Source organism: Coregonus lavaretus (assembly GCF_964263955.1).
Source record: "Coregonus lavaretus genome assembly, chromosome: 37".
Taxonomy (NCBI): Eukaryota; Metazoa; Chordata; class Actinopteri; order Salmoniformes; family Salmonidae; genus Coregonus; species Coregonus lavaretus.
Window position 1 is genome coordinate 31,533,852 of NC_140024.1, and position 288,358 is coordinate 31,822,209.

The 288,358-nt window shown below is 43.0% G+C and overlaps 7 protein-coding genes across 9 annotated transcripts in view; 2 read left to right on the forward strand and 5 right to left on the reverse strand.

The window, feature by feature from the left end:
* Positions 1-1,716: 1,716 nt before the first annotated feature.
* On the reverse strand, positions 1,717-40,245 carry LOC311111320 (neuronal acetylcholine receptor subunit alpha-7-like; the record flags this gene model as incomplete). Its single annotated transcript, XM_084154041.1, has 10 exons — positions 1,717-2,250; positions 2,739-2,848; positions 3,359-3,445; positions 6,284-6,478; positions 7,270-7,437; positions 24,306-24,385; positions 26,848-26,957; positions 29,764-29,808; positions 30,077-30,216; positions 40,188-40,245. The coding sequence occupies 10 exons, from the start codon at positions 40,243-40,245 to the stop codon at positions 1,717-1,719; spliced, it is 1,527 nt and encodes a 508-aa protein (XP_084010167.1).
* A 21,570-nt stretch (positions 40,246-61,815) lies between these two features.
* LOC311111422 (A disintegrin and metalloproteinase with thrombospondin motifs 7-like) lies at positions 61,816-205,533 on the reverse strand (the record flags this gene model as incomplete). The annotated part of the gene is made up of 24 exons (XM_084154137.1): positions 61,816-62,392; positions 88,788-88,941; positions 96,402-96,548; positions 100,278-100,451; positions 104,293-104,445; positions 104,954-107,227; positions 107,722-107,935; positions 108,160-108,286; positions 126,615-126,762; positions 136,020-136,264; positions 137,244-137,364; positions 141,243-141,376; positions 143,260-143,429; positions 146,085-146,230; positions 146,601-146,693; positions 157,081-157,225; positions 164,084-164,227; positions 177,769-177,918; positions 181,643-181,767; positions 183,797-183,880; positions 196,392-196,588; positions 197,697-197,877; positions 202,135-202,502; positions 205,407-205,533. 24 exons carry the CDS (start codon positions 205,531-205,533, stop codon positions 62,244-62,246), a joined length of 5,970 nt encoding a protein of 1,989 aa, XP_084010263.1. The 3' UTR covers positions 61,816-62,243.
* A 2,761-nt stretch (positions 205,534-208,294) lies between these two features.
* On the forward strand, positions 208,295-209,485 carry LOC311111157 (relaxin-3 receptor 1-like; the record flags this gene model as incomplete). Its single annotated transcript, XM_084153846.1, has 1 exon — positions 208,295-209,485. The coding sequence occupies one exon, from the start codon at positions 208,295-208,297 to the stop codon at positions 209,483-209,485; it is 1,191 nt and encodes a 396-aa protein (XP_084009972.1).
* A 4,011-nt stretch (positions 209,486-213,496) lies between these two features.
* On the reverse strand, positions 213,497-220,490 carry LOC311111323 (calmodulin-like protein 4). The gene is made up of 6 exons (XM_084154046.1): positions 220,097-220,490; positions 219,148-219,228; positions 218,967-218,997; positions 218,361-218,501; positions 216,087-216,275; positions 213,497-213,890 (listed from the first exon to the last, which is right to left on the reverse strand). Exons 2-6 carry the CDS (start codon positions 219,148-219,150, stop codon positions 213,793-213,795), a joined length of 462 nt encoding a protein of 153 aa, XP_084010172.1. The 5' UTR covers positions 219,151-219,228; positions 220,097-220,490; the 3' UTR covers positions 213,497-213,792.
* LOC311111321 (ceroid-lipofuscinosis neuronal protein 6 homolog) lies at positions 220,197-229,546 on the reverse strand. 3 transcript variants are annotated; one of them, XM_084154042.1, is made up of 8 exons: positions 229,461-229,543; positions 228,213-228,330; positions 224,398-224,496; positions 223,948-224,136; positions 223,646-223,701; positions 222,948-223,070; positions 221,057-221,342; positions 220,197-220,527 (listed from the first exon to the last, which is right to left on the reverse strand). In XM_084154042.1, exons 1-7 carry the CDS (start codon positions 229,517-229,519, stop codon positions 221,072-221,074), a joined length of 915 nt encoding a protein of 304 aa, XP_084010168.1. In that variant the 5' UTR covers positions 229,520-229,543; the 3' UTR covers positions 220,197-220,527; positions 221,057-221,071. The 3 variants fall into 3 exon arrangements, with proteins under 3 accessions (XP_084010168.1, XP_084010169.1, XP_084010170.1); XM_084154043.1 differs by having other exon boundaries at positions 220,417-220,496; positions 229,461-229,546; XM_084154044.1 differs by having other exon boundaries at positions 220,417-220,496; positions 222,948-223,031.
* A 9,210-nt stretch (positions 229,547-238,756) lies between these two features.
* LOC311111505 (CMP-N-acetylneuraminate-beta-galactosamide-alpha-2,3-sialyltransferase 1-like) lies at positions 238,757-245,323 on the forward strand. Its single transcript, XM_084154241.1, has 6 exons — positions 238,757-238,927; positions 240,641-240,822; positions 241,865-242,047; positions 242,339-242,384; positions 243,686-243,805; positions 245,083-245,323. The coding sequence occupies exons 2-6, from the start codon at positions 240,644-240,646 to the stop codon at positions 245,251-245,253; spliced, it is 699 nt and encodes a 232-aa protein (XP_084010367.1). The 5' UTR covers positions 238,757-238,927; positions 240,641-240,643; the 3' UTR covers positions 245,254-245,323.
* A 23,945-nt stretch (positions 245,324-269,268) lies between these two features.
* LOC311111423 (integrin alpha-11-like) overlaps positions 269,269-288,358 on the reverse strand; it is a gene marked incomplete at both ends in the record, with an annotated part of 28,320 nt that continues 9,230 nt past the window's right edge. The window contains 14 exons of the mRNA XM_084154138.1: positions 269,269-269,349; positions 269,841-269,954; positions 270,763-270,858; positions 270,981-271,091; positions 271,181-271,264; positions 271,371-271,484; positions 271,660-271,750; positions 271,985-272,068; positions 272,554-272,630; positions 282,444-282,542; positions 283,639-283,849; positions 284,205-284,290; positions 285,229-285,339; positions 287,429-287,568. Coding sequence (XP_084010264.1) covers positions 269,269-269,349; positions 269,841-269,954; positions 270,763-270,858; positions 270,981-271,091; positions 271,181-271,264; positions 271,371-271,484; positions 271,660-271,750; positions 271,985-272,068; positions 272,554-272,630; positions 282,444-282,542; positions 283,639-283,849; positions 284,205-284,290; positions 285,229-285,339; positions 287,429-287,568 — 1,499 coding nt within the window. The remainder of the gene's footprint in view (positions 269,350-269,840; positions 269,955-270,762; positions 270,859-270,980; positions 271,092-271,180; positions 271,265-271,370; positions 271,485-271,659; positions 271,751-271,984; positions 272,069-272,553; positions 272,631-282,443; positions 282,543-283,638; positions 283,850-284,204; positions 284,291-285,228; positions 285,340-287,428; positions 287,569-288,358) is intronic.

Below are 288,358 nucleotides of genomic sequence, written 5' to 3' on the forward strand. Positions count from 1 at the left end.
AGTGTATGCTCTTTTTGATGAACTGAAGTGCTGAAAGTATAGTAACATTAACTGTAATATACTGCGTAAATATTCCACATACTTAGTAAATGATCATGAAACTGTCATTAAATCAAGACACGTAGTTCACACCTAGAAAAAATACATTTATTTGTGAGAGTCCACAAAACATAGATGTGGCACACATACTTGATAATAGAATAAAAGAAGAAGCTTCAATCAAAACAGGTTCAATTCCATCCATGTGTTTTAGAGTTTTAAAAGGGGGAGAGATTATTGCACCACAATAATCAGTCCTCAAATTCCATGTACAGTAAAACTGTCAAAAATAACAGAACAAAAAAAAAAAGTGGGGCAACAAACCCTTTTTTATAAATGTTTCTGGATGTCTTTGACTGACATTTGCACCCGACTAACTTATGTCCATCATCCATTTCGGTTGATATGTTATGAGTTACAATTCGTATGATATGTTTAGAATTTGCTAAACGTACAGTATGTTACGAATTTGCAAAAATGTACAATGTGTTACGAATTTGCAAAATGTATGATATGTTTACGAATTCCAATTTGTTGTGGCTAACGTTAGCTAGGCTAGGGGTTAGTGTTAGGGGTTAAGGTTAGCTAACATGCTACGTAGTTACAAAGTAGCTAAAAAGTAGTAAGTAGTAGTTTCTTTCTAGTTTTTTGAAAAGTTTCTAATTAGCTAAAATGCTAAAGTTGTCTATAATGACATTCGAACATACAACCTTCGTGTTGCTAGACGTTCGCATTATACTACTAACATCCACCCTCCTTTTGTGTTTGCCTTATGTAACCTTCTGTCTTATCTAACCACACCAAACCTAACATATCGTACCAATTTGAGTGTCCCGGATTTACATTTACTATCTTACGTCTGCTCTATTAGATCAAGCTGATGGAGGACACATCATCTAGTGATGATTTATAAGTCCAAGCACTACATTGCATAGAAATGATCAGTAAATAAACAAACAGGAAATAAAATCAGTTTAAAAAATGTACAGGTACAAACATAATGCTGATGGAGTGTTGTGTTTTATTCTTGTAGACATAATAATAAAGATGCAATAAAGTTGCCAAAACTCAAAAAGGTATTTTTGCGATGGATATTTTCAATTCACAGAAAACAACACACTAGATACCGCCACACTATCTACAAACACAAAACCAACATAACTTTGACAGAAACCTTGAACAGAAGGTATCCAGCAATTGTTCTTTACACCACATAAGAGAAAACGATTGAACCATTTTGAACTGAGAGCGTTATAAAGGGTAGCCAATAAGCAATTACCCAAGTGGACAAAAACACATTGGATTCAATTGAAGTAACCTTGGTATTTATAATGCTATACAAGGCATGGCTATTCACTCTTCATTGTTGGTTGGTTATAACATCTAATGCCTAGATTCCTTTAAGCCAGTTACATACAACATGATTTTCCACCATATCCAATGTTAATATGATGTCCTGCTGCGTCCTGCAGGGAAATAGTTGAGTGTGAAAAAGCTGTACATCTTGTAAATTGAAGATTTATGCAGACATAATGTGTTCTATCTCTATATCACAGACAAATATTCAATCATTTGATATAAGTAATCTATGTGTTTTGTAATGTGATTATGCAACCGTAAGATTTCAAAAACCATGTAGTGTATTTAGTGGATAAAGCATGTGAACATTTCAAGCTCTTAGGTAAAGAAGTCTTTGGAAATGGCTTCCACAAAGTTAGGTGCCGACATGAGGATACCGATCGTGCAGAGGATGGTGAAGAGCGAGAAGGCCATGAGACAGAGCCGGTCGATCACTGACGCCGCAAACTTCCACTCGTTGCACACCAACTCATCCTCGTCATGGTCGCGGAAACGCTTGGCGATGTAGCGCACCTCATCCAGGATCTTGGCCAGATCGGGCTCCAGGCTCCCCGCCGAGGAGGTGGGCCGCGTGGGCAAGAGCACCTCGTCCTCCCCCCCACCACACACCAGACGGCCACACAGGACCCCGGAGTCGGGGGAGGTGGTGGCTGGAGCATAGTGCATGCTCTCCAGGCCGATGTAGAGCATGTTGCCGTTGGTGGAGTGTGGGGCCGAGGCGCTGGCGTTCAGGTCCATGCTGGTGAGGCTCCCACGGGGATGCTTGTTGTGGCAGGCCGGGCGTACACGGTCCTCACCGGGCCGCTTCATACGCAGGAACCAGGCGCACCAGTTGAGCAGGATCACCCGAGTCTTCACACAATCAGAGAGTAAAACCAGAATGAATGTACTGTGCACAGCAGCGTACTGACTGGAGATAGTAAGAGAGAGAGAATGAAACTTTTACTCAAATCCTCCCTGCATGACTCCTTTGAACGAGGTGTCCTGCAGGGGCACGATGGCACAGCAGTGGTGACGATCACTATCATGGCTGCCTAATCCTCCCCTGCTTCTAATTGTCCAACTGTATTCCTCAGCCCTCCACTGTAATAGCCAATGTGGTGAGTGTTCTAGCACAAAATGGCTGCTGTCCATCACTCAGATTGGTGCTACACATTGTTAGTGAATTACTTCCCCCTTACCAGGCAAAGGGCTTTGAGACCTATTAGAAAGCACCCTACCCCTGAGAGGCTTTCTTTGGCAGAATCACAACAATGAGGAGTCTGGATATAGAAATAGTGAGTAACTAATAAGATTTCATTGTAATTTCACATAATGGGTTTGTGTAAAAATACACTCACCCACTTAGGCATCTTGCTTCCATCGGGATCGTGATGGTGGTATTGTAAGACCAGAACCGTAGCAATCACAGAGAGACCCACAATGACCATGGTGGTGGCAAAGTACTGAGCTACAATACACAGAGAGACAGAGAGACAGAGAGAGAGACAGAGAACAAGAGATGGTGGACAGAGGACTAGAGGATAAATGACAGAACAGCCACATACCATAAGTTACTGAAATGGGCATCATTTTATCTCAATGAGAGGTTCTCATTTGTCACTCAATGTATTTCAGGCTGAGAAATAGCCCCCCACACGATTGAGTGGTTTAATAATACAAAGATTAGGAACTTACACTATGCCACTTCCAAGCCTCCAATAGTTCTTCCTCTCCTGAAGATGGTGAAATTATACTGTTGGCCTTTTCAAAATGGCAGCCATTACATTTCAGTCATTTAGCAGACGCTCTTATCCAGAGCGACTTACAGTTAGTGAGTGCATACATTTTTCATACTGCCCCCCCCCCCCCGTAGGAAACGAACCCACAACCCTGGCGTTGCAAGCGCCATGCTCTACCAACTGAGCTACAGGGGACCCATTACAATTGTCATTTCCAATTTAAAAATAGACAATCTTACCGATTAAAGGTACTGAGTCAGAGGTTGCAGGCATGATCTCTGCAACCAGCAACATGAAGACGGTCAGTGAGAGCAGCACTGTTATCCCTAGAACGAAACATAAATGAGTTAGCACAAAGGAAGGGGTTAATGCAGTCTGTGTGATTAACAGGATGGTTATTTTGGAATGCAAAATAATCCTTAAAAAATGTATTTTAAACAGACATTACACATTTCAACAAACACCATTTTACACGAAGGCCTACCATTATTTTGCACATTTCTGAGTTGTTTTTTTTTTTACAAAATGGCTTGCTATGAATACCAATCTATAATTTATTCAGGTGGAATCATCTGCTGTATTGTGTCACATTGCAGCATATTATCCCTGTGTACCCAAAGGGTTCAACTGGATTTCACCAAGATATATTGCGTGTCATTGAATTCTGTTCTATTCTAGTCTGCATTTCACTGTCCTCTGTTCTATTTTTATTCCATCCATGTAATCAAACAGTATTCCGTTTTATTATTATGCTAATTTACACAGTCTTCCGTTTCATACTTTTGTCAGAATCCAGTGCTGCTTCACTGGGTTTTAGCCTACAATGACAGAGGGATCTGAAATAGCAACATCTACTATTGTGGTTCATCCTCATACTGCCTTGAGGCTTACAGGGTTTGAGTGGAGATGTGGGAACAACATCAAACACCTGTGGGTAGAGATTTAACGCAATCCCCCCTGAAGCTTGCTAATGAGCTGGCTGGGTCTCTAAGCCACTGAATTCCAGGGATAGGACGGGGGCTGAATATCTCTAAGTGATTAGGTGTCAATTCCTGGGTATCTCAAAGCACACTGGCACATCTTTCACTCGCTAGGAACTCCTCTTCTGTGTATTCCTGCCTGTAACCATAGCAACAGGTACTTCCCCTTCTCTCTGAGGCCCTACTTGTCAGAGGTCCATGTCTCTCTCAGGAAATGTGAATGGTACACATGAGTACTTAAAATGTCAAACTTGTTTTCAGTATGATTTGCCAGCCAGGTAACAACTCAGTAAATAAGGCGCTTGGTAGCTATTTCAATCTAAGACAAAAAGTAGCCATATATCCTGAGGAGGTCCTCTGTAGCTCAGTTGGTAGAGCATGGCGCTTGCAACGGCAGGATAGTGGGTTTGATTCCCGGGACCACCCATACGTAAACAATTTATGTACACATGACTAAGTGTGTGATCTGTTTAATGGCATATACTATTATAAGTTATAAATTAACACATTGCAAAAGGGAAATGTCGAAAATATTTATATCTAATCCCCTCAGTCTGAGCATGGCTGAACTAAGAAAATAAAACAAATATATTTAGACTAAAAAATAAAGACAGACCGTAGAAATATAATTATTAACAGCCGTGACTCGATGCGTTCTCAGATTGAAGCACAACTCGCCTCACTGGAAATCAGCCAGGCATGTCCAAAATAAGACTTAAACTGAGCAGACAGCTCGCTGATTTAATTTCCGATAGATCGTAGAGCATCAGTGAGGCTTGACCAGTGACTCACTGTCAGGGTTGCCGGTTGCGTCCCAAATGGCACCCTTTTACCCATAGGGCTCTGGTCAAAAGTAGTGCACTATAAAAGGGAATAGGGTTCCATTTGAGACACAGAATCATGTTGGCAGGTGTGTGCACTGCACACCCAAGGACAACAACAGTGTTGACCCTGCCTGAATATTCCTGTCTCTCTTTCCCCTGATCAACAGTCCCTGGCTCTTTTTAAGTCAGCCATGGCAATTTCCTCAGAAGGAACTGAAACTGAATACATCTTCCTATGTGCATTGATCACTTCTAAAAAGGCTGACAGATAATGATGTTGGTTGGTTGATACAGTATGTCTTGATTATATAGGCAGATGGGGTTTTGTGATGGTCACACTTTCAACTAAATTTGATTTATAAATCCTTCATGTTGCATAGTGTGTAAATACTGAACTAAAAATAACATGGCAGTATTAAATTACAGACAATACAGCAAGAGGTTTTTTTCTTTGTTTGAAGTTTGACTGACTACATCAAACACATTTCCTGCTTCCCCAATCACCCCTCTAGACACCCAAACAGCTGCGCCACACACACACAGCTCTTTTGGAGAAACACTGGGTTAATTAAGGAAACCATCTGCATTGCAGGCTCCTAATCTTTCCAATGAGACGTGTAGACATACATAAATCGCCCGGCATGCCTTGATGCCTTATACAGCTCCAAGTCAGCACTCAGCCAGGTTCTGAGAAATGGAAATAGGATTGTCAATATGATTCTCCTAGCACTGAATGATAAATCAGAGTAATCTGAAGACTGAAGCCTGACTTCTGAGAGGTGCATAAGAATTTGCTTTATCATCAACTGCTGGAGCTTTTCATGAATATTTCTTCCAGTGGCTGGTTTCCCCTCAGTGAGTATTGAGTAAATACTGAGTTATAAACTCAGAATAATAATAATTATAATAATACGTGCATTACCTTGTGAGGAGTATAGGGTCTCTTGCCTGGCATGTAGTTTGATGGCTGTATAAAATCCTAGCTTGAAATATATGCTTAATCGCCACACAAATCTCCCATTGACATCAATGGGTGATGTCTGTGAATATCATGATGTTTGTACTTTTCATGTTAGAATTTGTCATGAGAACCCCACACCCCTAGTTACAGGTGTTGATTTAATAACCTATTTATGTTTAAATGTCCAATAATAGTCATCCATCCACCCACATACCCACCCATGCACACACCCATCCACTCAACCACCCACCCACCCACCCATCCACCCATCCATCCACCCACTCATCCACCCACCCACCCACCCACTCATCCACCCATCCATCCACCCATCCATCCACTCATCCACCCACCCACTCATCCACCCACCCACTCATCCACCCATCCATCCACGGAGCTGACCCAGTGATATCTTCTCCCCAGAGTCAGCAGGCAGCAGGAAGACGAGTAGGGCCAAGGTGGAGATGAGAACACAGGGGATGAGGAGGTTGAGGCCATAGTAGAGGGTACGTCTACGCATCACCACAGTAAAGGTTACGTCAGGGTAAGGCTCCTTACAGCAGTCGTAGAAGCGCTCGTTCCTGCGCCCGGGCACCTCTGTATCATACACCAGGAAGACAACAATATAGGAAGTCAATTACAGTTTGAGGACTCAATTTGGGTTGTACTGAAATTATTTGCAGTAATGGATGTCTTTATTTCAGGTAAATTCATGGTGTTTCACAATAAGGAAGCTTTAGTAGGTTAAGGGTGTTGGGAGTTTGACCCTGAATCAAATGGTATTGTTAGTTTTCATCAGTTCCCCATTACAGTAATAGTGCCTGCCATATCTCTTTATAAGCAGTCCAACATGCAAGAAAAACTATATTCAAAGTAGTAAAGCCTACCACTGGCTTCCAGCACTGGGATGTCATTTCATTAGAACCCCTCTCTTGTAAATACATTAGTCAATTTGCCAGGGATTCCGTAGAAGCAAATTTCACTAAAGATCTGTAATGCTGAGGAAAAGCCTTTTGAATAAATTCCCCTATTTCATTTGACTGTGATCAATCGTACATACAGGATCTAGCTTTTATAGTTTGACCATCTAGTTTGGAAGTTAAACTCAAATAAAAAAAAGAATAGTCTGGGTCATATTTGTGAGTTATCCCAAACTTCCAAGCTTGTTCAAAACAGTTCTTGCAATAACAATTTAAATGTTATATTGTAATTTAGACACTTTGATCCAAAACACATACTGTAAGAAGAATACCGGTATATGGCCCATACAGGACTCCAACCCACTACTCTGGGGTTGGCAGCATCGTCTTCCAAACAACCGTGCCATCAGAACCCAGGTTCTGTGGTGACAATATATTGTCCAATACTAGCCAGCCGCTATCTCTTACCCACTAGGTCCCACTCTCCGTTGGGGATGTAACCTGTGATATCTGCCTCCATCATCTGTAGGTCCAGAGACCAGCCTCCATAGGTCCAGGAGCCAAACTTCAGGTCACACCTCTGGAGATCAAAGGGGAACCAGCGCACATCGATGTAGCAGGTGCTCTTGAATATGCCTGTGTTGGAACATGAATGAGGAGAGAAAGAGAGGGTGATGGAGATAAATGGGAGGGATGGAGAGAGAGATGGAGGTAAATGGGAGGGATGGAGGGAGAGATAGAGAGAAAGGCATGGATAGAAATAGATAAACATAAAGAAAGTTAGAGCTAGAGAGATGACTTTCAAAGGGTATAAAGATATGAAAGACAGAGTCCTATACACCACAACAGTAAAGCCAGTCCTATACATCACAACAACAGTAAAGACAGTCCTATACACCACAACAACAGTAAAGACAGTCCTATAAACCACAACAACAGTAAAGACAGAGTCCTATACACCACAACAACAGTAAAGACAGTCCTATACACCACAACAACAGTAAAGACAGTCCTATACACCACAACAACAGTAAAGACAGTCCTATACACCACAACAACAGTAAAGACAGTCCTATACATCACAACAACAGTAATGACAGTCCTATACACCACAACAACAGTAAAGACAGAGTCCTATACACCACAACAACAGTAATGACAGTCCTATACATCACAACAACAGTAATGACAGTCCTATACATCACAACAACAGTAATGACAGTCCTATACACCACAACAACAGTAAAGACAGCCCTATACACCACAACAACAGTAAAGACAGCCCTATACACCACAACAACAGTAATGACAGTCCTATACATCACAACAACAGTAATGACAGTCCTATACACCACAACAACAGTAATGACAGTCCTATACATCACAACAACAGTAATGACAGTCCTATACATCACAACAACAGTAATGACAGTCCTATACACCACAACAACAGTAATGACAGTCCTATACATCACAACAACAGTAATGACAGTCCTATACATCACAACAACAGTAATGACAGTCCTATACACCACAACAACAGTAAAGACAGTCCTATACATCACAACAACAGTAATGACAGTCCTATACACCACAACAACAGTAATGACAGTCCTATACATCACAACAACAGTAATGACAGTCCTATACATCACAACAACAGTAATGACAGTCCTATTCACCACAACAACAGTAATGACAGCCCTATACATCACAACAACAGTAAAGACAGAGTCCTATACACCACAACAACAGTAATGACAGTCCTATACACCACAACAACAGTAAAGACAGTCCTATACATCACAACAACAGTAAAGCCAGTCCTATACATCACAACAACAGTAATGACAGTCCTATACACCACAACAACAGTAATGACAGTCCTATACACCACAACAACAGTAAAGACAGTCCTATACACCACAACAACAGTAAAGACAGAGTCCTATACACCACAACAACAGTAAAGACAGTCCTATACACCACAACAACAGTAAAGACAGAGTCCTATACACCAAAACAACAGTAAAGACAGTCCTATACACCACAACAACAGTAAAGACAGAGTCCTATACACCACAACAACAGTAAAGACAGTCCTATACACCACAACAACAGTAAACACAGTCCTATACACCACAACAAACAGTAAAGACAGAGTCCTATACACCACAACAACAGTAATGACAGTCCTATACACCCCAACAACAGTAAAGACAGAGTCCTATACACCACAACAATAGTAAAGACAGTCCTATACACCACAACAACAGTAAAGACAGCCCTATACACCACAACAACAGTAAAGACAGAGTCCTATACACCACAACAACAGTAAAGACAGTCCTATACACCACAACAACAGTAAAGACAGAGTCCTATACACCCCAACAACAGTAATGACAGTCCTATACACCACAACAGTAATGACAGTCCTATACACCACAACAACAGTAATGACAGTCCTATACATCACAACAACAGTAATGACAGTCCTATACATCACAACAACAGTAATGACAGTCCTATTCACCACAACAACAGTAATGACAGCCCTATACATCACAACAACAGTAAAGACAGAGTCCTATACACCACAACAACAGTAATGACAGTCCTATACACCACAACAACAGTAAAGACAGTCCTATACATCACAACAACAGTAAAGCCAGTCCTATACACCACAACAACAGTAATGACAGTCCTATACACCACAACAACAGTAAACACAGTCCTATACACCACAACAACAGTAAAGACAGAGTCCTATACACCACAACAACAGTAAAGACAGTCCTATACACCACAACAACAGTAAAGACAGAGTCCTATACACCACAACAACAGTAAAGACAGTCCTATACACCACAACAACAGTAAAGACAGAGTCCTATACACCACAACAACAGTAAAGACAGTCCTATACACCACAACAACAGTAAACACAGTCCTATACACCACAACAAACAGTAAAGACAGAGTCCTATACACCACAACAACAGTAATGACAGTCCTATACACCCCAACAACAGTAAAGACAGAGTCCTATACACCACAACAATAGTAAAGACAGTCCTATACACCACAACAACAGTAAAGACAGCCCTATACACCACAACAACAGTAAAGACAGAGTCCTATACACCACAACAACAGTAAAGCCAGTCCTATACACCACAACAACAGTAAAGCCAGTCCTATACACCACAACAACAGTAAAGCCAGTCCTATACACCACAACAACAGTAAAGACAGAGTCCTATACACCACAACAACAGTAAAGCCAGTCCTATTCACCACAACAACAGTAAAGACAGAGTCCTATACACCACAACAACAGTAATGACAGAGTCCTATACACCACAACAACAGTAAAGACAGAGTCCTATACACCACAACAACAGTAAAGCCAGTCCTATTTACCATAAAAACAGTAAAGACAGAGTCCTATACACCACAACAACAGTAAAGACAGAGTCCTATACACCACAACAACAGTAAAGACAGCCCTATACACCACAACAACAGTAAAGACAGAGTCCTATACACCACAACAACAGTAAAGCCAGTCCTATACACCACAACAACAGTAAAGACAGAGTCCTATACACCACAACAACAGTAAAGACAGTCCTATTCACCACAACAACAGTAAAGACAGCCCTATACACCACAACAACAGTAAAGACAGAGTCCTATACACCACAACAACAGTAAAGACAGCCCTATACACCACAACAACAGTAAAGACAGAGTCCTATACATCACAACAACAGTAAAGACAGTCCTATACACCACAACAGTAATGACAGTCCTATACACCACAACAACAGTAATGACAGTCCTATACACCACAACAACAGTAATGACAGTCCTATACACCACAACAACAGTAAAGACAGTCCTATACACCACAACAACAGTAAAGACAGAGTCCTATACACCACAACAACAGTAAAGACAGTCCTATACACCACAACAACAGTAAAGATAGAGTCCTATACACCACAACAACAGTAAAGACAGTCCTATACACCACAACAACAGTAAACACAGTCCTATACACCACAACAAACAGTAAAGACAGAGTCCTATACACCACAACAACAGTAATGACAGTCCTATACACCCCAACAACAGTAAAGACAGAGTCCTATACACCACAACAATAGTAAAGACAGTCCTTTACACCACAACAACAGTAAAGACAGCCCTATACACCACAACAACAGTAAAGACAGAGTCCTATACACCACAACAACAGTAAAGCCAGTCCTATACACCACAACAACAGTAAAGCCAGTCCTATACACCACAACAACAGTAAAGCCAGTCCTATACACCACAACAACAGTAAAGACAGAGTCCTATACACCACAACAACAGTAAAGCCCGTCCTATTCACCACAACAACAGTAAAGACAGAGTCCTATACACCACAACAACAGTAATGACAGAGTCCTATACACCACAACAACAGTAAAGACAGAGTCCTATACACCACAACAACAGTAAAGCCAGTCCTATTTACCATAAAAACAGTAAAGACAGAGTCCTATACACCACAACAACAGTAAAGACAGAGTCCTATACACCACAACAACAGTAAAGACAGCCCTATACACCACAACAACAGTAAAGACAGAGTCCTATACACCACAACAACAGTAAAGCCAGTCCTATACACCACAACAACAGTAAAGACAGAGTCCTATACACCACAACAGTAATGACAGTCCTATACATCACAACAACAGTAATGACAGTCCTATACATCACAACAACAGTAAAGACAGAGTCCTATACACCACAACAACAGTAAAGACAGTCCTATACACCACAACAACAGTAAAGACAGTCCTATACATCACAACAACAGTAATGACAGTCCTATACACCACAACAACAGTAAAGACAGCCCTATACATCACAACAACAGTAATGACAGTCCTATACACCACAACAACAGTAAAGCCAGTCCTATTCACCACAACAACAGTAAAGACAGAGTCCTATTCACCACAACAACAGTAATGACAGTCCTATACACCACAACAACAGTAAAGACAGTCCTATACACCACAACAACAGTAATGACAGTCCTATACACCACAACAACAGTAAAGACAGAGTCCTATACACCACAACAACAGTAAAGACAGAGTCCTATACACCACAACAACAGTAAAGACAGTCCTATACACGACAACAACAGTAATGACAGTCCTATACACCACAACAAACAGTAAAGACAGTCCTATACACCACAACAACAGTAAAGACAGAGTCCTATACACCACAACAACAGTAAACACAGTCCTATACATCACAACAACAGTAAAGATAGTCCTATACAACACAACAACAGTAAAGACAGAGTCCTATACACCACAACAACAGTAAAGACAGAGTCCTATACACCACAACAACAGTAAAGACAGAGTCCTATACACCACAACAACAGTAAAGACAGTCCTATACACCACAACAACAGTAAAGACAGAGTCCTATACACCACAACAACAGTAAAGACAGAGTCCTATACACCACAACAACAGTAAAGCCAGTCCTATTTACCATAAAAACAGTAAAGACAGAGTCCTATACACCACAACAACAGTAAAGACAGAGTCCTATACACCACAACAACAGTAAAGCCAGTCCTATTTACCATAAAAACAGTAAAGACAGAGTCCTATACACCACAACAACAGTAAAGACAGTCATATACACCACAACAACAGTAAAGACAGAGTCCTATACACCACAACAACAGTAAAGACAGAGTCCTATACACCACAACAACAGTAAAGCCAGTCCTATTTACCATAAAAACAGTAAAGACAGAGTCCTATACACCACAACAACAGTAAAGACAGAGTCCTATACATCACAACAACAGTAATGACAGTCCTATTCACCACAACAACAGTAATGACAGCCCTATACATCACAACAACAGTAAAGACAGAGTCCTATACACCACAACAACAGTAATGACAGTCCTATACATCACAACAACAGTAATGACAGTCCTATACATCACAACAACAGTAATGACAGTCCTATTCACCACAACAACAGTAATGACAGCCCTATACATCACAACAACAGTAAAGACAGAGTCCTATACACCACAACAACAGTAAAGCCAGTCCTATACACCACAACAACAGTAAAGACAGAGTCCTATACACCACAACAACAGTAAAGCCAGTCCTATACATCACAACAACAGTAAACACAGTCCTATACACCACAACAAACAGTAAAGACAGAGTCCTATACACCACAACAACAGTAAAGACAGAGTCCTATACACCACAACAACAGTAAAGACAGAGTCCTATACACCACAACAACAGTAAAGACAGAGTCCTATACACCACAACAACAGTAAAGCCAGTCCTATTTACCATAAAAACAGTAAAGACAGAGTCCTATACACCACAACAACAGTAAAGACAGTCCTATACACCACAACAACAGTAAAGACAGAGTCCTATACACCACAACAACAGTAAAGACAGAGTCCTATACACCACAACAACAGTAAAGCCAGTCCTATTTACCATAAAAACAGTAAAGACAGAGTCCTATACACCACAACAACAGTAAAGACAGAGTCCTATACATCACAACAACAGTAATGACAGTCCTATTCACCACAACAACAGTAATGACAGCCCTATACATCACAACAACAGTAAAGACAGAGTCCTATACACCACAACAACAGTAATGACAGTCCTATACATCACAACAACAGTAATGACAGTCCTATACATCACAACAACAGTAATGACAGTCCTATTCACCACAACAACAGTAATGACAGCCCTATACATCACAACAACAGTAAAGACAGAGTCCTATACACCACAACAACAGTAATGACAGTCCTATACACCACAACAACAGTAAAGACAGTCCTATACATCACAACAACAGTAAAGCCAGTCCTATACACCACAACAACAGTAATGACAGTCCTATACACCACAACAACAGTAAACACAGTCCTATACACCACAACAACAGTAAAGACAGAGTCCTATACACCACAACAACAGTAAAGACAGTCCTATACACCACAACAACAGTAAAGACAGAGTCCTATACACCACAACAACAGTAAAGACAGTCCTATACACCACAACAACAGTAAAGACAGAGTCCTATACACCACAACAACAGTAAAGACAGTCCTATACACCACAACAACAGTAAACACAGTCCTATACACCACAACAAACAGTAAAGACAGAGTCCTATACACCACAACAACAGTAATGACAGTCCTATACACCCCAACAACAGTAAAGACAGAGTCCTATACACCACAACAATAGTAAAGACAGTCCTATACACCACAACAACAGTAAAGACAGCCCTATACACCACAACAACAGTAAAGACAGAGTCCTATACACCACAACAACAGTAAAGCCAGTCCTATACACCACAACAACAGTAAAGCCAGTCCTATACACCACAACAACAGTAAAGCCAGTCCTATACACCACAACAACAGTAAAGACAGAGTCCTATACACCACAACAACAGTAAAGCCAGTCCTATTCACCACAACAACAGTAAAGACAGAGTCCTATACACCACAACAACAGTAATGACAGAGTCCTATACACCACAACAACAGTAAAGACAGAGTCCTATACACCACAACAACAGTAAAGCCAGTCCTATTTACCATAAAAACAGTAAAGACAGAGTCCTATACACCACAACAACAGTAAAGACAGAGTCCTATACACCACAACAACAGTAAAGACAGCCCTATACACCACAACAACAGTAAAGACAGAGTCCTATACACCACAACAACAGTAAAGCCAGTCCTATACACCACAACAACAGTAAAGACAGAGTCCTATACACCACAACAACAGTAAAGACAGTCCTATTCACCACAACAACAGTAAAGACAGCCCTATACACCACAACAACAGTAAAGACAGAGTCCTATACACCACAACAACAGTAAAGACAGCCCTATACACCACAACAACAGTAAAGACAGAGTCCTATACATCACAACAACAGTAAAGACAGTCCTATACACCACAACAGTAATGACAGTCCTATACACCACAACAACAGTAATGACAGTCCTATACACCACAACAACAGTAATGACAGTCCTATACACCACAACAACAGTAAAGACAGTCCTATACACCACAACAACAGTAAAGACAGAGTCCTATACACCACAACAACAGTAAAGACAGTCCTATACACCACAACAACAGTAAAGATAGAGTCCTATACACCACAACAACAGTAAAGACAGTCCTATACACCACAACAACAGTAAACACAGTCCTATACACCACAACAAACAGTAAAGACAGAGTCCTATACACCACAACAACAGTAATGACAGTCCTATACACCCCAACAACAGTAAAGACAGAGTCCTATACACCACAACAATAGTAAAGACAGTCCTATACACCACAACAACAGTAAAGACAGCCCTATACACCACAACAACAGTAAAGACAGAGTCCTATACACCACAACAACAGTAAAGCCAGTCCTATACACCACAACAACAGTAAAGCCAGTCCTATACACCACAACAACAGTAAAGCCAGTCCTATACACCACAACAACAGTAAAGACAGAGTCCTATACACCACAACAACAGTAAAGCCAGTCCTATTCACCACAACAACAGTAAAGACAGAGTCCTATACACCACAACAACAGTAATGACAGAGTCCTATACACCACAACAACAGTAAAGACAGAGTCCTATACACCACAACAACAGTAAAGCCAGTCCTATTTACCATAAAAACAGTAAAGACAGAGTCCTATACACCACAACAACAGTAAAGACAGAGTCCTATACACCACAACAACAGTAAAGACAGCCCTATACACCACAACAACAGTAAAGACAGAGTCCTATACACCACAACAACAGTAAAGCCAGTCCTATACACCACAACAACAGTAAAGACAGAGTCCTATACACCACAACAGTAATGACAGTCCTATACACCACAACAACAGTAATGACAGTCCTATACATCACAACAACAGTAAAGACAGAGTCCTATACACCACAACAACAGTAAAGACAGTCCTATACACCACAACAACAGTAAAGACAGTCCTATACATCACAACAACAGTAATGACAGTCCTATACACCACAACAACAGTAAAGACAGCCCTATACATCACAACAACAGTAATGACAGTCCTATACACCACAACAACAGTAAAGCCAGTCCTATTCACCACAACAACAGTAAAGACAGAGTCCTATTCACCACAACAACAGTAATGACAGTCCTATACACCACAACAACAGTAAAGACAGTCCTATACACCACAACAACAGTAATGACAGTCCTATACACCACAACAACAGTAAAGACAGAGTCCTATACACCACAACAACAGTAAAGACAGAGTCCTATACACCACAACAACAGTAAAGACAGTCCTATACACCACAACAACAGTAATGACAGTCCTATACACCACAACAAACAGTAAAGACAGTCCTATACACCACAACAACAGTAAAGACAGAGTCCTATACACCACAACAACAGTAAACACAGTCCTATACATCACAACAACAGTAAAGATAGTCCTATACAACACAACAACAGTAAAGACAGAGTCCTATACACCACAACAACAGTAAAGACAGAGTCCTATACACCACAACAACAGTAAAGACAGAGTCCTATACACCACAACAACAGTAAAGACAGTCCTATACACCACAACAACAGTAAAGACAGAGTCCTATACACCACAACAACAGTAAAGACAGAGTCCTATACACCACAACAACAGTAAAGCCAGTCCTATTTACCATAAAAACAGTAAAGACAGAGTCCTATACACCACAACAACAGTAAAGACAGTCCTATACACCACAACAACAGTAAAGACAGAGTCCTATACACCACAACAACAGTAAAGACAGAGTCCTATACACCACAACAACAGTAAAGCCAGTCCTATTTACCATAAAAACAGTAAAGACAGAGTCCTATACACCACAACAACAGTAAAGACAGTCCTATACACCACAACAACAGTAAAGACAGAGTCCTATACACCACAACAACAGTAAAGACAGAGTCCTATACACCACAACAACAGTAAAGCCAGTCCTATTTACCATAAAAACAGTAAAGACAGAGTCCTATACACCACAACAACAGTAAAGACAGAGTCCTATACACCACAACAACAGTAAAGACAGTCCTATACACCACAACAACAGTAAAGACAGAGTCCTATACACCACAACAACAGTAAAGACAGCCCTATACACCACAACAACAGTAAAGACAGTCCTATACATCACAACAACAGTAATGACAGTCCTATACACCACAACAACAGTAAAGACAGCCCTATACACCACAACAATAGTAAAATCAAATCAAAGAAATAGTAACGAGTGCCCAGTAATCTGTCATGAGAAAGAAACCATCTTCAACTATATTAAAGGCATGAAACCATTTTCAACTATATTAACGGCATGAAACCATCTTCAGCTATATTAACGGCATGAAACCATCTTCAGCTATATTAACGGCATGAAACCATCTTCAGCTATATTACAGGCATGAAACCATCTTCAGCTATATTAAAGGCATGAAACCATCTTCAGCTATATTAACGGCATGAAACCATCTTCAACTATATTAAAGGCATGAAACCATCTTCAGCTATATTAACGGCATGAAACCATCTTCAACTATATTAAAGGCATGAAACCATCTTCAGCTATATTACAGGCATGAAACCATCTTCAGCTATATTAAAGGCATGAAACCATCTTCAACTATGTTAAAGGCATGAAACCATCTTCAGCTATATTAAAGGCATGAAACCATCTTCAACTATGTTAAAGGCATGAAACCATCTTCAGCTATATTAAAGGCATGAAACCATCTTCAACTATATTAAAGGCATGAAACCATCTTCAGCTATATTAACGGCATGAAACCATCTTCAACTATATTAAAGGCATGAAACCATCTTCAGCTATATTAACGGCATGAAACCATCTTCAACTATATTAAAGGCATGAAACCATCTTCAGCTATATTACAGGCATGAAACCATCTTCAGCTATATTAAAGGCATGAAACCATCTTCAACTATGTTAAAGGCATGAAACCATCTTCAGCTATATTAAAGGCATGAAACCATCTTCAGCTATATTAAAGGCATGAAACCATCTTCAGCTATATTAAAGGCATGAAACCATCTTCAGCTATATTAAAGAAGACTGTGAGAGGATGGGGATGAGAAAACAACTCTGGCAGGAGACAAAAGGCCATAAAAGAGAAGGCAGAGGAAAATGAATGTCCATTTACATGCAATGGAGACCGGCCAGCGAAGACAAACGGCTGGAAATTCAATTTGGTTCTGAACACTGATCTTCTCTACATCGTTTCCGCCTGCCTCTTCACTCATACTGCTCAAACATTGTGGTCTTACCCGATGGCTTTGTTGTGCAGTAAAGCATTGATAGAGGTTTGTGCTATAATGGTTTGTCTGATTGAACAAGAGTTCATTTTGAGAAGTTAGGGAGCAATTTGTCCACGACGCCACTATCAATTCAGAGGAAAGTCTAGTAATGGGCTATTTCCAGCCATTTTGATTTGGATGCTGAGGTACGGAGGCCCAGTGTTGTATTATAGTAATGGAAAAGTAAGAGGGGAGTTTAGGAAGGAACACAGAACAGTAATCACCCACACTGACAGGTTGAGGACGTACTCACATGGTAAACGCACGTGTCGCTCTGTGTGTGTGTGTGTGTGTGTGTGTGTGTGTGTCTGAGGAGCGGAGTTGATTAGACAGTGTCATGGATCTTTTGACGCTGTGTGTCTTGACAGTTCTGGTTCAGTAAGGGCTTGCTCAGACAGCACCAACACTATGGTATATTAAGGGCTTGCTCAGACAGCACCTACACTACGGTATATTAAGGGCTTGCTCAGACAGCACCAACACTGCGGTATATTAAGGGCTTGCTCAGACAGCACCAACACTGCGGTATATTAAGGGCTTGCTCAGACAGCACCAACACTATGGTATATTAAGGGCTTGCTCAGACAGCACCAACACTATGGTATATTAAGGGCTTGCTCAGACAGCACCAACACTATGGTATATTAAGGGCTTGCTCAGACAGCACCAACACTGCGGTATATTAAGGGCTTGCTCAGACAGCACCAACACTATGGTATATTAAGGGCTTTCTCAGACAGCACCAACACTACGGTATATTAAGGGCTTGCTCAGACATCACTTACACTACAGTATCTTCCTACTTTCTAGCCCTCTGACAACAGCAGAGTGAACCAATCTCAATCCTACGCATGTCATTCAATAGAATGAACAGAGCCAATCTTATGAACCAAGCTGCACTGATGTTGAATTAAAATGTAGAATGCATTTTAAACACTTCACAAATTAACATCAATGCAATGGATACGAAGTAATACAATGAATAAAACAAGCTTTCTCTAAGTTTGTTAAGTAATAAGACAATGGCAGTGTTGAAGATTGTAGAGAATGGAAAAAAATCGACTCCACATCCAACCACAGTGAAGAAGGTATTTTAAAGGCCCAGTACAGTCAAAAACGTGATTTTCCTGTGTTTTATATATCTTTCCCACACTATGAGGTCAGAATAATACTGTGAAAATTATGATAATGCCCAGAGCTGTTTTCAGAAGAGCTGTTTGAAAATACATTTCAGCCTGTTTCGGTGGGATGGAGTTAATTTACCGCCTGGTGATGTAAATTAGTTAACAGACCAATAAGAGAGTTCCAAACTTCTCTGCCAATAACAGCTAGTTTTCAGTTGTCCCCTCCCCACTCAGACCACTCCCAGATTGTCCTAGCTTGAGAAATATTTGCTAAGAAGCCATTTCTGTTTATTTTTGACCATTTTAATTGAAAACAACCACAGTAAGGTACTTCATTGTTACCCAGAAAGGATTTGATGTTGAGATAAAAACGGCTGCATTGGACCTTTAACACTGTGTTTTCACACCCACAGAATGTAGAATGTGGCAATTCTATATGAGAAGATTCTACCACCTACTGTTCTCTTTGATATCTTCTGGGACTGTGACTGTGTCCTGAATGGCACCCTATTCCCTGGGTCATTCTACAGATTCGGTGACATTTCAGTATTGTCAGTGTCCCAAGATGTACTAGTGTTATAACTTGTCAGAACATTTATCAAACTACACTTAAATTACAACATTTAAAAGTTTTACATGTTTTTAATATGGAGTAGAGAATATGATTTTAAACAGAGATGAATTTCAATACTTATATGTTTGCTTTTCTTAGGAGTATTAAGAATTTCGCCTGTCCCTATTGACCATCATGCAAATGGCGTGACTCATTTTGAGTACACAGTGTTAAATAATAATGCTTTTTTTTTGTTAAATTAATTGTATATGCCCCCTTATTATGCATAATCCATTTTCTCAGCATAAGACATTTTATTTTCTGAGAAATTCAGGCTTTTACCCCTGTCCTTGTATTTCTTTCAACCCCGTAACGCAACAATACCCCCACTCACAATTAAATAATGGTTTGATCCTGTGGACATCATTTATGAGGAAGTGACATCATACAAGTCTTCAGAGAAGCCTGGTGTGACAAGTGGTAAGCTGCTCTCTCACTTTTTATAAATATTTCATGTTTTTTAAGCACATATGGGCTTTGTCAATCTCAGGTATTCAACTATGTTGGGGGGGGGGGGGGAATTCATAGTTAAGATTTTACCAAGAATTGTTTTTATAGCTATGAAGTATAACAATGTCTTTTGTTGAATAAGGCCATGTGGCACACTGCTAGCTGCTAGCATCCCGAATTAGCAACAGATTAGCACAAAATCTTCAACCCTGTCACATTCAACCCCATCACATTTTTCAATGTTACGGGGTTGAATGGCTGTTACAGGGTTGAATAGCTGTTAAATCTTAGCAATATTTAATGTATATTGCTTAATACCAATCATATTTTCTTGTTGAATGTTTGTTGTTTACGGTTTTACAGTATCAACTAAAAGTACGAGGAATTTTTGAAAATAATAACTTAAAAAAAGTGACAATTAATTTGTTCTCTCTCCTATATACATTGACATATTTAGGAGTATTATCTGCAAGTTCATGTTCATTTTACTACATAGTGATTAAAAGGATACAATATTTAGTCTTGAAGAGTAAGCAGGTCATTGACTTGACCTTGACCTACAATTTCAGATTCAACAATGGAAAAAACAGCAGCAGAAAGGAAACACACATAGAGATGCCAGCCAATTTGCCAGTAGTTCCATCCACAATGCGGATCCACCAAGTTGTTTGTGTGGCTGCAAGGCAAATTGCCTACCGTGATGTAAGCTGTATGTGCACAGTCCACAACAAGAAACTGGAATGCCAGTGTTTCAATACACAACATTTCACATTTACCCCTAAAGTTACATCAGTCGTGTCACAGAGGGAGGTTGATTGGGCAAATCCAGACATATGCGGGAAATGGTGCGTGGCCAAATATGATGACGATTTCTATCCCGGAATAATTCTAGCCACAGATGAATCCCATGTGCAGGTCAAATGCATGTGCTGTGCTGGACCAAATAGGTACTTCTGGCCACTTCTTGATGATATCCTGTGGTATCCATTTGAGGACATCTTGGAACACATTGATCCCCCTAAACCGGTGACTTCTAGGCACATGGAAATACAGAAGGAAGTGTGGGCTAGGCTCTCTCAGTAAAAATGGTGAACAAACTGTAGGCTTACCTATAGGTTATTAATGTTAAGATGTTTGCTTAATGTTCAAACATTCAAACAACACAGACATTCCTGCCATTACTCTGGATATGTCTATGAAATCAATGAAATGTTGTAACTGTTGTTAGTTTATTACTGTGTTTTAATCTGTCTAGATTTCATCTTGATTGTTTAAACTTTAAAAGCTATGTTGACAGTAGTTTAAAATGTTAAAAAATGGCAACATGTGACCTATATAGGTTATCAATGTTAAGATGTTTGCTCAATGTTCAAACAGACTCCTGCCATTATCAGATGGATATTTTTATGAAATCAATGAAATGTTGTTACTGTTATTAGTTCATTAATGTGTTTTACTCTGTCTAGCTTTCATCTAGATTCTTTAGATTTTAAAAGCTATGTTGACAGTAGGTTTAAAAATGTTTAAAATGTTTAAAAAATGGCAACATGTTAGTGATCTCAAAAGATAAAACATATGACACGTGATGCTTTTCACTCAACCCTGTTACATGATTTTCAACCCTGTTGCGGTGCATTCATCCCTGTTACGAGATTATTTTTGTACATTTTTGTATTAAATACATAAAATATAACATCAATAGTGTTTTTATTGTGTGTATTAAATCAGGGTAAATAAGGTTATTTCAATTTTGTCAGGAATTACGCAGCATTCTTGCACATTTCTTGCGAAAATGTGGAGTTAGATTAGAAATTTCTTCATCGTAAACTGGAAAGGATGGTGCTGGTCAGTTTTTCTTGATTTTCTCTTTAATTACAATATGCCATTATTTACAAGGGACATCTAAACTGTGAGATTATGCCAGAAGCTGATCTCAAGCTTATTGGAAAAATGAATAGTTGAATAACAAAATGACTGTGACGGGGTTGAATTAAATTGGGACTTGTTTGAGAAAATAATACAGAATAATAACTTAATACTCTACATTGAGATGGGAAAAGGTATTTTCTATCAAGTACACACATTACTTTGTCACATCAAATAAAAAAAAGCTTAAGATTTTAATGTTCATTGTTTCATCCTCCTCAATCACAAAAGGCACCGAATCTGTAGAATGACCCCCCTACATGTGATGTAGGCTTAGTCAAAAGTAGTGCATGTGGACTACATAGGTAATAGGGTGCTGTTTGGGACTAAGCCATGATGAGACCTGCACCCTGAGTGACTGAAGGGAAGTTACAGGAGGATTGTCGGGTCTCTTGGGTATGGGTGGGAGAAAAAACGATGTACAAGTTAGAAAAGTAAAAAAAATACGTTGATTTAATCTGCAGTGAAGTGGGGCTAAAACTGGAGTGGTTTTGTGTTGGTTGGAATGAAAGATGCAGCATTCTAAACTTCTTCTTCTTACTATTATTACTCTGCACCAATTTCAGGCTCCCAGAAGTGTAGAAATAGACAGATAATAACAGTGCAACATTGAAGTAGTCTATTTTGTGATAACACAAAGACATGTATTTCCAAGCAATATTTCTCAAATGACAGGATGGTGCTAAATCTGCTTTGTATGGACATCAAATGTCCGAACAATATTACATTGGGGTTTATATTAAAACAAGGTTAACTGGGTTTATTTCACTTACAGTATAAGTACTGTATAAAAATCCCCCTCAACCAAAATGAATTGCATTCCTTTCTCACGCTGGGTTTAAATGTTGAGAATGGGTCATTGTCATAACCTCAAGGACACATCTATAAAGCTGCAATCAGCAGTTGAAACAATAACAAAGCGCTCTCCCGCCCCATTTCGCTAAAAAGCTGAGGGATGGGCCTGGAGAAATGTAACCACTCTAATTCATATACAGAGCTATGGATGCAAGGTCTGACCATCCATTATATCAAAATAGTAGTTTAAACCATGTCGTGAGGCTACACAGTGTTTGTTTACAAACGTTGGAGTAAAACAAACATATATTTTGGTTTCCGATGCGGTACGACAGTTAAACTAAGCTCATTGGGCATTTATAAGATATATTCCTAAAGAATCAATGGGTTCATATAATTAATTTATCCAACAATTATACGCCCAAAAATGGATGTAGCTACTGCAGATTGCCCCTTTAAAAGAACAGACGGTCAATTGAACATAACGTAGAGCTTTCAGAATCATCTGATATCAAAGATGAAATTGGATTATGTTTCCGGGACGTTGGACGAAACAATACATACAGTGCTTTGAAAGCTTAAGCATCCTTCCTACCACAATATTGATCCAATGACTGACTGGGCCTTTGGCTTGTGTAGTGGAGGTCAGATAGTCCTAGCAAGACTAGCCTCACGTTGTGGCGTCATCTTCCCTGAAACTTGAAATGACCTCAAGGTAACTAAAAAGGAGTAGAGTGAATCCAAAAATCCTTCCTTACCCCAGGACACTTCAACGGGTCAATTTATTTTGTTCAAGCTGGGCTGAAGCGCGTTTGGGTACACTTTCTTTCCAGGAGTAGAGTGAAGTTAATGGTTAAGGCTATGATTGGGGGAGGGGAAGCTGGTCCTGGATCTGTACCTAGGGGAAACTTTACCCCGGAGCCAACGGAAAAGGTCAAAATCATAGAAGGTGAGCTTTTATGGTTCAGTGGAACTGACTTGGGAATACAGAGTTATTGTTGGAGGTATTGAATATGGATATCCAGGGATGATACTTGAGCTAGACTTACCTGGAGGCAAGTAGGAGCAGGACCCAGAGGAGTTGACCAACACATTGGTATGGAAGGTAGCATCAAACCTCTCATCAGCACTATGGGAGAACATGGCTGTGTTCAGTTAGTGGGCATTAGTGCAGTCGTTCCCAAACCCGCTCCTTGGGGATGCCCAGCCATCCCAAATATGAGTTACATTCCAACACTACAGTAGCACAGCTGATTCAACTAAAGATTGCCTTGCTGATTGACTAGTTGAATTAGGTGTGCTGATTGACTAGTTGAATTAGGTGTGCTGATTGGTTGACTAGTTGAATTAGGTGTGCTGATTGGTTGACTGGTTGAATTAGGTGTGCTGATTGGTTGACTGGTTGAATTAGGTGTGCTGATTGGTTGACTTGTTTAATTAGGTGTGCTTGCACTGGAGCGGATGGCAGGCCCTTAAAAGAGGGTTGGGAACCACTACATTAATGTGTGCAGACAGGCCCTTACAAGAGGGTTGGGAACCACTACATTAATGTGCAGACAGGCCCTTACAAGAGGGTTGGGAACCACTACATTAATGTGCAGACAGGCCCTTACAAGAGGGTTGGGAACCAATGCATCAATGTGCAGACAGGCCCTTACAAGAGGGTTGCGAACCAATGCATTAATGTGCAGACAGGCCCTTACAAGAGGGTTGGGAACCAATGCATTAATGTGCAGACAGGCCCTTACAAGAGGGTTGGGAACCAATGCATTAATGTGCAGACAGGCCCTTACAAGAGGGTTGGGAACCAATGCATTAATGTGCAGACAGCAACACGACAGTCTTTTATTGGTGTGGTAGTATGACCTTGAGCTGTGAAAAACATAATCATGAATCATACGGCTATAAAACACTAGAGCAACACAGACTGTTTACCATAATGTATCTCCACATCCATTCATGCTGCTCACAAAGGATTACATGGCAAAGAACATGTACTGTATCAATTGTAACACAGTAGTGTGTGTTAAAAAGCTAAAAAGATATGCTTGCCTTCGAAAATGAGTATTTCTCTGTCTCATTATTTGCTGGGTTACCGTGTGATAGAAGACCTGAAGTGTGGTTCTTTTGTTGCAGCATAACAGCAGCCACAATTCCCTAGAGATGACCTAGTCAGAGCTCTGTCTCTCGCAACACACGATGCACTCCTCCAAATTAACTCCCAAGGGTTTCAATAGGAATGGAGGAAGGTGAGAGAAAGTTAAAAGAGTTGCCGTTCCACGGGAGGCAAAACGCCACTGTAGTGGAATGTAATTGACCGGGGTGAAACTAAGGCTTTGTTCAATAGAACAGTGACAAATAGGGATGAAAAAGTAGTGTTCTGCATTAGGAGAAACAGGCAGGGTGTTCTGCATTAGGAGAAACAGGCAGGGTGTTCTGCATTAGGAGAAACAGGCAGGGTGTTCTGCATTAGGAGAAACAGGCAGGGTGTTCTGCATTAGGAGAAACAGGCAGGGTGTTCTGCATTAGGAGAAACAGGCAGGGTGTTCTGCATTAGGAGAAACAGGCAGGGTGTTCTGCATTAGGAGAAACAGGCAGGGTGTTCTGCATTAGGAGAAACAGGCAGGGTGTTCTGCATTAGGAGAAACAGGCAGGGTGTTCTGCATTAGGAGAAACAGGCAGGGTGTTCTGCATTAGGAGAAACAGGCAGGGTGTTCTGCATTAGGAGAAACAGGCAGGGTGTTCTGCATTTGGAGAAACAGGCAGGGTGTTCTGCATTAGGAGAAACAGGCAGGGTGTTCTGCATTAGGAGAAACAGGCAGGGTGTTCTGCATTAGGAGAAACAGGCAAGGTGTTCTGCATTAGGAGAAACAGGCAGGGTGTTCTGCATTAGGAGAAACAGGCAGGGTGTTCTGCATTAGGAGAAACAGGCAGGGTGTTCTGCATTAGGAGAAACAGGCAGGGTGTTCTGCATTAGGAGAAACAGGCAGGGTGTTCTGCATTAGGAGAAACAGGCAGGGTGTTCTGCATTAGGAGAAACAGGCAAGGTGTTCTGCTGTTACAATTTTATTTTCACGTATTTACATTTTAATCATTGTGATTGTCCTTGAAGAAAGCCTATGAGGGTTAATGGTATAGAATAGCATATGGAAAACTGCATTTTGGGTGAAATACTATTTTGCTTTATTCTGACTTTTATTGCCTGAAGAATAGCCTCGCTGGCCAGCCTTACATAAAATGCACATGATAATGTAAGCTGACCAGATCAGGCTGGCTCCTAAATAAGCTATTATAATCTGTGTATTGGACATTTCCAATGTTGGGATAAGAGTTTATTTCCTCAAATCAACACTATGTCATGATAGGGCAATATGATATCACGTGTCCAAAAGCATTTCATGTCCAAGATGTATGAGCTCAACACCTGTCTTACAAACTGTATTAGTCCTGTTTCCGCCTCATTGGAATACATTATAGGCCATACTAATGCTAAGCTCTTGTCACAGACATACAGTACATATAAATGGAGTTGGCCAGCTATCTAGAGCAAGAATTGGTTACGGGGTCCAAGATTACTGGCATAGTACTGACCTGTTATACAACAGGATGTCTGGCTTCCAGATTTGGCTATCAGGGAATCTCACGTTGGTCACCCCAGGGTATTCAGACTGATTCCACTGCAGGTAATAATCATTCCAGTACTGGGGAGAGAAACATCATACACTCATCATATTCTCACCCCTCCTCCACACACGGTTCCAGACAAGCTAAATCGATTAGTGGGAGGTTCTGTGGCCTTGCATCGCTTGGTGAACCTAATCACGGGTTGATAAACAAAGTATCCATCTATGCAGATTAATCTGAACAGGGAAATGGTCAAAGTTTTGTGGTAACCGGGGAAATCAGGCATCGCATAGCAACAATTGAGAAGCTGTTAAAAAGGAACATCTTTAAAAGGGGATAAGGAGTGTAGGAGTGTTAACTTGAACTGTTTGTCATGACTAACTGTTTGTGTAACTGTTTGTTATGTCTAAAGGCACAGGCGGCCGGTGGAACCTTAATTGGGGAGGACGGGCTCATAGTAATGGCTGGAATGGAATCAGTGGAATGATATCGAACACATCAAACCCAAGTTTTCCACGTGTTTGATACCATTCCATTTACTCCATTCCAGCCATTATTATGAGCCGTCCTCCCCTCAGCAGCCTCCTGTGGTATAAGGGTATTGCTGACAGAAGCCTGTCTTTATTAAACATACAGAGCAGATCAGATTAGAATCTGTCCCAGTCTATAATAAACACAGTGAGCAGATCAGATTAGAATCTGTCCCAGTCTATAATAAACAAGTGTATCAAGGTATTTACATTTTATGGGATTAAGGCTATGTTCCAATCTTTTCTAAGATCTACATTTTACTGCCAAAATAAAGGAAACACTTGAATAAATGAGGGATACAAAGTATATTGAAACAGGTGCTTCCACACAGTTGTGGTTCCTGAGTTAATTAAGCAATTAATATCCCATCATGCTTAGGGTCATGTATAAAAATGCCCAGTTGCCCATAACTATGGCTACCATGGCTAGAAGAAGAGATCTCAGTGACTTTGAAAGAGGGGTCTCAAAGGAGCATAGGGGTGTTTAAAGGGTGTGTGTCTCAGTCACCAGATCTCAACCCAACTGAACACTTATGGGAGATTCTGGAGCGGCGCATGAGACAGCGTTTTCCACCACCATCAACAAAACGCTGAATTATTGAATTTCTTGTGGAAGAATGATGTCACATCCCTCCATTAGAGTTCCAGACACTTTGCCAAGGTGCATTGAAGCTGTTCTGGCGGCTGGTGGTGGCCCAACGCCCTATTAAGACACTTTATATTGGTGTTTCCTTTATTTTGGCAGTTCCCTGTATATATTCCAACTCTAATCCAAATGTAGATGACTAAACAAGCCATGGACATAGTGACCGTCATCACTGAGTTGGAGGATTGGAAATGATTGGTCTGAAAAGGTCATGAATCTTACAATAGCCTACATATCCTGTATCATACTTTGAGTTGTGAGAGGAGGTGCATGGACTGTTTATAATGTCAACAACACTAGATTGTAGCCTTGTGTAGCAAGGTGAAGTTTCCATACGTCAGGTCTGATATGCCATGACACATCACAACAAACGTAGCCCCAGTATGGAGCATGACTAAGCATACCCAGTCAAATAACTACATGTTCTTGTGTATTGTCAGTTTTCATTCTTTATATGGGAGGTTGGCAGTCATAAGTGCTGTAATCGATAAGTGTTGGCAGACATAACAGATGGAGGGTACACCACCTTATGAGTGTACTGTAAGTGGAACAATATCCACACAGTCTCAATTACTTTCTTTAGCAAGCTGCCCCGCGTGCTCAAACAGATCACATCCAAGTCTAGAGATGGATGTTGGTTTGTCTATATTTCATCCTCTTAATGTGGCATTGTCTTCCCCACCAGGGGATTGAGCCAAAGACGATGGATAGTAAATCAGAGGGATACTATAGTAGCCTGTTTCTGGAGTAAGGTTAAATCCGTCTATAAGGTCTATGGATTGGTCTATGGATTGGCACTATGAAGGACTGACTCTCTGGAGGTTGCCCAGACAACACAACATTCATACAGTTTGCTGATGAGGCGAGAGCGGGAGAGAGCTTAGTGTCATAAAACATAAACACAATCTTCCCTCAGTTTTGTGTGACTGAGTGGCTTAGTTATTGTTCCTGAGTTTACCAATTTGCAAGATTGATGAAGGTGTAGTATAGTATGGTGTAGTATAGTGCAGTGTAGTGTAGCGTAGTATATAGGGGTGTAACGATCCATCTACTACATCGATGTATCGATTTATATTCCTATGATCCAACTACATCGATCTGTGCTCGGCAAGTTGGCCTTTTGGACAACATATATCAATCTAACATCGTTTTAAAATGTAATAAATCGATTGTATCGATACTAGGAAATAACCCATTGGATTTAAGCACGTCAGACTTTATATGGATGTTTTTTCTTAGCACTTTTAATGATAAAGGCTTTAAACATTACTCGATTCAGTCTGCCTATCCGTGACGTCATCGCCCCGCGCCAGCAGCAGCGCAAAGGCGCAAAGACAACAAAACATAGCATGGCGGACGACAGAGGAGAAGCCGACGAGCGAGAAATTATCAAGCCACCATTGCGGTCCTTACAAGAAACAGGAATCTAGGAAACTTCACCTGCACTGTCCAGTATCCAGGTATTTATTTCAGTCACACTGGTTGAATTTTTGGCTAAAAGGTTACTGAATCGATTTCAAGTCACTGAATCGTTTCGGATCGTATCGTTCTAAATGAACCAATATCGTCCTTGAATCGTATCGACAACCACAAATCGTGATACAAATCGAATCGTTGTTAAAACGAATCGTTACACCCCTAGTAGTATAGTATAGTATATAGTCTAAATTAAACCTGTTAAAACAGGCAAATGGAAAAATGTCTTACCAGCTGCAACCATATGTTGGTTGTTAAAACCTGGTTCTTCTCATCCTGTTGCATTGAGAGATAGATGAACATGTCAGATTGTAACATCATTGAATAAAGACATAGCAGGTAATACAATAACTCAGTGTTTCTCAATCCATTCCTGAAGAACCCCCGAGGGGGTGAACATTTTTGTTCCAGCCCAGCGCTAACACATCTGATAAAACAAATAAAACAAATCACCAAGCCCATGATTTGAGTTGAATCAGGTTTGTTAGTGTTGGGCTAGCGCTAAAACGTCAGCTCGGTTAACCTGCGTACCACAGTAACTCACCACGTCCATGATCTGCATCAAACTAAAGCTGAAGTTGACGGTGAGGGAGTGGGTGTCATTGAACACTGGCCTTTCTAGTGGGTTGTAGTTGGCCATAAGATCCTTATACAGCCTCCGCTGAGGCTCCCCTTGGAGGGACACTGCCAGGAGAAAACCACAACAGAGGTACACATTTGAGCCTCTGTTTTAAAATGTGCTTGGTATTCTCTGAAGATCGATAGACTGTACGTAGATGTGTGTGTAGTCCCTGTTGTACAGTCGAAAATAACATGTCTTGTTAACCACCGTGTGGTAAAAAATGGTCATGCTTTTTTACTAATGTCTTTCACTTTCACTACCTCTGTCACATACATGACCCAAAGCAAAATGAGATAATGCTGTAAACATGAGCAGCAGATGGACCATACACCTTTTAGCTTACTCTCCAATATACTGAGAGAATGAGAGAGAGAGAGAGAATGAGAGAGAGAGAGAGAATGAGAGAGAGAGAGAGAATGAGAGAGATAGAGAGAGAGAGAGAGAGAGAGAGAGAGAGAGAGAGAGAGAGAGAGAGAGAGAGAGAGTGTGTGAGTTTAAAAAAAACTTTATTTGGTCTGGGAACCCACAAGACAAACACTCAAACAAACAAAAACATGGTTAAACATAAATTAGAAACACAACACCAAATCTTCCTCCACAGTAACTAAACACAACAACCCCATTAACTCATAAACAGCCCAATGTTTTTAACCATTTTGTAGCAGACAAACTCAACCCTCTGTCTCGCTGCCAACATCCCCTCCAGCATTCCCACCACATCCACAGACCCCTGTCCCCGAATACTGTTCTTTTGTGTCTTCCAAATTGCTAATTTAGCTGCCCCTGACAAAGTTACAGTGAGGGAAAAAAGTTTTTGATCCCCTGCTGATTTTGTACGTTTGCCCACTGACAAAGACATGATCAGTCTATAATTTTAATGGTAGGTTTATTTGAACAGTGAGAGACAGAATAACAACAACAAAATCCAGAAAAACAAATGTCAAAAATGTTATAAATTGATTTGCATTTTAATGAGGGAAATAAGTATTTGACCCCTCTGCAAAACATGACTCTTCTTGAGCCACTCCTTTGTTGCCTTGGCCGTGTGTTTTGGGTCATTGTCATGCTGGAATACCCATCCGCGACCCATTTTCAATGCCCTGGCTGAGGGAAGGAGGTTCTCACCCAAGATTTGACGGTACATGTTTTTGTTGTTATTCTGTCTCTCACTGTTCAAATAAACCTACCATTAAAATTACTAGAATCACCACTCTCGACGGGTCTGACCTAGAGTATGTGGACAACTACAAATATCTAGGTGTCTGGTTAGACTGTAAACTCAACTTCCAGACTCACATAAAGAATCTCCAATCCAAAGTCTAGAATCGGCTTCCTATTTCGCAACAAAGCCTCCTTCACTCATGCTGCCAAACATGCCCTCGTAAAACTGACTATTCTACCGATCCTTGACTTCGGCGATGTCATTTACAAAATAGCCTCCAACACTCTACTCAGCAAATTGGATGTAGTCTATCACGGTGCCATCCGTTTTGTCTCCAAAGCCCCATACACTACCCACCACTGTGACCTGTACGCTCTTGTTGGCTGGTCCTCACTACATGTTCGTCGTCAAACCCACTGGCTCCAGGCCATCTATAAATCACTGCTAGGCAAATCCCCGCCTTATCTTAGCTCATTGGTCACCATAGCAGCACCCACCCGTAGTCTGCGCTCCAGCAGGTATATCTCACTGGTCATTCCCAAAGCCAACACCTCCTTTGGCCGCCATTCCTTCCAGTTCTCTGCTGCCAATGACTGGAACGAATTGCAAAAATCTCTGAAGCTGGAGACTCTTATCTCCCTCAATAACTTTAAGCATCAGTTGTCAGAGCACCTTACCGATCACTGCACCTGTACACAGCCCATCTGAAATTAGCCCACCCAACTACCTCATCCCTATATTGTTATTTATTTTGCTCTTTTGCACCCCAGTATCTCTATTTGCACATCATCTCTTGCACATCTAGCATTCCAGTGTTAATACTATTGTAATTATTCTGCACTATAGCCTATTTATTGCCTTACCTCCATAACTTGCTACATTTGCACACACTGTATATATATTTTCTGTTGTATTTCTGACTTTATGTTTTTTTTGACCCCATATGTAACTCTGTGTTGTTTTTATTGCACTACTTTGCTTTATCTTGGCCAGGTCGCAGTTGTAAATGAGAACCTGTTCTCAACTGGCTTACCTGGTTAAATAAAGGTGAAAAAAAAAAAAAAAAAAAAAAATTACAGACTGATCATTTCTTTGTCAGTGGGCAAACGTACAAAATCAGCAGGGGATCAAATACTTTTTTCCCTCACTGTAAGCAAGAGAACTACACCCCTTCGACTAAACCTGTACTTTGGCCCAAATATAAACATTTGGGAAGAGAAAACCTCTCCCAGAGCTGAGAACCAACTAGTGATCAGGTCAATCATCCCGACCAACCTGGGACACTGTAAGAACAGATGTGCCAGAGTTTCAGACTCAGCACAGAATGGACACCCCTCCCCAACAGTAGGATCCAGGTGTACCAGATGCATATTGGTGGCTATGGCTACATGCATTATCCTCCATTGGAGGTCAGCTGTCCTCTTATCAATTTGACTGCCAACAGCCTTTTGGGGAGGCAGCTGGACCAAACACATCCGCCCACCTCGTTGATTTTACCCCTTCCAGGGAAGAAGCACGGGGCACTTTTACACATATTATGTACATGGCCTTCTTTCCCACCTCCTTGAACTCCCCCAGCTCTGGGGTATCGAAGTAAAGCAGCATCCCCACATCCTCCTCTAATGCCTCCGCCGCAGCACTAACATTCAGCGCAGGGAACACATAATCCAGACCCTCCGTCCACCGATCAGAATTGGAAGCATCAGTCACATACTGCCGATGAAGTACTGGCAAGGAATTCTTTCTCTCAGCTCCTCCAACGATCTGCTCCAGCTCCGCATCAGATGACCCAGCTTGGTACACCCCACACCTAACAGGCATGAACATAGGCTGGCTGAACCCATAGCACAGGACTGGATGAAAGTGTTATAAAAAATAGGCTCTTCAAAAAAGCCACATCCCTTACAGGACAATGTCGAAAACTCTCCAAGCCTGCATAACAGACTCATAGAATGGAGTCAGGCCAGACAAACCACCCCATCTAGCTTTAAGAGGAAAAGGTGCCCAAACAGCCCGCTCTCCTCATCAATGTGTAGGCTGTATCGACCCAGCTAGAACCATTACTGTACAACGGTCTCTGGGCTGCTTGAAGCCAGAAAGCCATAATCCAAGAAGAAATGTCCACCAGGCCTTGCCCACCCTTGTGCAGTGGCAGGGACAGGGCTGCAACTTTAATCCAATGTTGTCCAGACCAGAAGAAATTGACAAAGGTCCTCTGAAGCTCTTGTATCATTAGTCTGTGCCACAGGGTAGAGGCGGCTAGGTTATTGGCTACCAGCACCCTTCCCCTATAAGACAGCATATAACTGTCCTGAAATTAGGCATCCCTGCCTAATACCCCTTTGGACGGGGATGGGGCAGCTCAAACCACCCCCCACCTTCACCATACATGAGGCACCAGCATACAGTAATAATAATAATAATAATAATAATAATAATTAATAAGCCATTTAGCAGACGCTTTTATCCAAAGCGACTTACAGTCATGTGTGCATACATTTTTACGTATGGGTGGTCCCGGGGATCGAACCCATTACCATGGCGTTACAAGCGCCATGCTCTACCAATTGAGCTACAGAGGACCACCAGTAAACTCATCCAAGACAAAAAAACATCCTCACACCCAAAGGCGTTCATTGTTTTGAACAAGTACTGGTGGTCCACACGGTCAAAAGCCTTCTCCTGATCCAAAGAAAGCAAACCCACATTCACATCAGACAATTTACAAATGTCTAAAACATATCTTATTAGAAACAAGTTATCAACAATGGAGCTGTCAGGTACACAGTAAGACTGGTCCTTGTGGACCAACAGCCTCAGATATTCTTTCAACCTGTTTGTGAGACACTTAGATATAATTTTTATATTCTGCACATAGCAATGCAACAGGTTGCCAGTTTTTTAAAAGAGCATAATCCCCCTTTTTTGGCAACAATGAAAGCACAGCACGTTGACAGGATACAGGACGAGAACCCTCATAAGAAAACGTTTTGAAACTACCTAAAATTGTCCAATGAGAAAACAGACAAAGAGAAAAAAGCACCCTATGAGGCATGATAATCATCATTGTTTTAATTTTCTCTTAACCTTACCACGTTTCCCACTACCTTTTGTTGCCGTGACAGCAGTAACACATTTCCTCCAGCGGAAACGCTTCTTCACACTCAACGGGTCTAATCCCACAGTCTTCTGTAACACCACAGCTGACCTCACAAACTCATCAACATTTAAAAAATCTGCCAATTTAACAGATTTCCCAAAAGTCTGGTCCATCAACAGTGATATCAGAAATGTCCATATCCTTCTCCTGATCCTCCTCAACTGAGGCCACAGACCCCTGACTCCCCTCTCAACACTACCCACTTGCACCCCATCACTCGTACCGGGCATCTCCTCCACTGCCTGGGAGACTAGCCCCACCTGAACCCCCTCCTGTACCCCATTACTCATAATGGACATCTCCTCCACTGCCTGGGAGACTAGCCCCACCTGAACCCCCTCCTGTACCCCATTACTCATAATGGACATCTCCTTCACTACCTGGGAGACAAGCTCCACCTGAACCCCCTCCTGTATTCCATCACTTGTACTGGGCATCTCCTTACCAGTCTGGGGAAATGGCTCCCCAGATCCGTCCTTACCTCCTTCAACAATATTCTGCTGCACATCAGATGCTATGTTCCCCTCTGGTCCAAGCTGCAACTCAGTACCCTCAACACAAACAACTTGTTCCTCAGCAACAGGTGCTTGTGCCTGCTTTACTACTGTCAGCCCACCTCTCCCTACATCAGTGGGCCCAGGCGTTGCGAGGACCACCTGCGTCCCTCCCTCCGCCTTCTCCCTTTTCGGGCAAGCATGTCGCTTATGGCCAACATCCCCACACTCAAAACACTGCTGACTACCCATACTTGCAGAAGCCATATACGGTCTGTTGTCATACTTGACTTTAAACGATAACTCCAAAGTCTGCTCCAGTGAGTCCAAAAACATAAACACCTGTCGCCGAAATGACATAACCTGTTTCAGAGCCTGGTGTTTGCAACCCAACGGGACAATTTTAATTGAACTTGCAAACTTTCCAAACCGCAATAACTTGCGCTCCAATAGCTCATTGGGAATAAACGGCGGTACATTCGAAATTGTTACCCTTGTCGACGGAGGGAAAAGCGGCGTAACTTGAATAAACATACCTTTAAGAAGTACGCCATGCTCAACCATCCAATTGACAAGACGCTCTTCTTTAAGAAAAACCACCACCGCTTTATTCATCCGCGACGCATAAGCAACATTCTCATAGCCTACCTTCTCTCCTACGGCGACCAGAACCTCTTCCACAGTGACAGTAGCCTCAGTAACACACCTGAAGCCGTGCCGAAGTGACAGGGACGGCGTCCCCATGTGGGTCGCCATCCCCACCAAAACCAGGGCAATTCCAACAAGAAATACAATATACCTAATTCTATTACAATTTTATTTTTTTGAAACCTTCATCATGCATAAAAAAAGGAAAACCACCAAGAAAAAGAAACAAAAAAGAAAACACAGGCCATCTAACTCCTCCAGATACCACTCGCTCATACAATTCCCAGCATGCACCAAACACTCCCAGCATGCAGAGAGAGAGAATGAGAGTGAGAGAATGAGAGTGAGAGAATGAGAGTGAGAGAATGAGAGTGAGAGAATGAGAGTGAGAGAATGAGAGAGACTATAAACCACCTGGTGGACAGCTGGTCCAGCTCATTTGGATGTTTGCTTATTGATCCAAGAGGCTCATCAAACGATCTCCAGCTAGATTCAGCGAGAAGCATACCGACACCCTAACTCTCAGTACTTCAGTACTCTCTGACATGTCTTACTAAGCCATTCTACAGTACCAGTCATTGGAATTGCATGTCCATGGTTGTGTTCAGTACAGAGAAAACATTTTGAAACTACCTAAAATTGTCCAATGAGATCACAGATTTTTGTTTTCCGTTGCAAAGTATTTAGTCACGTGTGCTGCACTGAACAGGACCCTGGTGTTTTCTCCCAGCTATGCATGGACCATAACAACACAGTGTATTCAGTCCATTCAGAGTCCTCCCTCTTTAATTCTCTGAAAAGGTCTCACTCTGTTTGAAGGCGCTTTAGACACCTACTTACCTTTCTAAAAGCCAAAGCCCAACCACCCACAAACATCTCTGGGAAAGCACTTTACTCCATTGATTTGGTTGCTAGGAGAGCTCAAGGGTTCACTGTCTATTTTGAAATTGTTTCTAAGTTCTGTAAGAAAACATCTATGTCCCTCATCAGTTACCCAGGTCGCATAAAGAGGCTCTCAGAACTGGAAGATCAGATAAAAGCTTGTTCTTTGTCTCCGGTCTGATTCCCCCCCCCCGGATCTCGGGCCCTCTTCATAATCTAATTTCAGTGTTACCATCAGTGGGATAACATCACTGTGTTATTGTGTAAAGATGTATCAGTCATTCATCAGGGTACATTAGTAATATTACTGACGCGGTAATACAAAGTAGCTTTCTGATGCTTTTGCCAATACCAAGGGAGGCTGGGGAGGACGGAGACAAAGCATCTCCTGGACTTCTTGATTAAATCTAGGAGACCCACTAATGTCAGTTAGATGGATAAAGCAGAGAGCTTGCCAAGACTATCCCTCTCTCCATCTCTCTCTCTCTCTCTCTCTCTCTCTCTCTCTCTCTACCCCTCTCACCCTCTCTCCCTCTCTCCATCTCTATCTTTCACTCTTAATCTCTCTACTTCTCCATCTCTCTCCAGCCAGGTCACCTGTGATACAAGTCAGTATTCGACATCCATTCATGTCTGAGGACGTTGGGAGATGATGTGGAAACCGGCCACTAGGGGCAACAGTGAGCGTTGGTTCCTTCAAGTAGGTTTCTGTTTAGCTAGGGCGTTGTGGACAGGATGGCAGATGGGCGTAAGCATCTGCCTTTGATTCTAAAGGTTGAATACAGCGATAGAAAGTTATTTTTGTTTTAAGCCAATCCCAAACCTTAACCCTTACCTTAACTATTCAAGTTAAAACCTTACGATTTCAGAGTTAATGACTAAACTTAACCTTAAACACTTTGAAATCTGACGTTTGCAATAACTTCTAAATTTTACATTTGAGAATCATGGATGAACGTCTAATTCTGACGTGAGACTGTGAGAGCTAGTTGCTCTCTCTGCCCCTCTCACATTCTCTCTCTCCTTCTCCCGCTCCATCTTTACCTCTCACTCTTAATATCTTGATCTCTCTCTCCCTCCGAGAATTCAATTAGGTATTGCAAATAGACTGGAGACTCCAGAGTGGAGGTCTTAATAAATGGAGTGCCTCAGCAGACATTTTTTATTTTTTATTACTCTTTCTTTACCCATTTACTTTCTTCTATTTTTGCTGCTGAACCTGATGAGAGGTGAACCTGATGAGAGGTGAACCTGACTAGAGGTGAACCTGATGAGAGGTGAACCTGATGAGAGGTGAACCTGACTAGAGGTGAACCTGATGAGAGGTGAACCTGACTAGAGGTGAACCTGACTAGAGGTGAACCTGATGAGAGGTGAACCTGACTAGAGGTGAACCTGACTAGAGGTGAACCTGATGAGAGGTGAACCTGATGAGAGGTGAACCTGACTAGAGGTGAACCTGATGAGAGGTGAACCTGACTAGAGGTGAACCTGTTGAGAGGTGAACCTGATGAGAGGTGAACCTGACGAGAGGTGAACCTGACTAGAGGTGAACCTGACTAGAGGTGAACCTGATGAGAGGTGAACCTGATGAGAGGTGAACCTGATGAGAGGTGAACCTGACGAGAGGTGAACCTGACGAGAGGTGAACCTGACGAGAGATGAACCTGACGAGAGATGAACCTGATGAGAGGTGAACCTGATGAGAGGTGAACCTGTTGAGAGGTGAACCTGACGAGAGATGAACCTGATGAGAGGTGAACCTGATGAGAGGTGAACCTGTTGAGAGGTGAACCTGACTAGAGGTGAACCTGACTAGAGGTGAACCTGACTAGAGGTGAACCTGATGAGAGGTGAACCTGATGAGAGGTGAACCTGTAGAGAGGTGAACCTGTTGAGAGGTGAACCTGTAGAGAGGTGAACCTGTTGAGAGGTGAACCTGACGAGAGGTGAACCTGACGAGAGGTGAACCTGACGAGAGGTGAACCTGATGAGAGGTGAACCTGATGAGAGGTGAACCTGATGAGAGGTGAACCTGTTGAGAGGTGAACCTGACTAGAGGTGAACCTGACTAGAGGTGAACCTGATGAGAGGTGAACCTGATGAGAGGTGAACCTGATGAGAGGTGAACCTGTTGAGAGGTGAACCTGACGAGAGGTGAACCTGACGGGAGGTGAACCTGACTAGAGGTGAACCTGATGAGAGGTGAACCTGACGAGAGGTGAACCTGTTGAGAGGTGAACCTGTTGAGAGGTGAACCTGATGAGAAGTGAACCTGTTGAGAGGTGAACCTGACGAGAGGTGAACCTGACGGGAGGTGAACCTGACTAGAGGTGAACCTGATGAGAGGTGAACCTGACTAGAGGTGAACCTGATGAGAGGTGAACCTGATGAGAGGTGAACCTGACGAGAGGTGAACCTGACTAGAGGTGAACCTGATGAGAGGTGAACCTGACGAGAGGTGAACCTGTTGAGAGGTGAACCTGACTAGAGGTGAACCTGACGAGAGCTGAACCTGTTGAGGGGTGAACCTGACGAGAGGTGAACCTGACGAGAGGTGAACCTGACGAGAGGTGAACCTGATGAGAGGTGAACCTGACTAGAGGTGAACCTGACGAGAGCTGAACCTGTTGAGAGGTGAACCTGACTAGAGGTGAACCTGATGAGAGGTGAACCTGACTAGAGGTGAACCTGATGAGAGGTGAACCTGACGAGAGGTGAACCTGATGAGAGGTGAACCTGACGAGAGGTGAACCTGTTGAGAGGTGAACCTGACTAGAGGTGAACCTGACGAGAGCTGAACCTGTTGAGGGGTGAACCTGACGAGAGGTGAACCTGCAAGTAAGCATTTCATTGCACTGTGTACTCCATGTATACAGTGCATTCGGAAAGTATTCTGAATACTTTCCGAACGCACTGTATATGACAAATAAACAAACTTGAACATGAACAAGGAAAGACAGAGAGTAGATATGCTGCCAACGTAAGCACAGGCAGGAAGGGGAGTGGGTAATACTGTCACTCAGGATGTAATGGCATGACAAAGGTTGTTTCTCATCATTTTCTCAAAATATAATTGTTGCTTCACTTATTTCTCAGTGGCTTGAATATGCAGATCATGTCCGCACATTATCATATGGAGTGCATGCTTCATCAAAGCTTCAGAGCTCTAATGGGGAATAACTAACTAGGCTTACTGGTCTTAACTACATGTATATGCATGGCACAGAAGTCCTTTTTCATTCTCATTGTGCCTGCCAAAGCCATCTGCATAGTGATGTTGGAGATGCAATTACAACATATATTTATTTATAAGCTGTCATTTGATTTATTAATTTTAAACTTTTTATGTCAGATTTTGAGTAGCATCCTGAATCAAACCTGTTGAACCAGTCCTGCGAATCAACATGTGAATATACAGTAGTAATGCATGGATAGATTAGGATCAGACAGTGGTTGCTAGGATACATGCATTGAAAACATGGACTGATAACAGTATGTTCAGCACAGTAACTGTGAAAATGTATTCACTGATGTTGACCAACAACTTTATTTGAAAGCAGCACTGAATAAAACATCTAATGAACCACTAAAACATCTAATGAACATTTAGAACAACACATAATAATGACCTACGCTTATGCTCTCAGGTGCACATGAAATTAAAAGGCATGCATTACTTCTCACCCTTCAATAGGCAGGCAGTGACTGCAATGTAGAGGAGAGTTTTCCATGGACCCATCATTGCGTTGAATAGAAGTGTCTGGCATAGACCCGCGGAAATATCAAACATCAATGATCATCCTCCATAGCCTTCCTCACTGAAGTGTGAAGGCTGGAAGAGATGTGAGCGGAGGGGGAGGGAGCAGTGGGACTGGGGACTTAGATAGCACCGCCGCCGCCGCCCCTCCTACTAAATATGTTTGACAAGAGAGGGGTCTGGTCTCTCAGTATGATTTGCAGCTACATGGCGCTGCAGTGACAGACTTGCTGTTGCCTTTCGCAAAAGTGCAATAAAGTAAACCGTTGTCACTGTACCGGACACAATGTGCCACTTGACTAGTTATACAATTTACGCGCGCAGCAATGTTGACGATGGCTACTGTGGACAAACATTACGCACAGCAATTTTGCTTGCCAAATGATGTCTACATGTGACTTCAAATGGGGAAATGTAAAAGTAAATGCACGGGCTATTAAAACATGACATCTGAAGTGTTTATGAATGTTTCTGATTTCTTTCAGTAACGCAGTTGATTGGATTGTTCTTTGACACAATGCTGATATGGAGGATAATCAGTGCCACTTTGAAATTGAAATGCTAAATTCAAATGTGAAAATGATAAATGCATGTATATTTTCATATTAGTGCGCATGATTCATGCCACAATAAAATTGCAACGTTAAGAAAATTAACATAGGAAATGGTTAATAAAACATGGAAACTGTTAAGCGAACAGGTAATGGTACACAGAAAATGGCATATGCAATGTGAATAGTGAAATGGAAAGTGCCTGTTTCCATTTTCAAAATGCCAATTTTTTTTGTTGTTGTATGTATTCAAATAGCTTCCTGGCGGTATGAACCAGGACAGCAACACAACACCGCCATGCAGTGGTACATCTTAGACATGCCGTGCTCTCTGTGCATTGATTTTAGACTAGTGTAATGACAGGTTTTGAACCTGGTGTCCTGTACACCAGAACAACATCTTAGCCTGCTAAGCCAAAAATATAAACGCAACATGTAACAATTTCCATGATTTCACTGAGTTACAGTTCATATAAGGAAACCAGTCCATTAAAATGAATGAATTAGGCCCTAATCTATGGATTTCACATGACTGGGCGTGGGCGCAGCCATGGGTGGGCCTGGGAGGGCATATTTTACGCTGCTGCTACTCTGTTTATTATTCATGCATAGTCACTTTAACTCCTCCACATGTACAATTACCTCGACTAACAGGTGCCCCCGCACATTGACTCTGTACCGGTACCCCCTGTATATATAGCCTCCCTATTGTTATTTTATTTTACTGCTGCTCTTTAATTATTTGCTATTTGTTTGTATTTTTTACTTAACACTTTTTTAATTATTTTGTTCTTCTCTTAAAAACTGCATTGTTGGTTAAGGGCTTGTAAGTAAGCATTTCACTGTAATGTCTACACCTGTTGTATTTGGCACATGTGGCAAATACAATTTGATTTGATTTGATTTTGACTTGGGAGCCAGGTCCACCCACTGGGGAGCAAGGCCCAGACAATCAGAATGAGTTTTTCCCCACAAAAGGGCTTTATTACAGACATAAATACTCCTCAGTTTCATCAGCTGTCCAGGTGGCTGGTCTCAGACGATCCCGCAGGTGAAGAAGGCAGATGTGGAGGTCCTGGGCTGGCAATGTCACACGTGGTCTGCGGTTGTGAGGTCGGTTGGACGTACTGCCAAATTGCACGCTCCCTCAAAATTTGAAGTATCTGTGGCATTGTGTTGTGTGACAAAACTGCACATTTTAGAGAGGCCTTTTATTGTCCCCAGCACAAGGTGCACCTGTGTAATGATCATGCTGTTTAATCAGCCTCTTGATATGCCACACCTGTCAGGTGAATGGATTATCTTGGCAAAGGAGAAATGCTCGCTAACAGGGATGTAAACAAATTCGTGCACGAAATTTGAGAGAAATAAGCTTTTTGTGCGTATGGAACATTTCTGGGATCTTTTATTTCATGAAACCAACACATGTTGAGTGTGACTCAGATGGATCTCTGTGAGGAGGAGGGGGGTCGACAAAGGATGGTGAATTGTAACTGAGGTGGTTCAGTGATCACATATGCATGAGACCTGAATAGTTGCATTGGCCTCCGAGTCAATGCCTAGGCTTCAGCTTAGCAGGCCAACTCTTTCACTAGCCTAAACTCATGTCATGGCTAGGATGTACTACTACATGGGGGTGTAGTAAATCATGTCATGGCTAGGATGTACTACTACATGGGGGTGTAGTAAATCATGGCATGGCTAGGATGTACTACTACATGGGGGTGTAGTAAATCATGTCATGGCTAGGATGTACTACTACATGGGGGTGTAGTAAATCATGTCATGGCTAGGATGTACTACTACATGGGGGTGTAGTAAATCATGTCATGGCTAGGATGTACTACTACATGGGGGTGTAGTAAATCATGTCATGGCTAGGATGTACTACTACATGGGGGTGTAGTAAATCATGTCATGGCTAGGATGTACTACTACATGGGGGTGTAGTAAATCATGTCATGGCTAGGATGTACTACTACATGGGGGTGTGGTAAATCATGTCATGGCTAGGATGTACTACTACATGGGGGTGTGGTGTTGCTCTCCTGGTTCCTCCAGGAAGCAATTTGCATACATTTTGAAAATTAAAATGGAAATGAAAAACAGCCACTTTCAATTTCACTTTGCATGTACAATTTTCTGTTTACCATTTGGCGTTTTTGCGTTTATCATTTACCATTTTCATTTAGAATTTCTGTTAACCATTTCCAATTTTCAATTAACCATTTTCTATATCATTTTAACTTAGCAATATAACTATGGCATCATGCACACTGATATGAAAATATAAACGCTTTGATGATATTCACATTCCTATTTAGCATTTAAGCATTTCATTTTCGAACTGGCACTGATCATCCTCCATATGCTGATAGCTTCATGAAAGTTCAGCCTCTTTTGACATACCTGCTCTTATGACATATCAGCTCGACAGAATAGCTGGACAGAACTGCATTAGTTTCTTCTAAAGGATGCTCAGATATGTACACAGGTACGGATGTTCTATTTTAAACATGAGGTGACATATAGTGATCGTCCAATAGAATTACAGTTTTGTATTTTTTTCAATAATGTAGTGAGTGGACCTATTGTGTTCATGATTGAGGTGACATATTGAGATACTAAATTCACTATTTTCTATCTATGTATTTAACACAATACCAAACACTAATTGTCCCTCTCGTACCCTTTGAATGAGGCTACAGGGACGCACAGAGAGAAACAAACATAAAAAGCTTTCCTAAGATGAAAATCAAAAGGTCTGTATATAATACGGTGTGAGGAAACATCCTCAGGGGTTCTTCACACCTACAACCGTGACTGGCTTAGTGTTCACCAACAGATAAGCTTACATGCACGCAGCTTGCTTACAAAGCAGGAGTCAGTGACATGCTACAGTTTAAGTCGAAAGTTTACATACACTTAAGTTGGAGTCATTAAAACATGTTGCAGTATAAAGGACGAATACATGTTTTCTTATCGAACAACAGTTAAATAAAATGGAAAATGCAGTATTTGTCATTTTTACATGGTGCCAAAGTCGAGGGACAGCATTTCCACCGCAATTCAAGAATGACCCACCACAATAACTAAATGGTTAAGTATTTGAACTACGGAGAAATGGAACAGTAATAACATTTCATAGATCAGACCTGTAGAGAACTTCTCATGCATGTCAGTAAACACGCTATTTTCTATGTTGCTTCCCTCGTGTTTTTCACACTGCAGTCTTCCCAGCCAAGACCGAAATGATACACCATCATATTGTGGTTGTTATACAGTATCTAAGAGCAGTACTGTATGCTCATTCATCTGGACACAATTGAACTATTGAAACCAGCTGACACAGTGCATCTATTTCACAGTGCCCAGATTAGCTGGAAAAGTAGAGGTGTTGGCCTTTGGGCTAAAACATCAACTGACATTTAATTAATCTAACAAGAGTTAGGCTGTCGGCAAAATATCACAACGTGTACAATAGAACTGTGATATTGAGAGTGTATTCACAAAACACAACACTTCTCCTTCACCATACAGTGGGGAAAAAAAGTATTTAGTCAGCCACCAATTGTGCAAGTTCTCCCACTTAAAAAGATGAGAGGCCTGTAATTTTCATCATAGGTACACGTCAACTATGACAGACAAATTGAGGAGAAGAAATCCAGAAAATCACATTGTAGGATTTTTAATGAATTTATTTGCAAATTATGGGGGAAAATAAGTATTTGGTCACTTACAAACAAGCAAGATTTCTGGCTCTCACAGACCTATAACTTCTTCTTTAAGAGGCTCCTCTGTCCTCCACTCGTTACCTGTATTAATGCCACCTGTTTGAACTTGTTATCAGTATAAAAGACACCTGTCCACAACCTCAAACAGTCACACTCCCAACTCCACTATGGCCAAGACCAAAGAGCTGTCAAAGGACACCAGAAACAAAATTGTAGACCTGCACCAGGCTGGGAAGACTGAATCTGCAATAGGTAAGCAGCTTGGTTTGAAGAAATCAACTGTGGGAGCAATTATTAGAAAATGGAAGACATACAAGACCACTGATAATCTCCCTCGATCTGGGGCTCCACGCAAGATCTCACCCCGTGGGGTCAAAATGATCACAAGAACGGTGAGCAAAAATCCCAGAACCACACGGGGGGACCTAGTGAATGACCTGCAGAGAGCTGGGACCAAAGTAACAAAGCCTACCATCAGTAACACACTACGCCGCCAGGGACTCAAATCCTGCAGTGCCAGACGTGTCCCCCTGCTTAAGCCAGTACATGTCCAGGCCCGTCTGAAGTTTGCTAGAGTGCATTTGGATGATCCAGAAGAGGATTGGGAGAATGTCATATGGTCAGATGAAACCAAAATAGAACTTTTTGGTAAAAACTCAACTCGTCGTGTTTGGAGGACAAAGAATGCTGAGTTTCATCCAAAGAACACCATACCTACTGTGAAGCATGGGGGTGGAAATATCATGCTTTGGGGCTGTTTTTCTGCAAAGGGACAAGGACGACTGATCCGTGTAAAGGAAAGAATGAATGGGGCCATGTATCGTGAGATTTTGAGTGAAAACCTCCTTCCATCAGCAAAGGCATTGAAGATGAAACGTGGCTGGGTCTTTCAGCATGACAATGATCCCAAACACACCGCCCGGGCAACGAAGGAGTGGCTTCGTAAGAAGCATTTCAAGGTCCTGGAGTGGCCTAGCCAGTCTCCAGATCTCAACCCCATAGAAAATCTTTGGAGGGAGTTGAAAGTCCGTGTTGCCCAGCGACAGCCCCAAAACATCACTGCTCTAGAGGAGATCTGCATGGAGGAATGGGCCAAAATACCAGCAACAGTGTGTGAAAACCTTGTGAAGACTTACAGAAAACGTTTGACCTGTGTCATTGCCAACAAAGGGTATATAACAAAGTATTGAGAAACTTTTGTTATTGACCAAATACTTATTTTCCACCATAATTTGCAAATAAATTCATAAAAAATCCTACAATGTGATTTTCTGGATTTTTTTTCCTCATTTTGTCTGTCATAGTTGACGTGTACCTATGATGAAAATTACAGGCCTCTCTCATCTTTTTAAGTGGGAGAACTTGCACAATTGGTGGCTGACTAAATACTTTTTTCCCCCACTGTATCTAGGGCCTGGGGCTGTGTTCCAGTTAGTTGCAAATGATGCTCTCATCTCCCATATTAAACAGCTGCATGCTTGAAGCAGATGGTTCACATTGGGACGTTTACACTGCACACTGCATTAGACACATTTCCACCAGAATATTTGCATCCCTTAAAGGAAGCATTCACTCATTTTGAATCAAATTTCATATCTGTGCATCTTTGAGCGATGTTCTATTGGTTTTTTATATCCGAGCCGTCATAGAATGTAAAACTCATCATACCGGCTGTATTTCTGCCTGCTTGAACAGCGAATAGCTCAGATACACTTGAAAACATGAAATTACTCTGGGAATCTCTAGAATATCGCTCAGAGATGCACACATATGATATAACATAAAAAATGGGTGAATCTTTCATTTAAGGAAATGTGCACATTTTGGAGAAGTTTGTGTCCACTTGGAGACACCAGTTAGACCTCTCACTCAAACTCCTGTCATTAATTTGTCTTGTGTTGCACCTACCCCACATTTTCCAAGAATATTCTTATCATGTTACTGAATGTATCCAGAGTGTTTTCAGATTTCGTTATGAACAAATGCGGCAAAAAGTACAGTTAATGTAAAATGCACATCAAATAGGCAGTGTAAGGTTTGGATTCAGTCTTGTGTCCTCCCCTTTAGTCTAATAATGTTCTCAATCGCAAAACTGTTGCCTTTTAATTGTTACCATGGTTATGCATATGCATTCCATCTTTCTTCTGTCAGAAACATTTCAATGTAGCCCTATCCATATAGGCCAATTCCCAGGAGTGTAAGGGGTTAGTTAATTATTATACCTTTGAGAACTTTGTAATGAATGCAGCGTGAGACTAGATACTCCACCTGGTGTTAATGAGATGAGGACAAATTCAATCAAACTGAAACAAAACAGAAACAGAGAAGTGTAATTTGGTTTATGTTCAGGAATGTGCGATGGACCAGGAAAACAAGTTCAGGTTGTCTATGCGTTTTAAAACTGCAATAGCCTACGAGCTAAAACCTAAAAGGCATTCATTGCAAAACAGTTTATGGTGACTTTATATATAGCCTTAAGTGACAACCCACCATCACTTAGTTCCCAAAGTCAAACAAGATATTACCCTATAGACCATTAAAGTCTCACTTCTAAAATCCCTGAATAGATTTCACAGATTTACTGTCAAAAGCAACGCTCAGGGATGAAAACCAGTGGTTGGGGCGACACTTACAGCTACAATATTTCACCACTAAAAGGCCCCTAGACCCCTAAAAACTGATGGAAGAAGACAAGAACATGAGGAGAGACAGAGACAGAGAGAGAGAGAGAGAGAGAGAGATGGGGGGGGGGGGGGGGGGGGAGAGAGATAGAGAGAGAGGCAGCAGTTATGGTCATTGGGTCCCATATGATGTCTTTCCTGTTACCTTAGAGATGATCATTTACCATGTCATGTACAAACTTTGCCATTGAGGGGCGCTGTTTCTCTTCTCTAAACATAGAGTGCCTTCAGAAAGTATTCATACCCCTGGACTTGTTCCACATTTTATTGTGTTACAGCCTGAATCCAAAATTGATTAAATACATATTTTTATTTACCCATCTACACACAATAGCCCATAATGACAAAGTGAAAACATGTGTTTAGACATTTTTGCAAATTTATTGAAAATGAAATACAGAAAAATTCATTTACATAAGTATTCGCACTCCTGAGTCAATAATACATGTTAGAATCACCTTTGGCAGCGATTACAGCTGGGAGTTTTTCTGGGTAAATCTCTAAGAGTTTTGCACTCCTGGATTGTACAATATTTGCACATTATTCTTTAAAAAATTCTTCAAGCTCTTTCAAGTTGGTTGTTGATCATTGCTAGACAGCCATTTTCAAGTCTTGCCATAGATTTTCAAGCCGATTTAGGTCAAAATTGTAACTAGGCCACCCAGGAACATTGATTGTCATCTTGGTAAGCAACTCCAGTGTATATTTGGACTTGTGCTTTAGTTTATGAGAGGTGAATTTGTCTCCCAGTGTCTGTTGGAAAGCGGACTGAACCAGGATTCCCTCTAGGATTTTGCCTGTGCTTAGCTCTATTCCATTTCTTTCTATCCTAAAAAAACAACTCCCTAGTCCTTGCCGATGACAAGCATACCCATAACATGATGCAGCCACCACCATGCTTGAAAATATGAAGAGTGGTACTCAGTGATGTGTTGTGTTGGATTCTCCCCAAACATAACACCTTGTATTCAGGGCATAAAGTTGATTTCTTTGCCACATTTTTTGCAGTTTTACTTTAGTGCCTTATTGGAAACAAGATGCATGTTTTGGAATATTTGTATTCTGTACAGGTTAGTATTGTGAAGTAACTACAATCTTGTTGATCCATCCTCAGTTTTCTATCACAGCCATTAAAGTCACCATTGATTGGCCTCATGTTGAAATCCCAGAGTGGTTTCCTTCCTCTCCGGCAACTGAGTTAGGAAGGATGCCTGTATCTTTGTAGTGACTGGGGGTGTATCGATACACCATCCAAAGTGTAATTAATAACTTCACCATGCTCAAAGGGATATTCTACCCATAAGTACCCTTCTTTGCGAGGCATTGGAAAACCTCCCTGGTCTTTGTGGTTGAATCTGTGTTCCTTACAGATAATTGTATCTGTGGGGTACAGAGATGAGGTAGTCATTCAAAAATCATATTAAACACTATTGCTGCACACAGAGTGAGTCCATGCAATTTATGTGACTTGTTAAGCACATTTTTATTCCTGAACCTATTTAGGCTTGCCATAACAAAGGGGTTGAGTACTTATTGACTCGAGACATTTCAGCTTTTCATTTTGTTATTAATTTGTAACAATTTCTAAAAACATAATTCCACTTTGACATTATGGGGTATTATGTTTAGGCCAGTGACACAAAATCTCAATATATTCACAACAAAATGTGGAAAAAGTCAAGGGGTGTGAATACTTTTTGAAGGTCTCCTACTACAACGTATTGTAATGGCAGGAACCCACTGGGCACAGATGTTAATTCAATGTCTATTCCACGTAGGGTTCAACGTAATTTCATTTTAATGACGTGGGAACAACGTTGATTCAACCAGTGTGAATGGCCTGCTATGTTACCACAGGCTTGATAAGTTATGGTACCAATGGAGAAATCTTCTATGACGGAGTACCTATCTTGTTATAAACTAGTGGAGGGGTTGCTTTGTTGTGAATGGTATTTCTAGTTCTGGTTCTTTCACTGACCATTGAATGTGACAACAATGAAGTTAAGTTGTGGTACAATCATACACACTATCATTTGCAACGCAGAACCCTCAAATTGCTATTCCGTTGTTAAAAGATGACATAACAACATGCTTGAATTTTACATAATACACTTAGGACAACAAGTTAATTAGTAGTATTAAGTTCCATAGATGGATTTCACATTTAAGTGATAATAGGCTACATTCATACTTTTAAAAAATTCACTAGCTCAATAGACAGGCCTTAGAGACACAGCATAATATAATGGATTACTTTAAACCTTCAGGAGACACAAAGCCATTCAGATTCATGTTTCTTTTTGTTATGGCTGTATTGTAATTGTGCTCCACTGGCAGCAGAATCATTTCCAAAGCAACAAAACAACAATCACTGTCTGAGTATCAAATTGAACCCAGCTCCTCCAAGCAATCTCATGTGGCTTCATGGCAGTTTAAAATGAAGGAATTGATTGAACTTGGCTCGAAGGGAGACATGTCTAGGGCTCTATATTTCTCTTGAGGAGTGTTGAGGCTGTGTACAGTGCACCTAGAGACCCTTCCTATTGGTAATCAAGTCGAGTCCATCTCAAGACTGGTAGGATGAGACTGGCATTAGTATGGTGCTGAGTGACTGACACTAATTCAAGAGAGCTTCAGAGTGGGACTCCATGCCCTCAGGCCAGAGATAGATCCAACCAGCAACGGCGCCATAGTGGAGTTTCTCTAATGAAATTAGTTTCTTTGAACAGTGTAGTCTGGCAATCACCCGAGGGAAAATACAATCTGCATTCATTTGTCTACACTCAATAGACAATAAAATACACTTTTCTTTCCTCTGCATCCCTCTAACTGTTAGCAGATCCTGTCACCAGCTTATGTAACATTTGGAAACCAGATGTGTTCTGTAGTTGATTGTATCAGCCACATCTTTCAACAGGAAATCACCAACAAAGAAACAAATGTTTGGTGCAACAGGAGAGATAAAACAGATAAAACAGGTAGATTTATTTTGTTGCAATCCGATTATACTGGGAACTGTACACTTCCACAAGACTTTGATGTCTAAAGTCAGACATTGTTTGCTTTGATTGGTTTACAGCCTTGTGTCTGTTACCATGGTAGCAAGGTGGATAAATGGTAAAGGTTAAGCCTTGAGGTTGAAGATAAAGAAAGCTTGTTTTCAATTATCACACCACTTTGCATTGTTTGTGGGATACACGGCTGTTGATAGAGATAGAGGTAGGGTTGATTAAAAGGTTAGGGTTGGTTAAACTCACATTTTGACAGCAAGCTTTGTGACATGGCCAGATAGCAATGTTTTGGTGTCTGACATTTTGTTTGCTGTCCTTTTCAAGAAATCCTCAGATACCTGCTGCAACCCGAATGGAAGTAGGTGGAAACTGAAGAGTTCAATTGTGATGAAGTCATCAGCTGGAGCAGCATCAACAGGACTAGTTACGTGTCATTGTTGACACAGTGCAAAGTTATTGTTAACAGTGCAAAATCATTGTTAACACAGTGGAAAGTCATTGCTAATGTAAAAGGGTTGGTACATCTGTTACACTAACACAGTGCAAAGTCCTTGTTAACTCAGAGCAAAGTCCTTGTTGACTCATTGCAAAGTCATTGTTGACACAGTGCAAAGTCATGGCTAAAACAGTGCAAAGTCATGGCTTAAAATATGCAAGTCATTGTTCACACAGTGCAGTCATTCTTGACACAGTGCAGTCATTGTTGACTCAATGCAAAGTCATTGTTGACGCAGTGCAAAGTAATTGTTAACACAGTGTAAAGTCATTGTTGACACAATGCAAAAACAGTGCAAGTCATTGTCGACACAGTGCAAAGTCATTGTTGACACAGTGCAAAGCCATTGTTAACTCGGTGCAAAGTCGTTGTTGACACAGTGCAAAGTCGTTGATTACACAGCACAAAGTAATTTTTGACGCAGTGCAAGTCATTGTTGTCCCAGTGCAAAGTCATTGTTGACACAGTGCAAAGTCATTGTTGACATAGTGCAAAACATTGTTAACACAGTGCAAAGTCATTGCTGACACAGTGCAAAGCCATTGTTGACACAGTGCAAAGTCATTGTTGACACAGTGCAAAGTCATTGTTGACACAGTGCAAAGTCATTGTTGACACAGTGCAAAGTCATTGTTGACACAGTACAAGTCATTGATTACGTAGTGCAAAGCCATGGCTGAAACAGTGCAAGTCATTGTTGGCTCAGTGTAAAGTCATTGTTGACGCAGTGCAAAGTTATTGTTGACACAGTGCAAAGTCATTGTTAACATAGTGCAAAACATTGTTAACACAGTGCAAAGTCATGGCTGAAACAGTGCAAGTCATTGCTGACACAGTGTAAAGCCATTGTTGACTTAGTGCAAAGTCATTGTTGACACAGTGCAAAGTCATTTTGACACAGTGCAAAGTCGTTGTTGCCACAGTGCAAAGTTATTGCTGACACAGTGCAAAGCCATTGTTGACTTAGTGCAAAGTCATTGTTGACACAGTGTAAAGTCATTTTTACACAGTGCAAAGTCGTTACTTATGCAATATTTTCATTATTTTTATTTTTTATTTTTTTTATTTTTTTTTGGGGGGGGGGGGGATGGATCAGCTTAATATTGCAGATAGATTGTATCTTCTATCAATGTAATTGTCTGCATCACTTCCAATCCCCCATGTTTTTTAAAAAATATGTATACTCCCCTTTATTACTTTTCAACCCCACCATCCTTTCCCTACTTGGAGTAAATTAGTGAACAACTGTCAGAAGAACCGATGTGGATGTGGTGGAGGAGTCAGGCGCAGGACACAGAGGCTTCGTCCAACAGACTTTAATAGTCCAAAGTGCAAAAGAACAAAACAAGCCCTCGAACGAAAACAGAGGCGAGGGAATTACGCAAACATGCGTAAACACAAAACAAACAGAGCGCAAACGCGTAGCTCCGACAGACAGGCAGACAACACACAAACTAACCAATACAAAACAGGGAACTTATAGGACACGTAATCAGAACACAAACAGACACAGGTGTACAAGACAGACCAAAGCAATCACACCACGAAACATTCAACGGTGGCAGCTAGTACTCCGGGGACGGCGAACGCCGAAGCCTGCCCGAACCAGGAGGAGCAGCAGTCTCGGCCGAAACCGTGACAACAACAATGCCCAGGCCTCTACTTCCGGTCTATACTTACTATCTACACCTTATGGACAGTGTTAATATTACAATAATTCTATTATATATATATATATATATATATATATATATATATATATATATATATATATATATATATATATATATATTATTTTTTTTATTGCTCCTGAACTTCTTCTACTCTCAACCTCTCCGATCATTTTCATGATGTCCATCCGGTTTGCTTCTATATGTCATATCTTTCTAACTGTGCTCTTTCCCAAAAGCTCCCAACATACAACCTACAGTAGGGAAAAAAAGTATTTAGTCAGCCACCAATTGTGCAAGTTCTCCCACTTAAAAAGATGAGAGAGGCCTGTAATTTTCATCATAGGTACACGTCAACTATGACAGACAAATTGAGGAAAGAAAATCCAGAAAATCACATTGTAGGATTTTTTATGAATTTATTTGCAAATTATGGTGGAAAATAAGTATTTGTTCACCTACAAACAAGCAAGATTTCTGGCTCTCACAGACCTGTAACTTCTTCTTTAAGAGGCTCCTCTGTCCTCCACTCGTTACCTGTATTAATGGCACCTATTTGAACTTGTTATCAGTATAAAAGACACCTGTCCACAACCTCAAACAGTCACACTCCAAACTCCACTATGGCCAAGACCAAAGAGCTGTCAAAGGACACCAGAAACAAAATTGTAGACCTGCACCAGGCTGGGAAGACTGAATCTGCAATAGGTAAGCAGCTTGGTTTGAAGAAATCAACTGTGGGAGCAATTATTAGGAAATGGAAGACATACAAGACCACTGATAATCTCCCTCGATCTGGGGCTCCATGCAAGATCTCACCCCGTGGGGTCAAAATGATCACAAGAACGGTGAGCAAAAATCCCAGAACAACACGGGGGGACCTAGTGAATGACCTGCAGAGAGCTGGGACCAAAGTAACAAAGCCTACCATCAGTAACACACTACGCCGCCAGGGACTCAAATCCTACAGTGCCAGACGTGTCCCCCTGCTTAAGCCAGTACATGTCCAGGCCCGTCTGAAGTTTGCTAGAGTGCATTTGGATGATCCAGAAGAGGATTGGGAGAATGTCATATGGTCAGATGACACCAAAATATAACTTTTTGGTAAAAACTCAACTTGTCGTGTTTGGAGGACAAAGAATGCTGAGTTGCATCCAAAGAACACCATACCTACTGTGAAGCATGGGGGTGGAAACATCATGCTTTGGGGCTGTTTTTCTGCAAAGGGACCAGGACGACTGATCCGTGTAAAGGAAAGAATGAATGGGGCCATGTATCGTGAGATTTTGAGTGAAAACCTCCTTCCATCAGCAAGGGCATTGAAGATGAAATGTGGCTGGGTCTTTCAGCATGACAATGATCCCAAACACACCGCCCGGGCAACGAAGGAGTGGCTTCGTAAGAAGCATTTCAAGGTCCTGGAGTGGCCTAGCCAGTCTCCAGATCTCAACCCCATAGAAAATCTTTGGAGGGAGTTGAAAGTCCGTGTTGCCCAGCGACAGCCCCAAAACATCACTGCTCTAGAGGAGATCTGCATGGAGGAATGGGCCAAAATACCAGCAACAGTGTGTGAAAACCTTGTGAAGACTTACAGAAAACGTTTGACCTGTGTCATTGCCAACAAAGGGTATATAACAAAGTATTGAGAAACTTTTGTTATTGACCAAATACTTATTTTCCACCATAATTTGCAAATAAATTCATTAAAAATCCTACAATGTGATTTTCTGGATTTCTTTTCTCATTTTGTCTGTCATAGTTGACGTGTACCTATGATGAAAATTACAGGCCTCTCTCATCTTTTTAAGTGGGAGAACTTGCACAATTGGTGGCTGACTAAATACTTTTTTCCCCCACTGTATATACTTATTATGGACACAGTATGCTTACATTATTAGCTATCTTTGTTATTATTTGTTGTTATTTGTTATTAGTCCCATCCTTCAACTCTATGCAATACCTCCCATCTATCTCTTAACACCATCCATATAGGATTTCTATTTGCCATATATATTTCAACCGTACTGTGATGTTTTACAAAAGTTCTGAACCTTTCTATTCTCATTGCTTCTACAGATTGTGAATTAAAAATAAACATTTTTGCTAAAAGTATTATTATATTATTGATTGATTGACTATGACTTTTCAGATCACCCAGTAATGCTATCTGCAAGGTTAGTTCCAGGTAAATATTGCAATCCTTTAGCCATACCTGGACCTGTGTCCAAAAACAAGCTACAAATGGACAGAACCAAAACAAATTATCTAATGATTCTGTCTCTTCACAGCAAAATCTGCAGAGCTGGGAAGATTGTATCCCCCATATAAATAACATTATATTGGTAGCAATAATTTTATATAATAATTTAAATTGAAAGATTCTAATTTTTGAATCCGGTGTCGTTTTGCGTGTCAGTTCCTATGCTATGGGATCGGTACGTCAAAGATCTCTTCCCAACTATTTTGCAATCTATATGGGACGGCTGTCAATCCTTTGGTCCTTAAGTGAAACTGATATACTTTTTTATTTATCACAGTTTTCCTTAACCAATTATGTTCTTTAATGCAAGGCCGACAGACAAGTTCCTTACTTTCTCCCCCTTCCACTTTCCTCTTCCACTTTTGCGGTAAGGCTGAAATTATTTGGTTGTAATTTTGGGTAGAGCAGACATTTCCATATGTTTTTGTCAGCTGCATGTGCGACATAACTCCACCAGTCCTACCGATGATATCATTTACGAAGATTATACCTTTTTTAAACATTCTGTCAAAAAAGAAAGGTTTTTTGTCAATTAGTAAGTATGATTTTAACCACAATATTTGTTGCATTATTTGTTCTGTCGTTTCTGGAGGATTAAATTGAAACCAACTTTCTATGGCTTGTTTTAGAAATAGTGACATTTGGGAGATTATTTCCTTTTCAAATAACTGAAAGTGAGAGGTTGTAATCTGAATAAAGGGAAAAAGGCCTTTCTTGAACATTGGGTGAGACAATCTTACTAATTTGCTTGAGAACCAGTTCGGATTTAAGTATAACTTTTGTATGACTGAAGGTTTTAGTGATAGGTCTAATGCTTTAATATTTAATAATTTCTGTCCTCCGAATTCATATTCATTATATAAATATGCTCTTTTAATTTTGTCTGGCTTGCCGTTCCAAATAAAATAGAATATTTTTTTCTCATATAATTTAAAAAACTGTTCGCTAGGCGTAGGCAAGACCATAAGCAAATAGATAATACTAAAGAGTTAATCAGGGTGATTTTTCCACAAATTGACAGGTATTTTCCTTTCCATGGTAGTAAGATCTTATCTATTTTTGCTAACTTTCTATTAACATTTATTGAAGTGAGATCATTTATTTCCTTTGGGATATGTATTCCGAGTATATCCACATCACCCTCAGACCATTTTCATTGTTGACACAGTGCAAAGTCATGGCTTAACAATGCAAGTCATTGTTGGCTCAGTGCAAAGTCGTTGTTGACACAGTAGAAGTCATTGGTGACACAGTGTAAAGTCATGGCTGAAACAGCGCAAAGTCATTGTTAACACAGTTCAAAGTCATTGTTAAAGCTCTCAATCTGGTCAACCAAAGCTGTTATTTTCCTGCCTCTCCTATTTCGACCCACCCCAGTACTGTGTATGTTAGCATCGCATGTTTCCTTTGATTCAGAAGTAATGGACATAACTGTGGACATACAGACACCACCCAGACATTATTTTCCCCACCTCTTACTGGGCTCTATTCCATCTGCATCGCAGAAATTCAGCTTTTTCAGCATGATTGAAATCTAAAGGCAATGTTCCCGCTTCAGTGGAGACTGCATTCACGGTAAACGCTGCATATGTCGGCTCAATAGGTAATTACCTTTACATTCCCATCGCGGAATCTGCAACGCTTCAGCTTTCCAGATTGAATAGAGCTGTGTTTGTGGGTATCATGACACAGGCAAAGTGATCCTCTGTGAAAGAGCAGAGACTAGCTCCACTGTGCTTATATAAGGGAGACCTTTAACAAGTTGTTGAGACCCATAACAAAACAAAGGCCCAATGGAAGGGGTTTAACTGCCTCTGTGGCCCCAGGCTGTAAAAGACCCTTAGTGAAGCCTCATTGGAGTCCACAGCGCCAGAACTAAAGCATGCCATTCTCTGGGTAGCATTCATAATGATCTGCTAACACAAACTGTTGTGGCTTTTTGAGGGTCTAACTGCATACAAGAATGAATGGTTAGGAATGTTGTCAGTGGTTAACAAACGAAATAACTGTTACTAGCTCATCGTCAAGGCTTTACTACTGAAGAGAGCTCACAAAACAACACCATGTGATTACAGAATGAAGCTGTTCATAGCAACAGCTCATTCATAGCAACAGTAGAAAAATTACTCTGAACTTCTGTATTGCACATCTCAGAGGGGGCTCCTTTCTTCAAAACTCCACCACTTCTTTACTTATCTAAATTATTTTTAATTGAAAAAAGCGTAAATCACCCTCCAGTCCATGTGTCTGAGATAAGGAAGGCTGGGTGGAAAAGAGTGAAGTGTAATTTTTTTTAAAATGGTGGGCAAAGTTGGCTGTCAGATGTATTACAACGTAAATGTACTTTTAATTAGTCCGTCTGCATATTTCAAGACATATGAGGGTGCAGTGAGATACCCAATGGGTTGGACGATACTTTTCTCATCAATCTTGAAAAAACGTATACTTAAAAACTGGAAATCAACCAATCCTCCATCGTTAACACAATGGAAAGGTCAGATGCTTTATCTAAATGTTGAAAGTGCGTGTGCGACGGAGAGAAACAAAATGGTGCAGTTTGAGGCGCTGGAGATGGAGGTCAGAGAAGGTGGGTCCGGGCAGGGGTGATGTTGGGGAGGGCAGGGGTGATGTTGGGGAGGGCAGGGGTGATGTTGGGGAGGGCAGGGGTGATGTTGGGGATGGCAGGGGTGATGTTGGGGATGGCAGGGGTGATGTTGGGGATGGCAGGGGTGATGTTGGGAGGGCAGGGGTGATGTTGGGGAGGGCAGGGGTGATGTTGGGGAGGGCAGGGGTGATGTTGGGGAGGGCAGGGGTGATGTTGGGGAGGGCAGGGGTGATGTTGAGGAGGGCAGGGGTGATGTTGGGGAGGGCAGGGGTGCTGTTGGGGACGGCAGGGGTGAAGTTGGGGAGGGCAGGGGTGATGTTGGGGAGGGCAGGGGTGATGTTGGGGATGGCAGGGGTGATGTTGGGGATGGCAGGGGTGATGTTGGGGATGGCAGGGGTGATGTTGGGGAGGGCAGGGGTGATGTTGGGGAGGGCAGGGGTGATGTTGGGGAGGGCAGGGGTGATGTTGGGGAGGGCAGGGGTGATGTTGGGGATGGCAGGGGTGATGTTGGGGAGGGCAGGGGTGATGTTGTGGATGGCAGGGGTGCTGTTGTGGATGTTTGTGAGTGTCTTGTATGTTGTCGTTTGTATGTGGATGTTTGTATTGTTAAAAAAAAAATAACAAAATAAACTGGTGTACATAAAAACCCTCAGCAGTGCTTTGCTTCCTCTGAGGACGTTGGCTTCTGTTCAGAATCGTCTCAAGTGAAGAGCTGCATGCATAAATCATTTGGTGTTTCAGATCTGTGACTTTCTGACAGGAGACAAAGAGACATGAAACACTAGACGACCAGCCTCCCTGTTGTTTGAATGGAAATACTTTTCATTGAATATGCTTTTTATCATGAAACACAGCAGAATAATGCATCAAACTGGGTTTGTATTTTCAAAGATTTTATTTGAAGTGGTATAAATACAAAATGTAAAGAACAAACATTGATGTTACAAAATAAATGTACTAATGATGAACACAAAAAAGCATGACTAAATGGCTTTTGTAAGTACGGTAGATGGGTTTGAGTGCTTTTGAAAATGCCAGGCATTGTTAAGAGGCTAGATGAAACGACAAGAGATGAATATACAGTACCAGTCAAAAGTTTAGACACACCTAATTTACATTGTAGAATAATAGTGAAGACATCAAAACTATGAAATAACACATATGGAATCATGTAGTAACCAAAAAAGTGTTAAACAAATCAAAATATATTTTTATATTTGAGATTCTTCAAAGTAGCCACTCTTTGCCTTGATGACAGCTTTGCACACTCTTGGCATTCTCTCAACCAGCTTCACCTGAAATGCTTTTCCAAAAGACTTCAAGGAGTTCCCACATATGCCGAGCCCTTGTTGGCTGCTTTTCCTTCACTCTGTGGTCCGACTCATCCCAAACCATCTCAATTGGGTTGAGGTCGGGGGATTGTGGAGGCCAGGTCATCTGATGCAGCACTCCATCACTCTCCTTCTTGGTAAAATAGCCCTTACACAGCCTGGAGGTGTGTTGGGTCATTGCCTTGTTGAAAAACAAATGATAGTCCCAATATGCGCAAACCAGATGGGATGGCGTATCGCTGCAGAATGCTGTGGTAGCCATGCTGGTTAAGTGTGCCTTGAATTCTAAATAAATCACAGACAGTGTCACCACCAGAGCACCCCCACACCATCACACCTCCTCCTCCATGCTTCATGGTGGGAGCCACACATGCAGAGATAATCCGTTCACCTACTCTGCGTCTCACAAAGACATGACGGTTGGAAACAAAAATCTCAAATTTGGACACATCAGACCAAATGACAGATTTCTACCGGTCTAATGTCCATTGCTCGTGTTTCTTGGCCCAAGCAGGTCTCTTCTTATTATTGTTGTCCTTTAGTAGTGGTTTCTTTGAAGTAATTTGACCATGAAGGCCTGATTCACACAGTCTCCTCTGAACAGTTGATGTTGAGATGTGTCTGTTACTTAAACTCTGTGAAGCATTTGTTTGGGCTGCAATTTCTGGGGCTGGTAACTCAAATGAACTTATCCTCTGCAGCAGAGGTAACTCTGGGTCTTCCTTTCCTGTGGCGGTCCTCATGAGAGCCAGTTTCATCATAGCGCTTGATGGTTTTTGCGACTGCACTTGAAGAAACTTTAAAAGTTCTTGACATTTTTCGGATTGACTGACCTTCATGTCTTAAAGTAATGATGGACTGTCGTTTCTCTTAATAGGGACTTGGTCTTTTACCAAATAGAGCTATCTTCTGTATACCCCCCTACCTTGTCACAACACAACTGATTGGCTCAAACGCATTAAGAAGGAAATAAATTCCACAAATTAACTTTTAACAAGGCACACCTGTTAATTGAAATGCATTCCAGATGACTAGCTCATGAAGCTGGTTGAGAGAATGCCAAGAGTGTGCAAAGCTGTCATCAAGTCAAAGGGTGGCTACTTTGAAGAATATCAAATATCAAATATATTTGTTTAACACTTTTTTTGGTTACTACATGATTCCATATGTGTTATTTCATAGTTTTGATGTCTTAACTATTATTCTACAATGTAGAAAATAGTAAAAATAAAGAAAAACCCTTGAATGAGTAGGTGTCCAAACGTTTGACTGGTACTGTACACACTTTGTTTCATGAACAGTAGTACGCCACATATCCACTGCCGCAAAGCCTCTCAGGCAGCTACCCTGGTTTTCTCACCATCAACCTCAGGTGGAAGTCAGAGTTCAACCTCATCATAACATTCATTCACCACAGAGCTTACAGATGGTGCCAATAGAGCCCAGAGCACAGAATAACCTCTGTCCCACCACTACAGGAATGGGAAGCTGCTGGAAAAATATGACTGTTCATAGAGGATACATCATTTATAAAAGCAAAACATTTACAAGACTAATCATTCATCTGTCAGAACAAACCTTGTGGTAAATCCTAATTTCCTCAGGTTGCATGACTAAATGGATCCCTGAATCAGGAGTGATATAAACTGCTTCTGAGTCTCTAGACACGTAAAGGACCGATGAAGATTTATCATCATGGGGAACTCTAATGTGTATGGTCAAACAAAAAAATGACATTTCAAAGTCAAAAGTGACACATATACAGTATATCACAGTGGTCACAGATTAACAAAATAAACTAAATCGTCAAATAAAGTGGTTAAAACCAAGGTGAGTAAGAATAAGGGCTCAGAGTTGAAACTACTGTAAGTATTGATGGTTTATCAGTGCCATGATATGAAAATATGTTGCTGTTTAACGGAGTATCTTCAAAAACAAAAGAATTCCGAAAGAACTCATTTAAAAAGCTCAACATTTGACAGGAAATTATTTCTTAGAACAATGCATCATCATTAGTAATAATTACACATCTGAGTGCATAAATTAGGGGAGGCGGGTAAAGTGTTTGCATATTACCTAAATAAAAATATTACAGCCACCCACTACATAAAAATGACAGAAGAAATACTCATTGTTGGAGGCATACAAAATTACTAATTCTCATTCATAGAAGCAATACACTGATAACTTAAATTAGCAATTAATATATTCCTCCCTTGTGCTGTTGTTCTAAAACCTCTATGCCGTCCGTAATTCTCTGAGAACGGCTAACAGTGACATTCTAATGATTCTATTCCCCTGTACACTGAATTCTACTGAGATTTAGAGACAAATAATAAAATGTAAAATACTAAAATGGCAGAATTTAGAGACAAATACTAAAATGGCAGAATTTAGAGACAAATACTAAAATGGCAGAATTTAGAGACATATACTAAAATGGCAGAATTTAGAGACAAATACTAAAATGGAAGGAAGGATTCAAGTAGATAAGACACTGGTCAGCCAACACCTGACCCGACGGAGTTTGAAGCTCAAGGTCGTCTCTAGCACCAGGTTATTTTCGCAGCACCATTGTCAAAGAATTTGGCGTTTTTTTTGACGCACTTCATAAGCATTCATGAAACTCTAATTACATTACATAGCTGTTTTATAAGGCATTATTCACAAGCTGGGAACCAACTTGACAGGGGGTGTTGCTTATGCTAATGTCCTAGTCGCTACATCAGCTGCTATCAATAGAAAGCATTGTCCGAGCTACAAGGTGTTCTTGTAGTTAACGAATGTGTAACAACTGTATGCTAAAATCAGTACGCTGGTCCAGTCCACATTGCTACTGGCTGAACCAGACATCTGACTAAACCATGTGTTCCAGTCCACGTTGCTACTGGTTGAAACAGTCATCTGACTAAACCACGTGTTCCAGTCCACGTTGCTACTGGCTGAACCAGTCATCTGACTAAACCACGTGTTCCAGTCCACGTTGCTACTGGCTGAACCAGACATCTGACTAAACCACGTGTTCCAGTCCACGTTGCTACTGGCTGAACCAGACATCTGACTAAACCACGTGTTCCAGTCCACGTTGCTACTGGTTGAAACAGTCATCTGACTAAACCACGTGTTCCAGTCGACGTTGCTACTGGCTGAACCAGTCGTCTGACTAAACCACGTGTTCCAGTTTGTGTTCTGTCATGTGGTCCCATCCTACTATGTGGTAAATTATTGTTTGAGAAGCGCTTGATATAAATTATGTTAGCACTTTTGGGACTATTCTATTGGTTCCATTGTACCAGGCCAACTAATCAAGCACAGCTCAGGTATGGTTTTCCTACCACCAGAATGTGGCTCTATCCCAACATCACTGAGCAGCTCTGACCCAGCAGCTCTGACCCAGCAGTCAGAACAGCAGGGTGAGTGTGGCTACCAATTTGACAGTAGACTCCTGAATGAGAAATTGTGTGTGTATCCAGCTGAAGATTCACCCTTCAACGACAGATGGATAAGATGGATACTGCAATTTTGCAGGTCCAGAGCTGCTACCTGATCATCTGTGTGTGTGTGTGCCCATGTCTGTGTGTGTGTGTAAGAGTGTGTGCGACTGAGCGTGGGTGACAGTGTCCACCCTATATTGATCGCTGACCTCAGCGACGGGACGTGCGCTCGCTGCCACGGGAACGCCGGCCACAGGTCTTGCAGCACTGCGCCCGCACGGTGGGCAGGTGGCATCGGCCAAGCCACTGGAGGGTCTGACAGAAACGGAATGTGAGGCGGTCACGAAGACACGTGAGCCCTGTGAGAGAGAGAGAGACAGAGAGAGAGTTTCTGTGAGACAATTCTGTATAGTAAGGACAACAACAGATTTTGCATAATTAAGTTCCCTTAATAGAAAAGATAATTGCTACCTATGACCAATAGAGACAGTGACCCAAATCAGACTTTGTATTATGAAGAATGGATTTTAAAGGTTGAATAATAACACACCAGGACGACTGAGCCCCTTAAGTTCAAAGGTCACTGTTCAGATGTCTCATAGGCATTCCTGCTCATGCTCTATTACCCTGCGCTCACAGAGGCGTGCTAACGAGGGTTGTTTGTGTTATCAATGCTTGACAGGCTCCTTCAGGTCAGGGCACTGGGACGTCTGAATTCATTAAAGACGTGTACCATGGGGACGACAACTTAAACAAATCTGAAAGCATAAATCACAGCTTTGCAGCAGTACAAAAGCACAGACACTAGCAACGCTCATATGATACAGTATGTTGTTGTCAGAGTCATGGTTCACATTACATGTGTGCTGAGAATGTAACTATGTGATTGCGAAATAACCCAAATGCAAGCATGGTTTTCACATATAGGGGAAGCTGAGAGGGACCAACCAGCATGACAACGACTTGCTACAGCCACAAATACCGATAGCAAAGCAGCAGATGGTTCACATTATATTGATTTCATAAGAGTATGAAAAATTTATGCACTCACTAACTGTAAGTCGCTCTGGATAAGAGCATCTGCTAAATGACTAAAATGTCAATTGGATCACAAAAAAAATTAAATAATTGACACAATGAAACAAGACTTCATTATAACGGTATTGCTTCATTATAATGCGATTTGCTCAAGGCACAATATTTTAATGACCTTTCACAAGTTACATTATAAGAAACATCAAGATCACAGCCAAATCAGCTATTGTGCATTTTACAAGAAGATGAGGAATTCTTTCATCACTAATGTCACAGACCTCCTTTGAGGAGTTAGCCAATCATCCAAGGCCACTTAAACAAGGTATAGCTAGTATGAGATGCTAACAACGCTAACTCACTATCATCTGTATGCATGATATAATTAAGACAAATCCTATGCTAAAATATACATGTAAAGCATATAGGGGTATGATCTGAGACCGAGAGAAAAAGGGGAAATTAAAGTCTGCTGGGGCCTCAGGGCTGTACCAGATCTTAGTGATAGTAGTGAGTCTGTTGCTGACGATGTTCATTTTGACATTTACATTTTAGTCATTTAGCAGACGCTCTTATCCAGAGCGACTTACAGTTAGTGAGTGCATAATTGTTTTTATCATACTGGCCCCCCGTGGGAATCGAACCCACAACCCTGGGTTCGATTCCCACGGGGGGCCAGTATGAAAAATAAAAAAATAATGTAAGTCGCTCTGGATAAGAGCGTCTGCTAAAAAAAAAAAAGTATACATTAAAGTGATGAAAAACAATATAGTTATGCGGTATACGTCCAAATTCATCTGTGCTTTGGAAGTTAGAGGTCATACCAGGGTTGACCTCTAACTTGGTAGAGTATATCTTCAGATCAAATCATACCTTGCTGTCAATGGGAAATTTAGACAAATACTTAAAACACTTCAAATAATTCCCCTGAGAAATTCCAGATAAAAAAATATCATGGGGGTTTAATAACCAAATAATATTCCCATTGGGTGCAAAATGATAGAGCTTGTGACTGTAGATTACCTTCTAAAATGGATGGAAACGTTTTCAGCGCCTGCAGATGTATTGAGGGAATAATAGATTTAAGCCACGGTTGCAGAGGGAAAATGAGGGCAGGAATTCTTTAGAATATTTATTCTCTCGCAGCACTATTAAAACCACATCAGAGAATATGAAATGGAAAAGAAGGAATATATTATTCAATTAATAAAACACTGCCTGAGGTTTATTGAAAACTAACAGAAATAATAACAATAATGAGCAACACTGTGCTCGCACACGGTCTTGAAGTGACTCTCTTTTCAAGTCTACAGTAAGATTTATCTTTCATCTTATCTTACATTGTTTTCAACTGATAATGCAAGGCCATATCTTAGTGATTTGAATAACTATGAAAATAAATTGAAGGCAGTTGTTGGGATTAGTTACTTCAAAAGGTATATTACATATTACTCATTACGTTAACAAAAGTAACATGTTCCTTTACAATATTACTTTGCATGGAAAGTAAAACGTTATATTACTAGTTACTCATAACAATTCATCGGATTACATAACGCGCTACTTTTGTAACGTTACCCCCAACACTAAGGATATGTCCTTAGAAGTAGAGATGAGGATGTTGATTTCTTGGGATATTGTGCATGATCGATCCCCTCTTGCATTGAAAAGAGAAATGTAATTGAAAAATGAATATTAAGCGATGGAGGTAGACGTCTTTTTGAGTGCTACATGAACATTGTGATGAATCTAACCAATTTGGTTTAAAGTGCCAACTAAAAACAAGGCCAACAATGATGGAAAAGTGCAATGGAATTAATCTATCGTAACCTATTATATGCAAATCTTTACAGGAGCATTATGTAACAAAGTCATGGTCAGGGGCTCAAGTTGAGATGGTCTTGAGATCTACTATAAACAAAGAGAGATCTCAGAGGTACTACATCTCAGCAGTTCTCCAGTGTTCACCATAGTCTCTTAAAACCAACCTCTCAGCATCTGGACTAGAAATTACTTCATTGTCCTACTGCCTGATAGCTTTCTCATCCCACTGCAGGGGAGTGGAGGGAAGGACTTAACCGAAGCCTTCCTTTCCTGTTCTCTGCCTCATTCTGGTGCTCTGGGGGCAGGACTGCCTGAGAACCAGGAGCGATGGCGGAGAGTGGGGACATTGTAAAAATGAAACCCCACGCCTTCCTGAGAGGAAGGTGAGTCCGGGTGAGCTAGTGTAGCAACAGAGGAATGTGAGTCTGGGTGAGGTAGCTTAGTGACAGAGGAAGGGGAGTCTGGGTGAGCTAGTGTAGCGACAGAGGAAGGGGAGTCTGGGTGAGCTAGTGTAGCGACAGAGGAAGGTGAGTCTGGGTGAGCTAGCGTAGCGACAGAGGAATGTGAGTCTGGGTGAGGTAGCTTAGTGACAGAGGAAGGGGAGTCTGGGTGAGCTAGTGTAGCGACAGAGGAAGGGGAGTCTGGGTGAGCTAGCGTAGCGACTGAGAGGAAGGTGAGTCTGGGTGAGCTAGCATATCGACTGAGAGGAAGGTGAGTCTGGGTGAGCTAGCGTATCGACTGAGAGGAAGGTGAGTCTGGGTGAGCTAGCGTAGCGACTGAGAGGAAGGTGAGTCTGGGTGAGCTAGCGTATCGACTGAGAGGAAGGTGAGTCTGGGTGAGCTAGCGTAGCGACTGAGAGGAAGGTGAATCTGGGTGAGCTAGCGTAGCGACTGAGAGGAAGGTGAGTCTGGGTGAGCTAGCGTATCGACTGAGAGGAAGGTGAGTCTGGGTGAGCTAGCGTATCGACTGAGAGGAAGGTGAGTCTGGGTGAGCTAGCGTATCGACTGAGAGGAAGGTGAGTCTGGGTGAGCTAGCGTAGCGACTGAGAGGAAGGTGAGTCTGGGTGAGCTAGCGTATCGACTGAGAGGAAGGTGAGTCTGGGTGAGCTAGCGTAGCGACTGAGAGGAAGGTGAGTCTGGGTGAGCTAGCGTAGCGACTGAGAGGAAGGTGAGTCTGGGTGAGCTAGCGTAGCGACTGAGAGGAAGGTGAATCTTCTAAGACATAATCCTGTGAATAAATGCAGACAAGATACCCACATACACTAACTGAGTCACCGAAAAGCAAACCTTTATTTTTAACCATGACTCACCTTTGTCAGCAGCGATTGGTGTGGGGGTATCCTGTCTACAGTGTGCTTTTAGTGTGCACAAAGCTTCCTTCTCCAGTCAAATTCTAATATTGCTGTAATGCTAGGTAGTGAGACCGCCCCCCCCCCCCCAGCCCGACAGGATGCTCTCAATTGTGCATCTGTAAAAGTTTGTGAGGGTTTTAGGTGCTAAGCCAAATTTCTTCAGCCTCCTGAGGTTGAAAAGGCTCTGTTGCGCCTTCTTCACCACACTGTCTGCGTGGGTGGACCATTTCAGTTTGTCGGTGATGTGTACGCCAAGGAACTTGAAGCTTTCCACCTTCTCCACTGCGGTCCCGTCGATGTGGATAGGTGGGTGCACCCTCTGCTGTTTCCTGAAGTCCACGATCATCTCCTTTGTTTTGTTGATGTTGAGTGAGAGGTTATTTTCCTGGCACCACACTCCCAGAGCCCTCACCTCCTCCCTGTAGGCTGTCTCGTCATTGTTGGTAATCAAGCCTACTACTGTTGTGTCATCTGCAAACTTGATGATTGAGTTGGAGGCGTGCTTGGCCACGCAGTCATGGGTGAACAGGGAGTACAGGAGGGGTCTGAGCACGCACCCTTGTGGGGCCCCAGTGTTGAGGATCAGCGAAGTAGAGATGTTGTTTCCTACCTTCACCACCTGGGGGCAGCCCGCCAGGAAGTCCAGGACCCAGTTGCACAGGGCGGGGTTCAGACCCAGGGCCTCGAGCTTAATGATGAGCTTGGAGGGTACTATGGTGTTGAATGCTGAGCTAAAGTCAATGAACAGCATTCTTACATAGGTATTCCTCTTGTCCGGATGGGATAGGGCAGTGCGCAGTGTGATGGCGATTGCATCGTCTGTGGATCTATTGGGATGGTAAGCAAATTGAAGTGGGTCTAGGGTGACAGGTAAGGTAGAGGTGATATGATCCTTGACTAGTCTCTCAAAGCACTTCATGATGACAGAGGTGAGTGCTACAGGGCGATAGTCATTTAGTTCAGTTACCTTGGGTACAGGAACAATGGTGGCCATCTTGAAGCATGTGGGAACAGCAGACTGGGAAAGGGAGAGATTGAATATGTCCATAAACACACCAGCCAGCTGGTCTGCGCATGCTCTGAGGACGCGGCTAGGGATGCCATCTGGGCCGGCAGCCTTGCGGGGGTTAACATGCTTAAATGCCTTAAATCACGTCGGTCATGGAGAAGGAGAGGCCACAGTCCTTGGTAGTGGGCCTCGTCAGTGGCACTGTGTTATCCTCAAAGCGGGCGAAGAAGGTGTTTAGCTTGTCTGGAAGCGAGACGTCGGTGTCGGCGACGTGGCTGGTTTTCTTTTTGTAGTCCGTGATTGTCTGTAGACCCTGCCACATACGTCTTGTGTCTGAGCCGTTGAATTGCGACTCCACTTTGTCTCTATACTGATGTTTTGCCAGTTTAATTGCCTTGCGGAGTGAGTTGCTACACTGTTTGTATTCTGCCATATCCCCAGTCACCTTGCCATGGTTGAATGCGGTGGTTGGCGCTTTTAGATTTGCGCGAATGCTACCGTCTATCCACGGTTTCTGGTTAGGGTAGGTTTTAATAGTCACAGTGGGCACAACATCAGCTATACACTTCCTGATAAACTCAGTCACTGTTTCAGTGTATTCGTCTAAATTATTTTCAGAAGCTACCCGGAACATATCCCAGTCCGTGTGATCAAAACAATCTTGAAGCGTGGATTCCGATTGATCAGACCATCGTTGAATAGTCCTTAGCACGGGTACTTCCTGTTTGAGTTTCTGCCTATAGGAAGGGAGAAGCAAAATGGAGTCAGATTTGCCGAAAGGAGGGAGGGGGAGGGCCTTATAACCATCCCGGAAGTTTGAATAGCAATGGTCGAGGATTTTAGCAGCGCGAGTACAACAGTCGATATGTTGATAGAACTTCGGCAGCCTAGTCCTCAAATTTGTTTTGTTAAAATCCCCGGCTACAATAAATGCAGCCTCAGGATATGTGGTTTCCAGTTTGCATAAAGTCCAGTGAAGTTCTTTGAGGGCCGTCGTGGTATCGGCTTGAGGGGGGACATACACGGCCGTGACTATAACCAAAGAAGATTGGGAGATTATATGGTCGGTATTTGATTGTGAGATATTCTAGGTCGGGTGAACAGAAGGACTCGAGTTCCTGTATGTTACTACAATTACACCATGAGTCGTTAATCATGAAACACACACCTCCTCCCTTCTACTTCCAAGAGAGCCATGTTTCCGTGAAACAGAGTATGTTACAGGCCTTGATGTCTCTCTGGAAAGAAATCCTTGCCCGTAGTTCGTCGACTTTGTTAACCAAAGATTGAACATTAGCGAGTAGGATACTTGGAAGCGGTGGGTGTTGTGCGCGCCTCCTAAGCTCCGAGTGCCTCTCCTCCGCCGGCAATGTTTTGGGTCAGCAGCTATAATCAGTTCAGTTGCCCTGGGGAGAGTAAACAAAGGATCTGCTTCGGGAAAGTCATATTCCTGGTCGTAATGCTGGTGAGTTACCGCCGCTCTGATATCCAATAGTTTTTCCCGGCTGTATGTAATGATGCAAAACACTTTCTGAGCTAATAACGTTAAAAAAATAATACAAAAAAACAAAATACTGCAAAGTTTCCTAAGAGCTAGTCGCGAGGCCGCCATCTTCGTCGGCACCAGATAGTGGCTGTAGCAGTATATTCTGCTCCCATATGGTTCCATTAGCCAGCTCCACAATACACAGTGATAGGAATAATAATATATAATATAATAATATATAATATAATAATAATATAATAAGTATGAAAAAATGTATGCACTCAGTAACTGTAAGTCGCTCTGGATAAGAGCGTCTGCTAAATGACTAAAATGTAAAATGAATAAAGACAGTATATTGCGGAGCGAGGTCAATTGAAGCATGTGGGAGCAGAATATGGCGTGTGCACATTTTCTATCTTTCCAATCTCAGACACACATCCAAGACATACAATGTACTTTAATCAATTTTAAATGATGAATATCGAACAAATCACAAATACATACAAAGAGCATCTTGCTCTAATACAACAGTATACAGCCAACCTTGAGGTAATAAACAGCGTGATGAACTAAGGTTGTTCAGACTTGTACAAGTTAGGAACAAGTACATGATTGTGTGTCAAATGTTCCAACTGACACTGCACACACAGTAATCCTTAGTAATCCTACTGTACTTCATCATGGAACAGACATGGGCGCATGGAAAGTACTCAACAATCCGCCTCAGTGTTTTTCGCCCCCTATTGTAGCTGGAAGACAAGCCATGGCATGAGAGGGTTCATTCAAGTCCACTACCCTCCTGTCTTAACAACCAGCTCCACCACAGAGGGTTCAGTCAAGTCCACTACCCTCCTGTCTAAACAACCAGCTCCACCACAGAGGGTTCAGTCGAGGCCACTACCCTCCTGTCTTAACAACCAGCTCCACCACAGAGGGTTCAGTCAAGTCCACTACCCTCCTGTCTTAACAACCAGCTCCACCACAGAGGGTTCAGTCAAGTCCACTACCCTCCTGTCTTAACATCCAGCTCCACCACAGAGGGTTCAGTCAAGTCCACTACCCTCCTGTCTTAACAACCAGCTCCACCACAGAGGGTTCAGTCAAGTCCACTACCCTCCTGTCTTAACAACCAGCTCCATTACAGAGGGTTCAGTCAAGTCCACTACCCTCCTGTCTTAACAACCAGCTCCACCACAGAGGGTTCAGTCAAGTCCACTACCCTCCTGTCTTAACAACCAGCTCCACCACAGAGGGTTCAGTCAAGTCCACTACCCTCCTGTCTTAACATCCAGCTCCACCACAGAGGGTTCAGTCAAGTCCACTACCCTCCTGTCTTAACAACCAGATCCATTACAGAGGGTTCATTCAAGTCCACTACCCTCCTGTCTTAACAACCAGCTCCACCACAGAGGGTTCAGTCAAGTCCACTACCCTCCTGTCTTAACAACCAGCTCCACCACAGAGGGTTCAGTCAAGTCCACTACCCTCCTGTCTTAACAACCAGCTCCACCACAGAGGGTTCAGTCAAGTCCACTACCCTCCTGTCTTAACAACCAGCTCCATTACAGAGGGTTCAGTCAAGTCCACTACCCTCCTGTCTTAACAACCAGCTCCACCACAGAGGGTTCAGTCAAGTCCACTACCCTCCTGTCTTAACAACCAGCTCCACCACAGAGGGTTCAGTCAAGTCCACTACCCTCCTGTCTTAACAACCAGCTCCATTACAGAGGGTTCAGTCAAGTCCACTACCCTCCTGTCTTAACAACCAGCTCCACCACAGAGGGTTCAGTCAAGTCCACTACCCTCCTGTCTTAACAACCAGCTCCACCACAGAGGGTTCAGTCAAGTCCACTACCCTCCTGTCTTAACAACCAGCTCCACCACAGAGGGTTCAGTCAAGTCCACTACCCTCCTGTCTTAACAACCAGCTCCACCACAGAGGGTTCAGTCAAGTCCACTACCCTCCTGGCTTAACAACCAGCTCCACCACAGAGGGTTCAGTCAAGTCCACTACCCTCCTGTCTTAACAACCAGCTCCACCACAGAGGGTTCAGTCAAGTCCACTACCCTCCTGTCTTAACAACCAGCTCCACCACAGAGAAACCAATTAATCTCCCAGTTCTCAGAAGCTTCAGTCAGTGCAACATCATTTCCTCATGTTGCCCCAGATCACAGAGCGCCCTAACATCACAGGGGTCAGAGGTCACAGCTGCAACGCGATCCCGCACTGTTTCCTGCACCCCCCCCCACCTCCCATTCTCATGGTATGACCCACTCCCCCACTAACCATCCAACCCCCTCACATGGAACAACATGACAGTACACAGAGAGGGGGGGGGGGGGGGGGGGGTTAGAGGCACATCCTGTAGGCCTGCTTGACCTGGACTTCCTCTGGCTTTCCACTCTCCAACTGTACTGGAAGCAGCAGTATCCATGGTCTATTTTAGCACCAGGGGTATATTTGAAGCAACTGGAGCCTGTTGTTCTCAAACCTCGTACTCTCGTCCCACGTCGCTGTACTGCACTGTTTGAGGAGTGGGTGCATTTCTCTGCATCGTCTTCATAGTGACTTAATATAAAGCCAGGGTTCATTACCGTACTACTGGGGCCTGACTCCGGGAGAGATGGGATGACCTCATTCACATTGGAAATGCAGGTCAGTAGACCAGGGAGAGGTTGGACCTGGGGAGAGGACCACGACGCATTGGTTTAAAGCTACATCAACAACAGTTTCAATTTCGTCAAACAACAACTATGACGAAAAAATACTCAACTGCCTATTTTTCCTGCCTAAAACTATGCCGATAACGAGACGAAATGCCCTGGGAAAAATAAATAAAACGATTACAAATTGCTTTTAATTTTTGTCTACGAAAATGTGACGAGATGAGAATTCCACGTGAAACTAATGGAGATTTAATTTGATATGAAGTGATGGGAGTTGGAGGTAGCCTGAATATTCATTATTTAATTGAAACAAATGCACTGATTATGTGACTAAAATGTCTGTTGCTAAAACTAGACGACTAAAACTGATAACTAAAACTAAGGAAGGATGAAATGACTAAAATGTGACTAAGACTAAAAGGTATTTTAAGATTAAAACTAAGACAATCTAAAATAACTACCAAAATGAACACTGATCAACAAGGACCATTACAAAAGATTAAACCATGACATAATGCATATAGTCTATGTAGAGGAACTAACAGTGATACATGAATGTTCATCTTCCAAACAACCCAACGACATTTCAGACAAAGCATATTTAAGCAATAAGGCCCAGGGGGAGGGGTGTGTGGTCTGATATACCACAGCTGTCAGCCAATCAGCATTCAGGGCTTGAACCACCCAGTTTATAAGTTCATTTTTTCCCTCCCAAGTAAATACCAGAGTCTTGATCTATCAATTCCAACTTCAAACCTAAAACTTTATAAGGAACCTGTTTCTGTGTGCTCGGGGGGGAAAGAGCTTTTGGAGAGGAAGCTGTGGGGTTAGGAGCTACTAGCCGGCCTGTCGGTCTGTCTGGATCAGTGAGTCTCTCCTTGGTCAGGGGCTTCCCCAGAGTACCCTCATTACAGACTTGTGGAAGCTGCCCACTGCTGTCAACTTTCACACAGAGCGAGAGAGAGAGAGACAGAGACAGAGAAAGGGGGGGAGAGTTGAGAAAGAGAGGAAAATGCAACAGAAATAAGAGGAGGAGAGTGAGAATTTTTATTATTATTATTATTATTATTATAGAATTAGAGGAAAAGAGAAAGTGAGATTGGGATACCATCACAGAGAGGTTGTGCCACTGGTTCTGCTAGACTCGTTGAGTTCACTGAGACAGAAGGCTTTGAGTACGCCTCAGTCACAGCCCACTTCACACATCTGGCTGCAAGGCATTTCTACCTTCCCCCGGCCTGGCAGCCTCCCCACACTATCCATAATAATTAACCAGGTAGTCCTGCCCCCAGCCTGACAGCCTCCCCTCACTGTCCATAGTAATTAACCAGGTAGTCCTGCCCCCAGCCTGACAGCCTCCCCTCACTGTCCATAGTAATTAACCAGGTAGTCCTGCCCCCGGCCTGACAGCATCCCATCACTGTCCCTAGTCATAAACCAGGCCTGACAGCCTCCCCTCAATGTCCATAGTAATTAACCAGGTAGTGAAATAGGAAACATGTACACATCCAATATTCAGGTGCTGGACAGAAACCGAAAGGCACAGAGAGGAGGAGTCGAGGAGTCGAGGAGTCGAGGAGTGTGCAAAAGGAGTTAACAATGAAATAGTACAAAGTTGTGAGTTTAGAGAATGTTAGAAGAAGAACAATTTCCTGGATCACTCAACAGCAATATCATCTGATCGCAGGATATGAAATGATAAACAGAAAGAGTCAACATTTCCAAGTCGGAAGCAAAATGAAGTCAGTTTTATTTGTCAAGCAGTGACGAGAGAGTGATGGGATGATGAAATGGAGAGTAGCCTGAAGCATAATGAAGGAAAGCCTGAAGCATAATGAAGGAAAGCCTGAAGCATGGTGGAGGGAAGCCTGAAGTATGGTGGAGGGAAGCCTGAAGTATGGTGGAGGGAAGCCTGAAGTATGGTGGAGGGAAGCCTGAAGTATAGTGGAGGGAAGCCTGAAGTATAGTGGAGGGAAGCCTGAAGTATGGTGGAGGGAAGCCTGAAGTATAATGGAGAGAAGCCTGAAGTATAATGGAGAGAAGCCTGAAGTATAGTGGAGGGAAGCCTGAAGTATGGTGGAGGGAAGCCTGAAGTATAGTGGAGGGAAGCCTGAAGTATAGTGGAGGGAAGCCTGAAGTATAATAGAGGGAAGCCTGAAGCATACTGAGGGAAGCCTGAAGCATATATATACAGTATATATATATATATATATATATATATACACATACACTGCTCAAAAAAATAAAGGGAACACTTAAACAACACATCCTAGATCTGAATGAATGAAATAATCTTATTAAATACTTTTTTCTTTACATAGTTGAATGTGCTGACAACAAAATCACACAAAAATTATCAATGGAAATCAAATGTGTCAACCCATGGAGGTCTGGATTTGGAGTCACCCTCAAAATTAAAGTGGAAAACCACACTACAGGCTGATCCAACTTTTATGTAATGTCCTTAAAACAAGTTAAAATGAGGCTCAGTAGTGTGTGTGGCCTCCACGTGCCTGTATGACCTCCCTGCAACGCCTGGGCATGCTCCTGATGAGGTGGCGGGTGGTCTCCTGAGGGATCTCCTCCCAGACCTGGACTAAAGCATCCGCCAACTCCTGGACAGTCTGTGGTGCAACGTGGCGTTGGTGGATGGAGCGAGACATGATGTCCCAGATGTGCTCAATTGGATTCAGGTCTGGGGAACGGGCGGGCCAGTCCATAGCATCAATGCCTTCCTCTTGCAGGAACTGCTGACACACTCCAGCCAAATGAGGTCTAGCATTGTCTTGCATTAGGAGGAACCCAGTGCCAACCGCACCACAATATGGTCTCACAAGGGGTCTGAGGATCTCATCTCGGTACCTAATGGCAGTCAGACTACCTCTGGCGAGCACATGGAGGGCTGTGCGGCCCCCCAAAGAAATGCCACCCCACACCATGACTGACCCACCGCCAAACCGGTCATGCTGGAGGATGTTGCAGGCAGCAGAACGTTCTCCACGGCGTCTCCAGACTCTGTCACGTCTGTCACATGTGCTCAGTGTGAACCTGCTTTCATCTGTGAAGAGCACAGGGCGCCAGTGGCGAATTTGCCAATCTTGGTGTTCTCTGGCAAATGCCAAACGTCCTGCACGGTGTTGGGCTGTAAGCACAACCCCCACCTGTGGACGTCGGGCCCTCATACCACCCTAATGGAGTCTGTTTCTGACCGTTTGAGCAGACACATGCACATTTGTGGTCTGCTGGAGGTCATTTTGCAGGGCTCTGGCAGTGCTCCTCCTGCTCCTCCTTGCACAAAGGCAGAAGTAGCGGTCCTGCTGCTGGGTTGTTGCCCTCCTACGGCCTCTTCCACGTCTCCTGATGTACTGGCCTGTCTCCTGGTAGCGCCTCCATGCTCTGGACACTACGCTGACAGACACAGCAAACCTTCTTGCCACAGCTCGCATTGATGTGCCATCCTGGATGAGCTGCACTACCTGAGCCACTTGTGTGGGTTGTAGACTCCGTCTCATGCTACCACTAGAGTGAAAGCACCGCCAGCATTCAAAAGTGACCAAAACATCAGCCAGGAAGCATAGGAACTGAGAAGTGATCTGTGGTCACCACCTGCAGAACCACTTTTTTATTGGGGGTGTCTTGCTAATTGCCTATAATTTCCACCTGTTGTCTATTCCATTTGCACAACAGCATGTGAAATGTATTGTCAATCAGTGTTGCTTCCTAAGTGGACAGTTTGATTTCACAGAAGTGTGATTGACTTGGAGTTACATTGTGTTGTTTAAGTGTTCCCTTTATTTTTTTGAGCAGTGTATATTATTAAATCTTTATTTAATTAGGCAAGTCAGTTAAGAACAAATTCTTATTTACAATGACGGCCTACCCCGGCCAAACCCGGACGACGCTGGGCCAATTGTCCGCCGCCCTATGGGACTGTAATCACGCCTGGATTGTGATACAGCCTGGATCGAACCAGGGTCTGTAGTGACGCCTCTAGCACTGAGATGCAGTGCCTTAGACCGCTGCGCTACTCGGGAGCCTGAAGCATACAGTGATTTCCCTGTTGTGAATTATAGAGGAGAAATGAAATCGTTTATCACGTGTTGGCTCACATATCTTTTACCTCCTTCATCCTCCCCTCCTTTCTCCCTGCTTTACCGCTCTCTTCTTCACTCTGTAGTGCACACACATACTTCCTGTTTGAAGCACGAGAGCGAAGGTTGACGGAAAAGGCCTTTTAAATGGCCTTTTATTTTGTTTTATTCTTAGCCCTTTATTGACTAGTCCCGCTGTCTGCTTATATGATTCACATGGTAAAGAGGGGGCAACAGCAGAATGACTTTCCACCAGAGAAGCTCCATTAATGTCCCCTACCACGTGTATCAGACAGGTGGACACGTGTGATAACAGACCTGCTCAGTGCCAATCCAACCCGGTTTATACATGTTTTTCTAAAAGCCTTTGTCCGTCTGATTAGCTTTTTCTCCTGGGTGTTCCAGGCAGAGAAACCACATGAATTCTCTATGATGTACTATTTCATCCAAGGCCCAGAATGTGAAGAACTGAGGCTTTGTGTGGATTGGTCCAATTTGAGGGAAGAAGCACTGATGGGGTCTTTTATCTGGCTCTATACAGGGCTAATGGAAGGACAAGGCACAGCGTATTCACTGCACCAGACGCACTACACCTGGTGTTCACTCACAACTGTTATTGAGTCAGTGAGAGGCCATGTTGTGTGCATATGAACATATTGCCCTACTTTTACTCATGGTGTGGAGCACTTCAGTGGAGGATAGAGCTTTTACAAATGTTCCATAAAACTGTCACCACACCAGTATTCTTCAATCTATGACGCCTCAGGTTGCTATTGTTATTAGGTGTGTTGTAGTGCTGCTTGTGTAGCATGAACAAACCCTAATGAGATTCAATACCATGCACCCACCAGTACCCCCCAGTCAGTCAGTACCAGTACCCCCGAGTCCGTCGGTACCAGTACCCTCCAGTCCGTCGGTACCAGTACCCCCGAGTCCGTCGGTACCAGTAACCCCGAGTCCGTCGGTACCAGTAACCCTGAGTCCGTCGGTACCAGTACCCCCGAGTCCGTCGGTACCAGTATCCCCGAGTCCGTCGGTACCAGTACCCCCCAGTCCGTCGGTACCAGTACCCCCGAGTCCGTCGGTACCAGTATCCCCCAGTCCGTCGGTACCAGCCCTGAAGACAAGCATGCCAGGCAGTGACATGGACATACTCTGGGGATTGTATGTTTCTGTTTCTGGGTAAGAAAGGTATCCTGAGTTCGACTGGGTCTCTCCCATGAGGCCTTGATGGTGTGACACACCTGACACCTTGTAAAGCCCCAGTACACACACTTCCCTCTGGGGGATAGGCATGACACACACTCGCATGCATGAACACACATGCATGCACGCATACTAGAGGTCTTCACGGGTCCAAAAAGTTGGAAATGGACCTGAAGATTTCCCACCCGGACCAGATATGCATAAATAAAAAAATTATAATATAGAGACCTGTTCCGAACGGACCTGAGGACAACTAGACCTGGTCGGATCCAGACCCGGTCCGATCCGATCAGTGATGGAAGCAGCAGAAAAGCAACTTTATTAACCAGGGATGATAACGCGCGAGAAGAGGTAGAGAGATGTACTGCTCTACATTTTTACATTTAAGTCATTTAGCAGACGCTCTTATCCAGAGCGACTTACAGTTAGTGAGTGCATACATTTTTCATACTGGCCCCCCGTGGGAATCGAACCCACAACCCTGGCGTTGCAAGCGCCATGCTCTACCAACTGAGCTACAGGAGGCCTAGCTTGGTTATTGATCATCAAACATGATTACGTAGTACCTGTCTTGACTGCATCAAACAGGGAGAAGCTAGGTAAGCCAGCTAACATTAGCTAGCTAGGCTAATTGAGGCTGCATGTACTTTCTCATCCTACAGTTACAAATAACAACAACTCCATTCAGAATATAAAGTAGCAGCCTCCCTGTTGGCTCTTGGTCATTGTAGCCCATCCTTCTCCTTTAACTTTTAATTCCATTTTCCATTGATTTGATATCTCCTAACTTCTGCCACACCGAGGCTCTATGACTGTAGCCTATTGCTGCTTTGATGACTTATGATTGGCCAACAACAACTCTGGTGAAAACTCTCTCTCGCTCGCTCTCTCTCTCTCCCTCCATTTGGATCTGTACGGGCCATTCCGGACAAGTCAGTTATAATTACACATACCCGAGACAAGAATATCAAATCCGGCCCAGACCCGTGACATTATTTAGAATTCTGGATCTGCTCGGGTACAGGTGGATCCATGAAGACCTCTAACGCACGCAAACACACACAGCATGCATAAACACACACAGTGTACACCCTCACCCCATTGGAAAAACTGAACTGCTGCAGTAAAAAAACACTATTAAAGCCAAAAAGTTTTCAGCGCAACATAAAAACATGGTTTTAACTTGTTAGCTACAAAGTTTATGCTGCAAGCTCAATAAACAGTGATTAACAACCGTCCTCAACCATCAAGTTTGTTTCCATGATGTCATCTGGACAAGGACACATATCAAGGTCAAAGCCTCCAGGAGATGGACCACACAGAGACTTTAAAATACAAAATAGCTGCCATTCTCAACACGCCTCAATGATTTGAAGAAACACCTCTCTGGGTAGTTGTGAATGTCAGCAGTTAAGACAGGATCTGTGCCGCATCACCTCTGTCTCACATCTACCGCTCTCCGAGATGGGATTACAGAGATTATGGTTTTATGCCACATCATTATTTGGGGATAGAAACATTTGAAATGCCACAGCAATATTGCGACAGGAAAAATGATCCAGTCAACATCCTAAAGTCAGACCAACATAAATAATAAAATATCTGCAAACACAAAGAAAGAAGCTTCTTACAAGCCAACCAATTGGCTTCACAGGGCATATGAGTACCAATGCCATAGACCGCACAAAGGAGCAAAATAACTTGGCCTTGAGTGTTTCGAAGGGAAATCTTTTGCATTCCTAAATCTTATTGAAAAAAATCTGCAAAAGCAGGCCTTGTTGATTGATCACTAAAGCAGAATTGAGCTGCAAGAGAGATGTGGACTGCTCGGCAGAGCACATAAATCCAAATTCCGCAGACACCACAAAGGTGCCAAAATAATTTGTCTCCGAATGACGTTACATTTATGTCGGAGTAATGTTTTTTATCTGGGTTGATAACAGAGTTACGCAAGGTCCCTATCTCACAATCAGCTGTGTGAGTCCTCGGCCGAAGAATAATGAGACATTCTTAAGCAATTAAACTGACACACAGTGGGCCATTATCAACGCCCATATAAATGGAATTACATGCACAGCCAAGAGCCAAGAGTTTTTGTGGACTTGGCCATGAGTCAAAACCTTCCTCTGTTTCAACAAAACTGGAGCTCCAGGCTCAAACCCATGTGGGCGATGGACTTCAAGGCTTCAATTAAAGACAGAGGCATGACAGCCGTCATGATCATTTCCCATATTCACTTGCTGCTTTGACTTTTCAAAGCCAATGACTCCAAAACATCTCATTCTTATTCTTGTGATCAACCATCATCCACCAAAACAAAAAGGCTTTTACGGTGGCAAACTGTGGTCTGGTACACCACAGGCCTTGCAAAATAGCAACAGACATTCCAGACCATTAGGGGAATGGTTAGAGAAGAAATCTCCACAATGGTGATGCTGTTACAGTGCCTTGCAAAAGTATTCATCCCCCTTGGCGTTTTTCCTATTTTGTTGCATTACAACCTGTAATTTAAATTGATTTTTATTTGGATTTCATATAATAAACATACACAAAATAGTCAAAATTGGTGTGAAATGAAAAAAATAACTTGTTTCAAAAAATTCATAAAAATAAATAACAGAAAAGTGGTGTGTGCATATGTATTCACCCCCTTTGCTATGAAGCCCCTAAATAAGATCTGGTGCAACCAATTACCTTCAGAAGTCACATAATTAGTTAAATAAAGTCCACCTGTGTGCAATCTAAGTGTCACATGATCTGTCACATGATCTCAGTATATATACACCTGTTCTGAAAGGCCCCAGAGTCTGCAACACCACTAAGCAAGGGGCACCACCAAGCAAGCGGCACCATGAAGACCAAGGAGCTCTCCAAACAGGTCAGGGACAAAGTTGTGGAGAAGTACAGATCAGGGTTGGGTTATAAAAAAATATCCGAAACTTTGAACATCCCACAGAGCACCATTAAATCCATTATTAAAAAATTGAAAGAATATGGCACCACAACAAACCTGCCTAGAGAGGGCCGCCCACCAAAACTCACAGACCAGGCAAGGAGGGCATTAATCAGAGAGGCCACAAAGAGACCAAAGATAACCCTGAAGGAGCTGCAAAGCTCCACAGCTTAGATTGGAGTATATTAGGACCACTTTAAACCGTACACTCCACAGAGCTGGGCTTTAAGGAAGAGTGGCCAGAAAAAAGCCATTGCTTAAAGAAAGAAATAAGCAAACACGTTTGGTGTTCGCCAAAAGGCATGTGGGAGACTCCCCAAACATATGGAAGAAGGTACTCTGGTCAGATGAGACTAAAATTGAGCCTTTTGTCCATCAAGGAAAACACTATGTCTGGCGCAAACCCAACACCTCTCATCACCCCGAGAACACTATCCCCACAGTGAAGCATGGTGGTGGCAGCATCATACTGTGGGGATGTTTTTCCATCGGCAGGGACTGGGAAACTGGTCAGAATTGATGGAATGATGGATGCCGCTTGTAATGATGTCATGTCATAGTATTGTGAGGACAGAGGAAGAGTTAAGAGATGAGTGGTTTGGGGCCATGAAGTCTACATTCCATTATGCAAAGGAGATTAGTGATGTTTAGGATAGCATGAGTGATGTTTAGGATAGTGACTTGAGGTAAAGAGTGATGAACATCAAAGACAGGGAGTGCCCATGGAGACTTGCCAGATGTATGCCAGGAAGATGGTAATAAAGGGTATATAAGGTTGTGTGTCTTTGTTCAAGTTAGTTCAACTGACGAAGGGCAAAGCCATGTCCGTTTGTTAGATGAACCCACGAGCTCGTGATTCAATAAATACTTGGTATGAAATCTCCACAGAATGTCTAAGTATATCCTTGCATCCTTGATTCTTTGATACTTGAGAAACTCATCATAACACCGCTAAATACAGGGAAATTCTTGAGGGGAACCTGTTTCAGTCTTCCAGAGATTTGAGACTGGGACGGAGGTTCACCTTCCAGCAGGACAATGACCCTAAGCATACTGCTAAAGCAACACTCGAGTGGTTTAAGGGGAAACATTTAAATGTCTTGGAATGGCCTAGTCAAAGCCCAGACCTCAATCCAATTGAGAATCTGTGGTATGACTTAAAGATTGCTGTACACCAGCGGAACCCATCCTTGAATAATGGGCAAAAATCCAGTGGCTAGATGTGCCAAGCTTATAGAGACATACCCCAAGAGACTTGCAGCTGTAATTGCTGCAAAAGGTGGCTCTTCAAAGTATTGACTTTGGGGGGGTGAATAGTTATGCACGCTCAAGTTTCCTGTTTTTTTGTCTTCTTTTTTGTTTGTTTCACCAGAAAAAATATTTTGCATCTTCAAAGTGGTAGGCATGTTGTGTAAATCAAATGATACAAACCCCCCAAAAAATCCATTTTAATTCCAGGTTGTAAGGCAACAAAATAGGAAAAATGCCAAGGGGGGTGAATACTTTCGCAAGCCACTGTATCTTTTCTGCTTAGCAACCCCTTTCAGAAGCTCCAAACCAAAACATAGCAAGCACAATGTTGACAACTACACTAATTATAGCTTACAACTGAGTAATTAATACCTGATTACCACAAGGCCTGAACTGTGATGTTAATACAAAACAAACAGTCTGCATACTGTACTTTCTATGTAATGGCGAGGACCCGTTCTGAATATGTGTTTAAATCAGATAATTTGCAATAGCGACCAGCGCAATCCCAAAAAAATTGGGACTGGTAAACTGAGGTGCATATTTTTTTGCAAAGAAGGGTCTGAACAATGTGTGTTGAAATGTGGGTCGACATGTGGGTTGAAATGTGGGTTGAAATGTGGGTTGACATGTGGGTTGAAATGTAGGGTTGAAATGTGGGTTGAAATCCTGGACTTCCCTTTCTTTTGTATCCCTCACAGACAGACGGGATGGTGCAATGTCTGGTATATGACAAGCAACAATGTATGTCCTTAGAAAACGTTCCTACAGTAGTAGACAACATAAATCTCCCATTACCTGTGGTTGAACTGTCTATATAGCAGCCTATTCAACAGGGCTCTAGGATTACGCTTCAAATCTGTTAGCCTTAGGATACACACAAGTCAATACCAGCCAAACCCAGCAGCTGTAGCAATAAACCACCAGTCTGGGTGATGGATGGGTAATTAGTCAGTCTGCCTTGCTATCCTCTTCAGTATCTCTCTCTCTTGGACACTTTATACAGCTAAGTAAAAAACGGACCATATAGCTTTTCCTACCTTGGTCATAACATTCATGAGCTTAAAGGGATAGTTCCCTAAATCCTTTTAATAACCCCACAGCACCCGCCCCTCTCACAATTTTTTAAAAACGTTTGTGAACTAACACTCGCTCTGGATAAGAGCATCTGCTAAATGACTAAAATGTTATGTTTTTAGTTAGAAAATGCTAAGGATAGCGGTTGCTGTCAGTGGCTACGTATACAAAACAAACGCGTGGGTTACGGTCTCTCTTTGTCCAGGCTGCTTTCCGGGTAAGGAAACAAATAAGACATTTTGTAATGAAATGTGGATGAACTAATTGCTTTAACTTAACACATTTGGTACTCAACCAGTATTTTAAAAGCAACAACTCATTTGTGTGGCAGTGGTTTCCAAAATGGCCACCATTAACCACAGTCTTGGCACTGGTCCTGCTCTGAGTGGATGGCTTCTTCTCTCTCTCTCTCTCACTACCTTACAAATCAAACTCAAGCACAAGAGACAAAACCCAGACACTGATCTCACACTCCTTTTTGTCTTGTGGTTTGTCCTTGATAATAAAATGCAGAGAAGTGATGACATTCCACCTCAAGCTATCAAATCCTTTCAGGATAGGTTAAGGGCTGTGTTATTCCCAATAAGATTTAGTATCAAGGTTCTTTGCTTAATTACTGCACATAAATCATATGAACTGCTACTGCACTGCCTCGTAAAATCAATTTCAACACATATCAGTCTTCGAAAAGCCGTAGGGATTATCAACTGTAGTTGCACAGGGATGATGCCCTGTAAAATATGTATTCTGGATGAGAAGCCCATCTTTAAAAGACTTTCACCTCTACCGCAATTTCAACAGTGACAGGCATTGGAAGATTTGTTTACACAGAGCGGTAAAAAGGTTAGACAAGGTAACAACTGTCAATCAAATGCAAGACATTGTAATATCAAGGTATCATTTCAGGATTTCACCTGACATCAGCGAATGACTCAGATATGTTTGAATCAAGAAGGGAATTATTATGTATTACTTTCCTATTAACCACTGAGCAAAAACTGGTTGAATAAACGTTGCTTTCACGTCATTTCCCCAAAAAAGATCTATGTGACTTGTAAAAAGTCATCAATGTAAAACACATTAAATCCAATAACGTCGTAACATGTTCGGTTGTTTTCACATTGAATTCACAGTAGTTGACAACTCAACCAAATGTAAATCAAAACTAGATGATGAACTGATTGATGTCTGTGCCCAGTGGGTATCTACGAAAACAACTTTCCACAAGTCTAAATGCACCTCCTGTGAGCCCCCAAACTGGTCTAATAATTATGTTTCTTAGAAAACATAAAATTTCAACACATAAAAACATGTCCTTAGAAGATAGTATATGGGGAGATATTTCTGAGAGACCTAAATTGGTCACAGCACCTGTCACGATCGTTGCACGATGAAGCGGACCAAGGCGCAGCGTGATAAACGTACATATTTTATTGCAGTACACCACACGAACAAAACAACAAACGAAACGATACGTGAAGTCCTAGGTTATACAACAAACCTTAACGGAACAAGATCCCACAAAATAACAGTGCCAAACAGGCTGCCTAAGTATGGTCCCCAATCAGAGACAACAAGCTACAGCTGCCTCTGATTGGGAACCACCCTGGCCAACATAGATATACACGAACTAGAACACAAACCTAGAAAACTAAACAATAGAAAATCCACACCCTGGCTCAACATTTAATAGTCCCCAGAGCCAGGGCGTGACAGTACCCCCCCCAAAGGAGCGGACTGCGACCGCGCCAACCAAACACAACAGGGGAGGGGCCGGGTGGGCATTCCGCCTCGGAGGCGGATCCGGCTCCGGGCGTGACCACCACTCTATCTCTACACCCCCCGTAGCGCCCCTGGTCTGGTCTGACCCCGCTGGCCGGAGCTGGACTGGACACCGGTGGAGCGGATTGCTCTGGCTCCGGTGTGGAGCAGCTGACCGGTGCCGGACCAGGCACCGGTGGAACAGGCACGGACCGTGCCGGACTGACGACGCGCACCACTGGCTTGGTGCGGGGAGCAGGAACGGGCCGGACCGGGCTGACGACGCGCACCATTGGCTTGGTGCGGGGAGCAGGAACAGGCCGGACCGGGCTGGCGACGCGCACCACTGGCTTGGTGCGGGGAGCAGGAACGGGCCGGACCGGGCTGACGACGCGCACCATTGGCTTGGTGCGGGGAGCAGGAACGGGCCGGACCGGGCTGACGACACGCACCATTGGCTTGGTGCGGGGAGCAGGAACAGGCCGGACCGGGCTGGCGACGCGCACCACTGGCTTGGTGCGGTGAGCAGGAACGGGCAGGACCGGGCTGACGACGCGCACCATTGGCTTGGTGCGGGGAGCAGGAACAGGCCGGACCGGGCTGAAGACGTGCACCACAGGCTTGGTGCGGGGAGCAGGAACGGGCCGGACCGTGCCGGGCTGGTGACGCGCACCACAGGCTTAGTGCGGGGAGCAGGAACGGGCCGGACCGGACTGGTGACACACACCATTGGCTTGGTGCGGGGAGCAGGAACAGGCCGGACCGGGCTGGCGACGCGCACCACTGGCTTGGTGCGGGGAGCAGGAACGGGCCAGACCGGGCTGACGACGCGCACCATTGGCTTGGTGCGGGGAGCAGGAACAGGCCGGACCGGGCTGAAGACGTGCACCACAGGCTTGGTGCGGGGAGCAGGAACGGGCCGGACCGGGCTGGGCTGGTGACGCGCACCACAGGCTTAGTGCGGGGAGCAGGAACGGGCCGGACCGGACTGGTGACACACACCACTTGCTTGGTGCGAGGAGCGGGACTGGGTTTCCTCATAAACCTCCACTCACTCTGCTGCCTAACCAGTTCCTCTCGCCGTGCCTCCACACTCTCCTTCTCCCTCGTGACCAGTGGCCCCCGTAACCTGGCGGCCTCCTCTGCTAACCTGCTGAACCGCTCTATCGCGGCCTCCCGCTGCCTCATCGTCCACGGCGGGAGCCCCCCCAAAAAATGTTTTTGGGCTTGTCTCTCCCCCGTGAACATGGCCTCCTCTTCACGCTGCTTGATCCAGTCGTGGTGGGATCTTCTGTCACGATCGTTACATGATGAAGCGGACCAAGGCGCAGCGTGATAACCGTTCATCTTTTATTGAAGTACAAACACAAGATACAAACATAACATAGGGGAACTTATAGGTGACATAATCAATACAGAATACGAAACAGGTGCACTAACTAGACATGACAAAACAAACATCGAAAACATCAAACGGTAGTAGCTAGTACTCCGGGGACGACGAACGCCGAAGCCTGCCCGAGCAAGGAGGAGGAGCAGCCTCGGCGGCATCCGTGACAGCACCCATCAGTGTAAATCAGATTTTAATTAACAAGCACTGCCAAGGCAATTTTCTCTGGGTTTTTTAAATGACAGACCAGTTAGTCCATTTCAAGGGTGACCAAGGTAATTATGCACCGCAAGACAAAGGTCCCTGTGTGATTGGAGTGAGATGGACGTGACTAGAAAGGTAGAAATAAGACAAAAGGTTGGTTCAAGTTAATTTTAAGTCAAACGAGTTGCTGATAATCTCTTGACGATAAAGTCTTTAAAGTTGTAATATGTGTTACCGGCTGAGAGAAGCAGAGATAAACTGGGCCAAAAATTAATGACACTATGTGGAGCTCTAGACCAGCGGTTTTCAACCGGTGTCACGGCACACTGGTGTGCCTTGAGGAACTCTCAGGTGTGCCGCAAAAAACTTTCCTAATCTTGATTATTTCTTGGAACACTCAATTATAAACGTGACCTATGGAATGCAGGTGGAATTTTGTACTCCGGAGCACCAGTGCTGCTCAGATAATACATTGAATGGCACATGAATACATCTGTTTGGTTGTTTCAAATCCAGTGCCTCAGGCTGTTGTTACGTTGATTATTATTTGTGGGGCCTGCATCACGAGCATTTGTGTCATTTTCCTTAGCCTGTGAGAACCATTAGCACAGGGACTAGGTTTAGTTGTACCACAGCCTCTGCCATAGAAACAAAAAACAAAACAGAGCATGGCTTTGTGTCCATGGTTGCAGCATTACAATGCAGAAAACCACTCGTCTGTAGCCCAAATGGTTTAAAACTAAATACATATTTCTAGCAGGGATTTGCGGGACGCTCTTAAAAAGGTGTACACGCAAATTAATCATCATGACTAAGGAACTATGAAAATAGTTCAAATAAACCCAATTTAAATCTATAAAAAACTTTTGTCACAGAAAATAGATGATTTTCAGTATGGATCAGATGAGATGGAGGTGATTACCACTAAATAAATTAATAGGGATATTTTAGGTGTGCCGGAACATTCTTCATCCCATCACAAGGTGTGCCACTGTTCAAAAAAGGTTGGGAACCACTGTTCTAGACACACCTGTAGCAGAGGTGGTTCGGTGAACTCTAATTGCATGATTAGTTAGACGTGTGTTAGCTTTCCAAGATAATGCTTTAGCTCAGTGGGCTAACAGTCTTGAGGCGCACAAAACCTGGGTCAGCCCTAAAACTGGTTGACTTTTAATTAGCAGTTGACCATTTTATTTCACAGTATGTTTAATATCTATATAAAAATATATGTCATGTTGCATTAGCATGATACGTACTAAAGGTCAATCTTTAGCACAGTTAGGTTCTATTTTCCTTTCCAGACGACAGAGAAGAGCCAGCCGCCTTTCTCACAAGGATCACATTTGTTGTTAGGGTGGTGTTTGGTGGGGAGCAGGTGGCACACTTCAATTAGGGTGCGAGAAAGCCAGCGACCCATCGGAGAGAGGCTGAGGTGGAAGGAGGAACAGGAGGGTCAGAGAGCTGTTGAAGCGTCCAATCCCTGCTGGAGGCTGTTTATGGCATCCAGACTGACCCTCCACTAAACCCCAGGGATTCACAAAGATGTACACATGCAAGTCAACACACCTTCCTCTGACTAGGATTTTTCCATGGACTGTAACATGCTTCTTGTGAGAGCATGGTCCTCTCTCTCTCTCTCTCTCTCTCTCTCTCTCTCTCTCTCTCTCTCTCTCTCTCTCTCTCTCTCTCTCTCTCTCTCTCTCTCTCTCTCTCTCTCTCTCTCTCCTCTCTCTCTCTCTCTCTCTCTCTCTCTCTCTCTCTCTCCTCTCCTCTCTCTCTCTCTCTCTCTCTCTCTCTCTCTCTCATCTCTCTCTCATCTCCTCTCTCTCTCTCTCTCTCTCTCTCTCTCTCTCTCTCTCTCTCTCTCTCTCTCTCTCTCTCTCTCCTCTCTCTCTCTCTCTCCTCTCTCTCTCTCTCTCTCTCTCTCTCCTCTTCTCTCCTCTCTCTCTCTCTCTCTCTCTCTCTCTCTCTCTCTATTATATATATATATATATATATATATATATATATATATTAGAGGTGTATATCACTAAACAGGATCAATGAATGTGTCCTGCGTGGCTCAGTTGGTAGAGCATGACACTTGCAATCCAGGGTTGTGGGTTCGATCCCCACGGGGGACCAGTACAAAAATGTATGCACTAACTACTGTAAGATGCTGAGGATAAGAGAGTCTGCTAAATGATGTAAATGTCGTTAGCCATCCAAATTTTTGAAGTTATATTAGACATGGCTGTTGAGTCAGTCTTTCTCAACTAACTAGGAAACATTGAGTTTGCTGGCATGCCTCACAGGCTAGCACACAATATTGCATTTCACCACCTTATGAGTTTGCAACCAACATTTAACTGCCAAAATAAAGGAAACACTTGAGTAAATGAGGGATACAAAGTACAAAGTATATTGAGAGCAGGTGCTTTCACACAGGTGTGGTTCCTGAGTTCATTAAGCAATTAACATCCCATCATGCTTAGGGTCATGTATAAAAATGCCCAGTTGCCCATACATTTTGCTACCATGGCTAGAAGAAGAGATCTCAGTGACTTTGAAAGAGGGGTCTCAAAGGAACATACGGTGTTTAAAGGGTGTGTGTCTCAGTCACCAGATCTCAACCCAACTGAACACTTATGGGAGATTCTGGAGCGGAGCCTGAGACTTAGTTTTCCACCACCATCAACGAAACACCAAATTACTTTATTGTGGAAGAATGATGTAGCATCCCTCCAATAGAGTTCCAGACACTTGCCAAGGTGCATTGAAGCTGCTCTGGTGGCCCAATACCCTATTAAGACACTTTATGTTGGTGTTCCCTTTATTTAGGCAGTTACCTGTAGATACTAAGCGACTGTTAATAAAATATTTTATGAAATGTATGGCCGTGAAAGAACTCTGACATAAGAGTTCTCCTACACAGAGCATGAAAATGTCAATTATGAGTATGGAAGTGATAACAGCCACAGCCTTGAACACTGACAAAGTGCGCCAGAAAAACTAGTTCTTTGTATTGCACAAATCTACAAGACGGCAAAGAGCAATTTGGCCATGAAATGAGAGTGGTGATGTTCTTCTCATGATTTATTGGCTTACTGTACTGACATCGTTGGTACCGGACTCCGTAACTTGGTAATGGAGTCTGTCTGTTTGTCTGTCTGTCTCTCTCTCTCTGCCCGGTTGCCTTCCTGCGTGACTGCCTACATGCCTGTCTATCTATCGAACCCATTCAGCTAAATCCAGAGCAGTTGTAGCATTTTCTGGGAAATGAAACGAGTTGGTAGAGCACGGCACTTGAAACGTCAGGATTGTGGGTTCGATTCCCGGGGCCACCCATGACCTATACGTAGAATGTATGCACGCATGACAATAAAATCGCTTTGGATGAAAGCATCTGCTAAATGGCGTATATTATGATATACATTATTTAAGACAGAAAAGCTGTTGTTTGGTTTACTCACCAGCGGGAGCGCTGTCACACTCATTCAGGTTACACTTCTGGCTGTTTTCTGGCCAGGGCTCAGGGTCACACTGGGCATGCTCCTCCTCCTCTGTCTTGGTGTTCACACACTTCACCAGCCTCCGCTGCACGCCGCCACCACAGGATGCAGAGCACTGGGATGGGGGAAACACTGATATACTGAGGGCTGTTCGGACACAGTGATAGACAAGCTGTAAGCTGCATCACACGTTAAGTCATAAGCACACAGGCGTTCAACTTAATGCGCGCACACACACACACACACACACACACACACACACACACACACACACACACACACACAGATGTGCAAACACTAACAAGATCACTGCTTCTGTAATATTGTGTAGAGACAGGCAGACTTAAAGGAGCATCACAAAAGCACTACATCTTCAAAACAGGGAATACAAGTAACATGGAGAATAGCTATATGTGGCTAACTGCTGCAATACTGTACTCGTGTAGCGTGTTCCTTAACAAATAAAGAAATGGAGTGCAATCCTTCAAAAAGTTCAATAATGATCTGATCCTATTGGCAGTAACAAGACAGGGTGTTTCCACAGAAGAACAGGAAAACACAATTTAATCACAGTTCACCAAGAACATTGAATGACAATGGGCAGTGAGTGATCCTTTCGGTAATGAGCAGTAACTATCAGCCCATTTATAGAGTGTTCTTGATCACAGTAATTACATTAGATGCACAGCATCTGCCACAGACCTAAACTACCCGCGTCAATAGATTCCTTGCTTCCTATAGTGTGTCACCCCAGCCTGGCCCGGCCTGGATCTCCCTCCTCCTAAGGCCATTACCACTGAGCAAATCAAAGCACATCAATTACACAGCAGCAGGCCTGATGGCTCCATCTCCCCCCACATTCTAATCATGGTGAAAGTCGTTCCTCATCAAACCCTTGAGGTGGGCACGTGCATAGCACACACAACTCCATAGGGAGCCAGGCTCTGTGTGTGCTCGTGTGAAGCTAGGTCAGGCACTAGCTTGAGGGAGGCAACACAAACGCTTAGTGGAGGACTTGGTGTGTGTGTGTTATCACTCTCTCGCTTTCCCTCTCTCTTTCTCTCTCGCTTTCCCTCTCTCTTTCTCTCTCTTGCTTTCTCTCTCTTGCTTTCTCTGTATCTCTCTCTCTCTCGCTTTCCCTTTCTCTTTCTCTCTCTTGCTTTCTCTCTCTCGCTTTCCCTCTCGCTTTCTCTCTCTTGCTTTCTCTGTCTCTCTCTCTCTCTCTTTCTCTCTCTCACATTCGCTCTCTCTTTCTCTCGCTCTCTCTCACTCTCTCTGTGTGTCCTAGCAAAGATAGTCTCTTGCAGTTTTGACGTGGTTTGGGATTAAAGCAGCACTCGCTGCTATCAAAGGCTGGTTTGGCTCCAACTTCTGAGGGAGGATGGAAGGAGTGATGGAGGGAGGTGTGGGCTCTGAATGAGTCATGTAATTGCTGGCGAAACAGCATGAGGTCTGAAACAGGTTGGGGTTTGCTCATCTTCTGCAGCTTTAAGTCAGTGTTTTGACAAAACCACAGTCAATCTATTCTTTGCTGAAGAGAAGTCTTCATAGAGTTGTTCTCATACATACGGTAATATGTGTTTCTGTGTTATTCAAAGCAAGGCTTCAGCTCCATTTCCATTCAGTTCCAGTTTTCATGTGTTTGTGAATTTCCCACCTAGGAGTTCCATTCTGTTATATTCTCTCACCTAGGAGTTCCATTCTATTCTCCCACCTAGGAGTTCCATTCTGTTATATTCTCACAACTAGGAGTTCCATTCTATTCTCCCAACTAGGAGTTCCATTCTATTCTCCCATCTAGGAGTTCCATTCTATTCTCCCAACTAGGAGTTCCATTCTATTCTCCCAACTAGGAGTTCCATTCCATTCTCCCATCTAGGAGTTCCATTATATTGTCCCATCTAGGAGTTTCATTCTATTGTCTCATCTAGGAGTTCCATTCTATTCTCCCAATTATGAGTTCCATTCTGTTCTATTCTCCCATCTAGGAATTCCATTCTATTCTCCCATCTAGGAGTTCCATTCTATTCTCCCAACTAGGAGTTCCATTCTACTCTCCCAGCTAGGAGTTCCATTCTATTCTCCCAGCTAGGAGTTCCATTCTATTCTTCCAGCTAGGAGTTCCATTCTGTTCTATTCTCCCATCTAGGAGTTCCATTCTATTATATTCTCCCATCTAGGAGTTCCATTCTATTCTCCCATCTGGGAGTTCCATTCTATTCTATTATCCCATCTAGGAGTTCCATTCTGTTATATTCTCCCAACTAGGAGTTCCATTCTATTCTATTCTCCCATCTAGAAGTTCCATTCTATTAGCCCATCTAGGAGTTCCATTCTATTCTATTCTCCCAACTAGGAGTTCCATTCTATTCTATTCTCCCATCTAGGAGTTCCATTCTATTCTCCCAACTAGGAGATCCATTCTATTCTCCCAACTAGGAGTTCCATTCTATTCTATTCTGCCAACTAGGAGTTCCATTCTATTCTCCCATCTAGGAGTTCCATTCTATTCTATTCTCCCAACTAGGAGTTCCATTCTACTCTCCCAGCTAGGAGTTCCATTCTATTCTCCCAGCTAGGAGTTCCATTCTATTCTCCCAACTAGGAGTTCCATTCTGTTCTATTCTCCCATCTAGGAGTTCCATTCTATTATATTCTCCCATCTAGGAGTTCCATTCTATTCTATTTTCCCATCTAGGAGTTCCATTCTATTCTATTATCCCATCTAGGAGTTCCATTCTGTTATATTCTCCAAACTAGGAGTTCCATTCTATTCTATTCTCCCATCTAGGAGTTCCATTCTATTATCCCACCTAGGAGTTCCATTCTATTCTATTCTCCCAACTAGGAGTTCCATTCTATTCTATTCTCCCATCTAGGAGTTCCATTCTATTCTATTCTCCCATCTAGGAGTTCCATTCTATTCTCCCAACTAGGAGATCCATTCTATTCTCCCAACTAGGAGTTCCATTCTATTCTATTCTGCCAACTAGGAGTTCCATTCTATTCTATTCTCCCATCTAGGAGTTCCATTCTATTCTATTCTCCCATCTAGGAGTTCCATTCTATTCTCCCAACTAGGAGATCCATTCTATTCTCCCAACTAGGAGTTCCATTCTATTCTATTATCCCATCTAGGAGTTCCATTCTATTCTATTCTCCCAACTAGGAGTTCCATTCTGTTATATTCTCCCATCTAGGAGTTCCATTCTGTTATATTCTCCCATCTAGGAGTTCCATTCTATTCTCCCATCTAGGAGTTCCATTCTGTTCTATTCTCCCATCTAGGAATTCCATTCTATTCTCCCATCTAGGAGTTCCATTCTACTCTCCCAACTAGGAGTTCCATTCTACTCTCCCAGCTAGGAGTTCCATTCTATTCTCCCAGCTAGGAGTTCCATTCTACTCTCCCAGCTAGGAGTTCCATTCTATTCTCCCAACTAGGAGTTCCATTCTGTTCTATTCTCCCATCTAGGAGTTCCATTCTGTTCTTTTCTCCCATCTAGGAGTTCCATTCTATTCTATTCTCCCAACTAGGAGTTCCATTCTATTCTATTCTCCCAACTAGGAGTTCCATTCTGTTCTATTCTCCCATCTAGGAGTTCCATTCTATTCTCCCATCTAGGAGTTCCATTCTATTCTATTTTCCCATCTAGGAGTTCCATTCTATTCTATTATCCCATCTAGGAGTTCCATTCTGTTATATTCTCCCAACTAGGAGTTCCATTCTATTCTATTCTCCCATCTAGGAGTTCCATTCTATTATCCCATCTAGGAGTTCCATTCTATTCTATTCTCCCAACTAGGAGTTCCATTCTATTCTATTCTCCCATCTAGGAGTTCCATTCTATTCTATTCTCCCATCTAGGAGTTCCATTCTATTCTCCCAACTAGGAGATCCATTCTATTCTCCCAACTAGGAGTTCCATTCTATTCTGCCAACTAGGAGTTCCATTCTATTCTCCCATCTAGGAGTTCCATTCTGTTCTATTCTCCCATCTAGGAGTTCCATTCTATTCTCCCATCTAGGAGTTCCATTCTATTCTATTCTCCCATCTAGGAGTTCCATTCTATTCTCCCATCTAGGAGTTCCATTCTATTCTATTCTCCCATCTAGGAGTTCCATTCTATTCTATCATCTAGGAGTTCCATTCTATTATATTCTCCCAACTAGGAGTTCCATTCTATATTCCCATCTAGGAGTTCCATTCTATTCTATTCTCCCATCTAGGACTTCCATTCTATTCTATCATCTAGGAGTTCCATTCTATTCTATTCTCCCATCTAGGAGTTCCATTCTATTCTATTCTCCCATCTAGGAGTTCCATTCTATTCTCCCATCTAGTTAGTTCCATTCTATTCTATCATCTAGGAGTTACATTATATTCTATCATCTAGGAGTTCCATTCTGTTCTATTCTCCCATCTAGGAGTTACATTCTATTCTCCCATCTAGGAGTTCCATTCTATATTCCCATCTAGGAGTTCCATTCTATTCTATTCTCCCATCTAGGAGTTCCATTCTATTCTATCATCTAGGAGTTCCATTCTATTCCATTCTCCAATCTAGGAGTTACATTCTATTATACTCTCCCAACTAGGAGTTCCATTCTGTTCTATTTTCCCATCTAGGAGTTCCATTCTGTTCTATTCTCCCATCTAGGAGTTCCATTCTATTCTATTCTCCCAACTAGGAGTTCCATTATATTCTCCCATCTAGGAGTTCCATTCTATATTCCCATCTAGGAGTTCCATTCTATTCTATTCTCCCATCTAGGAGTTCCATTCTATTCTATCATCTAGGAGTTCCATTCTATTCTATTCTCCCATCTAGGAGTTACATTATATTCTACTCTCCCAACTAGGAGTTCCATTCTGTTCTATTCTCCCATCTAGGAGTTCCATTCTATTCTCCCAACTAGGAGTTCCATTCTATTCTCCCAACTAGGAGTTCCATTCTATTCTATTCTCCCATCTAGGAGTTCCATTCTATTCTATTCTCCCATCTAGGAGTTCCATTCTATTCTATTCTCCCATCTAGGAGTTCCATTCTATTCTATTCTCCCAACTAGGAGTTACATTCTGTTCTATTCTCCCATCTAGGAGTTCCATTCTATTCTATTCTCCCAACTAGGAGTTCCATTCTATTCTCCCATCTAGGAGTTCCATTCTATTCTATTCTCCCATCTAGGAGTTCCATTCTATTCTATTCTCCCATCTAGGAGTTCCATTCTATTCTCCCATCTAGGAGTTCCATTCTATTCTATTCTCCCAACTAGGAGTTCCATTCTATTCTCCCATCTAGGAGTTCCATTCTATTCTATTTTCTCCCATCTAGGAGTTCCATTCTATTCTATCATCTAGGATTTCCATTCTATTCTCTCACCTAGGAGTTCCATTCTATTCTATTCTCCCATCTAGGAGTTCCATTCTATTCTATCATCTAGGAGTTCCATTCTATTCTCTCACCTAGGAGTTCCATTCTATTCTATTCTCCCAACTAGGAGTTCCATTCTATTCTCCCATCTAGGAGTTCCATTCTATTCTCCCATCTAGGAGTTCCATTCTATTCTATTCTCCAATCTAGGAGTTCCATTCTATTCGCCCATCTAGGAGTTCAATTCTATTCTCCCATCTAGGAGTTCCATTCTATTCTCCCATCTAGGAGTTCTATTCTATTCTATCATCTAGGAGTTCCATTCTATTCTATTCTCCCATCTAGGAGTTCCATTCTATTCTCCCATCTAGGAGTTCCATTCTATTCTCCCATCTAGGAGTTCCATTCTATTCTACTCTCCCAACTAGGAGTTCCATTCTATTCTACTCTCCCAACTAGGAGTTCCATTCTGTTATATTCTCTCACCTAGGAGTTCCATTCTATTCTCCCATCTAGGAGTTCCATTCTATTATATTCTCCCATCTAGGAGTTCAATTCTATTCTCCCATCTAGGACTTCCATTCTATTCTCCCATATAGGAGTTCCATTCTATTCTATTCTCCCATCTAGGAGTTCAATTCTATTCTCCCATCTAGGACTTCCATTCTATTCTCCCATATAGGAGATCCATTCTATTCTATTCTCCCATCTAGGAGTTCAATTATATTATCCCATCTAGGACTTCCATTCTATTCTCCTATCTAGGAGTTCCATTCTATTCTCCCATCTAGGAGTTCAATTCTATTATATTTTCTCCCATCTAGGAGTTCCATTCTATTCTATCATCTAGGATTTCCATTCTATTCTCTCACCTAGGAGTTCCATTCTATTCTATTCTCCCATCTAGGAGTTCCATTCTATTCTATTCTCCCATCTAGGAGTTCCATTCTATTCTATCATCTAGGAGTTCCATTCTATTCTCTCACCTAGGAGTTCCATTCTATTCTATTCTCCCAACTAGGAGTTCCATTCTATTCTCCCATCTAGGAGTTCCATTCTATTCTCCCATCTAGGAGTTCCATTCTATTCTACAATCTAGGAGTTCCATTCTATTCTCCCATCTAGGAGTTCTATTCTATTCTCCCATCTAGGAGTTCCATTCTGTTCTCCCATCTAGGAGTTCTATTCTATTCTCCCATCTAGGAGTTCAATTCTATTCTATCATCTAGGAGTTCCATTCTATTCTACTCTCCCAACTAGGAGTTCCATTCTGTTCTCCCATCTAGGAGTTCCATTCTATTCTATCATCTAGGAGTTCCATTCTATTCTACTCTCCCATCTAGGAGTTCCATTCTATTCTCCCATCTAGGAGTTCCATTCTATTCTATTCTCCCATCTAGGAGTTCCATTCTATTCTCCCATCTAGGAGTTCCATTCTATTCTACTCTCCCAACTAGGAGTTCCATTCTGTTATATTCTCTCACCTAGGAGTTCCATTCTATTCTCCCATCTAGGAGTTCCATTCTATTCTATTCTCCCATCTAGGAGTTCAATTCTATTCTCCCATCTAGGACTTCCATTCTATTCTCCCATATAGGAGTTCCATTCTATTCTATTCTCCCATCTAGGAGTTCAATTATATTCTCCCATCTAGGACTTCCATTCTATTCTCCCATCTAGGAGTTCCATTCTATTCTATTCTCCCAACTAGGAGTTCCATTCTGTTCTATTCTCCCATCTAGGAGTTCAATTATATTATCCCATCTAGGAGTTCAATTCTATTCTTCCATCTAGGACTTCCATTCTATTCTCCCATCTAGGAGTTTCATTCTATTCTCCCAACTAGGAGTTCCATTCTGTTCTATTCTTCCAACTAGGAGTTCCATTCTACTCTCCTAACTAGGAGTTCCTATTGCTTTGTTTACAATGCTGAATTTTGATACACACATTAAAGTCGAAGACAGAACATCTACTACCGCAGAGCGTAAACAATCATGTTGGATGATGCTGTGATTGTCTGTGACTGTTTCTCATGTGCACCTGTGTGGGTGTATGTGAGTAGGTACACAATATAATACAACATTACTGTGAATGAAGGCACAATGGTACATCCTTCACATACACACAACACCTGCAGCAACACCTGTAGGCTGTGTGTGTGTGTTTATGTCGTGTGTGTATACAGTATCTGTCTCTTACCTGTCCCCAGGAGCCAGTGACCCATTGGGCACAGGGTTGGCTGTTACAGGCCTGGATGTTACTGGGCAGAAGGTCCTCATCACAGCGATCCTCTTCTGGACAGGTAACCAGACGTTGCTGCTCCCCTCCCCCACACACCTCAGAGCACTGGGAAACACACGCACACACACACACTTTTAAGGATAACCCTGACTGTGCGTAGTGCTTTTCAGACAGTCTCAAAGCACTTAACATTGCATGAGGGGAACTATGTGGGTAACCCCTTATTACACATCAACTATCACAGTGATGATAACCCCTTATTTCACATCAACTATCACAGTGATGATAACCCCTTATTTCACATCAACTATCACAGTGATAACCCCTTATTACACATCAACTATCACAGTGATGATAACCCCTTATTACACATCAACTATCACAGTGATGATAACCCCTTATTACACATCAACTATCACAGTGATGATAACCCCTTATTACACATCAACTATCACAGTGATGATAACCCCTTATTTCACATCAACTATCACAGTGATAACCCCTTATTACACATCAACTATCACAGTGATGATAACCCCTTATTTCACATCAACTATCACAGTGATAACCCCTTATTACACATCAACTATCACAGTGATGATAACCCCTTATTACACATCAACTATCACAGTGATGATAACCCCTTATTACACATCAACTATCACAGTGATGATAACCCCTTATTTCACATCAACTATCACAGTGATAACCCCTTATTACACATCAACTATCACAGTGATAACCCCTTATTACACATCAACTATCACAGTGATGATAACCCCTTATTTCACATCAACTATCACAGTGATGATAACCCCTTATTTCACATCAACTATCACAGTGATAACCCCTTATTACACATCAACTATCACAGTGATGATAACCCCTTATTACACATCAACTATCACAGTGATGATAACCCCTTATTTCACATCAACTATCACAGTCATAACCCCTTATTACACATCGACTATCACAGTGATGATAACCCCTTATTTCACATCAACTATCACAGTGATAACCCCTTATTACACATCAACTATCACAGTGATGATAACCCCTTATTACACATCAACTATCACAGTGAAGATAACCCCTTATTACACATCAACTATCACAGTGATATAACCCCTTATTACACATCAACTATCACAGTGATGATAACCCCTTATTACACATCAACTATCACAGTGATAACCCCTTATTACACATCAACTATCACAGTGATAACCCCTTATTACACATCAACTATCACAGTGATGATAACCCCTTATTTCACATCAACTATCACAGTGATAACCCCTTATTACACATCAACTATCACAGTGATGATAACCCCTTATTACACATCAACTATCACAGTGAAGATAACCCCTTATTACACATCAACTATCACAGTGATGATAACCCCTTATTACACATCAACTATCACAGTGATGATAACCCCTTATTACACATCAACTATCACAGTGATGATAACCCCTTATTTCACATCAACTATTACAGTGATAACCCCTTATTACACATCAACTATCACAGTGAAGATAACTCACTATATAAAGTCTTGTGTGAATTGAGAACTGTTGACCACATCTCAGTTCTCTCCTCAGGGACCACCAGCCGTTCCAGAGCTAGCTGATTCAACTTGTTCATTAACAGTAATAACACCGTCATTTTAACTATATAATATGGCTAACCCCATTATAAAGGGTTCTATATAGCACCAAAAAAGGGTTCCGCTATGGTTACAAGCCATATACAGTGGGGGAAAAAAGTATTTAGTCAGCCACCAATTGTGCAAGTTCTCCCACTTAAAAAGATGAGAGAGGCCTTTAATTTTCATCATAGGTACACGTCAACTATGACAGACAAATTGAGGAAGAAAAATCCAGAAAATCACATTGTAGGATTTTTTATGAATTTATTTGCAAATTATGGTGGAAAATAAGTATTTCGTCACCTACAAACAAGCAAGATTTCTGGCTCTCACAGACCTGTAACAACTTCTTTAAGAGGCTCCTCTGTCCTCCACTCGTTACTTGTATTAATGGCACCTGTTTGAACTTGTTATCAGTATAAAAGACACCTGTCCACAACCTCAAACAGTCACACTCCAAACTCCACTATGGCCAAGACCAAAGAGCTGTCAAAGGACACCAGAAACAAAATTGTAGACCTGCACCAGGCTGGGAAGACTGAATCTGCAATAGGTAAGCAGCTTGGTTTGAAGAAATCAACTGGGGGAGCAATTATTAGGAAATGGAAGACATACCAGACCACTGATAATCTCCCTCGATCTGGGGCTCCACGCAAGATCTCACCCCGTGGGGTCAAAATGATCACAAGAACGGTGAGCAAAAATCCCAGAACCACACGGGGGGACCTAGTGAATGACCTGCAGAGAGCTGGGACCAAAGTAACAAAGCCTACCATCAGTAACACACTACGCCGCCAGGGACTCAAATCCTGCAGTGCCAGACGTGTCCCCCTGCTTAAGCCAGTACATGTCCAGGCCCGTCTGAAGTTTGCTAGAGTGCATTTGGATGATCCAGAAGAGGATTGGGAGAATGTCATATGGTCAGATGAAACCAAAATATAACTTTTTGGTAAAAACTCAACTCGTCGTGTTTGGAGGACAAAGAATGCTGAGTTGCATCCAAAGAACACCATACCTACTGTGAAGCATGGGTGTGGAAACATCATGCTTTGGGGCTGTTTTTCTGCAAAGCGACCAGGACGACTGATCCGTGTAAAGGAAAGAATGAATGGGGCCATGTATCGTGAGATTTTGAGTGAAAACCTCCTTCCATCAGCAAGGGCATTGAAGATGAAACGTGGCTGGGTCTTTCAGCATGACAATGATCCCAAACACACCGCCCGGGCAACGAAGGAGTGGCTTCGTAAGAAGCATTTCAAGGTCCTGGAGTGGCCTAGCCAGTCTCCAGATCTCAACCCCATAGAAAATCTTTGGAGGGAGTTGAAAGTCCGTGTTGCCCAGCGACAGCCCCAAAACATCACTGCTCTAGAGGAGATCTGCATGGAGGAATGGGCCAAAATACCAGCAACAGTGTGTGAAAACCTTGAAGACTTACAGAAAACGTTTGACCTGTGTCATTGCCAACAAAGGGTATATAACAAAGTATTGAGAAACTTTTGTTATTGACCAAATACTTATTTTCCACCATAATTTGCAAATAAATTCATTAAGAATCCTACAATGTGATTTTCTGGATTTTTTTTTCTCATTTTGTCTGTCATAGTTGACGTGTACCTATGATGAAAATTACAGGCCTCTCATCTTTTTAAGTGGGAGAACTTGCACAATTGGTGGCTGACTAAATACTTTTTTCCCCACTGTAACACTTATTTGGTAGTGGCAATATATAGAACACATTTTTTGTGTTGAGGTCATCAGCAAAGGTCATCAGCAAAGCTTATATTAGCATCTTATTGTATTTTAAATGGACTGATATCCATTTTATTACACTGCTGGTCAGAATCGGTTTGTTGTGGAAATTTCAAAAGTGTGATGGTGATTTTGTAAAAAAAATGTATGCAAATATGTTTAAAAGTCCCGTGTAGCTCAGTTGGTAGAGCATGGCGTTTGCAACGCCAGGGTTGTGGGTTCATTTCCCACGGGGGACCAGTATAAAAATAAAAAAATGAACTCACTACTGTAAGTGGCTCTTGATAAGAGCGTCTGCTACATGACTACAATGTCACTCCTTATTAAACATTACCTGTCACAGAAGATAACCCCAACTATCACAGTGAGAGGTTAGGCATAATTATGGGTGGTAAGGAGATGAGGAGAGAGGAAAGGATGTAACTAACCTGTCCCCAGGAAGAAGAGTACCAGTCCAGGCAGGGCTGGGGGTTGCAGGGCATGTGGGCCACAGGCCGGGTAGACACGGCCTGACAGTGGAAGGGCCGCAAAGGCCTCTGGTCCCTGGTGTCAAAGCACTGGATCTCACGCAGGGTCACCCCACCAGCACAGTTCCTGGAACACTGGGGCGAAAGAGGGTGAGAGGGGCGGTGCTTAAACAATTCCATTATCGTGATAAAAACTGTTGCTTGATTCAATACTGACTGATTTATTATTACTAACATTAGTATTCCATTATCATCCCATCCCTGACTCATGATACTACATTACATTATCATCCCATCCCTGACTCATGATACAACATTCCATTATCATCCCATCCCTGACTCATGATACTACATTCCATTATCGTCCCATCCCTGACTCATGATACTACATTCCATTATCGTCCCATCCCTGACTCATGATACTACATTCCATTATCATCCCATCCCTGACTCATGATACTACATTCCATTATCATCCCATCCCTGACTCATGATACTACATTCCATTATCATCCCATCCCTGACTCATGATACAACATTCCATTATCATCCCATCCCTGACTCATGATACAACATTCCATTATCATCCCATCCCTGACTCATGATACAACATTCCATTATCATCCCATCCCTGACTCATGATACAACATTCCATTATCATCCCATCCCTGACTCATGATACAACATTCCATTATCATCCCATCCCTGACTCATGATACAACATTCCATTATCATCCCATCCCTGACTCATGATACAACATTCCATTATCATCCCATCCCTGACTCATGATACAACATTCCATTATCGTCCCATCCCTGACTCATGATACAACATTCCATTATCGTCCCATCCCTCACTCATGATACAACATTCCATTATCGTCCCATCCCTGACTCATGATACTACATTCCATTATCGTCCCATCCCTGACTCATGATACAACATTCCATTATCATCCCATCCCTGACTCATGATACTACATTCCATTATCATCCCATCCCTGACTCATGATACAACATTCCATTATCATCCCATCCCTGACTCATGATACTACATTCCATTATCGTCCCATCCCTGACTCATGATACTACATTCCATTATCGTCCCATCCCTGACTCATGATACTACATTCCATTATCATCCCATCCCTGACTCATGATACTACATTCCATTATCATCCCATCCCTGACTCATGATACAACATTCCATTATCATCCCATCCCTGACTCATGATACAACATTCCATTATCATCCCATCCCTGACTCATGATACAACATTCCATTATCATCCCATCCCTGACTCATGATACAACATTCCATTATCATCCCATCCCTGACTCATGATACAACATTCCATTATCATCCCATCCCTGACTCATGATACAACATTCCATTATCATCCCATCCCTGACTCATGATACAACATTCCATTATCATCCCATCCCTGACTCATGATACAACATTCCATTATCATCCCATCCCTGACTCATGATACAACATTCCATTATCGTCCCATCCCTGACTCATGATACTACATTCCATTATCATCCCATCCCTGAGTTATGATACTACATTCCATTATCATCCCATCCCTGAGTTATGATACTACATTCATTTAAATGTTTTACATTTAAGTAATCTAGCAGACGCTCTTATCCAGAGCGACTTACAAATTGGTGCATTCAACTTAGGATAGCCAGTGGGACAACCACATCTTGATCACAGTAAGTACACACACTGGAGAAAACACATAATGCTGCTGACACCAGCTGTAGGGTTAGGGTCAGATTATAGGTAGGGCAAGTGGAGAGGGAGGGGTGACTAGTACACATTAAAGGTTAAAGGTTACTTTGGCAACAAGGCCCTTTGTCTACTTCCCCACAGTCAGATGAACTCAACACCATTTTTAGGTCTCTGCATCCAGTTTGACGGAAGTAGCGAACTAGCGCAATGTAAGCTAGCTTTAGCAGATACCATAGACTTAGTCAATGCACTAACGCTCTTCAGCAATAGCTGGCTACTTCCTTCAAACTGGACGCAGACACCAAAGGGCCAGCAGTGCTTCCCTGTTCGGGGCCAACTACTTTGCCTGTGTCCTTTGTGGAACTTACACATAACTGGGCAGTAGTCCAGGTGTGATAAAACTAAAGCCTGTAGTAATAGTTTTGTGGAGCGACAAGCAGCGCTTTAGCACAGACAGACCACCCTATCTCAGCTACCATTACATCAATATGTTTCCACCATTAGTTCACAATCTGGGGTCACACCACGCAATTTAGTCCCAACTTGCTAAATCGTCACATTCATTACAATATTCCAGTGTCTGGAGAACATGTTGGGAATACGTCAGCAACCTTCTGATTCTGCACCGCAACTTAACCCTAATTGCTCCTGTAAGTCGCTCTGGATAAGAGCGTCTGCTAAATGACATAAAATAAATAAAAAAATAAACACGTCAGAGAAAGCACAGGATGGGCAGCCATTATGGTGGGAAGCCCCTCCCCCCTCTATGGAACCAGAGGGCTGTCTTTTATTCCATTATCATCCCATCCCTGACTCATGATACAACATTCCATTATCATCCCATCCCTGACTCATGATACAACATTCCATTATCATCCCATCCCTGAGTTATGATACAACATTCCATTATCATCCCATCCCTGAGTTATGATACTACATTCCATTATCATCCCATCCCTGACTCATGATACAACATTCCATTTTCATCCCATCCCTGAGTTATGATACTACATTCCATTATCATCCCATCCCTGACTCATGATACAACATTCCATTATCATCCCATCCCTGAGTTATGATACTACATTCCATTATCATCCCATCCCTGACTCATGATACAACATTCCATTATCATCCCATCCCTGACTCATGATACAACATTCCATTATCATCCCATCCCTGACTCATGATACAACATTCCATTATCATTCCATCCCTGACTCATGATACAACATTCCATTATCATCCCATCCCTGACTCTTGATACAACATTCCATTATCATCCCATCCCTGACTCATGATACAACATTCCATTATCATCCCATCCCTGACTCATGATACAACATTCCATTATCATCCCATCCCTGAGTTATGATACAACATTCCATTATCATCCCATCCCTGACTCATGATACTACATTCCATAATCATCCCATCCCTGAGTTATGATACTACATTCCATTATCATCCCATCCCTGAGTTATGATACTACATTCCATTATCATCCCATCCCTGAGTTATGATACTACATTCCATTATCATCCCATCCCTGAGTTATGATACTACATTCCATTATCATCCCTTCCCTGAGTTAGGATACTACATTCCATTATCATCCCATCCCTGACTCATGATACAACATTCCATTATCATCCCATCCCTGACTCATGATACAACATTCCATTATCGTCCCATCCCTGACTCATGATACAACATTCCATTATCGTCCCATCCCTGACTCATGATACAACATTCCATTATCATCCCATCCCTGAGTTATGATACTACATTCCATTATCATCCCATCCCTGACTCATGATACAACATTCCATTATCGTCCCATCCCTGACTCATGATACAACATTCCATTATCATCCCATCCCTGACTCATGATACAACATTCCATTATCCTCCCATCCCTGAGTTATGATACTACATTCCATTATCGTCCCATCCCTGACTCATGATACAACATTCCATTATCGTCCCATCCCTGACTCATGATACAACATTCCATTATCATCCCATCCCTGACTCATTATACAACATTCCATTATCGTCCCATCCCTGAGTTATGATACTACATTCCATTATCATCCCATCCCTGACTCATTATACAACATTCCATTATCGTCCCATCCCTGAGTTATGATACTACATTCCATTATCATCCCATCCCTGAGTTATGATACAACATTCCATTATCATCCCATCCCTGGTGTGGGGCCTCACCTTGGTCCAGTTCCCTATCCTCCAGGAGGAACAGGGTCGGAGGTAGCAGCGTCGGGCCGGCACGGGCCTCTTGGTCAGGTCACAGGCAGACTCCACTCCCGTGCTGCAGACCACCAGCCTCCAGATGGCCCCCAATCCACAGCTAGTAGAACACTGCAACACAAGGGCAGGCAGTGTAGGGCGAACCATGCATCATTCAATGTCTTGTAATCCACTGTAAGAGTTGCAGCCCATTCAGATACATTAGTCACTAAGGACAAAATACTTCCTCATTTCCAAATCCAACACAATGGAATACGAGAGACTTGATCTGTTGTGTCTTTCTGTACAGAGTGAATGTGGTTGACTTTGAGAGAGAGTGCAAGTCATATTTGATTTCACTCTTAAAACATGGGCAGAAAGCAGCGTGCACTGTGTCATGACCTGTTGGAAAAATTGGGCTGATATATTTCTCCGGTGGCAATCTGAAAAGGTCAGAGAGCACCCATTCATCATGATAGAATCGTTGGGTTGTTTATGTAGGAACCTGAGGCCAGGGTTGCAGTATGTCAGCATAATAAAAGAACGGGGGACATTAATAGTGGCACACTGCTGGGCCTTGTTCCTCCCACATTTACACCAGGGAGAATGTGTGGAATGCATAGAGAGTAGTGCAACTCACTGCGCTCCAGTTGCCGGCTCTCCAGAAGGAAGCTGTGGCGACTGGAGTTGAAGCTGGGCTCGGCACTTGGGTTGGCTCTGGTGTCCACCAGGGTGGGGTGGGAGAATGGGTTGGCAGAGTGGGCACGGCTGGCTCAAGGGACTGGGTGAGGGACATGGCTAGCTCAGGGGAATGGATGGGGGGCACGGCTGGCTCAAGGGACTGGGTGGGGGGCATGGCTGGCTCAGGGGACTGGTTGAGGGGCACTGCTGGCTCAAGGGACTGGGTGGGGGGCATGGCTGGCTCAGGGGACTGGTTGAGGGGCACTGCTGGCTCAAGGGACTGGTTGAGGGGCACGGGTTTCGTGCCATCCTGGGGAGTGGTTGTGGTGACATCCACTGGGGGCTGGTATGTGAGGGGAGGGTCCAAGCCCCTGGGTCTCAGCATGGGGGGGATGAGGATCTCATTGTAGTCAATCTCTGACCACCCGTATGGGGAGGGAGCTGGAGGGCCCGCATTGGCCCCTTTAGATGGAGTTGGCCCAGTCGTGGAGGACTGTGCTGCGATGTCTGTCTCTAACTGGGCTGTGGCTGGCTCTGTCTCTGCTAACATGAACGGCGGTGGGTCTCCTTCCTGATGACTGGGAAGTGGAGAGTCACTTCCAGGTGGAGACTGAGTGTCTCCTTCCAGATGACTGGGAGGTGGGGAGTCACTTCCAGGTGGAGACTGAGGGTCTCCTTCCAGATGACTGGGAGGTGGGGAGTCACTTCCAGGTGGAGACTGAGGGTCTCCTTCCAGATGAGTGGGAGATAGGGAGTCACTTCCAGTTGTTGATATGCTGTGTTTGAGGTTCTCCTGGTTTCCTGAGAGTGAATGGGAAAGAGGCGGGGGAGGAGAGGGTGGAAGACGTGGCTCCTGAGAGACAGGTTGTGAGGTCACTGTGAAGTCACTGTCGGTGACCCTTAAATCGACTTTGCTATCAGTGTTGGGCTCAGTTTCAAAGTCCTGCTGATCAAAGTCTGGTTCATCAGGGAAAAAGCCATTGTAATCCTCAGTGGAGTCTGGGGCTGGTGGCTCGTATGGAAGAGAGGTGGTTGTCTCCCATTGGGACAGGGTTGTTGTGAAAAAGCTGTCCTCGTATGTTTCAAACTCAAACACAGGGCCTGGGGAAGGTGGATCCAGGGGTGGAACCGGGCTCTCAGTTTCATCTTGGGAGCCAGGGGATTGCAGTCCAATTGCAGCCTCCTGGTGGGAATTGTAGTCCAAACCACCCACTTCTTCTTTCTCCTCTTCTACCATGGTTGTGGGTAAGGTGCCATCTTCATAGTCATGGCTGCCAGGGGCAGTGGTGCTATATTCGATAGCTGTAACAACATGGCCGTCTTCCACGTCAAAATGGCCATAAATGTCAGTGTTTCCATCATCCTCTTCTTCACTCTGGGGCCCGTGTGTGTTCTCAGTGGTCCCCATGCTAGTGGACACCGGGCTGGGTGCTGTGCTGAGGTAATGAGGCCAACCAAAATTACCCTTTGTTTCTTTCCATCTTTGTGAAAACCTGGTCTCTAAAACTGGTGCCGAGGGTGTGGTGGAAACAGGTATAAAATAGTCCTCTGAAAGGAGAACATCCTCCTCCTCGCTCTCTACTTCATTGGGTTTCTCAGTCTGTGGTTTGCCATCAACCTCTGCATTGCCCAGGCTATGTGGTTCCTCATCTTCCCTAATGAAAGGAGTCGTCTTAGAAGTGGTAGAAATGGGTGAGGTAGCTGTGGGAGGATCTGCTGTAGTTTCTCTGTAAACATGTTCTTCTGCACTAGAGCTGAGCTTAGTCTCCTTTTGTGGATCTAGTCCAAGATCATCCCCCAAGTCTTCACCATTGTTCCCCACGCCAAAGTCATAGGAAATGTCCTCGTGGAATTTGATGAAGTTGTAGTCGTAGTAAAAATCGTCAACCGGTACATTGTTTTTGGCTGACTTGTCAGTAGTCTTGTCAATGTGATTCGGCTGGGGGATGATGTTATTCAGATTGTTAGGGGCCCTTGGCTGAGCTCTAGTCGTACTGTGTTTGGGCAGGGGGTTGGCATCAGGGATGGAGTTGATTTCGTTGATTTCCTTGCTGGACGAGCCACTGCCAGACCAGTCGTTACTGCCACCGAAGACGTCTATGATCTGAGGACAGTCCTGGAGGTAGCATGGAGTAAGGGAACTGGGCTTCTTTCGGGGGTCACAGTCCACCCCTGTGTTTCTGGAACAGACAACCTTTCGGCTCCGCACACCACCGCCACACGTCAGTGAGCACTATGGGAGAAGCAGAGGAGGGTCAGATTAGGACAGATTGGTAACTGATCGATAACACAGCTTTATATATACAACAGCTAAACACCAGTTATAGTGCCAACTTTATAAACAACATGGTTCTGTACACCTACTCTTCATTTTTTTATTTAACCTTTATTTAAACCTTTTTTTATTTAAGATCAAATTCTTATTTACAATGACGGCCTACCCCGGCCAAACCCGGACGACGCTGGGCCAATTGTGCGCCGCCCTATGGGGCTTCCACAAAATCTTTCCCATGCCTACTCCACTCAAATATTGTGGAAACGGAGTAAAACTAGCCTCTATGTTTCAACTTGTACTCCCAGTGCAGAAAAATCTGCATTTTCCAGGCTCTTTCATGCTTTCCACATTAAACAAGCCGAGACCAGATGTTCCTTCCTTCCTTAGCCTCTCCCATCTCTGTGTGAGTCACTGCTGGAGCCAGATCACATTCCCCTGAATGGTCTCCTCACCTCTGACCAGTTGCCGGTGGACCAGTCCGCGGGGCAGGGGACATGAGTGTTACAGGGTGCCGCTGACTCAGGCCTGGGCATGTGGTGACATTCAGAGGGCTGCAGGGCTCTGTTCTCCTCCAGACCCACGGCCTGGATGCATAGCACCGTCCTCTTGGCCAAGCCCTTCTCACCGCACGTGGCCGAGCATTTCTGCCACTCACCCACCCACCATCTGAATGGAATGGCCACGGAGAAAGACAGACAGAAAGTGTAATGTGTGTGTGTGTGTTTATGCTTAGTGCATGTATGAGAGGGTGTGTTCCTTCTAGTGTGTTTATGAACGCATGTATGATTTGTTTGTGTGTGCATGTACGTGCGTGTGTGTGTATTTTAGAGCATGCGAGCCCTACAGTGGGTCTTGTCCCAGTAGAAATCTGGTCCTGGGGGAAAACTCACATGGCTGGGCAAAGCTCCTCGTTGCAGCTGGCTCGTTTATCGTCAGGACGGGTCGTTGGGTCACAGTAGCCCTCTTCCACTATCCCAGAGGTCCTCTCCACACAGTGAACAATCTGTCGCTGGACACCTTGAATTCCAGTGGGATATATAGGAACAGCTGTTAGAAATGATACACACCCACACACAGAAAGACCCACACAGATTCTAACACACGTATACACGCAGTAACGGAGACAGACAGACAGACATGTATACTTCATGTACACACACACACACACACACACACACACACACACACATCTAAAACGCAGACACACACCAAAGCACCCAGACATATCCTTGGACAAGCATCAAGCAGCAGGCATCAGAACAGAAACTTCCACAGGCATGAACACAAGTCCAATGTTTCTACAGTTTAAGATAAACGACTGATTAATTGCTTTCAATGCAGATTCCTACAGCAAATGCTGGTCTGTCAACGTTGTTGCAGTGAACACATCTATATCCAGTAATTAATAGACCGTAGACTGGGATCTGGAATGATCTGCAGGCATTGTGGGTTGTCAAATTACCAATGCAATTAAATTCTGGAAACATGGATAATTATTAAAAGACTGAATATAAATGAATGTTAGGCTAATACATTATACTGTTATTCATTATATAACGTGTCTTCCTTAATGATGAATTATAGATATTACTCTACATTTTATACCCAGCAATATAGGGGTAACTTGAGATTTTGCAAAGGGGTTACTGTAGGTCAATGTTTACAGTAGTTCAAAACACAAAGAACTCTGAAATCCATTGGAGACACATTCCTAATTATTCTCATAAACTTCTGTCTAGCAAGCTGGGACTTGTCTGAATGTAAAACAGAAACTTTATTATCCAGCTTCATCTTCTGCTCGGCTCACAGCTCCCCGAGATAACATCCCTCACATCTCACACCTCATAGCCAGAACAAGACTAAAATCTAGGAAGCAGCTGTGGTGAGAGTTGTGTTTGTGAGACAGCCCTGGACAAGACAAGAAGGAAACCCCTTGAGGCGGCGAGACAGATTTATCTGTTCCTCTCATCTTTCTCCCAGTCATTACCCTCTACTCCCCCTCAGGGCTTCCAACCCATCTGAGCAGGGGCCAACCTCTCACCTCCACCGGTCCTTCCTGCATGGGCCAATGAGACGGCTTTGTCTGCTAGCTGACTTACACCTTGATTGACAAACCCTGGGAGGGGGAGGGGGAGGCACGGCAACCATTGGGAGAGGGAGGGGGAGGCACGGCAACCCTGGGAGAGGGAGGGGGAGGCACGGCAACCCTGGGAGGGGGAGGGGGAGGCACGGCAACCATTGGGAGAGGACGGGGGAGGCACGGCAACCCTTGGGAGAGGGAGGGGGAGGCACGGCAACCCTTGGGAGAGGGAGGGGGAGGCACGGCAACCCTTGGGAGAGGGAGGCACGGCAACCCTTGGGAGAGTGAGGCACGGCAACCCTTGGGAGAGGGAGGCACGGCAACCCTTGGGAGAGGGAGGCACGGCAACCCTTGGGAGAGGGAGGCACGGCAACCCTTGGGAGAGGGAGGCACGGCAACCCTTGGGAGAGGGAGGCACGGCAACCCTTGGGAGAGTGAGGCACGGCAACCCTTGGGAGAGGGAGGCACGGCAACCCTTGGGAGAGGGAGGCACGGCAACCCTTGGGAGAGGGAGGCACGGCAACCCTTGGGAGAGGGAGGCACGGCAACCCTTGGGAGAGGGAGGCACGGCAACCCTTGGGAGAGGGAGGGGGAGGCGCGGCAACCCTTGGGAGAGGGAGGGGGAGGCACGGCAACCCTTGGGAGAGGGAGGGGGAGGCGCGGCAACCCTTGGGAGAGGGAAGGGGAGGCGCGGCAACCCTTGGGAGAGGGAAGGGGAGGCACGGCAACCCTTGGGAGAGGGAGGGGGAGGCATGGCAACCCTTGGGAGAGGGAGGGGGAGGCACGGCAACCCTTGGGAGAGGGAGGGGAGGCACAGCAACCCTTGCGAGGGGGAGGGAGGGGGAGGCACGGCAACCCTTGCGAGGGGGAGGGAGGGGGAGGCACGGCAACCCTTGGGAGAGGGAGGGGGAGGCACGGCAACCCTTGCGAGGGGGAGGGAGGGGGAGGCACGGCAACCCTTGGGAGGGGGAGGGGGAGGCGCAGCAACCCTTGGGAGAGGGAGGGGGAGGCACGGCAACCCTTGGGAGAGGGAGGGGGAGGCACGGCAACCCTTGGGAGAGGGAGGGGGAGGCACGGCAACCCTTGGGAGAGGGAGGCACGGCAACCCTTGGGAGAGGGAGGGGGAGGCACGGCAACCCTTGGGAGAGGGAAAGGGAGGCACGGCAACCCTTGGGAGAGGGAGGGGGAGGCACGGCAACCCTTGGGAGAGGGAGGGGGAGGCACGGCAACCCTTGGGAGAGGGAGGGGGAGGCACGGCAACCCTTGGGAGAGGGAGGGGGAGGCACGGCAACCCTTGGGAGAGGGAGGGGGAGGCACGGCAACCCTTGGGAGAGGGAAAGGGAGGCACGGCAACCCTTGGGAGAGGGAGGGGGAGGCACGGCAACCCTTGGGAGAGGGAGGCACATCTTGTCCGCTGGTTAAAGAATACCGTTCAGTCTGTCGAACCAGTAGAAAGGGATGAAGGGATGGAGTGAGGGGAAAGGGGGACAGGTAAGGGGGGAAGAGGGAGGAAATGACATCAGATAAGGGACTGGGAAAAGGGAAGCCAGATGGTGGGAAGTATCAGTGGGATCTGCTATCAGAGACGTAGATTAGAGGGATGCTCAGGAGCATGTCTGATGTATTGGTTAAACCACGGGTCCCTCACATAATGTATTCTGCAGAATGAGGCTCACATCATTTTGCTCACAGCAGTATCTTGATAAAAGAGGTGTATATCTAAAGTATAGCTGTTACACTCCTACACGGCTTGAATAGAACGGGACAGAACCCCTGGGCTTTCCTGGGAAAGTCATAACATTAAACTGAACGGTGGGAACCAGTCATTTTATACCCAGAACTCACCAGGTGTAATGTACTTCAACTTGTGAATACTGCATAGGATTATATTGTATGATAGGAAATGAAACATTCAGTGACAGCTATGGTAAACTATCATGTTCTGATATGATAAACACAGAGCAATGTCAATCTCTATCTCAGATCTACTCCACAATAATGAGGGAAAGAGATTGGGAACTACTTATCCAGACAGTCAAAACTACTCTTTCCATGACATAGACTGACCAGGTGAATCCAGGTGAAAGCTATGATCCCGTATTGATGTCACTTGTTAAAACCACTTCAATCAGTGCAGATGAAGGGGAGGAGACAGGTTAAAGGATTTTAAGCCTTGAGACAATTGAGACATGGATTACGTACGTGTGCCATTGAGGGTGAATGGGCAAGACAAAATATTTAAGTGCCTTTGAACGGGGTATGGTAGTAAGTGCCAGGCATAATGCATTCACAAACCAGAGGAGAGTCAGAGAGTACTGTATACAAGCAGACTTCAGTCCAACTACAGTAGGAGGCGTGTCATCAGCCGCCTACATAGAAATACCAAGAATTCACCACGGCTCAGTATTCCAAAGAAGAAAGTCATTAAGTCAGCATGGTTATAACAGAGGACAGAGATGTATCAGAATAATAAAATCACATTTATATAGAAAATATAATTGACTTAGTCAAAGATACAATTTAGTGGAGGCATTCAGCTACAGTTATTGTAATTGCTTTTTTGCCCTTGTCATAATGAAAAACAGCATGGAATGTGGGGTCGTTATTAGTTGATTTAAATCGATTTGTTAGTTTTGTGATGATAAAAGGAAGACCTAAATTCCTATATACAGGGGTATAGAGAGGGGTATAGAGGGGGGTATAGAGAGGGGTATAGAGGGGGGTATAGAGAGGGGTATAGAGGGGGGTATAGAGAGGGGTATAGAGAGGGGCATAGAGAGGGGCATAGAGAGGGGTATAGAGGGGTATAGAGAGGGGTATAGAGAGGGGTATAGAGAGGGGTATAGAGAGGGGCATAGAGGGGTATAGAGAGGGGTATAGAGAGGGGTATAGAGAGGGGTATAGAGAGGGGTATAGAGGGGTATAGAGAGGGGCATAGAGAGGGGTATAGAGAGGGGCATAGAGGGGTATAGAGAGGGGTATAGAGAGGGGCATAGAGAGGGGTATAGAGAGGGGTATAGAGAGGGGCATAGAGGGGTATAGAGAGGGGTATAGAGAGGGGCATAGAGGGGTATAGAGAGGGGCATAGAGGGGGGTATAGAGAGGGGCATAGAGAGGGGTATAGAGAGGGGTATAGAGAGGGGCATAGAGAGGGGTATAGAGAGGGGTATAGAGAGGGGTATAGAGAGGGGTAGAGAGAGGGGTATAGAGAGGGGCATAGAGAGGGGCATAGAGGGGTATAGAGAGGGGCATAGAGAGGGGCATAGAGAGGGGCATAGAGAGGGGTATAGAGAGGGGTATAGAGAGGGGTATAGAGAGGGGCATAGAGAGGGGTATAGAGAGGGGCATAGAGAGGGGCATAGAGAGGGGCATAGAGAGGGGTATAGAGAGGGGCATAGAGGGGTATAGAGAGGGGTATAGAGAGGGGTATAGAGAGGGGCATAGAGAGGGGTATAGAGAGGGGCATAGAGAGGGGTATAGAGAGGGGTATAGAGAGGGGCATAGAGAGGGGTATAGAGAGGGGCATAGAGAGGGGTATAGAGAGGGGTATAGAGAGGGGCATAGAGAGGGGTATAGAGAGGGGTATAGAGAGGGGCATAGAGAGGGGTATAGAGAGGGGTATAGAGAGGGGTATAGAGAGGGGCATAGAGGGGTATAGAGGGGTATAGAGGGGTATAGAGAGGGGCATAGAGAGGGGTATAGAGAGGGGTATAGAGAGGGGTATAGAGAGGGGCATAGAGAGGGGTATAGAGAGGGGCATAGAGAGGGGCATAGAGAGGGGCATAGAGAGGGGTATAGAGAGGGGCATAGAGGGGTATAGAGAGGGGTATAGAGAGGGGTATAGAGAGGGGTATAGAGAGGGGCATAGAGGGGTATAGAGGGGTATAGAGGGGTATAGAGAGGGGCATAGAGAGGGGTATAGAGAGGGGTATAGAGAGGGGCATAGAGAGGGGCATAGAGAGGGGTATAGAGAGGGGTATAGAGAGGGGTATAGAGAGGGGCATAGAGAGGGGTATAGAGAGGGGCATAGAGAGGGGTATAGAGAGGGGTATAGAGAGGGGCATAGAGAGGGGTATAGAGAGGGGTATAGAGAGGGGTATAGAGAGGGGCACTGTGTTGAGCATTGGATGATAAAGTAAAGAAATAAGTTAGTCTGTGTAGTGAAATGGAAGGAAACTACTTAACATTCTTCAGGCAAGAAGAATGATACCAGCACGCACCCATAAAATAACCTGCATTTGTGAAATTCAAAATCGAGCCTCCATTCTCCAGAAGGCTCAATTTGAAAACCCACTTATAGTTAAATCGCAGTACTCCTATGAGTACCTGCTAAAGAGACAGGCTCTTAGCCATTGAGATTTTTTCATAGAATTTGAAGACTGTATAGAGAAGCAAGACCATCTGTGCTCAAATTACGACCTCAGATGGCATAAAACTAAATTAAATCGCACAAGCGTCTCATTTAATACAGGAGGCCTGCAGTATGAAAATGTATGCACTCACTAACTGTAAGTCGCTCTGGATAAGAGCGTCTGCTAAATGACTAAAATGTCAAATGTAATAAAAACATGGTGCCTGAGCAGATGTCAACATATCGGAATTTGGTGCAGCTTGTTACCAGGGTAGGCCTCATCTTGCATTAATCTATACTGCTAAATGGTCTCTCCAATCCCATGATTTCCATTGGGATGCTAATTGTCCACATGTTGCCATCCATGGCAGAAGATTCATTATAAACAACTAGTCATTTATTGTGATAGGGAAAAGAAATGACAAACGGAAATTCTGATAAGTATTCAGAAGAGGTTTTTCGCTAACGTCCCCACTTTGCATTCATTACATGTACTTAGGTTTTGAGCTTAAACTCATTTAATAAACAAAACAAAGTGTCGTTCCACAAAGTCTAATTTGTAATTATCTTTGGGAATTTGGCCGCATCATGCCCGTCTTCAATCATTGTAATGAATGACACATGCACTCAGAGGCATACAGATGCCACGACTGGCATGAGTTATTCGAATTTAACACGTTCAGAATCCGAAGTTGTCATCTCATCTCCGAATTCTAAAACTGGACTGCACTTCCGCAGCCTGGCAGACAGTGAATCGCAACGCTGTGGTCAATACCAAATAAGTCATTAGCTGCTCCTCTAGACCAATCAAAAGTTGAGAACCAGTGAGGTAAGATTGAGGTAATTTTAGATCTCATTTTGGCCCCTTTTTTAAAATCTGGGATCCAACGCTGTAGGTGTTGGCTTAAACACAGCATATACAGGCATACACAGTAGAGAACCACACATTACATAAGCCACAACTAAATGATAATGAACAATTAGTATTTCCTCCAGGGTAGGATTATGAAGGTTTATACTTGGAGTATTGGCAAAAGTCCCATATAAACACTGGGCCTATTGAGACCGCCCTAGACACACTGGGCAGAAAGTCATTTTCTATGAGAAAGATCAGATGAATACTAGCAGCATGAAGAGGATCCTAAGCAATCAACACTGAGAACATCTAAACAGTGGGGCGCTTCAGTAGTTCTGTTGTCTTCACACTGCTTTACATGCTCGACAACTGTGAAGATTTTCGCGAGTTCAATATCCTGACTACAAGATGCTGTTCTTTCTAAGCCCTCATGCAGAGTACCAAGTAACTTAGGCAACCTCATGTAAAGTGTTGGTCCCATGTTTCATGAGCTGAAATACAAGGTTCCCAGAACTGTTCCATCTGTACAAAAATATTATTTCTCTGACACCTTGTGCACAAATTTGTTTACATTCATTTTAGTGAACGTTTCTCCAAGATAATCCATCCACCTGACAGGTGTGCCATATCAAGAAGCTGTTAAACAGCATGATCATTACACAGGTGCACCTTGTGCTGGGGACAATGAAAGGCCACTCTAAAATGTGCAGTTTCATCACACAACACAATGCCACAGATGTCTCAAGTTTTGAGGGAGCGTGCAGTTGGCATGCTGACTTCCGGAATGTCCACCAGAGCTGTTGCCAGAGAATTGAATGTTCATTTCTCTACCATAAGTCTGCCTCCAACGTCGTTTTAGAGAATTTGGCAGCATGTCCAACCGGCCTCACAACCGCAGACCACGTGTAACCACGCCAGCCGAGGACCTCCACATCCTGCTTCTTCACCTGCGGGATCGTCTGAGACCAGCCACCCGGACAGCTGATGAAACTGAGGAGTATTTCTGTCTATAATAAAGCCCTTTTGTGGGGAAAAACGTATTCTGATTGGCTGGGCCTGGCTCCCCAGTGGGTAGGCCTGGCTCCCAGGTGGGTGGAGTCATGCAGTCATGTGAAATCCATAGATTAGGGCCTAATTTATCTATTTAAATTGACTGATTTCCTTATATGAACTGTAAGTCAGTAAAATAGTTGAAATTGTTGCTTGTTGCATGTTGCGTTTATATTTTTGTTCAGTATAGAAAAGGTCAGGTCTGATTCAGAGTGATCAAGACAACTCTCTGGTCTGCTCTTCCTATTTAGTAAACATGATCATGCCAAGAGTCTTGGTTTTTACTCAACAAGTAATTGCAGCGAATTGAAAAGGAAAGAATAAACAGTGCATCCGCCTTGACAATGTCAGATGGGGAAATATAGCTGCACAGATAATTAAATGAAATCTAAAATAAAAGCCTTTTGTGAACTAACACTCACACTTGACTTTCTCCCCCTTAGTAGCTCTGACTTTACTGATAGCTACTTTATTGAGGAAAAATGTACTTACTATGACTGTGATATGTGGTTGTCCCACCTAGGGCTGTTGCGGTGACCGTATTACCGCCACACCGGCGGCCACGAGTCATGAAGGCAGTCAAATTCCACGTGACCATTTAGTCACGGTAATTAGGCTTCTCCAAGCTCTGATGCTGGTCATTAGTAGCCTACCAAACTTGCAAAATCAAAACAATTTTCACACATATATTATTTAGTATATGTAAAGACAAGCTTAAATCAAGAATAGTCTGATGGGTGACAATATTAGCCTATCATTTGTGAATGATATATTATCACTTGTGAATGATGCTCAGCATAATTAACAAAGCCTTTTTTTGGGGCGACGTTTTCGAGTCATAGTCGCACACCTCATGTAGCCTAGCCCATAGGCCTATGTTTTTTAATAAGGTTTGTATCACAACTAAAGTGGCCAAATAACTTCTTAAAATTAAGCACATTAATCCACCTCACAAGGGCATTGCTGCGCTTATAATGTGAAGAAATAGCCTAATAGTTTATCAACATATAAACTAAACGTTCTGATCTGTTGCGTCAGGTCACATTGCTAAAAAAAAGTTTTGGGGATTCTAGCGGTTGTATTAATTTGGGATCTATCGCATCCCACAAATGTCCCAGACTATGTTTGGAATATTTATTTCGCACACAGAATAGAATAGGTTGTCCTCTGTACTATGTGGGAGAGTAGATTGACATTGGCTAGTGCTTTTGCTGTTCGTTAGGCCTACTCATCTGATTGGCTGATGGAAAAGTAAATGTGGACAGTTCTTCCAATATCTTCAATATGCACCTCGGAATTGGATAAGGACGCACGCAGTTGCGTCCCCAAGGTGTCTGTCTTCACTTGTAGCCTGTGAGAAAGACCCGATATGTGATGGAGCGCGCAGCACTCAGGGAGAAGGACACAACGGCCACTGGCCGCAAACGGCATGGATTTTTTTAGGGTGCATTATGGCCACACAATAGGGATGCCGCCGTGAAACTCTAGGCATTATCAAGTGCTTGTCAAATTGTGAATGAGTGACTGATGTAGTATGTGACCATAGCAGAGCTCATGCCTTTCAAGCGACTTTTTTCAAATCATTAGGAGTCGCATCATGTAGCCTTACAATGTATTAAAAATCTAAACATATAGCCCAACGTTTGTAGAACAACTAAAGTTACATGAATAACTCTAAATTAAGGAATACCTATTTATTTGTTAACCGCTCAACACAGAATAGACGCATGTGCGCACTCCCTCAAATCGTTTGGATAAATATCCTTTCTATTTTATTCACCTTTGTTCAATTGTATTCTTCATACTATAAAATGCCGCCACAGAATTCTAAGCAAGTCATGTCTGCTAAATGATATAGTGTAGCCCACAGCCATTTGGGATGGCCAGATCAGGACCTAACATACAGACAACTCAGAGTATGCTATTCTGTTCTTCTGAAATACACTACATTTTCTTCATATCATGCTTCTTTAGACCTGTCTAAAATAAATAATGGTGTAGACTATATTATATGGATTTATTAGACTTTTTTAAATGTAGATATTCCAAAGGTCTGCATCAGTGTGTGGAAGCAAGGAGATGCTAAATGTGTTTAACACTGGAGACACTGAAAGGACATTGACTATTAACTCTAAGTGGATGGGACAGCCCTACTGGAACTCATTAATATGACAATCGTGAGAGCTTCCAAGAAGAGACTGAAAATATAGAGAGGCTCAAACCAAGGACAGATGTCAGACCTTATTTTGGACCAGTATCTTACAGCTGGAAAACAATCCTGCAGCAACAGGAAATGTGAATTATTGTGTGGATTATAATTAAACGGAAATGTTTGTAGGTTTTTTTTTTGTTGATAGGGCAAATCAAGTCAGGAATGTTAAAGTGGAAATTACAAACTTTAGATTAATATATTTCCTTCTGAATGTGTTTGAGCCAATCAGTTGTGTTGTGACAAGGTAGGGGTGGTATACAGAAGATAGCCCTATTTGGTAAAAAACCAAGTCCATATTATGGCAAGAACAGCTCAAATAAGCAAAGAGAAACGACAGTCCATCATTACTTTAAGACATGAAGGTCAGTGAATACGGAACATTTCAAGAACTTTGAACATTTCTTCAAGTGCAGTCGCAAAAACCATTAAGCGCTATGATGAAACTGGCTCTCATGAGGACCGCCACAGGAATGGAAGACCCAGAGTTACCTCTGCTGCAGAGGATAAGTTCATTAGAGTTACCAGCCTCAGAAATTGCAGCCCAAATAAATGCTTCACAGAGTTAAAGTAACAGACACATCTCAACATCAACTGTGCCAGAGGAGACTGTGTGAATCTGGCCTTCATGAATTGCTGTAAAGAAACCACTACTAAAGGACACCAATAATAAGAAGAGACTTGCTTGGGCCAAGAAACACAAGCAATGGACATTAGACCGGTGGAAATTTGTCCTTTGGTCTGGAGTCCAAATTTGAGATAGTTGGTTCCAACCGCCGTGTCTTTGTGAGATGCAGAGTAGGTGAACGGATGATCTCCGCATGTGTGGTTCTCATCGTGAAGCATGGAGGAGGAGGTGTGATGGTGTGGGGGTGCTTTGGTGGTGACACTGTCAATGATTTATTTAGAATTCAAGGCACACTTAACCAGCATGGCTACGACAGCATTCTGCAGCGATATGCCATCCCATCTGGTTTGCGCTTAGTGGGACTATCATTTGTTTTTCAAGAGGACAATGATCCAACACACCTCCAGGCTGTGTAAGGGCTATTTGATGGAGTACTGCATCAGATGACCTGGTCTCCACAATCATCCGACCTAAACCCAATTGAGATGGTTTGGGATGAGTTGGACCGCAGAGTGAAGGAAAAGCTGCCAACAAGTGCTCAGCATATGTGGGAACTCCTTCAAGACTGTTAGAAAAGCATTTCAGGTGAAGCTGGTTGAGAGAATGCCAAGAGTGTGCAAAGCCGTCATCAAGGCAAAGGGTGTATGACTTACTTAAATGGCTCGAAACCTTAATATTATATTTGTTATTATAACCGCGATTGATAATAGACAGTACTGTGCAGCCGTCTTCATCGACCTGGCCAAGGCTTTCGACTCTGTCAACCACCGCATTCTTATTGGCAGACTAAATAGCCTTGGTTTCTCAAATGACTGCCTCGCCTGGTTCACCAACTACTTCTCAGATAGAGTTCAGTGTGTCAAATCGGAGGGCCTGTTGTCTGGACCTATGGCAGTCTCTATGGGGGTGCCACAGGGTTCAATTCTTGGGCCGACACTTTTCTCCGTGTATATCAATGATGTCGCTCTTGCTGCTGGTGACTCTCAGATCCACCTGTACGCAGACGACACCATTTTGTATACATCTGGCCCTTCATTGGACACTGTGTTAACAAACCTCCAAACGAGCTTCAATGCCATACAACAATCCTTCAGTAGCCTCCAACTGCTCTTAAACACTAGTAAAACTAAATGCATGCTTTTCTATCGAACGCTGCTAGCACCCGCCCACCCGACTAGAATCACCACTCTCGACGGGTCTGACCTAGAGTATGTGGACAACTACAAATACCTAGGTGTCTGGTTAGACTGTAAACTCAACTTCCAGACTCACATAAAGAATCTCCAATCCAAAGTTAAATCTAGAATCGGCTTCCTATTTCGCAACAAAGCCTCCTTCACTCATGCTGCCAAACATGCCCTCGTAAAACTGACTATCCTACCGATCCTTGACTTCGGCGATGTCATTTACAAAATAGCCTCCAACACTCTACTCAGCAAATTGGATGTAGTCTATCACAGTGCCATCCGTTTTGTCTCCAAAGCCCCATACACTACCCACCACTGTGACCTGTACGCTCTTGTTGGCTGGTCCTCACTACATGTTCGTCGTCAAACCCACTGGCTCCAGGCCATCTATAAATCACTGCTAGGCAAATCCCCGCCTTATCTTAGCTCATTGGTCACCATAGCAGCACCCACCCGTAGTCTGCGCTCCAGCAGGTATATCTCACTGGTCATTCCCAAAGCCAACACCTCCTTTGGCCGCCATTCCTTCCAGTTCTCTGCTGCCAATGACTGGAACGAATTGCAAAAATCTCTGAAGCTGGAGACTCTTATCTCCCTCAATAACTTTAAGCATCAGTTGTCAGAGCACCTTACCGATCACTGCACCTGTACACAGCCCATCTGAAATTAGCCCACCCAACTACCTCATCCCTATATTGTTATTTATTTTGCTCTTTTGCACCCCAGTATCTCTATTTGCACATAATCTCTTGCACATCTAGCATTCCAGTGTTAATACTATTGTAATTATTTTGCACTATAGCCTATTTATTGCCTTACCTCCATAACTTGCTACATTTGCACACACTGTATATATATTTTCTGTTGTATTTTTGACTTTGTTTTTTACCCCATATGTAACTCTGTGTTGTTTTTATTGCACTGCTTTGCTTTATCTTGGCCAGGTCGCAGTTGTAAATGAGAACCTGTTCTCAACTGGCTTACCTGGTTAAATAAAGGTGAAATAAATAAATAAATAAAAATTAATGACTTGGAGAAGATCTGCAAAGAGGAGTGGGACAAAATCCTTCCTGAGATGTGTGCAAACCTGGTGGCCAACTACAAGAAACATCTGACCTCTGTGATTGCCAACAAGGGTTTTGCCACCAAGTACTAAGTAATGTTTTGCAGAGGGGTCAAATACTTATTTCCCTCATTAAAATGCAAATAAATTTATAACATTTTTGAAATGCGTTTTTCTGGATTTTTTTGTTGTTATTCTGTCTCTCACTGTTCAAATAAACCTACCATTAAAATGATAGACTGATAATTTCGTTGTCAGTGGGCAAACGTACATAATCAGCAGGGGATCAAATACTTTTTTCCTCACTGTATATAAGGTCCCATAGTTGACAGTGCATGTCAGAGCAACAACCAAGCCATGAGGTCGAAGGAATTGTCCGTAGAGCTCCGAGACAGAATTGTGTCGAGGCACAGATCTGGGGAAGGGTAGCAAAAAATGTCTGCAGCATTGAAGATCCCCAAGAACACAGTTCTTAAATGGAATAAGTTTGTAACCACCAAGACTCTTCCTAGAGCTGGCCGCCCGGCCAAACTGAGAAATCGGGGGAGAAGGGCCTTGGTCAGGGAGGTGACCAAGAACCTGATGGTCACTCTGACAGAGCTCTAGAGTTCCTCTGTGGAGATGGGAGAACCTTCCAGAAGGACAACCATCTCTGCAGCACTCCACCAATAAGGTCGATATTGTAGAGTGGCCAGACGGAAGCCACTCCTCAGTAAAAGGCACATGACAGCCCGCTTGGAGTTTGCCAAAAGGCCCCTAAAGACTCTCAGACCATGAGAAACAAGATTCTCTGGTCTGATGAAACCAAGATTGAACTCTTTGGCCTGAATGCCAAGCGTCACGTCTGGAGGAAACCTGCCACCATCCCTATGGTGAAGCATGGTGGTGGCAGCATCATGCTGTAGGGATATTTTTCAGCGGCAGGGACTGGGAGACTAGTCAGGATTGAGGCAAAGATGAACGGAGCAAAGTACAGAGAGATCCTTGATGAAAACCTGCTCCAGAGCGCTCAGGACCTCAGACTGGGGTGAAGGTTCACCTTCCAACAGGACAACGACCCTAAGCACACAGCCAAGACAACGCAGGAGTGGCTTCGGGACAAGTCTCTGAATGTCCTTGAGTGACCCAGCCAGAGCCCTGACTTGAACCTGATCGAACATCTCTGGAGAGACCTGAAAATAGCTGTGCAGCAACGCTCCCCATCTAACCTGACAGAGCTTGAGAGGATCTGCAGAGAAGAATGGGAGAAACTCCCCAAACACAGGTGTGCCAAGCTTGTAACGTCATACCTAAGAAGACTTGATGCTGTAATCGCTGCCAAAGGTGTTTCAACAAAGTAATAGTAAAGGGTCTGAATACTTATGTAAATGTGATATTTCCGTTTTTTATTTGTAATAAGTTAGCACATTTTTCAAAAAACCTGTTTTGGCTTTGTCATTATGGGGTATTGTGTGTAGATTGATGAGGAGAAAAAAATCAATTTAATCAATTTTAGAATAAGGCTGTAACGTAACAAAATGTGTAAAAAGTCAAGGGGTCTGAATACTTTCCGCAGGCACTGTATTTGAGAATAATGAAATCGCAGTCAGGCCAGAACAGTATTTATGCTGCACCCAAAAGCTGTGGATGTTTATGGAGTCTGGTCATCGCCCTCTGCTCTCCTGGCGATAAAGCCTGCTGCGACTCTCTCTCCAGCACAGCACTCTGAAATTAACTTCAGGACACCGCTGTCAGGACACCGCTGTCAGGACACTGCTGTCAGGACACCGCTGTCAGGAAACTGCTGTCAGGACACCGCTGTCAGGACAGGTGGCAGAAAGAAAGGAAGAGAATGTTGGGAAACTTCTCCCAAAACCTATTTCGGGGAGTCAGCCAGCCATGATGCAGACAGATGGCCTTAGTCTCAGAGGCACTCGTGCAACCAGCTGATACTCCAGCACTCAAGGAGTATCAGCCCACAGCATTGCCTTTGCTTTAGTTCCCCTTGAGTGCTCTGTCGTTTGGCTAAAACCATTTGGGACTTGGGAGCAAACTTTTCACCCTTCATTCTAATTAACTCAATACGTATCCAATCTGAAAGTAAGACTGCTTTTCTACATGTCACCTTTGAACGTGCCAGTTACACATTAGCAGACCTGTCTTGGATGAAATGGCCAATTAACTTTCTCACTTTGGAAAGGCCAAAAGTAGCCCTTTACACAGGTTGAAAATGGCAGATTTGGACACCAATAAGCACCGAAATTAGAACGCAGTGGCTGTACAGTAACATGCTACACATGACGTCAGAGCTCAGGGTCTCCGCTTCACAGCTCTGTATGTTTTTTTTGTTTGTCGTTGTTGTCCGAGTGAGGGAAATGAAGATGACTCGATGTATTTTGAAAGTTGAGACGTCGAGGATCATAATGAAAAACTGCTGTGATGTCATACAAGCCAAACACCTCTGACTCCAAATGTGCACTTTACATTTTTCATATCATAAAACTAATGCAATATTTAGGGTCAACATTTATGTTCACTATGTTGGATGTACAGTTACAAGATGACATGCTGTTATACTATGGGTTGCCCTGAACAGAATAAGACTGTTTGTTGTATTGCAAATAACATTTTCCACGGACCACACATCTGAATGCACTCATGACTCCATAATATGCGCACCAAAATGACGATCTGCTTCTCTGAATTGCGTTGTGAAAGCCTAATACAGTGTGATCATATTTTATCATTTAGCTTAGTCATGTTGGCAATAGAAGCTTTCAAATGATGCCCACCTGACCCAGATTTATAAACGGACCGTTTTTTGGATTGCGTAGACAACAGCAAATTGTGCGAAGGCGGGGATGCTGGGCTGTGTTCCAAACAAGAGTGTGTGTTCTAGTTCCTCAACAGCACAGCTAGGAGAGCTAAAAACATTTACCTTATAGTTGAAGACTGAGTCATAAAAGTGCATTGAAACTACTTTGGAACTGTGCACATTTTGGAGAGGTTTGTGTCCACTTTGGAGAGGTTTGTGTCCACTTTGGAGAGGTTTGTGCACACTTTGGAGAGGTTTGTGTCCACTTTGGAGAGGTTTGTGTCCACTTTGGAGAGGTTTGTGTCCACTTTGGAGAGGTTTGTGTCCACTTTGGAGAGGTTTGTGTCCACTTTGGAGAGGTTTGTGTCCACTTTGGAGAGGTTTGTGTCCACTTTGGAGAGGTTTGTGTCCAATTTGGAGAGGTTTGTGTCCACTTTGGAGAGGTTTGTGTCCAGGTGGAGACACCAGTTAGACCTCTCACTCAAACTCCTGTCATTAATTTGTCTTATGTTGCACCTACCCCACATTTTCCAAGAATATTCTTATCACGTTACTGAACGTATCCAGAGGGTTTTCAAATTTCTTTATCAACAAATGCGGCGAAAAGTACAGTTAATGTAAAATGCACATCACATGAACAGTGTAAGGTTTGGATTCAGTCTGGTGTCAGGTGAACTGTTGTGTCCTCACCTTTAGTCTAATAATATTCCCATAATCTCTAAACTGTTCCCTTTTCATTGTTACCATGGTTATGCATATGCATTCCATATTTTTCTGTCAGAAACATTTCAATGTAGCCCGATGTAGCCCTATCCATATAGACCTATAGCCCTATCCATATAGACCTATAGCCCTATCCATATAGACCTATAGCCCTATCCATATAGACCTATAGCCCTATCCATATAGACCTATAGCCCTATCCATATAGACCGATTCCCAGGAGATGCAGAGGTTACTTCTCTTAAGTCAGAGAATCCTTGCAGCAAGTCAGTTTTCCACTCAATTTCAGAGGGCCTTTTTTAAGGCAGTACACTAAATGTAATTACTGAATTATTACACAGCCTTTGATCCTTGAGAATCATATTCCAGAAGAGAGCAACTTGATTAAAAGCCTTTCATCCTTTGCAGAACTTTGGCGAGAGAGCATATTCAAGTAACTTTTGGTTGACTTTAATGACAAGTTAATAATTAATTCTGGCCTGATTAATAATTGATTCTGGCCAGATTCTGGCAGGATTTGAGAGCCAGAAGACACACTTTATAACCACTGAATATCAAAGCACTAGTGTAAAAAAAGTCTATATACAATAACATTCTTTACTCATCCATACCATTTGTAATCGATTATCATGTGGTTGCTTTCTTGTTCAACTGAAGATGGTTAGGGACCCAAGAGAAATACGAATAGAGGTATACACCAGCACTTCAGAAAAAAAGATCAAAGACTTTTTTGAAAACTTTGACATGATATAAAATGCAGTCTGGACAAGCATTTCCACCCAATTTTCTTTACACTATGGAATTATGGGTAACTGCATCACTCCATGACCCTTAAGCCAGTTTAAGTCAGAAAACAATAACATAATGAGGGATTTTCCTGTCGATCATTGCATTTGCAAATAATTCTATACAATTTAAAGTTTTAAATATGCGTAACACAGGGACTAGCTAAATGTAAGAAACTGTCAAAGTATTTCCTGTAAAAGTAGAGGGAAGAAGAAGATGACTGGATGGTTCAATGAATAAAGCGGAATAACATCAAAAAGAGTGGCAGTGATTTTCACGTTCCGTCAAGTGTATGAAGCTCGTTGTTACTGTCTGGATTGAAATTACCCCATTTGCGACTCGCTTCTTTAAGGTAGAAAAAGACAGATGTGTGAAGAAGTTTCTTTCATAGCCTGACTGGATATTCCCTGCTACAGTAAACAATGTAAGGAATTCTCAAATACCTGGTGAAAGCTCTCTTACACTCGTTCGCAATGATCCTTTTAAACTTCAAACTTCTTACCATTAAGGAGGGCAGTGTTGAATTAGTCTCTCAAATCAGAATAATTAGCTAGGAATGTTTTCCTTTGAGTATGACTATGTTGCATCTTTGAGGGGTTCATGTGGGTTCAAATGGGTCCTTCACAGAGGATGAGTGAATCATGCCCAACGAAATTCAACAAGGCCTTGGATTAGAAATACCCTCCACAGAGGTATTCCATGCTGTTGGCATCCTTCACTACCCTCCACAGAGGGATTCCATGCTATTGGCATCCACTGAGAAATATAGTTTCACCACAATTTATTTGAATGTTGTTGGTTGTGACTCACACTAAAAGAGTAATGTTGTTGGTTGTGACTCACACTGAAAGAGTAATGTTGTTGGTTGTGACTCACACTAAAAGAGTAATGTTGTTGGTTGTGACTCACACTGAAAGAGTAATGTTGTTGGTTGTGACTCACACTACAAGAGTAATGTTGTTGGTTGTGACTCACACTGAAAGAGTAATGTTGTTGGTTGGGAATCACACTGAAAGAGTAATGTTGTTGGTTGTGACTCACACTACAAGAGTAATGTTGTTGGGTGGGACTCACAATGAAAGAGTAATGTTGTTGGTTGTGACTCACACTGAAAGAGTAATGTTGTTGGTTGGGACTCACACTACAAGAGTAATGTTGTTGGTTGGGACTCACACCAAAAGAGTAATGTTGTTGGTTGTGACTCACACTGAAAGAGTAATGTTGTTGGTTGGGACTCACACCAAAAGAGTAATGTTGTTGGTTGGGACTCACACTAAAAGAGTAATGTTGTTGGTTGTGACTCACACTGAAAGAGTAATGTTGTTGGTTGTGACTAACACTAAAATAGTAATAAACAAGTAGTAACATCCTATCCTATCCTATCATATAATATAATGTATATATATTTTAGAAAGTTCAAAGCTTAAAAACGGTTGGCCAGGTTTTTATTATCTAGTGAATTAATACATTGTAACAGGATCCCATAAGAGACTAAGCAAAGCCACTCATGCATGCATGGTAACCTGGATGTGTTGTAAGCAGTAGGCCAGTAGGATATAATGAACTACTTCTCTGGGTAAACATCCATTGTAGCCAACCACCATTATTGGGGTCTTACCTGTCCCGCAGGTGGCACTGCACTCAGTCCATGAGCCATACTTCCAGAAGAAACCGGGGATAGGGATGTCGTTGTCTGAGTCTAGAAGAGTCTCTCTATGGATGGTGTACTCATAGCGCACCCCTGGGTTGGTCTCCTGGAAGAGTAGCTGTAGAACATAGGATCAATCACAATGAGACAGACAGACAGCATGAGACCGACAGACAGCATGAGACCGACAGACAGCATGAGACCGATGAGGCAGCATGAGACCAATGAGGCAGGCCAGCATGCGACAGAAGAGCCAGCATGCGACAGACGAGCCAGCATGCGACAGACGAGCCAGCACGCGACAGCACGAGACAGCACGAGACAGCACGAGGCAGCACGAGGCAGCACGAGACGACACGAGACAGCACGAGACAGCATGAGACAGACGAGACAGCATGAGACAGCATGAGACAGACGAGACAGCATGAGACAGACGAGACAGCATGAGACAGACAGACAAAACCACTAAACACACAAACTAAAAGGTCAAACAGTCAACAAGCCATTGCTGCATCGGAGCACATATTTCTTGAAGTGAGTGATGTTGAAGGGTTTGTTGTTTGGTGTGTACTCTGTCTGTCTGTGTGTGTGTGTGTGTGCGCGCGTTTGTGTGTGTGTGTCATGCTGTGCAGTGGTAATAGGGGGGGGGCATGTCTTTTGGGGAGTGTGTGGAATGTGCTCATGTTAGTGGTATGAGATGTGTGTGGCTAATATGTGTTTAGGAGATTGGATTGGGTGGTGGATGATCCCACAGGAGGGGGGCATGGATGGTCTCCCCTCCCAGCCAGCCAGTCAGACGGCCAGCCAGCCAGACGGCCAGCTCACCCGGGTGCTGGAGCTCGCAACGAGTCAACACACCCATGCCAGCCAAAAGCACAATCACAGACCAATTTCCACTTTAATTTCTGGACCAAGCATCCTTGGGAAGCCCAGAGCTGATCTCAGCTATCCAAACAGACAGGATGTAAAGTTAGAACAGGTCAGCTTGGGACAGCGCCGGGAGACTGCCAGGGCTGTAATACCCGGTTATACGCCGCCCGTATCCAAAGCTTGCACAGGCAGTAAGCAATAACTCATGCTGCATCCTCCATAGAGCAGGGGTCTGCAACCTATTTTAGCATGAGAGCTACTTTAAATGAAACATGTCTCAAGATACACATTCTGCTCTTCTCCCCTGCAACTCTTCCCAGGGTCCTTAGCAAACAAGAGAAAGTAGTGCACTATGTTTTCTGTTAATATACCCAGTAAAATAATGGTCAATAAACAACTAAGGGGGCCCCTATAAAATCAGATTTTTTTTCTCCCAATTTATGGCCTCAGTTAAACATTTCCTGTTTTTTCACTCTTAAAATTACAGTTGTTCGTAGAGAAACAACGTATCTGGATGTTCTGAGTCCATGTCACTGCTTAAATCACATCAGAATACATTGTTTTTTTAGGTGTGGAAGAAAACGTATTTAGATTTTGAGTAATTCCCTTTAATTGCGCCTCTATAGAGTGAGGAGTGTGTGTAATCTGCAGGTCTAGTGATGGTTCTGTGCTGTTGCTGCTCATTTCATGGCAACGTTTCCAAATAACAAATAATAGATACAAATGACATACTTACACATGATATACACTATACATACAGAAGTATGTGGACACCCCTTTAAATGAGTGGATTCGGCTATTTCAGCCACACCCGTTGCTGATAGGTGTATAAAATCGAGCACACAGCCATGCAATCTCCATAGACAAACATTGGCAGTAGAATGGCCTTACTGAAGAGCTGAAGTGACTTTCAACGTGGCACCGTCATAGGATGCCACCTTTCCAACAAGTCAGTTCGTCAAATTTCTGCCCTGCTAGAGCTGCCCCGGTCAACTGTAAGTGCTGTTATTGTGAAGTGGAAACTTCTAGGAGCAACAATGGCTCAGCCACGAAGAGGTAGGCCACACAAGCTCACAGAATGGGATCGCCGAGCAACGTCAGCACAAGAACTGTTCATTGGGAGCTTCATGAAATGGGTTTTAGCATGACAATGCCCCCGTGCACAAAAGCGAGCTCCATACAGAAATGGTTTGTCAATCGGTGTGGGAGAACTTGACTGGCCTGCACAGAGCCCTGACCTCAACCCTATCGAACACCTTCGGGATAAATTGAAACACTGACTGCGAGCCAGGCCTAATTGCCCAACATCAGTGCCTGACCTCACTAATGCTCGTGGCTGAATGGAAGCAAGTCCCCGCAGCAATGTTCCAACATCTAGTGGAAAGCCTTCCCAGAAAAGTGGAGGCTGTTATAGCAGCAAAGGGGGGACCAACTCCATATTAATGCCCATGATTTTGGAATGAGATGTTCGACGAGAAGGTGTCCACATAATTTTGGTCATGTAGTGTACTTCTGCCAGGTAAGCCTTCTTTGTAGTTAACGTTTAATTGATTAGGTTTTAGGGAACGTATTTATGTCCACCCACAAGACGGTTATCACATCAACTGGCTACATTGGGAGTAATAGACAAACGCACGACACATTGCTGGAAATTCATTGACAGATATTGTGTTAGGTTTGGCTTTTTAAGACAATAGTGGCTAACCAGGGGTGGGATAATGCCAATGTTGCGTTGATTAGATAGTAATGTTATAGTCCCAACAAGACAAACTTCAAATGTCGCTCACAACAAAGGGAACTGAAAGAAAATCACTTTGACAACCAAAACCGAAGGGGGTTCAAAAGGGGTTCTGAAAGGCACCCATTGTGGATGCCCACTGAAAGTTGGCAAAGCTACTAGTAAGGGGTTCTAAAAAGACACCCACCATGGATGACCACTAGGTTTGCCTCCGAAACGACAAACTAAATGAAAAACCCACAACAACTTAGGATAGGGAGTAAAAAGAATATGGAGCAAAACAAACAGGGGAAACACCAAAACTCAGGCTTCTGTCAAACTGAGCTCAAAATAGCCCCTCAGCTGACGTGAAGTGTAGCTCTCCCAACATCTCTCAAGCGCCACTGGAGCACTGGGCCGTCCACTCTTAAACATCACCTGGGCTAGCACAGGTGTAACACCTACTGACTAACGAGATGGACAAGCCAGCACAGGTGAAACACCTACTGACTAACGAGGTGACACCAATCGGTGCTCCCTGCGTGCTACCTCGAAATATTGCTAGCTAGTGCCTTAGTAGCTGCTTACGGAATAATTTGTTATATCAGTGGTTTTTATTCTGAATTGTCAGTGTATCAGTTAGTCCCATGAGAACCCGCTTTGCTGTCAGTTTTGGGAAAAAGCTGAAGACTATTGTATTGTTCAATCAAATATTGCTTTCTTGTTTCCCAGTTTGCCTGAGGTGAGCTTCAATCCTCTCACAATGTCACTATTAGAGCTGATTCTATTAACAATAATTGAATCAGCACCAATAAATTGACAGTAAAAACAAAGATGAATTGTGTGTAGCCATAACCTTTTTGTTCTGTGCTGTCACTGTGAATGACAAATGACAGTTCTTTGGGGAAAATCATTTGTCATAGGCAAGCACATATCTTGACAGCCACAGTCTCAAATTCTGTTTAGTCTGCATCATGTAATTATTTAGCCCCCGTAGAAGAGAGATCACGGCCAGCGTTTGTCACTTCTAACTTTGTGTGCAATTATTGTCAATCCCACTGTGACATGACTTGACGATCAGGCATACCACTTTGTGCTTGGACTTTGTCAAGTTTGCCCCATTCCGATATGATTCCTGAAGTCAACTTAGTTATTTCCCCATGATCCAATAACAGATTTCACAACATAAACTCAAATCTAGACTCTGGGGATTTGCATGTAGATCTGGCATCTGCATGCAGAGGGTTACAGCATACTGAGTGCTGCAGAGTTACCATAGTAACATCATTCATACACTGCAGCATGACGCTGTCATGCTGTGGGCTACAGTATTTCTTAATGCTTTCAGTAGATTTGAATGATCCAATCAATCAGACACATGAGGAATCTGTGAAAGTGGAGGCCAGAATTTTGGGTTTCGTCTGGCCTGAAAACAAATGAGTTTGTTCCAGCTACTGGCACGACAGTGAAATTAGCAAAGATTTTGTTGTTGTTATTCCACGAAAATAGCAACGTCTTGTACTCATTCTCTATCCTATTTCAAATTGTGCTCGAATGTCCTCCCAGAGAGCCCAGTGTTCAATATTGTGTAATTGATCACCCATTTGTAATGTTAAACAAAGGCTTATAAGAGTCGTTATCAGGAGCCCTCCTCTACTCGAGCTACCAGTAGCTCGCCAAACAATTCTGAAAGTACATGCAATTTTCACATCTAGCTACTGTTACAAGTTTTGGTTTTTCCATTTATATTTCGAGGTAGCACGTTAGCACGCAGGGAGCACCGATTGGTGTCACCTCGTTAGTCAGTATGTGTTACACCTGTGCTGGCTTGTCCATCTCGTTAGTCAGTATGTGTTACACCTGTGCTAGCCCAGGTGATGTTTAAGAGTGGACGGCCCAGTGCTCCAGTGGAGCTTGAGAAATGGAAAAACCAAAACTTGTAACAGTAGCTAGATGTGAAAATTGCATGTACTTTCAGAATTGTTTGGCGAGCTACTGGTAGCTCGAGTAGAGGAGGGCTCCTGATAACGACTCTTATAAGCCTTTGTTTAACATTACAAATGGGTGATCAATTACACAATATTGAACACTGGGCTCTCTGGGAGGACATTCGAGCACAATGTGAAATAGGATAGAGAATGAGTACAAGAAGTTGCTATTTTCGTGGAATAACAACAACAAAATCTTTGCTAATTTCACTGTCGTGCTCATTTGTTTTCAGGCCAGACGAAACCCAAAATTCTGGCCTCCACTTTCACAGATTCCTCATGTGTCTGATTTATTGGATCATTCAAATCTACTGAAAGCATTAAGAAATACTGTAGCCCACAGCATGACAGCATCATGCTGCAGTGTATGAATGATGTTACTATGGTAACTCTGCAGCACTCAGTATGCTGTAACCCTCTACATGCAGATGCCAGATCTACATGCAAATCCCCAGAGTCTAGATTTGAGTTTATGTTGTGAAATCTGTTATTGGATCATGGGGAAATAACTAAGTTGACTTCAGGAATCATATCGGAATGGGGCAAACTTGACAAAGTCCAAGCACAAAGTGGTATGCCTGATCGTCAAGTCATGTCACAGTGAGTTTGACAATCATCTCACACAAAGTTAGAAGTGACAAACGCTGGCCGTGATCTCTCTTCTACGGGGGCTAAATAATTACATGATGCAGACTAAACAGAATTTGAGACTGTGGCTGTCAAGATATGTGCTTGCCTATGACAAATGATTTTCCCCAAAGAACTGTCATTTGTCATTCACAGTGACAGCACAGAACAAAAAGGTTATGGCTACACAAAATTCATCTTTGTTTTTACTGTCAATTTATTGGTGCTGATTCAATTATTGTTAATAGAATCAGCTCTAATAGTGACATTGTGAGAGGATTGAAGCTCACCTCAGGCAAACTGGGAAACAAGAAAGCAATATTTGATTGAACAATACAATAGTCTTCAGCTTTTTCCCAAAACTGACAGCAAAGCGGGTTCTCATGGGACTAACTGATACACTGACAATTCAGAATAAAAACCACTGATATAACAAATTATTCCGTAAGCAGCTACTCAGGCACTAGCTAGCAACAAGCCAAAACTGAATACTCAATTAGTCATGAATAATTGTGATAAATTGCATGTATTCGAATATAAAATCACAGCCACTTGTTTCATTTTTAATCCAGTACATTGTCTTCCATCATCAAAAGGTCATGGATATTAAATGTATGAGTACTTGTCGTATGGACTACGTTTGTGAAGCTATTTGATTTGTCTTATGTCTTACACCTTACGATAGCATGATAAGTAGACCCATATCTAGTTCATGGGTTGTCAGCAGAAACAGAGGAGCAAAGCAAATTCATCAAGCTCCGACAAACAAGGCCGGCAGAAAGTGGAGTGTGATGGTGATATTATTAACATATCTGATTTTAAAGAGTCTGTTTACACTTGGCTGTGATCACTCAATATTTAAATGAACATCCTTGTCTAAGTGAAATGCAAATGTGTTTTCTCTGTACAACGTGTTGCCAAGGTTTATAAATATATTTCTCCAGTTTCCCCCAAACCCACGGTAAATGTGTCCAATCTACCAGACACCTTACCTCCCTGGTGATATCTGAAACATGACAGTCTGAGTGCCATTTCAAGTGAGACACATGGGGTAAAGTGGTCAAATGGGACATACAAAGCCCATCCACCCCAGACCCTCCATCATCACACCCTCCAACATGAGGCCATGGATAACGTCTGAAGAACGCTATGGAATCCAGTTCCATAGGGAACGCTCCTCATCTCCAATATCCATCAACGCTTAGCAAAGAATGTCTAATTCCAAACACCATGGTTACGTGTTTGCACTTTGAGCTCTCTTTTGACACCTCCTTGGCCCTTCCCTCAAGCCACTGACTTTTCTGTGTGTCACTGGAAGCTTGTTACAATGAGCTGTTGTGTCCATTTGAGAGGACTTAACAACCGAGCTGCTAGTCCCCTTATCCTGTGTTTGGACAGGCTGACACACATAGGGGATGAATGAGCTTTGTGCAAGACGGGTAAAGAGTGTGAGCAGACACAGTTTTGACACTAATGGCAAGGTGAAGCTGAGATCTGGGGAGTTGGCTCAAAAGCTGCTCTCTCCACAGGGTTTTACTTGGACAAGGTGCAGCTATTTCTTTTGAAAGGTATTTGTCTCTGACAGGAATTCCGAAACGTTTCCTCGGGAGACGGAGATAGGAAAATTGAATTTGAGTGGCACATGTTCCAAAACAAAAGTATTTTGGCTGAGACAGAGTCATAGGGCCTTGTGACGGGGTTAATTGATTTGGAAATCATCTGTTTCCACTGTTTCCTCAAAGTGAGATAGACATACTGTATTGCATGGGAATTTTATCGCTAAATGTTCAGAAATAACATTGTAGATTGTTACGTTGTTTTAGTGCTGCGCTGTGTGTGAATGTCATACAGTTATGTACACATGATCAATCATTTCTCACTTGTTGATTACAGGTTTCCACTTATGAAGTAGCTATTTAACTCACTAACGGCAGAACATAAGTGCACTTATGCTACACACGTGGGCTCATTAGAGTTCATAACAAAAACATTGAAACATCAGAAACACTCATTTGTCAGTGACACCATGTTGAGTGAGGAACTCTGAACTGCCTTCAAAAGGAGCTGAGGCAAATCAAGCAGAGAGAGAGAGAGAGAGAGAGAGAGAGAGAGAGAGAGAGAGAGAGAGAGAGAGAGAGAGAGAGAGAGAGAGAGAGAGAGAGAGAGAGAGAGAGAGAGAGAGAGAGAGAGAGAGAGAGAGAGAGAAGTAGACTCCAGCAGTGCCAGGGACTAAGAGCAGAAGAGGTCAACATGACATCAGTGCCAGTACTGTGGTCCAGCAGACAGACAGACAGAAGCTGTCCCCCCACCACCCCCACCCCAGTGGGCACCATGCCAGGCTAGGGGGCTTCAGATCTCCACAGTGGGACGAAGCCCTTTATCTGCCCCCTGGTACTGCCTCCACCACCTGGCCTACATCCCTAATGAACCCTGATGCCACTTTCTTTGGGGACAACAGAAGATGCTGCTGGTGCCGCGTTCAATTCAAAGACCTGCTTCAGCAATTCAAAGGCCTGCTTCAACAACTCAAAGGCCTGCTTCAACAACTCAAAGGCCTGCTTCAACAACTTCTGCTTAAAGTAACTGCCCAGTGTTTCCAGATTTCTATGAGATATGACCTAAAATTACTTACAATATGAGTTAAATAGTTTTCCTTCCAAAAATGTTTAATTAAGTAAGTTAAAAAGCAGCTTTTCTGTGTTGGAATGGTGTGGTCGTATACCGGTCATTAAAAATATTAATGCAAGTAGACTGCTGATTGGCCAGCTCATCCTCCTCTAGACCGCTGATTGGCCAGCTTATCCTCCTCTAGACCGCTTATTGGCCAGCTCATCCTCCTCTAGACCGCTGATTGGCCAGCTCATCCTCCTCTAGACCGCTGATTGGCCAGCTCATCCTTCCTCTAGACCGCTGATTGGCCAGCTCATCCTCCTCTAGACTGCTGATTGGCCAGCTCATCCTCCTCTAGACCACTGATTGGCCAGCTCATCCTCCTCTAGGCCGCTGATTGGCCAGCTCATCCTCCTCTAGGCCGCTGATTGGCCAGCTCATCCTCCTCTAGACCGCTGATTGGCCAGCTCATCCTCCTCTAGACCACTGATTGGCCAGCTCATCCTCCTCTAGACCACTGATTGGCCAGCTCATCCTCCTCTAGACCGCTGATTGGCCAGCTCATCCTCCTCTAGACCACTGATTGGCCAGCTCATCCTCCTCTAGACCACTGATTGGCCAGCTCATCCTCCTTAGGGAGATGACATGTTCTATGAGGAAATAGCAAGCGTTTTTGAAACCGTCTGTTTGAGATGTTTGTCTTTTTTAAGTGCTTTTTTCTCCAATTTATGCTTTTGCCAGAAATAAGAGTATAGGACGAGTCAACAACATTATTTGGATATGAATTAACAGATATTAGTTAAAAGTGAGATTTTCACTGGGCAGTCGGTTACTTTAAAGTCTAAAGACAGGCATTGGGATTGTGGCTCTGTTGTTGTGATGCCTTTGTACGGGTGTAGCTGTGGATTCATTTACTGTACATGGGGGGAATTTGTAGTGACAGGGAGGACAGAATACTGCACCACCTTTCGAAATGAAACGGCTTCGACCAAAGAACCCTTCTCTTTTGTAGCCATAACAAAAAGGAATTCCCGCCGGATGAGAATTGTACAGATTCAAAGTGGATTCTCTCAAGGTCAACAACAAACAATTCTTGGAAACTGTACCCTTAGTTTTGCGCAGGTTGGCACAGCAGGGTTAAAGTATTTGAAATGACACAGCCTTTGAAAAAATATAAATTTATTGAATTACTGTAGCTCAGTGTAAACACCTACACTGCCTGAACAACCAAACCCTGTTAGGGGAATAGCTACTTATAATCAAAAGCGAACATCATCTTAGATCTCCATAAAACTATCATCATAGAGCCAATCATGCAAAATATAATTTAATTGAAAAGATATCCCAGTTTGATTAAAGTTGAATAAAACAAATTAAATGTGTGTAAGTGCACATATTTGTCTGTTTATGTGTTGGTTGACCTGGGTAATATCTCCCAAGTGGGTGGTATTTTAGATAAACAGACCATGCAATGCCTGTTAAACGACAGTTCGGAGTGTCTGGCGTGTGTGTGTGTGTTTGTGTGTGTCTGGTGCACACCTACGTGTGTGTGTGTGATCCTACCTGTATCCACACTGGCTCTAGGGTTGGTCCAGGGGAGGTCAGGTTCTCCAGTTGGCCTGTCCTCTCATAGGTGAACACCGTCCCCGCCGCCTTGTATTCCCCATTCCATTGGATAGTCCAGCCGCCATTCAGGAAGTACTTGCCGGGGTCGTCACTCCGGAGAGCCAAGAAATTCCCAGCCTCGGCCACCTCCTCGATGCGAATGTCCCGCGCCCCCTCTGGAATCAGCCCAATGTCCACATAGCCTGGGAGATAGACAGGGTCCAGTCAAGAGGGGCTGTTCAACTTCCAACTCTCAGTACACTTCTACTGAAACTTTACTTTTCTCGTTTTCAATTTGACCTAGTTTATTGTCTTGTAATCCACCCAGCTTGATACCTTCTTAATACGGATGTCAGACTTATGCTTTGAAGTCTATGGAAATATAATACTGTACCACCAAACATTTGGTTGATTATGAGACAGAAACTCGAGATGCGGTACATGACCTAGTTCACATTCAAACTGACATCTCAAGCCATGCTATGGGACGCTGATCACAATACCCAGTGTACAGTTACGCTGTCTACCGCTTTAAAAACACTATCACTTTAAAACCTGTTCCAGGGTCAGTCTGGTTGTTTATCTCATAATGGTTAAGGTTTGGATTGGGTTGAGGAGAGCTGATCCTATATCAGTATATGTCCTCCAGTGATTCCTATAACTTTTACCGTCGAAAAGGTGGCATCCCAAGTATAAATACAGTAAAGTACACACACTAAATGGTAAAAAAATAAAATACATTGAGATAGTGTTTTTTAGACAACTGCAAACTTCAAGGAGTAGGGCATTCAAGGAGTTGGTCTTATGGGAATCTGTGATGTCATCGGCCTCCCCCCTTGCTTGAGGAATCTTAGGGGAGCAATAGATAAACAAATAGAGGAAAGCTCCCCCCTCCCCCACCCCCTCCTCTTTGTGCTATGTCATTACATACCTCGACCACATTTACATTTTAGTCATTTAGCAGATGCTCTTATCCAGAGCGACTTACAGTTAGTGAGTGCATACATTTTTCATACTGGCCCCCCGTGGGAAGCGAACCCACAACCCTGGCGTTGCAAACGCCATGCTCTACCAACTGAGCTACACGGGGCCTATTGGGATGTGCCTTTTGTTAAGTAAATCAGGTGTAAAATGGAGACTGGAGCGCCACTTTAAGTGCAGAGAGTAGCAGGAGTGTCATACCAAGCCCTTCGCTCTCCTCAAAGGTCTTCTTCACAGTCTCACAAGTAGACCCGTTGCCATGGCAAACCCCACAGCGATCCTCCACCGCGTTGGAGTCAATCTCGTAGTCACACCCCACATTCTGAAAACACAGAACATGTTCAAGATCAAAACAAAGCAAGAACCTGCAGATTCATACTGTATAACGATTGAACTGACAACAGAGAAGAATGACAGGCCTTCCGCAGAGGATAACGGATAACCTTAAAATGGACGCCACGCATAACAGTGTATGGTGTCCATTTTAGGACATCGGTACGTCTTTGGGTTCAATCTTTAGGGTTCACCGGAATCCCATTAAGATAACCTGAGGACAAAACAATGTACTCGTACTGAAACAAACGTATCCATCAATACGTCCACTTTGCAGGCAAAATATTCACAATATGTCTTTTTCCTAAAATAATCATTGTGTACTATAATAATGTTATGTGAAAATAATGTGGACGAAATTTTAACTTATCTGAGGAACTTTCTATACTCAAATGCACAGTTCTGCTAGATAATCATCTCCCCATTTACTCTGTAAAGTCACTGAGATAATGAATAATGAGTGTTGCAGAAAATTTACATCAAAATGGTCTGACAAACAAATAACTTCTATAATAAGCAATGAGCACAAGGCAGTACAATCTCCTGTAGCGTGATAGGACTCAGGAATTAGCATTTGATAACTGGGGTTACCACAACAAAATGTGTCCCCGCTACATCTAGCCACCAAATTATCCATCCACTATACTAATGTTATTTGGAAAGAATATGGACAAAATGAAAACTGATCAGAGAAACGTTCTATATTCAAATTCACAGTTGGATCCTAACGTCAATATTTGACTGGCTTATAAACAGGTGGATCCTAACCCTAACTGCTTTCAGCCAAAACCAATGAAGCAAAGCCAACATTTAAAGACAGAACAACTCAACTGGGGTTACCACAACAAAATGTGTCCCCGCTACATGAAGTCACCAAATTCTTTTCTACGTCCAATCAGATCTTAGAGCACAGTCTGAATGAAGATATTGGACAAGGGTGAGACTATTGTGGGAGATGATGACTTTATCCATCAATACGTCCACCTTGCAAGTAAAATATTCACGTGTCTTTTCCAAAAAGAAGCATAGTACGTACTATAATAACGTTGTGTGGAAAGAATGTGGTCAAAATAAAAAATGGATCAGAAAAACATTAAATATTCAAAATCACAGTTGTTCTGCCAGATATTAAGTCACTGAGATCATAAAAAATGCACTTTAAAATGTGTGTTGTCTGAGGTGATGCAGAAAAATAACCTGTCTGACATGCAAAAACAAAATGTGAGGGAAACTTTTGAGCACAAGGCTTTCCAATCTCCTGTAGAGTGACAGGACTCAGGAATGAGCATTTGTCATCAGAGGAATAGTTCACCTTAAAAACAACGTTTGACAAACATTTCCATAACTCAAACGTGATCTAATGTTCAGTGGTGTAAAGTACTTAAGTAAAAATACTTTAAAGTACAACTTGTATTTTTTTTTGGGGGGGGGGGGGGGTATCTGTACTTTACTATTTATATTTTTGACTACTTTTACTTCACTACATTCCTAAAGAAAATAATGTACTTGTATACATTTTCCCTGACACCCAAAAGTACTCGTTACATTTTGAATGCTTAAGAGGCCAGGAAAATGGTCAAATTCACACACTTATCAAGAGAACATCCCTGCTCATCCCTACTGCCTCTGATCTTGTGGACTCACTAAACACAAATGCTTCATTTGTAAATTCTCTCTGAGTGTTAGAGTGTGCCCCTGGCTATCCGTACATTTATAAAAACAAGAATTGTGCCGTCTGGTTTGCTTAATTTTAAGGAATTTGAAATTATTTATACTTTTACTTTTGATAAAGTATATTTTAGCAATTACATTTACTTTGCTACTTAAGTACATTTAAAACCAAATACTTTCTGACTTTTACTCAAGTTGTATTGTTCTGGGTGACTTTCACTTTTACTTGAGCCAACTTGAGGTTCCAATAGCTCAGGGGTGTCAAACTCATTCTGCGGGTTTTTGGTTTTTCCTTTAAATTAAGACCTAGACAACCAGGTGAGGGGAGTTCTTTACTAATTAGTGACCTTAATTCATCAATCAAGTACAAGGGAGGAGCGAAAACCCGCAGACACTCGGCCCTCCGTGGAATGAGTTTGACGAATGTGCAATAGCTCATTTTTACAGTAGTTTCGGTGAAATTGAGACCTGCTGATTTATCCTGATACAGCCTAGCCAGATCTATACAGCAGATGGTGTGGACGGAGCTAAACTTTGTGCAGTATGAAAACATCTGACAAACTTTGTTTTAGGGTAAACTATCCCTCTAGCGCAGGGCTGCCCAACCCTCTTCCTGGAGATTACATTTACATTTACGTCATTTAGCAGACGCTCTTATCCAGAGCGACTTACAGTTAGTGAATACATTTTTTTTTTTTTTATACTGGCCCCCCGTGGGAATCAAACCCACAACCCTGGCGTTGCAAACGCCATGCTCTATCAACTGAGCTACATCCCTGCCGGCCATTCCCTCCCCTACCCTGGACGACGCTGGGCCAACCGTCCTGTAGGTTCTCAGTCCAACCCTAATTTAGCATATCTGATTCAGCTAGTTAAGGTCTTGTGGAGCAGCCAATAAGTAGAATCTAATCAGGTGTGCTAAATTAGGGATGGACTGAAAACCCACAGGACGGTAGATTTCCAGGAAGAGGGTTGGGCAGCCCTGTTGTAGAAACTATCCCTTTAACTTGAGGTGATCTTTCCTTTTAACCTCAGTTGCATTGTGAACTCTAAATTCCAGTCTTTAGATAATGGGCGTGTTACTCTGCTCAGGCGTTGCTGACGCATGCCAGATCATACGATGCCTGGATAGGTATTTTACGTATCAGTTAACCACATCACATGTTAAAGCAATCTGGTGCGCAACGGCACAGTCAATGACGTGGCACGCAACCATTGGTACATTTACATTTTAGTCATTTAGCAGACGCTCTTATCCAGAGCGACTTACAGTTAGCACATACATTATTTTATCGAACCCACAACCCTGGCGTTGCAAACGCCATGCTCTACCAACTGAGCTACATCCCCTGCCGGCCATTCCCTCCCCTACCCTGGACGACGCTGGGCCAATTGTGCGCCGCCCCATGGGTCTCCCGGTCGCGGCCGGCTACGACAGAGCCTGGATTCGAACCAGGATCTCTAGTGGCACAGCTAGCACTGCGATGCAGTGCCTTAGACCACTGCGCCACTCGGGAGATGGTTAATGCATGCAATGTCTGTGCAGGGGAACACAACCCATGTCTTGGACATGAGTGTAAACCATGGAAACCAAAGACCAGGGTCACAATGTTGGTCTTGTTTGAAAATGTAAATAAAACAAGATAAACGGCTAAAATCATAGATCCTAACATCAATATTTGACTGGCTTATAAACAGACTAAATATTTAACTGCTTTCAGCTAAAACCAATTAAACAGAGCCAGCATTTACACAGAACGGTTCATCTGGGGTTACCACAACAAAACGTGTCCCTGCTACATCAATTCACCAAATTATGCATCTTGGGTAAAGTGTATAATTATTATTCTAGGTCCAATCAGACCTTAGAGCACAGTCTGACATTTTGGATGAAGATATTGGACAACAGTGAGACTGTATTGTGGGAGATAATGACTTCTTCCAACAGCACACTCATTTTCATACAGAATGTCAAATGTTCTAGATGATTCTGCAGAGAAAACAAGCAGCAGCTTGACTAAACAAAGTGCATTTCAAATGACGTCCCTGAGCACAATGTTGAGACCAGACAAGCGCGTCAACAAGGGGAACTTGACACAAGGCTAGAAAGTTACGTTTACTCAGCTTGAGATGGGGATTTGAGAGAGCGAGAGCGAGAGAGAGGAAGAGAGATTTCTGGGGAAAGGTTGCCGCTACCTTGCAGATGCCGTTAACACACATGTCTCGGCTCAAGCTGCCCTCGTAGCACTGGGTCCCGTCAATGACGGCGTCCAGCATCTTCTCTGAGAAGTACTCGTTCAAAGGACGGCAGTGCAGCTCGCAGGGGTTCACTGACAAACACAAACAGGTTAGGTGTCACTTTAGGGACAATGTATCACTTTACTTTAGGGCTCTATCTGGCATTAAGACAACCAAAGCTGTCTTAAGCATGATCAGAACCATAACATGACAAAGCAGCATTATGTCATATGTTACTGTGTGTAATCAGTTGGGTAATGGTTAGCTTGTCAGTTGGGTAATGGTTAGCTTGTCAGTTGGGTAATGGTTGGCTTGTCAGTTGGGTAATGGTTGGCTTGTCAGTTGGGTAATGGTTAGCTTGTCAGTTGGGTAATGGTTAGCTTGTCAGTTGGGTAATGGTTGGCTTGTCAGTTGGGTAATGGTTAGCTTGTCAGTTGGGTAATGGTTAGCTTGTCAGTTGGGTAATGGTTAGCGTGTCAGTTGGGTAATGGTTAGCTTGTCAGTTGGGTAATGGTTGGCTTGTCAGTTGGGTAATGGTTGGCTTGTCAGTTGGGTAATGGTTAGCTTGTCAGTTGGGTAATGGTTAGCTTGTCAGTTGGGTAATGGCTAGCTTGTCAGCTGGGTAATGGTTAGCTTGTCAGCTGGGTAATGGTTCGCTTGTCAGCTGGGTAATGGTTCGCTTGTCAGTTGGGTAATGGTTCGCTTGTCAGTTGGGTAATGGTTCGCTTGTCAGTTGGGTAATGGTTAGCTTGTCAGTTGGGTAATGGTTAGCTTGTCAGTTGGGTAATGGTTGGCTTGTCAGTTGGGTAATGGTTAGCTTGTCAGTTGGGTAATGGTTGGCTTGTCAGTTGGGTAATGGTTAGCTTGTCAGTTGGGTAATGGTTAGCTTGTCAGCTGGGTAATGGTTAGCTTGTCAGTTGGGTAATGGTTAGCTTGTGAGTTTATCTTATTTCAAATACTGCCTATGAACATGTAAGCTCACTTGGATAACACTTTGCTGTGGGTTTTATTGTAAGCAGCCATTCATTTAGATTTCAGAAGTACTAACACAGACATGACATAACTACACGATGCTGAAAATGATGTGGCTCTACAGTACCCACAACGGTTCCATCTCTTATTCCATTCATTTCATTATGTCTATATCCTGTAGGGTTCAAGTATTACCCTGGTTTACATGCTCCGTACTGTTTTTAATATATCCACTGTCAGAGGAATACCACTCTGCAGATTATTGACACTGCACAGACCCATGTAACCTTAACTCAGGCTTAAGGTTATCATCACACCCACATGAATTCAGCCAGGGCTAATCTGGTTAGCGCCCCCCGTGTCTCAACATTCTTCAGGCTGATAACCCAGTAAATTAGGAGCTGGGCACGCAAGGAGCTGCTGTGCTATACTGTATATAATGGTTTCTATTTCGACAAGGAATCGTTGGTTTCCAACCTTGTCTATTCAGGGAAGTAAATTGAGGAATGTTTACCTAGTACATTGCATATGTTAAGCCATTTTCTCTTGCTATCCCTGATAAACACAGCCCACACTGTACAGTTAAATATTACAAAGTGCTGTTGTAAAAGTAAGGAGTTTGGAATGGCAAACAATAGTTTGTTTGCACACTTTCCATAGTTCCAGGTGAATAGAGGGAAACATGATATATACCACAATGCAACAAATACGCAACTCACATCACCTGCTTTATTGACACTCCAAACATGCATGAAATTGCCACAGGCTTTGCTCGGCTGTCGAACAATGAACGGTTTTGAAAAACGTTTCTGAATTGATCGTGTATTTTCTTGTCAGTTCCTCTTGTCTGCACTGTCACACTACTCAATCTAAAGTTTACAAAAAACATACAGGCTAAAAAATGAACATCTGGAAATGTTTTCTGTGTTATCATGGGCTTGGGGGAGTATTTCAGTTGATGTTCTACTAACTACAGTATCTAGCTAGAACAATGCACACTCACCTCTGTTGTTGACCTGCACCCACTTGTAGAACTTGCCCTTGTAAGGCATGGTGTTGAAGTGACTGCACTGGATGAGTCTGAATGAGGGCTGGTTGGGGGGGCAAGGGGTGCTGTTACAGGTCTTGTAGCGCCGTCGCTCCCCCACGCAGTACTTCCCTCTGTACTTGGGGCTGGGGGAGAGGAGAGAGTAGAGTGGAGTGTCATCCTGTTAGAGTGCACAACAGGCATGTCTTTAAATGGATGATAACAGTACTTCCAGGTGGCTGTAAGGCATGTGATAGCGAGGGGGAGACGGTGGCTCAACTCTGGTGACTCACATTGACATAGATACACTATACAGTGGGGGGAAAAAGTATTTAGTCAGCCACCAATTGTGCAAGTTCTCCCACTTAAAAAGATGAGAGAGGCCTGTAATTTTCATCATAGGTACACATCAACTATGACAGACAAATTGAGCATTTTTTTTCCAGAAAATCACATTGTAGGATTTTTAATGAATTTATTTGCAAATTATGGTGGAAAATAAGTATTTGGTCACCTACAAACAAGCAAGATTTCTGGCTCTCACAGACCTGTAACTTCTTCTTTAAGAGGCTCCTCTGTCCTCCACTCGTTACCTGTATTAATGGCACCTGTTTGAACTTGTTATCAGTATAAAAGACACCTGTCCACAACCTCAAACAGTCACACTCCAAACTCCACTATGGCCAAGACCAAAGAGCTGTCAAAGGACACCAGAAACAAAATTGTAGACCTGCACCAGGCTGGGAAGACTGAATCTGCAATAGGTAAGCAGCTTGGTTTGAAGAAATCAACTGTGAGAGCAATTATTAGGAAATGGAAGACATACAAGACCACTGATAATCTCCCTCGATCTGGGGCTCCACGCAAGATCTCACCCCGTGGGGTCAAAATGATCACAAGAACGGTGAGCAAAAATCCCAGAACCACACGGGGGGACCTAGTGAATGACCTGCAGAGAGCTGGGACCAAAGTAACAAAGCCTACCATCAGTAACACACTACGCCGCCAGGGACTCAAATCCTGCAGTGCAGACGTGTCCCCCTGCTTAAGCCAGTACATGTCCAGGTCCGTCTGAAGTTTGCTAGAGTGCATTTGGATGATCCAGAAGAGGATTGGGAGAATGTCATATGGTCAGATGAAACCAAAATATAACTTTTTGGTAAAAACTCAACTCGTCGTGTTTGGAGGACAAAGAATGCTGAGTTGCATCCAAAGAACACCATACCTACTGTGAAGCATGGGGGTGGAAACATCATGCTTTGGGGCTGTTTTTCTGCAAAGGGACCAGGACGACTGATCCGTGTAAAAGGAAAGAATGAATGGGGCCATGTATCGTGAGATTTTGAGTGAAAACCTCCTTCCATCAGCAAGGGCATTGAAGATGAAACGTGGCTGGGTCTTTCAGCATGACAATGATCCCAAAAACACCGCCCGGGCAACGAAGGAGTGGCTTCGTAAGAAGCATTTCAAGGTCCAGTGGCCTAGCCAGTCTCCAGATCTCAACCCCATAGAAAATCTTTGGAGGGAGTTGAAAGTCTGTGTTGCCCAGCGACAGCCCCAAAACATCACTGCTCTAGAGGAGATCTGCATGGAGGAATGGGCCAAAATACCAGCAACAGTGTGTGAAAACCTTGTGAAGACTTACAGAAAACGTTTGACCTGTGTCATTGCCAACAAAGGGTATATAACAAAGTATTGAGAAACTTTTGTTATTGACCAAATACTTATTTTCCACCATAATTTGCAAATAAATTCATAAAAAATCCTACAATGTGATTTTCTGGAAATTTTTTTCTCATTTTGTCTGTCATAGTTGACATGTACCTATGATGAAAATTACAGGCCTCTCATCTTTTTAAGTGGGAGAACTTGCACAATTGGTGGCTGACTAAATACTTTTTTCCCCCACTGTATATACACAAAAGTATGTGGACAACCCTTCAAATTAGTGGATTCGGCTATTTCAGCCACAACCGTTGCTGACTGTTGTATAAAATCGAGCACACCGCCAGCGGAACAGATTAAAAGGTCCTCAAAAAGGACGATATTCCAACAAATAAGAAAATATAAAAGTGGAAAAATATAAAAGAAAATGTTATTGAGCTCTACACTTTTAATGTTTATTTCAAAATGCAAGGACACTGTCTAAGCACTGGATCTGCCATGCACAAGAGAAAAGGTCAGTCAGAATATGCCTACGCCTCTAAGCAGAGAAACACAGACACAGCAACAAGACACTAAATAAGGTACCACAGAAATATGTTTTTCATAGATGACACTGAACACACCTTGGACTCTACTTGAAAAAGACTCCACTCCATATCCACAACCATAATGTATGCACTCACTAACTAAGTCGCTCTGGATAAGAGCGTCTGCTAAATGACTAAAATGTAAAAATGTAAATAATGATTTAAAAATGGACACAACCAGCCTGGCACAATGATTACTCTATTCAAGCCCAAATGAATGAGAATATTATTCAGTTCCTAACATATTAGCCAAGTAGGGCTTTAGTATGCTGGTGACACTCTCTGTGTTCAATAAGTGACATGGTTCACATTGAATGTGTTATACATGGATTAAATGTGTTCCATTACCTAAGAGGGCCATTGGCAGATGGTGCATGGTGTGCATGTATGGTCCACTGTCATATCTGATACGTACATATTACCTCAATTACCTCGACTATCCTGTGCCCCCGGTCAACACACCACGGAATATTGCTTTGAATGGGAATGTGCGTTCTACGAATTCTAATTCTCCGGTGCAGGTGGGTAGACTAATCCATTAGGACTTACACTGGGTTGACGCAGTCCCTCTGGGCGTTCTGAACTCCGGCCCCACAGGTTCTGGAACAGGCAGACCACTCGCTCCATGGAGCCCAGCCTCCTTTGATGCTCTCAGGCTGGTATCCCACCGCCACACACTCCCCGTCAAAGCACCACTGACAATGACACATTTCAATACTTTATTTGGATGCTCAGTGAAGCATTGTGAACACAAGGGATTTATAATCTTCTAGGTCTCAGATCCTTTGACTGGAGTCTTCATCAACCAACTCATCATTTTCTTACATTTGGGGGTACAAAAACACAGTCTCCAGTGCACTACTACAAACACACTACCAAAAACAGCTGAAACTTTTTTTTACCTAACTCCTCAAGTCATCCTAGTAAGGAGGATGAAGATCAAGAGAATACAATGTTTTTATCCCAGGAAGTCTACACTCACCTTGTCCTGCCACACCTGGTCCCAGGAAGTCTACACTCACCTAGTCCTCACCACACCTGGTCCTTGGAAGAGACTACACTCACCTTGTCCTCACCACACCTGGTCCCGTCGACCGCACCATCCAGCTTTGAGTGACAGGTTGTCCCCACAGTGCACCACAACGTACTGCAGACGTTCTACAGGGAAGGGACAAAGAGTCGTAGTTACTTCCTGCCCACATCAACTCAATTATGCCTCCAACATGATGAATTAAACATGAAAACATCCCTGGGAACAGTTGCTAAGGGCATGAGAGCCAGCTGTCTGCTGAGGCAGGGTCCCAGTACAGAGAGATGGCTGATATCATTTCATGAAGACGGATCTAAATAATGTGTGGCTGACATGATATGAGCTGCCAGAATAGGTACATTATTAAATGGAAGAACACTGATGTGTAATGTGCAGTTGTTCTCGAAATAGGGTAGCCTCATGAACTAATATGGATTCCAATTGACAGACACTTTCACTGCAAAGTTTGACATTCTGGCACTCCAGGCTGGCTCAAACAATCAGTAAAAGTATTTGAAAGATTTCATGTACTATTATAAGATTTTAATGCAGTTCTGGGCCTGTATATAGTATGGTACAAAAAAGATGAACCAATTATGAAAATGTAGTGAACTGTCTGTAATGGTCTTCTTTTCCTGATACTGTAGACATGGCCGTAATGCGTGTATAAAGATGAGGTATTAAGCAAGAGGCACATGTCCGCCATACCCAGGAACATACGGTACATCTGATTACTCTGGTTATTTCCTGAGAGGTTGAGCTCAGGAAAGGATTTGGAACAGAAAACATTACCGGATTTAAACACGACAGAGACACGCAGCGAGGATTAGGATTAATATGGTATCTTCCAAGAAAACCATTACAGAATCAAATCATATGTACTGTAGCTGTCTGTGAAGTAATGCCCTCTGGCATTAAGCATGTCATTTCTCGCCACACTATCTGGGGATGCTACTCCAAGCATAATGTCAAAAAGAACCTTCCATGCTGCTGTAACCGGTGAAACGGCTAGGTAGTTAGCGGATGCGAGCTAGTAGTGTTTCAAATTGGTGACGTCACTCGCTCTGAGACCTTGAAGTAGTCGTTTCCCTTGCTCTGCAAGATCCACGGCTTTTGTGGAGCGCTAGGCAACGATGCTTCGTGGGTAGTGATGTGCAGTTCGCAAACGATTTGTTATTTTTGAATGACTCTTTTTACGGACTCTAGAGTCATGATTTGTTTTTCTGAGTGACTCTTTCATTTTAATCGTTTGTTGGACCTGCTGGCCGCAATTCACTCTATACAGCCAACAACTGTCTGCACGCAGGCAAAATAGATCATGCTGTAGGCAGCATAGCGAAGGAAAATACATGTTTAGAACTGTTAATTGATTGCATGGTGCAATTAATTGATTATTGAATGTTATGATGGACACAGCTTTGTAGAACCAAAACTTGCACAGCCTCTGCTCAACAAACTCAAACTCGAGAACAAATCGTTTGGGGTGCTGCAGTTCGCAAACGATATTGTGCTTGTCAGCCTCATGGCAGTCAAGCGATGCATCCGCCAACAGTCGTTCACAATCCATTCTGGTTGTGGCCACAACTAGACAATAGTGTGCAACTGCAGCCCGAAATTCAGGTAGGGGCAAGGAGAGGGACGGAAGCAATACTGTTACACTGTCACTGCTACTGTCACTCAGAACAAAAAACAAGTGTATTGTAAACATGGTATTATTTAAAAAGCAGATTGTGTGCTGTGTGTTGGTTACCTACTACTGTATGTTTGTCAAAAGGCCACCATTTTTGGAGGCGTTACAGTATCCAGCAAAAGAGTGTAGTTAGCAGTTGGTAATTTTGTTAGCTAACCACAACTTTAACTAGCTAACCATCATGGCCAACCATCTTGTGGAACGAAACTATTTATTTATGTATGTATGTATTTATTTATTTATTTATTTATTTATTTATTTATTTATTTATTTATAGTTAGCTAGCTAGCTAACCAGTCTCCCGAGTGGCGCAGTGGTCTAAGGCACTGCATCGCAGTGCTAGCTGTGCCACTAGAGATCCTGGTTCGAATCCAGGCTCTGTCGTAGCCGGCCGCGACCGGGAGACCCATGGGGCGGTGCACAATTGGCCCAGCGTCGTCCAGGGTATGGGAGGGAATGGCCGGCAGGGATGTAGCTCAGTTGGTAGAGCATGGTGTTTGCAACGCCAGGGTTGTGGGTTCAATTCCCACGGGGGGCCAGTATAAAATAATAATAATAATGTATGTAAGTCGCTCTGGATAAGAGCGTCTGCTAAATGACTTTTTAATTTAAATTTTAAAATATATATATATAATTGAATTGAATTTAACCACAACCATCAACACCATTATCCCAGGCACCCTAGACCCACTCCAATTTGCATACCGCCCCAACAGATCCACAGATGATGCAATCTCTATTGCACTCCACACTGCCCTTTCCCACCTGGACAAGAGGAACACCTACGTGAGAATGCTATTTATTGACTACAGCTCAGCATTCAACACCATAGTGCCCTCAAAGCTAATCACTAAGCTAAGGATCCTGGGACTAAACACCTCCCTCTGCAACTGGATCCTGGACTTCCTGACGGGCCGCCCCCATGTGGTAAGGGTAGGTAACAACACATCTGCCACACTGATCCTCAACACGGGGGCGTGCTCAGTCCCCTCCTGTACTCCCTGTTCACCCATGACTGCATGGCCAGGCACGATTCCAACACCATCATTAAGTTTGCCGACGACACAACAGTGGTAGGCTTGATCACAGACAACGATGAGACAGCCTATAGGGAGGAGGTCAGAGACCTGGCAGTGTGGTGCCAGGATAACAACCTCTCCCTCAACGTGACCAAGACAAAGGAGATGATTGTGGACTACAGGAAAGAAAAGAGGACTGAGCACGCCCCCATTCTCATCGACGGGGCTGTAGTGGAAAAGGTTGAGAGCTTCAAGTTTCTTGGTGTCCACATCACCAACAAACTATCATGGTCCAAACACACCAAGACAGTCGTGAAGAGGGCACGACAAAGCCTATTCCCCCTCAGGAGACTGAAAATATTTGGCATGGGTCCTCAGATCCTCAAAAAATTATACAGCTGCACCATCGAGAGCATCCTGACTGGTTGCATCACTGCCTGGTATGGCAACTGCTCGACTGCAAGGCACTACAGAGGGTAGTGCGTACGGCCCAGTACATCACTGGGGCCAAGCCTCCTGCCGTCCAGGACCTCTATACCAGGCGGTGTCAGAGGAAGGCCCTCAAAATTGTCAAAGACTCCAGCCACCCTAGTCATAGACTGTTCTCTCTGCTACCGCACGGCAAGCGGTCCCTGAGTGCCAAGTCTAGGTCCAAAAGACTTCTCAACAGCTTCTACCCCCAAGCCATAAGACTCCTGAACAGCTAATCATGGCTACCCAAACTATTTGCACTGCCCCCCCACCCCATCTTTTTACGCTGCTGCTACTCTGTTAATTATTTATGCATAGTCACTTTAACTCTACCCACATGTACATATTACCTCAACTAGCCGGTGCCCCCGCACATTGACTCTGCAACGGTACCCCCCTGTATATATAGCCTCCCTACTGTTATTTTATTTTACTTCTGCTCTTTTTTTCTCAACACTTTTTTGTGGTTGTTTTATTTTACAATTTTTATTAAAAAATAAATGCATTGTGTCACGATCGTTCATGAACGAGAAGGACCAAGGCGCAGCGTGATATGCATCCATATTTATTTACGTACTGAACACACGACAAAACAACAAACGAAACGTGAAGTCCAAGGTAGACAAATAACATACCTCACACGGAACAAGATCCCACAACCCACTAGTGCCAACAGGCCACCTAAGTATGGTCCCCAATTAGAGACAACGAGCTACAGCTGCCTCTGATTGGGAACCACCCTGGCCAACATAGATCTAAACGATCTAGAAACTAAACATAGAAAACACAACATAGAAACTACACACCCTGGTTCAACATTTAAGAGTCCCCAGAGCCAGGGCGTGACACATTGTTGGTTAAGGGCTGTAAGTAAGCATTTCACTGTAATGTCTACACCTGTTGTATTCGGCGCATGTCGCCAATAAAATTTGATTTGATTTGATTTAACTAGCTAACCATCTTGGCCAACCCTCTTCTGGAACAAAACTATTCATTTATTTACAGTTGGTACTGCATCGGTCTTTGCTAGCAAACGAACTCTGCCTCCAAACCTGTCTCCAGTTTGTTAACATTTTGCTGTTTACAACTGTATTACATGCTTTATCCTCATTTTAAAACACTCCTAAATCCACCCAGCCCCCTACATCATCCACCCAGCCCCCTACATCATCCACCCAGCCCCCTACATCATCCACCCAGCCCCCTACATCATCAACCAAGCCTGGGAATTGTCTTTGCTGATACAGAAGCCAACAGTCTTAACCTTTGCACTGGCAAAACGGTATCAAGTTCACTTCACAGCAGCTGCACTGCTCAGCATTGTATCCCGCCATAAAGCTTTCTTATCACGAGGAAGATAGCTTGTGTCTGAGCCCTGAGGTGCGTACGATTCTATTAGGGAGCACTCTTAAAAGACTGACCCTAGGTCAGAGACAGTGACTCTGGTCTGGGGTCCCAGCGCTGCGATAAGTACAAGCTGGTGGCATGGGACGACACGTTGGGAAGCTACTACAAGCCTCTCTGGAGAGAGACATGGTCTGCTCCCTCACACAACACCAAGGAGAGAGGGGGCGACTGGGACTTGACCATTTACTCCATTGCTGAATGTGGAGATTTGAGATAAGAGCTCCAAAAGGTTGATTTCAGGGTTTATCTGACTGGTGCTGGGAGATTGGGACAATGGAGATGTTTTATTTGGACTGACATTTTGTTTGTGAAGAGGCAGAATGGTGAAGGATGTCCGATTATGACGATAGCTTTGACCTTCTTGAAGCTGTTTGGCTTCAGAACGGGCTAGAGGACAATGAAGAAACATATATCGAACTGTGAGAGATCTGATGCCCTTCTTTTTCAATTACTCGACAAAATTGGCGACAGATTGGCCATACTCGGAGGACTGTTGTGGTTATCAAAATGGCGATAAAACTAGAAGTGAACAGAAAAGAATGTCAGCCCTGCATGCTGTGCTTGTGTCTTTGTGTGTAAGCCTCTGTTGGGAATGATATGACGAATGTGTCAGTAGCTAAGTCTCCATCCAATTGCCGACAGACTTTCATGCGGATATTCTAAAATCCGCATTTAAAAAAATATGCTAATTTTCCCACCAGAGATGTGTTTACATCAAATTAACTTGATGACTTGTTGCGTGATGACGTAGCGCACATAAATATAACTTATGCGGTTAAAAAGGGGTTTCCATCACATTTTGCACTCTACTGTATGGTGCCCATTCTGGTCTAGGCACGTGCACTCTAGCCAACAGCTTGCACATACAGTGCGGGTATAGCCTACATGACGAGATTATTATGGACAAACGAGCAAGATTGACATATCAAAATAAGCAGCAGCCAAGCATCGATCATCATGTCACCAGAATAAGACCCTCGATATTTATTGGAAAGGAGCATCAAGCTCATCACCCTGCACAGTTAGTACATCTGTAGACTAATACACTGCATGTCGTAGTGGGAGGACCACACAACATGTCATTGCGTGACTCCCAAGTTTACTTCGATATGATGATTATGTAAATATTTGTGCATTAAAAAGGCATTTCAACTGCCGTTTCTCGCATAATTAATTTTACAGACACAAAAAGATCCCACCTTGTCTAACGTATTTTGCTTTTGTCGGCATTTGGAAAGTTCACCGACAAATTAGCGGATGCCGTCAGACGACATGTACTTTACTCGCATTAAAAAGGTAAGATAGGAAAACTGGGGGAAAGGAGTTATTGCTATGCAAATTTCTTACGGTCTTCAGGCACAACCATGTGTGTGTGCGTGCATATATTCATGTACATTTGATATATTCATGCTGGTATCAAAAGTGATTTCTATTTGACTGTCATCCTCTCTGTGTGCATGTACTGTACTACATCATGCAGCTAGTTCATGTTATTTAATAATGACACCTTGGTTATTTTTTTTGGTCATTCCTCATTAAGTCTCCATACGACTACAATTCATCCCTCCATCAGCCAGTTAGTGGATGTTAATGTTAACCATGTCTCCTCAGTGTATATGCAACACTTACTTACTAACGAGCTAGTGAATGACATCCTGAATAATTAAATCCAGTTAAAATCGTGCGTCAATGTCAATACGGACCTCAAGTTATGATTCAGCCTTAACCCAGCAGGCAAAGTCAGTTGAATTGACGTCATTACAACCACTTTAGAACCAACTGGTTTTAATCTTGGAATGTCGTCATTTCAACAAGATTTGCACGTTGGGAAAAGTGTCAAATTCTCACTCATTTATACGTTTGGGAATGTTTTGTTCCGGTGTTGTTTGCAAAACACAGAAAAGTCATTCTCCATCCTTCCAACCACTATCTAAAAAGGGGAGGAGGAAACCAAGGATTCCCTAATTCCATTCAGATTTCCTGCTTCAGTCCTGGCAATGGCACCAAAGAGGGTTGAAGGACATGATCTATCCCACGCTTGCTTTCCTGCCCTGGTGGGCTTCCTGTAAACCCAAGCACAAGGAGTGAGCAGCTAATGTTATTCATAGGGAGGGCTGTAGTAACTCCAACCCTGACTGAGAATGTTTGTGTGTGGTCTCTCTCTCGCTCTCTCTGCAGAGGTTTTGTGTAAACTACGGGGTTTCCACAACACCCTACCAGAGGAAGTCTATGGAAAGTCTGCAGGAAGACAGTCCAGTGCCACCATCCATCCGGCTCCAGCTGACTTCACTGCAAACCTCCTCAATGAGCTCAAATGATGAGCTCAGTGCCCAGCGAGGGGTTTGTTAATGATCTGTCCTCCCCGCTGTCTCGCACCAGTTGCTCTAACCACTTAAGCCGTGACGGTTTCCAAGCGCCGGATATACCAAACATCCATTATGACAGGGGGGAACGGGTGTAATTCCAGCTCAAATCACCGTAATTCCAGAAGTGATAAACGGGTACACATTCGGCGGCTCTATTTCCGCCTACCGATCTCCTCTCCTAAAGCGAGTTGGCTGTGAGTTTATCTTTCAGGCCCTCGCAGTAGCTCGCTGGTAATTCGAGCAAAATCACCCCATTTTCCTCTAACCAAACACATATAGGCCCCCTCAGATTCTGTCAAAAAACATTACAGTTAAGGGGTGACGCTATTCAATCAAGCTGCAAGCGAGGAATTCCCTTGAAGTGTGTTAAGTAATTACGGTGAACGTATTGGCTGTTTATGTATGTACTGTTTAAATGTCAGACCAGTGTATTATCATTCACAGCATCATTTTCTCATTACAGTGTAGCCTATGGCAACCAACTCTCAGCAGGCAAGCATTTTCTATCAAAAGGGTACTATTGGAATAATGATTTTACATACAGATTAACTCATTTCACTTTTTTCTATCATCGACGTTTCGAGAAGTCTGCCGGGGATGAACATATGCAGAACTGTTCACAAATATTCTGTGTATATTCTTCTTGTGGGTTTCTTCCCCTTCATAATGGAATGTAAACGGAATCAAAACTGGAAAATTGCCATCAGTACCACGACTCGAACCAAGACAACATATTCTTGTGTGTCTAATCAAAACCTCACAGCTCTTTGCACCTTGTGTGTTTTGGCTTACAACTAGTTTTCAAAACACAGTTAGACAAACAAAGACATGTGAATCCAATACGCTTGAGCGTCCAATTTAAACCGTAAAGCTTGCCACTTTGAACCTTGTATGTATGTATGTATTGGCTTGCAGATCGTTTGCCAACACATCTGGCCTTTAAGATTAAATGCTCTTGGTCCAATTTGTTGCCCTTTAAATTCCTTCACTCCAATCACATGGACAATTGCCGGAGCATTGCTGCACAGTGTGTATAGACGCAGCTAGTTGGCCACTTAGAAAGCATGTCTCATGTATGGTTTTTGCAGACAGCAGTCTGTTGAGAGGTTACAGGGGTGATGTTTTAATGGAGCAGACAGCAGTCTGTTGACAGGTTATAGGGGGGATGTTTTAATGGAGCAGACAGCAGTCTGTTGAGAGGTTATAGGGGGGATGTTTTAATGGAGCAGACAGCAGTCTGTTGACAGGTTATAGGGGTGATGTTTTAATGGAGAAGACAGCAGTCTGTTGAGAGGTTATAGGGGGGATGTTTTAATGGAGAAGACAGCAGCCTGTTGACAGGTTATGGGGCAGACAGCAGCCTGTTGACAGGTTATGGGGCAGACAGCAGCCTGTTGACAGGTTATGGGGCAGACAGCAGTCTGTTGACAGGTTATGGGGCAGACAGCAGCCTGTTGACAGGTTATGGGGCAGACAGCAGCCTGTTGACAGGTTATGGGGCAGACAGCAGTCTGTTGACAGGTTATGGGGCAGACAGCAGCCTGTTGACAGGTTATGGGGCAGACAGCAGCCTGTTGACAGGTTATGGGGCAGACAGCAGTCTGTTGACAGGTTATGGGGGTGATGTGAGTTTAGGGAGGAGAAGAACAGAACAACTGAGCGACAGAGGATGAGGAGTAATGAGGTTGAAGAGTAAAGAGGATGAGGAGTAAAGAGGATGAGGAGTAAAGAGGATGAGGAGTGATGAGGAGTAAAGAGGATGAGGAGTAAAGAGGATGAAGAGTAAAGAGGAGTGGAGGAGTAATGAGGATGAGGAGTAAAGAGGATGAGGAGTAAAGAGGATGAGGAGTAAAGAGGATGAGGAGTAAAGAGGATGATGAGTAAAGAGGATGAGGAGTAAAGAGGATGAGGAGTAAAGAGGAGTGGAGGAGTAAAGAGGATGAAGAAAGAGTAATGTAATGAGGATGAGGAGTAAAGAGATGATGAGTAAAGATGAGTAAAGAGGATGAGGAGTAATGAGGAGTGGATGAGTAAAGAGGATGAAGAGTAATGAGGATGAGGGAGGAGTAATGTAATGAGGATGAGGAGTAAGAGGATGAGAAGTAATGAGGAGCGGAGGAGTAATGAGGAGTGGAGGAGTAATGTAATGAGGATGAGTAATGAGGATGAGGAATAATGAGGAGTGGAGGAGTAATGAGGAGTGGAGGCGTAATGAGGAGTGGACGAGTAATGAGGATGAGGAGTAAAGAGGATGAGGAGTAAAGAGGATGAGGAGTGATGAGGAGTGGAGGAGTAAAGAGGATGAGGAGTAATGAGGATGAGGAGTAAAGAGGATGAAGAGTAATGAGGAGTGGAGGAGTAAAAAGGATGATGAGTAATGAGGATGAAGAGTAATGAGGAGCAGTGAGGATGAGGAGTAAAGAGGATGAGGAATAATGAGGAGTGGAGGAGTAATGAGGAGTGGAGGAGTAAAGAGGATGAGGAGTAAAAAGGATGAGGAGTAATGAGGAGTGGAGGAGTAATGAGGAGTGGAGGAGTAATGAGGATGAGGAGTAATGAGGAGTGGAGGGGTAATGTAATGAGGAGTAATGAGGAGTGGAGGAGTAATGTAATGAGGATGAGGAGTAATGAGGAGTGGAGGAGTAATGAGGAGTAGAGGCGTAATGAGGAGTGGAGGAGTAAAGAGGATGAGGAGTAAAAAGGATGAGGAGTAATGAGGATGAGGAGTAATGAGGATGAGGAGTAATGTAATGAGGATGAGGAGTAATGAGGAGTGGAGGCGTAATGAGGAGTGGAGGAGTAATGAGGATGAGGAGTAAAGAGGATGAGGAGTAAAGAGGATGAGGAGTAAAGAGGATTGGAGGAGTAAAGAGGATGATGAGTAAAGAGGATGAGGAGTAAAGAGGATGAGGAGTAATGAGGTGCGGAGGAGTAATGCAATGAGGATGAGGAGTAAAGTGGATGAGGAATAATGAGGAGTGGAGGAGTAATGAGGATGAGGAGTAATGAGGATGAGGAGTGATGAGGAGTAATGAGGATGAGGAGCGGAGGAGTAATGAGGATGAGGAGTAAAGAGGATGAGGGAGGAGTAATGTAATGAGGATGAGGAGTAAGGAGGATGAGGAGTAATGAGGAGCGGAGGAGTAATGAGTAGTAATGTAATGAGGAAGATAAGTAATGAGGATGAGGAGTAAAGAGGATGAGGAATAATGAGGAGTGGAGGAGTAATGAGGAGTGGAGGAGTAAAGAGGATGAAGAGTAATGAGGATGAGGAGTAAAGAGTAAAATGGAGGGGGATGTGAGAATAGACAGAGAGCAGTAAGGAAGTGACGGAGGGAGAAGAAGGTGGAAGGGCTAAGAGGAGTGATGCAGGGTTACAGTAACTAGTGGGGGAATTAAGAGCAAGGTATGATGGCCATGACACACCATTAGTGAAGAGGAGACAAGGGGAGAGCTGTGACGAGCGTTGTGGGACACAGAGGGCACACCATAGAGGGATATGCAGATAGCAGGAGCATGCTGAAGAAACAGACAAGTATTGGTTCAGATTCAGGGGTCTTACGTCCACGTCGTCACAGAGCAGGGACCCAGAGCCGTATTGTAGGCGGCACTGGTGGGCAGCGCTGTACAGGACCCCGGGGGGAACAGAGTTCAGATCCAGCACGTTCCGCACAGGGGGGTCATCCAGGCACCAGCCCCAGCCTCGACTGTGGAAGGACAACCACAACAACATGGTGGTCAGACAAATGCATTAAAGTGACACACATGCGCACACGCAAATCGAGATGGTGAAAAGGTGTGTTATTAAAGGGATAGTTTGGGATGTTGGCAGTGAAGCCCCTTATCTACTTCCCCAGATCAGATGAACTCGTGGATACCATTTTTATGACTCTCCGTCCAGTATGAAGGAAGTTAGAGTATGAAAATGTATGCCCTCTACTAAATGACAAAAAAATAAATAAATAATAAATAAATAAATAAATAAATAAATATATATATATAAATAATATAACAAAAAATAAATAAAAGGTCGTTTCCTGAGCCAATGCAAACTAGCTTAGACGCAGAGACATAGAAAGGGTATCCACGAGTTCATCGGACAATAGATAACGGGCTTCATTGTCAAAATCCCAAACTATCCCCTTTATGGCTAGAACAAAATGGAGGAGGGCTGAAATATGATTGAGCCTGATTTTAATGGACCATTTATTTCATAGTTGACAGCGCTGTATGTGACTGAGTAGACAGTGACGGCATGCCAAGGTCTCCATGCACCAAAGCAGACAGGGTGCTAACATAGTTTAAAGAGCTGTCTGCATGACACAGTCAAACCAGTCGTTAGAAGTCGACTCCAGCTCAGTCAAACTGCCAAGCTGTAACCACATGAATACAGCAGGCATTCTATCACATTAAATATAAATGAGTCAATCCCCATTTTAAGGGGATCCAATCTATCTCCATAAGGGGCACTTTCAAATCCTAGTATTGGGACAGTTTTAATTTCCCGACGCACTTTGAAGACGCTGGAACAGTCCACATTTACTTTTCCTCCGCCAACAAAATTAGTAATGAATAGAAGAATCTGACAACCAGGGACTGATTTATCAGGTAGAACAGAAAAGCAGCAGGCTCCGGACCTCATAGGGTCAGAGTTGAATACCTCTGGTGTTGGATACAGGCAACTCCAACGGCCTGCTGAGGTGGTGAAATATGAACAGGAGACTCAAATGCTTTTGAAAATATAGATTGCTATTATTTTCTGTGGGTATCATGATGAAGATACTCTCAATGTAAGCTCCTACGCTCCCTAACAACACAGATTAGGAAAGAGATCAAAAAAGCATGGGCTTGCCCTGGGCTCTGTTTTAAAATATCACTTTTTCTTTTTTTTATATGACAGCGGTTCCACACGTTTCCATGATGCAAGTTGTGTTGGGAAAAAATTTGCTGTATTTTATTCTGTTATATTTCATTCTATTCTTAGCCTACTATAACATATATGTGTGTTGACTGTGATCAGGGTAGCCTAAGTGTGTCTTGGCTGTTTAATGAACAAAACTAGTGATTTTTGTGTGCATGACGCTGCACAGACCAGTAGCCCAACATAATTGAACTCAAAATATGCCATTAAATTTTTTTTCAAATACATTTTATTAGTCTTTTAATGTTTCTTAGGACCTGCCTAAACAAATTAATAATGGATTTATTTTTAAAATAGACGCCCAACCGCATCTGTTTGTAAGGGTGGGGGTTAAAATACAGTAAAGGTAATCAATAAGAGTATTGAAGTGTTCAATCAAGACCAGTTCTACTGCTTTCATTCACACTGATTAGTCTGAAAGCTTTCTGAATAGAGCAAAGGATCATTTCTACCCTTGGCAGGCTACGGTGTTATTTTATTGAATGTTGTTTTCTCTGCATCACTGCCCAGGCCACTGATTCTGACCCAGTAATTGGTGAGGTGTGATCACAGCAGTAAGTGGAACTGCTATCAAGACTCAAATCCTCCCAGCAGGCCTGTTTCTCTCAAGCCTGGTCCTAGATCGGTTTGTGCTGTATCGCCGACTTTTATGGTCATTGTCACGCTAAACAATGACCACAGGAGTTGGCAAGACAGTACAAAAGAGACCTGAGACCAGGCTAGTTTCTCTCCTAACAATATAAAAAGTTGTGTGGATCTCAGCGAGCAAAACTCAACTCTGATCTCCAATTTCATCCCTCAGACACGATTCAGTCATATTGAAACCTACTGGAGTATCAGGGTAGCTAAAGTTCACATGTTTTATTGCCTGCAGTATAGTGGGTTATTACATTTGAGCTGGACAGATTCAGCAAAGAATGTTTAAACCATTACTTTTACAACTGTTGTCTTTGCAATTAATTGATAAAACTATGGCTAAAGGCCTTTCTAATATCCTGCTTCAGTAAACTCTGTCTGTTCCACTAATGTAGCATTTCACCTGAAATAACCTATTAAAATATGTTCGTGATTTCAACTCTAACAAAGATTTTTTGCATTTCTGAGGCAACATTTATACAATGATAGATCTGAAAATACTTCACAGTGTAGACACGGCATCAGTCCAAACCAATACAATAACATGCTATAACAGATTATGACATCAGTCATAATAAATACGCTAATACAACTGATTTTGTTGTGACTAATGATGAATAAGGCTTAACTGAGACTAAGCAATCCATTGGAATTTCCTCTACCTAGCAACAGCCAGATTCACACGCAAAATATTAAATGACTGATTTCACTATCAGGCAATCAATAATGGCAACTAGATAGGGTGAATTGCTCCAATAGGCTCCATGACACTCATTTCAACAAATTCCATAGATTTGACGGAGTTCAAATGTACTTCATTCAATGAACCCTATGCACCCAGTCGAGAAACAAAATGGCCACTTGGTTACTTTGGAGCTGTGAGCTTGAAAGCTGAGATGATCTGGTAAAATAACAGAAAAAGGTGAAGCTGGTGAGCTGGATTAGGACTACCAAACTCAGGGCCTGTATTCCCAAGTGTCTCAAAATAGGATTGCTGATCTAGAATCAGGTCCTCCCTGTCTTATTCAGCATTATCTAAAAGGAAAAACTGATCGTAGATCAGCACTCCTACGCTGAAACACTTTATGAATACAGGCCCAGATCATCTGGAGGAGATATAAGGTGGAGTTGGCCAGCTGCACCTCACAGCTGCAGGAAGAAAAAAAAAATAAAAAAATCAACATGCCTAGAAATGTAGGTCAGGAGAATTCCACAGACTGCTTTCAGAGCTGAACAAGTGACCCTGTATTAGACTTTGGACCACAGTAGCGACTCCTGAAGACTGACCTGCCATTTTAGCTTCTGTGTTTTTTTTGGTCCTGCCACATTTGCCAAACGCTGTCATGATAGAGGACCAAATGGAAATAAGGCGGAGACTTTGTGTTTCTCTTCTGATTCTTAAATGAAGTGCATACTTTTTGTATGTGTACCTTATTTTAAAATATCAAATAATCTAAACTAAAAAAGACCATTTAACAGCTAAGATAATGGCATTTGTGATTGCAGGTGCTAGCATTTCTGTGTAATGTATATGTTGTGCATCTGATAATGGACAATAGTACAGGGATCTATGGACAAAACATCCCCTAATAGTTTTTATTTTCCCTGATTCTGAAATGCAAACTTTGATTGAACTGGTTAATCCAAGGGCAAAGCTATTCTTTGTAACTTTAGATGCAGTATTCCTAAAAGGGGGGGAATATTTGTCTCAACATCTGTTAACAGCTGCTTAACCTACATTACATGACTTCCTCTTCAATGAGACTTCAATAACCAGGAGTTTAATGATGCATACATATAAAATGGTGTAGGCCGACATTGTAAATAAGAAGGAGTTCTTAACTGACTTGCCTAGTTAAATAAAGGTTAAATAAAACTCAAATAAATAAAATAAATGATGATGCATTTGGGATGACATAATATTGACCACTATGCAAGAGCAATTAAATTGTTCTCCATGAGTGACTATGGCTGCATGGGTCCACTGAATAGAGGTTTGTGGAAGAAAAACACTTGTGCTGTCCAGGAGAAGTTTATGCAGGTTGAAGTAACTTTATAAACTCGATTATTTTCTGAAAAGCTACACAAAGAATGCTAATATTGTCAATAGTCAAGTCACTAGCTAAAATAAGTGTCAACAATACGAATGTCTGACCTTATGTAAACACCAGTGAAAACATCATTCACCTTTCAAACAGTAAAAAAATTGACGCACTGCATGGTGCGTGTTCATTTACAGCTTAAGTCTTAGAAGTCTTGTCCCCTCACAATCAAGCAGTAGGCAATAACTGTCCTCGCTGCAATTTCCAGATTCCTTTTCATTGCAATTACACACATGAAAAGCTTTGGGGCTTTTTTGTAACCCCCACGTCTCCTTCCAACCTCCAACTCCCCTTCAAAACAATCTAGTCTAGACATTGTTGGAGAGCCGCTCTCTCCGTCCTCAGCCCATCTATAGGATAACCATCTGAACCCCATGGCTCAGCATGCCATTCCACATTCCACATTTAACTAACACCTACAGCTCAGAGTCAGACAACTGAATAGAACTGAGTACTGAGCTCTGAGGAACCCCTCGGCCATTAGCCCACAATGGTGGGTGCAGGAAAAGATGAGAGGAAGAGGAGGGAGGGAAAGATGACAAATGGAGGAAGAGGAAGAGGAGGAGATGGGATGTAAAAAGCGTTAGAGGGAGGCAATTGGATGGTGCCAGCTGGAAGAAATAGGAGAGACATATATGAAGAAATAGGAGGAGAGATATAAATATATATATATAAAAAGAAAGAGTGAGTGAGATAGAGAGAAAAATGAGGGAAGGATGAGGAGAGATAGGAGTGGTGTACATGGGCCCATGGCTAGTGCCAGCTGGAAGGAGAGGCTATTACCCTCTCCCATTCAGGAGCAGGACGGAGTGGGAGTACAATGAACCGACTGACCGGCTGCATGCCAGCTCATTCTCCTAACCCTGCTGGTACTCTGACAATATGAGCTACCCATCTGAAACGGTCCTACTCTGAGCAGAACTGGAGGATACACCATATCATTAAGGTAAGCTCATGATATTATAACACTCAAATCAAATGTATTTTTATAAAGCCATTTTACATCGGCAGCTGTCACAAAGTGCTTTACAGATACCCAGCCTAAACCCCAAAGAGCAAGCAATGCAGAGGCAGAAGCCCAGTGGCTAGGAAGAACTCCCTAGAAGGCAGGAACATAGTAAGAAATCTAGAGAGGAACCAGGCTCAGAGGGGTGGCCAGTTGTCTTGCATATAGAGTGGACAACTGCACAGAACATGCATGGTACAGCCAGTGGTCCTCAATGTATCAATGCATTGTTACGCATCAACACATTTCTATGCATCTATTAACATTTCAAATGCCGTTAGCAGTCTCTGGGATTTGCAATGGATTCAAGCATGACATTGCCTTCCTAAAGAAAACCTCATAATATCACTTCTGACATTTGGAGTCACGATTGGAAACGAATCCTTTTACTTTCAGATCTGAGCAACAATACAAATGAGTCCTAATTACGAACCTGAATTCTGGGAATCCAGGTGCATATTTCTTTCATTGCTATCCTCATTAAAGTCTGAGTGGCATCATCACTAAAAGAGACTATTGAGTCAGTCTAGTCTAAGCCTCAGAAAGCACAGCGTACGATCCTCCTGTGAAGCTACAGGTCCTGTGTAGCTCAGTTGGTAGAGCATGGCGTTTGCAACGCCAGGGTTGTGGGGTTTGATTCCCACGGAGGGCCAGTATGAAAATGTATGCACTCACTAACTGTAAGTTGCTCTGGATAAGAGCGTCTGCTAAAATGACTAAAATGTAAAAAAAAAGATGAGGGCGCTTACAAGGAGGTATTTCAATTATTTTTCAAGCTGCAAAAACACAAATAAAGCAGAAAGCATATCTGTTATAGTGTGACAAAGTATACATCTTTCAGTATGTTTGCATTAAGATATAGACACAGTCGTGTCCTAGAAAATAACATATTCACACATAATGTGAGGTGACAATTTCATCAGCACAGACCTATGACCAGAAAGGGTGCATGATGTATTGAAAGAGAGCCTTTATCCTGGTTTACATAGGAACCAAACAAGTCTCTGACGCTTGTCTCTGAGTCTCAGATCAATTGGATGGTACTAAGCAATGATGAGTTTTTGTCAATTGATCTGCGATTTAAACATTCTAAGTACCATCCACATACAACCCTCTCATATTCAGGCTATTTTGGGTAGATGGTAGATTGAAAGTGGATACATCAGTGGTGGAACTGATCAATTTGAAAGCATCAAGCAAGGAACATGGAACAAAGAGACCATGGGACAATTAGAATGCACTCATAACCAGCGCATATATACGGTACATGTTACATTAGGTCCTTATTGGAGAGTAGCTGTATTATGGATTCAAGGGCCATCAGTGGCACAAACGATGAGTGGAATTGTAGCATTGGGAGTTGGAGACGGGAAAGAGACAGATGAAGTGGTTTGAAGGGGGTGAGGAGAGAAGAGAGAGAGAATGAGAGAGAGAAAGACAGAGACGGAGAGAGAGACAGAAAGAGAGAGAGAGATAGAACGACAGATAGTGAGGAAATTATGTTAGCATTCTGTTTTCCTTTGAGAACATTGCATTAATAATATAATAATTATAATAATAATAATAATAATAATAATAAGCCATTTAGCAGACGCTTTTATCCAAAGCGACTTACAGTCATGTGTGCATACATTTTTACATACGGGTGGTCCCGGGGATCGAACCCACTACCCTGGCGTTACAAGCGCCATGCTCTACCAATTGAGCTACAGAGGACCACTGTAGCTCAATCACACATTAACTCCATCAGTTCAATTAAGCCTGATTGAATGATGCATTGTATGGTTTTTCTATATATCATTATTTGCATGATCATTACAAAGTCAGAGAGAAACAGGGAGAAACGTAAACAGACAGAATGATGAGGTCATCAGTGTGGGACAATAGAATTAGAACTCACTCCAGGAAGCGGGTGATGTACTGGCGGCTGCAGCGCGACCAGCTGGGGGTGGAGGTGCCATACAGGAGCTGTGGAGACATGACGAAAGGTCTTTTCCCAATCGGCTCACAGTCATTGCCGTTGCCATCATGTTGAATCCCAAAGCTGCGGCATAGAAGCACATCCCACAGAGAGAAGGGAGAGTGAGTGGGCCCTGCATGGACAATTTCACATGTACACAGATATTTAGGAATATGCACCCACCCACCCACACACCCACCCACACACCCACCCACCCACCCACACTCAAATGCACACACACAGTGACGGCACAGTGAGTGAGTGGACAACTATACAATATAGTATACATTCTCAAATATACAGTATACACCGAGTGTACAAAACATTAGGAACACCTTCCTAATATTGAGTTGCACCCACTTTTGCCCTCAGACAAGCCTCAATTCGTCGGGGCATGGACTCTACAAGATGTCGAAAGAGTTCATCAGGGATGCTGGCCCATGTTGACGCCAATGCTTCCCACAGTCGAGCCAAGTTGGATGGATGTCCTTTGGGTGGTGGACCATTCTTGATAACCACGGGAAACTGTTGAGCGTGAAATACCCAGCAGCGTTGCAGTTCTTGACACACTCAAACCGGTGCGCTGGCACCTACTACCATACCCCATTCAAAGGCACTTAAATATTTTGTCTTGCCCATTCACCCTCTGAATGGCACACATACACAATCCATGTTTCAACTGTCTGCTCCCTGTCATCTACACTGATTGAAGTGGATTTAACAGGTGATATCAATAAGGGATCATAGCTTTCACCTGGTTAGTCTCATCAAAAGAGCAGGTGTTCCTAATATTTTGTCCACTCAGTATATATACACATACACACACAGCTGATGCAGAGAGTATGTTCAGAAAAGCCACACAAAGAATGCTAATATTGTCAATAGTCAAGTCACTAGCTAAAATAAATCAAAATCGATGTGTCAACAATACGAATGTCTAACCTTCTGTTACACCAGTGAAAACGTCATTCACCTTTCAAACATCCATCCAACTTGGCACGACTGCCTAGACAGGCTGCCTAGACGCACACTTTAATATGCACACATATGAACATACACATTCACACAGTACAGAGAGTCCAAAGAGAAGACACTCAAGGACAGACCCAGACATGCACATCATACGCTGCCAGAGCCTGCCTTGGAAACCGCACAAAATCCTTTGACAAACATGTCTGGCAGCAGTCTTGGTGTCTTTGTAGTGGGTAGCGTGCCCGCTAAGCTAATGCCACGCATTGCTTTCATCAGGTCGCCGGACTTCCGGATCTCACACAAGCGTTACCCGACCCTGTCCCATTTACCCCTATGGCCACTGAGCAGAGTATTTAGAACCAATCTGAATCACTCTAGGGGGCTTCGCAATATATGCCACAACCAACCAATATCACAGCTTCACTCTGTGATGCTCTAAAGACTCCAAGGCGAGGGCTGAAGCCTCAAAGACTATTCAAACTCACTTTTAAATTATATTTACATACCCTGTTGTTGTTAGTAGTCAAGGGCCCCTTTCCAACGAACGCCAAGGTCAGTGCTAGTTCAGTTAGAGCTCTTTCAGTGCTAGTTCAGTTAGAGCTCTTTCAGTGCTAGTTCAGTTAGAGCTCTTTCAGTGCTAGTTCAGTTAGAGCTCTTTCAGTGCTAGATCAGTTAGAGCTCTTTCAGTGCTAGTTCAGTTAGAGCTCTTTCAGTGCTAGATCAGTTAGAGCTCTTTCAGTGCTAGTTCAGTTAGAGCTCTTTCAGTGCTAGATCAGTTAGAGCTCTTTCAGTGCTAGATCAGTTAGAGCTCTTTCAGTGCTAGATCAGTTAGAGCTCTTTCAGTGCTAGTTCAGTTAGAGCTCTTTCAGTGCTAGTTCAGTTAGAGCTCTTTCAGTGCTAGTTCAGTTAGAGCTCTTTCAGTGCTAGTTCAGTTAGAGCTCTTTCAGTGCTAGTTCAGTTAGAGCTCTTTCAGTGCTAGTTCAGTTAGAGCTCTTTCAGTGCTAGTTCAGTTAGAGCTCTTTCAGTGCTAGTTCAGTTAGAGCTCTTTCAGTGCTAGTTCAGTTAGAGCTCTTTCAGTGCTAGTTCAGTTAGAGCTCTTTCAGTGCTAGATCAGTTAGAGCTCTTTCAGTGCTAGTTCAGTTAGAGCTCTTTCAGTGCTAGTTCAGTTAGAGCTCTTTCAGTGTTTGATCAGTTAGAGCTCTTTCAGTGCTAGTTCAGTTAGAGCTCTTTCAGTGTTTGATCAGTTAGAGCTCTTTCAGTGCTAGTTCAGTTAGAGCTCTTTCAGTGCTAGTTCAGTTAGAGCTCTTTCAGTGCTAGTTCAGTTAGAGCTCTTTCAGTGCTAGTTCAGTTAGAGCTCTTTCAGTGCTAGATCAGTTAGAGCTCTTTCAGTGCTAGTTCAGTTAGAGCTCTTTCAGTGTTTGATCAGTTAGAGCTCTTTCAGTGCTAGATCAGTTAGAGCTCTTTCAGTGCTAGATCAGTTAGAGCTCTTTCAAAAAATTAAGTGGGACATGTACAGAGACATGCTATACATTGACTGGAGTTGACCTCAACTACTGACTCCCTCAAACTCTATTAGGTTTTGCATTGATATACAGCATTGATAAGGTCCACACCCTTCGAATTAAGGCTATGACATTGACACTGATGAAACGTGATCGGCCAAGACATTTGTCCCTAATGGAATAAACAAATGTATCTTCAAATCACCTTCATCCCAAGAGTGTGGACCTTCATTTTCTTGTCATTGGCCATTTGGATCTACGTACCACATAGTGAATTCATTTTACTTGTGTGCTGCACAACGTGTTTGTCTGACTTAACTAACTTGCATCATACCAAGGAACATTTAGATTTTCGATTTGGAATTTTAAGACCCCTTGAAGTATCCCAAAAATATCGAAATAAATTATTTGATGAAAAAAAAAAAGTTGGCCTTACTGCTATTAGCCCATACAAGCGCATTGACTAACAGATTCAACAGATATTTTTGTCACTAAACAGTCTCCATATATACTTCCGTTAATTTGTTTGAGTCTTGTGAGGCCTGTGCGCGTCCTAGAGCAAAACAACCGACATGTACTGTACGTGTTCGAGAGAGTCTCATCTCTCACGAACATGTACAGAAGGGTCATATTAGTGTGTAGCCCAAACTATTCGGACGCTACAGACAGAAGTTGGCAGATCGGCTGTACCGACTGCAGACGAGTCTTGTGAGGCCTGTGGGCATCCTAGAGCAAAACAACCGATATGTACGTGTTCATGCAAGTCTCATCTTCCATTTTCGGGATGTCTCATGGTCTGACAAACACCGCTCTAGCGCTGTCACCTTTCACCGTAGATGCAGAAGTGTTACATAGGCGGATGTGGTGGATTGAGACACATCCAATGCAAAAAAATAGATATCTCTAGCTTAAACTGACAGGTTTTTTTTAATGGGGATCTTTGTAATATGCTAATTAGATGTCCGTGGGGCCAAGGACATTGACCTTAGGGGGTTTAAACCGTTCAAGCTAGAGACACCAAACAAACTTTGTCATGTTCAGGTTATCCTAACTTCAAATTCTTAAAAACGTTTATCAACTATAACTATATAAATGTGCATTCATTTGCATAAAATAGCCTACCAACAGTAACTCAAACCATTCAAGCTAGAGGCATCAAACAAACTTTCACATGTTCAGGCTATCCTATCAATCAATCCTTCACAAGCTAGCAAGCACACCACATTTTCTTCAGGAAAGGAACTTTTCTAGTTTATTAAAGAAATATGTACTTACTTCGACTGTGATATGTGGTTGTCTCACCTAGCTATGTTAAGATGAATGCACTAATTGTAAGTCCCTCTGGATAAAAGTGTCTGATAAATTACTAAAATCAAAAAAAAAATCGTATTCGGCAAATGCGAAACATTTTATTTGATTTGGAACAATGTTTCTTCTGGTTGTGATTTATAACATTTTCTCAACTGCTTTTTCTGCTCAATGACAGCACATCCTTGATCTCTCTCTCTTCCTCTCTCGTTTTCTCTCCTCCCTTTTTAACACCCCCACTTTGCTATCTTGAACAACCAGCCAGCCTTGTTAAGGCCTGCAGTGTTGGCCTTATTAGCGCAACATGTGTTAGCTCTCCTGGATAATTAGCTACTCAAAAACAAGATCAGTTGCCTACAATGGAGAGATTCTGTGTTTTGCTATCAAAGACCACAATGGAGATAGATCCTATATTTGTTTGTGTTTGTTCTTGAGTATATTGCCATTGCATTTGTGTGTGGTTGTATATGATTTTAATTGTCAAATTAATTAGTTGAGAGGGGGATAATTTCATAGATATTTATGTTATTATGCACAAATTTCAACGTCATTGTGTCCGCCTCAACAATGTGTTTGTCATTGTTTGTGTCATTCTCCATTGAACTGCCATTGTATTGATGTTTGGCTGTATGTGTTTTTAATTGTCTACTTAGTTTAGGGGCCCATAGTGTCTGCCTCAACAACAACAGAACATCATTACAATGCCAGTGTCTGCCTCAAAGACAACAGAACATAATTCCAATGACAGTCTGCCTCAAAGACAACATAACATCATTCCAATGCCAGTGTCTGCCTTAAGGACAACAGAACACTGAGGACAAAGAGCTTCATTAATAGGATCTAAAGGGGTGGAGGGACCAGAGCAAATGTCACATGGTATCACATTCGGCAGCTCCTCTTTCATTCAGGTGCACACTGAATGCTTATTAAATACTTACTGTTGCATTCTCTCAGCCACACATTATAACTAAGCGACATGGGGGGGACATAAATCCAACACCTGCCTGTTATCATTATTTAATGAGGATATATTCTCCATGGGTGTTTGTGTACAATGTATCCTAATTGATGGTGTCTGGGTACAATGCATTGTCATTGTGGTCCTCTGTAGCTCAATTGGTAGAGCATGGCGCTTGTAACGCCAGGGTAGTGGGTTCGATCCCCGGGACCACCCATACGTAAAAATGTATGCACACATGACTAAGTCGCTTTGGATAAAATGGCTTATTATTATTATTATATTATTACTGAGGGTATTTGGGGACAATGCATTTATATAGCTGTGTTTGTCAGGAGGGCATTTATAAGACTAGCCCTAATACATGAAAGAAACACTTATTTTTGTTTAGCACACAATGGACATTAAACATCATGTGGATTACTCTATGGCTGCGTTTAGACAGGCAGCCCAATTCTGATCTACTTTTCACTAATTGGTCTTTTGACCAATCAGATCAGCTCTGAAAAAGATCTGATGTAAATCGATCTGATGTGATTGGTCGAAAGACCAACTAGTGAAAAACAAAAAGGATCAGAATTGGGCTGCCTGTGTGAAGCCTGTGTAACATGAATCAATTTGGACACAATTTCTGTTCCAGCAAGTTTCGACATCTCAAGCGACCTTGCTGATACACGAAGGCAAAGCACTTCAAAACGCAATTGAAGTTGACTGCAACATCCAATCTTGTCATACATCACGTTTTCATAAATGATTTGTTTATCCAAACGTTTGGTAATTGTAATAGCATCGATATAGACAAAATACTGGCTGTACAATTTAGCTAGTTAGCCAAAAATGTTGCCTATTTGCCAACCGTGTTTTTTAACAACAGCTAGCTAGCTAACCAAGCTAGCGATGAGATAAGCTATTTAGCTAGCTAGTGCAGTTCATGTTGGACAATTTTAGTTGAAACTGGACAGAGAAAGGTCTGGGTTCACTATTAAAATGACATTAATTGACTGCCAGACCATGTACATAAACCACGACTAGCCACGGTGTCTAGAATGGTTTATACATTTCCCATTTGTCCTGTCTCTTTTGATGCGGTTTGCAGCAGCACTGAGCGGTGTTGACATGACGAGTCATGTAAGGTTTCTTCTTACTGACTGGACATTGCATACAGTCAGTTTCTATCTCTTGCGATGATGCAATGCAACTATGTTGCAGGCAATTAATTTTTTTAAGGTGACATGCGGAGTAGACCAAATGCAACTCTGTTGCAAGCAACATAAATTGGGTCCAGGTTGCTTCGTGTGAAGAACTCAATATCTTAGTGTGATGTTGTCAACAAAGAAGATCAAAAGGTGTTAGATAACTGCAATTGGTAGCAGAGAGAAATGAGACATCAGACAGAAGCTTTCAAGCTTCGTTAGGGCCACCTGGGTCTGTTATTCTCCTTACTATCTTCCAAAATAGAGAAGCCATTTTGGTATAGACTACTCTTCACTACCCACTGGACACACCACATCATTTCAACATGGATAACTGCCTAATATTTGGGTTGAGACGTTGGATCAATGAGATTCATCCACTCAAAAATTACAGCTAAAAAGTTATCACAATTCTTTCAACCACCTAAAAGCACAACCAAATTCCAATGGAAAAACAATGTCTGATTTAGTTGTCACCCAAATGACTATCACTGCGCTTTCAACCATTTAAAAGCACAGCAAAGTTTAAAATGGGAATATAATATTTTGTTTATTTATACAAGAGATTAATGTGTTATCACTGTGCTTTATCTAATAGCAGAACCAAATGACCTGGATTGCAGTGGAGATTAGATTAACAGTACATGGTGCAAGTGATCAATGCCATTGGAGATTCTGCACAGATTATTATTACAGCAATTGTGAAGATCTCCACAAACTTGCAATGACCTATGCATGCTATCTCAATGACCTATGTACGCTTTATATGATTACATAAGAAGGAATTGATAGTTACAGTAACCTCAAAATGTGGCCATGGATGTGTTACTCATTTTAAAGTTGAATGTTACATTAGTTTGTAAAATAGCCTTAATTTCAGGCTATTTCCTATATTACAAAAGTAATATTGAATTGTGTTTGGTTGACAATTCAACCAAGTATCAACATTTAAAGGAGACTGCGGATAGTTCCATCTGAGTCACTGGCTTAATCCCATTCTTTAACTTTTTATTTTTGGTTGAGTTGGAGACATGAATTCAACATATCATTTCTTAACTTGTCGACAAGTTAATAGGCTATTTATTGTATTTAAAAAGTAGCAATTGTTTGAATAAAAACATTCCAGTTTACAAATTAATAATTGATACATTGGAGTCACGTCTCCATCTCAACCAAAAGTTATAGAATAGGACTAAATCAAATTAAAACTTTTAATAATTATTTGTAGACAAATTGGAATTAAAGCCAGATTACGTTAGTAGCACAGATGGAACTATCGAAGCAGAAGCTGCATCTCCTTAAAATGTTGATATTTGGTTACATTGACAAACAAACTGTCACGCCCTGGCTCTGGGGACTCTAATGTTGAGCCAGGGTGTGTAGGTTTATTGTTTAGTTTTCTATGTGTTTCATTCTAGATCGTTTATTTCTATGTTGGCCAGGGTGGTTCCCAATCAGAGACAGCTGTAGCTCGTTGTCTCTGATTGGGGATCCATACTTAGGCAGCCTTTTGGCATGTATGTTTTGTGGGATCTTGTTCCGTAAGGTTTGTTGTTTAACCTAGGACTTCACGTATCGTTTGTTTTGTTGTTTTGGTTTGTGTTGTGTACATTTAATACAGTGTGTACGCCTATCACGCTGCGCCTTGGTCCGCTTCATCTAACGACGATCGTGACAGAAGATCCCACCAAAAGAGGACCAAGCAGCGTGTCCAGGAGCAAACGCCGGAGGTTACGTTAGTGGATGTCCTCCTCGGTTGGGGGAGAATCACGGAGGAAGAGGCCGTCCGTTACCGGAGGGCGATGAATGAAAATGCCCAGGCAGGAGAGGAGAAACGGCGCCAACCATGCCGACGACGGACACCCGAGAGACAACCCCAATAATTTTTTTTTGGGGGGGGGCACACGGCGTGGACGACGGGGCAGCAGGAGGCAGCGACAGGGCGTATCTGCAGACTAGGAGAGGAGGCCACCAGGTTACGGGGGCTATTGGTCCAGAGGGAGCAGGAGTTAATTGGTCAGAGGGAGGAGCTACAGGAGGTGTTAAGGGAGAAGGAGAGTGTAGAGGCACGGCGAGAGGAGCTGGTTAGGCAGCAGAGGGAGCGGAGGTTTATAAGGAAACCCAGTCCCGCTCCTCGCACCAAGCAAGTGGTGTGTGTCACCAGTCCGGTCCGGCCCGTTCCTGATCCCCGCACTAAGCCTGTGGTGCGTGTTCCCAGTACGGCCCGACCCGTTCCTGCTCCTCGCACTAAGCCAGTGGTGCGTGTTCCCAGTCCGGCCCGGCCCGTTCCTTCTCCCCGCACCAAATCAGTGGTGCGTATCCACAGTCCGGCCCGGCCCGTTCCGGCTCCCCGCACCAAGCCAATGGTGCGTGTTCCCAGTCCAGCCCGGCCTGTTCCTGCTCCCCGCACCAAGTCAGTGGTGCGCGTCGCCAGCCCGGTCCGGCCTGTTCCTGCTCCCCGCACCAAGCTAGTGGTGCGCGTCGTCAGCCCGGTCCGGCCTGTTCCTGCTCCCCGCAACAAGCCAGGGGTGCGCGTCGTCAGCCTGGTCCGGCCCGTTCCTGCTCCCCGCACCAGGCCAGTGGTGCGCGTCGTCAGCCCGGTCCGGCCCGTTCCTGCTCCCCGCACCAAGACAGTGGTGCGTGTGTCCAGTCCGGCACGGCCCGTGCCTGTTCCACCGGTGCCTGGTCCGGCACTGGTCAGCTGCTCCACTCCGGAACCTGAGCAATCCGCTCCACCGGTGTCCAGTCCAGCTCCAGTCAGCGGGGCCAGACCAGACCAGGGGCGCAACGGGGAGGTGGAGAAAAGGTGGTGGTCACGCCCGGAGCCGGATCCGCCTCCGAGGCGGAATGCCCACCCGGCCCCTACCCTCTTGTGTTTGTGTGGCGCGGTCACAGTCCGCGCCTTTGGGGGGGGGGGGGGGGGGGGGGTACTGTCACGCCCTGGCTCTGGGGACTCTTTAATGTTGAGCCAGGGTGTGTAGTGTCTGTTGTATTTTCTATGTTGTTGATCTAGATTGTGTAGATCTATGTTGGCCAGGGTGGTTCCCAATCAGAGGCAGCTGTTTCTCGTCTCTGATTGGGGACATACTTAGGCAGCATGTTTGGCACTAGTCATTGTGGGATCTTGTTCCGTATGGTTTGTTTTGGTGTTAACCTAGGATTTCACGTATCGTTTGGTTTGTTGTTTTTGTTCGTGTGTGTTAAGTACGTTAATTAAATAAAATGTACGCTTACCACGCTGCGCCTTGGTCCGTCACTTCCTTGAACGATCGTGACACAAACAATATCACTAAATACCATTACATTTGAAATCAACCAGAGCTTGAAACCCTAGGCCTATTGTACTGTTTATTTTGTGTTGAATCCTGGGTTGAATTAAAACAATAGCTGTTGATGACTTTGAAAAACGCTATATAGGCCTAAATAGCATAATTGACAATATGAGTGATATGACATTTCATTTGCTCTGTTAAACCTACCCTTTGATGTCGATAGCAACAGTGAATCTATTTAGTTGTTAAGTGGGGATCTAAAAATAATTGTCACAATAGCACATTGGTAATAGTCAGTAACAAATATCAAAGCTAAGCAGGGCTGGGCTTGGTTAAAACCCTGGATAGGAGACCAAAGGGAAGCTGTAGATAGATCAACTCTCCAGCAGGAAGTGCTGCCCAGCCTATAGCTTATTTTTTTCTTCTGATAGTGGAAATAACGTTGAAGATCTGACGTTGTTTTAAAAAGGTACAAATTCAATATATTGTATACAAGTTTTCAATATGTTGAAATTTGGTGACCATGATGACATAATCCTGTGGTTGAAATCTCACCCTCGATACAACAGTTTGCGTATATACTTTTTTTAAAAATCCAAATGAATTTTCCACGTAGCTTCCACGTCACAATACGTTGACAAATGACGTCGAAAAAACATTGATTCAACCAGTTTGTGCCCAGTGAGTACTCTCATCACTGGAAACAACTGAGTCAAAGAACAACAGGTACTCAATGACGCGGAATGCATCACAGCGGGTAGAATGTGTCAAAGAACAACAGGTACTGAGTCAAAGAACAACAGGTACTCAATGACGCGGAATGCATCACAGCGGGTAGAATGTGTCAAAGAACAACAGGTACTGAGTCAAAGAACAACAGGTACTCAATGACGCGGAATGCATCACAGCGGGTAGAATGTGTCAAAGAACAACAGGTACTGAGTCAAAGAACAACAGGTACTGAGTCAAAGAACAACAGGTACTCAATGACGCGAAATGCATCACAGCGGGTAGAATGTGTCAAAGAACAACAGGTACTGAGTCAAAGAACAACAGGTACTGAGTCAAAGAACAACAGGTACTCAATGACGCGGAATGCATCACAGCGGGTAGAATGTGTCAAAGAACAACAGGTACTGAGTCAAAGAACAACAGGTACTGAGTCAAAGAACAACAGGTACTCAATGACGCGAAATGCATCACAGCGGGTAGAATGTGTTTGCTGGTATAACAGAAACATGAAATATTCAGAGAGGAAGAAATTATGTTTGTTCAATTAGATGTTCTATGTATGTTTAGCTAGTAAGTTAATGATTTAGAGAATACCTGTGCACAGTCACAGGCCTTACATTTTATGCAAAAGCAGAATGTAAATATGGTATATATGATAATGTAATCCATTTAATGCATTAAACATTGGAGTGCTGGTTAACATGTTTGGCTATACTGAATCTGATTGCTTGAGAAAGAGGGCAGAGAATATGCCATGTGCAAAACCAATACCCACTCTGATGCACTAATCTTAAATTAATTGGGCGTTTTGTTCTGTGAACTAATTTAGTCCTAGTAAATTGACTAACAATGTGTGAGAATATTGAATTAATAATTCAAATACTGTCGCAGCAAGGACCATTTTGTGTGCCACTGTAAATAATTTCATGCAGAATAAACTGTAAGCAGATAATTGGGTATTTGATGGACTTAATTGCTCATTAATTGTCAAATCTAGACGTCAAGCCATTCAAATTTAAATTAATTGTCTTCTTGATTGATAGCCCCAGACATTCAAACACATGACACATAGAGGGCCTTCAGAAAGTATGCATACCCCTCGACTTATTCCACATTTTGTTGTGTCACAGCCTGAATTAAAAAAGGATTACATATTTTTCTTCTCAACCATCTACACACAATACCCCATACTGAAAAAGTAAAAAAAAAACATGTTTTTATACATTTTAGCAAATGTATTGAAAATGAAATACAAATATCTCATTTACATAAGTATTCACACCCCTTTGCTATGAGGCTCCAAATTTAGCTTCCTTTGAACATCCTTGAGATGTCAATACAACTTGATTGGAGTCCATCTGTGGCCAATTCAATTGTTTGGACTTGATTTAGAAATAAACACACCTGTCTATATAAGGTCCCACAGCTGACAGTGCATGTCAGAGCAGAAACTATACCATGAAGGAACTGTCCGCAGATCTCCGAGATAGAATTGTGATGAGGCATACAGTGTGCTCCAAATGTATTGAGACAGTGACACATTTGTTATTTTGGCTCTGTACTCCAGCTCTTTGGATTTTAAATTATATAATGACTATGGAGGTTAAAGTGCAGACTGTCAGCTTTAGTTTAAGGGTATTTTCATCCATATCGGGTGAACCGTTACAACACGTTTTGTACACAGTTGGGCTGGGACAGTCCCCCAATTTGAAGGGACAAAAAGTATTGGGACAAATTCACTTATATATGTATTAAAGTAGTAAAAAGTTATGTTTTTGATCAAATATTCATAGCACGTAATGCCTGAATCAAACTTGTGAGTCTACATATTTGTTGGATGCATTTGCTGTTTGTTTTGGTTGTGTTTCAGATTATTTTGTGCCCAATAGAAATTAATGGTAAATAATGTAGTGTCATTTGAGAGTCATTTTTATTATATTTATAATATGTTTCTAAACACTTCTACATTAATGTGGATGCTACCATGATTAAGGATAATCCTGGATGAATCGTGAATAATGAGTGAGAAAGTTAGACGCACAAATATCATACCCTCCCAAAAATGCTAACCTTCCCGGTTGTAACTGAAATGTTGAGAGGTTAGAATGTCTTGGGGGTTTGACCTCATAGTCATTGTATCATTTCAAATCCAAAGTGCTGGAGCACAGAGCCAAAACAACAACAAATGTGTCACTGTTCCAATACTTTTGGAGACCACTGTATATCTGGGGAAAGGTATAAAACAATTTTAGAGTGTTAAAGGTTTCCAAGAGCACAATGGTCTCCATCATTGGGAAATTGAAAAAACATGGAACTACCCAGACTCTGCCTAGAGCTGGCCGTCCGACCAAACTGAGCAACCGGGCAAGAAGGACCTTGGTCAGGGAGGTGACCCAATAACCACTGACAGAACTACAGAGTTCATTGGCTGAGATGGAAGAACCTGCCAGAAGGACAACAGTCTCTACAGCACTTGATCAATCTGGGTTTTATGGGAGAGAGGCCAGACCGAAGCCACTCCTGAAAGACTGAGATAATAAGGCAAAAGATTCTATGGTCTGATAAGACAAAAATTTAACTCTTTGGCCTGAATGCAAAGCGCTATGTCTGGAGAAAACCAGGCAGAGCTCATCACCCGTCTAACACCTTCCCTACCGTGAAGTATGGTGGTGGCAGCATCATGCTATGGAGATGCTTTTCAGCGGCAGGGACTGGGAGACTGGTAAGGATAGAAGGAACAATGAATGGAGCCAAATACAGCCACATCCTTGATGAGAACCTACTTCAGAGTGCAAACGACCTTAGACTGGGGCAAATATTTACGTTCCAACAGGACAATGACCGCAAGCACACAACCAAAGCAACGCTGGAATAGTTTCAGAACAAGAATGTTTAAGTCCTGGGGGGCAGGTAGCTTAGTGGTTAAGAGCATTGTGCCAGTAACCGAAAGGTCGCTGGTTCTAATCCCCGAGCCGACTAGGTGAAAAATCTGTCTCTGCCCTTGAGCAAGGCACTTAACCCTAATTGCTCCTGTAAGTCGCTCTGGATAAGAGCGTCTGCTAAATGACTAAAATGTAAATGTAAATGTAAGTCCTTGAGTGGCTCAGCCAAAGCCCAAACTTGAATCCCATTGAAAATCTGTGGAAAGACTGGAAGACTGCTGTTCACTGCCTCTCCCCATGTAATTTAAGAGTTTGAGAAAATCTGCAAGGAAGAATGGGAGAAAATCCCCAAATCCAGATGTGTAAAGCTGATACAGACATACCCAAGACGACTCAAAGCTGTAACCGCCGCCAAAGGTGCTTCTACAAAGTATTGACTCAGGGGTGTGAATACTTATGCAAATTAGATATGTATTTCAGTTCCAATAATTTAGCAAACATTTATAAAAACATGTTTTCACTTTGTCATTATGGGGCAATGGGTGAGATTTAAAAAAAATATTTCATCCAATTTGAATTCAGGCTGTAACACAACAAAAATGTGGAATAAGTCAAGGGGTATGAATACTTTGTGAAGGCACTAACACTTAACATTCAACCTGTAATAGCAGAGAAGATGACAAATCCAACCATGTGACACATCCAACCATGTGACACATCCAACCATGTGACAGAAAGTTATATGGAGGTGTGGTGTCAGAGTGTGAGTGTGTGTGTGTGTGTGTGTCCATGTGCTCAACACTTACTTGTGCCCAAGCTCGTGGGCGACGGTGAAGGCCAGCGGCAGGCCCGTGTCCTCACTGATGCTGCAGCTGCGGTGGGGCTGACACATGCCCGCTACATGAGACAGGCCCAGGGTCTCACATGGCTTATTGATGGCCGCACAGATGTCCTTTCTGAGGAGAGGAGGATAGGGAGAGAAGGAGAGGAGGAGAGTAGAGGGAAAAGGAGGAGAGGGGAGAGGAGGGAGGGAGAGAAGGAGAGGGAAAATGAGGAGGAGGGAGGGAGAGCAGGACTGAAACATTGCAGTAAAGAGCACAACAATGAGCTTTAACATCATCGGTACTGAGGGCTTCGATAGAAAAGTGACACTTCCTACTTTTGACATGTTTAATGTGCTGCATCTATCAAGAGCATGACCGGATGGATAAGTCTCTGCGTTTGAGCCAATCAGCAGTGTTGTGACAAGGCAGGGGGTGTATACAGAAGATAGTCCTATTTGGTAAAAGACCAAGTCCATATTATGGCAAGAGCAGCTCAAATAAGCAAAACGAAACGACAGTTCATCGTTACTTTAAGACATGAAGGTCAGTCAATACTGAACATTTCAAGAACTTTGAAAGTTTCTTCAAGTGCAGTCGCAAAAACCATCAAGCGCTATGATGAAACTGGCTCTCATGAGGACCACCACAGGAATGGAAGACCCAGAGTTACCTCTGCTGCAGAGGATAGGTTCATTGGAGTTGCCAGCCTCAGAAATTCCAGCCCAAATAAATGCTTCACAGAGTTCAAGTCTATTTGTAAGTCGCTCTGGATAAGAGCGTCTGCTAAATGACGTAAATGTAAATGTAAAATGAAAAGCTCATTAATTAACACAGTTGCAGAAAAGCCCAACTCAGGAGCTCCCAACTACCATCTGAAAAAGGTCACCAAATCTCTGCAAATATTCTTGTTGTTGCGCTGCTCAAATTCAAGTTCTGATGAAGCCTCTAATTGAACTAGTTCGTCAAACAAAAGAGTTGTGGATTAATGAGTGGGTTTGAGTGGAAAGAGATGGAGCGAGGGAGGAAGAAATTAAGGTCTATTCAATTAACAATGGAAAATACAACGACTTTCTGGGTGGTAAAACACAATGGAGAATAACAGGCCATCAATGGGAGGGGAAGGTAGGCGAAGGATCTCAAGGCTGTTTTGTTACAGTTACATGGTTTGAAAAGGACTGTCCTCCATGACAGAATGGTGAGGAGAAATCAATGTTAGGCAATTAGAGAGAAAATAAAAAAGAGGACATCGAATGCTTGAAAGGAGGACGGTACACTTCCTTCAGCTTCAAGGACTGCACCAATAACTACTACTGTTCAGAAAGCACAAGTAAGGAGAGGAGAGTGCATCGAATGTACACTGAACAAAAATATAAACGCAACATGTAAAGTGTTGGTCCCATGTTTCATGAGCTGGAGAAAAAAAAAATCACTGAAATGTTCCATACGCACAAAAAGCTTATTTCTCTCAGATTTTGTGCACATATTTGTATACATTCTTGTTAGTGAGCATTTCTCATTTGGCAAGATAACGCATACACCTGACGGGTGTGGCATATCAAGAAGATGATTGAACAGCATGATCATTACACAGGTGCACCTTGTGCTGGGGACAATAAAAGATCACTCTAAAATGTGCAGTTTTGTCACACAACACAATGCTACAGATGTCTCAAGTTGAGGGAGCATGCAATTGGCATGCTGACTGCAGGAATGTCCACCAGAGCTGTTGCCAGAGAATTGAATGTTCAAGCTGCCACCAACGTCATTTTAGAGAATTTGGCAGTATTTCCAACCGGCCTCACAACCGCAGACCACGTGTAACCACGCCAGCCCAGGACCTCCACATCCGGCTTCTTCACCTGCGGGATCGTCTGAGGGGGGTGGGGGGTTGTGCTGAGGAGTATTTCTGTCTGTAATAAAGCCCTTTTGTGGGGAAAAATACATTCTGATTGGCTGGGCCTGGCTCCCCAGTGGGTGGGCCTGGCTGCCAAGTGGGCGGGCCTATACCCTCCCAGGCCCACCCATGGCTGCACCTCTGCCCAGTCATGTGAAATCCATAGATTATGGCATAATGAATTTATTTAAATTGACTGATTTTCTTATATGAACTGTAAGTCAGTAAACTCTTTTAAAATTGTTGCATGTTGCGTTTATATTTTTGTTCAGTATACAGTTGATGTCGGAAGTTTACATACACTTAGGTTGGAGTCATTAAAACTCGTTCTTTCAACCACACCACATATTTCTTGTTAACAAACTATAGTTTTGGCAAGTCGGTTAGGACATCTACTTTGTGCATGACACAAGTAATTGTTCTAACAATTGTTTACAGACAGATTATTTCACTTATAATTCACTGTATCACAATTCCAGTGGGTCAGAAGTTTACATACACTAAGTTGACTGTGCCTTTAAACAGCTTGGAAAATTCCAGAAAATGATGTCATGGCATTAGAAGCTTCTGATAGGCTAATTTTCATCATTAGAGTCAATTGGAGGTGTACCTGTGGATGTATTTCAAGGCCTACCTTCAAACTCAGTGCCTCTTTGCTTGACATCATGGGAAAATCCAAAGAAATCAGCCAAGACCTCAGAAAAAGAATTGTAGACCTCCACAAGTCTGGTTCATCCTTGGGAGCAATTTCCAAACGCCTGAAGGTACCACGTTCATCTGTACAAACAATAGTACGCAAGTATAAACACCATGGGACCACGCAGCCATCATACTGCTCAGGAAGGAGACGCGTTCTGTCTCCTAGAGATGAACGTACTTTGGTGCGAAAAGTGCAAATCAATCCCAGAACAGCAGCAAAGGACCTTGTGAAGATGCTGGAGGAAAAAGGTACAAAAGTATCTATATCGACAGTAAAACTAGTCTTATATCGACATAACCTGAAAGAACGCTCAGCAAGGAAGAAGCCACTGCTCCAAAACCGCCATAAAAAAGACGGACTACGGTTTGCAACTGCACATGGGGACAAAGATCGTACTTTTTGGAGAAATGTCCTCTGGTCTGATTAAACAAAAATAGAACTGTTTGGCCATAATGACCATTGTTATGTTTGGAGGAAAAAGGTGGTGTCTTGCAAGCCGAAGAACACCATCCCAACCGTGAAGCACGGGGGTGGCAGCATCATGCTGTGTGGGTGCTTTGCTTCAGGAGGGACTGGTGCACTTCACAAAATAGATGGTATCATGAGGAAGGAAAATTAGGTGGATATATTGAAGCAACATCTCAAGACATTAGTCAGGAAGTTAAAGCTTGGTCGCAAATGGGTCTTCCAAATGGACAATGACCCCAAGCATACTTCCAAAGTTGTGGCAAAATGGCTTAAGGACAACAATGTCAAGGTATTGGAGTGGCCATCACAAAGCCCTGACCCCAATCCTATAAAATATGTGTGGGCAGAACTTAAAAAGCATGTGCGAGAAAGGAGGCCTACAAACCTGACTCAGTTACACCAGCTCTGTCAGGAGGAATGGGCCAACATTCACCCAACTAATTGTGGGAAGCTTTGACCCAAGTTAAACAATTTAAAGGCAATGCTACCAAATACTAATTGAGTGTATGTAAACTTCTGACCCACTGGGAATGTGATGAAATAAATAAAAGCTGAAATAAATCATTCCCTCAACTATTATTCTGACATTTCACATTCTTAAAATAAAGTGGTGATCCTAACTGACCTAAGACATGGAATTTTTACTAGGATTAAATGTCAGGATTTGTGAAAAACAGAGTTTAAATGTTTTTGGCTAAGGTATATGTAAACTTCCGACTTCAACTGTACATCCTCTCCCCAATAGACTGCAAATGGAATTCAGCCCTGGTGTGTGTGGATGCGTCACTGGTTACCTGGTGAGAAGGACGGCCACGTCGTGATGGACCGCGTGTTCTTCTCCCTTCACGTTGAGCCGTTTCTGCCACTTACAGAAGCTGCTCAGGCTGTTGTCTGCGTGGTGGGTGATCTTCAAGTCTCCCTGCCAACCACAGGGATGTCATCGTTACGTTAGACAATGACACATCAGATACCTTCATGAACAGGGGTGAGCTTTCCAAAAGCTTTGTAGCTTATGGCATGTAAACTGGTTTTCTGGTTGTGAGACGTTTGTCTGGGCCCTTTACAGCAGTGGTCCAGTAAACACAATTTACACACCTTTTGTGGAAAAATGCATTGAAAGAATAGGAAGCATTACAACCGGAGAGTTTACCCACCAATTATTTTGTTTACCACTACATCACTGCTTTAGAGGCATTTAAAAGATGTTGCTGGGAGATTGTTTCTGCTAGACAGCCATTCTAGAAAGGAACAAATTGGCCATATTGTCGTATCTTTGAGCTATTAGCTCTTGATGAAGAGTTAGATTTACCTTTAGGAGTTAAAATTGCATTTAAGGTTCAAAAATGTGCACTTTCAAGCATGATGAGATAGTGACAACCAAGTGAGAGCCATATTATGGCCAACCACAGACTTTCCTCTGCAGGGATGTTAACATTGACAGTCTAGTAGCTATGCCGACCAATAGGAAAAGGGAACCTAGACTATATGGTTGGGTCAACGTCTAGACACTACATTTGAAAAATTGAAAAACCAGCACTCAGTGTTTTGGCGATAGGCTTAGTCAGCGTTTGACGAAGGTTGTCGCCGAAACGTATCCGTTTGTTCTGACCTCTGCTCCTAAAAAAAAATACATAAAAACGTAAAGAATATTCCACTGAATGCAGGTTTTTCCCTTTATTTCAAATGTATGCCTTTTGAACCTGGCACCCCAATTATTTTTTCTACTACAACCTTTTTCATAGTATAGACACTAAAACAGAGACACCTAGAACAGTTAGATAAGATCCGGTTAAGGAATGGTTAGGAAACTTACCCTACATGCCCTTTCTCAGACTACATTATTACCATTAGCCACTAACCGCGACCAAGGCTTCAGAGAGATGTGTTTCAGGGCTAGCTACACATTACATTTCCTAACACGTTGTGGGGAGGGCGTATGGGGCCTATTCTTCCTACGCTGGGAGACAAATATGAGAAGAGGCTAATGGTGTTCTGATGTGAAATGCTGTTTGAAGGATGTAACTGAGGCCCTGGCTATGATGACGACAAGGCTGAAGGGGGAAGTGTAGCGTAGAGGAGTCAGATGGGGCTAGCGCTATCCATCTCTCTCTTTCATTCTCTCGCTAATGAGCTTCTCTGTTATCACCCCCTCCACCAACAAAGTAAATTGGAGAATATCTCTACAATTTTGCAGTGCAATAGGCCTGTAGTCAGAATTTCCTCACATCATTACACAAACTAATAATATTATTTTATTGTTCAGGGAAAATGACATTGGAACTAGTTTAAACCAATTACCAAGAGCAAAACTGCTTCTTTAAGCGACAAGACATGATGATGATACACTAGTTTTAACAAGAGTGGAATTTTGTCTCGACTCCAAGAAAGGCAACTTAACTTCGCGTCATCATGCAGTTCCATCTTCACAATGTGCGTCACATATTCCATTTCCCGGTATGACACTGGGCCTCAAGCCATATGAATCTGTTATTGCAGCCTACTTGAGTTAGGATTTGTAATCAATTCATAATTAACTATCTGTGTTACTTTTATTTTTTTTTATTTTTTTTAATTAAAATATCTTGATGTGGTCAGTCTGGCAGTTTTGTTTTAGGATAAGATTAAGGGTCATTGTCATTAAGATCTGGCAGTCATTTGTGGCCCCGTGCAGCTCAGTTGGTAGAGCATGGCGCTTGCAACGCCAGGGTTGTGGGTTCGTTTACCACGGGGGGCCAGTATGAAAAAAATGTATGCACTCACAAACTGTAAGTCGCTCTGGATAAGAGCGTCTGCTAAAAGACTAAAATGTAATGTAAATGTAATTTGATGCCACATCTGAACCGTTTGTAAGTCTTTCAACACTGATTCAGTAAATCTGACTTTTAAACGGAGCTCCAATGACTTGGCTAACAGTGTTTGTAACGTGCAGAGCTTTGTGATTCTATCACCTCTTCCTTCTCCAGCAGGATCAGACGAACCACTACGATGTTGATGGGGTTTCCAATGCTGGCATCACGAAACAACCCTGACACCTGAAACAGAATGGACATGATTTAGCACGTGACTCAGTGGGTTGGGGCAAAAAGTTTTCCTTCTCAACAAATAGTCAATCCAGTACCATTCTGTTGTGTTCTATTTTATTGAGACCACAGTATACAGTTCATATGAGGTATATCACAATCATTATAAATAATGGACTATCTTGTCTACTTAGGAATGTTTCCTACCACACTGGCAAAGCAGACAGTGATGATTAGTTATACATGAGTCTGTCTGGAAAATCCATTATTCAGAAACGTAGTTTCTAGAAAACACAAAAGAATGATTGATAACAACTTTGCTCACATTTCTCCTAAGCAACAATGTGATGCAGAAAACAACATCCACGGTTCTCACTTCGGCAGATTACAGTCTAAACATTTTCCATCTTTTCAGTTCAGGAGACAGATGGCCAGGTTATTTGAATTACACATTTCCCTTTTTCAGGAGGGTATAATACTGCTTTTCTTTAGGTATTTGGCAAATCTCTATACACACACACACACACCTTCCCGCTCTCTTCTCATTCCTTTCATCCATCCCTCGCTCCCTGTTATCTCTCAAGCTGTTGTAGTGAATTAAGGGTTCCTTTGATTTTCTGGAAACAACAAACAACCAACTGTAGCAGCAGCAGCTTTCACCCTGGCTGATTAGCAACATCTTGGGGGAGGCAGCCACCCACACACCTCCGTTTTCAGGTCACATCTTAATACGCACACACCAAGCTTTATGGTGTCTAGTCCTACATTAAGTAGGGGCTCAGGAGGCTCACTGACTGGGTGCTAGGGTGCCTGGGTAAATAGAAAGCGAGAGCTCATTTTCACTAAGAACTGTCTCCCTTCTCCAGGAGGAGGTAGGCTCATGGCAGCAGACTACTAATGTGTTTGAGCCAAGTGCTGGCTAATGCATTTAGACTGGTTTAAATCAGCCCTAACTCTTCCAGGGTTACTTATGCTTTTAGACTGGTTCATCAGCCCCAACTCTTTCAGGGTTATTTTTAGACTGGTTCATCAGCCCTAACTCTTCCAGGGTTACTTTTAGTCCTCGTTATGCTTTGAAGTCAAGGACCCAATGCTAATACCTTTCCTGTTCTGATTTGGTGTGATGATAGCTTAAAATAATGGACCTGTCTGACGGGAAGAAGTAGACATACAAAATAGATGCGTGAAGGACTGCTTGTCTTGATGTAGTCCATCTACAGAATTGTGCGGTTACTCTTGAAGCCGTTGGTGACAGCTACAAGTGGTTACCTAAAGTTATATCTATCCTGAAACGCTGCGTGAAGTATCACACTTCAGTATTGGTTGGTACCAACCCTCTTCCTGGAGAGCTACCGTCCCGTAGGTTTATACTCCAACCCTGTTCCTGGGGAGCTACCCTCCCGTAGGTTTATACTCCAACCCTGTTCCTGGAGAGCTACCCTCCCGTAGGTTTATACTCCAACCCTGTTCCTGGACAGCTACCCTCCCGTAGGTTTATACTCCAACCCTGTTCCTGGAGAGCTACCGTCCCGTAGGTTTATACTCCACCCCTGTTCCTGGACAGCTACCCTCCCGTAGGTTTATACTCCAACCCTGTTCCTGGAGAGCTACCCTCCCGTAGGTTTATACTCCAACCCTGTTCCTGGAGAGCTACCCTCCCGTAGGTTTATACTCCAACCCTGTTCCTGGAGAGCTACCCTCCCGTAGGTTTATACTCCAACCCTGTTCCTGGAGAGCTACCCTCCCGTAGGTTTATACTCCAACCCTCTTCCTGGAGAGCTACCCTCCCGTAGGTTTATACTCCAACCCTGTTCCTGGAGAGCTACCCTCCCGTAGGTTTATCCTCCAGTATTGGTACCAACCCTGTTCCTGGACAGCTACCCTCCCGTAGGTTTATCCTCCAGTATTGGTACCAACCCTGTTCCTGGAGAGCTACCCTCCTGTAGGTTTATACTCCAACCCCAGTTGTAACTAACCTGATTCAGCTAATCAACCAGCTAATTATTACAATCAGGTGGGGTAGATTAGGGCTGGAGTGAAAACCTACAGGACGGTAGCTCTCCAGGGTTCACAACACGGAGTCATATTTACCTTCTCCATTGAGTCATCATTGGTCAGAGTGATGCATTGTGGTCACGGACCAAAGCTTTTGGATTTCACGCTTGAGAAAATGAGTCATTACCGATACTTACAGTGGTGGTCAAACGTATCAAATTATTAGGCCTACTTCGTCTGCTTTAGGACCAGAAGTTGGTTGAGTGAACGTTACAAAGGCTCACCAAACCTCAACCTTATGTGGATATTGAATATTATGACTTGGAAATTTTGAGCTGAGCTGATATTATGAACTGAGTTCCAATGATTTGAAAAAATTCCCCTGACATTGGTCACATTGGGATCCCCTCCGTGGAAACAATATGAGCGTACATTTTCTTTATTGATGTTTACTTTTTGACGTTGTTTGGATGTTGTGTGAAAAATATATCCTGACATTGGTCACATTGGAATCCACTCCCATCCCTTGTTGGTGTGCAAAGCATTCCACACAGCACTAACTCTGCAGGCAGGGCTTTGTCACAGTGACATTGCAGACAGCATATCACCAGCACAATGTATGAAGGGACTCTTTCATCATAAACGCTATTTGTCCCTGAGTCCCAGTACTTTCTCCGCTGCCAAAGGCAGGGAAAGCCTTCAGTTTAAAAGAGATGAAACGCATAGCTGAACAAATAGCACTGCACTGGAACTCAAATAGGCTTTGTGCCTGCTGCCCTGCCGTGTACCCAAATGAACAAACTGGTCTATCATACTAGGTATGGTCCAAACGGCTCACAACATGAAAGGCCTTTTGAAGTTAAACCGCACACAACCAATTTATCTGTCCTTGTAACGCTTAGAATAAAAAGACCTGTAGTTTAGATCATCATCGAGACACATTTCTCTCACACTAGCTGCATTTCATTTGATATGAAAAAGAGAATTATTAACCCAAAACACAATTATAACTTTTTGGAATATTTAAATACTCTTTGTCATCCTGCATGTCAATGTAGTTTGAAGACAGCATCCCACAGAAGATAGACGGACAGCATCAAGCGAGAGCTGTCGAAAGACCATCTTTCTTCACCCTTTTAATGAGTTTCAAAATGGCCGCCCTCACACAATGGAAAGAAAGCTCCTGCGTCTCCTGAGGAAGATAATGCCATCTGTTTGTTTTGCTTCAGGGAAATTCCATGGCAACGGAATTACGAGACTCAGATTTTTCACAGTTTAACAAACCATAGAACTCTATGCACAAGGACTGTCTGTCAAGGCGTGCTGAAGGTGGGTGTGGTGTATGAATCATGCGCAGGACGCAGAGGCTCAGTCCAAAGGCTTTAGTGCAATATATATCGAAGACAGAAGCACAATAAGCCCGAAGGCGAATACACGGCGCACACAGGCGACAAAACAAACGGCGCACAAACATGTGCAAAATAACCTCTCCAAAACACTGGAGGGAAAATGTAGCTCCAAACACGAAACAGAAGCGCAATCACACACAACGACAAGCACACACAACGAGAACTAAATAGGACACTAACGAGGACTAACAAGACACAGGTGTACAACATCCAGACAAAACCAAACGAACATGAAACATAGATCGGTGGCAGCTAGTACTCCGGGGACGACGACCGCCGAAGCCTGCCCGAACCAGGAGGAGGAGCAGCCTCGGCCGAAACCGTGACAGTACCCTCCCCTTGACGCGCGGCTCCAGCCGTGCGCCGACCCCGGCCTCGGGGACGACCAGGAGGATGCGGAGCAGGGCGCGCGGGATGGTCCCGGTGGAACTCCGACAGGAGAGATGGGTCTAGGATGTCCCTCCGCGGCACCCAGCACCGCTCCTCCGGGCCGTACCCCTCCCACTCCACGAGATACTGGAGACCCCCCATCCGGCGTCTAGAGTCCAAGATGGACCGAACGGTGTACGCCGGAGCCCCCTCAATGTCCAGTGGGGGCGGAGGAGTCTCCCCTATCTCATTGTCCTGGAGTGGACCAGCTACCACCGGCCTGAGAAGAGACGCATGGAACGAGGGGTTAATATTCTTATACTCAACAGGTAGATGTAACCTATAACACACCTCGTTCAATCTTCTCAGGACTTTAAAGGGCCCCACAAACCGCCGACCCAGCTTCCGGCAGGGCAGGCGGAGGGGTAGGTTCCTGGTAGAGAGCCAGACTCGATCTCCGGGTGCGTACACCGGCCCCTCACTGCGGAGGAGATCGGCGCTCGCCTTGTGACGAAGGACGGCCCGCTGCAGGTGGACGTGGGCAGCGTTCCACGTCTCTTCCGAGCGCCTCATCCAATCATCCACCGCAGGGGCCTCGATCTGGCTCTGCTGCCAAGGTGCCAGAACCGGCTGGTAACCTAACACACATTGGAAGGGGGCTGGGTTAGTAGAGGAGTGGCGGAGAGAGTTCTGTGCCATCTCGGCCCAGGGAATGTACCGTGCCCACTCCTCCGGCCGGTCCTGGCAATACGACCTCAGAAACCTACCCACATCCTGGTTGACACGTTCTACCTGCCCGTTACTCTCCGGGTGGTACCCTGAGGTAAGGCTAACCGAGACCCCCAAACGCTCCATGAACGCTCTCCACACACGAGAGGTAAACTGGGGGCCTCGATCAGACACTATATCCTCGGGTACCCCGTAATGCCGGAAGACGTGGGTAAATAGGGCCTCAGCGGTCCGTAGGGCAGTAGGAAGACCCGACATAGGGAGAAGACGACAGGCCTTAGAGAACCGGTCCACAACGACCAGGATGGTGGTATTCCCCTGAGAGAGGGGAAGGTCTGTCACAAAATCCACCGATAGGTGGGACCATGGTCGTTGTGGAACGGGCAGGGGTTGTAACTTACCCCTGGGCAGATGTCGGGGCGCCTTACACTGGGCACACACCGAGCAGGAGGAGACATAAACCCTCACATCCCTAGCCAAAGTGGGCCACCAGTATTTAGTGCTAAGGCAATGCACCGTCCGGCCGATACCCGGATGTCCAGAGGAGGGTGACGTGTGAGCCCAGTAAATGAGTCGATCCCGAATCTCGAGCGGAACGTACTTCCGACCCTCAGGACACTGTGGAGGGCTGGGGTCGGTACGCAACGCTCGCTCGATTTCGGCATCGACCTCCCACACCACCGGTGCCACAAGGCAAGACTCCGGTAGTATGGGAGTGGGCTCAACGGACCTCTCCTCCGTGTCATACCGCCGGGACAGCGCATCCGCCTTACCATTCTGGGACCCAGGGATGTACGTGATTTTAAATACGAACCTGGTGAGAAACATACTCCATCGAGCCTGGCGAGGGTTCAGTCTCCTCGCTGCCCGGATGTACTCCAGGTTCCGATGGTCAGTCAAAATGAGGAAAGGGTGTTGAGCCCCCTCAAGCCAATGCCTCCACACCTTAAGAGCTTGAACTACAGCTAACAGCTCCCTGTCCCCAACGTCATAGTTACGCTCCGCCGGGCTGAGCTTCTTTGAGTAAAAAGCACAGGGGCGGAGTTTAGGTGGCGTGCCGGACCGTTGAGAGAGAACGGCCCCTATACCAGCCTCAGACGCGTCTACCTCGACCTGAAAGGGTAATGCGGGATCCGGATGCGCCAGCACCGGAGCCGACGTAAACAAGTCCTTCAGTCTCCTAAAGGCCCTGTCCGCATCGGCTGACCACTGCAGGCGCACCGGACCCCCCTTCAGAAGGGACGTGATGGGAGCTGCCACCTGTCCAAAACCCCGGATAAACCTCCGGTAGTAATTCGCAAAGCCCAAAAACTGCTGCACCTCTTTTACAGTAGTTGGGGTTTGCCAATTACGCACAGCGGACACACGATCCACCTCCATTCTCACCCCTGACGCGGACAACCGATAACCCAAAAAGGAGACCGACTCCTGGAAAAACAGACATTTCTCTGCCTTGACATATAGGTCGTGCTCCAACAGCCTCCTCAATACACGACGCACCAGGGTTATATGCTCGGCTCGGGTAGACGAGTACACCAGAATGTCATCAATGTACACGACCACCTCTTGTCCCTGCATATCCCTGAAAATGTCATCTACGAAGGATTGGAAGACTGATGGAGCATTCATCAACCCATATGGCATGACGAGATATTCGAAATGACCTGACGTGGTACTAAACGCTGTCTTCCATTCGTCACCCTCCCTAATGCGCACCAAGTTATACGCGCTCCTGAGATCCAGTTTTGTGAAAAACCGCGCTCCATGCAATGACTCCGTCATGGTCGCAATCAGAGGGAGTGGATAACTGTATTTCACAGTAATCTGATTGAGACCACGGTAATCAATGCACGGGCGCAACCCTCCATCTTTCTTTTTCACAAAAAAGAAGCTTGAGGAGGCGGGAGAAGTGGAGGGCCGAATGTATCCCTGTCTCAAAGATTCGGCTATGTAAGTCTCCATAGCTTTTCTCTCCTCTTGAGACAAAGGATACACATGGCTCCGTGGGAGCGCTGCTCCTGCCTGGAGATCAATCGCACAATCCCCCTGTCTATGAGGAGGCAGCTGCGTCGCCCTAGTTTTGCTAAACACGAGAGCTAAATCCCCATATTCAGGCGGAATGTGCAGTGCGGGCACTTGGTTTGGACTTTCCACCGAAGTCGCCCCCACGGAAACACCCAGACATCGCCCCTCGCACTGAGCAGACCACCCATCGAGAGCCCTCTGTTGCCACGAAATAGCAGGGTTATGGGTGCTTAACCAGGGAATCCCCAGCACCACTGGGTACGCAGGAGAGTCGATCAGATACAGCTGTATAGTCTCCTCATGACCCCCCTGCGCACACATCCGAAGTGGCGCTGTGATCTCCCTGATCAACCCCGACCCCAACGGGCGGCTATCTAAGGCATGAACGGGAAAAGGTTTGTCAACAGGTAGGAGAGGGATCCCTAACTCAAAACAAAACTTTCGATCAACAAAATTCCCAGCTGCGCCTGAATCTACTAGCGCCTTATGCTGGGAATGAGGTGCAACCTGTGGAAAACAAACAGGTATACAAAAGTGCGCAACAGAAAGCTCTGGGTAAGTGGGACGTCTACTCACCTGGGAGGCCCCCCCAGTGCGTGGCCTGTTGTCTTCTCCCCCGGAGAACCCTCCCCAGCACCTGGCCGCAGTGTGCCCTCCACGACCGCACTTGGTGCAGGAGACAGGCCCCCTCGGGCTCCTCCTCCTCCGTTTTCTAGCGCCGGCACCCCCGAGCTCCATAGGGCTCGGCTCGGAGGTGCCGGAGAGCGAAATGGACGGACTCCCGTCGGGACGTCCACGGGTGGCCAGCAGGGTGTCCAGACGGATGGACATATCGACCAACTGGTCGAAGGTAAGATGGGTATCCCTGCAGGCCAACTCACGTTGAACGTCCTCTCGTAGGCTACATCGAAAATGGTCGATGAGAGCCCGTTCATTCCACCCTGCATCCGCCGCTAGAGTCCGGTACTCTAGAGCGAACACCTGAGCGCTCCTCTTCCCCTGTCTCAAATGGACTAGACGCTCCCTCAGGTGGATGGTCGAACACGGCCTTGAAGCGGCGGGAGAACTCGGCGTAGGTGATGGTGTTGGCGTCCATCTTCCTCCACTCGGCGTTTGCCCACTCCAACGCCTTGCCCGTGAGACAGGAGATGAGGGCGGAAACGCTCTCGTATCCCGAGGGCACCGGGTGTACAGTGGCCAGGTAGAGCTCCACCTGCAGGAGGAACCCCTGACACCCGGCAGCTGTTCCGTCATACGCCCTCGGGAGCGAGAGCCGAATCCCCCTGGGTTCCGAACCTGGGACTGGTGGACCGACCGATGGGGTGGGCAGGGTAGGTGGAGGTCTGGGTACCCTGCTGGCCTCCCATCGGTGCAAGGTGTTGATTACCTCCTGTAGAGCGGTCTCCAGTTGTCTTATCTGGCCCTCTTGCCCACGGAGATGCTCCTCGAGCGACACAGGTGTCACTGCCGATCCTGCTGATTCCATTATGGTGTGTGATTCTGTCAAGGCGTGCTGAAGGTGGGTGTGGTGTATGAATCATGCGCAGGACGCAGAGGCTCAGTCCAAAGGCTTTAGTGCAATATATATATCGAAGACAGAAGCACAATAAGCCCGAAGGCGAATACACGGCGCACACAGGCGACAAAACAAACGGCGCACAAACATGTGCAAAATAACCTCTCCAAAACACTGGAGGGAAAATGTAGCTCCAAACACGAAACAGAAGCGCAATCACACACAACGAGAACTAAATAGGACACTAACGAGGACTAACAAGACACAGGTGTACAACATGGTCCTCTGTAGCTCAGCTGGTAGAGCACGGCGCTTGTAATGCCAAGGTAGTGGGTTCGATCCCCGGGACCACCCATACACAAAAAAATGTATGCACGCATGACTGCAAGTCGCTTTGGATAAAAGCGTCTGCTAAATGGCATATTATTATTATTTATTATATTAACATCCAGACAAAACCAAACGAACATGAAACATAGATCGGTGGCAGCTAGTACTCCGGGGACGACGACCGCCGAAGCCTGCCCGAACCAGGAGGAGGAGCAGCCTCGGCCGAAACCGTGACACTGTCAATGTGTTTTTGTAAAATGTTTAGTGGAAATTGTTAAAAGTAGTGATTGCGCAGCATAGAGTTCCATGTTTTTTTTAAACTTTGAAAATCAAATGGTTTTTATTTGGTGTACATTTTAAAGAGAAAATAATTCGGAGTCTCAGTGTAATTCCATTATCATGGAATTGCCCTTCACTCACTGTACGATCGCTTCAGTTCCCGTTGACACAATAACAAGAGGCTGTGGAGTTCAAAGCAGAGGTTTGCAAGACTGAAAAACAAGACACCTGAGAGGATGCGGAGGATAATGTGTGTTTCCTGTCCTTCTTATTGTCCGCCAGATCCGGTGAAGCCAGGGGAGCTCTCTGTCATTGAAATCCCCTTTCCTGATACGCCGTCCTGTGCTTGCCCTCCTTGGCAGCTGCAGCCGGACCAAACCTTTCCTAATGCGCTCAAAGTTTCCTAATGCGCTCAACAGCAATAGAGCGAGGACGAGGTCAGATGACTTGGTCTGGCCTCCGTCCAGGAAGTGCTAAAAACTCAAGGGTCAGTTCACAGGAAGTTGTAGTCATTTGGAAAAAGAGAGAGAGGAAGATAAAACAGAGGGATGAGGCTACAGTACATGGGGAGGGAGCGATAAAACAGAGGGATGAGGCTACAGTACATGGGGAGGGAGAGATAAAACAGAGGGATGAGGCTACAGTACATGGGGAGGGAGAGATAAAACAGAGGGATGAGGCTACAGTACATGGGGAGGGAGAGATAAAACAGAGGGATGAGGCTACAGTACATGGGGAGGGAGAGATAAAACAGAGGGATGAGGCTACAGTACATGGGGAGGGAGCGATAAAACAGAGGGATGAGGCTACAGTACATGGGGAGGGGGCGATAAAACAGAGGGATCAGGCTACAGTACATGGGGAGGGAGCGATAAAACAGAGGGATCAGGCTACAGTACATGGGGAGGGAGCGATAAAACAGAGGGATGAGGCTACAGTACATGGGGAGGGAGAGATAAAACAGAGGGATGAGGCTACAGTACATGGGGAGGGAGCGATAAAACAGAGGGATGAGGCTACAGTACATGGGGAGGGGGCGATAAAACAGAGGGATCAGGCTACAGTACATGGGGAGGGAGCGATAAAACAGAGGGATGAGGCTACAGTACATGGGGAGGGAGAGATAAAACAGAGGGATGAGGCTACAGTACATGGGGAGGGAGCGATAAAACAGAGGGATGAGGCTACAGTACATGGGGAGGGAGCGATAAAACAGAGGGATGAGGCTACAGTACATGGGGAGGGAGCGATAAAACAGAGGGATGAGGCTACAGTACATGGGGAGGGAGCGATAAAACAGAGGGATGAGGCTACAGTACATGGGGAGGGAGCGATAAAACAGAGGGATGAGGCTACAGTACATGGGGAGGGAGCGATAAAACAGAGGGATTAGGCTACAGTACATGGGGAGGGAGCGATAAAACAGAGGGATGAGGCTACAGTACATGGGGAGGGAGAGATAAAACAGAGGGATGAGGCTACAGTACATGGGGAGGGAGAGATAAAACAGAGGGATGAGGCTACAGTACATGGGGAGGGAGAGATAAAACAGAGGGATGAGGCTACAGTACATGGGGAGGGAGCGATAAAACAGAGGGATGAGGCTACAGTACATGGGGAGGGAGAGATAAAACAGAGGGATGAGGCTACAGTACATGGGGAGGGAGAGATAAAACAGAGGGATGAGGCTACAGTACATGGGGAGGGAGAGATAAAACAGAGGGATTAGGCTACAGTACATGGGGAGGGAGAGATAAAACAGAGGGATTAGGCTACAGTACATGGGGAGGGAGCGATAAAACAGAGGGATGAGGCTACAGTACATGGGGAGGGAGAGATAAAACAGAGGGATGAGGCTACAGTACATGGGGAGGGAGCGATAAAACAGAGGGATGAGGCTACAGTACATGGGGAGGGAGAGATAAAACAGAGGGATGAGGCTACAGTACATGGGGAGGGAGCGATAAAACAGAGGGATGAGGCTACAGTACATGGGGAGGGAGAGATAAAACAGAGGGATGAGGCTACAGTACATGGGGAGGGAGCGATAAAACAGAGGGATGAGGCTACAGTACATGGGGAGGGAGCGATAAAACAGAGGGATTAGGCTACAGTACATGGGGAGGGAGAGATAAAACAGAGGGATGAGGCTACAGTACATGGGGAGGGAGAGATAAAACAGAGGGATGAGGCTACAGTACATGGGGAGGGAGAGATAAAACAGAGGGATGAGGCTACAGTACATGGGGAGGGAGAGATAAAACAGAGGGATGAGGCTACAGTACATGGGGAGGGAGCGATAAAACAGAGGGATGAGGCTACAGTACATGGGGAGGGAGAGATAAAAAAGAGGGATGAGGCTACAGTACATGGGGAGGGAGAGATAAAACAGAGGGATGAGGCTACAGTACATGGGGAGGGAGAGATATAACAGAGGGATGAGGCTACAGTACATGGGGAGGGAGAGATAAAACAGAGGGATGAGGCTACAGTACATGGGGAGGGAGAGATAAAACAGAGGGATTAGGCTACAGTACATGGGGAGGGAGAGATAAAACAGAGGGATTAGGCTACAGTACATGGGGAGGGAGAGATAAAACAGAGGGATGAGGCTACAGTACATGGGGAGGGAGAGATAAAACAGAGGGATCAGGCTACAGTACATGGGGAGGGAGAGATAAAACAGAGGGATGAGGCTACAGTACATGGGGAGGGAGAGATAAAACAGAGGGATGAGGCTACAGTACATGGGGAGGGAGAGATAAAACAGAGGGATTAGGCTACAGTACATGGGGAGGGAGAGATAAAACAGAGGGATGAGGCTACAGTACATGGGGAGGGAGAGATAAAACAGAGGGATGAGGCTACAGTACATGGGGAGGGAGAGATAAAACAGAGGGATCAGGCTACAGTACATGGGGAGGGAGAGATAAAACAGAGGGATGAGGCTACAGTACATGGGGAGGGAGAGATAAAACAGAGGGATTAGGCTACAGTACATGGGGAGGGAGAGATAAAACAGAGGGATGAGGCTACAGTACATGGGGAGGGAGAGATAAAACAGAGGGATCAGGCTACAGTACATGGGGAGGGAGAGATAAAACAGAGGGATGAGGCTACAGTACATGGGGAGGGAGAGATAAAACAGAGGGATTAGGCTACAGTACATGGGGAGGGAGAGATAAAACAGAGGGATGAGGCTACAGTACATGGGGAGGGAGCGATAAAACAGAGGGATCAGGCTACAGTACATGGGGAGGGAGCGATAAAACAGAGGGATTAGGCTACAGTACATGGGGAGGGAGCGATAAAACAGAGGGATGAGGCTACAGTACATGGGGAGGGGGCGATAAAACAGAGGGATGAGGCTACAGTACATGGGGAGGGAGAGATAAATCAAACATGATGTCACAATACTAACAGAACAGAGATGAGATGAGGGTGGAACACATGGAAGCATCTAGCATAGGTATTGAGCCAGCCAAGATGGGATGTTTTGGATGATATTGACATGGATGTTACATAACCTACAGTACATACAGCGACAACAGAATGACTGTCAAGGCTGCAGCCTGCCTAACCAAAGAAGCTATTGCGTAAATCAAGTTTTATGACGCTTAATTCCCTTGAACTATAAGCAAGTTAGTGGGACAGTATTAGAGTAGGGTCAAGAAGTTTGCACTGAAAATCAAAAAAAAGGGAATTTCAGCAGACCAAAGGCTACTTCCAGCTAACACACAGCACCCTAGCCCATATTTGGTAATAGTGGGAATCAAACCCACAGCTTTGGTGTTGCTGACCACATCCACCAACCAACTCCTACCAAAAGAAAACCCAGTGAGACAGACAGAGGGGGCTACCAGACACTTACGATGTTCATGACAGCCAGTACGTAGCTCTCCACGCCCTCGGTCCCGTGGTACTCCACCATCTTGGAATCGGCCACCACCAGCGTTTCCACCCACTTCTCCCTGCTGATGGAACGCTGGCGTATCCTCCTCTTCCTCCGCTGGCGTCTCTCCCAGCGCTCCCGTTGCCTCTCCACACGCTCCAACGACGCAGCTGGATCTGAGGGCGGAGCCGTGACAAATAGTGTGGTTGCAGAGCTTCAGCTTTAGTATTGTGTTTTAAACTACAATGGAATAAGGCAGACTTTTTTTGGTGTTATCCTTGATTGGTTTGAACTTTGTTACACCATATACTTGTAAGGGATGTTTATGTACATTTTGTATGTGTTTTATTAGCTCAGTTACACCAACTATAGTCAAATGTATTTGTCCAAAACTGCACATCATATGTGTGGCAATAGAGTTAGAACTTATACAGTACACACTGATGCATTGTGTTGAAAATCACAAGGGCTATATAAAGAAACAGGCTGTGTAGACAGTACAACAGTGCAACTTTAGTCTTTTCTAAATGTCTTGAGGGAATTCAAGTGAGCGTTACGCACACTTAACCCTGTGAGAGAGGCAGTGGGGATTTAATGCATGCTTAAGAAAGAAGTTTGGTGGAAGCAGTCGCTCCTAAAATTCCTGGTAAGCCAGCTGATCCTTCCTGGTTCTCTCTAGCACCCCCAGCCATCTGCAGGATATTCCATCAATTCTCTTGACCTATTCCCTGTGGGTGAAGTCAACCAATACTCCAGTGAAGTGCACGTTCAAGTGAGTACGAGAGAGTTATTTTCAAAATAGTTCAAGTCCCGGGGCCTGCAATGAATTCCTAATGGCATATTTACATAATACTGCCTCTCGGATATTTCATCCTGCAATGTGTTTCAGGGCTTAATTAAGGCTCCTGGTATTTCAAACAGGCCCTATTACCAGCCCAACTATTCCCAGGCTGTCTTCCTCCACCTCTAGAGAGTGTGTGTGTGTGTGTACTGTACGTGCGTTTGTGTGATAGATCCAGTACTCTGCCCACGTTTGAATACTTAGAAAATACATCCTCCTTCCATGAAGCATCACTGACCGGTCACCATCTGGATGGGTTAGGTTGGATCTGACACATAAATCAGTTGGTGTCAGAAGTGGGATCCTTGTTTTGTCCAATTGGTTATTACTTCAAGGAAGGTAAGGAAGGGTGCATCTTGAAAGTATTGGAATAGCCTCATCCTCTAAGGGCTCTCGCCTCTATATTGGAGTGTGTGATGCCAAGTCAAGACGGGATGCTTCACCTTTGACCCCACAGGTACTGTTGGTGGTTTGGTCTCCAGAGATGGGCTGTACCAACTGGCTTTGGGTGGGGGAGGTGTGGCGCTTGTAGATAATGTGGACTTGTGGTGCCGTCGACTCATCACTAGACCGCTCCAATGGCCGGATAAAGAACTCCTCCTGGGACAGCTTGAACAGCCCTGTCTACAGAGAGGGAGGTAGGTCAGTATTGCTTTTGTTATGAGAAAAATATGGTTTATTAATATTAAAAAAAAAGTCATAAAACAAGGACATTCTATGGGGTGAAAGAGAGGTCAAAATGTATTATGAGAAATATAGTGGTCCTATTGTACAGGGAGAAAGGGGGTCAGAATTGCTTTATTAATATATATTTTTTAATTGTCCTAAGCAAGAGGGGAAAAACACAGTAAAAACATTATCCTGGGAGAACAAGGGATCACAACTGCTTTGATATTGAAGAATACAGCTAGCACTTTATACTGGGAGAACAAGGGATCACAACTGCTTTGATATGGGAAGAATACAGTTAGCATATTTTACTGGGAGAACAAGGGATCACAAATGCTTTGATATGGGAAGAATACAGTTAGCACATTATACTGGGAGAACAAGGGATCACAACTGCTTTGATATGGAAGAATACAGCTAGCACTTTATACTGGGAGAACAAGGGATCACAACTGCTTTGATATGGGAAGAATATAGTTAGCACATTTTACTGGGAGAACAAGGGATCACAACTGCTTTGATATTGAAGAATACAGTTAGCACATTTTACTGGGAGAACAAGGGATCACAAATGCTTTGATATGGGAAGAATACAGCTAGCACATTCTACTGGGTGGGAGATGGGTCAAAATTGCTTCAGAGAGAAATAAATGCATTCAGCCTCATGAAAATGTGCCATTAGGTTACAGTATTACATAAACGCGAGTTATCTTGTGATTTATCATGCGATTATTTTCCCTTCACTCTGGGAGCAAAACAAGAACATATGGGAGAAAACCCACCAACTGAAATGGAGTCATAACTGTAGTGGCTAAATCAGAATGCTCTGCAACAATCGTTTAGATTTATGACCGTCTTCAACCCAGCATTCTGGCCTCTGGGGTTCTGGCTCAGCCGTAGCTGTGGAACTTAGAGCGAGATGTGGGGTTGTGCCAAATGAAATGCCGTGGGCCAGGAGCTGGTCGATCGCTCATCAATTTATCCAATTGCTATCATTTTAAAATAAACAACATTTCCAGTCCAGTATGTTCCCCTCCTCCGGGTTCGAAGAGGAGTTTAAAAGGACAGCTTCACTATACAGTATATACATTGGATTCAACTGAAAATGGACTGTTGAAGAACATGGAAATTTAAGAGGATACTCTGAGAAAGTTTCCCCATTGGCCATATTTAGGAAAGTCCCTTATTGTGGGGCCTACAAGCATTTACAGTCACTTAGAAGTATCACAAATTTGACTGTTTGTATGCAAAAGTTTGAATTTCTAAAACAAATAGAAAAAGGCTGACATGGAAAGATATATTATTAGAAAGGAATAGAGTAATAATGTAACAGTATAATATTGTTGGATAGGACCTGTAGGGAGAAAGGAATTCAGTAATAATGTAAACAGTATGATATTGTTGGATAGGACTTGTAGGGAGAAAGGAATTCAGTAATAATGTAACAGTATGATATTGTTGGATAGGACCTGTAGGGAGAAAGGAATTCAGTAATAATGTAAACAGTATGATATTGTTGGATAGGACCTGTAGGGAGAAAGGAATTCAGTAATAATGTAAACAGTGTGATATTGTTGGATAGGACTTGTAGGGAGAAAGGAATTCAGTAATAATGTAACAGTATGATATTGTTGGATAGGACTTGTAGGGAGAAAGGAATTCAGTAATAATGTAACAGTATGATATTGTTGGATAGGACTTGTAGGGAGAAAGGAATTCAGTAATAATGTAACAGTATGATATTGTTGGATAGGACTTGTAGGGAGAAAGGAATTCAGTAATAATGTAACAGTATGATATTGTTGGATAGGACTTGTAGGGAGAAAGGAATTCAGTAATAATGTAAACAGTATGATATTGTTGGATAGGACTTGTAGGGAGAAAGGAATTCAGTAATAATGTAACAGTATGATATTGTTGGATAGGACCTGTAGGGAGAAAGGAATTCAGTAATAATGTAAACAGTATGATATTGTTGGATAGGACCTGTAGGGAGAAAGGAATTCAGTAATAATGTAAACAGTATGATATTGTTGGATAGGACTTGTAGGGAGAAAGGAATTCAGTAATAATGTAACAGTATGATATTGTTGGATAGGACTTGTAGGGAGAAAGGAATTCAGTAATAATGTAACAGTATGATATTGTTGGATAGGACTTGTAGGGAGAAAGGAATTCAGTAATAATGTAACAGTATGATATTGTTGGATAGGACTTGTAGGGAGAAAGGAATTCAGTAATAATGTAACAGTATGATATTGTTGGATAGGACTTGTAGGGAGAAAGGAATTCAGTAATAATGTAACAGTATGATATTGTTGGATAGGACTTGTATGGAGAAAGGAATTCAGTAATAATGTAAACAGTATGATATTGTTGGATAGGACCTGTAGGGAGAAAGGAATTCAGTAATAATGTAAACAGTATGATATTGTTGGATAGGACCTGTAGGGAGAAAGGAATTCAGTAATAATGTAACAGTATGATACACAGGAGGTTGGTGGGACCTTAATTGGGGAGGACGGGCTCGTGGTAATGACTGGAGCGGAATCAGTTGAACGGTATCAAATATATCAAACGCATGGTTACCACGGGCTCGTGGTAATGACTGGAGCGGAATCAGTTGAACGGTATCAAATATATCAAACGCATGGTTTCCAGGTGTTTGATGCCATTCCATTTGCGTCTGCCATTATTATGGTATGGTATGATATTGTTGGATAGGGCTCGTGGTTTCCTACTGCAGTTTCATCAGAAATGTCCTAAAGCGTGTAATGTGACTTTGGCATTGTGAAACATTTATTACAGCAAGACCAGCTGGAAACTTACTTTGCAGAGATTTTGAATCCAATCAATGCAACCATGAATCCCCAAACTTTTTTGCAAAATCATTTTCTACTGTTTTACAAAGATAACAACAGATGGCTACAGCACCAAACTATAGAGGGGGGGGGGGGGGGGGGTGGGGGGGGGGGGGGTGGGGGGGGGGGGGGGGGGGGGGGGGGGGTGGGGGGGGTGGCGGGGCGAGACGGACCGACTATATGTCAAGAATGCATGAGATTTTGACATTGCTCTCTTGGGTGCTACGGTCATGTTGCCAACCAGTTGCTAACCAGCAGATGTGGACAGCGGTCACAGAGGAGAGATGAGATGTGGACAGCGGTAACAGAGGAGAGGTGGGATGTGGACAGCGGTAACAGAGGAGAGATGGGATGTGGACAGCGGTAACAGAGGAGAGATGGGATGTGACAGCGGTAACAGAGGAGAGATGGGATGTGACAGCGAACACAGAGGAGCGATGGGATGTGACAGTGAACACAGAGGAGAGGTGGGATGTGACAGAGAACACAGAGGAGAGATGGGATGTGGACAGTGGTAACAGAGGAGAGATGGGATAATTAAGACAATGAGATGTAAATGGATCATGCATAAGCACTTATTAACACGTGCTCCATCGCTTGACCTGTTCATGGCTGCATGATGATGTTTTGCACACACACACCTGCGTCATCGATGACATCCAGCCTGCTTTTAGATGAAAAGCGCTCTAACACTTGTGATGTGATATATCAAACGCATCCTCTCAAGCACAGCTCACAGGTTATTTCAGCAACCAGCCAGTGATTTTTTCCATGGATGGTGCAATCTAATAATATAACTATACTAACAGGGCAGGAATGAGGCCAACAGCACGTAGTGCCTTCAGAGAAAACTGTTTTTCTTTTAAAAATACATAAACATCATCTGTTCAGACGTGCGTTTAAAGATTGAAACAAGGTAAGGTCAGACTAGGCTCAAGCCAGTGTTACATACTACATTCTGCAGTAGTACTTACTGCTTATTGCAAAGCATATTTTTGTCAGAGCTTGAGGAATAAAACACACAAGAAAACCTCCAATGAACCCTCATTTTACATTTCACCTAAATGTAATACATCTTTGATTTTGTATAATGATAATATAATAATGTATGCCATTTAACACTTTTATCCAGCCTCATGCACAGAACCAAAGCAGAAAAGGAACGGCCTAGGTCATTTGCATTGATCATTTTTGTTTTGTTTTTGGTCAATTGTGTTTCTACTTCGACTTGTTACCCTGGGGACAGATAAGTTCCAGAAGTAAAAAGTTTGATGTTTTGCATTACCCTTCAGGCAGTGAAAGGAAAAACAGATATCTCAGTAAGTTAGCAGTGATGGTCTCTCTCACTCACCAGGCCATCACAGGTACTTATAGCCGCCCTCCCCTTCATAGTTGCCTGGTCCCACACCTCCCCGATAAAGTGGCACAGCGAGGGGCCATGGCTGTGTATTTTGGCCCCCTCCAGGCCACCGTACCTCCGCTCGGTCAGGAAGCCAGGAGCCAGCAGATGTGGGTTGAGGGTGAGGTTGAAGTGCAGATTGCGGCCACCGTGCTGCAACTGGTAGAACACCCGTGCAAGACTTCCTGGTTCCCCCTGGGTTTCCCGCCTCTGTACCCGGCTGACGCGGTGGGACACAAAGTTGGACAGGAAGTGACCTTTGGCGTCCACTTGGTAGGGGTGAACGACTTGGTATTGCGGAAGCCCCTGTAGAAAGCTCTCTGGTTGGGAGAGGAAATAAAAACATGCTGTCTACTAATTGACTGCAAGGTTGTAAACAAACTGGGCAAGCTGTAAACAGTTCCATCTGCACAAGGCACACATACACTATCCATCATTTTAACAGGGGTTGGATATGGCTACAGTATGTATTTTTTACTTGGGGATGAGCATGTGACCCAGTATGTATCCACCAATGGCAGGCAATAGTCATGTGGAGTCGTGGATGAGGTTTCACAATGGGCGTTAATTAACTAGGGCTTCAGGTTACTATAGAGGTTGAATGGAGTGACGATCAGTCTGCTGTACTCTCCTATGCTACACCCGGATCCTGGCAGGGGGGCATCGTCACGGTGATCCGAGCGGCGTGCTGGCCCGCTGTGCCACCTTCAAGGAGCAGATGAGGCTTAAGGCCCTCAATTAAACACACACACGCACCGTTCAAGGAATGGTATGAATTTTAATACCAGCATGCACCACACAGCACTTTAATAGTATGCTAGTGGCATGCTAGTAGTAGTATGCTAGTAATATGCTAGTAGTAGTATGCTAGTAATATGCTAGTAGTGGTATGCATATTGAAACAGAGTCAAAACCCTTTGCATACTAACAGGAACTGACAGCCCATATGAAATGAGGTGAGAAATGAGACAGATGGGTTCATCACGAAGACATTAACGTTAGCCTAATATGTCAGAGACCATTAAACCACTTGCACACGATCTGTCATATCGGATCACACGTCACTGTCCCCAACTAGTGCTCCAGTCCAGGGTCATGTCAGCCTTGATGTAGGACAGTTTAAATAGTGCATGAGAAGAGGGACAGTTCACCCTGGCTCCGGTTCCTCTCCCATGATTTATAACGGGCTTATTAAAGAGGGTCCCACTTTACCATAAGTGTCGCTGGTCATACCTATGTATTCACATGGTAGTAGTTACATAGGCAGTTACAGTGTAGGTACACATTGTTACATAGTACTTAGGCTAAACGTTTGAGGCAATCACATTTTCCAGGATTTTGTAGATAAACTCACTATTAACTATTAAGATAAATGAATGGTGGAAGAGTGGCTTCATCAAAGCATTGGTTTTCCATGTCTGACTGAATCTTCATGGTAATATTATATCTCTCTATACTACCATCTTCAGGAATATCCACTTTTTATCATAACTTTATAATCTCTTTAATTGAAAAGCGATGACCGTGACAAATGTATTCCTCACAAAGGAGAATAGAAACATGATCGGCAATAATCCTTCCTAGAAAACAAAACACAGACGTAATAGAAAAATCCATAAGCCATCTTTATTTCTGCCTAACATTCAAAAGTAATTCAGAACTAGTTTCACTTTAAAAAGTCAGACCAGTCTCACAGGAGGATCCAGGTAGCTGATTTGAATGGACGAGACGCGGTGGAGGTATATAGGAGGTGAAGGGTAGTGTTTGGGTTCTTTGATTGGGGTGTTCAGAGTCGCTCTCACAGGGAATGTGTTATGCCAACCCTGAGACCGTTGAATCCTTTGATAGAGGACGGTGCCCACCAGTACTGTCAGGTGCCATCCCAAATGCCACTGCTGCAGTACCAAGCTATCTCCCCTGTGCCAGTCCATCGCCTCGCAAACCGATTACACTTAGCCTTGGTTCTCCAGAGCAACCCACTAAGGTTGATTTGTATGGACAGTAGAGTGTCAAACAGCCCAAGGGTGTGTCTAGACTGCTCATGGAAGGCCTTTCCCTTGTTCACTAAGGCTGCTACACAACACAGGAAGACCAAGGGGAGAGAGATGGGAGAGAGAGAGAGATGAAGGAGAGAGAGAGATGGAGAGAGATGGGGGAGAGAGAGAGATGAAGGAGAGAGGGAGAGAGAGAGAGATGAAGGAGAGAGAGAGAGATGAAGGAGAGAGAGAGAGATGAAGGAGAGAGATGGGAGAGAGAGAGAGATGGGAGAGAGAGAGAGATGAAGGAGAGAGAGAGAGAGAGAGAGAGAGAGAGAGAGAGAGACATGCAACTGGCATACTTGTTCAAAAGTAAGTTCTAAAGTAAACGCAGCATAGGTATCTTGCACATTAAAGCTTTTGGAAATGTTTAATTTGTATTAATTGTTCACACCAAGACACCAGCTCAGAGGCCAACTTTAGGTTGACTACTGTATCTGGTATCTTTAAGATACCACAGCTTGAGTTATTGGACTAATGGAAGCAAATTATTTAAAGAACTGAACACAATTAATCCTCATGCCATTCACTCATGTTGTTTGCCTAACAGTTTACATTGACTAGTGGAATGTGACTATCACTGTGAGGTACAGATACAGTAGGTAAACATGAGCGTGCTTATGACATCATCAGGCATGACCCAAGTAAAAGTTTGGGGTAGCAAACTACAGCTAGGCTACTAGAATTTTAAGCATGGCCTGAAACGCTAGAGGCGGTTCAATGACCGATCTCTCTGGGGGGAAACCCCCCTCTGAAATACTGTAGCTGGTCTCATACAAGCTGGAAATAGAGGTATAGCCTGGGAACATCACGTCTGTTTTGAGTCATATTCTCATGGGATTTCGGCAAAAGGGTGAAAACATAACATAAGTGTCAATATTTCCCAAGTGAACTGCTTGCATATATCAGTCACATCACTAGGCTGTTTGTGTAAAGGCTGCGTAGATCAGTCACATCGCTAGGATGCGTTTGTGTAACTAAATAGATCAGTCACATCGCTAGACTATGTTTGTGTGAGTAAAGGCTCCGTAGGGCAGATCAGTTGCCTGAGTACAATGGGCTGCAGAGGTCCCCTTGTTACTGTAACTGGCATTTTAAAATGCCAGCATAGCTGAACTATTCCACAAAACGATTTAAAATAAAATTATGTCAGAGGAATGATTCATTGACTTTAAGCGGCTGGCTTACCTGTCTCTTGTTCAAATCCAAATGTTTTACTGTTGTGAAACATCGCCAAGACCCCCGCTGCAACCAAAAAGTGAATGGGAGAGAAAGTTTGCTCGAGAACGTGCAGTCCGCAGTGCAAGTAAATCATCTTGTTGGAAGGTAAAGAAAGAAAACATGTAATTATGCTTTATTCTCACTGTGCCGACTGTCATTTCAAACGCTCTCCATTTTGGAGTGAAACACTTATACCCTGCTAGAACCATGCACTTTAAGCATAGAAAGCGTGACGCCGGCGATATAAACTTCATAAGTTTTTTACGAAGTTGTACCGTTCCTCGGGGATTTTCACATGCGTCTTTTGCATTTCAAGAATTGTAAGCTCTAAGTGTTGTTTGCTGACAAGACGTTGTCCCTTCTTTCTTCCATCAAGCCCCCTTCGACAGCCCTGACAGTTAGGAACGGTCCTTAACAAGCCAAACTTTGCTTAAGAACCGCCCTCTCCGATAAAGTTTAGTGGGTGGACTTGAGAGAATAGAATGAATGTCTTTCAGTAGTAGCCCAGGGGATGGTAGGTGATGGGGAGAATATTACATTCAATTACTTGGGTTGCCTGTTAAAATAAAAATACGTATGGTGTGCAAATGTCAATAAAGTGGGATAGTTGAGGAAAGTCGAATTGACACATTGAACTGGATGTCAAATAGGCTAACCCACACCCGATAAAGGCTAATATTACGATTGTACACAATATTAAAGCATATTGCTTGTATATTATAGGCCTACAGCGACACTTTAGCCTACTGTATAATCTTGTTCGCATGGATTCATCATATGTGTGACATATAGCCGTCTAGGTTACTGCACTGAGCACCAGTGCATAACGGGACCTGTGTGCATTATGCACTGTGAGAAGGCCAAAACTCCAAGGAAATCATAAACACAACTAATCAAGTGCAATTGCATTATGTTTCCTTTGAAAATTATGCTTTCATCTTGGAGCTCAGAATAGTGTATCTCCTATGGCAGGGGTGTCAAACTATTTCCACGGAGGGCCTAGTGTCTGCTGGATTTGACATAGACAACCAGGTGAGGGGAGTTCCTTACCAATCAGTGACCTTAATTAATCAATCAAGTACACAGAAAGAGCAAAAACCCGCCGACACACGGTCCTCCATGGAACTAGATTGACACGTGCCCTATGGCATCCTTCACTGGTCAACCACTGGTTCTCTCCAAAGTGTCCCCATCATGTTGCCCCCTCTAGCGGAAGAGGATGGTCAGTTTGGCACATATGTCTATAATAAACATGCAAATGTCAAAGAATGAATACATAAATAAAAAACAATTAAAATGTAATGTCTGCCGTGGTAAAGCTTTGGTAAGATAAGGAAACCGATATTTGAGTAGGCTAGACAAGGGAGGCACAACTATTTCATGGTTTTGCAACATCATTTTGGTCCTTTTCAAACCATAAAGTATTGGCAACTGGTCAAATAGATACCCTCCCATTATTCATTATATTTTGCTAAAATGTCAGGGACATTTTTTCTATATAGAAACATTAAAAAGTATATAAAACAAGGGAAGAAGAAATGTACATGTACACTTCGTGACCAAAAGTATGTGGACAACTGCTCATCGAACATCTCATTCCAAAATCATGGGCATTAATATGGAGTTGGTCCCCCATTTGTTGCTATAACAGCCTCAACTCTTCTGGGAAGGTTTTCCACTAGATGTTGGAACATTGCTGCGGAGACTTGCTTCCATCCAGCCACAAGCATTAGTGAGGTCGGGCACTGATGTTGGGCAATTAGGCCTGGCTAGCAGTTAGTGTTCCAATTCATCCCAAAGGTGTTCAATGGGGTTAAGGTCAGGGCTCTGTGCAGGCCAGTCAAGTTCTTCCACACCAATCGACAAACATTTCTGTATGGAACTCGCTTTGTGCACAGGGGCATTGTCATGCTGAAACAGGAAAGGGCCTTCCCCAAACTGTTGCCACAATGTTAGAAGAACAGAATCGTCTAGAATGTCATTGTATTCTGTAGCGTTAAGATTTCCCTTCACTGGAACTAAGAGGCCTAGCCCGAACCATGAAAAACAGACCCAGACCATTATTCCTCTTCCACCAAACTTTACAGTTGGCACTATGCATTGGGGCAGGTAGCATTCGCCTCCCTTCCAGAGGCAATTTGGAACTCTGTAGTGAGTGTTGCAACCAAGGACAGACGACTTTTACGCGCTCCAGCACTCGGCGGTGCTGTTCTGTGAGCTTGTGTGACCTACCACTTCCTGGCTGAGCCATTGTTGCTCCTAGACATTTCCAAATTTGAAGAACTGACTAATTGGAAAGCTGGCATCCTATCACGGTGCCACATTGAAATTCACTGAGCTCTTCAGTAAGGCCATTCTACTGCCATTGTTTGTCTATGGAGATTGCATGGCGGTGGGCTCGATTTTATACACCTGTCAGCAAAGGGTGTGGCTGAAATAGCCGGATCAGGGGGTGTTTGAAGGGGTGTCCACATACTTTTGTACATATAGTGTAGCTTATTTTCTTTTGGTATCTGAAAATTCATATTTTGTCGAGACCTATCAGTAGTTTATTCACAGAAAGGTCCATCACGTCTCAATCGACCAATCCACGCGTTGCAGGGGCAGGCGCTGTGAACGAGCACAGCGGCGCACCTGTATAAGACTACTGTCAAGATGCAAAGTTTCACATTGATTGCCGTGTTATCAAGGACTGTAGACACGATAACTTTTATCATACAAGCTTCAATTACATAACATGAACAGCTAAAATAAGCACTCAGTTGCATGGAGCGCGAGGACTCTTCTTTGATATGCCATCGGGAAGCGACCTGGTGCAAGTAGAAGCACCGGTTGTTGCATTCTTATCAGTGAGGATGGGCGAGCTACTCAACCACAGCGGTAGCGGGGCATTGAACATGACTTTGATGGATGATGACAAATTCGGCAGTCTGGAGGATATTGACGTGACCGCGGACGGCACCCCGATTCTAAGGATAATCATCTCCGTTGTGTACTCCATTGTTTGCGCGGTGGGGTTAATTGGGAACTTGTTAGTCTTTTTCCTAATGAGATTAAAACAGGGCCGGAAGAAATCGAGTATTAACTTTTTCATCATCAACTTGGCAATGACGGACTTCCAGTTTGTGTTGACTCTGCCGTTCTGGGCAGTGGACACCGCACTGGACTTCAGCTGGCCGTTTGGAGACGCCATGTGTAAAATCATCCTTTCCGTAACAGTTATGAACATGTACGCGAGCGTGTTCTTTCTGACTGCTATGAGTGTGACCCGTTACTGGTCTGTGGCCTCGGCTCTGAAGAACCGGTCGAGGCAGAGGTCGTGTTCCGTGAAATGGGTGTGCGCGGTGCTGTGGGTCTCCGCAACCATTGCCACAGCACCCACTACCATTTTCTCCTCTGTGACAGTAGTGGCTGGAGAGAAGCTCTGCCTCATCAGGTTCCCCGAGGGACATGACTGGCTCGCGCTCTATCATCTCCAAAAAATCATCATAGCCTTCGTCATACCCATGCTGATAGTGTCCGTCTGCTATCTGATGCTCTTACGGTTCATCCGTCTGAGGAGCATGAACAACAACCACCCCAAACGGAGGTCGAGGGTGACCAAATCTGTCACCATCGTCGTCCTCTCCTTCTTTCTTTGCTGGATGCCAAATCACGCCATCACATTCTGGGGCGTATTGGTGAAATTTAACGCTGTCAATTGGGATAAATCCTACTATTTGGTCCACACCTATGTATTCCCGGTGACTGTGTGCCTCGCGCATGCCAATAGCTGTTTGAACCCAGTTCTGTATTGTCTCATGCGACGAGAATTCAGAAAGATGCTGAAGGATTTGTTTTGGAGAATTTCCTCACCAGCAATCTCCAAAGCCTGTACAATACGTACGTTTACGGGGACGTGCAACACACGTGTAACACACGACGACAACCAAGGGGTTATTCCCTTGAATGTTCTAGACACCACACAATGTCGACTATCCGTTATTGACAGACTGGTTCTACCCGGAATGGCACCTGAAGATTCACAGTGTATCCACCAGACATAATGCACTTACTCTATGAAACGACTTGCTTTCACCAATTACGCATGCATTTGGGAACGATAAATGACAGAGTTCTTGAGTTCCCAATGTTGTCATTACGCACGGGGCACCAGTTTCACAGAGTAGCCCAACGTTGTGAAAAGCTTTATTTACAGAAATTTGGTGCGTCCCTTGGCACGCACTGGAACGGGACGGACATGTACTTAGTAAACTTTATTCGCAATGATTACCTGTTGATTTTAAGATAAGAGAGTCCTGTGGATAGTATACCCTTTATTGGAATGTTGAGATGTTTCTTCTGTCGTCCATTCAAGCTCACACATCGCCATTCAGTGTACACATTTTTAGTACAGCAACATCGAAATAAATGTGATCCTATTAATATGTTATCAGTGCTTCTGTTGTGGTATCTGAATGTGTGGCTGAATGTAAAGGGTCATTGCCATGTATGTGAAATAAAGCGCAAATAAATTAAGCATTTTGGTCGATTGATATATTCAGGCAATGTGTTGTGTGGGTCAATTTGCAACTTTCGAAAACGCTAGATACCAATTACTAAAACTCATTAGATGACGAGAAATGGTCGATTGAAGATTAACGTTATAGCATCATGATATTCAATGCGTTATTGGAGATTACTTAATGCGTAAAGACTCACACACTGTGATGTAACTGCGACACGATATAATGGATTGCAATTAGACAGTACATTATAAATAAGATAATCATATTGGTATGCGTATTTTCTTCGTTCATGAGAAGAAGGTTGACCACTTCGGAAACCGGCCTAAAGTTAATCTACTTAATTTTACCGACGAGATTACGCTTTCAGAAGTTGTAATGACACTCAAATCTATTTATATTAAGAAAGCGGCCGGCCTCGGACCAATTTAACCCTTATTTTCCCCAAATTGGTGCAGAGATCATTGCTGCCTCTCTCACGCATATATTTAATCTTTCATTGGCGAGTAATACGATTCCAAAAGTCTGGCAAGCAGCCTACGTCAACATTTTACATCTTGGTCGATTGATTTATTCAGGCAATGTGTTGTGTGGGTCAGTTGGGTCAAAGTTGGATAACTATAGTCCCATATCTAAACTGTCTGCACTGGCAAAATCTTTGGAAAACCTGGTTGAACTCACAATTGAAAGACTTTCTGTATAATAACTAATTTGATCTCAATTCCAGTCGGATTTTAGAGCCAAGCATAGTACAATTACTGCTGTAACTAAGGTTGTAGGTGATATTCTAGATGCTCAGGACAAGAAACATCACTGTGTTTCACTTTTTATTGACTTATTGAAGGCCTTTGTTGACCCTGCAGTTGTATAGACAAAGAAAAAGTTGGTTTAAGTGTTGAAACATTGGATTGGTTCCAAAACTACCTTTCTGACAGAATGCAGTGTAGCACAGAGGGTATGAAATCTGAGTTTCCAAGGCTTATCAAAGGAGTTCCCCAGGGCTCAATTTTAGGTCTGATCCTTTTTACAATGTATATACATGATATAGGGAAGACTGTATGCTGATGACACAATTATTTATTCTAGCACATCTTGAAGGCTTTTCAGGATTTACAGTTGGCTTTTGATGCTGTTCAAAAACAACTTTTCCAATTGAAACTTGTGCTTAATGCAAGGAAAACTACACTTATGGTTTTCTCTTCTCTGAAAGTAGACAAATGGAGTCACTTGCAGATTTCAACTGTAAAAAGCAAGCAAATTGAAAATGTCACCTATAAGTATGTTGGCATTTGGTTAGATGAAAAGCTGAATTTTAAACAGCACATTGATAACTTCACCAAGAAACTGAAGTTGAAATTGGGTTTTTATTTTTGGAACAAATCTTGCTTTTCAATGGGCGGCAGGTAGCTTAGTGGTTAAGAGCGTTGTGCCAGTAACCGAAAGGTCGCTGGTTCTAATCCCCGAGCCGACTAGGTGAAAAATCTGTCGAACCCTAATTGCTCCTGTAAGTCGCTCTGGATAAGAGCGTCTGCTAAATGACCAATTATTATTATTATTATTATTATTATTATTATTATTATTAATTATTATTATTTATTATTATTATTTATTATTTATTATTTATTATTATTATTATTTATTATTATTATTTTTATTATTATTATTAATTATTAATTATTATTATTATTATTATTATTATTATTATTATTATTATTATTATTATGTCAGTCAGAAAGGATCTTGTTCAAAGCACTTTGTTAGCAGTGCTGGATTATGGTGATATTATCTGTATGCAGGGCTTAGCAAGTACCTTAAAAACTCTGGACACAGTGTGTCATGGTGCTTTTAAGATTTATCACCAACGCTAGATAGATCACTCTCCCATCACTGTGATTTGTATGCCATGGTGCAATGGACCTCTCTCTCCACCAGGAAGCTAAAGCACTGGTACACTTGTGTGTTCAAAGAAAGCATTGATAGGTCAACCACCTTTGTATCTCTGTTCCTTACTGACCAGATCAGTCACTCAATACAGTCTTCGTTCACAGTCGCTGCAGTCCTTGTCTGTTCCTAAGGCTAGAACTGAGATGGGGAAACCATAGTTATCCCATAATGCCCCTTCATCCAGTAACATGCTTCAAAATATATTAAAAGTTAGGGGAGTTAGAGTCTTTCCCGGTGTTTAAGACTGATCGAATAATGTTTTTGATAGCTGCAGTTTATCATTTTTGTTTACTTGTATTTTTTTTGTAATGTTTTATGTACACGCTGCTATTTCCGTTTTTTCTTCATGTCAGGTCGCCCTGGAAAAATGGGTCTTACCTGGTTAAATAAAAATAAAACAATTACATTTGGTAGGTGTGTCCAGCGTTTCCCAAACTTGGGCCTCGGAACACCAAGGGGTGCACATTTAGGTTTTTTCCCTAGCACTACAAAGCTGATTCAAATAATCAACTAATCATCAAGCTATGATGATTTTAATCAGCTGTGTATTGCTAGGGCAAAAACCAAAACATGGGGTCCCCCAAGACCGAGTTTGGGAAACGTACAGGTAACTGCCAAAATAAAGGAAAAACCAATAAGTGTTTTAATAGGGCATTGGGCAACCACGTGCCGCCAGAACAGCTTCAATGTGCCTTGGCAAAGATTCTACCAGAGTCTGGAACTCTATTGGAGGGATGCAACACCATTCTTCCACAATAAATTCCATATTGGTGTTTTGTTGATGGTGGTGGAAAACGCTGTCTCATGTTCCGCTCCAGAATCTCCCATAAGTGTTCAATTGGGTTGAAATCTGGTGACACACACACACTCTAAACCTGCTATGCTCCTTTGAGACCCCAGTTTCAAAGTCACTGAAATCTCTTCTAGTCATGGTAGCCAAAATAATGGACAACTGGGCAATTTTATACATGACCCTAAGCATGATGGGATGTTTTAATTGCTTAACTCAGGAACCACACCTGTGTGAAAGCACCCACTGTGTATATATTTAGGTACCCCTCATTTAATCCAGGGTTTCCTTTATTTTGGCAGTTACCTGTATATTCTCCACATATTCCTCCTGCCCCCCTGCACTCCTTAATAATGGCTTAGCTATATTGGATGACTAAATTAAATGCCATTACGTTCTTGTAAAAAATAATATATGCTTACTGACAATATATTAGGCAGAGAATTCCTTTGACGTGGAATTTATGCCATAAATGAATGGTCTGTGTGCAAAGAATTCACCTCCAATTGCAGGCTACAGCTGCACACTATTGACACAATATGCAGTGTGTGTGCAAAGAACTTGGTCCTTCCTACATAACTAGTATTTTTTTTAAACATACATTCCTACTAATGACGGTGAATTATTTGGTTACTATGACATGTAAATATTGACTTAAATTGTTATTGTAAAGAATATTGTGGGAGGAATAAACAACTTGCACAACTTTTTAGTTCAATGGTATGGCTGAAAGAGCTTGAGTGATTGCACCATGTAAACTACATTTATAAAATCCTACACCTAGAACACAAGTTCAACAAACAGTTTTAAACTCAAAATCGAAAAGGGATAGTTGTGTTTATTTGAATCTCCATTACCTACTGCACATGCAGCAGCTACTCTTCCTGCAGCAAGTAAAATACAAACCCTCAATAAAAAATAAAAAAGATTAATCCATTTAATTAATCAAATGCACTTGTATAAATGATAGAACGTAGCCTACAATAGATACAAACCTAGATGATCAATAAATTATGTGCATGGAGGTGGTTGGGTAATGCTCAGTGCATGCATAACCAGGTCCCTTCCATGACCATGCTTCCCTATCATAAAGGACGTCACCTCCTCCTGTCCCTCAGTAATCCACTGACGGTAGTGTCACCATCCTGGTGAACTCCTCGTAGTGCACCTTGCCATTAGACTTCACGTTGGCTTCTCTGAACAGCTCGTCCACTGCAAATTTTAGAGGGGAAATAACTTAATGTTAATTCGCTGATTTAGGACCAACCACAAGTATGTTACCAGGTAGAATCGTTAAAACATTTAAGTGTTTTATAATTTGCAAATTGACACAAGATTCAGTTAATGTATGTGTTGACACATGAGAATGACTTGACCCACTGGGCACAGATGTCAATTAAATTGAATTGAAATGACGTGGACACAACGTTAATTCAACCAGTGTGTCCAGTGGGAAAGCTGCCATCTCAATGTGTATTTCCATTGGGTCTCTTGAAGGCACTGGGTGTCTCTCAATAGTCTAAAGTGGCCTTGTTTCTCTATTTCCCACATCTGCACTAATTTAACCCTTTACACTCCTGGGAATTGGCCTATATGGATAGGGCTACATTGAAATGTTTCTTACAGAAGAAATATGAAAAGCATATGCATAAACATGGTAGCAATGAAAAGGGAACAGTTTAGAGATTATGGGGAAATTGTTAGACTAAAAAGGTGAGGACACAGCAGTTCACCTGACACCAGACTGAATCCAAACCTTACACTGTTGATTTTATGTGCATTTAACATTTTCTGTACTTTTTGCCACATTTGTTGTTAACGAAATCTGAAAATACTCTGGATACATTCAGTAACATGATAAGATTATTCCTGGAAAATGTGTTGTAGGTGCAACACAAGACAGAACAATAAGAGGTTTGAGTGAGAGGTCTAACTGGTGTCTGAGTGGCCACACACCTCTCCAAAGTGTGCACATTTCCTAAGAAAGAAAACATCCATTATAAAATCGCAATCTGGGTCAGGTGTGAATCATTTGAAAGCATGTTCTATTGCCAACATGACTATCTAAGTTATGAAATACAATATTAAAGTGTTAGGCTTTCACAATGCAATTTAGGGAAACATATCGTAATTTCGGTGCGCATAGACGGGTTAGCTGACATCGTCACGAAAATGATGCACGTGATTCAATGGGGCAGAAGTCTGTGTATTGTTGTGATTCTGGATGGTCAGATATCTAGCAATAATGAAAATAAGCTGCCATGAGCGGAATCGTAGGTGGCTCGTTTCAGCTAGTTTTATATCTTGTTCTTGATACCATGTCTTGTTTTGAGGTGTTTGGACTGATGTCATGTCTCTGCTAATATGGCAAAAAATTCGCTAGCTAGCTAACCAACAACTGTAACAATGTATTTGAGAGAAAAGTGCTCATTGTGCAAATGTATTTGTGTTTTCAATAAATACAAATATATTTGACACGTTTCAACAATCTAAGAGCACCCCGTCTGTTTCGCCCCATAGTTGCGCTGTTGTTGCTAAACAACCAACCCGTCTATAGAAAGGAGTCATGAGTGCATTCAAGTGCGTGTGCCGAGGCAAATGTTCTTCACTGTAGACAAACAGGCTCATTCTGTTCAAAATAACCCAGGGTATGACGCCATGTCATCTTGTAACTATACATCAAACATAGTGATCATAAACAAACACTGTATATGAAATTACATTTATGACATGGAAATGTGAAGTGCCCATTTAGACTCACTGGTGTTAGGCTTGCATGTATGACATCAAACCAGTATTTATTATAATCCTCAACGTCTCATCTTTCAAAATACATAGAGTCCTCTTAATTTACAACATTTCCCTCACGCACACAACGAAACATTTTAAAAAGTTGCCCAATTACCAAGAGGGATGGGGGCAACTTCTTTTCGCAAGCAGTGCTCAAGTTCAGAATGGCTGTCAGTCAAAACCGATACAGCGCTGTGAAGCGCAGAGCCAAAGCTCTGACGTCATGTATAGAACGTTACTGTCCAGACAGACACTGCGTTCCAATTTAGGCGTTTATCAGTGCCCAAATCTGCCATTTTCAACCCGTATACGGGTACGAGTGTAAAGGGTTAAAAGAGCTGGACTGATGAAAACAAATACCAGGAAAAGGTATACCAGTTATATTTTACTTTTCTTTTTAACCGCAGTGCAGATTATGTATAAGAGATTGTAAGAAGGAGCCAATTCAGACTGTCAAGCTGCACTTTCAGGGCCAGTTTCCCCGACCCAGATTAAGCCTATCTACTACTCCTGCATTAAACAGCATTTTAAATAGAGACTCCATTAAGCATTATATCTAGTCCGGTCTTAATCCATGTCAGCTAAAACCCATAGTGATAGAAACACATTGTAGGCTACCTTCTTTATCAGTTAGCTTCTCTCCTAGCTTGGTGAGCTTGGTCCGGAGCTCAGAAGCCAGGATGTAGCCCTTGTTCTGCTTGTCCGTCATCCTCATGGCCTCCAGGATCTCCGCCTTGGGGTCCTCCTGCTGGATCTGCCGGTGCATCATGGTCAGGAAGGTGGAGAAGTCCAGCTCGCCCTTCTTATCTGGAGAAGGAAGGAGATCCATATAACTAATCACCTGCAAAGGGCACCATTGATCCAAAGCAGGCCTAAATGCTGCTGTTAAAGTGACTGGTTATCTGCTACATGGCCGAGTTGTGGTGTATTTTCATACAACTGTACTGAGCATTGTTGATTATTACTTACTTCTTCAATCAAATCATTAGTTAGGGCAGTGGATTGTGTCAATGTGGCTGCGTTTACACAGGCAGCCCAATTCTGATATTTTTTCCATGAATTGGTCTTTTGACCAATCACATCAGATCTTTTCACATCAGATCTTTTTCAGAGCTGATCTGATTGGTCAAAAAAAATCAATGAGGCGAAAAAAATATCAGAATTGAGCTGCCTGTGTAAATGTGTAAAAGAATGAACTGCAAATGGGCATAAAGTTCAGAGTAACAGAGCAGACACACTTTTTGACTCTCAGAAAGACATTCAGTTCTATGTTGTTCTCAGGAAATTGGGGATTGATGGAAAAAAATTCTGTTGAGTCAAACGTGTTTTAACCAAAGCCATTTTCACATTACCAAATCAGTTAATTGGTTTGAATATTTCTCAGTACTTCCCCCAGGTTAAAAAGTTCAGTGCAGCAATTATGAAGAGCTGAGAGAAGATACATATATGTTTTAATGTAATAAATGGAATTGGATCAAGCCTGGACAGATTTCAGCTAATGTGTAGGTTACACTCAATGTGACAACAAGGTGACATTTTCTCCCTCTACCCACCTCCCCAAGTAGCAGCTTGCCTGCCTGTTAAATCATTTACAGCCAAAACCTCACTACCATTCCTAAACAGTTCAGCTAGATCACCAGGTGTCTAGAGCCACTTCAATATTCTAATGGCTTCCACTTTCCTACTTGTTCCCTTCATCTGCACTGACCTTTAAAAAAATAAAATTGGGGGGAAAAGATGTCATGGTAACGCAGATGAAGAGAGGACGTCACTCTAGACCCCTCAAACTCAACCAGTTCCAGTGGGTTGTTTCATCTTTCCCCTCTAATCAGGGAGTGATTTAGACCTGGAACACCAGGTGGGTGCAATTAATGATCAGGTAGAACAGAAAAGCAGCAGGCTTCGAACCTCGTAGGGTAAGAGTTGAATACCCCTGCTATAGACTACTGAGATGCCCCCAGGGTAAGTCACTCTAGACCATGGCTCTCCCAACCCTGTTCCTGGAGAGCTACCCTCTTGTAGGTTCACTCCAACCCCAGTTGTAACTAACCTCATTCAGCTTATTAACTAGCTAATTATTCGAATCAGGTGCGCTAGATTAGGTTTGGAGCGAAAACCTACAGGACGGTAGCTCTCCAGGAACAGGGTTGGAGAGCCCTGCTGTAGACTACTGAGATGCCCCAAGGGTAAGTCACTCTAGACTACTGAGATGCCCCCAGGGTAAGTCACTCTAGACTACTGAGATGCCCCAAGGGTAAGTCATTCTAGACTATTGATATGCCCCCAGGGTAAGTCACTCTAGACTATTGATATGCCCCCAGGGTAAGTCACTCTAGACTACTGAGATGCCCCCAGGGTAAGTCACTCTAGACTACTGAGTTGCCCCCAGGGTAAGTCACTCTAGACTACTGAGATGCCCCCAGGGTAAGTCACTCTAGACTACTGAGATGCCCCCAGGGTAAGTCACTCTAGACTACTGAGATGCCCCAAGGGTAAGTCACTCTAGACTACTGAGATGCCCCCAGGGTAAGTCACTCTAGACTACTGAGATGCCCCCAGGGTAAGTCACTCTAGACTACTGAGATGCCCCCAGGGTAAGTCACTCTAGACTACTGAGATGCCCCCAGGGTAAGTCATTCTAGACTACTGAGATGCCCCCAGGGTAAGTCACTCTAGACTACTGAGATGCCCCCAGGGTAAGTCACTCTAGACTATTGATATGCCCCCAGGGTAAGTCATTCTAGACTACTGATATTGCCCCCAGGGTACGTCACTCTAGACTACTGAGATGCCCCCAGGGTAAGTCACTCTAGACTACTGAGATGCCCCCAGGGTAAGCCACTAGACTATTGAAATGCCCCCAGGGTAAGTGAGGGGACCTTGATGGCATACCTATCTTGTGGACCTGCAGGTGTCTGTCGATCTCACCGAAGGTGGGACTCGTCCCCAGACAGCGCATAACTGTGATCAGGTCCTTGGCTTCAATCTTCCCCTTGCGCTTCTTGTCATACAAGGAGAAACATTCCTTGAACTCTACAGGGAGAAAAACATGCAAATAATGCACTGAGGTTCTGGGTAAAAAAGAAACTATGACTGTGGAGAAAAAATTAATAATCAGGATAATATATTCTAAAAACAGTGCATATTACAATGTCAAAATGCATCAATGCATTCTCCTCACTCCAAGGAGGCAATTAAAACGTTATTGTCTCACTCTGAGGAGGCAGTTAAACGTTCTTGTCTCACTCCAAGGAGGCAGTTAAATGTTCTTGTCTCATTTCGACAAGTGTAGAGGAAGAAATAAATCATACTTTTACCCTCAAATGGGATTCTTCTTTTCTAAAATCCCTTTTTAAAAGACATTGCTCTCAAAGTTAGTCACAATATTTTACTCTACTGTTCAATATCAATTTATTGAAAAAGACTGACATTATTTATGTCTCAAGTGACCTCTCACACACCAAAAGAAAAGCTAGCAAACAACATAGCACACCTTACCGTTGATCTGAGTTCCTGACAGGAATTTAGCCTGAGAAAAACACAATACACCATGAATTGGCTTAAACACAAATTATTAAATGGAAATTATTAAACAGAAAACACAAAAAATACACCATGAGTTGGCTTAAACGTGTACAGAAATTATTAAACAGAAAACCCCAAACAATGAAGTGGTTACCATGTCTGTCGTCGGAGATCTCTCTTCCTGTAATGCCACTGGCTCACCTCACCTGTCTCCACACCCGTCTGCCTGCCCGTTCTAAAGTCCAGTACAGAGTACATGTCATTTAATACTGGTTGCTGTGGAAACCGAGATAGTGGATCCAAGGTATCATATTATCCTCTCCCATTCTCCTCTCTCAAATAGCTGTGATACTAAACACTATCTATTGTCTGTTATGACAACCAGGATATGTTAAACTACACAGCGTGGCCAGTAGCAGACGAGTTACAGTATACGGAAATTGTAGTTACATTTAAAAAGTAAAATTCTTCAATAAGATAAGTAACTTTGTCTATATTAGAAGTAGGCGTAAGTATGATTGATCTTGCCCAACTAATAGAACTCCCGCATTCAATTCAATACCTTGTAATGTCTAGTGAAAGGACCGATGACAGGATAGTGACGACAGTGAATATATACATTTCCTGAGGTAGCTGCAATATATATAATTACCACTAGAGGTCATTGTCTATCAATCCAGCCATGTACTAGTACGGCATATAATAATTTGGTATAATAAATAATAATATAATATGCCATTTAGCAGACGCTTTTATCCAAAGCGACTTACAGTCATGTGTGCATACATTTTTGTGTATGGGTGGTCCCGGGGATCGAACCCACTACCCTGGCGTTACAAGCGCCGTGCTCTACCAGCTGAGCTACAGAGGACCACTTGGTATGTGGATACCCCGCTACATCTGGCGTGTACTCTGTATTCTTGCTCAATTGGTAGAGCATGGTGCTTGCAGTGCCAGGGTTGTGGGTTCGATTCCCACTGAGGACCAGTACGAAAAAGTATGAAAATGTATGCACTCACTACTGTAAGTCGCTCTGGATAAGAGCGTCTGCTAAATTACTAAAATGTCAAATGTACATCTGCTATAGGAGACATATGACTTACTTCAGTATGGAAAAACCCTGATGATGATGATATCTGTTATACCTTATAAGCAAGTAAAGTTAAACATGTCTTCAAAGCTCATAAACACAATACACATACAGTGGAGTAAGAAACATTTATTACAAAAACGATCTGATTTTCAAATGTTTAAACAACTTACATTTAGCAATCCAATGATGTTCAAGTACATACGACACTGACCTTTCTTTGAGTTGATTTCAAAGTTTGGCTCATTTTAAATGAATACTGTAACATTACATACTGTAAGACGGTCATTGTCATGTAGACGGGGTTGGGTGCAACTGTAGAAAAGAGGGGCCTGTCCCAGAATGCACCACAACACTGCGCTTGCTGATTATGTCATTCCACCATTTTGGAGCAGAGCAGATGCACCATTTATCTGGCGAAGGAAAGTTTCAGACCTGTAAATTCTACAAAATGTAAGTCAATATTAGTCCATTCCACAGGAGGGTGGTGATGGAAGGACGGCTCATAATAACTTTCCTTACTCCATGCAAACCTAACCTGGATAACTAATTGTTAACACAAACTAGCATCATCATACTGGCTCCCAGGCTAACACAAACTAGCATCATCATACTGGCACCCAGGCTAACACAAACTAGCAATGTCATACTGGCACCCAGGCTAACACAAACTAGCAATGTCATACTGGCACCCAGGCTAACACAAACTAGCATCATCATACTGGCACCCAGGCTAACACAAACTAGCATCATCATACTGGCACCCAGGCTAACACAAACTAGCAATGTCATACTGGCACCCAGGCTAACACAAACTAGCATCATACTGGCTCCCAGGCTAACACAAACTAGCATCATACTGGCTCCCAGGCTAACAAAAACTAGCATCATAGTGGCACCCAGTCTAACACAAACTATCATCATCAAACTGGCACCCAGGCTAACACAAACTAGCATCATAGTGGACACTCACCTGTTGTCACTCTCATCATTGGCTGTCCTTGACGTGTAACGTGTAGTAGGACCAGGGTTCGGGGACGTACAAGAGACCGGGATATTTCTTACGCAGCACTGGGTCGCTCCACAGCCAGGCCACCCACACGGCGACCAGGCACATGGTGACAGAGAAGCTGGCGAACAGAAAGTGGCCGTTGGCGTCCGGGACCGAGCCCTTATGTCGCTGGTGGATCACTGTGGCTACCATAGCTAGGAAGGTGAGGAGGAAGAGTTGGAAGATCTGACCCTCTGTGACCAAGTACCTGAGAAGGTGTGAGAGAGGGGCAGAAGTGAGAGCTGCAGTCAAGATACTTTCACTTTCTAGAAGAAAATACTTAAAGAGTTGAGCCACGCTTCACACAGTGAAATGTCCCATACTTCAGGTACTTACAGTATGACATAAATCACACAATGGAGTACAATTGCCAATTAGAATTCAGCAAACCTCTATTTATTTTATTTTATTTTTATTTAACCTTTATTTAACCAGGTAAGCCAGTTGAGAACAAGTTCTCATTTACAACTGCGACCTGGCCAAGATAAAGCAAAGCAGTGCGATAAAAACAACAACACAGAGTTACATATGGGGTAAAACAAAACATAAAGTCAAAAATACAACAGAAAATATATATACAGTGTGTGCAAATGTAGCAAGTTATGGAGGTAAGGCAATAAATAGGCCATAGTGCAAAATAATTACAATTAGTATTAACACTGGAATGATAGATGTGCAAGAGATGATGTGCAAATAGAGATACTGGGGTGCAAATGAGCTAAATAAATAACAATATGGGGATGAGGTAGTTGGTTGGGCTAATTTCAGATGGGCTGTGTACAGGTGCAGTGATCGGTAAGGTGCTCTGACAACTGATGCTTAAAGTTAGTGAGGGAGATAAGAGTCTCCAGCTTCAGAGATTTTTGCAGTTCGTTCCAGTCATTGGCAGCAGAGAACTGGAAGGAATGGTGGTCAAAGGAGGTGTTGGCTTTGGGGATGACCAGTGAGATATACCTGCTGGAGCGCATACTACGGGTGGGTGTTGCTATGGTGACCAATGAGCTAAGATAAGGCGGGGATTTGCCTAGTAGTGATTTATAGATGGCCTGTAGCCAGTGGGTTTGGCGACGAATATGTAGTGAGGGCCAGCCAACAAGAGCGTACAGGTCACAGTGGTGGGTAGTATATGGGGCTTTGGTGACAAAACGGATGGCACTGTGATAGACTACATCCAATTTGCTGAGTAGAGTGTTGGAGGCTATTTTGTAAATGACATTGCCGAAGTCAAGGATCGGTAGGATAGTCAGTTTTACGAGGGCATGTTTGGCAGCATGATTGAAGGAGGCTTTGTTGCGAAATAGGAAGCCGATTCTAGATTTAACTTTGGATTGGAGATGCTTAATGTGAGTCTGGAAGGAGAGTTTACAGTCTAACCAGACACCTAGGTATTTGTAGTTGTCCACATACTCTAGGTCAGACACGTCGAGAGTAGTGATTCTAGTCGGGTGGGCGGGTGCCAGCAGCGTTCGATTGAAGAGCATGCATTTAGTTTTACTTGTGTTTAAGAGCAGTTGGAGGCTACGGAAGGAGTGTTGTATGGCAGGGATCATCAACTAGATTAAGCAGCGGGCCAATTTTTTCTTCAGCAGATGGTCAGGGGGCCGGAACATCATGACAAATAATTTGTAGACTGCAAATTGACCTCAAGAAGCCCAAACAGATATTTGACTAAAACAATAATTTCAAAACTTGCTTACATTTGTATACGATCACATATATCTTGCTACAGATTTCCAAAATTAAAATCACTTGGAGCTGTTTTGCTCAGAAAACTTTACTGAAGTAAAAATAAGGAAGTAATGAGGGGACTGACCAATAGTAGAGGGCACTGGGTCCGAGTAGCAGCCAACCAGACAGGGGCATCGTCTTATCCTCTTTGACGTGAGTAAAACAGCCGCTGAAGTAGAGGAAGAGGATGATGAAGAAAGGAATATACCTGGAGGTAGAGAGAACTCTGTTGAAAACTACTTCATGTCAACTTATTACACATATTGAACTTTAATAATGTTTACATACTGTTTTCCCCACTTCTGATGTATATACTGTATTCTAGTCAAGGCTCATCCTATATAACTACTGCTGAACACACCTTTTCTATTCATATGCTGTCCACACTGTCTATACACACCATCGTATATATATATATATATATTTATATTCCGGACTCTGACATTGCTCGTTCTAAAATTCCTATATTTCTTAATTCCTTTATTTAAATTTTTTGGACTTGTTTTGTATTGTTAGGTATTACTGCACTGTTGGAGCTAGGAACATAAGCTTTTCTCTACACCCGCAATAACATCTGCAAAGTATGTGTACCCGAACAATAAAATTAGATTAGATTTTTAGATATACAGACATAAATACATCAAAGCAACTAAATTTGAAAAACAGTCAATGTTCAACCACTTTAAAACAGGTTTTAAACTAAGTTATAATATCAACCAATTCCAGTTTTACGCAGAAGAGAATATCCCATTAAAAGAAATTACTACATGATCCGATACCTACCACATTAAATGTCCCAGCTGTTCATCATAAAAATAAAGAAGTTCAAACGAATCAATCTAAAATAAATAAAATAAGAAACATTTTCAAACATCATCAGCATTTTTGGGTTGGTTGATATAAAACAGCATACATTTGAGCTCTACCAGGCACCATGCGTTCATTCATCTCGGTTAAGCCACAACTATAATTTTGCATACGTTGGTCAGATTGTATCAGAGGGGTTGGGTAAAAAGCAGAAGACACATTTCCATCCCATCTGGACTAACGAAGTATATCTTATATAATAAAAAGGTATAGCCTACCAGTGTAGCAGGTTTGAGGTCTTTGATGATGGGGTTCTCTCTGACAGACAGGTGGAGCTGGTAACCGCTCAGCAGGAGACGGTGGTTGATGGAGTCTCCCACCAGGTGGATGCTGGCGCCCATCACAAAGGTGATGATGCTCAGGTACACAGCGGAGCGAGGCAGGGCCCTGGGACTCCGCTCAATCAGCTGCTCAGAGAGGGACGAGAGCACACACACATTAAAAGGCATGTAAACACACACAGTCAGTGCGTACGCACACACACACGCTTAGTATAGCATGTGTGCATCGCAAATTCATCAGATTAATTAATTAATTACATATTGAAATAGATTATTTGGGACACATTTTATTGTCACTGTAGCTTCTTATAGGCCAACTGTGATGGTGAACAAACGGTATCAACCAGCGTTGCAGTTTGTGTTTGGTGGTTCCAGACAGTCACCCACCTTGAGCAGTAGGAATGGCGTGATGACATTGTAGGCCATGTGAAAGTAGTCTCCAGCACTGGGTTTGTTCAGGGGGAACCACTCCAGAGGGAGAATGATCTAAATGAAATCATGGATACAACACAGGGTTGCATTCATAGATTTGAATGCTGCTATAACTAGGCTATTTGTTTGTTACACTTCCTTATTTACTCAAATATATTATTGTAGCAGGGTGGTTCCACGCCAGGACAGCCCGAAAATATTTTGGGTATCTTAGATTGTTCTGGCAATTCTCACATAGAAACTTTATTGGAAGGGAAGTATGTTAGACAAGTTTTTTACATTTGTATCAAGGTATTCTTTTGTTTTTATCATGATGAAAATGCCTCCTGTAAGAACCTATGATCCGTGAACCGTACATGATACAGACAATATCTTGGTGTCATTATACTTATAGTGTCAGTGGGCTCTCTGGTACCTTTGAAGATATGACCCATTTTATACACAGAAATTGACAATAAAGGTCATTAAGAAATCATAGCCCTCTTTTAGGATTGCACATTCAGCAAATCACCAGCAGAGGAAGTTCCATTTGAATCCATTTTCCCATTCACTGTGTTGGTAATAAAATGTATCATAACTTCAAAATTAGCAGACAAACAACTCTGGAAATTTGATGTCCTTACATGCTGACCACACCGCTCGCGTCGCGTGTAAATAAATGTACACATACGTGTTTTTCAAATCATTGCACCGACACTGCTCGCGCGCCTCAATGAGTGTCTGCGTAGCCAGGCGCTAAAATAGAACTTGGTTCTATTTGTGACGCCTGACGCGCTGCAAGTCCCACCTCTCCCATCGGTTTTTAGGAGCATATACCCACGTGGGTGATTGAAAGATGAGAGGTCCACACTCCAGTGCAGTTGGTGGTGTTAATGCATCTTAAAGTTGGTTGCCAACCGCCATATAAAGTCCATAGAAGAAGAAGAAGCCTGAAAGAGGAGAGATTACTAGAAACAAACTCTGTTTACCCTTTTATCTATGGATTAATTGTCGGAGTAGAGAACCTTGTGGATTTCAGGTAAAATAACAACCCAATGTTTATATCCCAGGACAAATTAGCAAGCAACAGCAAGCTATCTAGCTAAACTGCCATAAATGTTTTATGCTTTTCGACCTGTCCCCAAATTAATATAGTTGGTTCAGAGTTCGTTTTGATATTTCAACCTGGGTGTCCTGATCGCGTCTGGTGTGGTCGGACAAAATCAACATGCGCACGGTGTGGTCTGGTCAGCATGTTAGAGTATATTTTTCCAACCAATGTCTTAAAATTAATAAAATCAAAAAGGGTACTTATGAGATATTTAAAATGTTTATGTTGATTAAATAAATGTGAAGAATTGCATTTCAGAATTTAGACATACTCCATATTAGTGATAAGGGGTATAAAAAAATCTACAGTTACATATCGCAATATTATTGTGGCCGATATTATATCGATACTTTGAGTATAGATCTGTAAAAAATATAAAACTCGCCAAAACTCAGGTATCCTATAGCTTGTTCTCCGTCTTTTTAAATAGTGAGCCAACATGTTTTCAGCACTTTTATTTCCATGACTGATCAAAACTCATTTTCCCATGCTCTCTCTTATCTCTCCGCACCAGACATACTGTATCAAATCGCAATACTTATAGAATCGTGAGAATCGAAATACATATCGTATCGGCACCTAAGCATGGTGATAATATCGTATCGTGAGGACCCTGGCAATTCCCTCCTCCATATGTTAGAGCACACACTAAGGAGTATAATGACACCAGGATGTTGTCTGTATCATGTACGGTTCACGGATCATAGGGTCTTACTGTAGTGGAAGAATGAGAGAAGGTGATACTCGCGACTAGCGACTTGCTGTCGCTGAGGCCCAGCGTGAAGACTCAATCACGATTTATGACATTGTTTGGATGGCTGACCATTCGTGGGCTATCACAGGGGTCAATCACATCTTATCTGTGGATCACATGGAAGTCCTGGGGTCACTGACGCCAGGAGAGGTGTGAAGACTGATGAAACTTGAATCGACTAAATGAATGTTACTGTGTGAATTAAATTGTCATGTTTGGATTGTTTCAAGAGTTTATAAAACGCTACAAATTGTTATGTTTTATTGTACTTTAATTGGTATGGATTTATTGTTATAGGGAAACTTAGGTTTTGTTCGTCGGATGGCGGATAGCTCAAAGAGGAGCGACACGGGTGCGCTCCTATAATTTAAATTCGGTTGATTAGATTCGAATCTGGGTGTGTTTTCCTGTCTTTTGTTTTTACTAGCAAAGTGTTCATTCAGGTTGGGGGTGAGTTTCTGGTTGGGGGTGAGTTTGTGCTTGAATTTGGTTGAAAGGACAGTGAATTCACTTATACTTTGAGAACTTGCTAGCAAGCTCCTGTGTCACACTGCTTTTTCTTTTAGAGATGATTCTGAACTGAAGACACGTGTAACCACGTTAGCCTATTGGGGACAGTCATTTCCTCGGAGTATTCTGGAAGGTATCATGTCCACTCAATTGTTTGAGTGTTCATTCTTTTGTGACTAATACATTCTATTAGTTGAATTGAGTAAATGCATTCCTCGTTCTACAGAGTAATTATTTGATTGACTATACGCTCATCATTTAGGTCTATTGACAGTTGTTATTTTCACTATACACGGCACATTATTGGGTACCACCTTGACGTCTCTGATCTGCTTGCCTCAATATATTAATGCTAGAACATTGGTCGCCAGGATAAGCTAGTCCCCTGTAGCTCAGTTGGTAAAGCATGGCGCTTGCAACGCCAGGGTTGTGGGTTCGTTTCCCACGGGGGGGCCAGTATGAAAAATGTATTCACTCACTAAACTGTAAGTCGCTCTGGATAAGAGCGTCTGCTAAATGACTAAAATGTAAATGTATCTAGTCTCTTAATAATTTGATAACGGTGCAAGTTAGACACATGTTCATTATATTTTCATACTGAGAGGAGATGTAATGCTCGCTACCATGACTAGATTCCTCCAGAGACGCACAGGGCCTGTTGCATTTATTCACATAATATTAGTGTCAGATTGATCAATGTAATTTATTATTATGTTAAACATAATTTCTACATAATGGTTGTATAAGTTCAACCAAACTACATTACAGCAGGCATGTATAGGTCTAAAAAGGGCTTACATTTCGTATATATTAGCTTGTTTGTTACAATAGTTCAAAATGGTGTGGCCAAACGTGAGAATTAAAGGGTATAGTTTGTGCATCATAGAAGTACACGTTTATCAACCTATTAGAGAGTCTATCAAATCATGTTTGATCGTGTTCATTCATTATGATTTGTTATGACAATTTTAAGACAACATTTGTCATGGAATCTAACTCTAAATGACTCCGTTGACAAAGACCAATACAAATTAACCTGCACTTGAGTGGAGGGACTGGAAATGTGCAGCAGCCATCCCTGTTCAAATACACCTCCACATGAACCTTATATGGTTGACTAAATAATCCATAATGGATGTGTCAACAATAATTTCCTTCAAGATGTATTGCATTGTTATGGAGTAACGTACTCCACCCAGTGTGGTAAGCCTATCCCTCTTTGGGATATGAGGTAGCCTAAAATGGCTACTTTCATCATGATTTTCTCAAAAACGGTTTGTGATACAAATGTAAAAAGCATGTCAAATATCCTTCACCCCAATGAAGTTTCTATGTAAGAATTGCCAGAACAATCTGAGATACCCAAAATATTTTCGGGCTGTCCTGGCGTTGAATCGCCCAGCAGTTTGACCATACCATTACAATGGGCCTTCCAAAGTCCAGTACCCAGTTTTGCACTGTGAGATAGAACCACAGGTCAAAGTGGAACTGTGGCCTCTTCATTGATGACCCTTTTGGCTTCGACCCTGGTTGGCTTTAGATAAAGACACATTGTGAAGTATGAATTCCCTCCAACTCCAAAACAACATTATACAGAATGACAATGTATGACCAAGACATTAAGCCAATATGTGGGATGCAACAGTGCTGTGGTAGGCCTTCACCTAAATGAATACACTTATAACATTATAATTATATTTCTGTTCATGTAGCCTACTGAATTATTCATCACTATTATTATGTTGTTTTTGTTGGCCATGATCCTCCGAGGTTAACGCCAGTGGGGGAAATAGGACGAGGACATGTAAATAAATACGATACATGTTATTCAGTGGGCTGTTTGCCACGGTGGATACGCTGTCCAATGCATTCCAAGCCATCTGCTTGTACAGGTTCCATCTGTTCCTAACTCTCTGCTAATGATAATGGGCAACATAAAAGCCAAGATACACGGTGTTGTATAGCTGTGCTTGACAACCTTCACAGCCGTCATCGTCTGAAAGCAGTACAGGCTGACAACTTCCCTCTTCTTGCTCATATGAGACTGACCATGAGCACATTACAAGGCGAGAAGAACTTCAGCCAGCAAGCACAGGCAATAACTAACCTAGTTTAGAAACCAAGGGGGCAGTTTTGAGTGGCAGACTGATTATGCCTTTACAGTATATTTCCTACTGAAACTGTCTTACAGTAGCCTAGCAGACTAAACTTCACGATGAAGGAAGTTTCTGATAAACTTCAACAGAGTGCAGCCGAGACCAGGATTTGTGGAATCTAGCTCTGACTACATCAATTCGCCCATGTCAATACTTCAAAGAATTTAAATTATGAAACGCCCACCTTGTACCCATGTTTAAAACCAATTGAAGCTGATTTCCTAGTTTACAGTGTTTTATGTCCCAGTTGGGGAACCCTGTCTTAGAGCAACAGCAATGAGCAAACAGTCAGTGGTTGTTTTTGATTAACGTTTAATATAAGTATAGATTTCAGTAAGCAAAGAAAGCTGTTTACGTTTCGTTTATAGACAAATGCCCGAGACACCTCGGCTTATCAGGGCAACTCTTTAGACACGCACGGTGCCTTCCTACCAATGGCCCGCTAGATGGGAACATGAAATACTTGCCCATTATATAAACACGTGAATCACAAGCAAAATGTTCAAACCTGGGGTTTATTGACGACTGGGACGCATTGCTTTGACGTTTCCGTACTGGCGCCTGCATTCTCTTCTCTTCGCGCGACGAAAATTCTTCTTCTTCTTCTTCTTCTTCAGTGGGGTTTATCGGCGATTGGCATCCAACATTATGGTGCATTACCGCCACCTACCGTACTGGAGTGTGGGCCAGAGACAGGGAGAAACTAAATCCTACCTGCCAGCCCCGTTGCTCTTAAAAAAGATAACAAAATATTTGACACTATATCTAATGACGTTCTACTCAGTATCATCTTTAAACTCATTTCCTGTATCCCCTTCTCCTTCATACTGGATCTCAGCCACTCTCTTTTCCTCTCATACTGCCCACACCGTATCAGTACATGCTCCACTGTCTCTGTTCCCTGGCAATATTCACACTTTCCTGTTGGATGATTTCCTATCCCATTTAAGGTCTTATTCAACCGGCTGTGTCCCAGCCTTAGTCTTGTAAAAAATAGCCTCCTCTCGTCTGTCTCTTTCTGCCGTCCTCCCCTCCCCGACTTTCCTCTGTACTTGGAATAGACGCCTGCCCTTAGTGTCTCTGTTCCACTGCTCCTGCCATCTCTGCACCACCACTGTCCATATCGGGCTTTTTGCCTCTGCCTTGCTCATTGAAACTATAACATCAACATCTCCACTACTAAGTGCTTGTTTAGCCTGTTCATCTACTGCCTCGTTCCCCTCCTCCCCCACATGGGCTGGGACCCAAGTAAATCTTATCTGTATACCCATCTGTCTAATCCTGCCATGAGTTTGTAGTACCTCATTCAACAGGTGTTCTCTGCTACGTGAGCAAAATGACTGCAGACTCATCAACACTGCAAATGAGTCAGAGCAAATAACTACTCTGTCTGGCTTGACTTCCTCCATCCAGTGCAAGACCAACAGTACGGCCCTCAGCGCTGCCGTATATACAGCCAGGTGATCTGTAATACGTTTCCGGCCTGCCACCCCACATTCCTGCACTACAAATTCTGACCCAGTACATCCTGTCCTTGGATCTTTTGAACCATCTGTGTAAATGGCCACAAAATCCTGATATACAGTATTCATGCGTCTATTAAACAAATCAGATGGATCAAACCTCCCTATCATTCGGTAGTCTCTCCAACACTTCTAAATCAACTACTGGAGGCGGGAGTAGCCATGTTGAATAGCTACCGTGGGGCTAAACTCCCTTCCATACAGTCCCATCTCCCTCGCCTGGGTAATACCCACCCACCCAAAGCTTGTGTTCTGTCCTCGCTCATGTTCCCAGCATGCCTGTAGAATCGATTTCGCAGAATGAGACACCTCATGTCCCTGTAGGTTAACCCAATAATTCATTGCCAGCTGCTGTCTCCTAATCTCCAATGGCATATCCCCCATCTCCACCTGTAGTGTGGACACTGGGGAGGTCCGAAACACCCCACTACATATTCTGAGTCCTTGCCCCTGTATGACATCTAGCCTTTCCAGTGAGGTCCGGGCTGCCAAACCATATGCTATACTGCCATAGTCTATTACAGATCGGATCAATGCAACGTACTGCACATAGTCCTCAATGAGGAACGCCCAGCCACCCACTCCTTCCCCATCAGACAGCGCATCACATTTAGCACCTTCTTAAACTTTCCCACCACTCTCTCAATGTGTTCTGCCCAGGTCAGTCTAGTGTCAAAGTACACCCCAAGGCCCCCACCCTCTCCAAGCTTCTCCCATATAACCTCAAGCGTACCTCATCTCCCACCTTCCTCCGGGTAAAGAACACTGTCTGAGTTCTCTACAGAGAACCTGAATCACCACATTAATGCACACCGCTCTACCGCATCAATTGCTTCCTGTACCTTCCTGACTATGTATGGCACATTTCTTCCCCTCTTCCATAAGGCCCCATCATCTGCAAATAACGACCTCCCAATATCCGTCCGTACCTGAGAGTACACATCATTGATCATGATTGAGAACAACAGAGGACTAATCACGCTCCCCTGCGATGTATCGTTATCCACCAGCTAGCCGCCTGATAAAGACTTCCCCACCCTCACCTGGATAGTCCTTCCAAACAGGAAGTTCTTTATCCAGTTGTATGTTCTTCCCCGTACCCCCATAATATCAAGCTTGATTAGCAACCCCCTCCTTCCACAACATATCATATGCCTTCTCCACATCAAAAATGACAGCTACAACAGTCTCCTTGTTCACCTGAGCCTTCCTGACCTCTGCTTCTAAGCAGAGCACTGGATCCATAGTTCCCCTTCCTGAACCCACTCTGGTGTGACGATACTAACCCCCTGCTCTCCAGGAAGTAAGTTAGCCTCTCTGTAGTCATACATTCCATAATCTTACATACATGTGATGTTAAAGCTGTTGGCTGATAGCTTGATGGCCTCGTTGGGTCCTTCCCTGGCTTCCGGATTGGTCCCACTACTGCCTCCTTCCAGCTGCCTGGTAGTTTCCCCTCCTCCCACACTCTGTTTTACAGCCCCAATACCTTATCCAGTGCCTCTCTCATCTGTTACTGCCATATCCTCCCCACTCAACAACACTGGATAATCCCACCCCCTTCTGACCCCACTCATCCTCTTAATCATCCCCCACACTTCTCCCACAGGTGTCGCCCTTCCAATGGTGTCACAGAACTGATGCCAACATGACCTCTTTGACTGATAGTTCTCCTCACCAGGGCCAAAATTCGCTCTGGTTTGTTACTTCCTTCTTCTTCTTCGGATTTATTGGTGAACTACACGCAAAAGGTGTATTGTCGCCACCAACTGGACACGGGTGAAAAAAATCACCCTAAACAAGTTGATTCCACTCTGGGGAAGAGAAAATTTACATGAATCCACACAAACTACACAAACATTTTTACAAAAAATTAATCTATATGTATTCCTGCTCTTCAGTCGTTTGAAACCTCAAATCCCCTGTTCAGGCTTTGGGGCCTGAGAGAGTGGGACCGCACGAGTCAGTAATCCGTGTAGCTCCTCAGATGTTAAATCTTTTAATCCCAGAAATAGCTCAGCTGCAGAAACAATGATGTCAATCTTTCTTGACTTTTTTTTTCTTCTACTTGCTCAGTGCCGTTTACCACCATTGCTATAAAAGCGACAAAGTCTCTCACCAACCCATTTTTAAATCAAGCGACCCCTAGTTTGGGAAATGCTGCCTTAGACTGTCAGACTGTGACACTAATATCGATGAGGTGATATACTGTTATTATATTAATATTGCTGATATATGTTTGTGATACATATCCATTGTTTCTGTATAGAAATGATCAAGCGATCAATATATTTTGTATACAAATAATGTGTTTAAAAAGAAAGCAATACAAAATTGAAGCCATATTGAGAATTCCTCTTCATGTAACATTCAGGGGATTGTTTCTTCGCATACAGTTTGTGACTTCCCACTGCTCCAGTCTCTTCCTGCTCCTCAGTAGCATTGGGAAATCAGAGAAACAAAAGCAAGGCCTACGTGTTTAGTACTGTGTACTAGTCAGATAGTCAATGTAATACTACGAGAGGTACCACTAACTCTCTCTGTCCCTCACTGCAGTATATCTGGAGCTCCTGTTCAGCTGCCAGTTTATTCATCTGTGCTGAAATATGTGAAGAACATTTCATTGCCCCTTCAGCATTGTATCTTGTCATGACTTCACCTCTATCCACCACCAAGAAGCCATAGTGGTTCACTTCACTTGTTCACCTCTTCGCCCAAGCTCTTGTCACAGGCGTGGCTGTAGAATGCGTTAGCGTGGCTGTACAATGCATTAGCGTGGCAATAGAATGCATTAGCGTGGCTGTAGAATGCGTTAGCGTGGCTGTAGAATGCGTTAGCATGGCTGTAGAATGCGTTAGCGTGGCTGTAGAATGCATTAGCGTGGCTGTAGAATGCATTAGCGTGGCTGTAGAATGCGTTAGCGTGGCTGTAGAATGCGTTAGCGTGGCTGTAGAATGCGTTAGCGTGGCTGTAGAATGCGTTAGCGTGGCTGTAGAATTCATTAGCGTGGCTGTACAATGCATTAGCGTGGCAATAGAATCCTTTAGCGTGGCTGTAGAATGCATTAGCGTGGCTGTAGAATGCATTAGCGTGGCTGTACAATGCATTAGCATGGCAATAGAATGCTTTACCGTGGCTGTAGAATGCATTAGCGTGGCTGTAGAATGCGTTACCGTGGCTGTAGAATGCATTAGCGTGGCTGTAGAATGCGTTAGCGTGGCTGTAGAATGCGTTAGCGTGGCTGTACAATGCATTAGCGTGGCTGTAGAATGCATTAGCGTGGCTGTAGAATGCGTTAGCGTGGCTGTAGAATGCATTAGCGTGGCTGTAGAATGCATTAGCGTGGCTGTAGAATGCGTTAGCGTGGCTGTAGAATGCGTTAGCGTGGCTGTAGAATGCGTTAGCGTGGCTGTAGAATGCGTTAGTGTGGCTGTAGAATGCATTAGCGTGGCTGTAGAATGCGTTAGCGTGGCTGTAGAATAGGCTCTTGTCACAGTCGTACACATGGCTGTTGAACCAGAATAGCATTGTATGTACAGGATTTAAGAACTGTTCAGAACCAGAGTTCAAGTATATATATATACTTCAATGCACACCTGCATTTCAGTGAACATGCACGCAGCCATAATTATACCATTGACAACCGAGTGAGCAGAGTCTGCTAAGTCTCATTGTACCTCAGGCACAATAATCAACATCTCAGACAACAAAGTGTACAGAGCCTGCTAGGTCTCAAAATATATAGTCGTACCTCAGGTACAATAATCAACATCTCAGACAATACCAGCTACAACTCATTTTCATCCCTAGTCCCATGATCTGACTAAAAACTATAAAAACATCACATGAATCAAACATTGACACAGTACACTTCAATATGACAAACACTGTTATATACTTTTTAAACTTTTCCTCAGGCACAGAAGAAGTTTGGTCTGTCACACAGAGGGGTAGAAATGTAATGACTCCCCTTGTAGAAGAGAGGAATGTTGTCAAACAGGTAGGGTAATGCGAAAGCAACACTGCGGAGACATTTGCCACCCTGGGAATCTGGAAAAAAAACATGCAATGGTGGTTTAATCAGCCATCACAATGACCCATACACATTGTTCTCTCTGCTGTCTCCTGTAGTCCACGATCAGCTACTTCATTTTGTTGACGTTGAGGGAGAGGTTATTTTCCTGGCACCACTCCACCAGGTCTATCACCTCCCCCCTGTCACAACTGCTGAGCCGTGGTCAGATCAGATTAGCAAAACAGATTCTGTTTTAGTAGCTTTGAAACACATTCCAGTGTAAATGAAGCCAACTCCCTCTTCACATAAAGAACACACGATCTGTTGTTAACTACTGTACATGTCTTCCCTCTCCTTACTACCTTGTCCAACTAAAACCACACCTGATAGTCTATCTACATGGGTTTTTTGTTAGCTAACTAGCACACACATAATTGAAAAGGGAGGTGCATATTTTGCCAAATCCAATGTTTTTCAAGTTCCACTAATATTTAAATCAGTTGACCTTTACTACCTGCACCGTAATCTCAATCTACCCACTGGGAACACACTGGTTGAATCAACGTTGTTTCCACGTAATTTCAATGAGACTGTGAGTAAGGATAGCAGTAGTACAGCAGTTGATAGAAATTATTTTTATGATGTCATGGTTATATTGAATATATGGTAAGCCAAGCCTTAGCAGAAAAGAGGAGAGGAGAGGGAGAAGCATTGTGAGACTGCCATCAAGCTGAGAATACTGAGTTATAACTATGAAGAAAAGTAGGCAAACCAGTCGGGCTGCGTTTTAACAACAATGTGTACAGTAGGTTTGCTGTACGATGACAAGAGACGTCACAATAGGTGCTCCATAGTGAAGCTAAACTGAGGTAAAAGACCGGTCCAATTTGTCTCCTATCATGCATGGTATTTTGACAGAAAGGAGCACAAAGGAGTAGTTTCATTCCCCAAAATTAATTAATAACAGCAGTGTGTGTATCAAATCTACATTACATGTCCATTAAAATGTTTAACGTCAAATCTTTGTGTGCATACACATCAGCAACTTCTTCTAACAGCAATTTGAAAGTAGACGTTTTGAAGGATTTTTTTTTTATTATGACAACCTAAGTTGCTACGCTACAATGTTGCTAACGTCATCAATCTGTAAGTTAAGTTGCAAATCTTCATGGCTCGACTTCGACAGTACAGCTGAAATGTAGCCTCACATGACCTAAACTCTCCAAAGTGTCGTTTTTTGTCTCAAACAGTTGACTGTATGGTAGGGTAGGGTAAACACGACTTTTGACACAATATCGGTACCACTTCACCACAGAATTTCAACCAAGGTCTTTATTGCAACTCATTAACTAAACAAAAAAAATAGTTATTTCCAAGTAGAGATCTCTATCCATATCTATGGTGGTCCACCAAATCGATGATGACACCTACCACTACCAGGTAGAGATCTCTATCCATCTCTATGGTGGTCCACCAAATGGATGATGACACTACCAGGATGCTTAATTACGAACTTCCTCCTGATACATCCTCTTCATGAGTCACCTATTAAACATCAACTCCCAACAGCCTCAACAATAAAGTTCCTTAAATGTATGTTTTTGTATATATTTTTTTCCTTTTCTATTAGTTCAATTGTATTCTGCCATGTGAATGAATTAAAACAACTTGAACTGAAGCTTCTTTATATAACGGCCCGATGTCGCAAGGATCTGTACACAATTCCTTGAAGCTGAAAATGTCCCAGTTCTTCCATAGCCTGCATACTCACCAGACATGTCATCCTTTGAGCATGTTTGAGATGCTCTGGATTGACGTGTACGACAGCGTGTTCCAGTTCCTGACAATATCCAGCAACTTCGCACAGTCATTGAAGAGGAGTGGGACAACATTCCACAGGCCACAATCAACAGCCTGATCAACTCTATGCAAAGGAGACATGTCGCGCTGCATGACGCAAATTGTTGCCACGCCAGATAATGACTGGTTTTCTGATCCATGCCCCTACCTTTTTTTAAAAAGGTATCTGTGACCAATAGATGCATATCTGTATTCCCAGTCATGTGAAATCCATAGATAAGGGCCTAAAGATTTTATTTCAAATCTGATTTCCTTATATGAATCGTAACTCAGTAAAATCTTTGAAATTGTTTATTTTTGTTGATGAGATTATGGACAAGAGTGAGAATTTTTATTTGTCAAACGGCAGCCAAGCATCGATCATCATGTCACCAGAATAAGACCCTCGATATTTATTGGAAACCCAGCATCTAGCTCATCACCGTGCACTTTCACCACCCTGTGAAGTTCATTGTAACTTATCTGTAGCCTAATAGAGAGCAATATTAATAGTATTTTTGTAGGCACTAACTCTGCCATGCTACGTTTAGCAAAGCCTATAGAGTACCACAGTATGAGTCATAATACCCATGAAATCTAGCGGTCAAAGAGTGAAATGGTTCCAATCGTTTTTCCACCATTCATTTTTCCCATAAGGGATTTTAGAAACACTTAAAATAAGGGCTGTGTTTTGTGTAGGCTTACCCTGGCGTGACGTTTTGATAACCGTGTAAATCTCTCTAGGACAAGCAAGAAAGTTTTGGACTCACCTTGTTGTGCTGTGCTCACTTGAAGGTGGCGCAGCGGTCCTTCTTGAGGGCAAGTTTTGTCATCAAAGTCTGGCATTCTCTGGATTTATGGTGTTTTCAAGACAACTGGTAACTCAGGGGGAAAAAACAAGGTCGAATCATGACGTCAGTGATCTTCAGGTCGGAGCTCTAGAAAGAGGCCCGAGTTCCTGACTTGGAATTCTGAGTTGGATGACCGTTCAAAACTTATTTTCCCAGTCGGAGCTCGTTTTTTGGCTGATCCGTTTGTGGTTTCAGGGTGGGTGAAAACAGAGTTGGGTGCTGTGGAATCGGTGAGGGTAACCAGAAGTGGTCTGGTGATAATTGTTTGTGTTGCAGAGGGAGCAGGCGCTCCGTGTTAAACGAATGGGGACAAGAGATGTGAATTGTTTTGCTCTCAAGAAAAGGGCGCCATTGAAAGGAGAGATTACTGGGGTAGCGGTAAATGTAAAAGTTGACCAACTGAAGAGGAAGATTCCCGGTGTTTGTGATGCTCGTCGTTTGGTGAGACGCAGACAGGGTGGCGAAAGTGGTGAAACAGAAGAGCCATTGTCTGTTCTTTTGAGTTTTGATGTTGAGTCTTTGCCCGACAAAGTGATGTTAGGATATATAAGTTATTCTGTACAAGCTTTTGTGCCGAATACATTACGTTGTTACAGGTGTCAAGCTTATGGGCATGTGGCAGCAGTGTGTAGGAGGGAGGTTCCTAGGTGTGAGAAGTGTGCAGAAGGGCATGAGACAAAGGAATGTGTAGCATTGGGGAAAGTGGTGGTATGTGTTAATTGTAGGGGTTCCCATGGGGCTGGGGTACAGAAATGTCCCGTGCGAGAGAGGCAGGTTGAGGTTTCCAGGGTTAGAGTAGTGAAGAAGTTGTCATATGCTGAGGCAGTGAAGAAAGTAGTGGAAAATGGGTCAAGGGGGAGGGATCCTGAGAGGAATGGTGTGAGTAGTAGATCTGTACCAGTACAGAGGGATAGGCCAACAAGTGATACATGTTTCAGTGAGATTGGATTTTTAGCATTTATAGCAATGGTTATCAACTGTACTTGCAGGGATGGAACGTAAGTCGCCAAAAATTGAGGTTGTGTTGGCAACTGCAGAGAGGTATTTGGGTGTGCGAGACTTGACATCAAAAGAGTTACAGGGTGTGTTAAGTAGTAGTGTCACATCCTTTCAGGTTGTTGGCCTGAGGTAGGACTAAATAGATTTAAATAGTGGAGTAGGGTGGTGTTATTTTTTATTTAGTAATTTTTTTTGTGAGTGTAGTGTTAGATGGCAGGGTATTTGTTTATTAATTTTTTCAAGCAAAGTATAAGGAAGTTGTACTCCAGTCTAGTAGGTGGCGGTGATGCACCATACCGTTGGATGCCAACCGCCGATAAACCCCACTGAAGAAGAAGAAGAAGAAGACTAGTTCCCCATTGTGTTGAAGGCTCGGGAGTCAGAGAGTTCCGAGTTCCCAGATGTTGTGAAAGCAGCAGTAATATTAGGGGCGTTTTCACATTATGGATCTTTTCACAGGTGGTGAGTATTCTGTGCCACCCACAAAATGAATATCTTCAGGATTAGAAAAGGTTTTCTAACCACCGTTCTACTCTGCTTCACTACTATAGTTGTGTTTTATTTTGGACAGCAATCCTCCAATTCACTTGTGGATTTTGTTACAAATGCCCTTCGGCCGCTAGACGGGATCTTCTCTCCACAGCCGGACGATGACCCATGGTTTCAGAAGTGCTTCATCAGATCTATCAAACCATTTCTGACGAGAGAGAACAAGAAACTCTCCAATGATACCAGAACGTGGTGGCGGGTAGGCTATATATTTATTTATTTATTAACATATATATTTTCCATTATGTTAAAAAAAAAGGCGTAACAAACAACATTGGATAAATAAAATCATTTCTAGCGCAAGTCCAATGCATTCAGTAATAGGCCTATAATTTATTGAATTTATAGCCTATACACAGACCCTAGCAATAACAAACAGCCTACTATGCTTGTTGGGTCAACTGTTAAAAGAAAACCAATTAGAAAAATAAGACACCGTCCACCCCATCCCACCAGAGTAGCCTGTGGCGGGTAAATGATTGATTATTCAAAACTTTATTGCACTAGCTTACCCCATCTGTAAAGAACAACCCCACTGGGCACCGACATCATTTCAACATCAACTTTTGATTTACATTTTGGTTGAGCTGTCAACTAACGTGAAATCAACCATACATCCAATGACATACACATGTCATTGGATTTAGGTTAAAAGTTGGGTGAAGAAGACGACATTCCCTTACATTAATGACTTTATGCAAATCCAATCAATTTTCCATGTTGATTCAAGGTCATCATATAGATTTGTTTTGTTGAAATTATGTGGAAACAACATTTATTCAAACAGTTTTTGTCCAGTGGGATTGATCAACTGTCACAGTAGCCTCCAATGTAGATTAGCCTATTAACGTTCCTGTTGCTCAATTAATGTCCCAAACACTCACTACCACTATACATTGAAATGTTCATTATTTTCTTAAGGTAAGCACCTTTTTTAATAGCCTACTGTTGCATGTTTATTTTCTCATGAGGTGTTTATATGAGGGAGTTTAATTCAGAATGAACTTTTATTGGATTTGGTTTAGGCTGTGTGAATGAGTGAGCCCTTCACTACAAGGGCATTGTTTTAATGTATTGCTTATCTATTGGATAAAACAAGTTGTATGCAGAATTCCTTTAATTTTAACCATTCATCATTCCAGGCAATACTATAGCTACAATGTCAATTGTGCCTCTTCCCTGTTAATTGGGTGTGCATCCTGATTGGCTGGTTAATTGAACACTGTCCCGCTGACCCAATTATTGAATGAACTGGTGTGTTATTGCTTGACAGATCATTGTGGGTGTAAGGTGGCTGCATTTAGAAAGGCAGCCCAATTCATTTATTTTTATTTTTTACTAATTAGTCTTTTGACCAATCAGCTTAGCGCCGAAAAAGATCTGATGTGAAATGATCCGATTTTATTGGTCAAACTACACAGTGGAACAAAGATCAGAATTGGGCTGCCTGTGTGAATGCAGCCTGGTTTTGCTTGGTTTATCCTGGCCTTTTACAATAAATTAAGCTTATTTTTTTTCACACTTTACTTCTGTTTTGTTTTTAAGCCTTTTTAAGTGATCGGGTAAGGCCAGCTCCTTCACAGGCTGCAATACAAGCGTGGTCACTGACAACTGACTAACTGATTGCTATTGTAGTCAACAATAACCTGTTTTTCTGGACAGGGACAATGACCAATCCAAACATAAGTCTCAGTATACTGAGAAATGATGCATTGCACCAGATTTAACAGCTCATTTCCCTCTGCAGGTGAACATTATATACAATCACACAATATGCGTACATCAGATTTGACTAGTGTGTGAGGGTTTGGGCTGATGTAATCTGCTTTGTGCTGCTTGACCATTGTTCTGTATTTATTGGTGTTTTATGTCTTGGCTGGCGCAATCAAATAAAGTACCATCTTATCACCAGAAAATGCAGAATGACCGTAGCACAGCCAACTTCAGTGAGGTGGTGGAGAAGTTGTTCCAGGTCATCCCCGATGCTGACCTCTACCCTGAGCGCCATGGGACCTGTGCTGTGGTGGGGAACTCTGGGAACCTCAAACGCTCCCACTATGGAGCCGTCATCGACTCCAGTGACGTCATCATAAGGTAGGCCAACAGAGGGTGTTGACAGAGGGCGTCCTTGCCACAAAGCCTGGTTTAGCATTGGCAGTGCCATTGAAGACTTATGCCATTTTGAATTAGTCAACTGGGTGGGACTTCCTATGGGTTAAGGAAGGATCACAGGATTCCATACAGCAGGGCAGTGCGCAGACCTTTTAGGGGGCAGGTGCTCAAAATGGGGAAAAAAAGGGCACCCACCGGTAACTGCCCGTCTTTCTGCTGCGCGTCGGCGATCAGCCAACCAGGCCGAATATTATGTAAATCAAATGTTATGCTGCTGTGGCAGCACTGTTGACATTTAAACTAGGTAGCTTACGACACACACTCAACTGGTGACCGCATCTCAAACCATGCACGTTTGGCTCCGTACAGGGCAGACCAGGGGTCGGGGTGGCGAACTTGAAGATGTCACATCAACTTGGGGGGGGCAGTGTGTTCAGAACAACAATGACAAAACAATATAATTTATACCACCACCCAAAAGGCCACTTGGCAAGTGGGAGGGAAAAGGGACAGGTCCTCAGGCACAGGTAGAACCCTATCTGTGTACGTGCCTGCCAACCACGTCAGCAGGAGGGATCAGCCAATTCATTAACGGCTATGTCCCAATTATCCCCACTAGCTCAAAGTGTGCACTTGTTCACTTCCCTTCCCTGATTTGAAAGGAAATGACTATATAAGAAATATGGTGGAACTCCCACTAGCTAACCCAGGCCTCCACCAATCCAATGCTTTTAGATTTGTGGGAAGTAGGGAACGACTGTACGCTCCAGTAGAAAGGAGCAAACCTTCCATAGCTGCAGGTGGCAGTAAATCACCAACCTTGGCTTTATGCCTGTACACACAGCACCACTCCAGATAGAGGTATGCACCATTTGTTTGTTTACTGACTGCCAATAAACTCATAGAAGTTGAAGAAGAAATCAACTACTTAAAATAAAGAGAGCCCTCAATGGCGCTACCCATGCGGTCACTATGAGCTTTGAAATATTGCAGTCATGGTATGAATTCCTGCTGTGTTGTCCAGAATGAACATGGCTCTTACCTCTGGCTATGAGGAGGATGTTGGGAACCGGACCACGTATCACGTCATGTACCCAGAGAGTGCCATAGATCTGGAGAACGCCACTAGGTTCCTGCTGATCCCTTTCAAGACACTGGACCTTCAGTGGCTACCAGGCGCCGTGACCACTGGGACTAACATCACTTTGTGAGTAACAACTTATTGTGGACTCTTCTGATTAGTTATAACAGTGTTTCTCAACACCGGTCCTCCAGTTCCCCCAGCGGCACATGTTGTTGTATCCCCGGACAAAAACACCTGATTCAACTAATTGAGGGCTTGATGATTAGTTGACAGGTTGAATCAGGTGTGCTTGTCCAGGGGCTACAACAAACATGTGTGCTGTTGGGGGGACTGGAGTGGGAAACACCATGCATTTTTCTAAGATAACATAGCTAGCACTTCCTAGATGAAATTAAGTCTTATTTTATTCAACAGCTCATATTTACCTCTTAGACAGAAGATAAAGGCCAACAAAGATTTGGTGAGTCACCTTGTTAATTTATTATGGTTATAATACAGCTACAGAGTCAATGACATCTAATTCATGATCTTTTATACTGTCTCTTGGACAGTAGGTCTGCTTGGAATTGAGGATGTGTGGTATGGGCAGAGCCATGTAAATATAAAAACATTTTTTTAAACAGTTAAATATATGGTTATAGGAGGTTCCCTAATAAAAAGCATGAGCTGGCGCACACCCAGGGAACATTATTTGATGTAGAGGTGCTGACTAACGACACACCCAGATAACATTATTTTATGTAGAAGGTGCTGACTAATGGTGAATAAACTGAAAGCTATAAAAACAAATAAAGGGAGTTGCACACTCTATGTATAAACTCTATGTATAAACTCCCAGTCATTTACTGGGAAAGAAACCACCAATGTTTTGGCATCACTGTGCCTTCTTCAGGGTGATGTCATGAATGCTTGAACCAGGTTATGTAGACAAACAGTGCAATTAGTGCAACCAATGACAATAGTGATGGGTGTGTCGTAATTGCTAGGTTAATCAGAATGAATTAAGCGAAACTGTTAAAAGACAATAGTCCACAGCGTATTGCATATATTATGCCATTGTTATCATCAGCATCAACATACATTGTTTCATTTAATATCACATATATATATTTAAATATTTCCAATTTCATTAACTGTTTTTGTTACATGTAATATTTTGGTTCAACCATAATGCAAAATAAGCATCATCAACAGGGGGACACACATTTGGTGTATGCTGATAAGCTGTGGAAAGAATACATTCATTTCCAAGACCTGTTAACAAAAAAATATAATTGGTCATAAAAAGGGCCTGAGATCAAAGTCAATATTCAGACCACTGGGGGGGGTGGGGTCAATGTTTTTACAGGTGGTTTTCTAACAAAGGAGGTGGTGATGTCAGACATAATTTAAATGTTTAGTCATTTAGCAGACGCTCTTATCCAGAGCAACTTAGTTTGTGAGTGCATACATTTTCATACTGGTCCCCCGTGGGAATCGAACCCACAACCCTGGCGTTGCAAGCGTAGTGCTCTACCAACTGAGCTACACGGGACATTTGTATTATTATTTGCCTAAGGGCAAATCTGTCATTACAAGTCATAGTTTGAGACGGCATCAGAATGGGAGTGTATTAAAAGTGCATAATTGCATCCGATCTCGGACACAATATCAATCTAACAAAGTTACTTCTCAAATTTGATGCATCACAATAGACATCATTCCTATTTTTCTAATTCAATCAGGTTGATAGACATGTAATGTGCAATGTATTCCATGCAGGTATTGGTTCTGAATCCTGTGTTTATGAAATATGTTCATGAATCCTGGCTTGACAATCAAGGAAAATACCCCTCCACCGGATTCATGGCTTTGATATTGGCCCTACACATCTGTGACGAGGTACGACCGATAGATATCAACAGATACAACAACACCTCAAGGCACAACGCGGGCTGTAAAGAGAGACACTCTAACACGCAGTAATGTTGTGGTTATCAATCAATCAATCACATTTTATTTATAAAGCCCTTTTTACATCCGCAGATGTACAGAAACCCAGCCTAAAACCCCAAACAGCAAGCAATGCAGATGTAGAAGCACGGTGACTAGGAAAAAACTCCCTAGAAAGGCAGAAACCTAGAGAGGAACCAGGCTCTGAGGGGTGGCCAGTCCCGGGTGGAGATTATAACAGTACATGGCCATTAAGGCCAGATTTTTCTCCAAGATATTCATAGATGACCAGCAGGGTCAAATAATAATCACAGTGGTTGTAGAGGTTGCAACAGGGAGAGAGAGTTGAAAATGGCAGGTCTGGGACAAGGTAGCACGTCCGGTGAACAGGTCAGGGTTCCATAGCTGCAGGCACTGTGGATTTTATATTGTACATTAGTAATATTAGAGTAATAATATCTTCAATTAGGCAGCTAATGAGGATCCTAATAAATACTAAATATCAACACGCTCTGCTAGGAATGTAGATAGGAGTGTACTTTCTCACCTCCCTACACTACACACTGTGTACTACACACGATACACACTGTGTACTACACACGATACACACTGTATACGATACACACTGTATACGATACACTGTATACTACACACGATACACACTGTACTACACACGATACACAATACACACTGTATACTACACACTGTGTACTACACACGATACACACTGTATACTACACACTGTGTACTACACACGATACACACAATACACACTGTATACTACACACTGTGTACTACACACGATACACACTGTATACTACACACTGTGTACTACACATGATACACACTGTATATGATACACACTGTATACTACACACGAAACACACTGTATACTACACACTGTGTACTACACACTGTATACTACACACTGTGTACTACACACGATACACACTGTATACTACACACTGTGTACTACACATGATACACACTGTGTACTACACACGATACACACTGTATACTACACACAATTGCAGTGCAGGAAACCAACCCTGACACCTAATGGATTTACATAGCATAGCTCTGACAATATGTGGTATCGTCACACATTACTGGCCCAAATCATGTAGGTGTATAGACTGCGTACACAATATACCACATTGCCATAAATAAAACTTTTTGGTAAACATTTATTAAACTAACTCTCTAAACACTTATTTCCAATGCAGGTGAATGTGTATGGATTTGGGGAAGACAAAGATGGGAACTGGCACCACTACTGGGAAACCCTAACCAATAGAAAACTCAGAACTGGACTACACAATGGAAGCTATGAGTACAACGTCACCGTGAAGCTCTCGGAAATACACAAACTACAGATACATAAGGGATTTCACTAATATTTCATAAAGATAATTTCCCTTCCAGCTGTATATGCTATAAAGAGCTTTTTAATAAAGAGGTGTATTCAAATAGGTGTTAGCCTATTGTCTACATTGCACAGCATGTACATACTCTAATACCTTATCCTTTTATCTGCACTACCGTTTTTGGTTTTGCATGAACTTGAACAATGGGGGGCCATACTTGTGAAATTTGCTTAGACCATGGTTTAACCATTTGGTCTAAAATGGCTAGCTGCTAGCTTTTCTCATAGGCCAACCTGGCCAAATTAGCCACGATGCTGAGTACACCAGCTGAGCAAATAATTATATCCGGTAACAAATTCCGTCTCAGCCAATTTAAAGTTGACGTGACCCATCGCTTCTTTTTCACTAAAGCATCCTTACCCGGATTCCCGTTTAAGAGACAGGTTTAAGCCTGCTTGACAGAGACTAAGCTACTAGCCATCAAGCTAACGAAGTTGGTACCAGATGAGTTTTGCAACGGAAACCTCTTTGTCTGGAGAACTAAATGAACGGTTCCAGCGCTGTAGGAGCTGTATCTATTACGCTTTGTTTCGGGACAAATCGGATCACTCGGAGTTCCAATGTGGCAATTTGTTTACTTGCCGAGAATTATAGTCTTGAGGTGGCTTCCTTGATCACACAGGTCACCTGCCTACGTAAGAACTGTGGAAAATGCAGAGTGGAATGTTTACATTTTCTACGCCGGTGGCTGGACGGCGTTCGCGCTTGTTGGATGCATCTCCACCTTGTCGTTTATCCGACTGGCCAGTGCTGCGCGGAGCTCCCCCATCTGATAGCGCTGTCGAAGGAGCACATCATAAGGAGAAAGGCAATCAATGATGGTCGCATGTCACGAGCCGTGGAAGCCGAAGACGGCGACCTCCCGCAAAGCAGTCTACACTCCCAATGAGAGGCCCAGAGCGGATACAAACAACAAATAGTTTTGCCGTCCTGGAGCCTGATCTTCCTGCACCTTCGTTGCTGGGGGTGTCTGCGGCCGCAGTGCCTACTACTACGATTTCAAAGTCGATGTCGGCAACCTTCCGTCCCTGCTCTGGATCGAGCGGGGCTTCTCCATCTGTCGGAGGTCTGCATCCTGTGAAGCGTGGGAGTGGGCGGATTTCCTCGTCCTTCTCGCCAGCTGTGATTTTGGGCAGCTCCGTGGTAAGAAATGTGACCGTTCCTGGTGCAAAAACAATGTCCTATCCCGGAGCTCGAGTAAATTACATTACTTAGCTTCTCCCAAATGTACTACGTCAGGACACACGGAAATCGATTCTATCGTAGTCCATGTGGGTTTTAATGACATTATGAAGGGCAGCTCTGAACAGTTGAAACTGGATTGACTCTCTGCTAGACACTAACAAAAAACCCATAATATCTGGCCCTGTGCCCTCTCTGAATTGTGGCATTGAACGCTTTAGCACGATTCTTGCTCTTCACAACTGACTACGTGATTATTGCAGCTCAATGGGTATAACTTTTGTTGAGAATTTCGATACCTTTTGGAAACATAACACGTTTTATAAGGAGGCTCATTTGGGTTCCTGGATCCTTTCACAGCATTATAAGGCTGCAATTAGACAATGACATAGCAATGACCCAAGCCCAGCTCAGCTAATCCCTACCATTGCGACACAGAGTTGTCAAAATACTTCAGCAAATGTACATTACATCAGGGGCATCGGTAGACACAATATAAGTAACCTAATTTATGTCCCTCTAACTGCCCTGAATGCCTCTGCTGACCCTACAGCTATTGTACACAGTAATCATGTGCCTAAGAACCAGATTAATACTGTTAGCACTGAGCCGGTGTGCCCGAGGAGGAAGGCCACTGTGTGCAGCTCACCCTGCACTAACATAAAGAACATGAGCACATCTACTGCTGCTAAGCTTCCCAGTAAAGAAATAAAAACAAGTAAGCATCCCAGAAGAAAAGTGATCAAAATAGCCCACGTTAACATATGTAGGTTCATGAAATCAATAATTTGCTAGTAACAGATGACATTCATATTCTGACTCTCTGAAACTCACTTAGATAATACCTTTGATGATACAGTTGTAGCAATACAAGGTTATAACATTTACAGGAAACATAGAAATGCCAATGGTAGAGGTGTTGCTGTTTATATTCGGAACCACATTCCTGTGAAGTTTAGAGAGGATCTCATGTTAAATACTGTTGAAGTAATATGGCTACAGGTTCATCTGCCTCACCTAAAGCCCATTCTGGTGGGAAGCTGCTATAGACCACCAAGTTCTAACAGGTAGTATCTGGATAAGGTGTGAAATGCTTGATAATGTATGTGATATCAACAGAGAGGTATACTTTCTGGGTGATTTTTAAATATTGACTGGTTTTCATCAGGCTGCCCACTCAAGAGAATGCTTCAAACTGTAACCAGTGCCTGCAACCTGGTTCAGGTTATCAGTCAACCTACCAGGGTAGTTAGAAACAGTACAGGATTTAAATCATCAACATGTATTGATCATATCTTTTTAAAAGTTATTTTTTAGGGGGTAGATCAGCTTTAATATTTCAGATAGATTGTAACTTCCATCAATGTAATTGTCTGCATCACTTCCAATCCCCAATGTTGTTTTTTTCTCGCAAATATACATACATACATGCATATCCTTTTTTAAATTCTATTTCCCATCATTACTTTCCAACCCCACCACCCCTTCCCTAATTGGAGTTAACTAGTGAACAACAATGCTTAGGCCTCTACTTCCAGCATACTATATACATTTTATGGACACAGACACATTTTACAATAATTATATTTGGTTTGTTTTTACTTTTGAAGTCCATCTGGTTTGCTTCTATATGCCATATATTTCTAACTGTGCTCTTTCACAAAAGCTCTCAACCTATAACCTATATACTTATTATGGACACAGTATGCTTTACGTTAGTTATCTTGTTGTTATTAGTTGTTGTTATTAGTCCCATCCTTCAGCTCCATTCAACACCACCCATCTATCTCTTAACACCATCCCTATTGGATTTCTTTTTGCCATATATTTTTCAACTGTACTGTGATGTTTTACAAACATTCTGAACCTTTCTATTCTCATTGTTTCTACAGATTGTGAATTGAAAATAAACATTTATATTATTGATTGATTGACTATGACTTTTCAGATCACACAGCAGTGCTATGTGCAGGGTTAGCTCCAGGTACATGTGTCCAAAAACAAGCTACAAATGGACAGTACCAAAACAAATGATCTAATAATTCTGTCTCTTCGCAGCAAAATCTGCAGAGCTGGGAAGATTGTATCCCCCATATAAATAACATTCTATTGGTAGCAAGAATTTTATATAATTTAAATTGAAAAATTGTAAGTTTTGAATCCGGCTTCGTTTTGCGTATCAGTTCATAAACACTATGCCATGGAATCGGTACGTCAAAAATCTCTTCCCAACTATTTTGCAATCTATATGGGACGCCTGTAAATCCTTTGGTCCTTAAATGAAACTGGTATACTTTTTATCACAATTTTCTTTAACCAATTATGTTCTTTTAATGCAAGGCCGACAGACAAGTTCCTTACTTTTCCCCCTTCCACTTTCCTCTTCCATTTTTGCGGTAATGCTGCAATTATTTGGTTGTAATTTTGGGTAGACCAGACATTTCCATATGTTTTTGTTAGCTGCATGTGCGACAACTCCACCAGTCCTACCGATAAAATCATTTACGAAGATTATACCTTTTTTAAACATTTTTATCAATTAGTATATTTGAGTTTAACCACAATATTTGTTGTAATATTTGTTCTGTCGTTTCTGGAGGATTAAATTGAAATTGCAACCAACTCTCTATGGCTTGTTTTAGAAATAGTGATATTTGGGAGATAATTTCCTTTTCAAATAACTGAAAGTGAGAGGTTGTAATCTGAATTAAGGGAAAAAGGCCTTTCTTGAACATTGGGTGAGACAATCTTACTAATTTGCTAGAGAACCAGTTCGGATTTAAGTATAACTTTTGCATTACTGAAGCTTTTAGTGATACGTCTAATGCTTTAATATTTAATAATTTCTGTCCTCCAAATTCATATTCATTATATAAATAGGCCCGTTTTAATTTTGTCTGGCTTGCCATTACAAATAAAATGGAATATTTTCTTCTCATAATTAAAACTGTTCGCTAGGCGTAGGCAATACCATAAGCAAATAGGTAAACTGGGATAATACTAAAGAGCTAATCAAGGTGAATTTTCCACAAATTGACAGGTAGCAAGATCTTATCTATTTTTGCTAACTTTATATTAAAATGTATTGGAGTGAGAATTTATTTCATTTGGGATACATATTCAGAGTATATCCACATCACCATCAGACCATTTTATTGGTAAACTACATGGTAATGTAATTTTTTTTATTTTTTAGTGATCCAATATGTAATATACAGTGGGGGAAAAAAGTGTTTAGTCAGCCACCAATTGTGCAAGTTCTCCCACTTAAAAAGATGAGAGGCCTGTAATTTTCATCATAGGTACACGTCAACTATGACAGACAAATTGAGGAAAAAAAATGCAGAAAATCACATTGTAGGATTTTTAATGAATTTATTAGCAAATTATGGTGGAAAATAAGTATTTGGTCACCTACAAACAAGCAAGATTTCTGGCTCTCACAAACCTGTAACTTCTTCTTTAAGAGGCTCCTCTGTCCTCCACTCGTTACCTGTATTAATGGCACCTGTTTGAACTTGTTATCAGTATAAAAGACACCTGTCCACAACCTCAAACAGTCACACTCCAAACTCCACTATGGCCAAGACCAAAGAGCTGTCAAAGGACACCAGAAACAAAATTGTAGACCTGCACCAGGCTGGGAAGACTGAATCTGCAATAGGTAAGCAGCTTGGTTTGAAGAAATCAACTGTGGGAGCAATTATTAGGAAATGGAAGACATACAAGACCACTGATAATCTCCCTCGATCTGGGGCTCCACGCAAGATCTCACCCTGTGTGGTCAAAATGATCACAAGAACGGTGAGCAAAAATCCCAGAACCACACGGGGGGACCTAGTGAATGACCTGCAGAGAGCTGGGACCAAAGTAACAAAGCCTATCATCAGTAACACACTACGCCGCCAGGGACTCAAATCCTGCAGTGCCAGACGTGTGACCCTGCTTAAGCCAGTACATGTCCAGGCCCGTCTGAAGTTTGCTAGAGTGCATTTGGATGATCCAGAAGAGGATTGGGAGAATGTCATATGGTCAGATGAAACCAAAATAGAACTTTTTGGTAAAAACTCAACTCGTTGTGTTTGGAGGACAAAGAATGCTGAGTTGCATCCAAAGAACACCATACCTACTGTGAAGCATGGGGGTGGAAACATCATGCTTTGGGGCTGTTTTTCTGCAAAGGGACCAGGACGACTGATCCGTGTAAAGGAAAGAATGAATGGGGCCATGTATCGTGAGATTTTGAGTGAAAACCTCCTTCCATCAGCAAGGGCATTGAAGATGAAACGTGGCTGGGTCTTTCAGCATGACAATGATCCCAAACACACCGCCCGGGCAACGAAGGAGTGGCTTCGTAAGAACCATTTCAAGGTCCTGGAGTGGCCTAGCCAGTCTCCAGATCTCAACCCCATAGAAAATCTTTGGCGGGAGTTGAAAGTCCGTGTTGCCCAGCGACAGCCCCAAAACATCACTGCTCTAGAGGAGATCTGCATGGAGGAATGGGCCAAAATACCAGCAACAGTGTGTGAAAACCTTACAGAAAACGTTTGACCTGTGTCATTGCCAACAAAGGGTATATTACAAAGTATTGAGAAACTTTTGTTATTGACCAAATACTTATTTTCCACCATAATTTGCAAATACATTCATAAAAAATCCTCCAATGTGATTTTCTGGATTTTTTTTTCTCATTTTGTCTGTCATAGTTGACGTGTACCTATGATGAAAATTACAGGCCTCTCATCTTTTTAAGTGGGAGAACTTGCACAATTGGTGGCTCACTAAATACTTTTCCCCACTGTACTTCCAAAGTTGTGGCAAAATGGCTTAAGGACAACAATGTCAAGGTATTGGAGTGGCCATCACAAAGCCCTGATCTCAATCCTCTAGAAAATGTGTTGGCAGAACTGAAAAAGCGTGTGCGAGCAAGGAGGCCTACAAACCAAAATTCACCCAACTTATTGTGGGAAGCTTGTGGAAGGCTACCCGAAACGTTTGACCCAAGTTCAACAATTTAAAGGCAATGCTACCAAATACTAATTGAGTGTATGCAAACTTCTGACCCACTGGGAATGTGATGAAAGAACTAAAAGCTGAAATAAATCTTTCTCTCTACTATTATTCTGACATTTCACATTCTTAAAATAATGTGTTGATCCTAACTGACCCTAAGACATGGAATTTTTACCAGGATTAAATGTCAGGAATTGTGAAAAACTGAGTTTAAATGTATTTGGCTAAGGTGTATGTAAACTTCCGACTTCAACTGTATGTTCCACAACACACTAGTTGTTTGCTCTGTAACCCATTCGTTCATACGCCACCTTGATATATAGGCTTAAGGCCAAGACAACAAAAAGACAACAGTCACACAATGGCAAAATAAATTAAACTACACATTCATTTGTTTCATCATAAAACCGGAGAGCAACATCTGTCCGGTGAAGCCACAAAGAAAAATATTGCAAACATCACATGACCTGCAGCATGGTCAAGCAAGTTAATGTTTTCTACATTTTACAAAACTACTCATTTAGAACCACAGTTACCGCAAGTCAGCACAGACAACAGGAGCACTGCCTTCGCTATTCCAGCACCAGTTCAACTTCAACATTTAAACGTAATAAAATCAACTAGACTATAATACAGTGAAAACAAACTTAAAGATATAAAAAACAATTTAGTCTAATCAAAGTTGCTAAAGGTCATGTGGCTGTCCATGGTACTGATTTCTGTTTGTTGGTGTGTGTGTGTGTGTGTGTGTGTGTGTGTGTGTGTGTGTGTTGCGCAAGTTTCACTCGCTCAGATGATTTATCCGATTGAGATTCAACCACCTGCGAATTGAAGATACATTATGAAAACACAGAAAGACAAAAGATACATTATTTTGTAATTATAATTTTTTTATTGGGCAAATATTTGGGAAGCCTGGCTTCCCTTGGCTCCATGAATACACGCCACTGTAAAAATGTAATTTCAAAAAGTGAACTGTCCCTTTGCCAAGTTTCCCTTGGAACTGCATGACATGCATGTGAGGAATAAGACATACTGTATTTCCCTGTTTTCTAATATACTGTATATTAATCTACAGTGGATGTGACTCTAGACCCTGATACAGTACATCCTGTTCTCATCCTGTCTGAAGATGGGAAACAAGTGAGATGTGGAGACACCGAACAGGATCTCCCTGAATACCCAAAGAGGTTTGACAGTAGCCCCTCTGTCTTGGGAAAGGAGGGCTTCTCCTCAGGGAGATTCTACTATGAGGTAGAGGAAAAGGACAAGACCTTCTGGATATTTGGAGTGGTCAGAGAGTGTATTGATAGGAAGGAGGATACCAAGCCGACCTCTGAGGAAGGATACTGGGTGTTATGGCCAGTAGATGTGGACTATTTAGCTATTGATGACTCCCCTGTCCAACTCTGTCTTAGACAGAAGCCCCAGAAGGTGGGAGTGTTCGTGGATTATGACGAGGGTCAGGTCTCCTTCTTTGATGTGAAGGCTAGGGCTCATATCTACTCTTTCACTGGCTGCACCTTCACCGAGAAACTCTATCCATACTTCTGCCCAGGCTGTGGTGGTGGTGATGATGATGATAACTCCGCTCCATTAATGATCACTCCTGTCAATCAAACAGACTGAGTTTTCACCTTGGTCGCTTAATGAAAGCGCGAAAATGTCTCTCTCTCAAATTCTATGTTGTAGTCTGTCCTAATCACCAGAAGAGAGATGCTGCTATGGTCTGAGATAACAGGTAGAGCATATTTTGATGTATTGATGTTCTTGATGTATTTTCAAACAAAACTAGAAAGAAAAGGTATCATCGCTGAAGAAAGTTTGTGTGCTTGCTTCAGCCTTTAGTTGTTCTAATCTAGATCAAGATATATCGCCTCGTTAGAAATATATAGACAGACCATTATATAAGCGTATTCATAATTTGTTTATTATTTAACCTTGCTTTGAAGACTGCCGGTGATCCTGCCTGACCCACCACTGGGACAGTTGGGTGCTCTGAGGACAAGCTCTTGGCTGCATCCAAATTCTTCACCCTGCTCCTGAAGTGTTACACCCTGCCACTTGCACACTTTCAGTGATGGATTTAGGTAACCCATACAAATGAATGGAAGTATGGAGGTAGTTTTGTGGCAACAAAAATAAGGGGTTAAATATGTGTACAAAAAAATAAATATATATATTTATTTCCTGAGCTTTTTTATATCCTTATTCCATATGAATACTTTTTTGACTGTCTTTTTTACCATTTAATGAATGTGTTATTCAATATGTTTCTATGGGCTACAGTAGTAAAGGCCAAATTCAATATTTTAAAGGGGTCCTAAAATTCCACCTCAAATAGCTAAATGATCCATGGTATGACCAACTTAAAACAATACCATATGTTAGCTTAGCATCTTGTGTTAATTTGGGCCCTTTGAATTAGTCCTTGTGAGCATTGTAGAGTGAAACAGAAGACACATGCGTGTTTGTGAGAGTCTAAGCTTTTCAGAATTGGCTCAAACCGTTCAGACTTTATAGCCAAATTTATAACAAGCACTCTGAAGATCCTTGCATGGACTCTGTGTGCAATAATAGTCTTTAAAATGATTTTTTTATGACTACCCCATCTCTGTACCCCACACATACAATTATCCAGTGGTGGAAAAGGTACTCAATTGTCATACTTGCGTAAAAGAAAATGACTCAAGTAAAAGTGAAAGTCACCCAGTAAAATACTACTTTAGTAAAAGTCTAAAAGTATTTGGTTTTAAGTATACTTAAGTGTCAAAAGTAATGGAATTGCTCATATATACTTAATAATCAAAAGTCAAAGTATAAGTCATTTCAAATTCCTTATATTAAGCAAAGCAGACGGCACAATAGTATTTTTTGTTGTTGTTGTTTTTTTGACGGAGAGCCAGGGGCACACTCCCTCAGACATGGTGGACTCACTAAACCCAAATCATTTACAAAGGAAGCATTTGTGTTTAGTGAGTCCGCCAGATCAGAGGCAGTAGGGATGACCAGGGATGTTCTCTTGATAAGTGCATGAATTGGACCATTTTCCCGTCAAAATGTAACAACTACTTTTGGGTGTCAGGGAAAGTGTATGGAGTAAAAAGTACATTTTTTTACATTTTAGTCATTTAGCAGACACTCTTATCCAGAGCGACTTAGTTACTGCATACATTTTCATACTGGCCCCCCATGGGAATCGAACCCACAACCCTGGTGTTGCAAACGCCATGCTCTACTAACTGAGCTACACAGGGCCTACGTACATTCTACTTTAAGAATGTAGTGAAGTAAAACACATAAATAGTGAAGTTAAGTAGTTGTTTTTGGTATCTGTACTTTAAAGTATTTTTACATAAGCACTTCACACCACTGCAATTATCTGTAAGCTCCCTCAGTCGCGCAGGGAATTTCAAGCACAGATTCAACCACAAAGACCAGGGATGTTTTCCAATGGTTCGCAAGGAAGGGCACCTATTGGTAGATATTATTATTAATTTTTTTAAAGGGGACATTGAATATCCCTTTGAGCATGGTGCAGTTGTTAATTACACTTTGGATAGTGTATCAATACACCCAGACAATACAAAGATACAGGTGCCCTTCCTAACTCAGTTGTCGGAGAGGAATGAAACCACCCAGGGATTTCACCATGAGGCCAATGGTGACTAAAACAGTTAGAGTTTAATGGCTGTGATAGGTGATAACTGAGGATGGATCAACAACACTGTAGTTACTCCACAATACTAACATAAATGACAGAGTGAAAATATGGAAGCTTGTACAGAATAAAAAATATTCCAAACCATACAGAATAAAACATATTCCAAACCATGCATCCTGTTTGCAATAAGTAATCAGTGCTTGACTTGGGATAAAATAAGTGAAGGAGCTGTCTTTTTCCAAGTCAGTCCATTAGACTATGTTGACCGAAATACACAAATGACATTATGCTATAGAGATCTCTGATTATTCACTGTTAACGGACGCAAAAAAGAATAATTGCCCCCGCTGAAGACCTCTATAGTGGTTTGCTAATACAGGACTAGTAAAGGCCCAGTGCACTACGTTTGTGATTTAAAAAAAAAAAACTAAATGTATTGGAGTGTTTACCAGCATTTGTTACCTGAGTCTGATGATTATCTGTACAGAACACTTAATCTGATAACACTTGTGGAATATAAAAATACTTGCTTGATATACGGTATGTTTTCCAAATGCAACTTCTTTCTATGTGAAAACTGTAATGGTATTTTCAGTAGACGCTGTTATCCAGAGCGCATACATTTTCATACTGGTTCCCCGTGGGAATCGAACCCACAACCCTAGCATTGCATGCACCATGCTCTACCAACTGAGCCACATCATCGCAAACCACTTGATGTCTCAATGTACTCAATTACTGTATCGTGCATTGTTTTTCTTCATGTTGATGGAAAGTCTACAGGTACAAACATGACCAGCCTATGTACAATACAGTAATGTACATTTACATTAAGTGGTTTGGAAGGATGGTAAATTTAATACTGCACAAAAAGTGGTTGTTTTCCATGTTATTTGATTAAGATTTTTTTTTAAATTTGATGTGGATGTTTTGTGTCTTTGCCCATAACTTTGCATCTTTTGATGTAAATGTTTGAGGACAGGGTTTTGTTCTTTCTGGATTCCATTAGAATGACAATAGCAGAGAAAGGGGCAACAACTCTTCCAATTCCAACGATTGAATCCTGCAAAATACTGTTCTTAATTAAGCAACTACCTTTATTTGCCAAAGCTGAGATACAAAAAAAAAATGCTCGCGCTACAGACGTCTATATCGGTCCACTAACACTAGTAAAGGCCAAGTGCACTACTTTTGGGAGGAAGAGGCATTCTGATAACGGCTGATATATAGATTTTTAAGTGATTGATGATATTTAAAAGTGTGCCTTCATGAATAACAAAAACAAATATTATGAAAATAATTCCCATGACTTTCCATGACCTTACAAACCCTAATTTGACAACTTGGAAGAGTGCATCATGCACATTGTCTGGCGCATTTTCAATCTGCGTAATCTCCTAACAGCCTACTGTCAGACTAGAGGAAAATAATCTTCAACAAAGTGGAATCAGGAAATGAATGCCCACTCTTCATTGCTATTCAATACAGATCCCGCCTTCATTCCGCTTTGATCAACCTTTGGCTACTTTGTTTTATAGAAGAGCCGGTATGCAATTAATAAAAAATTAGAAGTGCCTTATGGTGGTCTGGACAGCTCCGGCCCAAACCGAGCACTGAAAGTAATACTGCAAAAAATGTGGCAAAGAAATTAACTTTTTGTCCTGAATACAAAGCATTATGTTTGGGGCAAATCCAACACAATACATCACTGAGTACCACTCTTCATATTTTCAAGCATGGTGGCGGCTGCATCATGTTATGGGTATGCTTGCCATTGGCAAGGACTAGGGAGTTTTTTTTGGGATAAAAATAAACGGAATAGAGCTAAGCACAGGCAAAATCCTAGAGTAAAACTAGGTTCAGTCTGCTTTCCAACAGGCTTTTGGAGACAAATTCCCCTTTCAGCAGGACAATTACCTAAAACACAAGACCAACTATACACTGGAGTTGCTTACCCAGACGACACTGAATGTTCCTGAGTGGCCTAGTTACAGCTTTGACTTAAATCATCTTGAAAATCTATGGCAAGACTTGAAAATGGCTGTCTAGCAATGGTCAACAACCAACTTGACAGAGCTTGAAGAATAATGGGCAAATATTGAACAATCCAGGTGTGAAAAGCTTTTAGACTTACCCAGAAAGACTCACAGCTGTAATTGCTACCAAAAGTGATTATATTGACTCAAGGGGTTGAATACTTATCTAATCAAGATATATTAGTGTTTTATTTTCCATTAATAAAAAAAGTTTGTATTTTTCTTCCACTTTGAAATTACGGTATTTTGGGTAGATCGTTCGTTGACAAAACAATTACAATTAAGTCCATTCGAGACCTCATATGCATATTCATGAGGCTATCATAGCATCTCCATTGAATACAGGTGGTGGATGTCAACACCCCTCATCAAATATTTAAAAAAGTATTAAAATAACGATATGTATTGAAGTGTCGCGTCTGCTGTGGGTGGTTATTGCTGTCAACAAAGAGTCCGCTTAGGCTGCACCGTGATTAGAGGCTTTTATTAATATCACACGTTTACAGCATAAGTTACAGACCCGGTGTCTGGAGAAGCGCCGTCCCAAATTAATCTGAATGCTTCTGCCCCCTCTTTGACTAGCCCATACTTATAAACAAAGCAGAATATGGGTGGCTCCCTCTTTCGTCCAATCACCTATCCCCCCTGGGGCGTCACCCTCCAAACGGCTACATTTGAACTAAGATAAACAACATTCCATTTCTTCATGAAAACATTTAACAAAGGCATAATCCTAATACACGCCTATTCCCCCCTTCGAGACTAACTAAAAGTCTCGAAAACAAACAGAATAGGATTATGACCAGTAACAATTTATCTTATTAAGTATCTTTAACCTTAAACCAAAAAAACATTCTTCTCTAGAGTGTATATACCTTTCTATGAAATATGAATAACTGTTTATGAAGTGTGAATACATTATTATGAAATATGAACAAATCTTTATGGAGTGTAAGAGCGAAAAACTGTCCGGCAGCCATCTTTCCAGATATCCATCCATCAATCAAGACAGTAAAATTCTCTCACGGTTCCTCTGCCCCAGGCAACCACCTAGGTACTATATATAAAAATTATATATAAATGATATCAACTAAGAATATAAAAATGATATATAAATGATATATGAATCACATTATCCTATTCCCCCCCTTTGATTCATAAAATCATACTAAAAATCACACTAATATTGAAAAAAATTGAAAATTTATCAAATAATCAAAAAGGATATTTATCCATTCAGTTCCACTTGTCCATCGTCATCCAGATCAGGAACAGTCAACAACGGCATCTGAGTGTTGTCTCCAGGCATCACTCTCCAACCTATCTCAATATCATAGCTTTTTCAAAGGTCAGTAACAAATTACAAACCTCACACACAGTGCTATCAAAGCTGCCATTAAAATCTGAACCTGCCCCTACTGGGCCTACCTGATCTTGCAACCAAGTCTTCGCTGACCATCCCGCTCCTTCAGATCTACCAAATGCATCCCTTATATTCTTCAATGCATATATAACCCTAGTGATAATATCTGAACTATCTGGACTCAAAGTATAACTAACATTATCAATAGGATCTTCCCAAATGTTACACCATACCATGGAAAAAGTCCCCCCTTCTCCCTTAGTCTTCAAGCCTATCTTGAAGGATAAATCTATGACATGTCTCTTTTCACCCTATTTTCAACCCTAGTTTCAGATTTATCTGTGTCCGGTGCTACCCCTCTTTTAATGGTAGAAACCTCATATGGAAGCTTCAACGTTGACATGTAACAACATCCTGTCCATCCATAGGGTGAGAATATATATGCTTTATCACCACAAACCCTCTAAATATCTCTAAAATTCCCAATAGTCACATTGTCAGGCAAAAGCTAATCTTTTAACCCTCAAAGTCCTGCTCTTCTTACTAACTGGTACATAAAAAGTAACATTATTTCTCATTACTACCCTTAAGGTCATGCTTACCCAAAGTTATCATATAATCATCACCATCTGATATTCCCATAAACATACCCCTTACATTATATGTTTTATTAGAACAAAAACAACTTTTAGCCCTCACTGCTTTCACCTCAAATGCTTCAGGGTTCGCTGTTACCTGATTTTTCTTCCCATTTAACAAATTCCCATAGGGTAATTCATTTAACCAAGAACATCTAAACCTAGGTTTAAACAAATGTTTTGACAATGACATTATTTTATCTGTTACTGACTGTTGCTGATACCACAGTCATGACAAAGCATAAGATTGACACATACTTGATAGAGGTCGAGCGACCGTCTCTAAAATGTTTGGCTGGAATTCTCAACAGACATGGACCCTCAAGATTCCTCACTGATCTTACAGAATGAGCTGCTGGAACCAAAGATTCCTACCTGCCCATCTATCTCTAATTTTCACAACAGAAGAATCAAACCACATGCATATAGTTTCTCTCTTCCCTAACGAGCGGTACTGATCAGATACCTCTCCTTGTCTGTCATTAAAATCAAAGACCTCATCCTGTACCTCCATGATAGTATCCTTCACTATTTCAGATGAATCTATATTCTTCTCTACTACTATCTGCTCTCCTATTTTAACCCTATTCGTACTATCATTGACAGCACTCTCCATCCGTAACATAAACCCCTGAGTCCTTCTTGCTACCCCCTTTAATTTCAGAAAAGTTGTTGTCGGTGTCATACTTCCTACATATGCTATTGCCATCGTATCATTAATCCCTTTCCAAAGTTACCATTAAAGTAGTTGACTTAGTTGATGTATTAACCTTAATTATTTCTAGTGGGAAAGCTAACGATATCCTCGGTGTATTATCTACTGTTGGAGTGACTACTGTAATCTACTCCTCCTGAACTCCTTCGGTGACTGTGGAAGCTTCAACAGACTTCAAATCTTCCATTATAAGCGTCACTTTACGAACTACATAGCCTTTTAACCAATAATTCTTAACCGGAACAAATTTTAATGCTTGCACTAGATAAGTACACATATATTCTCCCTGATCTTTCTCTGTAACATTACGCAAAATGAATGAACAATCACTCATAACCCTCTTCCACTTCATATTGTTTTACAAACTATACCTCCTTTGACTAGGTGCAACAGCTTCTACTCCTGGTCCTGATAACAATACTTCTTCTCCATAATTACAGTGGGGAAAAAAAGTATTTAGTCAGCCACCAATTGTGCAAGTTCTCCCACTTAAAAAGATGAGAGATGCCTGTAATTTTCATCATAGGTACACGTCAACTATGACAGACAAATTGAGGGAAAAAAATCCAGAAAATCACATCGTAGGATTTTTAATGAATTTATTTGCAAATTATAGTGGAAAATAAGTATTTGGTCACCTACAAACAAGCAAGATTTCTGGCTCTCACAGACCTGTAACTTCTTCTTTAAGAGGCTCCTCTGTCCTCCACTCGTTACCTGTATTAATGGCACCTGTTTGAACTTGTTATCAGTATAAAAGACACCTGTCCACAACCTCAAACAGTCACACTCCAAACTCCACTATGGCCAAGACCAAAGAGCTGTCAAAGGACACCAGAAACAAAATTGTAGACCTGCACCAGGCTGGGAAGACTGAATCTGCAATAGGTAAGCAGCTTGGTTTGAAGAAATCAACTGTGGGAGCAATTATTAGGAAATGGAAGACATACAAGACCACTGATAATCTCCCTCGATCTGGGGCTCCACGCAAGATCTCACCCCTTGGGGTCAAAATGATCACAAGAACGGTGAGCAAAAATCCCAGAACCACACGGGGGGACCTAGTGAATGACCTGCAGAGAGCTGGGACCAAAGTAACAAAGCCTACCATCAGTAACACACTACGCTGCCAGGGACTCAAATCCTGCAGTGCAAGACGTGTCCCCCTGCTTAAGCCAGTACATGTCCAGGCCCGTCTGAAGTGCATTTGGATGATCCAGAAGAGGATTGGGAGAATGTCATATGGTCAGATGAAACCAAAATATAACTTTTTGGTAAAAACTCAACTTGTCATGTTTGGAGGACAAAGAATGCTGAGTTGCATCCAAAGAACACCATACCTACTGTGAAGCATGGGGGTGGAAACATCATGCTTTGGGGCTGTTTTTCTGCAAAGGGACCAGGACGACTGATCCGTGTAAAGGAAAGAATGAATGGGGCCATGTATCGTGAGATTTTGAGTGAAAACCTCCTTCCATCAGCAAGGGCATTGAAGATGAAATGTGGCTGAGTCTTTCAGCATGACAATGATCCCAAACACACCGCCCGGGCAACGAAGGAGTGGCTTCGTAAGAAGCATTTCAAGGTCCTGGAGTGGCCTAGCCAGTCTCCAGATCTCAACCCCATAGAAAATCTTTGGAGGGAGTTGAAAGTCTGTGTTGCCCAGCGACAGCCTCAAAACATCACTGCTCTAGAGGAGATCTGCATGGAGGAATGGGCCAAAATACCAGAAACAGTGTGTGAAAACCTTGTGAAGACTTACAGAAAACGTTTGACCTGTGTCATTGCCAACAAAGGGTATATAACAAAGTATTGAGAAACTTTTGTTATTGACCAAATACTTATTTTCCACCATCATTTGCAAATAAATTCATTAAAAATCCTACAATGTGATTTTCTGGATTATTTTTTCTCATTTTGCCTGTCATAGTTGACGTGTACCTATGATGAAAATTACAGGCCTCTCATCTTTTTAAGTGGGAGAACTTGCACAATTGGTGGCTGACTAAATACTTTTTTTCCCCACTGTATCTCTCCATGTGGGAGGAACGTCCCCATCCTAACCCTAATAACAGTCTTTTCCTCTAAAATTGGTGCTGGAGCTATTGGTTCCCTTATAATCAAATGCGATATATTTATGGCTTTAATAACTATCAATGTTGAAAGAGTTAAATTTCTTCTCACTGTTGTTATAATAGACTGACGTGTTAATGTCCTTATTGTTACTTCATCTAGTTTCCCCAAAGCTTTGAACTCTTTGCTTGTACTTCCATCTATCACCACTAGTGTCACTTTTTCCAACTCTCAGTCCTACCTCTAATCCCTGACTTTCAAACTTTTGATTATAAAACATACACCTATAATTACCTTGATCTCCCTGCTGGGAACTGTAAATATAGATACTCAATCACCCTCAATCTTCTCTTATCATTCAGCAACACATACTTTCTCAATGCATCTGCTCCTAACAGATCTAAACTCCTACCATATCTTCCCACTAAACTCTAAAATGTCCTTCACCACTGTTCTCTCTCTTACTACTAACTTTGAAACTTAGCTTACTGTCTTAGAGTCCCTTCAACCTAGTTCTCCTAACTTATTTTAATCTAATCTTTTCTCCTAACCTTTAAAAACCTTTTCCACTGATTTATTCACAAAATCCCTTTACCACCAAATTTAGAATATGTGATGACTTCTTTACACACAGACTTGGCAAACGACTAAACACCTTTAAGCCTAGCCTGAAATCTCTTGGTGTAAGAATGTAACCCAGAATAACAGTCACCCCTTTTAACTTTATTTTTCAGACAGATTGTCTAATAGGCAGTCTAATAGATTATCATCCTTCCTATGATATTATCTTTTTAAGCAAATATGATTCCCAAAAACCCTACTTTTTAAAATATTCTACCAGACAGCCATTTAGTGTACATCTTATTGTACAATTCAATTTAAACAATGCATCTCTTCCCAACAATGCAATAGGTATATGTTCTAATATTAGTATGTCTATTTTAATTTCTCTTTGATTTTTATAGCAGAGCTCAATTGGTTCCTTAAGAGTAATTAGCTGTTTTACTACCTCAAATCCCTATCCTAATTAGTTAATTTTACATAGTGAGATGTTTAACCTCTTTAGGCTCAACACAGATAAAAGCTTTTCCACTATTCACTATCACTTCTCATAGTCCTCTGGTTTTACTTCAATTGTTAGATATTTTCTCTTCTTCTCTAATCGGTGCTATCAGCTGCCACCCCCCTTCGTATCTTCTAGGCACTCTAGAATCCTTAGGGTTCACCTGGAGAACAGGTGCTCTTCACTTGCTCCTTTATCTTCCTTAGAAATGTTCTCTGTTGTTTCCTCCTGACTTGTTGCAGTCACAGGTAAAGTGACCAATCTGTCCACAATTATACCATTCTTCTGAAAGTTGCTGGAAGTGTAGCTGAAATCTTCCTCCTCCATCTATTTCTTCTCGTCCTCTTCCTCTCCAATTCTGTGTCTGTCCAGAAACTGGCTGTGGATATGGAACACCTGGTACCCCCCTTGGTGGCTGGTACAATTGCATTTGATATTGTTCAGTTGAAGCTGTAACAGTGATTGTTGATTTGGTTCACTCTGATTCTTCATAACCAAAGCTTCTCTTCTCCACCAGTTGTATGATTGAGTTCTCTGAGAGTTTCTTGATCCTGTTCTTTCTTGCTGTTGACATATCAGGATTCTTCAAAAGCTTATATTCTAAGTTCTGTCCTCGAAATATCATCTTCCATCATCTTCTTACTATTGGCCTTTTTCCTCCTCAATGTATTCTTCTCCTCCAATTCTTGGGATCCTTTTCTCAGCAGTTTCTCCTTCTGTATCTTCTCTTCTTGAGTTGTTCATCCAGTTGTGTTACTTCTTCTAAACTATTCGCTTTATCCAGGCATGATAAGCATCGGTCTATATCTCTATTTCTTCTTTGCTAGTCATTGTAGGATAAAATCCTTTTGAATACACAGCCCCTTTAGTCTCCTCTTTATCGCTGTCTTCATCTGAACTCGAATCTCTTGTATCCTTCTTTCCTCTCTTGCCAACTTCCTTCTGATCACAGAGTCATATCCACCCATGATCTCTTCTCAATCACTCTGATCTTCATCTTCATCATCTTCTTCAAGTTCCATCTTCCTTAACCTCACTCTTCTCTTCCAGACATCTCATTTTCTTCCTTCTGGAGTTTTGGATTCATCTTCATTGTCGTTTCTGCTTGTCCTCTATCTATTATTTGTTCATCTTCATCTCTGATGCAATAATCACCCTGCTGGATGATCACTGGAAGCTGAGGATAAACATCCCTAAGCTCTACTTCCTTCTCGTAAGGTGGGGGTCTTTTTGCTGAATCCGTATGTGAGAAAGGTGTACTAACTTCTTCCATTAGTTTTCCTGTCACCTTCTCTATACCTTTGTTTATCTTATCGCTGGAATCTTTTATCAGTTTTTGTTTGAGAATGAAGGGCAACTTTTGTTTCATTTGCCGGATAACCTAGCAATACTCTTAACTAAAGGATTACCATTTTGTACTATATCAAGGTGTAATCACCTTCATAGCCTTGCTGTCCTTTATAGCCTATGGCTTCCCCCCTTTAATTATTAATATAAACCAAACAACCCCAAAAAAAAAAAATATATATATATATATATATATATATATTTTTTTTTTTTTTAAATAAATCAATAAAAATATGAATATGAAAAAATTCAATTAAATTCTTTATTCAAAAACCATTTTTAATTAAAATAAAAAATCAATTAAAAAATCAATTAAAAATTATGAATAATTAAAACCAATTTTTATTTCTATATCTTATCTTACCAATTTATATGTTCTAATATTAGTGGTGGTTATCTTACCACAACCCATCAGGAAAGTAAATGTAAGTTAGTCAACTTCAAAGCAATCCCAAAAACAAAGCCTTCTAACCTTACAACACTACAATTCCCATAACCCCCTTGCTCTATAAGCACCTAATTATTTAAATTTTACAGAATAATGTCAGTCCTCGATTCCCAACACAACTTAAATCAACCCAAGTGATGCACATAGCCTCCAAAATGCAATTTTTTATGAAATAGTATTTGCCAAGCCTATGTGAAATTGTCATAACATCAGATATCCTGTAGGGGAAGATTTTGTAACCAGACCAGTACCAAAACCTTTTTGACTCGATCATCTGTCGCGTCACGTGACGTTACGTCAGCACCCCCTCTCTTTCTCTCTCCATTGCTCCTCTTATATGACAAAAGAACAGAGACACAAAAAGATTTTTGTAGTTAATGCAATCACTGAGTTATTTCAACCATATTCAATATTCCCCCACTCACATTCGCTTTAAGACTTAATTCAGGACTAAATAGATCGCTCAAAAACATTTTTATTTTATTTTAATCCGTCATTTAATTTAATTAATTACGTCAACATATACCTAATTTATAAATTCACTACATCCCAACAAATAGTTTCATTTTCAAACAGCAGCCGCTTTAAAACTATAAGATTCGTGTTAAAATCTCTCCTCTTTGTTCCCTCGTCTGTGTTTCTCTGTCTCTTCCTGAGCACGCAACCCCACAGAAATATGACCCTTTACCCACAATCCCGTGTTGTAGTTTTAGCAAACAACATGTTGTAGTTTAGTGCCGTAAACCAACCTCTCATAATCTCGTGCCATAAACTCCAACGTTTTGTAGTGTAGTGTCGTAAAATTAAACGCATGCGCAAATGCATTCAATGATACGATTCCCAGACAATAGAACGATAGCATAACGCTACAGCTTCACTATTTTATACCTTATAATCGAACAATTACACATAACAGAGCTCACATTTGCGTAGAACTCTGAATTCCACACACACAAACAAGTTTAAGAGGCTTTAATCCATCGCAATGGCCCTCTAAGGACACCCGTTAGCATGTAGCACGCAACACAATTAGCATTTAGCATTAGCCTTTAGCATTAGCCGCTATGTACAATGTAGCATGAAACCCAATCCAGCATTTAGCATTAAAATTAGCCTTAGCCTTTAGCTAACTGTGGCCTACCACGCCCTAAGTAACCTTGCATTGTGCCTAAATCATTGTCCATTTATCCCCGTCTAACTTTATGCTGCCGTAAGTTATGGATATTATATGAGCGGCTACCCCATGCAAATACCCCGTCGACTACAAGATGAGAATAGCTTACAATATAACCGTCCACCTCATAGTTCCGAGAACTAACCTGACAACACACCTAGCGCGTTGCAAGGATTTATGGCCCACTCCTAAGGAGTCGCCCCATTTCGAGGTCTTCCACAGATTCACAATGCCCTAATGTATACATATTCCTGACTTAATTGTACACCTGCCAATACTTAATTCCTACCATTTTGTGCTCTAAAATTCCAATTATCTACCGTTTACCAATGGAACCACATTTTAGAATATTATTACAGACTCCTAGTCGATCACAATAGCACCACATCAACAACGACCCAAGTACTTTTAACTGTACACCTTCAATGCCCTCTCATGAATCAGCGGAATAACTAATGCCCAAATTTTGTGAGTAATCTCACCTTTAAAGCCGGCTTGGGCAGTAGTCAACTCGCGACTCAGGAAGGGAACCAAGAACGATGCAATCAGAATCTCAGCGGAGCCTCCATTTTGAAGTGTCGCGTCTGCTGTGGGTGGTTATTGCTGTCAACAAAGAGTCCGCTTAGGCTGCACCGTGATTAGAGGCTTTTATTAATATCACACGTTTACAGCATAAGTTACAGACCCGCGGTGTCTGGAGAAGCGCCGTCCCAAATTAATCTGAATGCTTCTGCCCCCTCTTTGACTAGCCCATACTTATAAACAAAGCAGAATATGGGTGGCTCCCTCTTTCGTCCAATCACCTATCCCCCCTGGGGCGTCACCCTCCAAACGGCTACATTTGAACTAAGATAAACTACATTCCATTTCTTCATGAAAAACATTTAACAAAGGCATAATCCTAATACACGACAGTATTCACCAATCCAAAGAGGGGAATAGGCGTGAGTTTGACAGCCCGCCGTTCCGCTCTGTGGACAACGAATCCCATTGTTAGGGCAAAGACGCAAGCGTCTCGTCATTATTTACAGCATCTCTGGGTCTGCTCTGTGGACAACGAATCCCATTGTCAGGGCGAAGACACAAGCATCTTGTCATTATATCCAATATCTCTGCCCACACACACGAACGGAACACACACGGATGAAAGTTGGGGGAAGGGATTTTTCGCGCAGGATCTCGACTGTAGTTTTGAGTTTGAATTTATTGATTCTTACAGATAAAACTGAAGAAATTCAGAATTTACATCATAAAAAAAATTGCTAATCACTCACTTAAAATACATAATACGTGGAGCTTTACCAGAGACTGAAGAGGAAGTGAGACACCCCACTCGCTGTTTTTTTCTGGTTCAATGAAAGTCAATGAACTAAGTAGATCAGACCCAGCTGCTATTGTATTGGTCTCTATGGAAGACTACACCATTAAAAGTAGACTGGTCAGTTCTATTCTTTTCAATGGTAAATGGCCTGAGTGAACTATCTTCATTTATCCACCATATTTGACTTTACTTCGAGAGAACTTAGGGTGGCGTGATGTTGTCCCAGTGCTCTGCTGGTGATTTACCTATTTACACTTTTGTCAAGTTATAGGCACTCTGCCTAGTTTGAAGGCTTTCTGCCTTAGAAGCCAGCTTCAATGTATCGGCCATTCAGTTTGTGTTATTTTTGTCATTTACTTTTATACAATTGTCTGCGTGTTTCACGGTGATGGACATTGAAGGAGTGTATCATACATAACACAGATCAAGTTGAGCCAACAACAATGGATACAACACATTTTACATATTTTATTCTAGATGTATTACAGTTTTTTTGGACACTGACATTCATGAATAAACAAAAGGGATTTCATTGGCAAAAACGTTTGAAAATGATTCATTTGGACATAGAAGCACTAAACACCAATGGTCTGATCCTCATTAGCTCACTAACATGATAGCCCGCCATTTGTTGAAATCCTGAATAAGTCTGTCTTCAACAGCACACTCAGAACAGGTGCGTGTTGCGGATGGAGAATAGTTCTATGCATATCCTTTTTACAAAGGCTATTTGTTGTGGCGCAAAGCATGTCAGAAAACAGATTGTATTTGTCTCCTAGGCTAAACTCGTTTGCCATGTCTATGGAGTAACAGGATAATGTCACAATCCTTGAGTGAATACTGGAAAATCACAATATTAGACTTGGTTATGTATAAAAAGGTACTTGACTATTTACAAAATTCAAGTTTGTATTTCTACAAAGTAAAAGTGCATCAAAATTATGAATTTATTCCATTTATTTTCCTATAATGAAGATAGGACTAGTATGAGAAGAGAGGGGAAGAAACGTGGGATCTCCAAAACAGAAGGTATTTTCTTGGGACTTTCAAAAAAACTGTTCTCTGTACAAGTTCTTTGGAAGCAGAAGCACCAGAGAGTTTCTTAAATGTTTACAATTCTTGTACTGGTGCCTTAGAGATTTTCAGTTCACAACAGCATTCTCTAAAAGTCACTCGGGTAGAGTCACATCTACTGGCACTTGCCACCAACTTCTTCGTCCTCGAGTTTCTCTCCAGAAGTATGTACTGCCCATGTCAGCGCAGTAGGTCATAGTAGGCCAATATAGCCGACCTTCAGTTGGCACAGCACCTTGAGGTTTTTTCTTGTACAGTTATCTCAAAACAAAGCCTACGAAGGTGAATCAAATTTAAGCTGCTTGCCTCAGAATCATTGTCTGATTATAACTGCAGCCCTTTCTAAGTTAGTCATTATTACATCAATAGGAATGGACACATCAACCAAAATATCTCTCCATCGCTCTTCAATGCAGTCAGGAGGAAGGGTGCCATAGCCTAGCTACAGGGTAGAGGTTAGAGGTGGGTAACCAGGGGCAGGGTGGGTAGAGGTTAGAGGTGGGTAACCAGGGGCAGGGTGGGTGTAGGTTAGAGGTGGGTAACCATGGGGAAGGGTGTCTAGCTACAGGGTAGAGGTTAGAGGTGGGTAACAAGGGGCAGGGAAGGGGAGGTGAGGAGGGTCCAGTAGTCTCAGCACTACTGTGGAGGGCAGTGGAGTGGAGGGCAGGGCATTATGGTTGGCAGTGCTGACGTCTCATCATGGGTCATACAGGTACAGTTGGTCATCCAGTGCACTGTGCAGGTCTTGATCTGACGGTCTCATCTTGCAGAGCCGTCTGGACTGTACCACTGTAGTGTCGGGGCGGGGGGATGGGGCGGTCCCTGAGTGTTGGGTCCCCTGTGTGTGTGATAGCTGGTCCCTCGCCTGCATTAGTTACCGCTCCTCCGCCTCCTCCTTTCCATTGGTCTCCTGCTCATCCTCTTCTCTCCTCTTCTGCCTCTGGAAGAAGCCAAGCTTGGAGGAGGAGGAGGAGGAGGGAGGAAGGAGAAGTGAGATTGAGAGGCATAGATACTTCTAGATCATTTTCCTAGAAACAATCTCAACTGGCTTTATCAGTGTTGGGCATGCTGATTCTTAGTGGGAAAATACATACAATAATGTACAATCATTCTTTGCCAGAAGAGGGCAGTGTCGTCCAATAAATAACACTGCAGTTACAACACTGTCTAGACATCAGTCAGTTAGAACACTCCTACTGAATTTAGAGAAAGAGCCTGAGTGCACCTGAAATGGCACACTATGCTCACTGTCCCTTCTGCAATCCAGGACAGTAAAAATTACAGGTGCAATCTGGCAATAATCTATCTAGTATAAACAAACACAAATCCTGTTGCTGTAAATGCACTATCCAGATATCATATAAATGTATCATGGACATTTTGATCATCATGCTGTTGTAATGTTTGTACATGATGAGAGCTCCAGGGCAGTAGGGCAGGGCTTACCTTCCATAGAGCTAGACTGAGCAGGGATAGCAGCAACAACCCTCCCAGCGTGCTCCCAATGATAATCCAGATTGAGATTCTGTAATCCCCTTCTTTCCTAATCTCCAGGATTATCTGTGGGAACGAGCACCCAAAACAAGACAAAATGGCACCCCGATCAAATAACAAAAGCTGATCCTAGTTCAGTTTACACGCCATAGACTGCCATAGATTACAACAGATTATGTTAACTGTCTACTGTTGGGCATTTTACTACATGTCGCTGTTTTGTACCATTGGAAGACTTCCAAAGGGCAGATTCTAGGGTTTGTGAAAGTAACAGGTGCCTATAAAGCTCAAATATATGCAGATCTATCTTGCATGATGCTTATTTATGGGTCAGTGTTAACATGGTGTCATCTTGTGTGGATCACTGTTTTTGCTGGAATTCCATCTCAGCATTGATGCATTCAAAATACAAATGATTCCCTGCTCTCCTTCCCCGTGGAGTCTCGTCAAAAACAGAGATGAAGGGTACTGGATGTGCTTCTAAGAGCGTTGAGTTGAGTGCATAACAACTTTGTGTGACTGGTTATTGCTTAACTGTAAATATTGGCCTGTAGATGGCAGCAAAGAGCAGTGAATGGGAGCACAGGGCTACACTACACGTGTTGCTGCTGGTCCTTTCGGTCCTTAAGCACCATGCAGTCAATAATGTGTGTTAGAATAACAGCCTTGGCTGTGAGGATTCTGCATAGCTATTAGGAGCCAATAAGCATATTCGTAGAACATAAACTGCAACTATAGTGAAAAGTAGTCTAGGCTGTTGGACAGGCTGCTACTGAAAATACAGGTTTTCAATCGAATGAATGAATGAATGAATGACTCTATAGAAAAGGTTATGCACTGAAGTGTGTCTTGACTTGGAGTTATTTGTACTCACATGTCTGACAGGCCTTTCTTCATGAAGAAACATGGGGCTTGAAGGTGGAAGTTCTACTGATGCGCTCGTCACCAGTTCCAGGACTTTGAACCTCAGCTGATGGTGTAAGAGAGGGTGAATGAACACAACAGGAAGTTACTTCTCATGGACATGCTCAAGGAGTGTAGGTTTAGTAGTGTGTGTGTGTGTGTGTGTGTGTGTGTGTGTGATATACTCACAGCATGCAAGGCGTCCAACCGTAATGCCCCCCTGATTCTGACGCTGACTTCCCTGTAGGGGTTCAGGTTGACAGTGCATTGGACCGGCAGAGGCAGAGTATTGGAGTGGTTCTGCATAGAGACCAAACACAAGCTTGTTAGTTAAGAATGTTCCATTATTTAGGTAAGCTAGTTGCAATCATATGGTGTGGGTAGTTTACCAGGCGTGAGACTCGAGAGAGGTCTTCTGGGGACGCCCTGCTCTGTGCCACATGTTGAGGGGGTATGCAGCGGGTACTGTCTGTCTAAGGAGACAGAATGACATCTCTGTTAGAACGGAGACAGTATAAGTACACACTTGGTGGTCTCTCAAAGGAAGCAGACCTTTGCTAGATTTTCAAGTCCTCTCACCTGGTCAATATTGAAGTCCGATATCTGCAACAGCTGGTTCCCGTTTTTGGTCATCTCTGGAATTTCTATATTCAACTGCAGGTCCCTCACCGGAAAGAAGCCCAGATTCTGGATCTGTGAAAAATATAGAACGCTTATTCAGTCTTAACTCAAGCAATAAAAAATGGTGGGGGTATTTTGTGATGTAATTGCAATATACAGTATTTCTACACTGTAAAGACAATTGATTGTTGCGTGGTTGCTGTACGATTGTGCCGCAACCCTGTGTGTTGTGACATTTGGTCCTCACCTGGAAGGTGAAGTTGAATGGAGGGCCAATATTTCCCGGTACCTCCAGGGAGAGGTCTGCTTTGATTTCACAGCGAGAGGGGTTGGAGTCCCTTTAGGGAGAAAGGAAGGTGATACAGTATATCATGTACAGTATATCTGTATACTGTATATCTAACGTTTGCCATTATGTCTGTGCAACACTAAATCAACATTGAATCCGTCAGTTCCAGTGACAGGGAATTGTATTCAATATGCTAGTTAGCTGTTTATTTTACAAGAGTTTATTTAAGGAGACTGACAGAAGGAGAAGGAACGTTAGAGAGGACATTGTGAGAAAGACAAACCTTGTAAATAGGAGGTCAGCCTCGTATTTCAGCGGGTGAAAGATGTCGTTGAAATTGTCTGCTAAGGTAACCTCCTCTCCATCACTGCAGAAAAAAAGCATTTAAAGCATTTCAACTATTCTGACACGTCAAACTCACAACCCAATGGGACTGCATGCCAATTGACCCTTGGATGACGAGAGCATATTTCAGAGATATAGCTCAGTCTCGTCAATATCCTACTTCTCATCTGTAGTCTGTGGTTAGTGTGATGAATCAGTTCATTGTTGAGAGATGCAGTATCTGCAGGTTTTCACCATCATTTGTTGATTAGTGAATGTTTGACACCACCCTCATCTATGGTTAGTGACTGTTTGACATCACCCTCATCTGTTGATTAGTGATTGTTTGACACCACCCTCATCTGTTGATTAGTGACTGTTTGACACTAGGAAAGTCAGGAGAGCAGAAACTCCTGAGCTAAGAACATTAGCTCATTATCTCACTGATTATAACTGTAAAAATAGTATCTATCAGACAAAGTTATTAAAAAACGGCTTAATATTTGAAGTGGTTTAGTGAGTCCTCACCTGCTGGCTTCTAGAATGACTCGTACGTGGTCCAGGAACACTGATCGGCTGAACTCAAACTCCAGACGGAAAGACACCTACATGGGCGACGACAAGAGAGAATATTATAGTACCACGATGACAAAATGTCATGCGTTTGCATCAATGTTACAGTTACAGTGCTCGTGCCAGTCACATTACCCATGAGTTTTGCCCAACAGAACAGTCAGAACATGCATACAGGTGTGGACGCAGAGTAGAGCTGATCTGAGAGCAGTAGCCCTGGGTCACTGGGTGAGGGATCTCCTGGCTATAAACCATTCCAAACTGTACGCTTCATCAGTCCCCAGCCTCCGACAGTAATACATCCCACATTAGGGATTAAAGAGAGAAGCCTGCAATAACCTGGACTAAGTCCTTGGCCTCGGACCCAAGGAGCCTGCAGCCCTGTTGGTACCCAACAAAGAACCAGGGCATTTCCCCTCTGAAGACCAAGCACTGAACACACCCACAATTACTGTACTGCCAACATGGATGGGCTCCATGGAGCCACAGTGCAGCTACTGTGAGTTTACATATGCCTGATTCTAAACCGACCCTTAGAACCTTGGAACCTTAGAACCTTCATGTAGATGTAAACAGATTGGGTATGTAGGTGAGAGTGGAGTTTTTTTACATTCAGCATCACTCCGTCAAGGGAAATATAGTATTATTTCTAACAACGATATCTACACATATTTCAGGATGTTATGTATCCCTGGAAATAATCAGAATGAAGGTAACCATTACAGTTTTGAAAACATAGCTTGTCCCAAAAAAGTGGTCACTGAGTCTTTTAACACAGGCTTAACGCCTAACAAACACCTTGTAGTTTTCTACACTTTTAACATTGGCCAGAACCTGTTCCCTCATAGCCTGGCAAGAAAACAATTCAATTTGCTCAGCTTGTCTTTGGCTCAACCATTGGCTCAACTTACCCCAAGGCAAACATTTTCACTATATTAGCCCACACAGCTGCAAGGATGCACTTTAATGCTAGGTTTAGGACCTCATATTGAAGTTTATAGAGACCCGAACCGATGTATAGAACAATCTTAAAATGGTTTGCGTTGGTTTAGATACATGGATCATGAAACCTTTAACACACATTTATTTGACTTGGTGAAAAACAGTTTTTTGGACCTAACTTGCTTACCACTTTTTCCATGTAGTTTCTTCCTTCACAGACTCCATGAAATGATGACCTCTTCCTAAATATTTGGGCAAATAATACATAATGTGTATGGTTCCCTAGAAACAAGGGTCACGCAACTTACCCTTTTGGGGCAACTTGCCCCACTCTCCCCTACTAAGAGTATGGTCATAGCTCCACCTCACTTTCTGATAGGTTGAGCGTTATATTTTCCATATACAGTGGGTATAGAAAGTCACCACCCCCTTTCAAAATGTTCACCTTTTGTTGCCTTACAGCCTGAAATGAAAACACATAAAATCAGACTTTTTCCGGCTTTATTTACACACAGTAACCCACAATATCCAAGTGGAGAATGTAAAATACCCTATTTGGATAAGTGAACGCCACCCTGAGTTAATACTTGGTGGAACCACCTTTTGCTTGAATTACAGCCATGAGTCTCTTCGAATACCTAGACTGTGCAATATTTACCCATTCTTCATTGCAGAATTGTTCAAGCTCAGTCAAATTGCATGGTGACCGCTCATGGACTGCACTCTTCAAGTCATTCCACAGATTCTCTATAGGTTTTAGGTCGGAGCTCTGACTAGGCCACTCAAGGACATTCACCTTATTGTCCTTCAGCCACTGTATGGTTGCTTTGGCGGTGTGCTTTGGGTCATTGTCATGTTGAAACGTGAACCATCTTCCCATTTTTAACTTCCTGGCAGAGGGCTGCAGGTTGTCCTCAAGAATCTGTTGGTATTTTGCACTGTCCATTTTCCCTTCTATTCTGACAAGTGCTCCAGTCCCTGCTGAAGAGAAACACCCCCACAACAGGATGCTGCCACCGCCGTGCTTTACTGTAGGCATGGTGTTCTTTGGGTGGGAAGATGTATTGGGTTTTCGCTAGACATATCATTTTGCGTTCAGGCCAAAAAGTTCAATTCTGGTCTCATCTGACCACAGCCCCTTTTGCCACTTGGCCTCGGAATCTACAATGTGCTGTTTGGCAAAGCTCAAACGAGACTTGATGTGGCTTTTTTTGAGGAGTGTTTTTTTTCTTGACACCCTCCCATAGAGACCAGATTTGTGGAGTGATATTGTGGTCACATGCACACATTGACCAGTCTTTGCCATAAAGGCCTGCAGCTCCTTAAAAGCCGCCATTAGCTTCTTGGTAGCCTCTCTGATCAGTCTCCTCCTTGCCCGGTCATCCAGTTTGGAGGGATGGCCTGATCTATGCAGGGTCTGGGTGGTGCCATACACCTTCCACTTCTTAATAATGGTCTTAACTGTGCTCCGAGGGATAGACAAAGCCTTTGAAATCTTTTTATATCCATCCCCTGACTTGTGCCTTTCCTCAACTTTATCTTGTAGTGCTTTTGAAAGTACCTTTCCGCCCATAGTGGATTCTTTGCTTTGAATTGCACTGGTAAGCAGTGGAGTCCTCTATGAACAACTGCTTTTATTCTGAACTAATCAAAGTCACTACAATTGATCACAGATGGAAGCCAATTAGCTTGATTTGTGATCTGGAAGATGGTTGGTTATACCTCAGCAAGTTTGCAATTGCAATTGTAAGGGGGGGGTGTTCACTTGTCCAAATAGGGTATTTTACAATTTTACTTAATACTTTTTTTCTCCACTTGGATATTGTGAGTTACTGTGTGTAAATAAAGCCGGAAAAAGTCTAATTTTATGTGTTTTCATTTCAGGCTGTAAGGCAACAAAAGGTGAACATTTTGGAAGGGGGTGGTGACTTTCTATACCTACTGTATTGCTTAATCATATTTAGAATTTGGACAAAAGTCTCCTTCCCAGCCATGTGTCTGTCTACTATGACAAGTGAGGCTACTGGACACATAAAACCACCACAACAAACAACCTGTTCAGAATTACAAAGCAATCCTTGCAACACTTAGCAGTGAGGGCATTCTCGCCCCAAAAACTGACACAAACAAGCCTAACTTCCAGCTGTATTTAGTATACAGTACATAGTCAGCCCACTAACTGCTATCCTTGGCCCCATTCAAGGAGAAGGAGAGGCGGGGAAGCATTGTTTACTGTCCTCCATCTCATGATGGACCCCTGATTCATTCCAACTGGGCAGGAAGGAATGCCTAATGAGGCAGCTATGTTCCTGCCTGTAAAGAATCCCTCAACTCTGATAGAACACAGACACTGCATGTACACAAACAAGAACCCCTACATTATCACACATACACACACACATACACACACACGCACACACACACACACATTTGTTTTACTATCCTTGTGGGGACCAAACAATTGATTCCCATTCAAAATCCTATTTTCTCTAACTCCTAAACCTAACCCTTAACGTAACCCTTAGCCCTAACCTTAAACCCTAACCCTAAACCTAAACCCAAACCCAAACCTAACCCCTAAGCCTAAAATTGCCCTTTTCCTTGTGGGTACCGGCGAAATAGGACTTCTGGTCCCCACAAGGATAGTAAAACCAAACACACATACACACACACTGTTCTGTCGGCATCAGATATGTCAAAGGAATGTTCATCTTGTTGTCTGCCTGACCACAATGCTGAGGACTGGGTCAGTTTATGCCAGGTCCTTTGGGGGAGGATTTTGACTGTAATAATAACCCTAATGGTTGGCCTCAGTGGTATGGGCTTGGAAGACATCACAGTGGAGCAGTGTGGGTAATGACTGGGGCTGATCAGAGCCCTGACACAGTGGAGCAGTATGGGTAATGACTGGGGCCGATCAGAGCCCTGACACAGTGGAGTAGTGTGGGTAATGACTGGGGCCAATCAGAGCCCTGACACTGTGGAGAATGTAAAACCAGAAAGTGCCTTAGGTACTCTCCTCTGCTCTGGGCCAACTCAAGACACCGTAGCAAAGTGTTTCCCAAACTTGGTCCTGGGGACCCCACGGGGTGCATGTTTAGTTTTTTCCCCTAGTACTACACTGCTGATTTAAATAATCAACTCATCATTCATCTTTGATTATTTGTATCAGCTGTGTACACTGCTGGTCTCACTGGGCTGGCCTCTGCTCTCTACAGGGAACACTGCTCTTCTCACTGGGCTGGCCTCTGCTCTCTACAGGGAACACTGCTGGCTTCACTGGGCTGGCCTCTGCTCTCTACAGGGAACACTGCTGGTTTCACTGGGCTGGCTTTGCAGCTAGGGTGGTGTACTGGGAGTCTTAACTCGGTACCACACTTTAAAGAGACCCAACCAGAACAGAACACATCAGGCTTGTGGCTCCGTCTGGCTCCCATTCAAACACAATGACTGTGGGTGATTCGTTCATTGAGGGTTTTTTTAACGGTCCCCCAACATGACCCCATCTCAAATCCCTCAGAAGGTTACCCCAACATGACCCCAGCTCAGATCCCTCAGAAGGGTCCCGCAACATGATCCCAGATCAGATCCCTCAGAATGGTCCCCCAACATGACCCCAGATCAGATCCCTCAGAAGGGTCCCCCAACATGACCCCAGATCAGATCCCTCAGAAGGGTCCCTCAACATGACCCCAGATCAGATCCCTCAGAATGGTTTTTATTGGAGAGAATATGAAGGAAATAATCCTGGGGTAATTCTGTTGTCAAGGAGATGACCATTATTTGTGCTAATGACTTGGTGGGGTAATGCGATAGGAGGATTGGGGAGTGGATGAAACATTTGGTTTACTGAGGCCACTTTACTTGATCGCTGTGTGAGTGTGTGTGTGTGTGACCTTTATTTAAATGTGTATTTGATTATCCAGATATTTTATTGGAACAGAATACATCTCCATTTTAAGTGTCTTTCTGTGCTACTAGAAATAAAGCATTTACTGTTACTGTTGATGTCTCCAGGTTACTTTATGCCTGAATGTGTTGTAATGTTCTCTGGCATGCCATGGAGTTTAATCTCTGGCTACCAGAACATATAAGGTTAAAAAGAGAAGATCAGATGGGTGTTTGGTTAAAAAACACTTATGTTCAGTTCTTAGGGGCATAGACACATATTTAGTCTGGATACTTGTTTGTATAGGGCTGTTAGGATGAGATACAGTTGAAGTCGGAAGTTTACATACACCTTAGCCAAATACATTTAAACTCAGTTTTTCACAATTCCTGACATTTAATCCTAGTAAAAATTCCCTGTCTTAGGGTCAGTTAGGATCACCACTTCATTTTAAGAATGTGAAATGTCAGAATAATAGTAGAGAGAATGATTTATTTCAGCTTTTCAATGTCTCTTCTAGGGTGTATCCACTATGGAGGAGTGGAGTAGTGACGGTCAGGAAGACTGGTGTTTTGGAGAGGAGTTGGGCCGGCTAGAGAGCATTCACTATGGAGGAGTGGAGTAGTGATTATCAGGAAGACTGGTGTTTTGGAGAGGAGTTGGGCCGGCTAGAGAGCATTCACTATGGAGGAGTGGAGTAGTGATTATCAGGAAGACTGGTGTTTTGGAGAGGAGTTGGGCCTGCTAGAGAGCATTCACTATGGAGGAGTGGAGTAGTGATTATCAGGAAGACTGGTGTTTTGGAGAGGAGTTGGGCCTGCTAGAGAGCATTCACTATGGAGGAATGGAGTAGTGATTATCAGGAAGACTGGTGTTTTGGAGAGGAGTTGGGCCGGCTAGAGAGCATTCACTATGGAGGAGTGGAGTAGTGACGGTCAGGAAGACTGGTGTTTTGGAGAGGAGTTGGGCCTGCTAGAGAGCATTCACTATGGAGGAATGGAGTAGTGATTATCAGGAAGACTGGTGTTTTGGAGAGGAGTTGGGCCGGCTAGAGAGCATTCACTATGGAGGAGTGGAGTAGTGACGGTCAGGAAGACTGGTGTTTTGGAGAGGAGTTGGGCCTGCTAGAGAGCATTCACTATGGAGAAGTGGAGTAGTGACGGTCAGGAAGACTGGTGTTTTGGAGAGGAGTTGGGCCTGCTAGAGAGCATTCACTATGGAGGAGTGGAGTAGTGATTATCAGGAAGACTGGTGTTTTGGAGAGGAGTTGGGCCTGCTAGAGAGCATTCACTATGGAGGAGTGGAGTAGTGATTATCAGGAAGACTGGTGTTTTGGAGAGGAGTTGGGCCTGCTAGAGAGCATTCACTATGGAGGAGTGGAGTAGTGATTATCAGGAAGACTGGTGTTTTGGAGAGGAGTTGGGCCGGCTAGAGAGCATTCACTATGGAGGAGTGGAGTAGTGACGGTCAGGAAGACTGGTGTTTTGGAGAGGAGTTGGGCCGGCTAGAGAGCATTCACTATGGAGGAGTGGAGTAGTGATTATCAGGAAGACTGGTGTTTTGGAGAGGAGTTGGGCCTGCTAGAGAGCATTCACTATGGAGGAGTGGAGTAGTGACGGTCAGGAAGACTGGTGTTTTGGAGAGGAGTTGGGCCGGCTAGAGAGCATTCACTATGGAGGAATGGAGTAGTGACGGTCAGGAAGACTGGTGTTTTGGAGAGGAGTTGGGCCTGCTAGAGAGCATTCACTATGGAGGAGTGGAGTAGTGACGGTCAGGAAGACTGGTGTTTTGGAGAGGAGTTGGGCCTGCTAGAGAGCATTCACTATGGAGGAGTGGAGTAGTGACGGTCAGGAAGACTGGTGTTTTGGAGAGGAGTTGGGCCGGCTAGAGAGCATTCACTATGGAGGAGTGGAGTAGTGATTATCAGGAAGACTGGTGTTTTGGAGAGGAGTTGGGCCTGCTAGAGAACATTCACTATGGAGGAGTGGAGTAGTGACGGTCAGGAAGACTGGTGTTTTGGAGAGGAGTTGGGCCGGCTAGAGAACATTCACTATGGAGGAGTGGAGTAGTGACGGTCAGGAAGACTGGTGTTTTGGAGAGGAGTTGGGCCGGCTAGAGAGCATTCACTATGGAGGAGTGGAGTAGTGATTATCAGGAAGACTGGTGTTTTGGAGAGGAGTTGGGCCGGCTAGAGAGCATTCACTATGGAGGAGTGGAGTAGTGACGGTCAGGAAGACTGGTGTTTTGGAGAGGAGTTGGGCCGGCTAGAGAGCATTCACTATGGAGGAGTGGAGTAGTGATTATCAGGAAGACTGGTGTTTTGGAGAGGAGTTGGGCCGGCTAGAGAGCATTCACTATGGAGGAGTGGAGTAGTGACGGTCAGGAAGACTGGTGTTTTGGAGAGGAGTTGGGCCTGCTAGAGAGCATTCACTATGGAGGAGTGGAGTAGTGATTATCAGGAAGACTGGTGTTTTGGAGAGGAGTTGGGCCTGCTAGAGAGCATTCACTATGGAGGAGTGGAGTAGTGACGGTCAGGAAGACTGGTGTTTTGGAGAGGAGTTGGGCCTGCTAGAGAGCATTCACTATGGAGGAGTGGAGTAGTGATTATCAGGAAGACTGGTGTTTTGGAGAGGAGTTGGGCCGGCTAGAGAGCATTCACTATGGAGGAGTGGAGTAGTGATTATCAGGAAGACTGGTGTTTTGGAGAGGAGTTGGGCCTGCTAGAGAGCATTCACTATGGAGGAGTGGAGTAGTGATTATCAGGAAGACTGGTGTTTTGGAGAGGAGTTGGGCCTGCTAGAGAGCATTCACTATGGAGGAGTGGAGTAGTGACGGTCAGGAAGACTGGTGTTTTGGAGAGGAGTTGGGCCGGCTAGAGAGCATTCACTATGGAGGAGTGGAGTAGTGACGGTCAGGAAGACTGGTGTTTTGGAGAGGAGTTGGGCCTGCTAGAGAGCATTCACTATGGAGGAATGGAGTAGTGATTATCAGGAAGACTGGTGTTTTGGAGAGGAGTTGGGCCGGCTAGAGAGCATTCACTATGGAGGAGTGGAGTAGTGATTATCAGGAAGACTGGTGTTTTGGAGAGGAGTTGGGCCTGCTAGAGAGCATTCACTATGGAGGAATGGAGTAGTGACGGTCAGGAAGACTGGTGTTTTGGAGAGGAGTTGGGCCTGCTAGAGAGCATTCACTATGGAGGAGTGGAGTAGTGACGGTCAGGAAGACTGGTGTTTTGGAGAGGAGTTGGGCCTGCTAGAGAGCATTCACTATGGAGGAGTGGAGTAGTGACGGTCAGGAAGACTGGTGTTTTGGAGAGGAGTTGGGCCGGCTAGACCAGACAAAAGACTTTCAACTGAAAATTCAGCACCTCATGAAAGGCATGAGGCAGGATGGAGAGAGAGGGAGAGAGGAGGGGTAGACAAGGCCAAATGGAGAGAGAGGAGGGGTAGCGTAACTGCCATTGGAACATCTACAGTCAATGTCAACTAACAGCACACCCAAAAGGGTTCTTCGGCTGTCACCATAGGATAAACCTTTTTGGTTCCAGGTAGAACCCTTTTTGGATCCAGGTAGAACCATTTTGGGTTCCATGTAGAACCCTCTGTGGAAAAGGTTTTACATGGAACCCAAAATGGTTCTACCTGGAACCAAAAAGGGTTCGTCTAAGGGTTCTCCTATGGGCACCTTTTTCTAAGAGTAAATTCAAACATGTCTCTTTCAAAAAAGGAAAACTCTACACATTACAATACAAAACATACAGCCGACAGGAAAGACTAATAAATATGGTTGACATTACAGGCCTGGGAAGGAAGATATAAGTGGAGAAATTATGCTAAACATCAGTCAGAAAGTTGAAACAGACAATCAGATAGGGGAATCTGTAGCAGAACATATCATTAAAATATCTCTTCATACTGTATATCTCATCTATCTTCATTTGATCCTGTCTGATGCTCCAAGCAAGGGAAAGCAACCTCTGTAGTCTACATTACATCATTTGTCCAAATGCAGTGTTGCATAGACATTCATTGTACTCCTTTACCAGGTACACTGAACAAACATGTCCTTCTAGACGTCTCATTCAGTGATGCATAATGGCTTACTCCTATAACACACTTAAAGTGAACAAGAGTAGTGTATCATTGTCATCACCTCGGCAACGGCTGAAATCTCTACGCTCTTCTCAGCAACTGTAACAGACTGATTCAATGGAGTCATTTAACAATAAACCCTTGGTCCCAGAGGACAATTTTGATTCGTATATGAACTTAAAGGTCCACAGATTTCAGGGCAGAATTGGACGTTAGTGGCCTGCAAAATAGAAAAAAACGGAACAGTACAAAGAGATTCGAGTTTCCACGCAACAAGTGTGAGCCAAAGGTCACAGTCACAATGCAACCATCAATAACATTGTTTCACGGTTATGTACTGTGAGAGATGTCATTTATGATAACAATCGCCCATCTTATTAAAATAATGGTAGCTGATATTTTGTTATCGCTGTGACAAGCCCAGGAGAACTGTTGCACAATAATATTGAAAATATTAAAGTGGTGGTGAAGGTGGGGGTTGCCAGATTGGTGCGCGGAGGGCACACTGCTGACAGCCGTCTTGGCGGGGGTTGGGGTAGGAAGGACACTCTTCTGTAACTCTTAGATGGCCGGGTTGGGTAGGGTACATGGGATAGGTGGGTGACTTGATTGTAAAATGTCAGGGATCAACCCCATATAGATTAACCATGGTTCACCTTGATCATCTCTGGGTAAATATGAACCTCTGTGGTCCCTCTGTGGTTGCAAACAGTCTGTATTGCTATACTATGGTCTTTAATGGTCCATTGTTCTGGTTTAGTGTTCTGGTAACCACTGCTGCAGTCTATGGTCGCCTATTTTGGTCTGTGATATGCTACAGTACTCCACTAGGAGCAGCTGTGGTACCCTGTGGTCATGAATGGTCTGGTATGGTTCATTGTGGTGAACTGTGTTTCACTGTGGTCTAAGGGACTCCAACTCACCTGAGTCTTGGCTCTCATGAAGGGAGCGCTGACGTTGCAGGTCCTCTCATGCCTCTGTCTGTCCTCACTGCGACACTCTATCTTGATATCCGAGTTGTCCTGAGATGGAAACACAGATAAAACACTCAGTGACTGAGAGAAACATGAGAGAGACAAGCTTCTACATAAGACAACCCTGAATTCCCTCAGGAAAAATTATATTCTATATGGCTAGAATATGTGCAGTAGTACTTCAGACTGTATTTGAAGAAAGCTTGTTCTTCAATAGACAGACTGTACTAGTCTATAGGTGATTGTGGCCAAATCATCTTCACACTGACTTCTGTGAGCAGTCAGCCCAGCACTGTTTCTGTGTCTGTAGTACTGGTATACTGTTGTCTTCAGTACTGGTATACTGTTGTCTTCAGTACTGGTATACTGTTGTCTTCAGTACTGGTATACTGTTGTCTTCAGTACTGGTATACTGTTGTCTTCAGTACTGGTATACTGTTGAGTGTTGACTGTAGTACTGGTATACTGTTGTCTGCAGTACTGGTATACTGTTGACTGTAGTACTGGTATACTGTTGTCTGCAGTACTGGTATACTGTTGTCTTCAGTACTGGTATACTGTTGTCTTCAGTACTGGTATACTGTTGACTGTAGTACTGGTATACTGTTGTCTGCAGTACTGGTATACTGTTGACTGTAGTACTGGTATACTGTTGTCTGCAGTACTGGTATACTGTTGTCTGTAGTACTGGTATACTGTTGTCTGTAGTACTGGTATACTGTTGACTGCAGTACTGGTATACTGTTGTCTGCAGTACTGGTATACTGTTGTCTGTAGTACTGGTATACTGTTGACTGCAGTACTGGTATACTGTTGTCTGTAGTACTGGTATACTGTTGTCTGTAGTACTGGTATACTGTTGACTGCAGTACTGGTATACTGTTGTCTGTAGTACTGGTATACTGTTGTCTGTAGTACTGGTATACTGTTGACTGCAGTACTGGTATACTGTTGTCTGTAGTACTGGTATACTGTTGTCTGTAGTACTGGTATACTGTTGTCTGTAGTACTGGTATACTGTTGTCTGTAGTACTGGTATACTGTTGACTGCAGTACTGTCATTTATTGGACTGTATTGTTGCACTATAGTCTTTGGGTCCTGGAATAGTGCTTTATAAATCTACTGTCTACTGTGAATCATCACCTTGACTATGAGACTAGAGAATCGTAGGTTAGGAGTGTAGGTGATGTTGAGGTGGGCGCCGTAAGCGTTCTCTCCCCTGTTCTCCAGACGAACGTCCATCACCATCCTCCTCCTCGATCCCTCCATTACTCGCTCTGACCCCTCCGCCCCTCCTTCGGACAGACGCCGACACATCGCACCCCTGGAGTGGACTGCATTCCCACAGAACTGCCTGTGAGGAGGGGGGGGGGGGGGGGGGAGGGGAGGGGGGAGCAGTCAATTCTGTTCAAATCAAGTCAAATCAAATTTTATTGGCCACATGTGCCGAATACAACACGTGCAGACATTACAGTGAAATGCTTACTTACAGCCCTTAACCAACAGTGCATTTATTTTTTATAAAAAAGTAGAATAAAACAAAAAAGTGTTGAGAAAAAAAGACCAGAAGTAAAATAAAATAACAGTAGGGAGGCTATATATACAGGGGGGTACTGTGTGTGTGTGTGTGTGTGTGGTGTGGTGTGGTGTGGTGTGGTGTTGTGGGTGTGGTGTGTGTGTGTGGTGTGTGTGCGTGTGTGTGTGCTCACCTCCAAGACAGCAGGTCAGTTGTACTCTGTAAGGACAGGTCTGGTATGCAGCGGTCGTCCTCATCACAACCATTCCAGAAGGGGAGCTAGTAGAGAGAGAGATGCTCAGTTACAATCACATCCATATCATAGTACGGCTATGCCAAGAGGTCTGGACCTTTATGGTACAGCAAGTACTATGCTTGCCCTGTAAACCATAGTGTCACTGGTTCAAGCCCCTGGATGTTCCCCTTAATACCCCTCATAAGGCTATAGACTAAGAGCTAAACAAGGAGATGACTGCTTAGTGGTCAGGTCAAGCAGTCATGGGACCTGCTCAAAGTGCTTATGTTCTTCCTCACTTCCTTGAAGTGATCACTGATTGGACATGATTGGACAGATGAACAGAAGGTTTCCAGCACATGGTTTTCACCTGTCCAGACATGTCTAATCAGTGATTACATAAGAGTACATAAGAGCTAAACAAGAAGTGATGACTTGTCAGTGGTCAGATTAGTGGTCAAGGGTCAGATGTGTATCTTACCTCAGTCCTGATGGTGGTGGGCCAGGTGTGTCTTACCTCAGTCCTGATGGTGGGCCAGGTGTATCTTACCTCAGTCCTGATGGTGGTGGGCCAGGTGTATCTTACCTCAGTCCTGATGGTGGTGGGCCAGGTGTATCTTACCTCAGTCCTGACGGTGGTGGGCCAGGTGTATCTTACCTCAGTCCTGACGGTGGTGGGCCAGGTGTATCTTACCTCAGTCCTGACGGTGGTGGGCCAGGTGTGTCTTACCTCAGTCCTGATGGTGGTGGGCCAGGTGTATCTTACCTCAGTCCTGATGGTGGTGGGCCAGGTGTATCTTACCTCAGTCCTGACGGTGGTGGGCCAGGTGTATCTTACCTCAGTCCTGACGGTGGTGGGCCAGGTGTGTCTTACCTCAGTCCTGATGGTGGTGGGCAGGGTGTATCTTACCTCAGTTCTGACGGTGGTGGGCCAGGTGTGTCTTACCTCAGTCCTGACGGTGGTGGGCCAGGTGTATCTTACCTCAGTCCTGACGGTGGTGGGCCAGGTGTCGTCCAGCGTAGGGCCCTGGTTGGGATCCTTAAGTGCCACCTCCACAGTGAACACGATGGGCCTCACGTAGTCCGTGGTCTCCTGGATCAACAACACATGTGGAGGATCAGTGTTATTACAACTGTATTACACCATACATCATGAGCCATAACCGTCACAACACACTGGGGAATAGGAGACATTATAATGATAGGATAAAACCAGAGCGATGTATTTAGAGAGATGGGCCATTGAGTTTTCTGCATTATGAATTTACAGTGAGGGAAAAAAAGTATTTGATCCCCTGCTGATTTTGTACGTTTGCCCACTGACAAAGACATGATCAGTCTATAATTTTAATGGTAGGTTTATTTGAACAGTGAGAGACAGAATAACAACAACAAAATCCAGAAGAACGCATGTCAAAAATGTTATAAATTGATTTGCATTTTAATGAGGGAAATGAGTATTTGACCCCTCTGCAAAACATGACTTAGTACTTGGTGGCAAAACCCTTGTTGGCAATCACAGAGGTCAGACGTTTCTTGTAGTTGGCCGCCAGGTTTGCACACATCTCAGGAGGGATTTTGTCCCACTCCTCTTTGCAGATCTTCTCCAAGTCATTAAGGTTTCGAAGCTGACGTTTGGCAACTCGAACCTTAAGCTCCCTCCACAGATTTTCTATGGGATTAAGGTCTGGAGACTGGCTAGGCCACTCCAGGACCTTAATGTGCTTCTTCTTGAGCCACTCCTTTGTTACCTTGGCCGTGTGTTTTGGGTCATTGTCATGCTGGAATACCCATCCACGACCCATTTTCAATGCCCTGGCTGAGGGAAGGAGGTTCTCACCCAAGATTTGACGGTACCTGGCCCCATCCATCGTCCCTTTGATGCGTTGAAGTTGTCCTGTCCCCTTAGCAGAAAAACACCCCCAAAGCATAATGTTTCCACCTCCATGTTTGACGGTGGGGATGGTGTTCTTGGGGTCATTGGCAGCATTCCTCCTTCTCCAAACATGGCGAGTTGAGTTGATGCCAAAGAGCTCGATTTTGGTCTCATCTGACCACAACACTTTCACCCAGTTCTCCTCTGAATCATTCAGATGTTCATTGGCAAACTTCAGACGGCCTGTATATGTGCTTTCTTGAGCAGAGGGACCTTGCGGGCGCTGCAGGATTTCAGTCCTTCACAGCGTAATGTGTTACCAATTGTTTTCTTGGTGACTATGGTCCCAGCTGCCTTGAGATCATTGACAAGAGCCTCCCATGTAGTTATGGGCTGATTCCTCACCGTTCTCATGATCATTGCAACTCCATGAGGTGAGATCTTGCATGGAGCCCCAGGCCGAGGGAGATTGACAGTTATTTTGTGTTTCTTCCATGTGCGAATAATCGCACCAACTGTTGTCACCTTCTCACCAAGCTGCTTGGCGATGGTCTTGTAGCCCATTCCAGCCTTGTGTAGGTCTACAATCTTGTCCCTGACATCCTTGGAGAGCTCTTTGGTCTTGGCCATGGTGGAGAGTTTGGAATCGGATTGATCGATTGCTTCTGTGGACAGGTGTCTTTTATACAGGTAACAAACTGAGATTAGAAACACTCCCTTTAAGAGTGTGCTCCTAATCTCAGCTCGTTTCCTGTATAAAAGACACCTGGGAGCCAGAAATCTTTCTGATTGAGAGGGGGTCAAATACGTATTTCCCTCATTAAAATGCAAATCGATTTATAACATTTTTGACATGCGTTTTTCTGGATTTTTTTGTCGTTATTCTGTCTCTCACTGTTCAAATAAATCTACCATTAAAATTATAGACTGATCATTTCTTTGTCAGTGGGCAAACATACAAAATCAGCAGGGGATCAAATACTTTTCCCCCTCACTGTACATGACACTTCAAAATTCTATGGCAGCCATGTTACTGCCCCATTAACATTACATGGGGGAATATTTAAATATTGTTATGCAACTAAATGTCTATAATTATAGCAATACTTAAAATTCTAAAAGTTGTCCCAATTCTCTAAATACATGGCTCTGGATAATACCATCTCAAGTCTCTGTCTTACCTTCTGATTGGCTGTATGTAAATGTAGTCATATTACTTCCACCTATCCAATACTCTCAGATCTACCGGATAGGCTAGGGTCTAGATGTTGATTTGGAATTCAGCTAGAATTTAGTCAGTGCTCACCATGACATGGAAGTAGATGTGTTGACAGGTCTCCTCTCCAGAAAGCAGGGTCAGGTTTTGAAACAGCAGTTTATCAGGGTCGTCCATTATGGCTCTGGGGTTGAATCGGCGCTCCCCAATGGTGGTGTTGTATGTAATAGCTAGAGAGATGAAGAAAGAGGGAACATAAGTGTTGGAAACATGTTCTATACTACACTACCGGTCAAAAGTTTTAGAACACCTACTCAATCAAGGGTTTTTCGTTATTTTTACTATTTTCTACATTGTAGAATAATAGTGAAGACATCAAAACTATGAAATAACACATATGGAATCATGTAATAACCAAAAAAGTGTTAAACAATTGAAATTCTTCAAATAGCCACCCTTTGCCTTGATGACAGCTTTGCACACTCTTGGCATTCTCTCAACTAGCTTCATGAGGTAGTCACCTGGAATGCATTTCAATTAACAGGTGTGCCTTCTTAAAAGTTCATTTGTGGAATTTATTTCCTTGTTAATGCGTTTGAGCCAATCAGTTGTGTTGTGACAAGGTAGGGGGGTATACAGAAGATAGCCCTATTTGGTAAAAGACCAAGTCCATATTATGGCAAGAACAGCTCAAATAAGCAAAGAGAAATGACAGTCCATCATTACTTTAAGACATGAAGGTCAGTCAATACGGAACATTTCTAGAACTTTGAAAATGTATTTAAGTGCAGTCGCAATAACCACCAACCGCTATGATGAAACTGGCTCTCATGAGGACCGCCACAGGAATGGAAGACCCAGAGTTACCTCTGCTGCAGAGGATAAGTTCATTAGAGTTACCAGCCTCAGAAATTGTAGCCCAAATAAATGTTTCACAGAGTTCAAGTCACAGACACATCTCAACATCAACTGTTCAGAGGAGACTGTGTGAATCAGGCCTTCATGGTCGAATTGCTGCAA

Bases quoted from the DNA above. Each gene is read 5' to 3' on its own strand.
- LOC311111323 (XM_084154046.1), bottom strand. The intron at 216,276-218,360 runs GTATGCCATCAA...TTCCTTCTCCAG, and splicing joins CCTGCAGGTCCACAAGATAG to ATAAGAAGGGCGAGCTGGAC. The intron at 213,891-216,086 runs GTAGCCTACAAT...TAAAATTTGCAG, and splicing joins GAAGCTAACTGATAAAGAAG to TGGACGAGCTGTTCAGAGAA.
- LOC311111321 (XM_084154042.1), bottom strand. From the start codon at position 229,519: ATGCAGGCGCCAGTACGGAAACGTCAAAGCAATGCGTCCCAGTCGTCA. The intron at 228,331-229,460 runs GTTTGAACATTT...CTTTATCTAAAG, and splicing joins CAGTCGTCAATAAACCCCAG to CCAACCAGGGTCGAAGCCAA. The intron at 221,343-222,947 runs GTCAGTCCCCTC...ACACCTTCTCAG, and splicing joins CCCAGTGCCCTCTACTATTG to GTACTTGGTCACAGAGGGTC.
- LOC311111505 (XM_084154241.1), top strand. From the start codon at position 240,644: ATGCAGAATGACCGTAGCACAGCCAACTTCAGTGAGGTGGTGGAGAAG. The intron at 242,048-242,338 runs GTGAGTAACAAC...TTTATTCAACAG, and splicing joins ACTGGGACTAACATCACTTT to CTCATATTTACCTCTTAGAC. The intron at 242,385-243,685 runs GTGAGTCACCTT...TATTCCATGCAG, and splicing joins TAAAGGCCAACAAAGATTTG to GTATTGGTTCTGAATCCTGT.